This window comes from Sorghum bicolor, chromosome 1 (genome assembly GCF_000003195.3).
Source record: "Sorghum bicolor cultivar BTx623 chromosome 1, Sorghum_bicolor_NCBIv3, whole genome shotgun sequence".
Classification (NCBI taxonomy): domain Eukaryota; kingdom Viridiplantae; phylum Streptophyta; class Magnoliopsida; order Poales; family Poaceae; genus Sorghum; species Sorghum bicolor.
The window spans coordinates 65,027,418-65,259,791 of NC_012870.2; the positions used below are offsets into that span (position 1 = coordinate 65,027,418).

General features: G+C 44.0%; 26 protein-coding genes across 33 annotated transcripts; 11 read left to right on the top strand and 15 right to left on the bottom strand.

Annotated features, from left to right (window-relative positions):
* Positions 363-4,152, bottom strand: LOC8080777 (pyrrolidone-carboxylate peptidase). Its single transcript, XM_002467761.2, has 5 exons — positions 4,000-4,152; positions 2,562-2,901; positions 1,559-1,663; positions 1,400-1,447; positions 363-833 (listed from the first exon to the last, which is right to left on the bottom strand). The coding sequence occupies exons 2-5, from the start codon at positions 2,835-2,837 to the stop codon at positions 588-590; spliced, it is 675 nt and encodes a 224-aa protein (XP_002467806.1). The 5' UTR covers positions 2,838-2,901; positions 4,000-4,152; the 3' UTR covers positions 363-587.
* Positions 15,556-21,357, bottom strand: LOC8082602 (flavonoid 3',5'-hydroxylase 1). Its single transcript, XM_002467763.2, has 3 exons — positions 20,608-21,357; positions 19,730-20,027; positions 15,556-16,429 (listed from the first exon to the last, which is right to left on the bottom strand). The coding sequence occupies exons 1-3, from the start codon at positions 21,261-21,263 to the stop codon at positions 15,785-15,787; spliced, it is 1,599 nt and encodes a 532-aa protein (XP_002467808.1). The 5' UTR covers positions 21,264-21,357; the 3' UTR covers positions 15,556-15,784.
* LOC8080780 (flavonoid 3',5'-hydroxylase 1) lies at positions 38,456-42,024 on the bottom strand. The gene is made up of 3 exons (XM_002467764.2): positions 41,279-42,024; positions 40,904-41,201; positions 38,456-39,287 (listed from the first exon to the last, which is right to left on the bottom strand). Exons 1-3 carry the CDS (start codon positions 41,926-41,928, stop codon positions 38,652-38,654), a joined length of 1,584 nt encoding a protein of 527 aa, XP_002467809.1. The 5' UTR covers positions 41,929-42,024; the 3' UTR covers positions 38,456-38,651.
* LOC8080781 (peptidyl-prolyl cis-trans isomerase PASTICCINO1) lies at positions 45,835-62,196 on the bottom strand. The gene is made up of 20 exons (XM_002467765.2): positions 61,822-62,196; positions 61,585-61,669; positions 61,043-61,112; positions 60,421-60,518; positions 60,163-60,285; positions 59,822-59,854; positions 59,355-59,413; positions 58,568-58,649; positions 57,706-57,864; positions 56,542-56,599; positions 49,700-49,848; positions 49,508-49,605; positions 49,365-49,434; positions 48,872-48,931; positions 48,415-48,471; positions 47,277-47,345; positions 47,062-47,139; positions 46,595-46,696; positions 46,443-46,514; positions 45,835-46,367 (listed from the first exon to the last, which is right to left on the bottom strand). Exons 1-20 carry the CDS (start codon positions 61,905-61,907, stop codon positions 46,083-46,085), a joined length of 1,893 nt encoding a protein of 630 aa, XP_002467810.1. The 5' UTR covers positions 61,908-62,196; the 3' UTR covers positions 45,835-46,082.
* On the top strand, positions 62,336-63,646 carry LOC8080782 (CST complex subunit STN1). Its single transcript, XM_002465178.2, has 2 exons — positions 62,336-62,643; positions 63,022-63,646. The coding sequence occupies exon 2, from the start codon at positions 63,023-63,025 to the stop codon at positions 63,515-63,517; it is 495 nt and encodes a 164-aa protein (XP_002465223.1). The 5' UTR covers positions 62,336-62,643; position 63,022; the 3' UTR covers positions 63,518-63,646.
* Positions 71,350-74,049, top strand: LOC8082603 (heat stress transcription factor B-4d). Its single transcript, XM_002465179.2, has 2 exons — positions 71,350-72,013; positions 73,187-74,049. Exons 1-2 carry the CDS (start codon positions 71,696-71,698, stop codon positions 73,808-73,810), a joined length of 942 nt encoding a protein of 313 aa, XP_002465224.1. The 5' UTR covers positions 71,350-71,695; the 3' UTR covers positions 73,811-74,049.
* Positions 75,036-78,101, bottom strand: LOC8082604. The gene is made up of 6 exons (XM_002467766.2): positions 77,737-78,101; positions 77,431-77,517; positions 77,109-77,342; positions 76,874-76,976; positions 76,010-76,239; positions 75,036-75,642 (listed from the first exon to the last, which is right to left on the bottom strand). Exons 1-6 carry the CDS (start codon positions 78,048-78,050, stop codon positions 75,432-75,434), a joined length of 1,179 nt encoding a protein of 392 aa, XP_002467811.1. The 5' UTR covers positions 78,051-78,101; the 3' UTR covers positions 75,036-75,431.
* On the bottom strand, positions 82,088-89,979 carry LOC8080783 (calcium/calmodulin-dependent serine/threonine-protein kinase 1). Its single transcript, XM_002467767.2, has 11 exons — positions 88,904-89,979; positions 86,507-86,637; positions 85,223-85,264; positions 85,032-85,140; positions 84,563-84,641; positions 84,174-84,470; positions 83,960-84,072; positions 83,150-83,257; positions 83,015-83,077; positions 82,770-82,937; positions 82,088-82,701 (listed from the first exon to the last, which is right to left on the bottom strand). The coding sequence occupies exons 1-11, from the start codon at positions 89,432-89,434 to the stop codon at positions 82,564-82,566; spliced, it is 1,779 nt and encodes a 592-aa protein (XP_002467812.1). The 5' UTR covers positions 89,435-89,979; the 3' UTR covers positions 82,088-82,563.
* On the top strand, positions 97,400-97,714 carry LOC110432403 (CLAVATA3/ESR (CLE)-related protein 22). Its single transcript, XM_021452765.1, has one exon. The coding sequence runs from the start codon at positions 97,400-97,402 to the stop codon at positions 97,712-97,714; it is 315 nt and encodes a 104-aa protein (XP_021308440.1).
* On the top strand, positions 98,602-101,644 carry LOC8080784 (10 kDa chaperonin, mitochondrial). The gene is made up of 3 exons (XM_002465180.2): positions 98,602-98,828; positions 100,694-100,833; positions 101,391-101,644. The coding sequence occupies exons 1-3, from the start codon at positions 98,724-98,726 to the stop codon at positions 101,437-101,439; spliced, it is 294 nt and encodes a 97-aa protein (XP_002465225.1). The 5' UTR covers positions 98,602-98,723; the 3' UTR covers positions 101,440-101,644.
* On the bottom strand, positions 117,523-120,823 carry LOC8082605 (probable mediator of RNA polymerase II transcription subunit 26b). Of its 3 annotated transcripts, XM_021464454.1 has the most exons (10): positions 120,330-120,823; positions 119,759-120,227; positions 119,588-119,656; positions 119,418-119,500; positions 119,218-119,270; positions 119,004-119,125; positions 118,859-118,886; positions 118,432-118,763; positions 118,224-118,341; positions 117,523-117,990 (listed from the first exon to the last, which is right to left on the bottom strand). In XM_021464454.1, exons 2-10 carry the CDS (start codon positions 120,182-120,184, stop codon positions 117,851-117,853), a joined length of 1,371 nt encoding a protein of 456 aa, XP_021320129.1. In that variant the 5' UTR covers positions 120,185-120,227; positions 120,330-120,823; the 3' UTR covers positions 117,523-117,850. The 3 variants fall into 3 exon arrangements, with proteins under 3 accessions (XP_021320129.1, XP_021319803.1, XP_021320480.1); XM_021464128.1 differs by having other exon boundaries at positions 119,759-120,823; XM_021464805.1 differs by having other exon boundaries at positions 117,533-117,990; positions 118,224-118,338; positions 119,759-120,819.
* Positions 127,337-134,425, top strand: LOC8080785 (stomatal closure-related actin-binding protein 1). 2 transcript variants are annotated; one of them, XM_021465058.1, is made up of 14 exons: positions 128,049-129,093; positions 129,221-129,281; positions 129,489-129,793; positions 130,011-130,139; positions 130,386-130,478; positions 131,202-131,342; positions 131,893-131,961; positions 132,061-132,144; positions 132,489-132,672; positions 132,777-132,893; positions 132,979-133,037; positions 133,338-133,472; positions 133,673-133,822; positions 133,902-134,425. In XM_021465058.1, exons 1-14 carry the CDS (start codon positions 128,908-128,910, stop codon positions 133,938-133,940), a joined length of 1,752 nt encoding a protein of 583 aa, XP_021320733.1. In that variant the 5' UTR covers positions 128,049-128,907; the 3' UTR covers positions 133,941-134,425. The 2 variants fall into 2 exon arrangements, with proteins under 2 accessions (XP_002465226.1, XP_021320733.1); XM_002465181.2 differs by lacking the exons at positions 128,049-129,093; positions 129,221-129,281 and adding an exon at positions 127,337-127,799 and having other exon boundaries at positions 133,902-134,409.
* LOC8082606 (AAA-ATPase At3g28580) lies at positions 134,643-136,718 on the bottom strand. The gene is made up of 2 exons (XM_002467769.2): positions 135,868-136,718; positions 134,643-135,788 (listed from the first exon to the last, which is right to left on the bottom strand). Exons 1-2 carry the CDS (start codon positions 136,488-136,490, stop codon positions 134,888-134,890), a joined length of 1,524 nt encoding a protein of 507 aa, XP_002467814.1. The 5' UTR covers positions 136,491-136,718; the 3' UTR covers positions 134,643-134,887.
* Positions 156,200-158,195, bottom strand: LOC8080786 (probable serine/threonine-protein kinase PBL15). Its single transcript, XM_002467770.2, has 2 exons — positions 157,400-158,195; positions 156,200-157,299 (listed from the first exon to the last, which is right to left on the bottom strand). Exons 1-2 carry the CDS (start codon positions 157,980-157,982, stop codon positions 156,569-156,571), a joined length of 1,314 nt encoding a protein of 437 aa, XP_002467815.1. The 5' UTR covers positions 157,983-158,195; the 3' UTR covers positions 156,200-156,568.
* Positions 168,575-172,256, top strand: LOC8080787 (nodulation protein H). Its single transcript, XM_021459115.1, has 7 exons — positions 168,575-168,983; positions 169,978-170,117; positions 170,215-170,459; positions 170,543-170,801; positions 171,205-171,384; positions 171,711-171,866; positions 171,951-172,256. The coding sequence occupies exons 2-7, from the start codon at positions 170,115-170,117 to the stop codon at positions 172,125-172,127; spliced, it is 1,020 nt and encodes a 339-aa protein (XP_021314790.1). The 5' UTR covers positions 168,575-168,983; positions 169,978-170,114; the 3' UTR covers positions 172,128-172,256.
* Positions 172,818-178,456, bottom strand: LOC8082607 (probable protein S-acyltransferase 17). Its single transcript, XM_002467771.2, has 10 exons — positions 177,848-178,456; positions 177,672-177,765; positions 176,618-176,712; positions 176,374-176,541; positions 176,004-176,076; positions 175,879-175,931; positions 174,229-174,320; positions 173,851-173,903; positions 173,643-173,768; positions 172,818-173,265 (listed from the first exon to the last, which is right to left on the bottom strand). Exons 1-10 carry the CDS (start codon positions 177,994-177,996, stop codon positions 172,990-172,992), a joined length of 1,179 nt encoding a protein of 392 aa, XP_002467816.1. The 5' UTR covers positions 177,997-178,456; the 3' UTR covers positions 172,818-172,989.
* LOC8080788 (serine/arginine-rich SC35-like splicing factor SCL28) lies at positions 179,714-185,344 on the bottom strand. 2 transcript variants are annotated; one of them, XR_002452236.1, is made up of 8 exons: positions 184,997-185,344; positions 183,870-183,947; positions 182,907-183,071; positions 182,724-182,791; positions 182,606-182,645; positions 180,754-181,039; positions 180,392-180,550; positions 179,714-180,027 (listed from the first exon to the last, which is right to left on the bottom strand). XR_002452236.1 is itself a non-coding variant. In XM_021459130.1 (7 exons), the coding sequence occupies exons 1-7, from the start codon at positions 185,200-185,202 to the stop codon at positions 180,018-180,020; spliced, it is 726 nt and encodes a 241-aa protein (XP_021314805.1). In that variant the 5' UTR covers positions 185,203-185,344; the 3' UTR covers positions 179,714-180,017. The 2 variants fall into 2 exon arrangements, 1 of the variants encoding a protein (XP_021314805.1); XM_021459130.1 differs by lacking the exon at positions 180,754-181,039.
* LOC8080789 (pentatricopeptide repeat-containing protein At5g18950) lies at positions 185,360-187,317 on the top strand. Its single transcript, XM_002465183.2, is given in 2 exon segments — positions 185,360-187,105; positions 187,108-187,317. Coding segments are annotated over 2 exon segments (1,650 nt in total). The 5' UTR covers positions 185,360-185,478; the 3' UTR covers positions 187,131-187,317.
* Positions 188,931-193,829, top strand: LOC8082608 (sugar transporter ERD6-like 16). 2 transcript variants are annotated; one of them, XM_021456166.1, is made up of 18 exons: positions 188,937-189,415; positions 189,988-190,050; positions 190,311-190,400; positions 190,492-190,551; positions 190,656-190,721; positions 190,863-190,928; positions 191,010-191,085; positions 191,170-191,234; positions 191,470-191,562; positions 191,639-191,719; positions 191,852-191,936; positions 192,015-192,058; positions 192,133-192,195; positions 192,279-192,338; positions 192,541-192,594; positions 192,806-192,865; positions 192,972-193,086; positions 193,268-193,829. In XM_021456166.1, the coding sequence occupies exons 1-18, from the start codon at positions 189,161-189,163 to the stop codon at positions 193,387-193,389; spliced, it is 1,518 nt and encodes a 505-aa protein (XP_021311841.1). In that variant the 5' UTR covers positions 188,937-189,160; the 3' UTR covers positions 193,390-193,829. The 2 variants fall into 2 exon arrangements, with proteins under 2 accessions (XP_021311836.1, XP_021311841.1); XM_021456161.1 differs by having other exon boundaries at positions 188,931-189,415; positions 191,852-192,058.
* On the top strand, positions 195,058-202,449 carry LOC8082609 (sugar transporter ERD6-like 7). 2 transcript variants are annotated; one of them, XR_002449130.1, is made up of 20 exons: positions 195,058-195,437; positions 195,571-195,633; positions 196,028-196,117; positions 196,206-196,265; positions 196,354-196,419; positions 196,589-196,654; positions 196,740-196,815; positions 197,142-197,206; positions 197,660-197,752; positions 197,830-197,910; positions 198,069-198,153; positions 198,223-198,266; positions 198,344-198,406; positions 198,482-198,541; positions 199,171-199,224; positions 199,438-199,497; positions 199,592-199,706; positions 199,881-200,027; positions 200,790-201,458; positions 201,590-202,449. XR_002449130.1 is itself a non-coding variant. In XM_021451071.1 (18 exons), the coding sequence occupies exons 1-18, from the start codon at positions 195,096-195,098 to the stop codon at positions 199,997-199,999; spliced, it is 1,602 nt and encodes a 533-aa protein (XP_021306746.1). In that variant the 5' UTR covers positions 195,059-195,095; the 3' UTR covers positions 200,000-200,275. The 2 variants fall into 2 exon arrangements, 1 of the variants encoding a protein (XP_021306746.1); XM_021451071.1 differs by lacking the exons at positions 200,790-201,458; positions 201,590-202,449 and having other exon boundaries at positions 195,059-195,437; positions 199,881-200,275.
* LOC8082611 lies at positions 204,149-207,085 on the bottom strand. Of its 2 annotated transcripts, XM_002467773.2 has the most exons (5): positions 206,546-207,085; positions 206,305-206,383; positions 206,116-206,203; positions 205,880-206,038; positions 204,149-204,480 (listed from the first exon to the last, which is right to left on the bottom strand). In XM_002467773.2, the coding sequence occupies exons 1-4, from the start codon at positions 207,029-207,031 to the stop codon at positions 205,909-205,911; spliced, it is 783 nt and encodes a 260-aa protein (XP_002467818.1). In that variant the 5' UTR covers positions 207,032-207,085; the 3' UTR covers positions 204,149-204,480; positions 205,880-205,908. The 2 variants fall into 2 exon arrangements, 1 of the variants encoding a protein (XP_002467818.1); XR_002449131.1 differs by having other exon boundaries at positions 205,880-206,203.
* LOC8080790 (ent-cassadiene C2-hydroxylase) lies at positions 207,891-210,127 on the top strand. Its single transcript, XM_002465187.2, has 2 exons — positions 207,891-208,998; positions 209,082-210,127. Exons 1-2 carry the CDS (start codon positions 208,063-208,065, stop codon positions 209,736-209,738), a joined length of 1,593 nt encoding a protein of 530 aa, XP_002465232.1. The 5' UTR covers positions 207,891-208,062; the 3' UTR covers positions 209,739-210,127.
* On the bottom strand, positions 211,646-214,616 carry LOC8082612 (uncharacterized protein HI_0077). The gene is made up of 2 exons (XM_002467774.2): positions 213,770-214,616; positions 211,646-212,483 (listed from the first exon to the last, which is right to left on the bottom strand). The coding sequence occupies exons 1-2, from the start codon at positions 214,361-214,363 to the stop codon at positions 211,908-211,910; spliced, it is 1,170 nt and encodes a 389-aa protein (XP_002467819.2). The 5' UTR covers positions 214,364-214,616; the 3' UTR covers positions 211,646-211,907.
* LOC8080791 (universal stress protein PHOS34) lies at positions 217,131-218,523 on the top strand. Its single transcript, XM_002465188.2, has 3 exons — positions 217,131-217,559; positions 217,696-217,802; positions 217,975-218,523. The coding sequence occupies exons 1-3, from the start codon at positions 217,331-217,333 to the stop codon at positions 218,221-218,223; spliced, it is 585 nt and encodes a 194-aa protein (XP_002465233.1). The 5' UTR covers positions 217,131-217,330; the 3' UTR covers positions 218,224-218,523.
* LOC8082613 lies at positions 221,239-224,419 on the bottom strand. The gene has a single exon (XM_002467775.2). The coding sequence runs from the start codon at positions 223,937-223,939 to the stop codon at positions 221,297-221,299; it is 2,643 nt and encodes an 880-aa protein (XP_002467820.1). The 5' UTR covers positions 223,940-224,419; the 3' UTR covers positions 221,239-221,296.
* Positions 227,383-230,410, bottom strand: LOC8080792. Its single transcript, XM_002467776.2, has one exon. It carries the CDS (start codon positions 230,245-230,247, stop codon positions 227,614-227,616), a length of 2,634 nt encoding a protein of 877 aa, XP_002467821.1. The 5' UTR covers positions 230,248-230,410; the 3' UTR covers positions 227,383-227,613.

A 232,374-nucleotide genomic window follows, 5' to 3' on the forward strand; every position in this document is an offset into this window, starting at 1 on the left:
ATCTTTGAGTTAATTTCAAATAGATTTGAAAAGGTAGGGTATCACCATTTTTCTCAAACACATGCCAACCACTTAAACAAACACGCATTCATGTTTTCAAAAGGTTTTAATTTGAAAATTCATTTTGGCTAAACTTTGTGGTTTGATATTAATTTGAGAAAATTTAAAATGATTTGTTAACTTCATTTGGTGATTTTTAAAATGTTGAAAAACACAGGGGGTTGCACCATGTTTAGTACATATAAAGAGCGCTCCATTACTATATATGACTTGATAAGAAAAATGTTTCTTTAAATGTCAAAGAACAGAATGATTAAATAGCCATGTAAATATTGAATAGCATCAGACGGTAAAACAGAAGCTCTGAGAACAATAACACCTGTCATATAAACCGCTTTGGATATTTGGACATCTGGACTGCATGGACATTTGCTTTAAGAAGATATTTTTTTTACACATTTTTGAGCACACATAATTCCATGAATGATTCCTCGTTCTTATTCACCCCACTTGTAAACTTGGAACAACTTAACCCTTCCAAATAAATTGGGAACAATACCACTGGGAGTGATTGATCTACCATTAGATTACTGTAAGTTCAAGGAAGCGAGGACTTCAAGAAGGGAAGCAACAAATTGCATCTGAACTTCCTCATCAATTGCCAAGAAGAGAGGGAAATGAACGAAGAGGGACCTGATGCCATGTTCCTCTGCAAACTTAAGCGAGTGATAATAGACATAATTGCACACAAATCGACCAGCATCATCTGAAGGCATCACATCATATCCCATCTGTTGGAGAGACTTGTTTATGTCCTTCACTGGCAGTGTAGTCTGCTTGATCATGAAATGAAAACGTAGTTCAGCTGATGCACATGGTAAGATAACTAACAGGTAGCAGGAAACAGACAGTTGTGCAAACAATCATTGATGTAGAAGCTGGAGAACATTTCAGACCAATCACAGAATTTCCTTGGGGGACTTTTAAGGAGGAGGAACTTGTACGTACAGTGGTTAATGAGAGTGGTGCATTGAAGTGATAGCACTAAGTTTAACAAAGGAAAATCAATACTTTGTTTGTACTCTTGAAAATGAAAAGAATGCAATCAACTGACAGCAGATTTATTAAAACAGAGGATGTAGGACAGTAAGTTATTAACAGCATAAAGTGAAATACTAGTTTTCCAAATAAGATGTTAAGATACCCTTTTTCAGTTCGGTTTCTCTTTGTTTCAGTTGTATCTTGCTTTAGTTGCTTCCCCCATATTTGAGTCGACAGGTGGTTTTGTAATTATCGTTTTGTCTCTGTTTTCTCTTTCATTTGTCTAATGCAATCAGTGCAAAGTTATTGTTTGATTAAAATATGCCTTTGTTTCAAAAAAGTAATGGTTAAAATATACCTGTCTTGCGTGTAAAATGCTTCCATCAGATGGTATGATAGGCATCCTCTGGAATGTAAAAGAAAATGAATGATAGAATGTGACAAAATCATGAAGATATAATGAAATAAAGAATAAACATGCTTGTATATGAAAATAGCAAAGGTAGAAGATATCAACCTGTGGTTTCCATCCTAGCTCATCAGGGCAACGGAAAGTAGCTTCATTAACAGCTTGATTCTCAAGAGCAAACCTATGTGAACCACTGTTGGCGCCAAAATGGAGCTAAAAATGTTGCGTAAACATAAATTAATTTGTTTAAACTAAATTCGAGATAAAAAATAGAATTTGCAATTTGAAAACATCACAGCATTATATCTTTTATTTAAGCATGCCAGTTTTGAATGATGACTGGGCAAGGTCAAACTTGGCTGCTGCCTGCTGCATAAGTTCATTCGAGCATTCAAGCGCTAGACTAGAGTCGGTTCATGTTATGTATATGCTCCATATCACATTTCTTCTTTCTTAATATATCCTGCTGCAAAAGCAAGAATGTTTACACCCAGGGTTCAATAGGAGAATGAATGTAAATCAACCAAAATTATACAACTCTCAGTGGGAATCACGTAGTTCCTAAATATGAGCAACTACAGTGAGTTTTATTATGACAATTTCAGGAGAAAAAACACTAGCATATGTTCCATGCAAAAACAAGACTGAAGCGAGTCCCCTATTCAGAATAAGTATTACCCAGCTCTACCGCATAAACAAACTATGAAACATGCATAACTTTAATCATCACAAAGAAGTTCCTTTAAATCCTTCTGGAGCGGAATCAACACCAAGTCACCAACCTCTATGTAAATGGTTAAATTTAAACCATGAGAGGTGAGACTGATGAAATTCTATAATAATATGCATAGCGTTAACTTTGACTGAAGACAATGCTCACAGATGGCATGGATTTGAAGCTAAAATGTTAAGGTCATGATGAAATATGCTAGGTGGGGTGTGCGTTCACAAATTCACAGTCTGTTATCACCCTAAAGTGCTGTAATTTCTAAACCTTAGTAATCTTTCACATGAAGTGAATAAAACTGCTTCTCCAAACTATAGCTGAATTTCATACTTCCTCAGGTAATTAACTTTCTGTACTGATATACGTGAAAGTGAGAGAAACTACCAGAATTACTCGGTCCTGACTTGGCATTCCACATTCCCGGCCGGAGACAGTCGACTCCAGCAATTCATACAACGGACCAAGCGCACCCTGCCCGGCAGCCTCAAGGACGGTGCAGCTCCCAAGCACAAGACCCTTGGGCAACCCTTTCGTCTCCATGAATGACGGGAGGTTGCGTACGATTTTCTCTGTGGGGTTCTCAGCGACCCCATGGAACTTCTTGAATCCAGTGACATGGACGGTGGTGGTGATCGGAGAAGATGGCCCCTCGGAACCCATCCGTATGCAGTGTTGTGTGTGTCGAGTAGCAAGATGATGGACCTGTGCCTGAGAACCTGGAATCCTGGACAGACGTTGCTAATATCAGTAAAGGTAGTGCAGTGGGGAAAGCATGCATGTTTGTGAAGGCACGGCAGACTGTGGCAACTGCCCAGCCCAACACGAAAGCATTTTCTTTTTTCCAGACCAAAGGCCTATCCAACACGAATGCATTTATACAGGTATAAAAGACATTCAGCAATATTTATCGTTGCCCAGAAGGAATTCTATAATTGAACCACTTTGCATATATATGATCAAACAGTAGGGAGAAGGGAAAGATAATAATTGTAGGTTTGTCTAGATGTGTGATCGGAAGGACGCCAAGGAGCGGCGAGACCATCCTGAAACCGACTGACGCAGACGTCTCCCTCCCGGCCCACAGTATTACTGCACAAGCTAGTATGAAACTACAGAATCAAAAGAAGACGCAGAATTAAGTTGGGCATCAAGTAAGCAACTGCAAAGCTTGGTTGTTGCCTGAATCAGAGAATGGAAAGCTAGCTCATCGAGGCCAAATTCAAACAGGAGCCGGCTAGAGTCGTATGCTTGTCAGTATTGTGCTCTAGGGCCTCTAACGATACAGGTAAAGAAAGTGGCTAGTAGCACGCGCTGGCAGCGCATCAGCATCATCATCGTCATGACAACCATCACATATGGTGGCGTCGAGAAACCTCGCGAACGAGCATGATGCTGGGATTTCTTTGCTACTGTAGGATTAGCAAGCAGGCGACTATATTGGAAGAACACAGCGGGGAGGAGCCCAAGTCCAAATTAAATTGAGGCCTTGTTTAGTTCCAAAAAATTTTACAATTTTTTTTAGATTTTCCATCACGTCAAAATTTTCCGTTGCATCGAATTTTTAGAGGCATGCATTGAACATTAAATATAGACGAAAATAAAAACTAATTAGACAGTTCATTTGTAATTTGCAAGACAAATATTTTGATTCTAGTTTATGATTGGACAATGTTTATCAAATATAAATGAAAGTGGTAAGGTGTCTATTTTTTTTAAAAAAAAAGATTAAAACTAAACTAGGCCTATTGAACTGAAATCAAATTCCCCAAAAGTCAGACGAGACCACGAGGGGAAAAGAGCAGAGAGGAACGGCGTTGCTCACCTCGGGACCGGCGGCGGGGGCCTGGGCTGGGCTGCGGGCGCGCGGGGACGAATCGAAGCACCTCCTCCTCCTGTCCTGCAGCTGTTGGCTTCAGTGCACTGCAACAATTTGCCGGCCGTCTCGCGGGTTGGGGGGGGGGGGGGGGAGGGAGGGAGGGAGAGAAGCGGACGGACGGAAGAAGAGCGAGCGAGCGGCTTTCTGACTCGGTCACTGATTGATAATAAAATAAGCGCGCGTCCACGTCACGGCCGGGTGGGTCCGGCCCCACGTGTCAGCGGGGTGGGTGGGACTGGGGGTGCTGGCAGCCAGCTTCGGATATGGCTGACACGACACGACACGACACGAGGGAGAGGGAGAGGCGGCGACGGCGGTTTGTGGGGAAGGAGAGGAGGAGAAGCATAACAATACGGCAGGCAGGCAGGCGGCAGCTGGGGCTGAGCAGCCGGGCTGCCGCTGAGGCGATCGAGAGCTAGCGTGCCGGGACCGGGACGCCAACCCAAGTCCGCGGCGCCGCGCCCGCCCGCCCGCCTCCAGCTCCAGTCTGCTGCTTTCCAGTTCAGGTAGGCGCCGGCGCCGCTGGTTGGTTTTGCCGAAACCGCATGGCACTTGTGCGTGCGGTTTAAACTACCTCCTACGATTAAATGTGGTTTTCATGATGGTTTAGCCGTTTTTCTTATCCTATACTCCATCCATCCCAATTTATAATAAAAATCTTAAAGCGTTAAAGTATCTCAAGTTTAATCAATATTATAGAAAAAAAATTAGAAAAAAATTATAACATCAAATAGATATTAATATAAAAATATAATTAATAAAAAACCTAAGAGCATCTCGAATATCCTAAAACTCCTTCTAATCTTTATTTTTAAACAAGATTAGAAAAAACTCTTCTCCAACAACTCCGAATCCAACCTCCTAAAAATTTTAGCACTTGATAAAAACTACCCAATTGCGCGTAACTTTACGCGCACGGGTGTTGTGCGAATCTGCTCGTGGCTGTTTTCCCACCTCTGCAGGCGACGCTTGTAGGATTTCTCTATGGCCTTGACAGTCCGGACAGGGACAGAGGATTTCTCAACGACGATCTTGCGCCGTGCTGGGGCATGAGCAGGACGCGGCAGCGGTGACAACGTGCATCGCGCTCTCCCAGTAGGCGAGGTCGTACTGCCAGCACCGAAGCCGCGTGCCTTGGTGGGCGTGTTGACGGACACGAAGATGATGTCGGCATCGGCGCTGAAGGTGAGGTCGCGGCCACGGCAGGCCCTAACGATGGCGTCCAGGCCCGGCTCCAGGACTGAGAGACGGTTGCTTTTCCAGCCATTGATGCGCAGTCAATCAGGAGATGTCCACGATGGTCATCTTGATGGATGGGCAGTGGCGGACCCAGGATTTGACTGACTATGGTCAAAATCCTAGTGGCCAAAATCTAAAAGCTACAACCTGCAATATAGTCTATAGAACCATATATATACACACATATGTCACAGAAAAATAAAAATTCTCAAACAAAGTTTGCAAATCCAAACAAAAATTAAAGAAATATCTTCACTTCACTTTACGTTCACCGGTTCACAGCTAGGCTTCTGGTTTTGGACAAGGGGTCTCTGGCTTCCCTTCCCTGGGCCTTGGCCGAGGGACAACCGAACAGGAGAGCAGGGGGCTCCTAGCTCCGGCGAACAACGGTCCTGGTCTGGCCCCTGCCTCTGAGCTGTCGTGGACCCACGATCGCGTCTGGGCGAGGCCGCAAGGGCGAGGGCCGAGCAGGGGATGACGGGCAGCCGGGCAGGCCGACAGGGGACGATCGCGACCAACTCTGGCCCTGGCGCCTTGCCTACCTGCAATTGCGAGGGCAGGGGCGAGGCTGCGAGCAAGGGACGACACGCCGACGCTGATCATGAGGAGGGAGGCCGGAGGGGCGGAGCCCCCGGACTACGCAGGAGAGAGGGAAGAGCGGAGGCGGAGCGTGCGGCGGCATCTGACGTGGCTGCGTGGGGTGACTGAGCGACTTCTCTGTGCGGCTGTGCCCTAGTCTTCTTTTGAATGAGCTTCTTTTTTAACCAAAATTGAAGATTTGCTCCTGAAATTTTTGGACCACGAGTAAGGTCATGGCCCTACTGGCCCTAGCCCTAGGCCTAGGCCCACCCCTGTGGCTAGGCACTTGAGCGCGATCACGGCCATGGACGACCCGCCGACGTGTAGCCGGCGCTAATGCAGCAGATCTTCACCATGCCCGATCGACTCCAAAGCAACAAGATGATGACTCCAAAGCAACTGAGATCCGCTAGCTTTGCTTTCTTCTAAACTGTGATACTCGCTTCTTGTGGCCAGTAGAGAGAGCTTGAGTGCGAGCAGGCCGCGGCATGGAAGAAGACGACCATGACCATGTTGCCGAAAAAAAAAATCTTTGTATGGCTAATTTGATATTTTAGAACTCATTTGTTAGAAACTTTTGGAGATGACCTTGTTTTCTCTTCTCAATATCCTTTTAGAAGCTGCTAAACTACATATTTTTAGGAGGAAAAAATAGGATACTTTTGGAGATGCTCTAATGATACTTAGTTGGTATCATAAAAGTTATTATGTTATCATATAAATTTCGTCAAACTTGAAATGCTTTGTGTTCTTCGATGTTCACTTATACTTAGGAATGGAGGAAGTAGTTAGAAAGTTCTAGCAAATACCACACAAGTTTTGAACCACGGAGAATCCCTATCAGATTATCATTTTTTTATTGAGAAAAATCTTAAGACATATGTTTTAGAAATTTTCTAGATTTTATTGGATTTTTTCTCATCTTCTAAATATAATTTTTGGAAGCTTTTGAAGATGCTTTCACTAGTTCTAAATAATATGTTTTAGTTTATCGTATCCTAATATAAATTTAACATTTTAATATATTTTTATTTTTAGAAACATAGTGACATCTTCTGTCGTTTAAACATCTTATTTTACCAGATTTTTTTAATTTAAAAATAAACTTTGATCGGTACAGAGAAGTAATTTAAACGATTTTATGATTCAGCGGATAATTAGAAAATATAAACTCTTATGGGTATGAGAGCATCTCCAGCAGGCTACCTAAATACACTACCTATCCTATATTTAGGTAGTCTATGAGACTATCTATTTTTGTTGGCCCAACAAATTCCTCCTTCCACTACCTACATCTGTTGGGCCAACAGATATGACTACCTATTTTTTTCTCCCTCCCAGCGCCTCTCTCCTTTGCGCTTGCACGCACGCGCCCTGTGCGCCCACATGCGCCACCGTCCATCTCAATCACCGACTTCTTCCATCGGTCCGGTGAGCCCCACGACACCACAAGGGAGCCTCGACGCAGCCGTCGGCCCAGCTCCACCGCATCTGGAGGTCCACTGATACCCTGCTCCATCGCATCTGGAGCTCCATCGGTCTGGGCACGTTGACGGCGAGCAGCACCTCCACGGGGCCAGGGGATGCCAGTCCCTGCGCGGCTCTCCTCCTGCAGGCACAGGCGGTTCCCTGCGTGGCCTCTCTCTGCGCGGCCTCTCCTTGCACGACTCTTCCCGACGCGGTCTGATTCTATGGCCGAGGTAGTGGATGGCAACCAGGAGAGAAGGAGATAACATGTGGGTCCCACACGTCATTGACTGTTAAACTAAATTTAGAGGGTGTGGTTTAGGTAGTAATGCTGGAGACAACAACAAAATATAAGTAGTATTAAAATAGCTGGCTACCTAAATAGAGAAATAGGTAGTGTGTTTTAGGTAGTACTGCTGGAGATGCTCTGAGAGTTCAAAGGGTAAGATATACGAATTTGAAGTTTGATAAGAAAATCACGCTACAATGTAGTTCACGAAATCAAATGGACATTTTCCTTGAGAAGACGACCCAGCTGCTTGCGCCGCCCAGCTCCATGGCAGGCCCATATACAAAAGATCGCTTTATTACATACGCAGAGGCAGGCCGGCCCATATTATGGGCTTGCTTGACTTACGTTCCTTTGCAAGCTCAAAAATTTTGTCATCTTTTAATTTATTATTTGGCCGAGTGTATACTGCTTTTAAAAATCTATAAATATAACTTCATGTTGACATTACAACGTCCAAGTTATACGAATAGCCAATTTTTAGGATGCCAGACTCAGCATTTCAGCAATCTACGTGGATCTTGCCTCTGATTGAGTAATTTATCCTTCGACTATATATCTATATTTAATTTAACATTACAATATTTTGTTTCATTTCGCACTCCCTCATTTTCTTCTCCATTCAATCCTCCCTCTACACCAACGAATATAAGAGTTCTGACGAGTTTGATTAAGAGTAGTCGTATGTGATGAAATCCTCCCTCTGCACCAACGAGTATAAGAGTTCTGATGACGAGTTTGATTAAGAGTAGTCGTATGTGATGAAATAGACATAAGATTATCGCTTGGTTACTGTCTGTAATTTGAATTCATGACCCATGCCAATAAAAGTGAAAATAGCGTCTGCATAGCTAGGATATAGAGTTTAATCTCAAACCGTATTGAAAATAAATGACATGGGATATATGTTTTTTGCAATACACAGACATATTTACTAATTTATATAAAATATAAAATAATAATACACATGAGAACCAAAAATCTTAATTTATCATTTTGTTGGAAGCCATCGTTTAATTGATACAATGGTTAATTTATTAGATGGATTTAAATACAAAGGTTATCAACTACGAAGATGAAACAAACCCTGATTTTCTCAAAGGAAAATCCATAGTATAGAAGCAATTTGTGATAGTTCTAGACAACATTACACTATCACTTGCTTAAGTCCAGCCAATGCTGAAAGCCCAAGTTTGGTTTTGGTAATTAATGACACCAAGTTGCTAATGCCTTGTGTTTGAGTGATGTGAGTTAGGCATAGCAACACATGTGGTGAAGGTGCATGGTGGCATGGAAAGGTGGCCACATGACTACAAAAAGATGAAGCTTGATGTGGAGATCATGATGATAGACGAGGAGCAAAGTTATCAAGGCAAAGGTATAAACATAGAGTTTTACTTTTGCCGGTCTAAGATGAGTAGAGAAGTGATTGACCGGGTTTAGGATAGATAGCCGACTATCAAGAGGGAAAATCACGGTCATCTCTCGAATCAAGTGCTACTAGGTCCACTTCTTGAGCATATGCATTAGGATCTAGTAAATTGCTAACTTCTTTGGTGAAAAAGTTTGTGAAAAGCTAACACACTTGTACTTTGGTGGTGGACACTTGTTGGTGTTAGCACTTTTGCAAAGGAGGTGGAGTTCCTAGGGTTGAGAGGGGTGTGGGTTCCTCTCTCCCTCCCGCCGAGCTTGCGAGGCGGGATTCGGCGCTTTTGAGAAAAATAAGTGTATATTTTCTATTGCGCCGGTGGGAAATATGGAGAAGTCACGGGAGTGTTTTCTCTCTGAGAAACACTCACCGGACGCTGAGTGCGGAGGCACCGGACGCTGGCCTCAGCGTCCGGTGTGCTTGACCCTGCTGGGGTTAAGCACCGGACGCACTCTGAGAGCGTCCGGTGTGAGGGGTTTTTGCAACCCTCTCTGCGCACGAGTCCGGTGAGCACCGGACCGTCTGGTGAGGTCGCGAGTTTGACACCCTCTCTGCGCACGAGTCCGGTGAGCACCGGACCGTCCGGTGAGCACCGGACCGTCCGGTGTGGACTTGCAGAGCGTCCGGTGTGTTGCAGGTAGCCGTTAGGATCTGACACGCGAGTTTCAAAGAGGACACGTGGCCAACTCCAGTGCACCGGACGCAGGGAGTCGAGCGTCCGGTGCTCACTTAGTAGCGTCCGGTGCCCCCGTTTTCAGCCCAGTGATAGTGACCAACGGCTAGTTTCTTTGAAGGGCTTATAAATAGAAGGTGGCCGGCTTTGAGAGGTTCTCTCTTGCACTTTTGATTACTTGAGGCATACATTGAGCTAGAGAACACTCCCTCCACTCATCTCCTTGCTTGATTGCTAATCCTAGTGAGATTGAGTGAGATTCAAGTGCATTGCTTTGAGAGTTGCATTTAGTGGCACTTGATTCTTGAGTTTGCTGCGGATTTCTTGTTACTCTTGGGTGTTTCCCGACGCCCTAGACGGCTTGGAGCAGCGGTGGTGTGGAGCTCGTGATTGGAGATTGTTTCGAGCCTCACCAAGTGACTTGTGAGGGGTTCTTGAGCCTTCCCCGCGGGAGATCGCAATTGGCTACTCTAGTGGATTGCTCGTGGCTTGGAGGATCCCCATCTTGTGAGTGGATGTGCGGCACCCGCTGAGGGTTTGGCTTTGGATTGCCAATTAGCTCGTGATCCATCAAGTGGGTGTATCGCCACAACGAGGAGTAGCTTGCCGGAAAGCAAGTGAACCTCGGTAAAAAATCTTGTGTCATCTCTTACCGAGGTTTCTCTTGTGATTGTGAGTGTTTGATTGGATATATCTCTACTCTACAACGTTGGTATAACAATCACTCTCCTCTCTTTACTTACTTGCCTACCTTGTTAGTTTAGCTTGTGTAGCTTAGTTCTTGTTAGTTTAGAGTTGTTGTGTAGCATTCTCTAGTTGTTGTGGTTTAGTGTTTAGCCTTCTTGCTAGACTTGTATAGGTGGCTTGCATAGCTTAGTTGTGCTAGTGCTAGAATAGCTTCGCCACTTATTTTACTAACTCACTTGTTTAGTAAAATTTGTAGAATTTTAAATAGGCTATTCACCCCCCTCTAGCCATTTGGACCTTTCAAGTGGTATCAGAGCCGAGGCACCGCTTATTTGAGGCTTAACAACCTACGGTGAAGAAATGGCTCTTAGTTTGCATATCAACAACACAAAAGAAGGCACCTTACTTTGATGGCACCAATTATGCATATTGGAAGTCCAAGATGACCGCTCATCTCAAGTCAATCAATAGAGAGGTTTGGAAGGTGACCGAAACAAAGTTTGAGGTTGCAAATGAAAATGCACCAACACCGGTCGAAGAGAAGAAGCTACAATGCAATGATATTGCCATTAGTGCTCTTCATGAAGCTCTTGATGACAAGACCTTTGAGCAAATTAAGAATATTGAGATTGCTCATGATGCATGGGCAAAATTAGAAGAAACATTTGAGGGCACCAAGGGAACCAAGACCGCCAAAGGATATATCCTCCAAGAAAAGTTCTCAAGCTTCAAGATGCAAGAAGATGAAAGTGTGCCGGAGATGTTTTACCGGTTGCAAGTCATTGTGAATGAGCTCAAGGCACTTGGGGAAGAAGTGAAAGATAGTCAATTCTCTATGAAATTCTTGAGAAGCTTACCCAAGAGATTTGGCACATTGATCACCGTGCTAGTCAAGACAACACTTAGTGAATCAACTCCCCAACAAGTGTTCCAAGAAGTGATGACTGATGATGCTTATAGAGATGATGATGAGAAGGATGAGTTGGTCAAGAAAAGGAAAGGAAGGTGAAAAGAGGGATGATGAGAAGAAGAAGAGTGTGGCATTCAAGGCCTCCACATCCAAGAGCAAAGCCAAGGTAGACTCATCTAGTGAAGAAGAAGCAAGCTCTTGCGATAGTGATGATGATGAGGAGATGGCTCTTCTTGTCAAAAGATTTGGCAAGTTCATGAAGAAGAAAGGCTATCGAGCAAGAAGAAAGAAGAACTCTTCCAAGAAGAATGATTACTCCATGAGGTGCTTTAGATGCCATAGCAAGGATCATCTCATCGCCAAGTGTCCTTATGATAGTGAGGATGAAGATGCTATCAAGAAGGAAAGAAAGAAGCAAAAGAAGAAGCAAGAAAAGAAGGAAGGCTCAAACAAGAAGAAGGGTGATGCCCATGTTGCAACTTGGGATAGTGATGACTCCTCAAGTGATGATGAGAGCAATAAGAAGAAGGCGCATGCTAGCATTGCCATTCAAGAAAAGAGCTCCATCTTCGACACTCCATCATGCTTCATGGCCAAGGCCACTAAGGTATCATCTGATGATGAGAGTGACCATGCTAGTGATAGTGATAGTGATAGTGATGATGATGAACCAACTAAAGATGAACTAATCACTATGCTAGAAGATTGCACTCATCATTATAAAGAAACTAGAAAGGAGTGCAAGGCCTTGCTTAAGGATAAGAAAATCCTTGAGCAAGAACTTGATGAGCTTAGAGCATCTTATGAGAGTCTAAAGGAAGACCATAAGAAGCTTCAAAAGGCTCACACTAAGCTTGAAGAAGCTCATTCCTCTCTAGTTAACAAATGTGAAAATGAGCCAACTAAAATTGAAAAAGCTCAAACTTGCAACATAGGCATAACATGTGATATCTTAAGCAACCCTATTGTTGTTGCTTCTACTAACCCTTCATGTAGCTCATCTACATCATCCTCATCGAGTGGTGATGGTTTCACATGTGAGACCACACTTAAAGTTGAGAATGAAATTCTCAAGAAGGAGGTGAAAGAGCTCAATCACACCTTAGCCAAGGCTTATGGTGGTGAGGACCGCTTGCTTATGTGCTTGGGTAGCCAAAGAGCTTCTCTCTACAAAGAGGGATTGGGCTATAACCCCAAGAAAGGCAAAGCCGCTTTTGCTCCTCACAAGACTAGTTTTGTGAAGAACAATGGCCGATATTGCAAAGCTTGCAAGCAAGTTGGTCACCTAGAGCAACAATGCATGAACAAGAAACCCAAAGCTCATGTATCCTCAATTAAGCTAAATTCTTTCTATGTGCTTATCAAGGATACAAAAGGTGTTCATGCTAAGTTCATTGGTGCACCATGGATGGGCTCAAAGAAGAAAGCCATTTGGGTACCAAAGAGCTTAGTTGCTAACCTTGGAGGACCCAATCAAGTTTGGGTACCTAAAAAGAATTGATCTTGTCTTGTAGGTCAATTACAAAGCCGGAGGAAGGCATTGGGTGCTTGATAGTGGGTGCACTCAACATATGACCGGGGAGTCTTGTATGTTCAAATCAATTGATACTAGTCAAAATGGTGGCTTTGATTCTATCACCTTCGGCAACAACAAGAAAGGCAAGGTCAAGGGGCTTGGTAAAATTGCTATCTCAAATGACATGAGCATATCAAATGTGTTGCTAGTTGAAAGCCTTGATTTCAATCTCTTGTTAATTGCACAACTTTGTGACCTTGGTTTCAAGTGCATCTTTGGAAGTGATGATGTTGAGGTTGTTAGTGTTGATGGATCAAACTTGATATTCAAAGGATTTAGGCATGGTAGCTTATACTTGGTTGATTTCAATGATAGTAACACTCAATTGACATCTTGCCTAATTAGCAAATCAAGTTTGGGTTGGTTGTGGCATAGAAGGCTTGGTCATGTTGGAATGAAACAATTGAACAAACTATTGAGGCATGACTTAGTTAGAGGCTTGAAGGATGTCACCTTTGAGAAGGATAAACCATGTAGTGCTTGTCAAGCCGGAAAGCAAGTTGGAAATGCACATCCTAAGAAAAGTGAAATGAGCACATCAAAGGCATTTGAGCTATTGCACATGGATTTATTTGGGCCAACAACATATACTAGCATTGGCGGTGTCCTTGCCCTGGCGGGGTCCCTCCCAAGCGAGAGCTTTGGCGATTTCTTTGCTAGTTTGCCTAAAAACTAGCCAGTTCTTCATCACGCAAGTACGTTGGTTATTTTTTGGTGGTTTGCTTGTAATCTCTCCGTTCTCATCGCGTAAGTGTGAGATCCTCTCTGCATTCTTCGGTCCCGGCCTGGCGGCCCGGGCGTCCAATGCCCTTTCTGGTGTGTGATTCGCACCACATCCACGTTAACAAGTATATGACATGCACAGTTTTCCCATTACACAACGTCTATTTGGATGGAATCATACAATAGCATTAGAGAAAAGCGTAGATACTTCTTTCTCTACTTCAGTCTCAATTATATGCATGCTTCCACTTGAGCATAACTTATGGAAAAAAATAATCTTTCAAAATTTTTATTGCTGCATGGTTGTAACATGATTTATCTATTTTCCTTTCCTAATCTAATGATTCCCTTGTAGTGTTGTTGTTTTTTATTCAATCACAATGTAATAGAGTATCGTCCAAGAGGTGGTTTCATGAACTTTCTTCAAGGTGTGGATGGTGCCGCAACATTTTCCTTTGGACCATCCTTGCGCCCACAACATACTGCCTACCAAACACATCATTTTCATATGCCATATACTTCATTTTGTGGGACCAAAACCAGCACCTTGTGGTACACACCTACCCACTGGCCTTTGATTTTAGGAACCCAGTCAAGCAAACATCGGTCAGAAACTAAGGTGCTGTTTAATTAGTTCCTGAAAAAATTTGCAAAGTTTTTAAGATTCTTTGTCACATCGAATCTTGCGGCACATGTATAGATTATTAAATATAGATAAAAATAACTAATTGTATAGTTCGTCTGTAATTTACGAGACGAATCTTTTGAGCCTAGTTAATTCATGATTGGACAATAATTATAAAATACAAACGAAAGTGTTATAGTAGCCAAAGCCAAAAAAAATTTACCAACTAAACAGCCCCTAATCATTGAGTCATATAATCAATGTGGAAACAACATAGTACGAGGAGTCAAGGCATATTAGATGTCACTATGAAAAGCATTTTGGTCAAACTTTTTTAAGTTTGCCTATGTTTATAGAAAATAGTAGTAACATTTGTATCTCCGAATAAGTTTATTGTAAAAGTAGATTCAACAATCTATCTGATGATATTAATTATGTACTACAAATATTAATACGTTTTGATATATTTAGTCAAAGTTGACTATGTTTAACTGAAAACGACATATAAAAAGAAATAGAGAGAGTACTACACTGATGAGTGATGAGGAATTGAGGAGGATACAAGATAGACGTTGAATCTATCAAATTAAAATTATTGATGTGCAAGGTGTTCCTTTGTCAATTGTTATGTGGTCGTTGTGACTTCGAAATAATGTATCTGAGCATATTTATGCATTTATCTTAACTAGCCTTATTTGCTACTGCTACTACTGATTTTTTTTTGAAAAATTGACAATAATTGTTGCCCTTACCTTCAGTCAACTGAGAACTTATTTACTAGTGCATATCCATCTTTTTTACTAGAGGCCTATTTGGTTTCCCCTACTAAAGTTAGAGCTTGTTTGATTTGGCCCTGCTAAAGTTTAGTTAGCTAAATGGTTTAGTCTTGTTTAGTCACTCCAAAGTGACTAAAGAGGACTAAAACCTATTTAGTCATAGTGTTTGGCTAAAAATAACTAAATATGACTAAAATTAGACAGCTAAACTTTAGCAGCTTAAACCAAACACCATCTTACTCAACTTTAATCACTTTAGCTACTAAAGTGCTAGACAAACTCATTAAAAAGGACTAAAGTAGTTTAGTCACATTAGTACCTGAGGAGTGACTAAAGTGGGCTAAAGTGTCCTTGGACAGGGGTTGCCCCTCATTATTGCGGTCTCCATCCTGATTTGTGCATTTATTTGAAGTAGTTTAGTCTTTATTGAACTGTTTTAATGGTCTTTAGTTACTTTTAGTCACTAAAACTATACAGGGATGATTGAAGTTTAGTTATTGATTTTAGTAACTAAATTTTAGTCATGGAAAACCAAACAGTCCCTTGATATATAGGTTAGCGCATTGTTAAAGAACAACTCTACAGATCCGTCTTCTGATCAACCATCATCGGTTGTGTCAAAAAACTGAAACCATGCAAGGTCCGTATATAATTTCAAATACTGGTACTAGGCAACCAATGCAAGTGTAGGATTCATAACAAGTTATGTACGTATGCAGGAAGGCAACAACAACACACGCGAACCACTGACAGCTAGCTCAGGCGTAGGCTTCCGGCACGAGCCGTGGCGTGACGACGGCGCGGAGCGGCACAGCCTTAGGCAGCGCGAGGCCGAACGTCTCGCTCATGTCCAGCTTCTCCTCGCCGTCAGGCAAGCTCCAGTCGAACGCGTGCAGCAGCGTGCCCAGGAAGTACTGCACGAACACCATGCCGGCCAGCTTCCCGGCGCAGATCCTCCTGCCGGCGCCGAACGGGATGAGCTCGAAGCAGTTCCCCATCGGGTCGACCTTCTCGGCGCCGCCGCCCGGCAGGAACCGCTCGGGCCGGAACTCCAGGGGCTTCTTCCACGCCGCCGGGTCCCGGCCGATGGCCCAGATGTTGATGAGCAGCCGGGTGTTGGCCGGGACGCGGTAGCCGCCGGCGGCGACGTCGTCGTCGCAGGCGTCGAAGGAGAAGTGCGGGAGGCTGAGCGGCGTCGACGGGTGCAGCCGCATGGCCTCCTTGCAGACGGCCTGCAGGTAGGGGAGGCTGGGCAGGTCCGACTCCTCCAGGCGGCGGCCGCGGCCCACCACGCGGTCCAGCTCCTCCTGCGCGCGCGCCATCACGGACGGGTTCTTGAGCATCTCCGCCATCGCCCACTCCACGATGATGGACGACGTGTCCGTGCCCGCCGTGAACATGTCCTGCGTGCATGCAAAGCAGCGATGCGTCGCACGCAAACATTATTACTCCTATAATTTTTTTCAACGAGATATATATACATGGTTTTGAAGTATGTGCAAGTGAATTATATATCGTTGGGTTGGGTTTAAGTTTAACACTGTATATAATATAAGCTGGTTATATAGTTTGACCTGACATTATTGAAGGGTGTGGTGCACTGTTTTAGTGTGTTTGATGACAGTACAACCTCAGCATCAGCAGGCACAGTGTATGTTATATATGTTAAGGAGCTCCAATCAAGCTGACCCACAAAGCCACACAGCCCACAAAGAGAGAGTCAATGCGATGTTATGTTGAGAACAGTGTTTTCCAACCTTATACTGAAACAGTAGTGGTTTCATTGCTTGAGTCATTGTGCCGACTAGATTCACGGGGTGTTTAGTTCCCCTTCCATCCCAAAAAATTCTGAGTTTTGGTGTATTATTTTACATAATAAAAATAAATACTATGCAAAAATTTTAACAAAAATGTGGTTATTCTCTATTTTGTATTTTGGCCTCAAGAGGCCAAAAAAGTCCAAAAAAGTCTCAAGAGGCTATAATGAGAGCAATAAATTCTGCATTTTGGATGGATCTAACCTGAAATTTTTGATATTTTGCATTTCATCATTCCAAAGTAGTTGACATTTTGTATTTTATGGGGAACTAAATGTTAGATTGATCTCCACTGGCCCAAGTCCAAAGACTTGGCCGGACCCTTGACCACGCCCTGATCGGGGGCGTCTAGCCCAATAACTTGGCTGCCAGGCCCCTGTCGCGCAGTGTATAAAAGAGAGGGTGGAGGCTAGAGCACAAGTTACAAGGTTCACCGCTACAATGCCGCGAGTCCCCATCTAACCCTAGACCGATCGAGAGGGAGGCACTGCCAGCGACGGAAAGTCCGCCACCGCCACTGCCTCGACCACGCGCTTCTCCGCCAACCCCAAAGGTATGGTTCAGTATATAACACATCCTCTCGTCCTCCATTCCTCTCTAGATCCATGAAATTCTATGTGGTTTATCCCAAATAGAAGTAAATTCCCCACCGATCTACGACCTAGTAGACGATCTAAAGAGTCCAACACTAAACACCCCCTTAGGCCAGTCTCAATGCATGTTTTATGAGAGTGTCATGCACATTAAATATGGTGCCACATAAGCAAAATTGCTGAGTTGGCAGAGTCATTAAATGAAGGAGTTTCATCAGATGAGAGAGGAGTTTCATCCCCATGAAACTCTTGTGGCTCGGTTACCTAGTTTATAGTCTTGGTAACTGTGTCATGAAACTATGCATTGAGACTGACCTTAATAATGTTAGTGCTGACACGACATTCACCAATAATTAATCACACAACTCACAACCAGATGTTGCCTTAAGCCATTTATAGCTTTCAATTCTTTGCTTGATTAATTAATAGATTTGATTACAATTCTTCTAGGAAATGACATAATAACATGGTCCAGGTGTTACATCGTCTATCACGTTGTTAACTACTCCAACATTCTAGAGACTTACAAAGCTGCTATTCGAGTTCTGGTAACATATATGTGCAGTTTGTTAAAACGTCAGCCTTTTCCTTTCGGTTCGCATCCCTATATATCCGACGTCTACAAAGTGAACATTAAGCTAAAACGTCATAATCAAGTTTGGTTGGAGGACAGGAGTCCAATATCGTTTTCCTGATTAAATCTTAACCGCTTCACTTATTTTTAATCCTTAAAGAATCTCGAGGCTTTCACTGAATAATTTAGACTTGATTTTGCACGCCATCTTAAAAATAATAAAAACAATATATAATTCTATAAAAGTTGACTCAATAAGATCTTTGGAGGCACTTTCATATTTTGTTTGTTCCAGAAAAGAGAATACCTCTTTATCTTTAGAGCTTATTTGAAATTGTATAATTTTCATACATTCTCATTCCCTTAGGGAATGAATTCCCTAGCATATCTATGCCACCACTTTTCTAGTTTTTCTTGGAACTACTATCTAAATTTCCTTCAGGAAATGTATAATTTTTAGGTGCTTTGGTTCCCTTGGGGTAAATAAGTCCCTATTGTCCCAACATTTTTCGTGTTTTACTATTTATGCATCGATAGAATTTTTTTTGGTGCAAAATATGATAGGGAAATGTTTTCCTTACATATTTTAGTTCTATTCGTAGGAATTAAAATCCTAGGAAAACATACAGATTCTAGCTAGTAGTGGTTCCAATATTTCTAGATTTCCTTAAACTACTTTTATGCGTATTGATAGATATTTTATGGGTGGAATTTGTTGGATCTGTATGCTATATAGCCTAACAAATTAAAAATATGTTCCAACAAAGTATAGGAACCAAATGCCTTTTTTGTCAGTTTACCCACTATATATTTCCACCGTGAGAACAAGGAGACGGGGGTGAATTTAGGTTGGATTAAATCTGTATGTTCTCTCGGCAGATAATTAAATCTAGTGATCCCTATTGTTATCTAATAAAAATATATAGTAAGCATCTTCTCATAAAACCATGGCATGACAGGCATATATATGCATTCTACTCTTCAACGGTTAGCAATTAATGTTTGAACCATATTTTGCTCTAGTAATGTTTGAACCAAACAAGCCTTGAGCTATCACCATCATGGAGGACTCAAAACCGGCCCTGCAGGCCCCACATCATCTCATGAGTTCGAGATTGTGATTTTGATATTGTCTTTCCAACAACTCCACTAGCAGCTTCACCTAACACGCTGAGCTTTCGGTCAGTGTCAGTGCTCCGTTAGGTCCGGTGGCTACTAGCTTAGCTTAGCTTAGCTCCTATGTCACACCAAAATGCCGTGCACTTCATTTTCAGCGAAGATATACTCCCTCCATCTCAAATTGTAAGTCATTCCAAGAATCTTGGAGAGTCAAAGCATTTTCACGTTTGACCAAAATTATAGAGTGAAATACTAAGATTTGTAACGTAAGATGAGTATACTATGAAAATATAATTAAGGAAGAATCTAATGATATTTAGTTGGTATCATAATAATTATTATTTTATCATATAAATTTGGTCAAACTTTGAAAAGTTTGACTCTTCAAAATTCTTGGAATGACTTACAATTTGGGATGGAGGGAGTATATGATTCAGTTACCCATGGCCATGATCGATTGTTGCAGTAGTATTACATATTTTTGCAGCTACGACAGATTAGTAGTTGGTTAGTTAGCAACCAAGGGAAGCAAGCAATTAAAATATAAATGCATGAAGAGAGGTTGGGGGTGAGGAAAATATAAAGAGAGCGAGAGCTTACGAAGATGAGGCCCTTGATGTTGACCTCGGTGATGGTCTCGCCGCTCTCGTCGTCGGCGCCGGCGTCCATCGTGGCGCGGAGCCTGTCGACGAAGTCCTGGCGGCCCTGGCGCGCGCGGTCCGCCGCCGTCGCGGCGTGCTCGGCCAGCAGCTTGGTGATGAGGCCGTCGAACTGGTGGTGGATCCGCCGCAGCTTGGCCTGCACGCCCTGCAGGTCCAGACGCGCCAGCGCCGGCACGAAGTCGCTGATGTTGAACATGCCCGTGCCCGTCAGCAGCGACACGATCATGTCCTTGTACCTGCACGCAGCACGCAGCACGCAGCACGCATATATGGTATCAGAATTATTATATGTTTAGACGAAAAATACTTGATCAGTTTGTGTTTTTTCCATGAATGCATGCATGAAAAATGACAAGATTCTCCTTATTATTTGTCGATGGAGGGGCCGTTTCGATCGCTCTCTTTTCGCTTTCAGGTTTTGGTGAGCGACTCTCTGCACTAACAAGGACATTCCGGCTAAATGCCAGTACTAAGTGCTCGTCATGCCGATTCTTCAGTCTTCTCATACGTACCCGATGACAGCAGCTTCCTAGCTGAACTTTTTAATTTTTTTATCCCCGGCTTTCCGCATTAACGGTCTGCTGATGTTCATTCCGTCAAGCATTGCATTAATTAAGGATAACTAGTTCAACTGATCTCACTAGTCCCATTCAAAGATATTGTAAACCTCATCCCAACTTAAGGCACCCGATAATCATGAAATTTTGGAAGAAAAACATGTGCTTTCCTTTCGAAATGAACTTGGATTTTATGCCTTATATATATATGGTCATTGTCTTGTTGATAGGATTTCATGCAGCTTTGATCGATCCTCACCTGTTTGAGTCATCCCCCTGCGCGTCGAACACCCGCTTGCTGACGGTGATCTGCCCGACGATGTTGGCGAGCGCGCACACGAGCAGCTCCGGCACGACGACGGGCCGCCGGGCCGCGGCCGCCTCCGCCACGCCGCGGAGCAGGTGGCCGGCCTCGTCGCGCCGCACGCACGCCCAGTCGGCGAGCGCGCGCGCCCCGAGCAGGTGCACGCTGGCGAGCTTCCGCATCAGCTTCCACTTGGGCCCGTAGTCCGCGAACACCATGTTCTGGCGCCGGTACGTGATGTCGGCGGCGCTCGCCACCGCCGGCCGGTTGGCGTACTTCGCGTCCAGCGCCTTGAGGAACGTCTTCGCCGCGCACGGGGACGACGCCACCACGACGCCCGTCGTGCCCATCTTCAGGTACATGATGGGACCGTACTTGCGCGCCAGCGCGGCCAGGCCGGCATGCGGGGCAGGGCCGACGAGTGGCAGCGCGCCGAGGATCGGCAGGCCCGGTGGCCCCGGCGGGAGGTGGCCGCCGGCGCCGGCGCGGCGGCCAGAGGAAGAGGCGGCAGAAGAAGGGTGCAGCAGGGACCGGAGAGCGAGGTGGAGGAGGAGGCAGAGGAAGGCGCAGGAGAGCACGACGGGGTCGGTGCACAACGCGGCGAGCTTCATGGTGGCGTTACTGTGCTAGCTAGCTAGGGAGGAGGACCTGCCCAAGCTAAGGATGCCTCCGCGAGCACGACGGTTTTTATATTGGTGATGAGGCGCTGTGTACTCGAAATCTCGGGACCGTTGTTATCTTTTTTTTTTATTTAACCGTTTTCAGACGAGCTACATATACATCGTAGGGGATTCTAATAATCTTGAAAAATTAAAACATCTTAACTTTGACGAAAACTATAGAAAATATTATAAAAATTTATGATATTAAATAGATATACTATAAAAATACAATTAATAAAAAATCTAATGCCATATAGTTTAGAATAGAGGAGTTGTTATGGATGTGATACTGCTGAAGTCAAATATTAAGAGCATCTCCAAGAGACTTTGTATATTCTTTTTAAATGCTAGGAATAGTAATTTTAATGAAAATCTACCCTTCAACAGCTTCTCTAAATGGTCATTCAAATATAGCCATTGTCTATTCTGGATTTTTCGCTAGCTAAATATAGAAGACGAGAATGACTCTCTAGAGTGCGCATGAGATTTAGCAAAACGGTTGGAAAGTAAAAAAGTATAGAAAGCGATTTTTATGCAAATGACTCTCCAAATGATGATTTAGAGAGTGAGATTTAGAAAGCCTCTTGGAGATGCTCTTAGAGTATAAAATGGACCGTGTGGTATCTGCTTATAACATATTTCTACATTCTTATATTTAGTTGAAGGTGGAGAACTTTTTTTTATATAATGGACCGTTGTCTCTGAAACTTACAGGATAATTATAATTAATCTATCAATTTTCCAAGAACACAAACAAATAAACGATATGAAAATTTCAGAATTAACCTGTGAGTGCAGTGTTAACCGGCAGGAAAATTATTGCTACATAAATATTTCTCAAAGTGATTATCTATTTTTTTCAAACTTTTTAAGTGATTCATACACAAGTTAAACCACATAAATAAAAAGTTGAAGAACCTAGATGGTGGTTTTGAAAGTTTATGGATCTAGATAAGAATACATAAAAGTTTAGAGACTCATAGTGTATCACAATTTATTTCGCTCTATTATGATAGACCCCCTTGTTTCTAGCGCTGAAATTGTTTAATCACGTCAAACTAAACTTAAAAACTTTAAGGCACATAATATATATACTCAAGGTATCCCAGAAATTCTAGGACATATTATGTAATAAACCAAATGGTGCATGCAACTTTTTTTTACCATATTTGGGTTATTAATAGAAATTAATTATGAGTATGCATATGAACTTGTTTCTTTACAACTGAGTTAGAGAATTAGTTCACCTAGAGTCCCTTATAGTTTGGACAAAAATTTTAGACGTATACATGATACCAGCACATTTTCTTTTCATCAAACTACTTTGATTTATTTCCTACATATTAGCCATATAGCACCTACTAATTCATAGGTTTAGAGAACAATGATGATCAGAATTTAATTATGTGGTAATACATGTATACTATATCTGGACCGTATTCAATTTTGGACCCAATGCCTAGACGCCTAGTGTAGTGAAGGTGGTTGCAGTACACTCACGTACTCTGATTAATCACCTATATTTTCTTTTCATCAAACTTTCGTTGTTCCCTACATATTAGGCCTTGTTTAGTTAACCCTGAAATCCAAAATCTTTTCAAGATTTCCCGTCACATCGAATCTTACGCCACATGCATGGAGTATTAATTATAGATGAAAATAAAAACTAATTGTACAGTTTATCTGTAAATCACGAGATGAATCTTTTAAGCCTAGTTACTTTATGATTGGATAATGTTTGTCAAATAAAAACGAAAGTGCTACAGTTCCGAAAACTTTTCAGTTTTCGGAACTAAACAAGGCATTCGGGTTCCCTGATTTTTTTGGGTCGAGTAATTCGGGTAATGAAAACTGTTACCCGATATTAGTTTCGAAAAAACACTATTCACAATTTCGGGTATCAGATAATTTGGGTTTGGGTATTCTCGATTTACCTGAATTTTTAGAAAACAACACACTACACAAAATTTCAATAGCAATTTATATATAATTTCAGCAGCAATTTGCATAGAATTTCAATAGCATTTTGTAGAGAATAATATATTACGATCATTTGTTCAAACAAAGAGAATTATATTCTAATAAATTGATAAGTTCTAATGTTTAACTAACAACACATGATAAATACAAAGACATAGACAAATGTTTGGGTAATTCGGGTACCGGGGGATATTACCCGAATTACCCAAACTAATTTTGGGTAATCAAAATCGCTATCCGAATTTAGGATGGGGTATCTTGGGTTCGGGTAATTCGGATCCGGGTCCGGATAACTCGGGTATGGGTAATGAGTATCGGGTAATTTGCCCAGGCTTAGTCCTACTAATACATAGGTTTAAATAAAACATTGATGATTAGAAGTTAATATTATGTGCTAATATATGTACTATAGGGAAACATATTATAGTTTTGGGACCTACACCTAGACGCCTAGTGTAATGAAGGTTGCAGTGCACTCACGAAACTTTGAATAATTAATCACCAAACTAACATAACTAGATATATCATAAAAATATATTTTCATAATGTACTTAGATATGTTACTATTTTTCTATAAATTAGTTGGTTAAATTGTAGATAGTTGGACTTTGGATGATTCTAGGATTGTTTTATTTCGGGTCCGATGAAGTATACATATCAAATATTATCCTGCTATAACCTTTTTGATAGTATAAAGCAAGTGTGATATATTAGATGCTTAGATGCAAAAGTGTCTCATCTCTCACACTTGCTTTATGACCACCTATCGAATGCAAAAGTGTCTTACTCTAACAAGCAAGCCAGCAAGTGAAAATTGTATTTATGAACCACTTAGTGAAGAAACATAAACTAATTAAGTTAATACTCTGCTGCTAACATTATACAACTTTGTAATTAAGGATCACAGTTACGTCTCCACAAGCGCCCTGATCGAAACTACTCCTAATCCAAATTAAGCTGCCCTGCCCTACAATTAGAAGTACACTCAAGCTCTTTCCCGGCCCTACTCTAATCCACTCCAATACTGTGGCCTTATTTAGTTGGCAAAAATTTCTATTTTTGGCTACTGTAGCACTTTCGTTTTTATTTGACAAACATTGTCTAAACAAGGAGTAACTAGGCTCAAAAGATTCATCTTACAAATTACAGGTAAACTGTGTAATTAGTTTTTATTTTTATCTATATTTAATGCTCCATGCATGCGACCAAAAATTCGATGTGACGGAAAATCTTAAAAATTTTTGCGAACTAAACAAGGCCACGTACTGACATCACACGGAAAAGTTACTCCTAAAACTAAAAGTCGTGCAATCTGAGCTGTGAAGAAGCCATGCAGATGCATGTATAGCGAGTACTAGGTAGCAGTGACGACGGAGTGACGCTAGCTTGAGGAGTAGGTGTGGGTGCAAGGAGAGAGCGTCGGACGGTCCCGGACATGAACGTGCACGTCCCCGTCGCAGGGTTTGGTGAGGCTTATTAACGATGATGGGATCGGGGAGATCGAGCTGCACCCGGCCGTGGAATAATAATAACGAAATTAATCATCCAATCGATCGCCACAGCTAGCTACGACAAATGGCAGTGCGAGAGCAGTAAATGGTGGCGGGCGGCAGTCGGCACTACAGCCAGCTAGCAGTCTGCGCTGTCTCTCCACTTCGCTGCTGGTAGAATTGCGACGCATGCACATCGTCGTCGCGATCGAGCTTTAGTAACTAATTATATTCCCTCACGGTTGTGTTAGAGCGATCTGAGCGGAAGATATCGGCTAGCTTTCCGAGCTGATATGCGACAGTCAACCAAAAGATTCTATATAGATAATATAAACAAATCAATATATATGTAAAAAAAAAACATAGCTAGAGACTCTGCAAACAAACATGGAAAATCATTGCATACCGGTATGAGTCTAGAAGATAGCGAACCCTAGCTAGCTATAGTACTTGCCCATGCACATGCACCACACCCACTAGCCGACGATCGGATATTAGCACCGGTCGGGAACGATCTGTTGCCCCGGTTCTCGAGCCGGTGCTGCCATTCCGGGACTAAAGGCCCACGCTTTAGTTCCGGTTCGGGAAACCGGGGCTAAAGCCCCCCTTTAACACCGGTTGGTAATACCAACCGGTGTTAAAGGGTCCTGCCAGGGCTGCCACGTTGCAGGACCCTTTAACATTGGTTGGTATTATCAACCGGTGTTAAACGGTTTTTTTTGTTCACTTCTTCGGTTCTGTTTATTGTTTTTATATAATAATAATAGGTTTTCAATACATGTTTTTGCTGATACAATAATATATATTTATATTACACGCATATTAAGCATATATAAATGAAAATTATAGGCTTAGCTTAATAATTAAGCTTTGCCTATAATAAAATGAATAGGCAACATCAAAAATTAAATAGATATGTAAAAAGCTTTATATATATATATAGTTTTATATGTACAAAATTCGTAACACATATATACATAGAGTTTTTTCTCCCAATGTCTACAAACGATACAAATGATCATCATTGTTTGGAATAAGAGTTTCGTTGCCGTTGAAGTGAAACTCGCCGTTTGGATTGATCACTTGCTCGCGGAGAAATCCTGCTATCGTCTCTTGGATAGCTTTGATTCGGTCTTTTTGTATGACCTTTTCCCTCAACCATTCCGTCTTTAATTTGAAATAAATAAAAAAGGTATTAGTTATCTAAGTTATTCAATATAATTCAGGAGATAATGAAAAGAGACATGTAACGTACTCTGAGCGTCTCTGTGGGTGTTTGATTGACTTGTGTCATCATGAATCTGCACACGTAATATGCACATAGATTGTTTCCCCCTTCTTGTCTTAAACACCACTGTACGTATATATATATATATAATATTCACGACAATAAGAAGGCTAAAAGTTAGTGAAAGTTTGCTAGCTAGTAGAACTTACTTGTGGATGTATTATGTTAAGCGGCGCTTTACATCCACTGAGATGTTCACGGTCAATGAATCTTTCCCAAACCCTACACACAGCCATTGTGGATCGTGAACTAATAATTACAGAGTCATATTATGATATTCTTCTAGCTGAGATCGACATTACGTACCTTTCAATAATGTTTACTATTTGTTGATAACTTTCTTGTGGTTTTCTCATAGAGTCAAAGATTATCAACCGGTTCTTGGGAATTTCAATGACCATGAGTATCCAGTGAAAGCTGTTTACACACATATATATAGTCAGACCTATATAACTATATAAAACTTGTCTCGAGTAATAATTATTAAAATAAAATATGTGCACTTAATAACTATATAACTCACTCGAATTTGAAGGGGAAGAGTATTTTTTGTTTTTCTTTTTGGTTCACAAAGAATCTCATAAGATTGGTGCAGACTTCTGTCTCATGAGCTGCTGTCCACACTGCCTGCGGAGCTTTGAAAACAATATAAGGGTCAACGAACCCAATACTATTGTCATTTCTGCTTCTGAGCTCTCTCATTTGGTGTCTGCATATATACATATAAATCCTAAGTGTGTAAGGATTATATACATGTAATTAAAGAAGTTAGAAGTATAATAAAAAGAAAAATATACTTACACATAAAAGCAGCTGACAATAGATTTGTCGAGAGCGTCGAGGTGACATAATTGGTGCAATTCTTCGAACTGCACGTATATGAGGTCATCTCCACGGAAGTAGTGATGTTGTCTAATACGAACAGAAATCCAATTCATCTCCAAGGAAGTAGTGATGTTGCTCGTAGGTCAAAGTGCTCTTGTTTGTACTCATCCCACACGCGAACTTCTGGTTTGCTCCATAAAAGTTGAAGTTCCTCAACTAATGGCCTCAGGTAGACATCTATGTCATTGCCAGGTTCCTTCGGTCCTTGGATAAGCACCGATATTATAATAAACTTCCGCTTCATGCATAGCCATGGAGGAAGATTGTAGATACATAGAGTAACTGGCCAAGTGCTGTGACTACTGCTTTGCTCACCGAAAGGATTCATACCATCTGTACTTAAGGCGAACCGTAAGTTTCTAGCATCATCTGCAAAATCTGAGAATTCTCTGTCTATCGCTCTCCACTGGGATCCATCGGCAGGGTGTCTCAGCATATTGTCTATCTTACGGTCTTCTTTATGCCACCGCAACAACTTTGCATTGTCCTTATTTCTGAACAGACGTTTTAATCATGATATTATAGGAGCATACCACATAACCTTGGCAGGAATTTTCTTCCTATGACGTTCTTCACCCTCAACATCGCCAGGATCATCTCGCCTAATCTTATATCGTGATGCCTTACATACTGGACATGCATCCAAATTCTCGTATTCCTCCCCACGGTAGAGGATGCAGTCATTAGGACATGCGTGTATCTTCTGGATTTCTAATCCCAAAGGGCAGACAACCTATTTTGCTTCATACGTAGTGGTGGGCAATTCGTTGCCTTTCGGAAGCATCTTTTTTATGATCTTCAATAACTGCCCAAATGCCTTGTCAGATGTACCATTCTTTGCCTTCCATTGTAGCAATTCTAGTGTGGTACCCAGTTTTTTTGCCCCTCTTCAGCGGTGGGATATAGTGATTTCCTGTGGTCCTCTAGCATGCGCTCGAACTTGGCTTCCTCTTTATCACTTTCACATTCTCTTTGTGCATCACGGATGGCATCACCAAAAGCATCATCACCCCGATCATCTTCTGCCGCTACCTCTTCTTCATTATCTCCCCCCATTGCAACATCATTGAAGCCACCGTACTGAGCAATAATATTGGCATGGTCCAATTCTTCTTCTTCTTCTTCACCTTCATCCATTATAATCCTGCTTTCTCCATGTTTGGTCCAACAAATATAGTTTAGTACGAAACCAGACTTTAATAAGTGCGAATGAAGAGTTCTTGAGTTAGAATATTCCGTCAAATTCTTGAACACGGCACATGGACAGCACATGAAACCGTCCCTCTTATTTGTCTCGGCCACACTTAAGAAATAGTGCACGCCATTAATAAACTCTTCGGAGCGCCGATCGACATTATATATCCAATTACGTGTTACCATCTGCATTAAATATAACATATATATTATAAAAATCATGCACACATATAGTTTCTCATCTTATTGCACAACATGACTAAGATACATAGTTGATTAATTCAGGAAAGCTTGGCTACAACAAATACAATCGCAACTAGCACTAAAAAACCAAAACTAAAATACACTTAAGCAACATAATTAGTTCGCGTCTGATCTCAACTATAATAGATAGATCATTCGCTTGATCAACATCATTGAACTCCTTTCGTCGGCTCACTGCCTCACCATCTTCAGCCTCAACCACCTGTGCAAAAGATTTCTTAATGTGTTCAATGTATTCTTCCTCCCAGTACCAACCTGTACATCCGCCGGTACCATCCCACTGAAATTAAAAGAGATAATCAAAAGTTTAATTAATATCATTTAAAAAAATATGCACATATATAAGCAAATGTCTGGAAATAACTCACATTACGATCCGGACACTTGTAGAATATACGACCCTTGTTTACTCCCTCTTTCGACACTTTGTACTCCATCACAATCTTTTGCCCACACTTGCCACAAGTAATGAGAGGGAGTTCCGGCCGGTATCGCTTTTGAACCCGTTGAGAGACCGAAGACCCGGTCACGGTTGCCATCTACTATCCATACTCAATTTTAAAACAATTATAAATTCCACATTTACTAGTAAACATGTATGATACAATGGACATTATGTAGTAATAAAAATAAATCAAGTGATATTAACAAACCAATTAATTTGAACTATCCTACTTTCTAAGATCATAAAACGATACTATAATTCATTCTTGCAAACTACATTAATACTAGGTCAACCATGAAATATGATATATATATATATATATATATATATGGATACTAATTCATATGAATGATTCAAAATAACAAAGTGGATTTGAGCTAAAAATAATGGGAACATCACAAGCCAAAAACAACATGAAAAAGATAAGAAACACAAAAGTTAGTCACCTCCAAACACTAAGAAACGATGACGGAGTTGAAGAAGATCAACGATGGGCGTCGGAGATGAAGAACAAGGAAGAAGAAGCTCCAAGAACAACAATGGTGAATGGTGCTCTCGGTTTCAAATAGGCAGAGAGGATCCGGCCTATAAACCGGACCATTAGCACCGGTTCAGGGCAAAAACCGGTGCTAATTAAAGGGTTTGCCTCGGCCCGTGGCGCTGGCCGGTGCTAAAGGGGTCTTTAACCCCGGGCCGCAAAAGGATCAAGGTTTTTGACCATTTTGAGCCATCGACCAATGCCTCATTGCAGTGACCATCGATTAGCAGCCGGCCGGCCCTGACAAATATACATCGATCGTGTGTGCCCTTGTTGAAAACGGCAATGAAAAAGAGAGGACAACTACGGGGTGAGTGATCAAACTTGGTTGGGCGCCGTAAACCGTCAAGGTTCACTACTAATTAATCAGTATATCATCGCCGCTGTCGTTGTTCCGTTACCATCCGATCGAGCGTGCAGTGCAGCTTGTACATACAGCGACGACTCAGCGAGCAGCGCAGCTCAATCAGACCTCACCGCCACCAGCTCGCAGATGATGCAGGAATAGGAGAAGACCCAATATAATCGAGGCACCGCCGCGTTCCACGGCTCCACCACCGCACGCACGAGGCACGCCAGGCCAAGCAGTGAGTGTTCAACCGCCGACAGCTAGCTAGCGGATTGCTCGTAGTGCCGGTCGATGTCGTTTCAGAACTAGCTAGTAACCATTTCCCCGGCATCGACCACCACTATATATTGCCAAAAGTGAGGAGAATAGTTATTCCGACACTTAGCCGCTACTCCCACGGTCCGTCACATCATATCACCATTTGCATTTTACATTTCGTTTGGTTGAGATCTCTGGCCTCCGGCTCATGTGGATATATAGTGTAGTAGTAATAAGTTGTTTTTTTTTTCTGTCCTCTCAAAATAAAGAGTGAGTCATTCCACAAGAGTGAGTTACTCTGTCTTGGTGATCTAAAGAGAATCGGGAATACTTAGGCCTTGTTTACTTCCAAAATTTTTTGCAAAATACGAATAGTAGTACTTTCGTTTGTATTTGACAAATATTGTCCAATTATAAACTAACTAGGCTCAAAAGAATCGTCTCGTCAATTTCGACCAAACTGTGCAATTAGTTTTTATTTTCATCTATATTTAATACTTTATGCATATGTTTAAAGATTCGATGTGACGGAGAATTTGAAAATTTTTGCAAAATTTTTCAGGAACTAAACAAGGCCTTATAAAAAAAAAAGAGAGAATCGGGAATAATACTAAGTTGAGGATAGATTTCAGAAAAAAAATAAAGAGCATCTCCAAGAGTTTGTTATATTTTACTTGGCAAATCTTATAATTTGGCAACTCCCAAAACAATATGGAAAGTAAAAAAAGAGTCCCTCTTCAAGAGTTTGCTATTTTAGACTTGGCAAATCGAAAAAAGAAGACCTATAAAGACATTTTATTGCGATGGATCAGTTTACACATTTGCATTAGGGCCTTGTTTAGTTGCGAAATTTTTTTGGATTTTTCTATTGTAGCACTTTCGTTTTTATTTGACAAACATTGTTCAACCATGGAGTAATTAGACTTAAAAGATTCGTCTCGTGATTTACAGGCAAATTGTGCAATTAGTTTTTGTTTTCATCTATATTTAATGTTCCATACATGTGTTTAAGATTTAATGTGACGAAAAATCTTGAAAAGTTTTTGGATTTTGGTGGAAACTACACAAGACCTAGCTATACATGAACTTATATTTTATTCTGATTTGTATTTCATTGTTTGTTTACAAGTTCTGTACTCAGCAGCAGGCAGCAGCAAGGAGCTAGTACCATGTAGCGTGGGGCCCATAGCCTCCCATCCCGTTCAGCTCCTGGGGCAGAGCGGCGGCAGATACTAGCAGTAGCAGCAGCAAGCACACAACGCACGGGAAGGAGAAAAACTCGTGCGAAGAAGAGGCAGCGCCAGCAAAGTATGATTGGCAAGTTGGATACGCCCGCGTATTTTTACGCGCTTGCATATGAGATTTGGCAAGTTGGGATAAATGCCAAGTTTGGATGCCAAACTGTTGGAGATTTTTTTTTCTTGTTTTGCTAAAATTTGGTAGATGTCAAGTTAAAATAGCAAACTCTTGGAGATGCTCTATCATGGAAAGGTAAACAGCTCTTGTGCTTATCGGCTCTTGTGTTCTAAAAAGGCATAGGCCCATCCCCTCTAAAATTTAGTGGCTAAAGTTTAGTCACTTTTAGTCACTAAAATATCAAACACCTCCCTCTAAAAGTCCACTAAATTTTAGAGGCTTGAATAACCAATGGGCTGCTAAAGCTACTAAAGTGTATACTTTCCAGGGATACCCTCAGCCCTGCAACTCAGTACTCACAGCCCTGCACCTGCGCATCCCCTCGCGCCCGCGAGCAGTTGCCCTCGTCGCGAAGTTCGCTGCGCTACCGCCGTTGGCCCTCCTCTCCACGTCCCTGCCGCCACAACTCCTCGTCCAGACACCAGATCAACATGGTGTAACACCCTAAAAATTGTTTTCTGGGAAATAGAGCTAAAATGATTTAATTATGATTTTTTTGTGCTCATGAAACATAGGAAATAATATTCTTCATCAAAATAAAATTTATCATAGGAGTTTAGCAATATGTTTGAGAATTCATGCCTTTGCATTTGATTTATTGATGTGTGTGTGTTTGACAAAAGTTCAAAATATTTCAAATAGATTTAAAAAGGATTTTTAAATGAGTTTGAAAAGGCTTTTAAAAAAATAAAAAAACAAACAAAGGAAAAGAAAAAGGAAAACAACTTTCTCCACTGCTTCTGGCCCGAAGGCCCAGTCCTTCCCCTTCCTTTTTTTCCCCCGGCCCACTTCCTCCGCCCCAGCCCAATCACTTGGCCCAAGTCGCGCGCAGCTCCCCACCACCAGTCACTGGCACCCTGGGCCCGCTCGTCGGTGTCCTCTCTTTCCTGTCTTTCTTCTTCCCGTTGCTGAACTGGACACTACCGAAGGGAACCAAAATCTCGGGTTTCACGGGATTCGTTGCTCCGAACGAGCTTGGGCGCTCCTCCGTGATTTAGTTTCCAACTAGGTCTGCCTCGAATCGTCTCTCCTTCGCCGGTCCCGTTTGGATCTCGCCAAAAAAAACAGAGGAGGTCGCCGTCGTTCTGAGCACCCTCGGCCTCTTTGCCACCATTGCAGACCCATTGTCGAGCACTACGTCGAGGTGACGAAGCTCCCAGAGCTCTCTCTCTCTCTCTCTCTCTCTCTCTCTCTCTCTCTCTCTCTCTCTCCTGTTCACTTGCTGCTACCGAATGTACGCAGGAAGCCGGAGCTAGCCTCCTGAATCCCACGACACCGCCGAGGCTTCATCGTCCGCATAGAACCCTTTGGTGAGTCCGCGTCCATCCCCTCTTTCATTCCATGCCTTTACCGAGTTAAACCGAGGCCAAAAAAACGCTGTTTGGCGAAGCTCCGGTGAGCTCTTCGTCGCCGTTCATGGAGTTCGGCGGCGCAACCTCCTGTTCTGTGCAGCAGCTTCTTTTCTTCCCCTCCTGTTTCTAATCTAAGCCACACAAACGCAATCCAAAGGTCCACAATCAACCATACCCCTTCGATGGCTATTTTTCTAAAGAGCCCCTGCGTTTTCTTGAAAGCAACCCGCAGTCCAAAACGTATAAAAAGAATACGCTTTCTGGTTTTGAAGACGTAAAGTCTGCCGGCTTGATTTTAAATACGTTTTCAGTAATTACAAAATTGCCACCAGATTTGTTTTACTCATAAACTATTCATTTTAACTCCGTTTTTATCCATTCAAATTTCGTTAGATTCGTATTTACGAGTTCTGCATGTTAGAAGTATTATTTCTCTGTTTTGAAACTTTTTAATTTTCTGGTACCTAATTCCGATTTTCGTGAACTTTATGTTTGTGTGATCGTAGCGCTGCGTAGAATATTTTTATAAACTTTTATCTTTATTTTACCACTGTTTGGTGTATTGTTCTAATTATAGCTTGTTTGCTTCATGTATGATTGCCTACATTGGATTGCGTGTTGTTGATTGATGATCGAGTTTAGTCGGTGAGCTTTACGTTGGTGATCAAGGTCAAGCTTTTGACGACCAGCAGCAGGCTCAGGAGAGCTTTGATCAAGGCAAGTATAACTGGGGACTATCCTTGTTACCTATACACAATTAATATAGCACTTATCATTTGTATGTGTCCACCTTGATGACCTTAGCCAAATCATAGATGATTGTTATCCTGAATTCCTTGTTATCTATTTGGATATGCATTTGGGTAGTTCTTGCTAGTGCTTGATTATTAATCCATGATCTTGTAACATGAATATTTGAATATACAATAAGCAATAAAATAAGCTTTCTAGCAACTTGAATATAAAGGGTGGAAAGAACTCTGGCTTTTGCTAGATTGATCTTGACCCTCCATAAGGACTTATCCCTTGGCAAAAGCTGGGACAATTCGTATAACCATGAGGGCTATATGGCTCTGGCTTTAGTCAAGTATGAGTAAGCTTTTCTAGCTTGTTAGCGGTTACCCGAAAGGGCGGAGGGGCTAAACCGTTTTGGGTATAGTGTGGCCTCTGTCTATATGTGTATAGGCTGCGCGTCATTGTGCCATCAGAAGGGGGCTCTATATCTGCGCGTAAAGGAAACCTTGCGGCCCTAACTTGTTAGACGAACCTTTGAAAGACTTCATAGTGAACCCTGCCGGCTTTCTTTGGAAGTGAGCTAAGAGGTCGACGGGTCTCGGGTGAAAGGGTAAATCATGACTTATGGGTAAAGATGTACAACCTCTGCAGAGTGTTAAATCTGGTATACTAGCCGTGCCCACGGATACGGGCGGCCCGGAAAACTGACGGAATAGATGGACACTGATGAACATGATTAATAATGATAAATGATGGTTTATTATGTTGTTTATATGTGTTATTCTTAATTCTTGTATACATTGATCATGTGGTTATGAGATTTAATTATGCTACCTTAACAATTGCTGTCTAAATATAAATATGCTATCTACATATAAAAGCTAAATACAGTCAAACCAGTGTCAGCTATTTGAGCCTCATGAACCCCTGGTTATACTTGTTGAGTACGATATGTGCTCACTCTTGCAATTTCCCCCACACCTCAGGAGAAGTTTTGGGCTTGTGATCAACCAGTCAGTTGGATCCTGTGGAGAGAAGTTAATACCCGAAGTTTAGAGTTGTCTATCCGCTATTTCATGCTAAAGGTTATCTCTTTTATATTATGTACGTTATATATTTATGCATTGTCTTTTGATATTACCCCTTATTTGTAGCTATATGTGAGATTTGACTTCTAAAACTCACATATTGTGCATATCTGGTTTTGTCCTTCAAATCGGGTATTACACATGGCCAGGCAGGGATACCGCGACTTCTCTCAATCTGCTTCTTCTTCTGCTCGCAACTTCTCTGCTTCCGCCAACGACGACGACGACTACGGCTTCGTTCTTCTCCGACGCACCGGCAACTCTCAGCCTCTCTACTACCTGGGTGCGCATGGAGAATGTGGATCTCAATTCCTAGGTGGATGGCTTCCCCTACCTTGAGTCCTACTCTGGCTACCTACAGTCAGAAGGAAGGGACAGTGAGTTACCCTCTCTTGGCCATGGCGCCAGATCAGGGCACGACAGCAGCGTGCGGGAGCAACCAGGGGCAGCAGCACGAGGGCAGAGCAGTCTTTATTTAAGTAATTCTAAGCTATTTAGTCACTTTTAGTTAGAAAAACCAAACAGAGTGTTGCTAAAGTTTAGTGGGATCACTAAACTTTAGTAGGATCACTAAACGAACCAAACATGCCTTAGATTATTATACAAGGACAACAGTGGAAAATAAATTAAAGGACCGGATCAAGCAACCATAGAAAGAGAGAAAGGGAGGGGGAAGGGGCGTTGGAGGAATGGGAGCTTTAAAATTTTCTCTTTTCAAGAATAAAAGAGCACCCTATGTATCTCGAGCTAACTCACAAACCTCCCGAATGGCGCAAGTGAAGATCTGGTCACAATAGATCTACAGACCCTAAAAACTATGCTATAAATATTTGAAAGCGATCAGATGTGAAAAAGGGTGAATTTAAACACAACCAAAGTTGGTTTAGTCAGTTTCCAAAACCGGCTTAGCTAGTTTTTGCTATTTTCAGCTTGGAACCTCCAAAGAAAAATTTTGAAACCCAAAACAAACGATCTCCAAAAAATCTTGAAATTTGGTGGAGTGATTGAAAAAAAAAGAATATGTCTACCAAAGATCACCTTAATTGGCGGAAGTCTTAAAAATCAGCTTAACCAAATTTGAAAACCTAGCTAGGCTGGTTTCTAGAAAACTACAAACTCCTCTGCAAGAAAGTTTGAATCGATCCAAATGATCTTAACATTTATGTAACTTAACATACACCTTGTCTAATCCATAGTGAAGCTATTCCTTAGAGATCTAGCCAAAAAGGCTTGGCCTCGAATTTTGAAACTACCTCTCAAATTTGGGGGTTTGCGCACACGGATCCTCAAAAGTATGATTTCTATGTGTTTGTGGGAAATCTGTTAAAGACAGAGCCTATGTATGTTTTCAATGCCTTATAGTACGTAAAAAAATCAATAACATCTCAAAATTATGATGATAGATGTCGTGAGGGTTCTATCGTGGCTCATCGAGCTAGCGCCCGTGTCGTCCTTTCAATAGGCGTAGTCCCCTAGGTCATTGAAAGTCCTAGTTTGGTTTTAGTAATCGAGTGATAACTTATTAGAACTAATATGTATTTGTGTTGAGATACATAAGTGGTCCATAGGTACACTAGTGTGAGCAATATTTAGAGCCATGGTGGTGAAGATGGCTTGGTTATGTTGCAAGTGGTCAACTAGGTCTTTTGAGGATGGAGCTCATTGCATATGAGTAATGACATGGTGTCATGTGGCTAGGTGGAGAAGATTAAGAGACATGGCTTGACTACGAAGGACCGGGTTGCTAGTATGGCAAGTTAGAGGATCAAGAGTGATGGACTGCATGGCGATTATGCTAGAACAAGACTTTACGTCGATGGACTGAGTGTAATAGTGAAGATCAAGCAAAGTTGTGATAAATGAACCAATAAGGCCATGTGATGATATGGAGTGGATCATATCATCATCTATGAGGTATCAAACCATGGGAGACTTGTGTTGATTACAAATATCTAGATGGAGGTTGGATGCTTGTGTGACATTACTAATGGAGGAGATGAAATGCAATGCGCAAGGAAAATGTATATTTATACATATATGTACAAATAAATGTATATAACTAACTAACTAATTAATTAATTAATAATATAAGCAAATATGGCCCAAAGCCCAACAAAAAACAGAACAGCCCATCAAAGAACACAAATTTCTCGTCTCTCCCTACCTCTGGTTACCATGGTTGCATCTCGCACATTTGCATTTTGAGCCAGCGACATGGATTGGTGGAAGAGGAAGGAATATACCTGAGGAAATTGAGTCTGACCTAGCCTGTGGGCCCATATTGAGCTCAACAGGTTTTGGCCCGCCCATGAATCTTACTGTACAGGGCCTAAGCACTGTCTAGGAAAAAAATCTTGGCCCAAGTATGGCTTGAAATGGTGTTTTTTGCTATTTAATACTGTAAAATGTACGAGTGGGCCTAGCCGAATAATGAGGCCCGAGTTGCCCAATGGGATGGGTCATGGATAGGATTTTCCGGCCTGGAATAACCGAGATTTTTTTCGGGCCAGCAAACTCGGTCCGATCCACAAAATGCTTAGGTCTAGAAAGGAACCGGTGACATCGAAGCCATGGCGGTCGGCCACCCTCCCCCTCAGCGAGCCTCGTGGGCACGACAGCATGCGTCCTCGGCCATGCAGCGCTCCACGAGCATGACCTGTGTGGGCGTGGTAGTGCCCAGCCCCAGCGGTTGGCACCTCAACCCAACGCCAACAATGATGCCACGACACGCTTCGGCTCTGACTTAGGCCTTGTTTAGTTCTCTGGGTGAAATGTTTTTCCGGTACTCTCACTACTACATTTTTTATTTTCCGAGGCGGGCATTCCGAGGCGGGCAACAAAAACTCCTCGGATCAAAGGTCACAATAAATCAGACTTTTTTCGAAGCGGTTTAATGCCCGCCTCGGTTAATAAAATAAAAAATAAATCCATGGACAAGCCCGCCGAGCCTATCCACGGGCCCGCCGAGCCCATCCATGGCTGCAACATCCGCCCGTGCATAGCGCTGCTCGTCGGGCCGCCGGCAGGTAGTGCAGGTCATGCCCGCGATCTGGGTAGGGTGAGGGAGAGGGGCTGCGCCCGCCATGCCGCTGCTGGAGGAGCACCTATGCCCGCCGCGCTGGAGAGCAAAAGGAGGCGCTGTCGGGTGAGGGATGAGGCTGAGGGAGAGTTTGGTGAGCAGAAGGAGGCCCCGTCGAGTGAGGGAGGAGGCTAAGGGGGAGTTTGGTGCGAATGAAACCCTAATTGGCTGGTATATATATCCGAGTGCGATATCGGGCTAAGATGGGTTGTTTGGGCTCCAAGTTGGGCCAGTATTTTTCGAGACGGGCTTTATAGCGTGCCCGTCTCAGTTAATCGATATTATCTAAAGTGGACGTTTTAAGGGTGCTCGCCTCGGTTAATAAGTTTTGCGAGGCAGTTGTTGTAACCGCCTCGGTTAATAAAAAAATACCGCCTCAGTTAATGTCTGACATTAACCGAGAGGGTTGGGATTGTTGCCGCCTCCAAAAGTGTTTCGAAAAGGTCACGATAAAGATTTTTGTAGTAGTATTTAGCACTTTTGTTTGTATTTGATAATTATTGTCTAACCATGGACTAACTAGACTTAAAAGATTCGTCTCATAAATTACAGACATACTATGCAATTAGTTATTTTTTATCTATATTTAATACTCAATGCATGTGCCTAAGATTTGATGTGATGAAAAGTTTTGAAAAGTTTTTGGATTTTGGATGCAACCAAATGAGGCCTTACTGCTTGAAGTTGAAGCACATGAACGGTCTTACAAAACTGCCTGTAAAAGTTCATTTTAATGGACCGGAATAATCATTTGTTCAGTAAGATCAGTAGTTGTCAAACTATTGAATCCAAGGTGGATTTTCCATATCAAATGCCTTGCAATTAAGCATAGAGAGATGTGCGTTTGTGTATATGATGAATACCATGTAGTTTCTATAAAAAAACATATAAACAGAATATGTATGCAGGTTGGCAAGCACAAACCTTCCGATCATCCTTCCACAGCGCGGACTGAGACTGACAAGTGACAACTAACTCAAGCATAGGCTTCCGGCAGGAGCCGCGGCGTGACAATGGCGCGGAGCGGTACGGCCTTAGGCAGCGTGAGCCCGAACGTCTCGCGCATGTCCAGCTCCTCGCCGTCGGCGAGGCGCCAGTTGAACGCGTGCAGCAGCGTGCCCAGGAAGTACTGCACGAACACCATGCCGGCCAGCTTCCCGGCGCAGATCCTCCGGCCGGCGCCGAAGGGGATGAGCTCGAAGTAGTTCCCCATCGGGTCGACCTTCTCCGCCGCGGCCCCCGGCAGGAACCGCTCTGGCCGGAACTCGAGGGGCGCCTCCCACGTCGCCGGGTCCCGGCCGATGGCCCAGACGTTGATGAGCAGCCGGGTGTTGGCCGGGACGCGGTAGCCGCCGCCGACGTCGTCGCAGGCGTCGAAGGAGAAGTGCGGGAGGCTGAGCGGCGTCGACGGGTGCAGCCGCATGGCCTCCTTGCAGACGGCCTGCAGGTAGGGGAGGCTGGGCAGGTCCGACTCTTCCAGGCGGCGGCCGCGGCCGACCGTGCGGTCCAGCTCCTCCTGCGCTCGTGCCATGACGGGCGGGTTCTTGAGCATTTCAGACATCGCCCACTCCACGATGATCGACGATGTGTCCGTGCCCGCCGTGAACATGTCCTGGATGCGTTGCATGCAAACATTGTATAGGACGGAAAAAATTAAATGGACACGAATTACTTCAGTGTTTTGTGGGTAAAGTTACCAATTAACCAAATGAGTAGATCCGACACTGTTTGGATGTTATTCAATCTCATCTTATTCTTATTAGTGATTATTCTAGATAAACCCTACATTGTCTATATGTCTATTTTCATGGCCACGATAAGGTCATCCTTGTGCAAGGACGAGTAATACTCCGTAGAGATATTAACTCCAGGTCATTGACGTCACCATTGGTAGCTGCGGAGAAGTCAAGCGTCCAACTTGATGGATCAATGGTCATAGATCCTGAAATCTACAATATTTGTTGTACCCAATGATTCAATCGTCGATATTCAGTTCATATATTTTGGTTCCAGAACATTAGATCTTTGCAACATGTTTGAGGTTTTAGAATGGTCTCGGTGCATTCTGTATGTGGACTGTACTTGAGAAATATCACTATAAACAGATACTCTCTTTTAATTATATACTCCCCCTATTCTAATTATAAAATGTTTAGCTTTTTTAAATATATGTAATCTTTACTATACATTTAGATAGACACTATATCTAGATACATAGAAAAATCAATTTATCTAGAAAAGTCAAAATGTCTTGTAATTTAAAATAGATGGGGTATTAAAAAAACATGAATTTTGAGGACAACCATGGCACAACCGGTAGGTATTCTATTCACTTCACGGTACCAAATGTTATCAACATTTGAACCATATTTTGCTCTAGTCTGCACTTTGGTACCAAACAAAGCCATCAGCTACCGATATCACCTTGACTAATCATGAAAGACTCAGAACCTGCAGGCCCTCACGGTATGAATTAGACCATAAACCAAACATATCAGCTCGAGCTAATGTGTGCTTTCGCTTCGATCGTCACTTTCCAACAACCCACTAGTCCACCTAACTCTCCTGCTCGGCCGCACCAACGCGACGACGTAAGGGGGTGCTTGGTTGGGTTGTAACATTTTCATCTTATTTAACAATTAATGTCTAATCATAGATTAATTAGGTTTAAAAGATTCATCTCGCAAATTACTCTCTAGCTGTGTTTTTAGTTTCATAAATAGTCTATATTTAGTACTCTATGCATGTGTACTAAACATTCGATGTGTCGAGCGATAAACTTTAACATTTGAAACCAAACATGGCCTAAATGCATCTAAGGCCTTGTTCAGTTGACAAAATTTTGGAATTTCAGATACTGTAGCATTTTTATTTTTATTTGACAAATATTGTCCAATTATAAACTAACTAGGTTTAAAGGTTCGTCTCATAAATTACAGGCAAACTATGTAATTAATTTTTATTTTTATATCTTTAATACTCCATATATATGCCGCAAGATTTAATTTAACGGCTAAAATTTTTGGTAAATTTTTTTCGGAACTAAACAATGCCTTATTTTGAGCACAAGATTCTCAGTTACTTTCTTTCATGATCGGTACTAGCTGCTGCATATCTTACATTCTTACCGCGACGGAATGCATTACTTTACTTGATAAAACAACGAAAGCAATGGAAGGAAGGAAAGAGTATATATGTATGTAGCTGAGGTGAGGAAAGCGAGCTTACGAAGATGAGGCCCTTGATGTTGACCTCGGTGATGGTCTCGCCGCTCTCGTCGTCAGCGCCGGCGTCAATGGCGGCGCGGAGCCTGTCGACGAAGTCCTGGCGGCCGTCGCGCGCGCGGTCCGCGGCCGTCGCGGCGTGCTCGGCCAGCAGCTTGGTGATGAGGCCGTCGAACTGGTGGTGCACACGCCGCAGCTTGGCCTGCACGCCCTGCAGGTCCAGACGCGCCAGCGCCGGCACGAAGTCGCTGATGTTGAACAGTCCCGCGCCAGTCAGCAGTGACACGATCATGTCCTTGTACCTGCACACACATATTTCACATTCGTATTTTGGTGAGCGATTCTATTCACTGAAAAGGCCTTTCGGTTCAGTTCTGACCTGTTGGACTCGTCCCCCTGTGCGTCGAACACCCGCTTACTCACGGTGATCTGCCCGACGATATTGGCGAGGGCGCACACCAGCACCTCCGGCACGACGACGGGCCGCCGGGCCGCGGCCGCCTCCGCCACGCCGCGGAGCAGGTGGCCGGCCTCGTCGCGCCGCACGTGCGCCCAGTCCGCGAGCGCGCGCGCCCCGAGCAGGTGCACGCTGGCGAGCTTCCGCATCAGCTTCCACTTGGGCCCGTAGTTGGCGAACACCATGTTCTGGCACCCGTACGTGATGTCGGCGGCGCTCGCCACCGCCGGCCGGTTGGCGTACTTCGCGTCCAGCGCCTTGAGGAACGTCCTCGCCGCGCCCGGGGACGACGCCACCACGACGCCCGTCGTGCCCATCTTCAGGTACATGATGGGACCGTACTTGCGCGCCAGCGCGGCCAGGCCGGCGTGCGGGGCTGGGCCGACGAGTGGCAGCGCGCCGAGGATCGGTAGTCCCGGTGGCCCCGGCGGGAGCTGGTGGTGGCCGCCGCGGCGGCCGGAGGACGAGGCAGAAGAAGGGTGCAGCAGGGAGCGGAGCGCGACGTGGAGGAGGAGGCAGAGGAAGGCGCAGGAGAGCACGAGGGGGTCGATGCACAACGCGGCGAGCTGCATGGTGGCGTGCTACTGTGCTGTGCCAGGGAGGAGGACCTTCCCAAGCTAAGGGTGTCTCCTGGACGACGGCTTTATATTCCTGATGAGGCGTTGCACCCTGCAGCACGCTGCGCTCCTGCGGCTGCGTACTCGGAACTCAGACAAGCTATATACGTACTATGTACTTCATGTATATGATGAGAACTGAAAAGGCCTTGCTCATAGATTCACTGAAATTCAGAGAAGTATCTTATTCAGAGAAAAATTAGATTATGTTTTCTTGATATTTTGTACCGTAAAAGATTCACTACCGGAAAACCAGCCATTGCTAAGAGTCGCTGTGTTTGCCGAGAGCAAAAACACAGGCTCTCGGCAAACAAGACGTTTGCGGAGCGCGCCGCTCGGCAAAGAAGGGCCGTCGGCAAACGAACGACTTGCCGTGAGCCAGAATCTCGACAAACAAAAGTGCTCGGCGAACTGGGCCATTTTAGCGAGAGGGTCTCTCGGCAAAGAAAGGCGCACGGCAAATTGGACCTTTGTCGTGAGCTGAGCTCTCGGCAAACGACAGTTCTAGGCAAAGAGCTGTCGCCATCACTTGGACTGACGTCGTGAGATCTTTGCTGAGAGCCCCACCGTCAAGGCTCTCGGCAAAGACTAGTAAAAAATGGCGCAAACCTTTTTTATTTTTTTTAAAAGTCTTTGTCAAGCTGGGCTCTCGGCAAACGTCGTCTTTGCTGAGCGCTGGACTCTCGGCAAACCTCAGTAAAAAATATTATTTTCAAACTAGCTTGGCTGTAATTCTTTTTCATTTTTTTAAAAAAATCTTTGCCGAGCGGCGCTCTCGGCAAAGGAGTTTGAAAAGTTGTTAGAACCAACCGTTAACGGTCGTTTTGCTGTTACTAGCGCAGTAGCTCTCACGTTCGCCGAGAGCTATAGTTTGCTGAGAGTTGGGCTTCATGTGCTCGGCAAAAACTTTGCCGAGAGCACCTCTCAGCAAACTGTCCTTTGCAAGTAGAAATTGGACTAGACATCACAGCAATGTAGCTAGCATCTACAGTTTCAAGAACCACTCACAGTGGAAGGCCTAAGGCCACAAACTTTAGATGCTAGCCACGTTGCTGTATCCCTCACTTGTACACAAAGTTTTAAATCTCCCGCTATAGCTGCCACATAGCCCGCCATAACTTTTTGAGGTACCGTTATTTGTGTTTATGTACAATTTAGCCGCTATATCCCGCTATAGCTCGATTTAGCTCCGCTATTAGCTGTTTTAGACATAAACCGCTAAATACCTTAGCCCGCTATTTTAAACCTTGCTTGTACATGGCGTTTTCGACAACAAAAAAGTACATCATGTTCAATCTTAATGTCTGAAATGTAATTCCTATCAAACTACCAGCATTGCTTATACTATGAAATTATACCTTGTTTTGACGTTATGCTATGTAAAACCCCTCTAGTTTGACTAACTTTTAAAAAGTTATATTAACATTACAAATTTCAATAAGTACACTTTTAGAATAAATTTTATAAAGAATTTAATAAACCAAATTTAGTATTATAGATATTAGTAAACTTTTCTACTACCTCCATCTTTAAATAAATTAATTCTTAGAATCCGTGCAAGTCAAACTATCTTAAGTTTAACTAACTTTAAATAAAAAAGTAACAATATCTATGACATAAAATGAGCACATTATGAAAAATATATTCTATGATATCTCTAATGATACTAATTGATGTTATAAATCTTGATGTTTTTTTCTCTAGAAATTTGGTTAAAGTTTAAAAATTTTGACTTAAGACAACTCTAGGAATCTATTTACTGAGGAACAGAGTGAGTATAAACTTGGCCAATTTTTTTTACTTTTTTTAGGATAACACTAGAGTAAACTATAATTTAAAACAAACTTATGTAGTACATAAATGAATTTTAGTGACGTCACCCTTTTCTATCAGAGGTGGTTCAACTAGCATACCGCCTCGAACCGCATCGGGGATCCCTATAGCTTCGTCACCATCTCTAAGGATCTATTTTGAGACGGTTCCATTAAGAAAACTACCTTTAAAAATAGGCCTATTTTTTCTGGACGATTGTGTTAAGAAAACCACATCTGAAGATCCATTTTTGGTGTGGTCCTCTTTACAAAACCACCTCTAAAAGAGACCTATTTTCAAATATGAATCCTTAAGACAACCGCACCTACAAATGCATTAACAGAGATGGTTCTCTTTAGTCAACCGCCCCTAAAAATACCCCCCCCTCTAAATACCCTTTATTTCCTCTCGCGACAGTCTGCTGAGCATAATTGTTCGCTCGCTTGGAGGGCGAGAAATAGCAAAAATAGAGGGGGGGGGGGGTTGCCCTTTGAACCTTTGAAGGAGTTGGGTTTGAGAGGTGAGATTGTGCCTAAACCCTTTTCAAACTTTACATATACATTTCTTTCACTAAGAGATTTAGAGAGAGACATGCATGATGTTTGATTTTTTTATTTTACCTAGCAATTTTGACTCATTTTTGCCCAACTTACTTGGCGCATATGAACTCTAGTTAATTTCTATATTTAGTTTATGGTGAGATAAATAGTAGGTCTAGAATAATATACTATTGATATAAAAATAGAAATCAATTATAGGTACGGTTTTCGCAATGGAGCCGTCACTGAACATGCATTTTTAGAGACGGTTCATGTATTTGAATTGCTCCTAAAATTTCAGGGGCAGTTTTCCTACTGCAACCATCACTGCAAGTATCATTTTCGGAGGCTGATTTCCTAATGAAACCACCTCTAGAAATGTGTTTTCAGTGACAGCTAAAAGCTCATCATTACATATGCCTCATCTTTACAATCCGTAGCATTGTAGCGGTTGGGCAAACCACCCCTAAAAATCTATTTAAACTGCCACTAAAGAAGCTTTATGTAGTAAAAGCAGCAACGAAGAAACCAAATAAAATAAAATAAAATATACTACTGATTGTACAGGTTTTGCGTGTGAAAAATGACAGGTAACTAGAGCGTTTGTTCGATTCAGTTGTAGAAACAACCAGCCGTCCTTTTCAAATTATCACAAGCCAAGCTCTTGCCTCCAGTTTAATACTAAACATCACACACAAAACAAATTACTATTTGGACAGAGCACTCTGAGGTCTGAGCTCTGAAGCCTTGCACACGCAGTAGTGACGAGGGAATGACGCTTCCGCCGGGGTAGGTCAGTAGTAAGTGAAAGAGAGCGACGGCCGGGTCAAGCTCAAGCATGAACAAAATGGGGTGGATCCGTGGATGGATGTACCATATCTATGGGCCGGAGGTTGCGGTTTGGTGGTACTTTGGTGCGGCCGTGGAATGTGGAGTGAATCATGACACAGCTACATTTTATTTTATATATAATACACTCCCACTAGTATGTGACAAAATTGCATCCAGCACCGGGAGACAGTCCATGAAGCAAACAAATATACTAATTTTCATTTACGTGCCTGCCGGCAACTAGCAAACGCTACTGCTCTCCACTTCACTGCTAGGAACTCCTTTTCTTTTTTGGGAGAGAAATGCTAGGAATTCTTTTCTAAGAGAAAAGCATCGAGCAGCTTTTACAAGCTGCGACATGTCGACCAAAAGACTCCAGAAGCATGGAAAATTATTTCATGCCGTGGAAGATAATGAATCCTAGGTAGCTAATGCGTGCTCATGCCCCCGTTGTGACTCCTGACAAGCACACCCTACCCACGATCGAAATACAGGGGCGAAGGGACGTCAGGATTCACTGACAGGATGGTTCGCTGTCCCGTTACCATCCGACGACGGACGTGCAGCGAGCAAGCAGCTCACTGCGAACGTCGCCGTCGCCATCGGTCTGCAGCTGATCGGTTATTTGACAACCGACGTGTAAGTGTTCTGTACGTTCCCACTCTGCACACAACATGCATCTTCAAAGCCAACGTTTGCCGTGGCATTACCATCACCAAAATTGCACCATCGGAACTGAGAATAAAATTCCCTGCACTTTATCTCATTTACATCGGTGGTTGTATCTTGCACACGGTTCATTTACCATACATACATCCAAACTTTCCTCATCAATTTTTCGTCGTCAGGTACTTCTAATAAATACCAGAAACCTCGGGGGCAGCTCCTCTTCACTGCCATGATTTTGGAAGTCGCCGCAGTAGAAACTCAGAGTATTGTGCACCTGTTCAAGCCAAGAGACGAGAAGATCCTCCTCGCAGAGGGCCACAAGCGGCCAAGAAGCCCAGGCCTCTCTTCCTCGAAGGCGTACTCTGGTTCTCTGGTCGGACTATCCATTGTATTTGCACCTCTATCAGCACTTGTTGCCTCATCAGAGCCTCTTGCACCACCCGCGTCCTTTCCGCCCTCTGATTCTACACCAACTTCAGATATTTCACCCGGCTTCTTGTCAAAGAGTCCTTTGAACTGCTTCCTCGCCTTCTTTTCAGCTTCCTGATTCACATATTGTCCATTTATTGTTAGCTCCAAAGCTTTAACAGTTTGGCTTAATGTTGTTCTGTTGCATACCTGTTCCTTCTGCTTAAGTTTAAGGAGGGCAGCTGTGGCATCCGGTTCTGATGACTTGTCAACGGTAATTATCTATAATAAGAGAATGCGATCACATGCAGATTAGGGCAGTGACAAATTTAGACATGGCACTCAAGTATGGTGTCACTAACCTTCTCAAAATCATTCCTTGCATCATCGAATTCTCCAAGTAACATGAAGGACGTCCCTCGGCGGTAAAGAGCTTTCACATGCACAGGATTTGCGTCCAGCACCTGTAGAGTACATGAAAATATGTTGCTAATTCAGCTTTAGCATCACATAACTTTTCTTTCAAACAGCAAAAAGAGCTTCACCAAGCAAACAAAAAGAATCAGATAACAAGTTCACAAACGTATGTGTTACTGAATTGGTAATACCATGCAAAGGCACATATGCAACTGCTGCTAAATTCCAGGCATGTGATTTCACTCCAAGAGAGGATTAAGTACAACTAAACATCCATATGGACACCAGGTGTCCATACCCCCAACACCAAAATCCTACTTTTGATACAAGTATCAAGAAATTTCTTACCACAAAACCTAACTAGTTGAAAATATATCTCTTGAACAAATCAATATTCCAAGAGAAACCTTACCTTATTACATGTTTCAATGGATTTTCTGTATTCACCCATCTTCTGGTAGCAAAAAGCTACATTTAGATGTAGGGAACTCTACATATGTAACAGAAGAGAAAGTGAATAAATCATTTAGTATTGCTTACTGGAGAGTGCAAGAAAATGGTCAGGTGACCCGTGCATCAAAATGCCTATGGTAAGAGAAAAATTGGAGCCGAGTATTATCATCATACTCTTGAATTAGCAAAGATTTTTCCTTCATCATCATCATGAGGATGCACGTGGTTATATTCCCTAAGCACCTGCATGCATAGAGGTTAGAAGAGCCCATGTTAGCAAAATATTTAAAATACAGTTTACATTTAAATGTGAAACTATTTCACATCTCAGCAACTTCTTGCATTAGGCAAAGTGGAGTTTTGTGGGTTTCTCATAACAAGTTAACAACTGCCGGGAATTGCATGCTAGCTTGTGCTGTCAAGTAAACAGAGGATGAGAGGAATTACCGAATTAGGAAATATGCTATTAATAAGACGGTAAAGGAAAACCTTCAAGATGTAGTGGCCCTATTTAGGTTTTAATTCACTATGTTCACAGCTCAATCATGACAAAGATAAAGAGTGCTCAGAGGAGAGAAGAGGGAGAGGGAAAAATATGGGATGTGTTTGTCATATCAATTTTTTGTTTGTCATCTTTTAAGATGTATATTACTTTAATATAAAATAGATCCCATGTTTGTCATTTCCCTATTCTTTAACAGTTTTGCTTTGATCAACTACTATATGACATCTGTAATGAGTGAACTTGTGCATGGGGTGGACCACTCACCACGAGTCGAGAATGAGGTAATCTGTGATTGGTGGCTTCCGATCAATACTTTGATTCCAGGACATTCAAAAAGTAGAGTGAACTCGTTGATCACCTTGTTAGCATGGATGATTTGGAGACACAGACATGAGTGTTTTGAATGGTGCTCCATCAAGTGTCCAGGTTTTTTTAGAACTTTTTAAGGGAATGGCTAGTGCAAAAGGTTTGGTGCAGCTTTTGACTGCTGCCTCTTAAAGGTCGTTTTAGTTGTTTCAGTCGATTTTTTTAGGTGTGTATGTTATTTGCACAAGTAATATGTGGTGTGAGTTGTGTCTTGTAATTATTTTCTCTCCTTATTGCAAAGATACAAAGTACGCAGGGGGGCGGAGCCTAGTGGAGGGCAAACTGGGACAGCAATTCATTCAATTTTCAAACCAGAGCAAAACTGAACTGTAATAAAAAAAAAGGGCTTCACTCAATATAGGATATGGTCACACAACAATAATTCAATTATGATAAGCGACAATTTATGGAGTACAAATTGCAGACCAGTGGAAGCCATACCTTATCATATTTCGCCTTTGCAAGTTCGAACTTTCCTTCTTTAAACAGTCTGTTACCCTGAGAAAAGGCCCCCAGTTTAGAACTAGTTGTTAATCAACTCAAAATGACAAACAAGTCAATGCATATCAAGGACATGTATTTGACAGCAGATACATAATCAACATGTGTCATGTAACTAAGTATTGGTTGAAACATAGAATGAAACCACCAGCAAATTCAGACTCAGCTGACAGACTATGCTTCAAGGCTTTCACATATTCACTACTGACATCTTAAACAAAATTGGCCATCTTCAGAAACATCATTGTATTTTTATCAAGCAATTCAAAACGCAGTTAACAGTTTGCTCATATGAAAACAAAAATGTATAAACATCTCAGCAAAACTGCACTTATGACAAACTCACTGGGATAAAAATTTGCATAAGTTGAGCAAAAATGATTTTCAGTCAGTATACCGTGTTCTTTATTTTGTCCGCCTCATCCATGATTTCTTCGAAAGTTAAGCCAGTCCAATCCTACAGTACAATTGGACCAGTCGTCAGAAGAAAAAAGAATCAATAGCTAAAACTATAGGAGAGTGGGAAAATACAATATAAACATTAGGTGTAAATGCAGATGTTTCCAGTGTATCAGGCTAGGAAATGCTTTGCTTCCAACAAAAAAGAAACATTAAAAGTAGGGGAAAAGGAAAGGCATCTAGTCTGTGTCTTTGTGGTCTATTCCAAGTAGCACTAGGCCACTAGCTATACATTCTTTTGTTATTTAGCACAATAAAAGGATACATGTAACACAAGGGGCAAAACCATCACTAATCAAAATGGATGTGTGCCAAGAACTGTAAAACTCACTGAAGTCAGAGAAAATATTGATCAATGGCAAAAACATTGCACAGGAGCAGAATGCGGAGTAACGATTGCTATCATCTCAAAGTGAAATAAGGTCTGTTACCTTGGGCATTTCGAATCCAAGTAGTTCAATTTCCCACTGAACATGAGCTCCTTCAGGAACATTTGCTGGCCTGTTGCAATTAAAAAATATTATTCTGAAAGCTCCATTATAAAAAGGGACTCCAATATAATGGTAGGTACAACCTTGGGAACTTATCATATGCAAAATCTGGTGGGCAGGTGACAATAGATTTTTCACCAGGAAGCATTAGCCGAACACACATTTCAAATCCCTCTGGAACCTACAAAATGCTTTGCTGATTTGTAAATATAACAGCAAAATTTCATTCAGTAAAATCGTTGTATAATGTGACAGATTAATGTGCTAATATTTACCAAGCCTTCTCCAGAACAGAATTCCAATGGTTCACCATCATTATCGACATGTGTATCATAAAACACTGACTTTGGCTCATCAAGGAGCATGCCCTTATAATGCACTTTTAATAAGCTATCATGAAGAGGACAGTCCATTGGAAATTCACCTGATATTTGTAAGGAAGGCGAAGAAGCATAATAAGTATAACTATCAAATGACATAATCAAAATAAAGAACATACACAATCAAAATTAAATGATTTAAATTACATCTGCAAGTTTTATTTAGTGAAGAATTTGGAGATTTCTAGTAAAATAAAATAATAAATAATGGACTAGTTTGCCTAATATTACATTCTTAAAGCTTCCCTGAATATGATCTCAAGTCATCACTGACGGAGCACATCTGAATTTTGAATTTTGATTGTTTTTAGTGCTATTGCTCGGATTGACAGAGCACGGTCAACAGATAGATCAACTTTTTTATCGAACATGCAGGAGAACTGTGCATCATTTCATTAAGAAGAAAAGATTACATAGAGTAAAAGGGGAGAAGAGTCCCCAAACAAACATACACATACACACACACAATTGGGAAACTGGTTGGTGATCAGAAGTTCTGTCATCCATATTAGCGAAAAAGTAATTAATACTGAAAGTAGGGAAAGCCAACAGGCTTAGATTACTTGATAGTAGATTACAAAGGGTTTACATATATATAGGGATCACAGGAGGGTGGCCCAATGGGACCGGCTGAGTGTGAACGGGCCTGTCCAGCCTAGCAGGGCACAGGAAGCTAAGAGATACATAAATGAGTAATTAATTCTAACACCCCCCCCCCCCCCCCCCCCCCCCCGCAGTCGGAACGTTGATGGAACGAACGTTCAGACTGGAACAGAACTCCATGAACACCGAAGAAGGAAGTCCCTTGGTGAAGACGTCGGCGAACTGTGAGGTGGTGGGAACATGAAGAACACGAACAGCACCGATGGCGACACGTTCACGGACGAAGTGAAGGTCAATTTCCACGTGCTTGGTGCGTTGATGCTGAATGGGGTTGGAGGAGAGGTAGACGGCGCTGACGTTGTCGCAGTAGATGATGGAGGCGGACTGCAGAGGATGGTGCAGTTCCTGTAGGAGTTGCTGCAGCCACGAAACTTCAGCGACACCATTTGCAACAGCTCGGTACTCGGCCTCGGCGCTGGACCGAGAGACGGTGGGCTGCCTCTTGGATGACCAGGAAACGAGGCTGCCACCAAGGAAAACAGCATATCCAGAGGTGGAGCGTCGTGTATCAGGGCAGCCGGCCCAATCCGCATCAGTGTACACCACAAGTTGTGTGGGAGCAGACCGAGGGATGATCAAGCCAAAATGGAGAGTGCCCTGAAGATATCGAAGGATCCGCTTGGCAGCCACAAGATGAACTTCCCGAGGATCATGCATGTGGAGGCAGATTTGCTGAACGGCATATGCAATGTCAGGCCGGGTGAATGTTAGGTACTGGAGCGCACCTGCGAGACTGCGGTAGGCAGTGGGATCAGCAACAGGAGGACCGGCATCTGCAGAAACTTTGGCGCATGTGTCGACAGGAGTAGAACAAGGTTTGCACTCACTCATCCCATGGCGAGCAAGGATGTCCAAGGTGTACTGACGCTGTGACAGAGTGAGGTTGTCCTTGTGGCGCTGGACTGCCACACCAAGAAAGTGATGGAGAGTGCCAAGGTCCTTCATGGCAAATTCTTTCTTGAGTGCCTCAATCACACGGTGTAAGAGCTGAACGGAGGAGGCAGTAATGACGATGTCGTCAACATATAGCAGCAAGTAGACTGTCTCGGTGCCATGGCGATAAATAAAGAGGGATGTGTCTGACTTGGCTTCACTGAAACCCAGAGACAGCAGGAAGGAGGCGAACCGGCTGTACCATGCGCGCGGCGCCTGCTTTAGGCCGTAGAGGGATCTGTTGAGCTTGCAGACATGTCCAGGAAGTGCAGGATCAGCAAAACCAGTGGGCTGAGAGCAGTAAACAGTCTCTGACAAAGTCCCGTGGAGGAAAGCATTCTTCACATCAAGTTGATGGATGGGCCAGTCCCGGGAATGAGCCAAGGTGAGGACAGTGCGAACGGTGGCGGGCTTGACAACGGGGCTGAATGTCTCATCATAGTCAACGCCGGGACGTTGGGTGAACCCACGAAGGACCCACCGAGCCTTGTACCTGTCCAAAGAACCATCTGCATGAAACTTATGTTTGAATATCCACTTGCCGGTGACCACATTATCCTTGGCAGGGCGAGGAACGAGATCCCAAGTGTTGTTGTCCAGCAGAGCAGCATATTCTTCTTCCATGGCACGACGCCAGTGAGGGTTGGCGAGGGCGTCACGGCAAGACTGCGGTATTGGTGACAGAGGCTCGGCATGCATGGCGAGCCGCGGTTGACGGTAACCGGACTTCCCACGGGTTGCCATGCCATGATCGTTGGTGACCGGCGGGATGGGAACAGTCCCTATGGTAGGTCCATGCTTGACATAGCGAGGTGGTGAGGGAACCATGCTGGAGCGTCGAGGAAGAGGTCCACCAGTGGGCTCAGGCGGCGAGCTGGAGGTGGGTGCGCGCCGAGTGTAGACTTGGACGACTGGTGGCTTGCTGAAGAGGGGTGCTGGAGGCGGCTGTACAGGAGCCGCTGCCATGGGCACTGGTGAAGGAGGTGCCGGAGCCGCTGCCATGGGCACCGGTGAAGGAGGTGCCGTGGGCGCCTGGACAGCAGCAGCCGGTGAAGGGGGCGCCGTGGGCGCCTGAACAGCAGCAGCCGGTGAGGGAGGTGCCGTGAGCACCTGAACAACAGCAGGCGCCTGTACAGCAGCAGGTGCCTGTACAGACTGAGCTGAAGACGGTGCTGGAACACCCAGCGGCCGCCTGGGCACTGGGAAACCCGGCGGAGGCGACCCGGGCGCTGATATGTCCAAGTTGGGCACCAGCTGGTGAGGAGTAGTTGCTGGTACGTTACTAGCAGCCCGAGTTGTACCTGCAGGTGAAACTGAAACTGACGAAGAATCGTCATTAGTTAGAAAATCAAGCTCGTGTGGTGGTGCCAGCGAGCGACGAAGGGAGAAAGGAAAGGTGGTTTCGTCGAAAACGACATGTCGGGAGATAATGACACGGTTTGTGGCGACATCGAGGCACTTGTAGCCCTTGTGATTAGGAGAATAGCCAAGAAAGGCACACAAGGAGGAGCGCGGCGCGAGCTTGTGGGGAGTGGTGGCGGTGAGGTTGGGGTAGCAGGTGCACCCGAAAGCTCGGAGGTCGTGGTAGGAAGGTAGAGTGCCATGGAGAGCGAAGAAAGGGGTGCTCATGTGCAGGGTTTTGGTTGGGAGGCGATTGAGAAGAAGTGTGGCTGTGGCAAGAGCATCGGCCCAATAGGTGGGGGGCATGGATGCTTGAATGAGCAAGGTGCGGGTGACATTGTTGACGGTGCGAATCATGCGCTCGGCTTTGCCATTCTGCTGTGAGGTGTAGGGGCAAGACATGCGAAGAGTAACACCTTTGGCAGAGAAGGAAGCACGAGATGTGGAGTTGTCAAACTCACGCCCGTTGTCGCACTACACAGACTTGATGGTGCAAGCAAACTGAGTGAGCGCATAAGAGAAAAAATGCGAAAGAGCAGTAAAAGTGTCGGATTTTAGCTTAAGGGGAAAGGTCCAAAGAAAATGCGAGTAATCATCCACAATAACGAGATAGTATTTGAAACCAGATACACTGACGATCGGAGACGTCCATACGTCACAATGTATCAAGTCAAAAATATGAGATGCTCGCGACAAGGAATTGGTAAAGGGTAAGCGAACATGGCGTCCGAGTTGACACGCATGACATAGGGTGTCATCATCGAGCTTGCTGCAGACGATGGAGGATGACTTGGCAAGGGTCTGAAGAGCGGCCTTCCCGGGGTGGCCAAGACGACGATGCCAAGTAGTCGAGGAAGGAGTCGCCACAAGAGCACAGGAACCAGATGGTGAGGTCGGTAGCTGCAGGGTGTAAAGAGGTCCCGAGCTGTCACAACGAAGGAGGAGGTTCCTGGTGCGAAGATCCTTCACAGAAACACCGAGAGGGTCAAACTCAACAGATACAAAATTATCAATGGTGAATTGGCGAATTGATAAAAGGTTTTTAATGATATCGGGGGCAATAAGAACATTATTGAGGTGGAACGGGCCATTGAGGGTAGAGTAGCCGGTACCGACAACCGGAAGGGTGGCGCCGTTGCCTACAACAATGGAGGAAGGAAAAGAGGAGGTGGGTAACATGGTGACCATACCAGGGTTGCCAGCTATGTGAGAAGAAGCGCCCGAGTCGAAGACCCACTCCGAGGAGCTTGGTGGCGGGGTGAGTGCCACGGTGCTGAAGGCGCTTGCAAGGGACTCAGGTGTCCAGGGCGACCAGGTTGGAGAGGCTGCCTGAGGTTGTGCTGGGTAGAACGCCCCAGGAGCCGGAGGAGACGCGTAGTAGGCCGCCAGAGCGTGCTGTGGCGGAGGGGCGCGCGGTGGGGGGCTGCGTGAGCCTCCAGGGGCGGAGCCGGGCCACATGTGAATGGACCCGGTCCACGGGTTGAGGACGGAGGGCCATGGTGCTGCACCCAGCACGCTGCCCGGCGCGCCACCCTGCGAGCCACCTTGCGGACTGCCCTGCGCGCTGCCCTGAGGACTGCCTTGGCCGCGTCCACCACGATGGCGTCGCCCACGGCCGTTGCCAGACGAAGCCCCCCCAGCAGCCTGGTGAGGGCGCGGGAAAGCAGGTGCAGAAGAAGTCGTCGGGGAAGCAGGGGCCTTGCTGTAGGACGAGGCAACAAGGGCCGAGGGAGGGCCTGAGGGAGGTGCCATGTTCAGCTCAGCCAAACGCAGATCAGCACGAACATCTGCAAATGAGGGAAAGGGCCTCTGGCGAGTTATCAGTTGTGACATGAACTGAAATCTCTCATTGAGGCCGCGCAGAACGTTCAGTACGAGCGTGCGGTCCGGGATGGGTTCGCCAAGGTCGGCAAGAGCATCAGCCATGGTCTTCATCTTGCGGCAGTAGTCATCGACGGAGAGGGCGCCTTGGCAGAGAGTACGGAACTCAGCGTCAAGGAGCATAGCGCGAGACTCCCGATTGTTTAGGAACTGTTGTTCCAGTCCAAGCCATGCTGCCCGAGCAGAGATGCCGTCCTGCTCGTGAACGACGTCCAGGAGGTCGGGGGAGATGGTGTTGAAAAGCCAGGAGACGACGACGCAGTCCATGCGTGACCAAGCCGGATCGTGAGGGCGCAGGTCGTCGCAGAGGACATGATCCTTCAAGGCGAAGCGGCCGAGGATGAGCAGGACGTACCCGCGCCACTTGGAGTAGTTCGAAGCCTGAAGATCGAGGACGACTGGGATCAGGTTCTTGATGTTCTGGACTGCGGCGGCCTGGCTGTGGAGACGAGCAACTGCCGCTGCTTCAGAAGAGACGGAGTGGGCATCCTCGTCGTCCAGTGTGTCGTCGGTGGGAGAGCCGCCACGGAGGCGAGCCCGGAGGGCCACGGCCTGCTGCTCCAAGAGGTCTGCCTGCGCGCGCTCTGTGTCGAGAGCGGCGGCGGCGAGGCGGACACGCTCCTGGGCTGCGGCTGCCTTCTTCAGGATGTCAGCCTCCGCCTGAAGTTCCAGGCTGCGCTCGGAGTTGGAGGAGTGCAGGGCGGCGGCTTCGTCTTCAAGCCGCTGGGCAGCGGCGAGGGCCTCGTCGCGAAGTTTGGTGGCGTCGGAGGCAGCCAGGGCGCCTGAGGCAGAGGCCGCGGCCATGGGTGCGCGCGGAAGACGGACGAACGCGCGCGGGGACCGGGCGGAAGATGGGGCGGACGCTGCGACCGAACAGGTGGGCGCGAGCGCCAAGAGGAGCGGAAGCAGAGAGGATCGGGAGGGTGGGAAACGGGTCCCAGGGCCCGATTAGCGAGATACCATGAAAGTAGGGAAAGCCAACAGGCTTAGATTACTTGATAGTAGATTACAAAGGGTTTACATATATATAGGGATCACAGGAGGGTGGCCCAATGGGACCGGCCGAGTGTGAACGGGCCTGTCCAGCCTAGCAGGGCACAGGAAGCTAAGAGATACATAAATGAGTAATTAATTCTAACAAATACAACAAGTTGCAGTGGTTCAAAAAGAAACACAAAAATCTTGTATGTAGTACAAGCTAACCAAACCTGCAAAAAGTTCAATATCAAATTCATCTTTGATATAGATTCCAAATTAGCACATGATGGATAATGCTGGATGGGTTGCTTCTATATTGTTTCTTGACTGAGTTTCATTTCTGGCTTACTGTATGTGTAGTACAGAGTACACACATGATATTTTGACGATTTTTTTTGAAACATTGCAATATGCTGCATTTGCAAATGGGAATACCGCAACCCTTAGATACAAACCTGACAGCTATATATAAATAACTTTGTTCTAGTTAAAGTAGAAAACCTGTTGAGGATGGATCCTTTAGAATTCATTTACTTCCCTAGTCTTTAAATTATCTACAAGAGTTAATCTTTCTGCCAATAAAACTAAAAGAAGTTATCTCGCACCCCCTCCCCCCCCCCCCCTCCCCACACACCCACCCACAAACAGACACACAAATGACAGAAGTGTGAACTTTGGGAAATAAAAATGTTCGAATTGGGCAGTAGGTGAATTTTGGAAAAAAAAAAGTGACCATTGATAGCATTGTCTTGTGAATGATAAATTGTACTAGGGAAGTGTGAACATGGAAGGTCATAGGAGACACGGAAAGAAACTTGCATCCCCACAAAAACCATACAATTATGAATTATGAATGTGAAACAAAGTGTAAGATTATCTACCTTTTCCATCAACTACACGTCGTTTTATTAGGCGACCATCACCAAGCATGTCTCTCACCTGTTAATGCATTCATCACACAACCTTTTTATGTAGTTTAGCATGGAAAGGTTACACCTTTCTTAAGAACAGAATAAAAGGTACATCTAAAAGAAAGATTGTGATCTTAACTTTGGATAATTCAAATGAATCAAAATACTTAGAATCCCCAAATCTCTTTCATCTACATATTTAGCTGAGAGAACCAGTGTAATCTAATATGTCATGAACCCTCCATACCTGACCAGTGAGCACAGCAAGTGATTTTGGTAACTCAACTATCGATGAAGCATATCTGGAAATTTAAAGGTCATAACCTTGTTCCAGTATTAGCACCCAGTTCTCTGCTGCTGATTTTAATCTATCTAATCAAAAGTTGAAATACACTCTAATTCTAAGTCTCAAGCAATATGATTCAAACTCCTTGGGTAAATGCATTTTGTATCTACACAACCATCGAAGAAGCCAAAAAAATTGAGACCTACAAATTCATGAACATGGAAGACTGCATGACAGTTTCTTAATGGACGTGGTTGGCAGGTGGTGACCCTAGACCCAATCTTCAAACACTTATGCAGATTGGTGAATGGAAGCAAGCAGGTGGATCCACAACATATAACAGTCAATTGGTTCAATTCTCAATTGGTTGTCAAATTAGTAAAGGGATAACTAGGATGGGTCAATGATCACTGTGACTGGGCCCTGTTTCCTAATTTGGTGGCCTAAATAGGAATACTGTCATGCTGGTTAGTGGCTTTGATATGGAACTGTCTGCTAAATGAATGATTTAGAAGGTGAATGTGTGGCTTCAGGGACCTTGTTCTAAAACACCGTTCAAAGAATAAATGCACGATGCCTTGCAGTCATTACACACCACAGAATTATTTTCAATGCAGTGTTCTGGTAGACAAAGGATAACGATCTGGTGAAATAAAATAAAGTACAACCATTGACTACATTATTATCCAATATAATCTGTTGTTCTTTGAAGAAACAGCCAAAGACAATCATGGGATGTCCTCAAAAATACAGCAGTCCCTAATTCTAATTCAAAATTACTAGAGATGAATGAATATGAAGATGGCTAACACTAACACAATGAAAGGAATAGTTAGCTATGATTGTACCTGGATAAACTGAACCAGTTCGATGTAAAAATGAACTTCTTCGAGGCCTTCAAGCTGTGGCATTAGTGAGGACTTTGTCAAATAAGTACCGCTGACAAAAATAATTGCCTTCTCCTTGCGTGCCATTGTTCCAATGCCCATCTCAAGCCCTTTAGGTACCTAAACTAGAACAGTAACAAGGATATTGCAACAAATAGTAGTTAGGTGGGGGGGGGGGGGGTAAATCAAAATGAACCATATATGCTTTTACTGTCATCTAAACCAATTCAGGTCAAGTATAGAATTGTATTACCACCAACAAGATAGCACTACAGATTGTTCCACTGAATTTAATACTAGATGACACACAGTTCATGTATATGAAAGGAAAACCTGCTAGCCAAACAGATATCTTCCAATGTGCTACAAGCAAACTAGTAAATTTCCATATTATTGTAAAGTACTCCTAAAGGGATAATATAACATTATACTCCCTCCGTTCCAAAATGTAGGTTGTTTTAGTTTTTCCCTAAGTCAAACTTTTCTAACTTTGACCAAGTTATAGAAAAACAAACCAACACCAAATTAGCTTCCATAATCCTCTAAGAAATATATCTTGATAGTATGTTTGCTTAGTATTTAGATGTCATGTCAATGTATAGTTTTTATAAACTTGGTCAAAATTAAAACAGTTCAAAATAGGCCAAAACAAAAACGACCTATAAATTGAAACAGAGGAAGTAACTCCTATGATGAGCACAATGTGTTCTTAATGTATACAGTATTTTTACAATAAGAGTCTGAACGAAAACACTATGTATCTTTATACTGCTACGAAGCAGATATCCTATGTTCCTATTCATACACCAAGAATATCACTGACCTCAGATTTACCAATAGTAAAGAAATATGCCTCTTCTTTACTCGGAATAATTTCTTTTCCATCTGCTGTTCTTGCAGTTATCCTGGAAATGTTAGTTTAGAAAATATTCAGGCAGCTGAAAAAAAATATGATTATATGTATGAAGTCATTAGTCTTACATAAATATTTAAACAGAAATGGCGATTGCAGCAGGCAATGAAGATAAGAATGCAGTAAAGTACAGGAAGGCTGACATCTATACTGGTTTGTTCAAATACTTTAATTTCCAATAGTGCTCGTACTAGCAAATTGTTAAAGTCCAAGAATATATTACTATATTAGTCACAGGTAGGGATGCATCATGCATATGTATACCTAGGTCATCATTAGTTTAGTTCATTTGCATCCTCTTCTTCTTGCTTTGAGGATCTGTATTAGTTTAATTGGATGAGTTTTGGATCGACCCAATTCATCCAAAGAAAGAAAAACTTGAATCCCTAGTTACATGACCTTGAAAGCATTTTGTGCAGGCTGGTGCAACAACAAATGAAACTCAGCATTAATCTCCCCAGTTAACTTTCCTTCAAATTAATCATTAGATGTTTGTATCGTGAGACGTGAAATGTACTAACCTTCTATGTCAATCTGCCAGAAATACACAATATGGGCAATCATGTTGACTGTTTCTAAGCACAAAGATAAAATGGCTAACACGACAAAAGAAAACACATTCACAAATACCTCAATACAGCCAACACATAGGTGATTAGATGAGTACTTTTCTGCAATTTGAAATGTAAATATTTACCGTGCTGTTATTTCATATGGCTCTCTAGGTGTTTCCCATCCCTTGCCTTCTTCAACTATCTGCCGCATTCAAAGGAAAAAACAGTTTGTCACATAGCTGAAGCATCCAGCCTCACATAGTAGACCACTTATAAAACAAATACACAAAAAAAGGAATCTATAATGGCAGTTAAAAACAGCACCAATAACGTTTAAAGAAAACAAAGACTATGAATGATTCCTTTACCAGTACTCTCTCCATTCCAAACTGCAAGTTGTTTTGGCTTTTCTAGGCGCATAGTTTTGCTATGCTCCTAGATATATGCTATGTCTAGATACATAGTAATGTATCTAGAAAATCCAAAATGACTTACAATTTGGAACGGAGAGAGCACTAATTTAATGAAGTAAAAGAAATATCTAACAGGTGCTCCAAGAAAACCAAGAAAAAAAATATTTTTGCTGCAATAAGATAGGAAAGCTGTTCACCTTCTTTACAACCCCTAAATCCTCTGCCACAACCTGACAAAGAAAATAAGCAAAGTAATTAATTAAAAGTAGCAAATATATTCTTTTAACACCACGTTGTACATCAGCCATGGAATCAAGAAATCATCAAGATGGCAGCAGGAGAGAAAATGTGTTTTTAGTTATGACAACAACCTTAAAAATGCTTGTTTTCGTGGAATAGTTAACCTCAACAGCTTTCATATTAGCTGTGATATTATCCAGATAAAATAGAAAACTAAATCCTTACTATAAATAGTTATAGTTTCTTATGTGATGAATATAGTTGTGTCATACTCAAGTCATCACTTAAAGAGATTAACCTTGGCTTTAAAGAAATCCAACATTTCAATCTCAAATTGAAGTTCATCATCTTTCGGAAAGCCATCTGGAGCTGCAACTGGACAATCGTCCTCAGCGTAGTGAATTTTAGGCTGCATTTTGAACTGAAAAAAAATGTAAGAGAGAGAAAAAGAGACAAAAATGACTAAATAACATGCGCATGTATTATTGTTGACAAGTGCATTTTCAAATTGTTGCATTCTCCATGAAACTGAGAAGTGTTTTTGTATAAGAAATACCATAGCAATTTCACCCTTCAGCATTGTTGGGAAGCCTTCAGCAAAGCCTAGGATCATCTTGCTCTTCCCTAAGACAAATCTGAGTGGGATTCCTTTACCTGTAAATTATAACGATAGTAATGAAGATGAATCGAAGAATCAATAATTGAATTGAGTAGGCATATAGATGGGACAAACATTTGGGGTGCAAAATTCATGCGACAGAAAAAAATTATAACAATAGTAATGAAGATGATTCGAAGAATCAATAATTGAATTGAGTAGGCATATAGATGGGACAAACATTTGGGTGCAAAATTCATGCGACAGAAAAAATTCAGATAAAAAAGTATTACAGAAAAGACATAGTAATCTAATATATTGTTCCATAGGATGTAAGGAAGCACTGACATGACAGGTGTTTTCCAAATTGCAGACATATGTGCCAACAAAAACAGCAAAACAGGATGCTTGAAACATAAAATTTAAGCTGTGATTTGTGAAATGCAAGCAGGAAACCACATCTCAGAACAGAGGGGGGAACCATACTATAATTAATATGAAAACAGGATATGGAAGCAACAATCTTTGAAGATACTGCAGTATACATAGTGGTGAAATGTGCTCAGAGATATTGCAACACCTCCGTGCTCCCTTCTAGTAGAATTGATAATAACACCATCCATCGTCCGAGTAGTGCAATGAAGTATAACCTGCACAATTATTACAATGAGAATTATTTAATTTGACCACCTAAAATTCCTTATGCCAACAGTAACAAAAACAGGACTGTATGAAAGCCATTATGGGGGTCAGCAAAAAGTGCAGTCATCAACAATGAAAAATGCCTAGTCCTGAAAAAAAAAAGAATCTACGCTATGTAGGCTGTATGAACAATCCAACAGAAGACTTTCATTTAACCATTATTACTACGGATAAGTTTTGTTAATGCACATTTACAGCACATAGAAGAAAATGACAGCTTATGGAGGATCTCGGCATTACACCAAAAACTTGTGCCAGAAATAGGGTCATTCTATGTAAGAATCAGTAGCCGATTGCACAATTTGTTGGGTGTTAAACAGTGCTCGGCCGCAGAGTGAAACACGTGTTCCTGTTTTTATGTACTTTCACAGTTTCATTGCGCGATATACGAATGGGGAGAGGGCAGGCAGTGGTTGCAACCTGATCGCCCTCTGCAGGGGTGGCATCACCGCTCCCAGACCGTATGATGCCCTTCATCAAGCTCCCAGGTGTAAGCTTCTTCCTCCTGCAGTGCAACAGGAATTTGGCGTGATCAGCTGATCACGAGCAAACAGCAGCAGTTCAACGAACGAAAGGAATGCCTGAATTGCAAAATTCTACAACCGATTTCGGCCCTTTATGCTTCGGAATCCCGAGGGGGGGCGAACTGGGACTGACCTCTTCTCGGCCTCCTCCTCAGCGGGCGACTTCTTCTTCGCGGGCGGCGGGAGTTCGCCGCCGTTGTCGCCGCCATCGTGAGCCATGGCCGAAGCTAAGCTTCAGGGCAGGTTCTCACCGGCCGCCGCGTCGGGACGGGGGAGGGGGAGGGGGAGAGGTAGGGCAAGGGAATACTTCGCTAATCAAGGCCGCCGCGGTCCGTGCGTGGGCGTAGCTGCGCATTAATGGCCGGGATGCGGAGCAGTTGCGGTAGCAGCAGCAGCCAGCACAGCAGCGCCTTGGAGTTGGAAGAAGCGGGTGGATGGGAGTGGGGATGGTGGTGGACTCGCCGGTCGCCGGCGGAGAGTCCAACGAAGCATCGCTCTCTGTCCCGCTGCTAACCTCCCTTTGACTTGGGTCTCGTGCTTCAATGGGCCGGCCCTGCCTCCATTGGGCTGCAGGCTGCCTATACCCAGGCCTTCATCTCAGATGGGCCGTTGCTCGCCTCGCTCAGGCCTATCCCGCTCCTTGCACCGGACCCCGTCCTGCCGCCCGGCCGCCAGCCCGCCACCGCGGCGGCCGCCGGTCTCCCTCCGCGGCTCGAGCAGGCCCTCCGCTCCGCACCTCCGCGGCCTCCCTCCGCCTCCCTTCGAGCAGGCCAGCACGGCAGCACTACGTCGGGCGCTGGCAGCCCTCCGCGGTTCCGAGCAGGCGCGCCGCGCGCGCGCAGGCCACCGCACCGGCCGCCCCTGGCCCTGTCCGGCCGTCCGCCCCGGCGTCGCGTAGCCGCGTGACGGCTTGACTCGTGAGTCGTCCGCCCCTGCCCTACGTGAGCGCTGAGAGGTGAGCAGATTTTTTTTTTTCTTCTTCACTTTCTCTACTCAATTGGATTGGGAAAAAAATGAAAAGTGAAGTTAGAAATATGGATGATGGATTTACATGATCGGTAGTTTTCATCGCTATATAGAGGCCCTAGTCTTGACAGAAACCACCGCGTTGATTGATACAGGCCGGTGATAGCTACCTACTTTGGCATTCGACAGAAAATGGGAATCAGCAATGCAGATTGATCCCGGGGATTAGGATAGAAATCAATATCGGAATTAGGATAGCAGGTCAATATCAGTTCTTTAGGGGACGTGGATTTTTTTTTCTTTTATGTTCATTCTGTTTTAGAACAGCTTTGAAGCTCCTGTAACATCACTTTCCTGAAATTCGCAGCATGGACCATCTTCTTCATCTGGTGCACGTCAAGATTCTTGCTGCGGACCTTCTCTCCTTAACTATACAGCACACTTCGCCACCGGCGTTTCTCCGCTGTGGCCGTACGGTTGCTCGTGCGGAGCTTGTTGGAATTGTTGTCTCTCGTGACCGCAGGGAGAAGTTCCTCCGCTTCGTGATCGATGATGGCACTGGATGTGTACCGTGCATCCTGTGGTTAAACCACCAATACTTGAATGCTAGCACATCCTCTGGGCTATCAGAATCTGATCCTACTGCGGAGATAGCGTTGAAAATGTCAGAGGAGGTGCGTCTAGGCACTCTTTTGAGGGTCCGAGGAAAGATTACCACATATCGTGGTGCGATCCAGATTACTGTTAGAGATGTGGTTGTGGAGAAGGACCCGAATTCAGAGGTGTTGCATTGGTTACAATGTGTTCGCTTGGCCAAGGAGTGCTATGATCTGCCACCATCTTCTGGTCAAGATGGCACTTGAATGGGGTTTATCATGTGTAATATGTACAAGTTTATCGCTGCACTTGCTAGAGACAATCTCTTCTAATGTGATCAAGTTGTGCATTATAAGCCTTGTTAATGAAATGCGTAAATATTTATATTGGTTGCAGGTGGTCAGGTCGTTTCTCGATGTATATCACGTGATTTTTTATATATCATGTATACATTGCTGGGTCTGCGTGTTGTGATATTCAAGGGCACAACAACTTAAACGAACCCAACTCGAGTATAATTTTGTATCCTCCCTTACTGAATGATATTTTGATGTTTCCTTTCAGAGGCTACTGTATTTGAATGTTATTTGTTATGGAAGAAAAAGAGGATATTCTGGCACTATACAATACCAAGTTTTTATTATCTTGCAAAGCAGCTAAATGTTGCTGGCAGATTTCCCATCACAATCTTCTTTGGATCCCTGTTCCCTTTCTTTGATTGTGTGCCAAAAGAAGTGCCATCTTTCACCATAAGGCCTTACATTTTCTGTTTTTCTGATGGTGGCAAACTGACAATCCATTCCAAGTCAGTTTTCATGTTGAAGTTAAACTTTAAGAGTGGCTTTTGCTTTTCTGCAGGTCTGGAAATCCCTTGGACCAAACGAAGAAACTAAGGAAATCTACACATCCTCTTTGAACATGTGGAAATTATGGCTCTATCTTTACTTATGCCATGTCATCAAAGTTGGAATCTGTTTAAATTCTAAAACATCCTTGGCTTTTCATCACAAACAACTTAACAAGAGTTGTAAAGTAGCATGGTACTGTGATGTCGTCCTTAAAGTATCTGTCACTCAATTTGAGTTTGAGCACTAAGTTCTTATTCCTGTCACTACTGCAAGAAGAATCCTGCATTGTTCAAAGTATTTACTACTTTCTCATGGTAATGTATTGTTCTTCCCTATAAAAACACATTTTATCTTTAGCTATAACATCTCCTCTGTAGGATAGCATTCTCTTTTTGTTCTGCAAGGGCAACATTCTTTTGGTAGATAGAAGTTACAGTATAGTCATAACTTTAAGAAAACTCGTTGTCTTTAGAGGTCATGGACAACTTTTGATCCAGAATGGACCCATTGGATTCAGAAAGTTGGCACCTTCTGATGATTACCACTTGCCTTTTTCTCCTCCTCTGCTGCTTTATCCATGGAGATCTAAATCTTTACATCAGAATCTGCTGAGACCACCTCAAGGGAGGCATATCAAAAGAGGAGCTCACTAGTACAATCATTGCTGGCAACATTCTTCAGTCACTTGGTTGATTCCCTGCATATGCACTTCCCTACAGGCTTCATTTCTAGCACGCCCTAGAGACAGCCCATGTTATTGTGCTGCTAGTAAATTGTCCAATCTTCTACACTGTCCTTTCTAACCTTTCAGTATGCTGGTCACATGCTTTTGGATACCATTGATGGCAGATCGTTTATGTTCAGAAATATGTTGCATATGCAAAATGGAATTCTCTCATTGTAGTCTCAAAATGAATATTAGAATATTTTTCTGTTTGATATTTGTGTTGGTCCTGACCCTTATGTCCCTTGGTGGAATGTGCATGAATGAGGAGGTTGAGCTAAATAATGTGTTTGGTGCACCATACACAATACCGTGTTTGTTTACATTTTATTGTGATTTCAGGTTTGAAAATAAGCTCCAAAGCCCAAAGGGTACACATTTTATACGTCATAATTATTTTTACCTAGGGGATCAATAAAAATCCCTGGATCTTTGGATAAACAGGAATCTTGAAATAGATCTGTTCAAGACGAGGTTGCCAGATGGGATCCATATGTATCACAGTAAGTTCAGATAACTTTGTTCTTTAGTTTTCTTTTGTGACCATGTTTAAATCTAGTAATTATCTTGTTAAAAAATGCTATTAAGATGTTTTACTTTGACAATTATGTTTTTGTTGCTGATCCTCCAAGGAAAAGGCAGTGGAAAACCTGAAGTGTTCCCCTGTACTTCTATTATACTCTAAATTGTGGAATCCAGAGTCTTTCTTGGTCCCCTACTGTATACCTTGTATTCAGTATATATAATATACTACACTTGAGAAACTTTTGTTTTAAAATAGTTGAGAAACTATTTAAGTTCATAAGCTATGAAACATAATTTTGTTGTTTCTTTCACTCGTAACCTTGCTTAATCTTCTTCAGTAGAACCATGTCAGTGAAATGTTCCATTCACCCTAGGAATATCTAACCGCCGGTATCTAAAATGGATGTATCAACAGAAGACCCTCCTTTCAGAACAAACTACAGAATTTGATGGTCATTGTTTTAGATCATTATGTCTTGTTTAGCCCGAAGAGAAGAGACCAAAGCTGAAAACCTGAACATGATTAGATTGTATAAGGACTCGAATGGCTCTATTCAAAGCCATCCACATTCGGCGGCACACTTGGCCAGTAACAGAATTAGAAAAAGGAAATAGTGGTTTCAAACACAGAGGCCAGAAACATGTAAATTCGTTCTCTTGCAATATCGTGGCTGTATATTTCTGAAATGACTAGGCTAGGAGGCCTGCGTGGTAGTTGCATGTGACTCCATGTGGTGTAACAGAAGAAGACCGGACAGATTACCACTGGAGATCTCAGCAAAGCAGTTGTTTGTGTGTATGTGTGTGAGAGAGAGTGGGGGTGTGCGAGTGTATATGTGTGTGTGAGGCTGGTGTCAACTGTCAACTCACGTGTGCAGTGCATGAGCTTGGACTCATGTCTGGTGGACTGCCCCCAGCAGCACCCATATGTAGGCAGAAATAATTAGTGTGCCGGCAGTGGCGCATGCATGCGCTTGTTCTGCTGCTCAGGCTAAGCTGTGTGCCCCTGCCCCTGCTGCATTTCTGTCTCTGTATATCTGGAACTGGAAAACTGATAGTTGACGTCGCACATGCTAGCTCGCTGATAGTAGATAATATAATAACATATAATAATGTCTGCATTGCTGTGTATACAAGCTTATGTGCAAGGCCAGAGAAAAGGTGTTGTCTTTAAACGAATGGAAAAGGAGGTTGCTTTGGTAAAAACTTAATTCTCTTATCTAAAGTTATGATATATCTCCTGGTGGTAAGCTGTAAGCATCAGTTTTATCATTTGCTAATGCTAATTTGTTACATTTGTTTTGTTTCGGAATGCTTTCTTCTGTAATGTCATACTTGTAGTAGTGTTAATTCTTGCTTGCAGGTTACAGCAGGCTTTCGAAGATATTGTAGTCTTCAATCCCTTGGGCATAGGTGCCCAGTCAGCAAATTATAGTTCTTCTTTTCTACTAGTCCTTTCTAAAAGCAGTAGTCATATAGCTTCTGTCCTTTGCTCCTAGCATATTCACCTTATTTTGTTTACAGATTTTTTTCAGGATGTGGTCACATTCAGCTTCTCACTGGATTTAGTTTTAAACTATGTTCCTCACTGGAATCGATATGATACATGTAGTTGATGTCTTCAATAGGTGTTGATAGGGAGGCCCGAGGTTCCACAAATCTCTATCTGTGCTGAGACGAATGGATTGGCTGCAGTGTGGCAGCACTATTGGTTCATTTTCACGGCCCCGCACACATAAGATGATGTCCTTTGTTTATTAATGCACAGAAACATCTAAATCTAGTGCCAGAGCCCAGAGGCATTCCTGTTTCTCTCTGTATTTATCTATCCTACAGCAGCATCATGGCAGCATGAGACACAGAGAGGTCATGCGCATGTGACATGTGGTGTGTGTGTGTAAGAGTTTGGAAAAAAGAGTGGTGGTGGTAAATTCACATCTTTACTCCTCTTTTATGAGCACTGACTTTAATCAGGTCTCCCTTAATGCACTGCACCCTGACCCACGTCGCTCACAAAGAGGAAATGTTCTCTGAAAAGTTTCCCTTGGGCTCGCTGGGGTACCCTCCTCACCTTTGAGTTGAGCACCTTTTCTCCTCTATTTTTTATTTTAAATATTTGTGTTTCTTGCAGGAAAACTTTTTAACTTCTTGATAAAATGAGATAGCCTTTAAGGAATCTTGTGGCAGTAAATATTTCTGCAATGGTAAGTAATATATATACATGTCATATCTGAGAATATTTTCTCTCATTGGAGTTTTGTTTTCCCTAAGGGACACACCTCTAGGAGAAGCAGCAATAGTCCATTTTCCATACTTCCATTGCTTTCCTTTCCAGGCTAGACGAGTAAACTGGCGCGTGAGTAGGTGATGAAAGGATCTCAATTTAATCAGGTACGTATCCTACTGTCACGAGGTTAGGTTGCAGCTGCACTACAAGATTGTCAATCGTGCTAAATTCATAGCTTGTTCGCTTGAGATTATCTGTCGAATCTACCAGTCATTCAACAGTGTTTGCAACTCCTATATCTTTATGCATATGCAGTAAGGAACATGCATCAACAGTAGTCTGAGCTGTATTCTTGATATATCTAGTTTCATACTGTAGTTGCATAGGTCCTTATGCTACTTCTGGCATCTGTCATTTGATATTCATCATCAATGGCTATTCTGTCATTTATCATTTTTTTTCCAAAACCGGTCAGCTATAAGCCTGGTGCATGCCACAGATATTTGAACCAGCTGTCCAGCATTTTTGTTTTGGAAATAACGACCTGGTGTCCTGGTAAAATACTCTTGACTCACCCCGGCCCCTAATCTCCCTGTTCAAATGTTCTTGCTGTTTCTATTTTAAAATTCTGAAGATTCAAAAGGACAGTAAAGCAGCAGGCTTTTTTTCCATGAAAAGTAGCCAACTGCCGGTTTATATTATATTGAAGTTGTATGAAGCGAAAAATACTAAGATTTTCTGGTGTGTAAATATATTTCAACAGAAAAATCTGGTACCCAACATAATTGAGCCCAAGGGTCTCAAGGGAACCAACCAAACATGCCAGATACTCTTGTTCAAAGAGCTTGTTAATTTATTTATAATATGGCATACATGATGCCTCAATCCATCTGCATATATTAACAGAGTATGCTTTCACTGTTATCCAGTATATTGTACTCCCTTTGCCCAAAATATCTGTTGTTTTCGCTTTTCTAGAAACAACTTTGACAAAATATATGTTAAAAATATTAATATTTACGGTACATAATTGGTATCATTGAAAAGTTCTTTGAATCTATTTTTTAATATTTGGAGATATAAATATTGCACCTATTTTCTATAAATTGAGTTAAATTAACAGCAGGGAAATCAAAAGTGAAAGATAATTTAGCACAGAGAGAGTATATGTAACAGGATGATCTACACATCTCATCATTTCTCTCTTGTTTTTCTGGGGTGTTAATCTGATGTAGCCAGTCAAAGACAGATCTTGACCTGCCCAGAGGCCACAAATGCAGTGGGCCACACGTGGGTTGGGGAAAGGCCGGTCATGTGATGTACTATAAAATGTCTCTCCCAAACACATCACCAGCAGGCTTTGTCATGTATGGAGCAGAATCTTCCAAGATATTCAAATTCCAACAGCCAATTGCCACGTAACACAGAAGCACTTCGTTTAATATATTCTCACAAATGCATGTTTGTATTACGTTATATCTGTCCTCCACTTTATCTGATGCTTCGCTGTTAAAGCTGATTGCAGCTGGTGAGGTATCTAATGCAGGACATTTGCCATCATGCCATTTACACCTGCATGCACTGATGCTTCTGAATACGTATGTTATTTGCAGGGTATATATGGTATTTGAGATGCATCACCATGGTCCATGCCTGCCCAGAATTTGATGTGTGCACGGAGTACAGAGCGGTAGTATTGACACAGACTGAGACAAACTGATGCTTGGAAAAGCATCAGATAAAGGAATGGGGAAAGGGATAGAGGGACTACAATTCCAGTTATTGCACTCCAGAACCCTCTGCATCTCCTTTGCACAAAAGGTAAACCCTACCCTATTCTATGTATACCTATTCCCTCTGTTCTATAAAGATGTGATGTAGTGCATTTTAGTATTTAAAATTTATTCTCAAATATAATACATTATAGAGAAAAAAACCAGTTTTACATTAAACATTTTCTATTTATCAACCAATTACCATTAATCACGTTGATGATAACGTCTGATTAGAAAATAAAATGAGGGTATATGCGTCTTTTATGTTCTCTCTTAATTTTGTCTTAAAACTACTAGAACGCATAACATTACAGGACAAAGAGACTATATAGATAAAGGCTTCACACTGTGCCATGTCACCTACAAAACAGTACCATCCAACTCACACATTTGACCCACACATTTGCCATCCAACTCACATTTTCCCTTCTCCAATACTAATCAAAATGTTTATCTCCGCAAGTAATATGAAGGAGAATGTCATTAAACATCCTGCACGTCCCATTGCTATCCAAAATTGAATAGAAACGGACTATGAAACCCACCTATCATCTTCCTCGTGACCTCATCACACGGTCCTCTGTTAGTCTGGTCCATGTAGAGACAAAACCGGGAATTGGTTAGGCTGGCTAATTTTTCAGCTGATGCTAATTTATTTTGAAAGAAAAACATTGTTTTGTGGTTGAAAAGTAGTGCTAATAAGTTCAAGCGAAGTCGATGGAACTTACCAAATAAGCATCATTACGTTAATCAAGACATATTTTTATAGTAAACCTATTTTGATATACTAATGTTAATACTATGTTCTATAAATCTATTTAAATTAAAAATTAGTTGACTTCTCGTAAATGAAGATGTTCACTTATTTTGGGGTGAAGGAACTACTTGATAGACCTATTTTAAAATTATGGCTTGTCAAATCTTTGGCATGGTAAATTTTGGATGCCAACCAAGCAGGCCCAATGTCAATACATGGTTGGACTAAGTCAGCCTTTATTAAATTTGACCACAGCATGTCGACCGAGAGGTCTCTTATCTAGGTCAGCACATGTTGAATGCCCCACGATGAGTGTACTGTTTGCTTCGCTGAAATTTGGCTGCTACTATGCTTGGGGGGGAAAAAATATTGTTTGCTTCGCTAAAAGTACTACTAAAGTAGTGCTGAAAAATAAGGCGTAGTTGTATGCTAAAATCACTTATTTTGTAGTGTACGTGTGTGGAAATATGTTCATTGCTGACATTAATTAGAGTCAGGTGATTATTAGTACGTCATACATATATAGCGGTGTCAGATGATCATAAGCGTCAGTTATCAATCACCTTTATTTAGTGTTCATTGCTAGTGTTTGAGAAGAAGAAGAACTTGGTTTGAAACGTTAGGGTTCTGCTGGCCGGCTGCTGCATCAATTGTACTAGTGTTTGTAGTTAAGGCATGATCCATATATATGTACGGTTATTCTATATTTAAACGTTCGATTATGTTCATGCATGATGAGAAAGTATCGATCATTAATTAATCAACCCCTGTACGTTCATGTCACTATGCATATATATTGTCCTCTTGCATATATAATTCACGTATATATATATATATGTAGTTTTATATGCATGGTGAGTATTATCTACTGAGGCATTGTTCATTCATACATATATACTGTACATATACAATCATGCACTCACTGTACAAGTCATAAACAGTTGCACAGCAGCAGCAGGTATATATATGCATATACATGCCATGGAATTCCTCGTGACCACTGAGCAGAGCCCCTCCTAAAAACCAAGTGGAGCTAGTACGTGCCAAGCGGAAGTGCGTGCAGGAAGGCACACGCACGCACAGATATCCATGCATATGCATGTATAATGATGAGAGAGAGAGGGAGAGAGATGGGGACAGAGGTCCTGTTTGGTTCCACCAACTAAATTTTAGCTAGCTAAACTTTAGTCACTTTAGTAGCTAAAGTTCCAAACACATTGACTAAAAGAGGATAAAATAGTTTAGTTCCATTAGTCACCCAAGAGTAGCTAAAATAATTTTAGCTAGCTAAAATTTAGTTGGTGGAACCAAATAGGGCCAGAGATTGGAGGAGACTATAGGGCTAGAGAGCTAGAGGGCCGGACAGTGACCCACACCCACCGGTGTCCAGCAAGAATATTTGAAGGTGGTGCCCTGTGCTGTGGGCGTTCATGTGTGCGCTCCAGTCTGAGACAGTGCGTGAGAGGTCGTAGAGTGCCTTTCATAGCTTTCTCCTGTCGTCCCCTCACTCTCGCACTAGCAATCTAGCATAGAGCGGCAGTGTTGCCTTGCTCCTTTTGTTGCCTCCCTCTTGCATCCATATCATCCCATGGCGGCATTCCTCGTGGAGAGGCCGTGCAGTGGCGGTGGCGGTGAGAAGAAGACGAAGACGACGACGACGACGGTGGTGTTGTCCATGGACGACATGGATATGAGCTCGCACGCTGCTAAGCCGGCCGGGCCGGCCCCCTTCCTTACCAAGACCTTCCAGCTCGTGGACGATCACCGCACCGACCACGTCGTGTCGTGGGGGGAGGACGGCGCCACCTTCGTGGTGTGGCGGCCGCCGGAGTTCGCCAGGGACCTCCTCCCCAACTACTTCAAGCACAACAACTTCTCCAGCTTCGTCAGGCAGCTCAACACTTATGTGAGTGATTATGCATATACATATATATTAGCCGCGCATGCTCAGGTTGTGAGTGTGTGTTTATCTGCGTGCGTGTCAGTGTGTGCTTGTCTCCATCATTTGGAATTAATTTTGCATGGTTTGATTTGGAAGTCAAACGAGCAGGCTGTTAGTGTGTGGCCGGCTGTAGTGTTAAGTTAGCTGCGAGGGTCTGCCGGTCTGGTCGTCAGTGGGGGCGAAAAGATGAGTGTCATATGCATATGCATGTCTGAAGATTTTAAGACTAGCTGTTGGTTGGTGGTGACTGGTGACGTTTCATCATTTCCATTTCGTGTTTCCTAGAACGTGACAAAGATGTTGTTTGCTTCTGGGCAGTGGCTGTGGACTGAAGAATGGGATAGATACAGAGGACATGTACCATCGTAGATACAGAGGAGGACAAATTTTTGAACGCTAGATTTGAAAGCCACTGCTAGCTGGAGTAGTGTGCTTCCTACCTGCCCATTTTTTGTATTTCCTGGTGGACTCCAAAAAAGAACATAAATATCTTCTATCTTTTGCCACTTTCATTGGTTCTTTGTTGAGGACTGAGCTTGGTTACGTTCTTATTTGCAATTTGAAACCTCAGTTCTAGCGATATAGCTTCGTCCTACCACCTGCAGAGTTCATGGTTTGTGAAGACCAAAACTTTTCACAAGTTACAACGATAAAAGTAGTTGCATTACATTCCATTTACAACATCAATCTTCTTTTTACCCTCCTCTCATCCACAACAAAGCACATCATATGCATTCATGCTTCTCACACCGGTAAATAAACAGTACATTTCTGCAGTGATATTTGTCTCCCAATCATTGTCAGAGAAGAGACATGAGCACTTGCAGTGCAAGTACAGTAGACAAACTCCATCCTGTGTCATCATGTATGTTGTGTTTATGGCTTCATGTAGAACCGATTTTGACCAAGGTTTTAAATCTCTGGTTAAGCTGTCGCTATAGCCTGCTATAGTTGTTTGAGGTAAATCAATTTATGTCCACAATATAATTACAATTTAGTGTGCTATAAGCACGCTATTGCCTCATTTAGCTATGTTTGAGAGGGCATCTGCTAAAATGTCTGTGAGTAGCGACAACTAAGCATTCGAACTTGCACCGTCCTTCTAGCTAATTAGCATATTTTTTTGGCTTTTTGCAGGGTTTCAGGAAGATCGTGGCAGACAGGTGGGAGTTCGCCAACGAGTTCTTCAGGAAGGGCGCTAAGCACCTCCTCTCGGAGATCCACCGGAGGAAGTCTTCGTCGTCGTGCTTGCAACCGCCGCAGAAGCTGCAGCCGCCGCTCCCTCAGCACCAGCCTTACCTCAGCCTCTTCATGCCGCCGCAGCCGCCTCGGCATCCATCGTGCTACAACGTCCAGGAGGAGGACCACGGCGGCAAGGACTTCCTGGCGACCCTGTCGGAGGACAACCGGGAGCTCCGGCGGCGCAACTCGCTGCTGTTGTCGGAGCTGGCGCACATGAGGAGACTCTACAACGACATCATATACTTCCTGCAGAACCACGTGGAGCCGGTGGTGCCGACGCCGGTGGCGACGACGACGACCGCCAGCTGCAGGCTGGTGGAGCTCGGTTCTACCGACAGCGACACCTCGGCACCGACGTGGAGGCCACGCGGCGACGATGAGGCGCCGGTGAAGCTGTTTGGCGTGCGCCTGAACGACGGCAAGAAGAGGAGGGCACAGCAGGTCGTCCCGCTTGAAGGAAAAGGCGATGGTGACCAAGGTGAAAGCATTGGCGATGGTGACCACAATGGCCACGGGTGACGATGATCGGCGAAGTGAGACGTAGGTGACTGTGTGTTGTGTGTCGCGCGTAGACTAATTTGGTAGATAGAGGAGAGGTACGTATGTCGCTAGCTCGGTAGGCTACGATTTTATGTAAGTTGATTAGAACCCCTACTTTTGATTTTTCTTTGCCCTTTTTTACCTGTTATTATGGTCTCGATCTGCCTGCTCTCATCACTAATCATATTCTACTTGATGTCTTGGGCTTGTTGGACTCATCTAGCATGTCTTCTATGATCTTCTAATAATTAAGCAGCTTCATGGTCTTGAGGCGTTGATCAGTTGATCTTCGTGTTGCCCAAGTCCAATCGTCGTCCTTCCTTGCATTCAAATGAACTAAATACCACCTGTATACTAGCAAACACATTAGTCCATTAGATCATGTTATCAATCAACCACAAAAATCACATATAGCCCATGCAAGATGCCATTTTCCTTATAGGGTCTTAGCAAGCTTACTCATTAATACTAAGAACTAGCTAGAGGCGGTCAAGGGTAGACCATTATAGACCTTGTCCGCTTTTTAAGAGTGTGCACTTAACATTTGAATAGCTAATTATAAAAATTGTGCACAATGTCATTGCTAACAATATAATAGGGAACAAGTTCTATAGCCTAGGCACAACAAAGAGAACAAATTTAAACAACAAATGTAGGAAGAGAATAAATTATCTTTGTTGGGGAGGGGAGATTGGATATACAAATCTCTTTCAATTGCTTGGCGAAGTTCTTCATACTTGATGCACCCAAAATATATATGCATTCATGTGAATGCCAAGCCTCCAATCTCCTCCTCACTCATGAGTCATGAGCCCCTCACTTCTTGAGGACCCAAGCAAGGTTGGGCCCTCTTGTAGTGATCTACAAGAGATTTTGGAACCAAAATTTTCTTTAGAAGCTTCCCCTTACCCTACAATTAATCTTCCTCAGAAGATAGTGAGTTCCTTCATAGGAAGAAGTTTGGGAAATCTATTTAAAAAAACTTTCTGGTAGGTGTATATTTTCTTGAAATACCATCAGTTTGGCAAATCTATTAAAAAAATACTACTCTGACCCTGGGGGTTTGCTGAAATATATTGAAGTTTATAAATACATATAGTACTAGAAAACGGTGGTCAAAGGTACACATCGGAAATCATGTCGCTGTCCAAAAATGTCTTTTTTTTTCGGAAGGACGGCAAGTCGGCAGGTGTAACAAAAATGCTAAAAGAGAACAACCAATTAATGATATTTTCCACACAGAAGCCTCACGGTGCCGGTTCATTCTTACATACTGTACAGAAGGATGTAACATGTATGCATCCTAAATCTGCAAACAAATCTTCGCTTGTAACCTATACATCCTAATTGTAAAGTAATAGGAAAAAAAAAGGTCAACACTTTTAGCTTGTTCCAGATTATAAGTACACGTGGTAATATGAACAAATGTGCTGAGGTGAATCATGGGTGGAATTTCCACTGCTGCAGGTTGATTTTAGTTGGCTTCTGCAAATAACAGCAAACACTACCATGCCAGCTTCACGCTTAATCAGCTGTCCATGTCAGACCGTCAAGTTGCTGAAAGAGGGAGCTCTGCATCACATTCGATGGCCAGCTAGCGTCAATCATCTGTATATACTGGCTTTTGCCAGACTTTGGTGTTCTTTTTGGGATCATCACAGAGGGTCAAATCACTGTCAAATTCTCTCATTGTCTTGACAAATGTCTTTGCTCCTTGCATCATTAGCCTTTCTACCATGAATAGCTGATAGTTATTCTCAATTATTGGGTCCAATATGCTACTGAAGTTGGACGAGTATGCTAACTTGTACCTGAATTGTTTCCAAAAAACAAGCAAACACTTTCAGTAAGCGCAAGTTGATTTTCTTGATATAATAGCACACATGGATGTAGAAACCAGAATAGGATTTAACCAGTATACAGATTGAAGAACTGACATGACCAGACACATGAAAACATCTCATATAGCTAAAAGATGCTTAACCATGGCAAAATGGAAAGTGAACAGAAAAATAAATTTAACTGCCTAAATAGCAAGAATGAGGACAGCTTTCCAACTGCACTTACCAAGAAGTGTTCTGCAATGCATTAGGATGCAGGAGGAAGATAAATGCTAATTCAAACAATGCTGTAGATCCTAGTTGGACAAGGGAAATGGAAAAACAGCACAGGCAGTACCTGTCTGACAAAGCGGAAAAGAAGCCTGGAGTTCTTTCATTTGATGCAATGTACAGAGTTCGACCTGGTGGAATCCATTTTGCAATTCTTTTTCTGATGTACTCAGGGCGGGTGTCTCTGTCTAGATGAGGATGAAGGCTCCGTTCGACACCAAATCTATCTTTCCTATTTTTCAATAGATCGCCACGTCTCACATGAATAGCATCATAATCACCGAGTGTTTCTTTCATCTGAAACCGAGAAACTGATTTAGGGGTTGCATCATAGCCTGCAATGAACATTACTGAACATGACAACAGAGGGAATATCTTGATTGAAGAACTCATGTAAAGGTAACAATTACCCAAAACCATACTTCCAAATCTGATGTATGCTTGACAAGCTACAAATCTACAGATGTTTCAGGGCATGAGGCTTGAGCTAATTCTGTTTTCGCCCAGTCAGAAGTCTGTGCAGCCTTGGCATATCATATTAATGACTTGGCATAAGAAAGTGCAATAGAAACAGACAAACTGGTATCTATACTTGCAGGGTGCTGATAACATACTTTGCTTTATGGATGAACCACCAAAACAACAGCAATTGCAGAACTTAAAGTGTGTTGTGAATGGATAAATGAAAGTCATCAAACATTTCTCCAACGTTAGGGTTCAGTTAGCAGCAGTAATTCCACACTTTAGGTACATCATCAAATCGTAATTTAAGGTCAATGCATCTTAAGGATTGTATGAAACAACTGGATCAAATCATTCTAACAAGAAACAAGAATATGAATATAACCAAAAGATTGAGGAAAAGAAACAGATACATACTAACAGTCCATTTCTTGAGACTGCATAAACAAGACAGGCAAGGAAAAAAAACCTTATTGGCTGCATCCCTCAATTTTTGTGCTGGCATACTTGGCAAAAACTTGTAGGATAACATCACTGAGCTGCGGTTTTTGCGATCCTTGCACTCCATAAACCTGAATTTCAGATATGAGCTTAATGTTTGGACATAATAATTGGTTAAAACTAGCACAGGCATTGCTGAACAAAATATTAAGTCCGGATGAAGGAAGTAAAAACAAAGGCACTACAAGAACCTGTGTGCTTACCAAGCAAGGGGACTTGCAGTGCGGTTTATTACAAGAGTTGTTGAGTATAGGGGATTTTGTTTGAGTTCACCTCTGCTAATTCCTTGCACATGTGCCACACCTCCCACTTCCAGTTTCATGCTTCTTGATACTATATCATGCCATCTTTTTGAGTTGTCCAGAATAACTGGTACTGTTCTTGAGATCTGATCTATATCATATAGAGATTCCATTGCACAAGAACTTTCTTCCCATCTACAAAATATTTGCTTTAGATAGTAAAATATGCAAACTTCATTGTGGTAAAACAACAGAGAGATAGATGCGGCTAAGAAGCAAAAACCTCTGTTTTGTAGTTGCATCACTTTGGATAACTCCCTTGGTGTTATGCACTGAACTTAGGCACATTCTTGAGGGCATCACAAATGTTCTGCAAAGGAACAAAAATAAGTAGTTATGCCTCTTTTTTCTCCTTGTGTAGTCACAAACCAATAGCACATTAGCCGGTTCAAGGCATTAGCATGGCCCATCTCCCTTCTAGCATCAGTCTTCTACTCTCCACATCCGAATTTTAACGAGATGAAAATTCAACTAATCCAAAAAAAAAACTATTTAGTGAGCATAAGCACGGTAAGGTAGTTCGCATTACCTGCCGAGGAAAAGGGCCTCCTCGAGAGCACAGCGGAGGCTGGACTCCTGGTGCCCGAGCCCCGCGCAGGAGCCGCAGTGTTTGCCGGGGCAATCCACGCGGCTGCCCCAGTAAAGGTACTTCTCGCCGCTCCTAGCCCCGGATCTCCAAGAACCCGACAGCGAGGCGGTGGGGGAGGAGGAGACGAGGCAAAGGACAGCCAACGCCGCCGCCGCGGCAAAGGCGGTCAGGAGAGTTCTCGCCGGTGGGAGCGGCGGCACCCTCGGCTTGCGGCCGCCGCCACCGGCCGCCGTGATCCGGGGAGGGATCGCCATGGGAGGAGTGCGAGGGAAGGCTGAGACCAGGGTCCAGGACTGTCAGTCTGTCACTTGTGTGGATGCCACTTTAAACGGTAGGCCGTTCAAAATTAATCGAACGTCTGAAACCAGTCTGGCCACCGTGGTAATCCCACGTACGGATGATTTCCGGTTTAAAAAAAATATATTTGGTAGTTGTTGGAGAGTATTTTTTAGCGAACCGTGCGTATTATTGTACTCCCACGTAAGGCCTTGTTTAGATGTATTTGGATGGATTGTGATAGAATTTAGTTTCACTCCAATCCAACTCAACACATGTGGATTGATTTGAATCCGACTACATTCAAACAAGGTCTAAGGATTTGTTCCGTTTATTTTCAAGTGCCAAAATTAATGAAACTTACTAAGGGCCTGTTTGGTACACTGTTGTGAGCTGTTTTTTTTACCAAACACTTATTTCCAAAACAGCTTTATGGGGGAAGCTGTTTTTTCCCTCCTCTCACAAAGACATAAGTTGGATGAAGCTGGAAAAAAAGTAGCTTATTGCAGCTTCTTCCTTATTTCTCTCTCTCAACTATGCATGAAGTAGTTGGTGAAGCTATTTTGCCAAACACTTTCTCCAAAACAGTTCAGCTTCATCTAAAAAGTCACTCATGAAGCTATTTTCTAAAAAAACAGCTTTACTGTAAAGTTGAGCTGTGCCAAACAAGCCCTAAGCCTCGTTCAGAGCCTGCAATACGATGTGTTCCACCTACGATATTTAACTTGGATTGGAATTGGAATCGACATGGAATGGTTGTTTGGATAGACCCAATCTAGCGGCCTTGTCACCCCCTCTCTTCCTGAGCTCGGACAAACAGAGATGGTCGCATTGTGGTTTATCTGGTCTGAACGAAATTCAATTAGGGGGGAGAGGAGGCTGCGAAGCCCTCAACTACTTGCAAGAAGAGTGGAGTTGTGTGATAAGGAGAATGAGGCGCCCCTCCATACCTTGTCGTCACTAAGACAAAGTCGACAACAATCACACTGGACCAAGCCACTGATGGACACTTTGAAGCTGAATTGTGATGCATCTTTCCTGATACATATCAAATGCTCATGTGTGTTGCAATGCATGGTTTGGATAGATCTCAAAACCATATATGGAAATCATATGCCTTCCATGTTTCTTGCTACATTTAATTAAAAAAAAGAATCCTTGACCATTTGATTTGATCCACCTTACATATGGTTAAAGTTCATGAACAATTTGCATGCTCGGGATGAAAGGATTTTCATTGGCAAAATTTTCTATAAGACGCCTACTTTGTGGTCTTAACTAGACAACATGATAAAAAAATCATATTTATGAGTACAAATAATATTCAGTTTCTATATTGCCCTTACTGTTATCACTTATCAGTGCCCCCACATACACATGGAACCTACACATCAGTACTATCTTTCAGGCCCGGCCCTGAGGGGGGGGGAGGGACGGCCGTCCCAGGTCCATTCCACCGATGGGCCCCCACTCTTGTATGTATACACTGCTAGTAATACTACGTAGGAGTATATGCTAGACGTCAGCGCTAGACCATGTATTCCCGTAACCATAATTATGGCGGCAGGACTCACCCACACGACCTGAATCCCCGTTGGGCAATCGGCTTACAGCTTATCGGCAGTTCTAGCGAGGAGAGGACCGGAGGCAGGCGCCAGGCGGCACCAACCAACACGGTATGAATCTAAAATTTATTTTGGCCTTGTTTAGTTCCTAAAAATTTTGATTTCGTCATATCACATCGAATCTTTGGACGCATGCATCAAGTATTAAACATAGATAAACAAAACTAATTGCACAATTTATATATAATTTCCGAGACGAATCTTTTGAGCCTAATTAGTTCATGATTAGAAACTAATTGCCAAATAAAATGAAAATACTACAGTAGCCAAATTCAAAAAATTTCGCGAACTAAACAAGGTCTTACTAATTGTTTCTCGCGTGATCATATCTCTACTTTATGAAATTTGGAGTAGTTCCTAACGGTTCTTAATTTTAACGGTACCATATCAAGACTCTGTCAAGCCATTGGTGGATGAGATTGATATTGAAACCATCACTAATGGCTTCACATCAAGGAATGTTAGAAGAAAATTTTGAGATAATTTACAAGTATACAAATTATTTCATATGAATATTGCTTTTGCATTCAGTATATAGGTGTATATATTACTATTGAGTAATACTAGTATTATTGCCATGTTCATGTAAAAAAGGTCCAAAATTTTAGCTTGGTTCTAGGTCTAAAATTACTCAGGACCGGCCCTGCTATCTTTGTCCTATTAGTGATGAACTGGATCCTATCGACTTATCCATCTACTACCTACGAAGCTCATGACCCCTTCTCCACCACCTCTGCTAAGTTGCTCCATGTCAAAGCTCTATATTTCACGCCGCCACCATAGTTGGTTTAGACTTGGGGAGAAATGAGTATCATTGGTATTATAGTGTGTATCTATATACTAGAGCCCAAGCATGGTGGCATCAGTACATTGTTAAGGCACCATAGACATGGCACTTATCAGAGCCCTCCACCATCAAAACGAACTATACATGCCTCTTTTAATTGTGTGATGTGCTCTTGAGTAGTTGTTGCACGATAGATGTTTGATGTTTTTGCTCGCAAAAAAAGATGTTTGATGTGTTTGTCCTAATGGAACGAGAGATACTACATGTCACGTATTAGCGTTGTCAGGCGAACTAGGTGCAGATTACAAGGATCCTATCCGAGGTTGGCTCCTACTTCAATAAATAAAGAAAATTCATTAGGGATGTGATAAACACTTTAAAGTCATTTTGACAACACAACCATAATAATTTTGAATGTACAAAATCTCTATAAATATAGGCACCATGAATAGAATGAGTTTAGACTCCTTTTCTCTTGATGACCACAATTTCCCAACAAGGGACCTCAAACTTAGTCTCTTATGAGGACTATATCAGTCAATTTCGGAATAACAATGATTTTAAACTAAAAGTTGACAGAACTACAAAGTTATGAATTCCATTGAGCTTTACAATTTTAATATAAACTTTATCTTTATTAGATATCACAAGGAAAATTTATGATCTTTTGAAATAAAAATAAATTTAATATCTAGGCTGCCCTGACTTTATTGGGCTTGGTTATACGCCTAAGCCACCAAGAAAAATATTTTTTTTCTATACCTAATAATAATATTGAAAAGAAAAAATTTCTCAACGCCCAGTTTTTCGTCTCGCCAATTATATTTCGGAAGCCCATTCAAACCGTCATCTCAGTTTTCAGCCTACATAGCAGCTGCCCCGTTTACTTAGGAGAAAAACAATGCGCCTCTCTATGGACTGCCCAGGGGAAAAAAATGAAACAATCTATTGACAATTAAATTGGGCTCAAGCCCGTTTAAATAGGCCCATAATAATTTTGGCCCAATCTAAGAAACATTATATAAAACGATGTAATAATAGTACCATATTAGTTTTCCTATAGGATAAGACTACTCTTATCCCTTATAAAATAAGAGGTATATGATCGATTGAGTTTTTATCTATCCAATCATGAAACAAATCAATCTATTACCTCTACCCAAACCCTTTTACCCTCTCTTCCAACTCCAATATTGTTCATCCATTAATCCAACAACCAAGAATAGTGTCCTAGGCTTATCGGCCGACTGTCTGGATCCCTCTAGGGTAAGAGCTTCGATGATTTCTTTTTGCCTAAAAACTAGCCACTTCTTCATCAAACTGGCTGTTCTTCGTTACATATAAGCACGTTGGTTATTTTTTTGATGGGACACTTGTAAACCTCTTTCGTTCGTTACCACTTCGGTACAGCATAGGCGTCCAAGGGCCCTGCTAGTGTATGATTTGGATCACTTCCGACGTTCGCCCACAGGAAAAAAAAACACGACATAGCGAGGGATCAATCCCTATGTCAGAGCAGACAGCTGGATTTCCGTTCAGGAAATCTGTTTCCTGACAAGTTCCAGCTTCAAGTGGGAGATAATTTCAAGGATCACTAGAGATCAACACCAACAGACCTTAGCTTTTCACCTTTTCCTGAGATCACCTCCCAGAGCCACATCATTATACATTATTCGAGGCCGACTAATCCTTCGTGTGGCAAGGATTCCAAAGTTACAAAGCTGTACATTAACTCTCGTAGAATTATAAATCAAAACAACAGTAGCATATGTAACGACTGGGGCATTTTGCGGCACAGGTGCACAGCACAAATGAAGGCAATAACTGCGTTTACTGGAACAAACAAAAAAACCGGCCTAAATTCCTTTGGCATTTCCACTCTTCCCAAACCAAATCTGTACATTCCTCCGAACATCTTGAGGACAATGTCGATCCATGTTGCGGAAGGCAGGGCAAATATACACCTACTAGGAGTATTTTACCTCTTACACTAAGATGACCTGTTAATCTTTGTACTGGTTTCATGCAACTTCTACAACCTGGCCAGAGATTAGGGATTGGTCGATGCAAATGGTTATCTTAGACTTTAGGGATTGTGCGTGAAGAAACTCCATGCAATAGTTTTATGAACCCGAGGAAACTGAGGTTTCCATCTGAATGTCTGATCCAATCTTTGAGAACAACATGAAGTGGAACCGAAGGGCCAAGTCCAAGTTCCTGAAAGATGAACATCATAAGTTAGTCCATTTCCTACGCAGAAAGTTTGTTTTGAGATCAAACTATACCGATGCAAGTTCTTCAATCACAATTGGTCGGTTGCCCTCCTTGTCAAACAATTCATATGCTTGTTGAGCATGTTGTTCCCAGGTCTCCAGGCCTTCCATTTGATATACACTAATGGCCGCAGCAGAGAACTCTTCAAAATCAAACTTTCCATATGGGATATTGCATATCTAGCGCAACGGGTAGAATTAGTACGTTGCCATGAACCGAAATATGAAAAGAACATAAGAGGACAAAGAAGGCTTACTGAATTAACAAAGTCAAGAATCCTAGAATCATTCATTTCACCCGAGGAATTTTTCATCAAGGCCTAGAAGTTCCATGAAAATTCAGCAGCTGCATGTTACAGATTAATTTTAACTGAATAAAGCAAAATACTAACCGCCTTCATATTTTGCAAGGATATATGGCCACTCTTGTTTGGACCTAACAATATAAACTGCTCTCTTAGGTAGAAGATTTGATCTGTCGTCAGTGTCTTTGCAAGAGCCTGAAAAACTTAAAGACCTAATTAGCAAGTCCCATGTAACAGTTTCTTGAAGTGTCCTTTGTTCACAATAACATCAACAAAACAATGGCATCCCAACAAAAATGCAGTCCCAGGAGATAAGGGTCAGTAGAATGGAAAAAAATACAACACCCACAGTATTTATCTTTTTTTGATTGACCAGTCACTGGTTATAATTTTTAGGGCACCTATTTTCTTCTTAATAAAATGACACCTAGTTCCTCCTAGATTGGTCCAGTTTTTTTAGAAGAACAGAGTTGCAACAACTACAAGTACCCCAGGCTGAGGGCATAATGGTCAGCAGGCTATTAACAAAGGAGTATACCAGATTTACCCTTCAGTTTGAATTCATGATGATGCATTAAGCTAAATAGAAAGTATGGAGTACAATTGTGTCCAGACATTCAGTGTTTTTATTTACAGAGCAGTACATACATGCTGCATATATTTATATATGAGGAAAATGCATGACAGGATCACATGAATAAAAAATAAAGCAACCATTTGCTAGGTGATGCAGATGAAACATTACCGATAAAATACACTTCGAAAAATGGAGACTATTTGATATTTTTAGCATTGATTACGCTGGAAAGTGGAGGCTTCAGTTATTAATCATCCAACACAGACACAAAAGATGGTGATTCCTTGCAAAACAGTACAAGCAACCTACAAAAGTATTACCCTCAAAGCCGACTTCCTTAGAGAAGATGAACTTAAGTACGCCCTCATAAGCCTGTAGATTATCATGTCTAGATTAATCTTAACTTCCTGTGTGCCACGGATCCATGGATGGCCTGTAATAATTGTCAATATATAAGAATAAGAAAGAAGGGGTCACCATATCTGCAAGCTGAATAACTGGGTAAACCAAGTTCAAGACAAGAATGTTACTTACAGAGGGCTTGTGCAGCAGTCATCCGCTTCCGGTAATCCTTATTGAGTAGCCTTCTTACAAAGTCTTTCGCTTCAGCAGAAAGGGTAGGCCATGGGATTTCATCAAAGCTAGGCTCGGCTTTTAGAACAGCTCGAAAAATTCCTGACTCAGTTCGTGCCCAGAAAGGGCGGCTTCCACAAAGCAAAATATATGCAATTACTCCAATGCTCCACATATCTGCCTCAGTGCTGTAAGATCGATGGAGAACTTCAGGAGCAACATAATATGCACTTCCAACAATGTCATTAAGTCTTTCATCTGGATAATAGAACAGCATATTTATTTTAGTGGAAAACAATAATAAGCAATGATCCAAAGAAAATTCTGTAAGACTATTCTGTAAGACTAACCTGGTTTAACAAAGTCAGACAAACCAAAGTCTATGACTTTCAAGGCAGAATTCTCATCCTTTGACATGAAAAGAAAATTCTGAGAAATGGGAGTAAAAGGCAGACCAACATTAGCATCAGCATAAAATATAAAGGGGTCATAGCATTTCTCTTTAAACAATAGAAGTAGCCAAAAAAAATCCTTGAATACAAAAGACAGCTGTGTATCATTATATTAGAGAAGAAGTAAGGGTATAAGAAGCCATACAAACACACCCCACACACCCACAAGATATCAGGTTACATTCACGCCTTTGGGAGACAAAAACATGACCTCAAGCTTAAATATAGGCTAAGAATCCACAGAACAATAGAGACAAGGGCATGTTAAAAGGAGGTATGCAGCAGCAGCACACAGTTCTGCCAACAACTGCAAGCTCATGGAATCATGGTACTAAACATTAGTTGTCAATTGTTCAACAAATCTTACCTCTGGTTTCAGATCTCGATGAACAACACCCTGAAGATGGCAAAATGAAGCAACACTCAGAATTTGGTGAATAACAACCTTAGCATCTTCCTCAGAATATTTTCCACCTCTGCAAAACAGCATGCAGTTGTAATCAGTATTCCTGTGGAGTCAATGACTTCAGTCTTAGAAATGAAATGTCATGTAAGTACCTAGCCAAAATCCTGTCCAGCAGCTCACCTCCTTTGCATAACCTGTATCAATAAAATATACTAGTGAGTTAAATGTGATCAAACAAATGAAAGATATTCAGGTATCGCAAGTCTTTTCTAGAGGTGTACAATCATATTTCTATATAAAAATGTGCTAGCCTTGGTAACCTACTTTGGAAGAAAGGTTTACAGATATAACAGAAACAAAAGTCAAGGCCAAATCTGCACTTGCAGTAGCGTTGTTATGAGCTATGACAAGTACAAGGAAAAACATAACCGATCCCAGTCTCTGTTATAACAAAACAATCCTACCTTATTGACCAACTCTTATCCAGTCTCACCCCCATGAAAATATGTGACCAGCCGATAAAAGGCTGAATATAAAGCAAATCGACATCAGCATCTGCATCTAATGCAGGCAACTAAAGTGACCTTATAAGTAGGTGCTGCTGAATGGCACTCCCTACGCATTCATATACGTTGACACACTCATACTATCAGAGCGGGTCCCAATTCAGGGTGTGGAACTGATCAAATATGGATCATATAGGTTCCATCAATATTAAGACACCATTTCCCAAAAGGGAAGTTTTTGTTCTCCACAGTTGGTATGCTTAAAATGTAAGCTTTGCATGGCCAGGGTAATAAAGGATCTCTACTAACAGTTAAATTCATGACCACATATCCTGAGAGCCAACTTTTTCTTTAAAAATGCTATTTTCACTTGCAGAAACGTGCATGGGGTTAGAAATATTGATAGCAATCTAATTGGTTATCATGTGTATATTCCTAGGTCCTAGACTTTCCCAACACTTGAGCTAGCCAAATCCACCATGCTTCCTTTCTAGATTTGACAAAAGTAAATAGAGCATTTTGAAAGCTGACTAAATTTAGCAACGTTCAAATTCTGAGTGTCACATGTTTCCATACCTCATTTGATTTACTTGCTGACTTCTAGATACCCGAATCATATCTAGACAATTACAATGTTCTTTGGAAAAAAAGGAAGAATAGGAAGAGAATGATAAGACATGGCCAACCAAAATAATTGTCTTGCGAGTCAAAGTTTGCCCAGGACCAAATTTCATCAGCAACAAGAGACTAGAGTTTAACCTTTCTAATCTCTACAAAAATTAGTACATCATGTATTGCCTTTTTCTGAAAATGCATAACGACAAAAGGTTCAATGGCCCATTCTATTTCGCTGACATAATGCAGCATTAAACTCTAGGAGTTTCAGTAAATCAATAGGGTTACTAATAAATGGAACAACTGTGAACTTACTCCATAACAACATACACATTTTCTTCATCCTCAAAAGCATCATAAAACTGCACTAGGTTGCTGTGGCCTGTCAAAGAACTCAATATTCTGACTTCTCTTCTGACATCTTCAATGGCAATAGCAGTAGTCATCTGTCCAGAAGTAGTTTGCTTGGGTGAGACTACATCATGAAAGCATTTACTTAGGATTTTAAGTGGATTTTTATAGTAGGTACCAAAGAAACTGAGAACTGAAACCCAACTTTTTAATAGCAACATATACTATACAGCTACTATAACGAGATCAATATAATCATAAGATCACTAATATTTCACATAGAAGGGTGTCAAATATTACAAAAGTTACTATGGTGAATATTAAAAATATACGACCGTTATGTTGGAAGCTGTTGAAACAATCAGACACTTTCTAAGCTCTTCTTAGATCAAACCTTAATTGTGCCTGAAAGTTGCAAGACCAATGCATAAAATATATCCAATCAATTAGGTCCAAACAAAAACTATGCGAGCATGTTTTACATTGTTATATTTATCATATTGCCCAAGAGGTATGAACACTAGTGGCCTTTGTTTAAGAAGTCGATGCCTAGCTTTGCCTAGGTGCTAGGTGGTGATGCACCGCCGTGCCTAGCACCTGGGTGTTTTGGGCTTGATGTATGCCATATGCATGAAAATGGGAAATTTAGAGATGGAGAAAGATGAACTACAGTATATTACTCATGGATGCATGATAGCATCTTCTTTTTGGTATGGTATGCAAAAAAAATTCATTTAGCATGGGATACACCATCCATAGAATGTACAAACACCTAGCAACTCCGAGGCACCACCTCCGCACGTCTAGGCACTAGGCAGAGTCCGATCCACCTGCCTAGCACCTATTGCTTTGGAACACTGCTAGTAACAGAAAATTCAAGTGACATCCAAGCACAAGTAACGATTCTTATTAAACAACCAACAATTTTCCTAGTTAAAACTATGCAATCAGAGCACAATAAGGAAAATCACAAAACAGGTAGACAAAAAATAAGAAAATAAGACGCTCCATGCTAGCAATACCAATTAGAAACTGGCGATCGAGAAAAATGCACCAAAACGTCAGTAATCTACAATATAGCACTACTGTAGTTATACTCTGTCTTCTTCAGTTCACCTTTTTTTACATATATATCAATTATTATTATTTACAGGGGAGACGGGAGAAAGTAAAAGGAGGCAGGGCGAACCCACTACAATTTCGAGATTTTACTTCCCTATACTATATTAAATTCAGGAAACCAATATTACTGAGATCTTGACGGATAACACAAATGTATCCAAAAGTAATAGTATCCGTCAACTGTTGACCAATCCAGCCTTAAATAAACTCACTAATATCACCCTATTTGATTCTGGCTATCCAATAAACTGTATCTAGTGCTCCTGTTTGTTTTGTGTTGTCTTCGTCCAGCAATTAATATAAGTAACGCCTTAAACATGAGCATATAATCACCATATCAGCATTACTGCACTAAATAGCACTAAAATGGCCCCTAATGACTTACCTGAATGGAGTTGCCAATTGCATGTGCAGGGTTACTACGATGATGAATTGAAATTGATAATGCATGTATAGAGGACAAGAGCCTCAAATCTCTATAGAAGTATTTATTACAAAAAAGACTTCCAGCAACAGAACTGAAAGGTCCTACAATGGGTCAAATGTGAATATTTCAACAGAAATGAAAATTAGCATGTGACCAGACTGGACTTGCATAGCACAATACAGCTTGCTACCTCTGACTCAGAGAAATCTAAAGTGGGAATGGAGAATCAGATAGCCAATGATACCATTATGATCACATGACACCAATTTAATGAGCTAGCTCTCTACATCCAACCAGAGGAGGGAGCACTTACATAGCTTTTGAATAAAGGTTTTGAATAAGCCAAGCAAGCTTTGCTGGCCACATCATGGTCCATGTCCCAACTAACAACCAGGAACTGCCCCAATAACTCAAGAAATCAAATTCATACTCTTCAATCTGTCATTTTAATCCCAGTCAAGCAACAGATTAACACCTAACTATCTGATAATTTTAGTATGGGGTGCCCAAATGAAGTCCCCAGGAAGAGCAGTGTACACCTATTATATGATTCCTATCTTTCTCCTAGTAGTGCAATATGAATCTAAAAGGTTTGAAGAAGTCACAAGCATATCAACTGAAAGTCTATAACCAAATGAGCACAAGGTGGACTCTGTGTGAATCTACAAAGAATCAGATTTTAGGAAGAACTGTGCAGGATAGCATTACTCGAGCTGATAACGGGAGGACCCAATCGAGCACAAAACCAAGTGAGGAACCGAACAGAAGAAATCAGCACGACGCGGGGGGGCGGGCAAAAGGATATACCGCACCTTGGCCTTGGGAATAACCTTGACGGCGACGTCCTCGCCCTTGAGGTCGCCCTTCTTGCACTTGGCAGCGCAGGTGAAGCCAAAGTGGCCGCGCCCCACCTCCCGGCCAAGGTCGTACTTGGCGGCGAAGTGCCTGGAGTAGCCGAAGCTCTTGTCCAGCCCCAGGTCTGGCTCGCCGCCCTCGGGGATGGACGCCTCGTTGGGCTTGACCGAGCCGTGGCGCCGCGCCAGCAGCGCACGGATGTGCTTGGCGGGCGACGGCGGCGGGAACGGGCGCTTGAACCCGCCGCGCGCCGGCGTGGACGCGACGCTGGAGTTGGAGTTGGCCGGCGAGCCCTTGTAGCTGGAGGGCGGGAGCGGGCTCGGCAGGTAGAAGGAGAACTTGCCCTGCTTGGGCGTCCGAGGCGCCTTCACCGGCGACGCCGGCGGCCCATCGTCGCCGCGGCCCGCCGCCGCGCCGTCGGCTACGTCGTTCTCCTCCGCCACCGCCGGCTCCTGGACCGCTGCCGACTTGCCGTAGCAGAGGCCCATGGCGACCGGCGGATCAAGAAGCGGTGGGACTTGAGCTCGGAATTCGAAAACTCGGCTGGTCAAAGATTCACCTCGTATTCAAGAACCCATCATTGCATCGCGGAGTCCTGGCGGCAGGACGCCATCAACCCGCACCAAATTCGTCGCCTGGAAAAGGGGGCGCCTTCCCAACCCAGGAGCCGAGCCTTTCGTAGCCGCGGAATCCAAAGCGAACAACAAAGCTTCGCCGAGTGGGAGGAGAGAGGGGGGCGCTCTTAAGAGATGGAGCAGGGATTGAGCTTGCAGGAGCGGCCAAGAACCGCAGCAAAGCAACACAACGAAGTCCGTTGTTTTCTACACCGGACAAGGCCGTAGACGCCAAGGGAAAGTGGGGAAAAGGTCGGAGCTGCTTTGGGGGCGGGCGAAGACGACAGACAGCGCTGGATCGAACATGGAAGGAAAAGGAAGGAAGGCGAGGGGAGGAAGAAACGGGGGGCGAGCGATTGAAGAGCGCGTGAGTCCTGAGTGGAATGGGGGGCACTGGCGGAAAAGGAGAGCCTTTGGGGTTGCTTTCCGTTGCGCTCTCCTTCTCGCTCCGTATCTTTTCTTTTTTTTTTCCTCTTCGTTTTGAAGGGTTCTTTTTTTTTCTTTTCTTTTGGAAGACGCCGGCCGGTTGTACGGTATCGGCAATGAGGAGGGAGACTGCCCTCTGACACTGGTCGTGGAATTTGACAGTTTCTGTTGCCACAGCGCGTTCTCTCCCAAGGTTATAATTAAAAAAATATCCCATCCGTTGTTTTCATTAAATTTGCCGAGATTTTGTAGGGGTTTTATATTTGTGCCGGCACTTGGCAGACTGTCGCCCACGAGAACCATAGCTAGCAGTACTACTTCATCAATGTACTAAACTGAGACCACTAGTGTATCGTCTTTGTTAAATATCTTTATTAATTATAGGTTAGGCTTTGTTTACTTCCACCAAAAATCCAAAAATTTTCAAGATTCCTCGTCACATCGAATCTTTAGACGCATGCATGGAGTATTAAATATAGATAAAAATAAAAACTAATTGCACAGTTTGGTCGAAATATACGAGACGAATCTTTTGAGCCTAATTAGTTTATGATTGGACAATATTTGTCACATACCAACAAAACACTTACTTTAGCGATTTTACAAAATATTTCGTAACTAAACACGACCTTAGTGCACAAGTGTCAGGAAGCCAAAAAAACACAAAAACTTCGGTCCCTTTTTGAGAAAGCTCGGTTTTCTTTTAAAAAAATGAAGAAGCTATTTTATGGTTTTGATTTCTGCCCCCAAAACATTTTCATTTTCACTCTTTTAACTTCATTTTGCTTCATAAGCCATCCTTGTGCTCGTTTGATAAAGCTTTTAATTAAACCATTGAAGAAAAATGTCCCAACAAAAAAAACTGCCAAAAAAGGCCTTTCCAACTTTTCTTTTTTTGGGGGAGATTCTCAAACACTCTTTTATAACTTTTTTTATCAAAACTTCTCAATAAGAAAACTTTTCCACTAGAGCTTTTACAGGAACTTTTCAAAGACATGTTTTCTATAAAACTCCTTCAATTTCTTCAAATAAGTCTTGGCAAAATTTGATAACTTTCCTTGAAAATCTATACAACCAAATTTGTAAATAGTTTCTTTGGCAGCACCTTCAAAAAAAATGGAGAACTTCTAATAAGGACCTAGAAAATATTTTTAAGAAAAGAACAGGGAACAATGGGTACTAAAGATCAAGCATGGTAGATCTAGCTTTTATCGAGCTAGAGCACTAAGGTCTTGTTTAGTTCCCTCTAAAATCTCTTTTTTACGATTCCTCGTCACATCAAATCTTTAGACGCATGCATAAAGCATTAAATATAAATAAAAAAATAACTAACTGCACAGTTTCCTGTAATTTGCGAGATGAATCTTTTAAGCCTGGTTAGTACATGATTAGACAATAATTGTCAAATACAAACGAAAGTGCTAGGTAGCCAAACCCAAAAAATTTCACCAACTAAACAAGGCCTGAGTACAAGGGAATAGAAAAAACATGTATTAATGGGTGTTGTATGGATGGTCTTAGGATCACGCATCCTCAAAACAATTTTGCGGTATCTCGCTTCTTCAATAAATTCTCGTAATTATTATCTTGGGCAACATTCACATCATCAATATGTAAAATTATAGAGCTAAATTGCAATCAAGATTTTCTAGCAAGGATCTAGGGTTTAAGGTTGGAAGTTTGGGATCTAATGAGGATTCTTATAATCCGTGTTTAAAAGATATACCAATGAATAAAACACTCATTCCTAAGTCGTCATTCGTGCCAAAATAGAAATCATCGACACAACTACGATATCATTGTCAGATCAAACACATGAGCCGACAGTGACACGTCCTAAGTGTTATCAACCAACATAGATGCCTTGGTGAATATCAATGTTGGCTTGTTGTAAGGACATGCGAACCTAAGGATGAGGGATGAATTGGGCCACTTAAAAACTTAAACCCATGCTTAACTTGATCTACACTAAAAAAATTATTAACTAGTATAATGTGCACCTTAGTTTTTTCTAGTGTGTTCTACCTTAAACAATCCAAGCCGATCATGCCAACGCCTATGCCGACTTTGGGAAGGCAAAGGTCACACAATATAAGCATAGTGCAAAAACAAATGCATAAAGATCAACTCAAGAGAAAACTCCTGGAGATGAAGGCTTAGTTTATCCTGTATTATCGGTTGCCCTCTATCACCAACCAATACAATAGCTTCCTGTCCATTTTTGCGGGATCTTGTTTTCATCTAAGATGAACCCATATTTATTTTGTTTCCAATCTATGCCGGAATATGCCTAACCATCACATGTTCTTATGTTATGTTCATACATGTGAATATTAAACCGATCTTCATACATGTATATATTGTTTTCTGACTTCATGCATGCATACTTGAGAATATTAGATCATATGATCCTAATCTAATTTTTTGGCTCCCCATCCGTATTTGTCTGTTTCCTATGTTCACATAACCCGATTCCGTTTCTAGTCCTGTATTTTCCAAAACTGATCCCATTTTCATATAAGTGAAAAATATATAGAAACGGAAGAAGGATTTTTGTGCCCAATTTTCGTCCATCTTACTCCCTGTCTCCAAGGGAGAGTCAAGTGGAATACTAAAAAAAAAAGCAAACTCCAATTCTCCTTAAAAAAAGGACTTGAATTTATTCTGGACCAATAAATTTGGCCTAGTATGTGGCCAATAATATTAGTAGCACATAGTAGGAATTTATCTTTAGATTTGACTAATTAATTATGTGAAGGAAAGCAGACATGGCTAGAATGTGTGTTCCACAGCAATTTCCTTTTTATGCAAACTGCTGCAAGCCCTACGAGTACATATTTCTGCTGATGCAGACTGTTTCCTTAATTTTCGGTTTGCGCTGGAATGGAAGCAACGGCATGCAATTCGGTGCTTGGTAGTAACAAAAATGTTCAATGCCGTTGTCACTTTCTCCAAAACTGAACTCGATCATATATATAATTGTAGGTTGGTTGTCGGTATCAGTATTATTTTGTTGTGCGATTTAAGCTGTCTGCTTTAAGTTCAGGTTAGACGTACACATCAATCATCAGTGTATAGTATATTCAGTTAAAATACTTAGCTGAAACTAATTTTAAGATGCAAGCTTGCATATATAAATATATAATAATGGTGTAACCTTTTTGCCAGAAGGTAACTAATAACTAATACTTTTTTTTTTGTAATTCATTGAGGTCAAGAGGCCTAGGTAGGACGATGTACTTCGGTGTAATCTTCTTGATATGAAAAACAATGAGAGCTAAAGAAGCACGTAATCTATATAATTTTCTACGTCTGTGTCGAAACAAGTGAAAAGTTAGTGAATTGTTATTGACCTCTGATCATCATGACTTCTCTAACGTTGACGGCCCACCAATATATATTCAGTATGACGTTTCCATATGTAGAGCGTGATTTAGCTACTTTTTTAAAAAAAAAACATGTCTATCTGAAGTTAATTTCTTGACTTAATGCGAATGCTAGTGTTTTTAAAATTATTCTAAAAATTCACGATGTTGTTATTTTTTTATTTTATTGGTAGGTGATATACGAATATGTTCATCCTATGACTTTGTCAATTTCGAAATTTATCGGCCCAATTTTTTGGATGTGTTCATAGATATAGAGTGCACCATAAAAAATCATCAGAATTTGTAAAAAAAAAAGAGATGTCGTTTTACAAGCTATACTAGATTTTAGATGACGGTTCCGAAAGAACTGGATTTTCATGGTCCGCCGAACACATGAAAAACTAGTGCTTGTTTTTATTGACCTCTAGTAGTTCTGTACACATCACGTACGGCCTGTCAAACATTTTACGCCCGTTCTTTGGATAGTAGGAAAAACAAAGAAACTACGTAGGATTCACATTTCTATAAATTGAGTTACTATATACCATCCTTTGATTTTCTACAAGAGAAGGTAGAGATAAAAACACACATGGAGGAGATTATCACAGAACTTTCTTGGGTTGCAACTGAGACATGTGAAAGATTAGCGCGCGCCTTGTTATTGACCTCAGCACATCATGACCTGCCTAATAACATTCACGGTCCACTTTACCAAATCTCAGATCAGCCAAGCATAAAGTTACCCAGTAGCTTTGATCTGATCACTTCATTAATCAGGGATTCATCAGGAAGGGGTGAGAGAATGACATGGAATAGAAGAAGAATAATTCTTTGGTCGTCAGCTCAGACTTGTAAACTTTTAATTTGATCTATCTATGATTCAGTCATCATCAACTCCGTACTTAAACAACTCCGATCACTCTTGATTGCCCTTTTTGAGTAGTCCAACTTGGGAATTGCCGAAGAAAGAATATAATGATATGTGTTACAGGGTGGCAATCGAGGCACTATAAAGGAATAAATTAGGAGAAAATGTGTACTGGTCGATCGATCAGATTGTAGTTGTCATCATTAATCTTTAGAAAGGTCCTTTGCGTTTGTTCTTTGTAGGTACATAGGTCGATCAGTTTACAGTTTCAGTTTGCCAAGTACATAGTTCTATAGAAACAAAACTGAAACTTGTACCGGAGAACAGATAAATACCCACATTGCTGACGTAAACAATCATTTCATTTTCATGTTGGGTTTTAAATGTCGTTTGTGAAGGGGGTAATACAACAGCTAGAGGCAAACGATAGGACAAGTTAGATTTGGCTATCAGTAATGGATTGTTCTCTGGCAATTGGAAACATTTTTTTTGGGATTTTCTAGCTATTGTTATCAGAAAAGCTAATGATCAACCGGTTGATTTGCTGGTTGTGATCAACCGGTTTTTGGTCCGTATGGATACGGAAGCGACTGTCTCTCCCCCCGCGATCATGCTGATGCGTGCGTGCGCGCGCTCGGCTTCAGCGCACGTGTGATGCGGCCCTGTGCGTGTGTCCCTACCTAATACACGAACGCAAGCATGGAACACCCTGCGACAATCTCTCATCTCTCACCTCCTTGTGTGGATTTTTTTTTTGAAATGTCTGAAGAATTTGTGAATAATTTGTCATGATGTCTAGAATCTATAGAAATAATTTGTAAATCTTTTAAGAATTTTGACATATTTTTGTGTTATATTCCCAAATTACATCACCGTGTCCAACACTGAAAAAATCAATGTAAATATAATAATAAGATGGTGTAAATATATCTATAAAAAGTGCAAGTGTATGGAAAAAATTTGGTTGACGGAAAGGGCTAAAACAACTTATTGTTGGATAGACATCTCCATGTACTCTCTCTTTATAAGATTTAGAAGTCGTTTAGGACAGCGACATGGTGTCCAAATACAACTTTGATCTCTTATTTTTATAAAAAATATTTAGAAAAAATTGATATATGTATATTTTTATGAAAGTTATTTTTTAAAAGACAAATCTATTCATATAATTTTCACATTTGCAAACTCAATAATTTAAAAGTTATTAATAATTTATATTCCCTATGTTTGACTCAAACCTTATCCAAAACGATTTGTAAATCTTATACAGAGGGAGCAACGAAGCATATCGTCCGTTTAGTGATCCCTTCCATGGATCCAAATAGACCATAAAAGTAAACTACGAAGTATAATTTAGAACAGCAGTGTTTATTTGTCCACTTGTTCTCTTGTCATAGGTGTTGTCGGCTTGGTTGAAAAGTCATAGTTAAAAGTATTGTTCGCTGATTTATTATAAGAGAAAAATATTATTAAATAACTAATTCCATAGATAAGCTTAAGCAAACAGAAACATATAGAGTCTGTTTGGTTCCCTGCATAACCCCCTAGCCAGGCTTCTACAATACAGGTTAGGCCTGTTTGGTTGCCTGGTTGGCCTTTTAGCCAGGCTTGCACAAGCCTAACTTGTATGGATTTCCTGGCTTGCTGGGAACGGCCGATTCGGCCATCCCCACGGAGCCAGCCTTGGGCCAGCCTCCCGCGCCCTCTCTCGTTGATCCGCTCACCCTCTCTCCGTCGTTGTCGCGGATCTGGACGCTCCTCCATCTTCTCCGTCGTGTGCGTGATGGACGCAGCGGGGCCGCTGGGCCACGCGCTCGTCGACCGCCTCCTCCAGCGCGGGTACACCGTCCACGCCGCCACGTACGCCGCCTGCAGTGACGGGGACGAGGAGGAGGAGGAGGAGGCCACCACCGCGGCGCTGCTCAGGCACCTGTCGTCGTGCGGCGTCGCCTACTCCTCCGTGCATCTGGCCGCTCCTCCATCTTCTCCGTGCTCAGGCCACCAGTCACCGACCGTAGGGTCATGGCGCGAGATCCGTGCTCACGGCGGCGGGGTCGCCCAACAGGACTCGTCTGCGCGCAGGGGAAGCCCTTGCGGGGCTCGCCCGCCCACAGCGACCGCAGCTCCCGGCCACCGCTGTCATGGACGCAAAGATGAGGTGAATGTACCTAGATAAGCCTAGCAACCAAACAAGTGGTAACTAAGCCAGGCTTACCTATAGCAGAGCAACCAAACAAATGACACTTGCATTGGTTAAACCTGGCTAGAGCTGGCTTGGTTTGTTTTTGTCTAGCCAGGCTTGGTGGAGAAGAGAACCAAACACACTCATAGTCTCATTAGATCCATGAATCATGCGTGAAAACTCGCCACCACCGATGCAGCTGAATCCCACAGTACGTTCATATCGCAGGGCCTGAAGAGGAAGGACACCTTTAGCTTGGTGACAGCGAGCAACATCCTCGTCGCCATCTATAAAGCATGTGCACGCGCAATCGCAAAGGCGTCATGCACGCGTCGTTTGTATATGTATATGGTCCTAGAAATGCACGGAAGGAGGATTCAGGGATATTCAGGGATACATTTTCTCAGAAGTTCAGTAGTAATAAACGTTGGGAACTTTGTTAGAAAAAATGGAGTAAAAAAAGTCTATCTGGATACTACGGCTGCTCATCTGTACTATTCTTCCTGTGCAAGCCAAGATTAAAAGACAAACGCTTAGTTTAAGGAAGCTTCTAACACTGTACCAGTACTTGCATTGCGAGCTGTGACACACTGACACTGCTACATCGAGCACGCACTAGTGACAACTGACAACCATAACCATAGTTTATAAAATCTCTCTTCGCCAGCATCAATCAATGGCTCTTAATTGCGTGCTTTGACTAGTAGTAAGATACTTGACCAAGCACGCAATTTGATTTCGTGCAGTCTCCAATGAGGCCGGCCGGGCAGAACCTGACCGATTGCAAGCCAACAATTACAGCTCAGCTTTGTCTCCTCCCCCAGGGTTTCAGCGCACCTAATCCACTGCTACGCCGCAGCAAGCTCATGCTCATCCCGTCTAACTGAACCAGTTACTATCTCGCTTAGCCACATTGATCATCATCATCAGCTCGTCGCTCATGCGCTCTTTGCTAGCTAGCTAGCTTAGTTAAAGAGATCCACAGACAGCAGAGGATGGTGCTGCGCAGGAGGAAGGAGCTCAAGCTCATCCCTGCAGTCGTCTTGCTGCTTGTATCTCTGATGGTGTTGATGTTGCAGGCTGCAGAGAGTGCAGCAGGGAGCTCATCATCTTCTTGCTCTTGTGATCGCCATGGAGGAGCTGCAGTGAGGCTGCTTCAAGTCCAAGGGAGAAGAATGTTAGCTGGTCATGGCGAGGTACTTGCGAATGGATTAATGGAGCACGTCAACAAGGGAGGTGGAGATGTGATTGGCGAGGAGGAGAAGAGGGAGGTCATCACTGGGCCTAATCCACTTCACAACAGAAGATAGGAGGGCTGGCTCAGCTTAGTGCTGCTACACAGTCCAGTTCTTCAGATTCTTTTTGTTTAGTTCTTGTTGCCTTTTTTTTTTGCCATTTTTTTCTTAGATATATAGGTACCTAATCATGCATAGAATGTTCCATGGAATTGTTGCTTTTATTTGTTTTTTTTACTTTTGATTTGGCATGAGAGATAAGATGCCCAGTTCATACCTTGTTTGATTTGCATGAGCCGTGTCTTCTGTTCTGTTCTGAACTTCTGATTCAGAGGGCTGCTGATTGGAGTGTTCTTCATCCCGGGTGAATAATCCATTTCCATTTTTTTTACAAAAATTTTATAAATCCTAAGCTTTCGAGATTTCAAACATGCACCACACGTGGTTATGTGTAAATCGTACCTTTCTGCTAACAATTATGTGTCCTTTATGCCACTTTACAATATCGCAAATATATATTTTTTTAGATAAGAATATCACCAATATATAACACTTTAACTTGCAACACTATCTTAATGAGAAGAGTTATTACAAAATATAAATTATGAAAGTACAGTTTGCTAATGAATCTCTAAGAATTTTAAACTCATGTTACCAACGTATATAATTTAAAAAAGTTTGAATTAGAGCATGTCTAGATGAACACGTATACTTATGATTGAGCAGGAGCTAGATGAGGTGAGAGAGAGAAAAAAGATTCATTATGAAAAGCACAACTTGCAGCCCAGATGATAAGAACATCTTCAGGATGGGCCGGCCCATTAAGTTGCAAATTGGGCCGTTAGCCCAACGTATGAGTGCGTACCGGGCTGGACCCTGGAGGCTCCTCTGTCCTCTCTGCTCTGCTGGGTCGAACATTCTAGGCGTCCTGGAGACGGTTTCCCCATTCTACCCTCGGGCCTCGGCCGCACTCCAAATAAACCCTAAACCCTGGGAGCCGCGGCTCCAGGTAAAGCCACCGCAACCCAGCATCAACTTGCTCCCCAAGAAGAATCGAGCGCAAGACCTTCTCGCGCGGCCATCCATGGCGAAGCGTCTGATCCCGTCGCTGAACCGGGTGCTGGTGGAGAAGCTGCTGCAGCCCAAGAAGAGCGTCGGCGGCATCCTCCTCCCGGAGACCACCAAGCAGGTAACGGATACATAGATCTCGCTCTGTTCCTCCTCCTGCTGTATCCGCATCCCCGGCGTATGTTCATCAGTGGCCATTGTGGCGTTGGGGGTTTCGTATTGTAGATCTGGTTCGGTATTCGAGATCGCTGTGGGTGCCAGAGCGGGGAAGCTGAGCGAATTCGTTCAGTTTCGTTTTTTTTGGGGAAAAGTTTTAGGTTTGTGTCGCTGATGTTGTGCTGGGCACTAGACTAGCATTGATAATATTCTCATGAGAAGATCACCTGATAGAAGTTCGAGTATTCTGTGAACCAGTTGGTGGCTCCTCGCGTATATCCTTCAAGTTTCATTTGCTTTGCTAGTTGCTACTAGTACTAGTCCGCTGGTAGCTTGAATTCATGGATCAGTTTCAAAATCAAATCTTATGAACTTGTGGTATACTGGTATTGAAGCTTCTAGCTAGTGCTGAATTTTTGTTCTGCTATCAAGGCTAACTCTAAACAATTTGGGCATTCAAGTTGTATAGCTTCCATTAACAGTTGTTGTGGTGACGTCTTGTAGAAGAGCAGAGGGCGAAAACAGCAGTTGGTGTTACTGTTACTTTGCACAAATTGTGTCATGTTGTTTTCGAGGCAGGCCTCAGTGGATGTATCCTGTGCAATTATTACTGTTGTATTGCCACCTATTTTTATGTTTTTGGTCCATGGGTATATTGCCAGCCTGTTTGGTCAATGTGTTATATACCTTATTTTTTTTCTTTGAATGCTGAGTCTGTTGTTTTTGTGATCTAGCCAAAATAGATGCTGCTGATATGTAAATAGGCCAAACCCACCAACCCTTGTACAACTGATGATTACTTTGTGAGATGAATGCTTATTTTTTTGAAAGATCGGGAGATGAATACTATATTCTGTATCAATTCATAGTTCAGTCATAGGATTCATATTTTGCATGGGTGAAATAATTACAAAACAGCTGGACTGTACTAGGGCCTTGTTTAGTTCCGAAAAGTGAAAAGTTTTCGGTACTGTAGCACTTTCGTTTGTTTGTGACAAATATTATCCAATCATGGACTAACTAGGATCAAAAGATTCGTTTCGTGATTTACAGCTAAACTGTGTAATTAGTTTTTGTTTTCGTCTATATTTAATGTTTCATGCATGTGCCATAAGATTCGATGTGACGGAGAATCTTGAAAACTTTTTGGTTTTCAGGGTGAACTAAACAAGGCCCTAGGTTATTAAGGTGTTGCTGAAGTGTTGGAGTGGTCTAGGGTCACGACAGAGACAAGGCCACTGGTTACGACCCGTCACTTTAGGTGTATGCTGTTGCGGTTACCGCACCATTCCGTCGTCTCCCCCTCAATTCTGCTTGATGCTATCATCTCCCCCTCGCTTCTGCTGCTGGCCCGTCTGATTTTGCTGCTTGCCGATTCTGCTGCTGGCCTGTCTGATTTTGCTGCTTGCCGATTCTGCTGCTTTTAGCTTGATTTTGCCGTCTCCTGCTCGTCAATCCCTTTGATTTGGAAGGGAATGGTGGCAGCGGTCGATCTGAGGGGGTGCAGAGTAATTTGGGAAGGGAGAGGAAGCAGCAGAGAGGAGAGAGGAAAGTGTGAGCGAGAGAGGCAGATGTGCAATGGCGCTGGAGACGAGAGAGGGGAGTGACGGTGCTGGAGAAGAGGGGATGTGGACTTCATATGCAGGTTCATGCCAGGTGGGGAGGGGCACATGGGCTGCCTAGTATGTAGGTTGAGTGAGTTCAATATATTGAATCAAGGTGTTTCCTTTTTAGCTTTAGTTGTTTGTGGAGTGTGTTTTTTTTTTATCATTGGTTTTTAGTTTTCATGTCTCTTTTAGGCCTAACATATCACTTTATTTTTTAATACAGCTGAATGCTGCTAATGTCATTGCTGTTGGCCCTGGTGATCGTGATAGGGATGGTAAGCTGATCCCTGTATCTCTGAATGAAGGCGACACTGTTCTGCTTCCGGAGTATGGTGGAACAGAAGTGAAGCTTGCTGAAAAAGAGTATGTTAACATATGCATGTCATTTTGACTTGGCACTATATTCTCTCTCCCCTCCCTTTTCTGTTGCTGTTGCTTTGTACACCTAAATCAGAGAATTCAAGAACAGTACCTTTAAAACGTTGCGATTAAACTGACATTCTGGATGGTAACTTAGTAGTTTGAACTATCACCCTGTGAACAGTGAACAGTGAAGTGAGCAGCTCACGTTCATCCAGCTGGGTTTCTACTGATATTACAGCATGGTGTCGAGTTGTTTTTGTTAAACTGACTATAAATCATGTACTAACACCTCCTTTGTAGCTGACCATTGAAGAATTTAGGATGTCACTTGTCTATGCATCCTGCTAAGTAGTAGTGGTAGTAATCTGAAGGGAAGTTTATTTTTTCTATATTCATAGGGGTACTTTCTCAACCAAGATGCAGTGCTGTTATTATTTTTCTACATAAGTACATATATGCCATATGAATTCTTAACTGAACACTAGTGCCAAATACAGTTCTCAGATTTGATTTCTTTTTCTTCGTCGGTGGTTTAACCTGGTTACTTGAAATGTCAGGTACCTTCTTTTCAGAGAGCACGACATACTGGGAAAGCTTGAGGAGTAGCTCTGGATCGTCAAAACGTCAACTCTCAAGGCTGGAGTTGTTTGAAAGTAGGGATGCAGGAGTGTAGCCACGAGTTCTCTTTTTTTGCGTATGGGGCGGACATGCGAGAACCCGACCCTTGTGAGAATTCGATGACATTGCCTCATTCTGGACATAATCATTTAATAAATATTTAAACTGATACAACTGCATGTTTGATGCTTCATTTTCGACATGATATAATAGCTAGTGAAGATCTTCCCGTTGTAGGGGAAGAAAATCTAGACGGTTTGAACACGATTCTGCAAAACTATGAAATTCGAACTCGTTCCCACCCCCAAAAAAAAAACAAATAGTTGATTGTAAAATTCCTTTCGTCATGAAGTCTGTCGAGCAAATTTTCATTTGGTCTTCGTTTCCTGATTCCTGATGCCATCTGTTCTTCCATTGCCGTCAAATATACTTTTCAAGTTTCAATCCGTGCGTGGCAGCAAATCCTTTCGTACTGATTTTGTTTCCGTTCAACATAGATAATTTGCTCCGTTCAACATGGGAACATATCTAGTGGAAACTATAATTTTTGTGCAAACCATGGTAAAAAAGTTGTCTAAATTCACCAAAGAAATCACACATGTAGATGATATGATTATACACAATCTTATAAAATATCTTGTCTAAATTTGAATTCATTTGTGAGATATAAAAATAACAAATTTTAAGCCAGAAATCTATAAGATTTGTTAGACATTAATTATAGTGTCACCTAAGCATTTTGTTGATGTGGCAAGATAGTTATTGGAGAGAGAGAGTAAAAATCATAGAAACTAATTTTAAGTTAGAAACTATGTCTGCATGAGATGCAAGACATAAAATGGTATAATTGGGCCTTGTTTAGTTCACCCCGAAATCCAAAAAGTTTTTAAGATTTCTTCACATCAAATTTTACGGCACATGCATGAAGCATTAAATATAGACGAAAACAAAAACTAATCACACAGTTTGACTGTAAATCACGAGACGGATCTTTTGATCCTAGTTAGTCTATGGTTGGACAATATTTACCACAAACAAACGAAAGTGTTAGAGTAGCGAAATCCAAAAAATTTTCGGATCTAAACAAGGCCTTGGTTGAGAATGAAGAGAGAATAAATGTGGTTGGATAAAAAATATTCATTACAAAGTATCCATTGGGACCATGATTTCTACATATAGTGTCTATAGAAATTAATAGGTATAAAAACTACATATAGTTTCTAGCATTGGGACTGCTCTAAGATTTTGCTTTTATAGAAGTATATAAGATAAGATACAAGATTTGGAAGATCTGTTTAGTAAATTATTGATAAGTATTGTCTAAATATATCATCCAAGCATACTTAATGTTGTACATTATTGCAACCCATGGACGGGCTTATCTCCCTAACCTGTGGGCTGTAGGACCGAAACAGGCTGAAGAGTACTGGGCCTCGAGCCCAGCTGCCCTGCAGCCAGCTTGGCTGATGATTTCTCTTTGGGCTGATCCTCCTGTAGGTCAGCTCAGTGCGTCTAGGAAAAAGCCCAGCTACCTACTACCAACAGGCCGAAAGCAGCTCTGTCCGCCAAGTGAGTAATCCTAACGTCCGAATTACGAAGTTCCTGGGCTGATATGGGCCATTAGCCCACATGTCCTAATTCTTCCCCCAGCATCCGGGCTGCTAGCGCAACGTCTACTGCTTCATCACATACGATACGAGTACGACACGATTTCAGACCGTCTTTCTGTCCATTCAGCAGCAGCCTATATCTAGGCATGCACACCCAAGTCACCAAACAAGAAAAGCTTTTGCTCTAAAGTTGGAATCCCATTTGTTCCTTCTTGTTCACATGTGTGCGATCGACGACATAGATGGCGATGTTGCCGCTCTGAGGGAGGACATGAATATAGTGCACTTTATAGATGTAGCATAGTAGGACGGGAGGCCATAAAGGTGTGTGTATATAAGTGCTATTCTACACTCTAGGTATAGAATACTATTCTACACCAAACTGTTATACTGTACATAATTTAGTATTGTTCAGTACTCATATTTCAGTATTGTTCAGTATTTCGTGACCCTGGGTGTACCACTGGATGATACTGAACGTTGTTCAGTACTGCTCAGTATTTTTTCTACTCAATTTTGACTTGCGGTCTAGAATATGTGTAGAATATATATATATATATATATATATATATATACACACACACACACGGTAGCGCTATTCTACACCCTAGGTGTAGAATAACCGCAAGTCAAAACAGAGTAAAAAAAATACTGAGCAATACTGGAGAACGTTCAGTATCATCCCGTCCAACACCCAGGACCACGAAATACTGAACAATACTGAAATATGAATACTGAACGATACTGAATTTTGCTCAGTATAACAGTTCAGTGTAGAATAGTATTCTACACCTACACCTAGGGTGTAGAATAGCACTTGTGTGTGTGTGTAGCTGGCTACAAAATAACTTATTTTGTAGCCACTTTGAGTTATGATAATTACTATATTAATTTATAAGATTATTGTAACTTCTTACTAAGTGGTTTACTATAACATTACGGTAAATATCCCGTGTGTTATAGTAACTGTCGACGAAAGCTGGTCGGCAGTCTACCTTGGGGTATACCCACGGTAGTAGTTTATCGGTAGACGGTGCGCAAACTACGAACTCGATGGTGACGCAAGACACGGACAAGCTTTTTATCCAGGTTCGGCCGCCGAGTTGGCGTAATACCTACGTCCTGCATCTGGTTGTATTGATTTGTGTTGAGAGAATATGATGTATGATCTGTCCTCTAGGGGACCCCTGCCTCTCCTTATATATCCTGAAGGGACAGAGTTACAAGCAAAGTATCCTATTTGGTACAAAATCTTGTAGCCTTGCGGTGCACGTCGACTAGTCGTGCGCCGCACGTCTTCATCTTGTGGGCCGAGCCACCTCTGATGGTGCGGCCCATATAGGCCCATGAGGGTATAGGGGTTTATACCCCCACAGCTAGTCCCCGAGCACCATGTATTATGATGTAACACGCCATCTTGAGCTTCTTCGATCAGTAAGGCTTGACGTCTTCAATAAGCAGGAAAGTCGCCCAAACAGTTGCAACGGTATTTTGACCAAGACAGTTGATCAACATTGACATCGAAGAAGCAGGTTGTTCGAAGAATGCATGGTGCTCTAAATTAAAAAAAAATTCTTTCCTGGTGAAGTGTGTCTACTTTACGTTTCTGAAAAGTATAGTCCTCAAAAAAGCAAGCATATTCACCGCAAGGCGAAGTGTGCCCACTTAGTCCCCGAGCCTGGTAGTAGGTGACGTAGGCACATGGTGCCAGGGTCAAAAGAAAAGTCCTCAAAGAAATTCTGAAACTAAGATGCATCGCCAGATGCATCGTACCGATGTAGTCCCCGAGCTTGCTGGAAGGCGAAGTATGAGCCTTGTAGCAAGGTCTAAAAAATTGAATTTATCAGTCCGTCTGCAATTGAATAGACTAATCGACCAGTCTCCGAGTATATAACGCTCGGTGGTCGGTACAGTCCCCGAATTCTCAAATTGGTGGGCTGGTCGACCAGTCCCCGAGCGTGTAGTGCTCGATGGTCGGTACAGTCCAAAAACTCTCAAATTGGTGAGCTGATCGAACAGTCGCCGAGCGTATAGTGCTCGGTGGTCGGCACAGTCCCCGAGCACGGCGTAGGGACCGGTGGACAAGTCTCCGAGCGTGGTTGGGAACGTAAACGTGCTCGGTGGTCGGCACAGTCTTCGAGCACAGCATAGAGAGTAGTCGACAAGTCCCCGAGCGTGGTTGGGAACGTAAACGTGCTCGGTGGTCGGAGCAGTCCCCGGACACAGCGTAGGGAATAGTCGACGAGTCTCCAAGCGTAGCTTGTCGACTGGGCCAAACTCCTGAAAAATAAATATAAAGAATAGGTAGTATATGATGTATAAATAAACTCTAGATAAAAAATCAGTACTAAGATAAGTTTTAGATTTTTTGTTATAAAATTTGTACAAGTAGTTAATTCATCCTAGAGCTTGTACCAGCTCTGATCTAGCCAACAATCAGCATGAGGTGCGGAACCTAGGCACGCGTAGGATTGTCAGCCACGTCAGAGAGCTACTGCCGACCATCCGGAACGCAGAGGGCGGATCTCGTGCACGTGTAGGGAGGAGTCGGAGACAGTACCGGCTCTGGAAAGCTCGTGTAGGAGAAAAAACTAGTCGGCTAAAAAGTTGTTAAGAATAATAATCTTAAAAATATTATGCCAAAAATAAATAAAATATTAGAATTGTACTTATCTTTGGACGAAAGTCTGGTCGGGAGAGTTGCTTGACTTGTTGTCGTGATGGTGGTCGCGGCTGTCGTAGCGCCGTTCTTCGCGGCGATTATTATTGCGACAGGTGGTCAGAGCAAGTAGGCCAAAAAACTTGGTCGATAGCCCGAGCAGGTCGATGTCGTCGATCTGCCTTCCTTTGTAGCAGGGAAGCAGGTGACGCGTTGTCGGCGTGGTCGGAGACGTTGCTGGAGTAGTTGGAGTCGTAGCCAGCGTGGTTGAAGCCGCCGCCGACGTCGATGAAGAAGTGGTTGGCACAGATCGGATCTACACCTCCTCCGTGGTCGTGGCGGTGAAGCTGTTGAAGCTGACGGTGAACGTGAAGTCGCCCGCCATGGCCACGAAGTCGGGGATGATGACCATCTCGTTCGTCGGAGAAGTTGTACGCACACCCCCTACCTGGCGCGCCACTGTCGACGAAAGCTGGTCGGCAGTCTACCTTGGGGTATACCCACGGTAGTAGTTTATCGGTAGACGGTGCGCAAACTACGAACTCGATGGTGACGCAAGACACGGACAAGCTTTTTATCCAGGTTCGGCCGCCGAGTTGGCGTAATACCTACGTCCTGCATCTGGTTGTATTGATTTGTGTTGAGAGAATATGATGTATGATCTGTCCTCTAGGGGACCCCTGCCTCTCCTTATATATCCTGAAGGGACAGAGTTACAAGCAAAGTATCCTATTTGGTACAAAATCTTGTAGCCTTGCGGTGCACGTCGACTAGTCGTGCGCCGCACGTCTTCATCTTGTGGGCCGAGCCACCTCTGATGGTGCGGCCCATATAGGCCCATGAGGGTATAGGGGTTTATACCCCCACAGTAACCCAACTATCGCAAATATGTATACATATTATCGTAAATTAGTATATAAAATTATCGTAAATAGAGGTGGCTACAGAATAACATATTTTGTAGCTAGCTAGAGAGTATACTTCCCCTATATATATGGGAGTAAAAAGGAATTATCCTCTCTCTCTCTCTGTGTTAGTGTGTGTGTTTTAGACACCGGTCGTCTCTAGTAGCGCTTCATATATCCTTAGCCGCGAAGCTATGGATTATGGAGCATGCATAGTTTGACGTTAATTAGTCTCGATTCCTTTGGAGAATGTATATATTAGCATTTTGCTCGGCATGTTCATGTTTTCGCACTCCACAATAATCTGGTTAGACGATGTGATGAGAGTCATCACCATCGTCCAAAAGGTCGCTAATTAATAAAGGGCTAAAAACTATGAGACCGGCCGGCCTTGTTATATTAGCTGCGTGCATATGGTGCTACAGACAGATAATACTATGCTGATGGAGATCAGAGGCGACAAATTATATGGAGATTTGTTGTCAGATCTTCTCGACCTCGTCATGCATTACTATAATATGTTACTTAGCTTTGCAAAAGAAGGAGATGTGTTCCCTATAATCCAAGTGTCTAGCCGGATATATATAGACAGATACTGCTACAATAATATAGCAGTTTTGCTAGAACGTCATGTATTTCTAGTATGGAGAGAGTATTTATTAGATGCAGAGAATTTCGATCTCATGCCTGTGAGGTCGAGCTCCAGTTAAGGGAATGAATTATTGTAACACTGTTTCGATGGCCGGCCATTACTAGAGCTAGCTGCTAGTGACCACACTGACGTACAAGTTGCAACCTGCAACTGCGGCCGGCGGTCCAACCAACCAAACCAATAAATCCCTAATACAGATGGACCAAATCACTCGATCGATCTTGTGGTGTTGTTCTTGTCATGTGGTGGTATACATACTACTATTATGAAGGAAACAAAGAAATCGCAGCAATAGAATTATTGTATACAGCAGCTAGCTAGAGATGAGATTATTAGTGATACAGTATCTCTCATATATATCTCCGATGGAGCTGTGAGGCGAACCCCACGCACATCGGATGCAGATTGCACAGACTGAATGGTATCATATTCAGGTTGGTGGCATGCAAAAGCAAAGGCAGCGCCACCTTACCAGCCACAGCCACTGGCCGCCAGCTAACTAGTGACATGAAGTCAAAGTGGGTCACTACTCTCACTCTCATCACTCCCCTCCTCGATCGGCTCCAACGAACAACGTGTGTCCTCATGAATATATCCAAAGTCCAGATGACCATGCATCAGCAGCCCCTGCTCCTGCTGGCTATACTGTACCCCTGCACACACCACGCACCTTTGCTGGGCTAGCTAGGCTGTTCTTCCTCACATGGTCTCATGGTGCTCTGTCTAGCCCACGGATCACAACTCTCTCTCTCTCTCTCTCTTTGCGAACTGCGATGGAGTATATATAGTATTGTCACCTGTCAAGTGTCATGGTTCCGTAGACGACGCAAGCTAATATTAAGTACGTGGATTAATTTTCAGAAGCTCGGTGTCTGTCTCTCAGGGATTATATTTATATCGGAAGAGGAGTGGATATGATCGTGGTTATATACTCCTCTGTCCCTAAATGTTGATCGTTTTAGTTTTTTTTGGAAAGCAAAAACGACAGACATAAGACAGAGGCTGGACTTGCACTGATGAGTTAGATCGAGTTACTCGCTTTAAAATGCATCCATGCTGGTCTATCCGTCTTTTTTTTAAGGGAAACTAGAGGGGTTTGCACAACTACAGTGAAATTTTTATTAAAATAAAGAATAATTTAGGCAGGGGTTACGATGAAGTTCAAGAAACAAAAAAAAGAAAAGAAAAAGATGAGAAATTAAATAGATTAAATAGGACTATTTAACCATTGTTCAATCGAAGGGAAGCTCTTCTTTCTGCACGTAAAAGAATCAACGCAAACTCTGATTGAAACCTCTTTTTTGTGTCTTCCATTTCTGGCCTTCCAATTGACCATCCCATTAAGATGATGATTTCCATGACGAAAGGGACTTGTAACTGGACTCTGAAGCTCTCTCGATGTTTGAAAAAGATCAGCTTGTGGAGAGATATGGCAATTAAGCCATGGCCAGCAAGTTTTGAGCAAATAAACGGGCAGAGAAACATGAGGTGCATCAGAGATTACATGAGGTTTTTTTGAAGAAAAGAGATTACATGAGGTGCATCAGAGATTCTTCTACTGTATTACTACAAATTAAAGGACACAATTATAGTCCTGTACGTAGGTCCATGTTCTTCCTCCTAAGCAGTTCCTTTGTACTCAGCCTGTCCATTATGATGAGCCAGGCAAACACCTTATATATGCTTTGATAATTCCTGTTTCAAATCCATTGAAACCTGGATGAATAGTGCTATATGTCCACTAAGATGTTTGGTATGCTTTATTGTTAGAGCGGTCGCCTGTCACGCATCAGCAGCTGCCTCCAGGGTAGGTGTGGTGAGTGGTCAGGAGTCAGGAGGACGAAACCGGCCGGAAGGGAGCACTTTTGCATGCAACTTGGCAGTCGTCCTCCTCGATCGGTCCTCCATCGGGCCCCTTGCCGACTATTAGGCCTTGTTTATTTTCAAATTTTTTTTAGAAAAATAATACTGTATCATTTTCGATTTTATTTGATAAATATTATTTAATTATAGAGTAATTAGGTTTAAAAGATTCGTCTAACGATTTACAGATAAACTGTGTAATTAGTTTTTATTTTTATCTATATATAATGCTCAATACATATACCATAAGATTCGATGTGACGAAGAATCTTGAAAAATTTTGGGTTTTTGATTGAACTAAACAAGGCCTATATATGCAGATGAGATGCATGCCCTTTCTCATCACGGATCGGATTGGCCTCGATCGATCTCTGGTACTGATGATGATGTTTTTAATCCCCACATCCACCTCATCTCTTATTCGCTAGCTAGCTGTCACCTTTGAACATCACACGCACTCTTTATTTGTGACGCTACGATCAAGCTACAGGAGCGACACAAAGGATCACATCTCCATCGCTTCTCGTTCCTCCACTGCGGAGTGACGTAATGCACAGTTGAATGGTTATCAAATGATCAAATAACTAATAGTCTTGTCGCCATACTTTAAGCCTTTTCTTGAGACCTAATAACTATGAATTTCTCCTCCTCTTTATTTCACTTCACGCCATTGCCTCCATTATTGTTTTCGAAATGCTTGTACCATCGCCCCTAGTTTGTTGTAGGAGTAAACTTTATTTAGCACGACAGGGGATCTGGGAATGGTAAAAATTCCTTGAAAAAAAAAGGTGAGGACAATGACAGACAATAAGCAAAGTGGTAAAAGGAGGATGAGCACATAATTAGCTAGACAGCAAAATGAGGGCAAGCATGCAAGTATCCCAATGCTTATATATTAGGGTGGCTATTTGAAGAAACAGAATTGTTCACACGCTGTTTCCGCCATCAGTGTTTAGACAGGTACACTTGCCGCTCATGCCTATCTCATACTGAAAATAGGAATTCAATCACAAATAGGCTTTGTTCATGAGCCGGGAAATATTATACTCGGTAAATAGTCTGAAAGCCCTAGTTTGGTTTTGGATAATTGATGAAACCCTAGTACTAACTTCTATGTTAAGTATGTGTAGACTTAATGAGGTTGGTACATGCCAAGTAATGGAGCAAGTGACGATCATAGTGATAATGGTGATGACCACAAGGTGATCAAGTGCTCAACTTGGAAAAGAAGAAAGAGAAAAACAAAACCCTATGGAGATGAAGGCAAAGGTATTGCTTAGGGTTTTGGTTTTGGTGATCAAGACACCATAGAGGGTGTGATCACATTTAGGATAGATAGCCGTACTATAAAGAGGGGAATTCTTTGGCTAAGCGGTTATCAAGTGCCACTAGGTGTCATCGTTCATGTGCATGCATTTAGGTCTCTATGGTGTCTTGATCACCAAAACCAAAACCCTAAGCAATACCTTTGCCTTCATCTCCATAGGGTTTTGTTTTTCTCTTTCTTCTTTTCCAAGTTGAGCACTTGATCACCTTTTGGTCATCACCATCATCACCATGATCATCACTTGCTCCATCACTTGGCATGTACCAACCTCATTAAGTCTACACACACTTAGCATAGAGGTTAGTACTAGGGTTTCATCAATTATCCAAAACCAAACTAGGGCTTTCAGACACCATAGAGGGTGTGATCACATTCACACGTGCACTTGTTGGTACACACGTTGTGGTGTTGGTACACTTTGAGAAGGAGGTGGAGTTTCAAGGGTAGAGAGAGGATGGGTTCCTCTCTCCCTCCCGCCGAGCTTGCGAGGCGGGATTCGGCGCTTTTCGAGAAAATGAAGTGCATATTTTCTATTGCGCCGGTGGGAAATTGGAGAAGTCGCGGGAGTGTTTCTCGCTGAGAAAACACTCACCGGACGCTGGCTTCTGGAGCACCGGACGCTGCGTCTGAGCGTCCGGTGCAGACAGTGCCTGGCCCAGCTTGGGTAAGGCACCGGACGATAGGCACCGGACGCTGGCTTGAGCGTCTGGTGGTTAGCGTCCGGTGTGCGGGCGTTTTGCGACCCTCTCTGCGCATGGGTCCGGTGAGCACCGGACGCTGAGGGTGCGTCCGGTGGCTTGCATCCGGTGACCCTGCGAGTTTGCGGAACTCTCTGCGCATGAGTTCGGTGTGCACCGGACGCGTCCGGTGCTAACTTGCTCAAGCGTCCGGTGCTCCGCAGGTTACCGTTAGACTCTGACACGCGGCTGACGTTGGAGCACCGGACGCTGGTGTTGAGCGTCCGGTGCCCCTTTAAGAGCGTCCGGTGACCCCGCAGTTTGTCCAGTGAAAGAGCCAACGGCTCTATTTGTTTGAGGGGCTATAAATACGTGTTTGACCGGCTTGGGGATGACCCTCTTGGCATTCTAGCATACTTGACATCCTTGTGAGCCTAAGCAAACACCTCCCACTCATCTCCTTCATAGATTAAACATCTTTGTGAGATTGGGAGTGATTCCAAGTGCATTTGCTTGAGTGATTGCATCTAGTGGCACTTGGGGATCGTTCTAGCTGTGGTTTTCTTGTTACTCTTGGTGGTTGCCGCCACCTAGACGGCTTGGAGCAGCGGAGGAGGATTGGCATGAGTTGGTGATTGTTCGTGGCCATCTCCCGGTGATTGTGAGAGGTTTGTGCCTACCTCGGCGGAGAGCCAAAGGCAACATTAGTGGATTGCTCGTGTCATTGAGCTACCTCACTTGTGGGTAAGTTCTTGTGGTGTACTAGTGAGGACGAGGTTCGTGCTACACCTCTTAGCCACCGAACCACCAAGTGTTGGTCGACACAACGGGGACGTAGCGTGCCGGCAAGCACGTGAACCTCGGGAAAAAAATTGTGTGTCTCCATTGTGATTGTTCATTGGATTTCTCCCGGTGATTGGACTTCAAATTATTGATTGGTTCATCCCCTCTACGCGGCAGTATAAAGTTCAAACCATCTCTTTTACATTCCCGCAAACTAGAGTAGCTTACTTACTTGTATAGAAACTTTAGGTAGCTTTCTAGTGTAAGTAGTGACATAGCTCTTGTGTGCCTAGTAATTATATCAACTAGATTTGTTGGATAGGTGGCTTGCAAACCTCCCTTTAGAGCTAGAGCAAAAAGCTTCGCTTTGTTATTTACTAACCTCTTGCTCTAGTGAGTTTGTAGAATTTTTAAATAGGCTATTCACCCTCCCTCTAGCCATATTAGGACCTTTCATAGTCTATTTTTAAAAAGGGTTCTATGTAACCTACTTGAAAATGGAAAATAGCTAGGTTTTGCAGTCATACTACTTAAAAATAGATGAGTAGTTGTGCAAAAAGAAAAGAGAAAACAAATAGAATTTTCCTTTGTCCTAGATTCAAAGGAAATCTAAAACAAAGCCTAAAGCATCGAGGATCGATTTTTTTTTGTGGCAATTGATGAATACATGTGACTATTTACTCCAACAGTTTGTCAAAATTCACTTGGCAAATGTTGTATTTTGGCAAGTTGCTAAAAGAATATGCCAAGTTAAAAAGAGACTCTCTCCAATAGTTTCTTATTTTTAACTTGCCAAAGTACGACGCTTGAGAGCCTACGTAGGTTTTTTGTTGCAGTTGTTAAGATTTTTAGAGTTGAATACCTCACATATCCCAACAAGGGGCATGTGGACAAGTCCACTATTATTTTGGAGGCCGATATAACATGTTTTCTTTAAAATGCCCGGATCTTATAATGACATCAATGTTTCATACACTTGATTTTATATGTTATAGTTTATTGTGATGGATCGACACATTTGTATTAGCTACATAGGCCTTGTTTAGATCCAAAAAGTTTTTGGATTTAACACTATAGCACTTTCGTTTTTATTTGACAAATATTGTCCAATCATGGAGTAACTAGGCTTAAAAGATTTTGCTCATGATTTACAGGTAAACTGTGCAATTAGTTTTTATTTTTATCTATATTTAATGTTTCATGCATTTGCCATAAGATTTGATGTGATGAGAATTTTGAAAAGTTTTTTGGTTTTTGGGATGAACTAAACAAGGCCATATTTATATTTCATCCAATTAAATAATAAAATACTCAAATGTAATCCGTGATTTGTTTTCACTCGAGCAATGATTTTTTTCACCGTTTATGCTTCTTTTATTCAATAGTACCATGCGGTAGTATCATGTCCATCACGCCACGGCGCCATCATGTCCTGCAGCAGGAGCCATCAACCATCATGTCCCATCACCATGTATGACAAGCAACAGCAAGACAGGACCCGAGGAGTAGGATGCGCGCGCGTATACACGCGTGGAGGCTTTGAATGGCAACTTGCTAAAAATACCAATCTCATTTGACAAACTGTTGGAGAATAAATTTTTTTGTTTTGCTAAATTTTTAAAGATGACGATCTTATTTGGCAAACTGTTAGAGATGCTCTAATATGTGTTTTGCAAGGTTTAAATTACATCTTTTTTTTAACTTTGACTGTACTATTAAGTTGGATCAAGACTAGTAGCAACTCGGTGGGAGTCAAGTTGAGAGCATTTGGATGCACATGTGTGGTGTACTCTCACCAAGTCAACGCAAGAGTGGCCTCATTCATCATGCATATTTCTCGATGGACCTACTTTCTGGGGAGGCTCTTAGAGTTGTGCTCAGTACGAAACTCGTTGAGACTGTCTCCAACAATGAGTATCCATTCACAGCACCGATTTCATTATTTGCATCACGCACAGGAGAAGAGTCGGGAAACAAAAACTTTACCTCTCCAACAGCTAACGCAAAAGCAAAGCCCAAAGCAGCGGTCGCCGCATCGTGGCGGTCGAGGCATGGGGGTGGGCTGTCCGCGTCAGCGGCTCCTCGACACGGCGCCCTCGCCGTCGCCGCCCATGGGACGGACCTCGAGTGCGACCTTAACTGCGAGCGAGCGCACGGCCTTCTCTGTGGCCACGGGTTCCCCGTCTGTGTTCGCGGCAGCGAGCTGCAACGGAATCTCCTCAGGCAACAGGGACGACGTGGGCATCACGAGTGGCTCCGGCGGCTGGATCCGGAGCTCTCTCCCTCCACCGCCCCTCCCGGCCACGACGGCGGCGGCCCCAACCGTCAACCGCAACTCACAGCTGCGACCACGGCGGATCTGCCACCTCCTTCACCCGGTGCAAGCGAGGAATCCGACATCGCTCCCCAAGACTCCTCGCTCCAGCCCTGCCCCGACGCCTGCTCCGCCTCTGTTGCATACGCCTCCAGCCGCTCACGCATTTGGGTTCGAGGAAGACGCATATTCGTCTTCCCTATCTCCGACTCCGACTATGCAAATATGGGTGTTGGATTGCCTACTTTGTTGGATGTCGTGTTTTGCCTGTGCAAGACCCAAAATAGGTTTGGGTCGCTATATGGGTAGTCTCTTGGAGACACGATGGGGAGTGAAGAAGGGCTATTCACTTACGTAGACTTGAGTCTTGGTGGCTTAGGAGAGTGAAACCGAGCCTTAGTGACTCGTATGTTCTCCTACCAAAGAAAAGATCTATTGTCTCTTGTCCACCATTTCAATCACTGATTTAGTTTGTACTTTTCTCTTTATTTGTGTACAAAAGTCTTGTAACTATGATTGTTTCTTCTCGCTAGAGTTTGCTTAGTCATAGACTTAGTTTTCGCAAGTAAGGACCTCATCATGGTGTGACCATGAGCTTCCGTCTATATGTTTATTGTGTAGTTTGTTAATCGTTGTGTGAATTTCTTGGCTTATATAAATAGTTTTATTGCTGCTATATTATAAGGACATGTTTATACTGATGGCCTAAAGACTTATTCCTAGGCATTGTTTAGTTCATTCCAAAAACAAAAAACTTTTCAATATTTCCCGTCATATCGAATCTTACGGCTCATGCATGGAGCATTAAATATAATTAAAAACAAAAACTAATTACACAGTTTACCTGTAAATCATGAGATAAATCTTTTGAGCCTAGTTAGTCCATAATTGGACAATATTTGCCACAAACAACCGGAAGTGCTACAGTGACTGAAAACTTTTCATTTCGGCAACTGAACAAGACCTTAGTAAGAACCTTTTTATTTCTAGGCTTTTACCATACATAGGGTAATTTTTTTTGCATAGACTAAGATTTGTCACATTATTATAAGACCAATTCACATTCCACATCTTGGGCCATTTGGTTAAGTGGCAAGCCAGCTACTCCGCTTGCCCTACCATCTCTCTTAATTGGGGAACAAACATTTTGTTTTGCAAGGCTCCTGGTGGCTCTGGCTCTAATAATGTAGAAGCCAGAACCGATGAAACCGGTAAAATTCGACTTCGTCAGCTCTCTATGTTTTCTAATTATTTTCTAAAAAAAAGAGAAAATTGACTTTAATGTTTCATCCTACAATATAATATCACTCCTAAAAAGAACCAATCCTCTCCTCCAGGCCGGACCTTACTTTAAACTCCATTTATTTCACAAGCCTTGTTTACTTCCGCTCAAAATCCAAAAACTTTTCAAAATTCCTTGTCACATCGAATATTTAAATACATGCATGAAGTATTAAATATTAATAAAAATAAAAACTAATTGCACAGTTTGATCGAAATTTACGAGACGAATCTTTTGAGTCTAGTTAGTCCATAATTGGACAATAAGTACGACAAACAAACGAAACTGTTACAGTGTCGCGGAAAAATTTCGAGAAGGAATTATACAAGGCCTAGAGCTCGTGGAACCGATGAACAGGACAAGGATACATAGAAGACGGAAATTTGGATTCAAAAAACACCGGATGAGATATATAGCCCTTTTTGAAAATGCAAGGGCTGTTGATGGTGGTGGAAAGTGTTGTGAGATTGAGAAGACTGATCCAAGAGGGTGTGATGCTGTTATGGTGGTGGATGCACAAAAGCTGGTCGGGTAAGGAGGATTGCCCACAAGTCCATGTCGCCAACCCCACAAAGGATCGGGTTGCGCGCTCAGTTGTGCTCGTGCTCTCTCTTGCTTGCTTCTCTGCTTACTGTCGGTACACCTAGGCCTTGTTTAGTTCAAAAAAAATTTGCAAAATTTTTCAGATTTCCCGTCATATCGAATCTTTAGACACATGCATGAAGTATTAAATATAGACAAAAATAAAAACTAATTGCACAGTTTGATCGAAATTGACGAGACAAATCTCTTGAGCCTAGTTAGTCCATGATTGGATAATATTTGTCAAATACAAACGAAAAAGCTACAGTGTCGATTTTGCAAAATATTTTGGAACTAAACAAGGCCCTAAGCAGCTAAGCTGCTTCATCTGTATAAAAAAAGAGTCTACTTCTCGTTTTTTTTAAGTACATAAGCCAAGTAGTTTCAAATTTATGAAAACAATATAAAAACACTAAAATTTATGATACTAAGTAACTAATTATTATTAAATTAAAAAATTCGGTTACCTATAATGAAAAATAAGATAATCCCTCCTTTACCATCGGGCGGCGCCTGGTGCCGTGGAGGAAGGAAGAAGGAGCCCAAGGCGGTGATGGCTATCCTATAATGCTCTGCACAGGAAACTATACCTTTGCCAATACAAAGAAAATGGTCTAAACGTTATACTGTGTAATTTGCTTTTTTTTTTATATGAAAAAAAAAAAGAGCACAGCACTAAGCACCAGTTTCCAAACTGCGGCACAGAGTTGCTGCGCGCAGAACATCAGCGGCCGAACGCCCGAAGAAACTGGTTCGTTGGCGGGCGAGCCGGCGTCCGGGAGCCACGCCACGCGGCCCACGGGATCCTCCTCCGTCCGACGTGTCCCGCGGTCACGCACCCCGCACGCGACACGCAATCTCACAAAGGGCAGGCGGCGGTGGGGCCCGCGCAGCAGTGACGGCACCGCCCGGAGACCGTGTCCATCCCACTCCCACAGGCCATGAAACACGAGCACAGGTGTCGACACTCGACAGCGGCCATTAATGCCTTGCACCCCCACTGCTCGATCGCCTGGTCCCCCGTGTTCATACATGACGAGACTCAGTCATGGAAGGTGGTGGTCTATGCTGACTTGCTGCTGAGCTTGGAAGCTACCTCGTGGCGGTCAAACTCATCGGTGCAGGATTCACTCATCCAGTTTTGGAAGGATCCTTTCAAGCACAACTGTTTACTCAAAACTCGAGAGTCCGGAGTCAAGAGAAGCAAAACCCTGCTCCCAAACATGCCACATTTCAGCTCATGTCGGCAGGTCGCTCATTGCAAGCGATTTCTGCCACAAAAGCAAGGCAAATGTGTGTGTTTCCGGTCTTCACCGCAAGGAGACCACACACCTTCATTGCGACAAAGAAACTGCGCTGCACACCACCATCTAAAGAGTCCAGACGGACCATGAAACCAAAGGCACACAACGCGGTGTCTCAGCAGGTCCCAGAACTGTATATATATATATATAGCTATGAAATGTAACATTATCTCTCTACAAGCTTGTCAACCATTGGAACGAGCCACTTATACGAGTTAATATGACCCGAGACAAGATGTTAGGGCTGCAAACACTAGTGCATCCCCTGCCTGGCGACTCAAGTTTTCGCCTTCCAGATATGTATGTCATATATGTATGGATGGTACTGCACCCAAAAGAAAGAAACACTAAACTGGTATATCCAGATTGTAAGCTGCGGCCGGTGGTTAATTAGTGAACAAAACATGGTGAACGGATGGGTGGGTGGGTGGATGGATGAAATCAGAGGCGGATGCCCAGCCGATTCCTGATGTTGTTGCTGCTGTTGTTGTTCCTTGGCTTGCCGTTGAGTGCTAGGTTTCGGTTCCCTTGCTTCGGCAGGTCTTGTGGATCCACCATCTGTATCGTTCGCTGCTTCTTTGCTGCAATTGCGCCAAATTGGAAACATCATTCATCTTTCTTCTTTCAAAACGACAATGGGATCATAATTCATCATCACATCAACCAGCCAGTCAAGAAATGGGGTGCTATTAGCAGAACTACGCATTGATCAATGGCTAAACTAAACATCCCATCCATACTGTAATAACTATGTAAGATGGCACTGCACAGAACCAAAGAGGTGGGTGCCTAAGGCTGAACAGAAACCGCTTACCATTATTGAATTCTTGGTAACCTTCTTGAAGCTTGCGCTTTGTAGCCTCCAGCTTGGCATCCTTTGCGAGCTGCAGCTTGGCCCGGACTGAATTTACATCATGCTGAGTTGGTGGCTGCTATATCAGCAGTGAAATATTTTAGCCCAATAGTAGCAAAATACACATCAAATAGATATAGTGAGTTGCTCACAACACACTAACGCTTACCTTAGGCATTGTCGGTTTCGGTCTTCTTTGAGCCACTGAGATATCTTGCTGCTGCTTTGGCTTCACTTCTGAACATTTCGGCCCCGTATGCGACATCTGAGGTCTTCCTGGACCAAAAGCTGCACTTGACGCCTTCACTTGCGCCCCTGAATTAGATTGCTGCCTTGTTTGCCAGTTGAATGCTTCATTTGGTCGTGATTGCTTCATAGCAGATTGGTCAACTTTCCAGTTCTGCTCTGGGTCATACCATTGGCCCGGAGGTGACTGCTTGTTGACTGACTCTTGGCTTGCCGGATTACACTGACCACCATCCTTGGCATCACTCCTAATGTCTGTAGTTTACAGGACAGGAGTGAGGTCAATGCAATATGTAACAACCAAGAGTCACTAGGGCATGTGGTGTGATCCAGGAAGTGCGATTACTCACTTCCATCATCATCCATTTCATCGAAGAACTTCAAAACCGATGCAGATTTTCAGTACGATAAGGCATCCAAGTTTGTCAGAACAATTGTAACATTGATAAATACAGTAATAAAAAGAAGGAGAGGTGAAGTTTATGTGTCTGGTACCTCGGATAGCTGGATTGAAGTACATGGTGCTGCAAACAAGGCTGCCTCATCCATGGGAGGGGAAGGCAGACCCCCTTCTTCCTGATCCAGGCAAGAAGCATCCACTGATTGTGGTGTATGATCTGTGAATTATTTCAGCTAGATCATATATCAATAAAGGACAAAATAGGAAGAACACAACAGCAAAGACTACATTGACTTTTGTATTCCTTACCTACAATGGGATCTTTGTTGTTCACCCACTCATTAACAGTAGCCTTCCAACCTCTAAAAATTCAGATCAAGCATAACATCAATCAAACATGTAAATACGAGAAAGCTGCATAAGACCAAACTACTGTAGTGTCTAAAATGATGGCCAAGCAATATAAAGAACTAGACATCTTTGGGCAAGGAAAAGCACAAGCAGCTTACTCAATAAGCGATCGGACGAGTTGCCGAATCTGCTTGGAGCCATGCTTTCGCAGCGGTTTCACGGCCATTCCAATCTCAGTAGCCTATATAAGTGATTCGAGAGATATGAACAAACGCACAAAGAAGAGTTCATCAAGCTGCATGGCAGTTTCACTTTCATCACGGCTCACCCTAATGGCATCCACCGTGAATTCCAGCTGCCCCAACCTCCCAAGAAGCTCGAGCAACTCGGCCTCTGACTGCAGGAGAGTTGAGCGCACAGCAAAATCGATCAGAAGCGATTAATGCCAACATCAGCAAATCAGGAACAGAATCAACAAACAGGGAAGCAATGGAGGAACCTTGTCTTGGGCATTGGAGAGAGCCGCCTTGACACGGAACGCCTCGGCGACGACGTCGTCGTCATCATCGCTCTTGTTCCGCGGCGAGGCGCCGGCGCCGGCGCCGGCGCCGCCGTTGTTGACGACCTCAGCGCGGTCGGAGCTGCAGAGGCTGGGCACGCTGCCGGCGCCCTCGGGGAGGAGGAGGAGCGGCGGCTGGCCACGGGTGGGGTGCCCCGGCGGCGCCTCCGGCGCGGGTAGGGCGATGAGCGCGGTGTAGAGGCGCTCGGCGATGGCGTCGCGGCGCGCGCGGAGGGCGTCGGGGTGGTCGGCGGCGGCTACTCGGATGGCGGCGTCTATGGCGTCGAAGATGCTGGCCCGCGCGCCGCTGAAGAAGCCCCGCCAGTAGTCCAGCGACGCCGGCGGCTGCGGCGGCGGCGCCACCATCCGAGCCAAGATCGGCCGCCGCCGATCAAACCAAGGCTCTTTCCTTTGTTGAAGAAAGATTGCGGTGAATCAAGGTTGGTTCTTTTTTTTTTAATATATATATAATCTTGGCAGTTTAATGGCAGGCGTTTTTTCTTGATCTCACGGTTCCAGGCCGAATCCAAGGGAACCCCGCGCAGAACTAGTGTCGCAACCGGCGGACGATCCGTGAATCAATCAAAGGAAAGGGAGAGGGGAAGAAGGGGCGCGGCTTCTTTTCTCGGGCAGCGCCGCGATCTGTGTGTCTCTCTTTGGTAATGGCGCCGCGGTACCTGTCTGTCTACGCCAAAGCTGGGGGGCCTGGAGGTGGTGACTGGTGAGGGAGGCGGGGAGCTGGAGGTGGAGGTGGAGGTGGAGGTGGAGGTGAGGGAGACGATGGAGAGCGATAGGGACGGGGTTGCGTTGGGTGGGCCGAGCAAAGCACGGCCGAGTGCTGCGCTGCGCTATGGTGCTGCGAGGATGGATGGCGACGGCGACGGCGATTGCGATGGCGAATGCGAATAGGAATGGATGCCGCAATCCAATCCAATCCGGATTCCGGTGGATTTCCCTTCACGATGCGGATTCGATGCGAACGAGAGAGAAAAAAAGGAAGCAAATTCTGGGGGCGGCATGCCGTCATCGACTCATTACCGCCGGCGCATGCGCTCTCCTTGTCTTGTCCTGGGACTGTTCGGTGAATGGGCCGCGCCTTGACGTTGTCGAGGTCCAGCCAATTCTCTGTTTCTGTCTACGGGCTGGAGAGCGATGCAGGAAAGGTTATAATTAAAGCCCACATAATACTTGGGCCAAATGCAGATTCTGTTGGACCTCGGTCGTTTTCGGCAACAAAATGGTGAACCCAGGCTAGTTCGACGGGGTGGGCCGGCCTATGAAGCGAAGGTGGGCTCTTTCTTGCTGTGTTCTGGACGCTTTAACTCATAGAATCCGTATCAGTTATTTTTTTTTAATTTGAACAATTTTATAAAAAAAATATCAATATCTATGATATAAAATTAGTATTTTATAAAAAATACATTCTATGATAAATTTATTTAATGATATTAATTTGGTACTATAAAATTTAGCATTTTTTTTTCTAGAAATTCAGTTAAAGTTTTAAATCGACAGATTCGACAGTTTAAGTGAATAAGCCAGCGACCAACCAAAAAATAACGTTCAGAGTTTTCAGGATTAGGCGTCAGCAAAACACCAAAGCTGCCGGTCTTCTTTAAAGAACATCTGGTAGCTGGCAAAGGAGAAACTCCATCAAACACACACACATATAGTCATGTGATTCCACAGTTCCAAGCACCCAATATATATCACAACACTGTTCCTCGCAAAAAAAAAAAGAGAGATGACAGCACTGTTGAACCCTTTTCTTTGAGCTTCCTGAACCTTCACAATGGTTTTCCTCGACCAATCAGCAAAGCAGTGCGCTCAGGCGGCCAATAAGTTGGACCACAATTACCGAACAAAAACACAATCAGTGAAAATATATTGCATCGTACTCGTACGTATACGTATCCTCCTCTCCATCACACGGCATACAATTCTCTAATGAGTGTCGGGAGACCCCTTAATTAACTAGCTTGTACTTACTTGTATCAGATCAGCAGGCCAGTTCCAGTGTCGCTTGCACTACGCTCATGCCGCCAAGAGATCTGAGAGAGGGGATGGCGGGATGCTATTCGTCTGAGACTGCAAGGCCTACTGAACTAATTATAGTTCCACGCCATTTAACTGACGATAGACGATGTTATTATTACTGTAGTAATGATGCGTCCCGTTTTACTACTGCAATTTGCCTAGTTACTATTATCGCCTCGATCTGAAAAGGTGAAACATAGGTGTGGTCTTGCACAGGGTCTGGGAACATGTTTGGAGAGGAAGCGCTGATTGTGTCCTGAAACCTGAACGTGATGTGTCTTGTTCAGAGATAGAGATTGGACCAGGCAGGGCATTCATCATTCGGTTTGGGCCACGCCATGCCGTGCGTGCTGCATCTGCAATTCTGCATGCATGCATGTATATATCCATAGTAGCGAATTCAAGAATTCCTGCGAATGCTCAGCTGTATGCCTGTATGTACCCGATAAATGCTGCTGGGTGGATGGTAGACCGATCGGACTATGGATACCGATATATACTATACCATACAAGCAACCAGCATCTGTCTGTATGCATGGTACGTATAACCACCGTTTCAATGCAGAGCGATTAGCAAGAGGAAGCGACGAGCAGCTAGTACTCTGCTAATCTCTGCAACAGATTATAATGATCCTTCCTGTGTTGTCCTGGCCTGGCTGAGAGTATAAAGTATATATATGCAAGCACAATTAAAAAGGGAAGTTTAGAAAGTGCAGCAGTAGGGCGACAATAACGGAGGAAGAGTATGTATCAGTGTATAGCAACAAATTATGCGTGATGTTAGCGGAGTGTGTACTTATCTGGAGACTTGACAGGGACGAGTTGGACGACGACGGATCATGTGTGAGCGAGCTGCATCAAGGATGGTGGATGGAACAGACAGAGCTTCCCCAAAGTAAGATTGGAACAGGGTGATGTGGTTGGCCTTGCATGGAATGGTATGCATACCTGTATACTGTACACGTTTAGGCCTTGTTTGGATGTAGTCGGATTCACATCAATCCACATGTATTGTGGTGGATTGGAGTGAAACTTAAACTAAATTACACCCCAATCCACTCCAACACATGTGGATTGAGGTGAATCCGACAACATCCAAACAAGGCCTTAGCTGAATTTGTTTCCGTGGTTCACTGTCTATCAGCTGTACGCAGCCCCTAATTAATCAGCGCAGCGCAAAGCTTTTGTGTGTGTTGGACTGTTGGTTGTGGAATGAAATTGTTGGATATATATGCATATGCATGCAATGCATGGTTGGTGCCTTCGACGACGTAAATTAATTAAGTGGGCACTCGTCAGTAGGTCGTGGTCTACAATCGCACGCAGCATGTTGGCTGCCGTTTCTGCAATGGCAATCCAGACTCCGATTAATTAATTTCTTCGTCCTCTCTCTACCCGATCATCTCCGTGCCCTTGGTTTGGGTTGGATGAGTTCCTTTCCAAGCTATGATGATGATGTCGATGGTGGCCCTTGCGGCCGACTGCATGATCGACACTCCATTCCGTCCGAAGAGAAAGACGAGCGAGGACACGGGGGGAAACCCTAAATAAATCACCGATCGATCGGTGCGCTCAGTGGTTAAGAGCGTTGATTGATTAGCAATAGTTGCCGCTGCTGCTTAATTGGGTCAATTAGGTAGTTAATTAGTCAGGGCACACGCATCATGTCATCGCCGCAGTGGCAGTGCCTTCCATCGCACGATATTGTTTGGTTAGAGGTGTTAAAGTTTAACAGGTATCATTTTTGTTTTATTTAATAAATAGTTTCTAATTATGGACTAATTAAGTTCAAAAGATTCATTTTATAAATTGTTCTTTATCTATGTTTTTATTTTTGTAATTAAATAGTTTATATTTAGTACTCCGTGAATGTGTCTAAACATGTGATGTGGCGGGAGTTAAAAAAGAAAAGAGATACCAAACATGGCCTATATCATAGTATTGCTGACTGATGATGACCGCTGCCTGCACGGCTGCTGTTTAATTAGAAAACAAAACCGTCACACTGCACGGCGCTGGTAGAGAAGCAATGATGGCGAGCGTTGTTGCATGGGTTTCTTTCTCCCTCTCCCATCTCTCCTTTATTTTGAGCTTGGACTCAATGCAAAATGCACCTTCACGTTAAGCCTAATCGATCTGTGCTGTGCGTGGCTAGCTAGAAGCTAGAATTAGCATGTTGGTTGGGGGTTACTGGGCAGGTAAAAGTAAGGCCATTATCTCTGAGTTCGGTAAGTGATCATATCGAGTTCTCGCTTTGTCGGACCGGAATTGATGTGCCCCGGCCTCCACTATCATATATACTCTCCTGGTACAGGGAGTGTAATATGTTTGGTCACTATGAGAATGCTATCTTGTTATATATAGACATATAGTAATTGATTACAGGGTCGGTTCTTAGGTTTTGAGTCAAACCTAGCTCACATCTACACTAGACGATATGAATCAAAGAACAAAACGGTTTCCCCGTCTTTTTTTTCACGAATAGGTCGTAACCTGTTTTTCATTAAGAGGATAAAAAAAATAAAAGTTATATGACATCGAGCGAGCTCTCATTGTTCCATATCCACTAGCAAGACACTAGTGTACGGGACAAATGTCGGCTGCCGACAAGCTAGAGCAAGAGTCTAGCGATTATACGGCACTATGGAATGCGACTGTGAGTACGTCTAGACAGAGCGCATAATCGCTTGGCCTATTCAACGTCCCTCACCAGACCACGAATAAGGCATCTTCCCGAAAAGAGAGCCTCCATGGATTCCCGCCTTACGTGGAGCGGTGTTGTGGCGACAACCTCAAACTCCTCAAAGGACGGCTCATCAGGCTTGTCCGTCTCGACCTCAAGCTCGAGCTTTTTCATGAGCACTTTTCTTGCCTGGGCGTCCGGCTTCGCTGCTCTGAACTTACTCTTAGTAGCTAACCGAGCGCTGCGCTTGGGGAGAAAATTGCTGTCAACAACAGCCTTGGGATATTTGGTGATGCGTAGCCTTGGTGGGGATGCAATCAGCGGTTACTGAAGCAACCATTTGAAGGCTTCGATGAAAGACTGCACAGTGCTTACTGTGCCATCCCCGAAGCCACCCGGTAGCTCATCCACTAGTGGCGGCCCACAACTATGCCTAGGTGAAGCCAACAGTCTAGGCCCTTCGTTCTCTAAGGAAGCAGCATCAACATATCTAGGAGATGTGACCAGCAATGCTAGGGTTGTAGTTGTTCAAATGACATGGATCGACACGATGAGCTTCACCATCGGGTCATCCGCAACATCCCGACCCGCTTGTCCAACATCGAAGCGCAGAGGTAGCACCGACGGGTCAATATTAGAAAGGGTCCCAGTGGACATCCCAACATGATGTGGCTCACCGTGATTGGCAGGTGACGTAGCCACGGCGACAGTGTTAGCCATGGCCACCTTCTGACAATCTGACAGCCTATGCTAATTGGTGACTCCCTTGATTGCACTTGCACTAAATTAACGTACTACGTAATAACACCACTGTTGATGGAGGAGAGGATGATGACTACAAATCGGAAGGCCTAGATATTAGCCGAACACACGTATATGCTAGCAGCAGCGGGCAGCGGCTGCCCACCTGGGAGCGCTAATCCTCGTTTAATTTAGATTAATCAATTAGTAATTTGGAATGAAAGAAGAATTAATAGAAGATGAATGGATCCGTATGCATGGTACATATTGTATAAGAGATCAGACAAGGTTAAAGAAGCTCTCGTCTTCAGTACTACTCCTGTCCTACTAGGCAGACTGTTTGTGTTCCTATTGGTTTGGCCGAAAAGCCATAATATTATTTATTGATTTATTGTTAAAAAAAAACACTATTAAAATGTTTGATTTGAAAGAACAGACATGCATAATCGAAAATGACGCCCCCAACAGTCGACACGGAACGTGCGGGTATTGATAACATAGTACTGGGCTATTAAGTACGTATCAAATTAAGTCTTTGTTTAGATCCAAAAACTTTTTGGATTTTGACACTATAACACTTTCGTTTTTATTTGACAAACATTATCTAATTATAGAGCAACTAGGCTTAAAAGATTCGTCTCGTGATTTACAGGTAAACTGTGTAATTAGTTATCTTTTTTATCAATATTTAATATTTAATGCATGTACCGCAAGATTCGATGTGATGGAAAATCTTGTAAAGTTTTGGGTTTTTGGGTGTATCTAAACAAGACCTAAATCTGCGAGCAGAAAACCCTAAAGCCAGACCGGACCGGCCGTTAATCCGTGACAGCGACAGCGGCGCGGCCTTTTCCTTCCTTTGCTTCCTTCCCCCTCAAATACCGGGCAACTACAAGGGGCTCCGCGTAAAACGTCGTAACGGACTCCCGCCCTCGCCCGGCCCTCTCCTTTCCTCCCGCCACCAGCAGCTGCGTCGCGATCGATCGTCGGGGTGTACGGGGACCGCCCGAGCCTGCTCTGCTCGGGGTCCGGGATAAGCGGCGGCACCGGCCTGCTGCTGCCTGCTGCTGCCTGGGCCCGCGGCCCCCGAGCTGGTCGCCTCGTGCTCGTGGAGATCCCCCGCTCAGGATCCTCTGCGCTGCGCCCACGACGGACCGGCGGTGTTCACGTCCTCCTGCGTACATGCTGCACCGGATCCGGACGCGAGATGGGGGCGCATGCAGGCACACAGATTGCCCAGGCCTGTTGCTTGGTCACTGTTGCCACTGGTGTGCTCGACTTTGGCGTGATGGCGTGCCAATCCCAAAGGATCTCTCACGCAGTAAGGACTTGTGTTTCCTGCGTTGTTTTCGTGTGAAAATAAACTGATTCCCGTGAAATTCCTACGCGATCTCCCTGCGTTGCAAAGGACCCTCATCTGCAAGACAAATACAATCACAACAATAGCTAATGCATGCCATGAATTCGGATACAATCACTATGTGCGTACATAAAGCCCTATATAACCAGATTCTCTAAAACAACATTCCCCCTTTTTTTTTATTATGCCTCTAAAGCTAGTTTCAATAGAAGTTTTATGTGTATTAAATAAGCTGATGGAGCGTAGTTTAAATTAAGATAGATATGAAAATTGTTTTATAGGAATGAAACTTGCTTATACTGTTTCGGCCTTTCGGTAGTCTTAGAAACAGAGCCATGAAACTCCCACCGAGGTTGGTCTAAAGTAACATTTATAGTATTTCATATCAGTAGCCCCCACATTAATTAAGATCAGTAGGAGGACAGCGATAATAATGCTAAGGTTATGCAAGTGGAAACTCTCATAATATGTCCTGCATTGGTATATAATTATATGAATGTAACAAAACCAAAACACATATAGTACAAAGTACAAAAGGGGGAATTTGTTGAGCTTTTCTTTTTCTATCTATACCAAACCAACTGGGTCCTGCCTTGTGAAGCAGGAAACAAGAAAGAAAGATGCACGTTGCGCAGTGTGGCCCTAGCAAAAGAAGGAGATGAGATGAGATGCGATACCCCCGGCCGGAGTGAGTGCCGGACCAGGCCATCGCCATTCAAAGCTGCCACCCGCCCCTCCCTTCCCTTGCTCCCACTGCCAGTGCCAGCCAGCCCGTAAGCCCTACCACGAGCCCAGCAGACTACCAGCAGAGAGAGAGAGAAGGCGAGCGCGCGCGCGAGGCGCGACCAGAACCCGCGCAGAAAAGCAACCACCACCTCCGCCTCCCCCGCTGCCGCTGGCCCCGCACCGCATCGCCCTCGCCCTCGCCCTCGCGAGATCCCCAATCTCGCCGCAGGTTCCTCGCCGGAGCGACGACCCCCGACCCCCCCCCCCCCCCCCCCCCATTGCGGCGCGCGGGGCTGCCGGTCGATTCCGCGGCCAGCAGTTCTCTCGCCCTGCTGCCGTGAGTCCGTCCCGCGACTCGATTCGAGCTCTGCTCTGCTGCCGTGGAGGCGGCCGCCGCCGGAGCCGCGGCCAAGGCGCGCGCGCGCATTGCGAGGGTTAGTTACCTCTCGGTATCAATCACTAATCCTTCCCCCCTACGCGGATTTTTGGCGTGCCTTGTTTGATGCGTGCATGTATGGTACTCCTCGCTCGGGGAGCGGAGATTTTGGATTGTCTCCGCTCTGTTCCCTTGTAGTAGCGTTTAAAGGTTCTTCACATCCTGTGTTGTTCATCATCGAGGCGCTGGCTTGTGTTGCCGGCAGCGTAGAAGATTGATGCGCGGGGGTGGGGGCTCGCATTTCCGTGGGGCGGTTGGGTGGTTAGTCCTGGGACGGGAATGGGATGCCGTGTGGAGTCCGAATTAGTTCAGTGCTACAGCTGGACTCCAGTTGTTTATACTCTTGATGATGGCCCCCTGTAGAGCTTGCAAATACAAATACTCGGCTACTTGCACTCTAGAGGGGGCTAGTAGGAGTAAGCTAACCTCCGTATGTTTCTTTCTGAAGCATTGCTTGGTCTAAGAAGATACGATCTTAGCTTCGGGTCTACGCCAATAATTGTACTAGCGTACTGGAGAAGAAAAATAGCTGTACTGGCTTCGCTTGCTAACCGAGGTTCTTGTAATCTTGTGTTGATAATAATAAAAAAAGGAAATACGGAGTAAGCTCCAATTGGATGCCACATCGACGGGCTAGGCGACTCAATAGCTCTCATTTCCTGTCGTGCACTTACTTATGATCTACTGACTACTAGTGTAATGTACCACTATTTCTTTCAAGCCACAAGGTCCTTACAACTGCAGCTGCCACGGTTTATGATTTAGGCTGTCCTCGACTTCTATTGTCCCCGGGTGACTTCAGATTTCGTTCTTGGTTTCGTAATTTGTTTGACTTCCTGCATGTGGAATAAATGAGGTAGTGACGGGAAGTTGTCCATGTGAGGAAATTCTGACCTTCCGTGGTGTCACTAGATGCCGCTCGCTCTCCTGTTTACAGTCACCTCTCTAGCAGTCTGTCTAGCTCTGTGCTACCAAACACTTGCGTTTTCCTAACAAACACTGGTGGCCCACTCCCAACTGTAAAGCACGGATGCTTTTCCTATTCACTGATAAAGTTGCATTCTTCCCGTCCCCTGACTGTCCTTTTTGTGAATTTCAAGAAAGCGATGTCAAAAGTGCTTGTTTCCATTAATTTCAGCTCAGTACTCGAATTTGCTGTTAAGGGTTTCTGTACACATTATTGGAGGCTTATATGGATTCATGCTGCATTATTTTGTCTAACACTTGCAGGATGCAATCATTTGTTATCCATTTATTTGCTGCTACAAAACCAACCTTTTGTGACCATCTTTGTGAGTGCCTATTTTTTTTTTTCATTTTCTTCCGGTGCGTATTGTTAAAGAAAGCGTTTGGGCATTACTATTTTGTTTTCTCTTGAGAATCTGCCTTTTGTTTCCTTGTTTTATTATCATCTCAAAGATAAGCTCAATTGGTGTTTATCATTTGCTGCACGGAAGCTCTACATGGTGGAAACAATTAGGTCATATTTTAGTGCCTATCCAGCCTGTATCCACCTTTATATTCTTGGATTCCATTGTGCAAGTTCTGTTGTTTGGTCAATATTCTTTTCTTTCTGGCATGCTTTTTAGCAAAAGAAAACGTGAAATTGCAATATTTCTATCCAAATAGCATATAGAAACGCTAAATTCTGAATTTGACAATAACAGTTCTTTGTTTTCTGGACCAGGATTCAAGGGTATTTTAAAGATGACGAAGGCAGCAACTCTTTATGGGAGCAAGACGCAGAGCGATGCCCTGCGGCCAGGGCCATTGCGTCCAGCAAATTTTATCAGAAATAAATTCCCCACATACAAGAATGGTTCAAATGGTATAGTGATCAAGCTGGCTGATGGTCCAGAAATGCCACCTCTCAAGGAGATCGTTGCAAAGGAGACTGCAGATCTACTTGACCGTCGTCAGCGTCTCTCTGTCCGTGAACTCGCGATGAAGTTTGAGAAGGGTCTCAACACTGCCACCCTGCTGTCGAATGAGGTTCAGACCTGTTCTTTCAGTGTTTTCGTGCTAGTTGTATTTAAATTGATTCAATAACATAATACCACTTTTCATACTTTTATGATTATACAAATATGTAGTGCACTTTATTAGTTTGTTGCTTATGTGTTTCCTGATGAATGTAGTTTTCCAATAATTGTAAGCTTGACCAAACATATAACACTGAATAGTTTGTTTGCCTTGCACAAACTGGCAGGTTAAATGGAGACAAGTAGCTTTGCTGGAGCGGGATATCCTTTTGAAGAATCTAAAGAGTGTATTAGAGTCACTGAGAGGTCAGGTGACGGGCAAAACTAAGGATGAAATCGAGGAGTCTATATCTATGGTTGGTTTCTTCATATTCTTTTGCCAATTTATTGGGTTTACCTTTCCCCTTGACATATATATTTAATATCATGTCTTATAAAGTATTATACATTTCCTGAAAAAAGGTACTCCACCTAGCCTAGTTTAATGTGTATGCATGTTTCCTAAATTCAGTATTTTTTTTTGGTCAAGAAACTTCCAGCAACCTGCTGAGGTGGTGCTCCTTTTTCATTTTGATATTTGATTGGGGTGTAACGTTTTGTAGGTGGAGATCCTCGCGGTTCAGCTCTCCAAAAGAGAGGCTGAGTTGCTTCAGCAAAAAGAAGAAGTCACAAAATTAGCAAAATCATTAAAGCAGGTGTGTTTTACATTGTTGTATAACTTATGTAAATGTGTGCTAATAATTTGAGGAATGAGAATCTATTTACTTGAAATATTCCAAAGTTCTTACCGTCATGATTCAGTCATCTTGCACTGTTTATAGTTCCCCACCAACTTGTTTAGCTCAAAGGTTGCTGTTTGGTTGCTATGTTTTCAGAGGAAGTTGACTTAACTGTTGAATCTCAATGTCTTCTAGAAAATACCTCAACCAGGAATCTTAAAGTTCCCAATTGATATGTGGATTTGAATTGCCATGACCATAGAGTCTTGTGTTCGATGTGAGGAACACACCCGCTCATCATAAACATACATGGCCAAAGCACCCCACTTGGCGCTAAGGCACTTAATTCAAAACTATAATAGATATGGAACTACACAGCACCTTGTAGTTTATACTAATACTCATTGCTGTTGAAGGCATGCCTAAAAAATGAATCTTGTTGTAATGGTATGGTAGTCCTTCATTTCACCTGACTTTCTGTAATTCAAAAATCACTCACAAATAGTGTAGCTACTTATGTGAGCATAGCATATCATTACCTTACTTTGGATTTGATTTTCTTATTGTAAACATTATGCTCTGGCATTAATTTCTCTCAGAAAAAAAGACAGCACTATGGGTTTAGCCATCTAGTCTCTGCATTGACATTGTTATTTGTTTACAAGTTTGGGGTTTGCTCCTTTCTAATCTTATTTGTAGGCTTCTGAAGACGCAAAGAGAATTGTTGAAGAAGAAAGAGCTAATGCTCATACAGAAATAGAAACTGCTAAGAGTGCTGTCCAGAGAGTTCAGCAAGCAGTTCAGGAGCATGAGAAGATGTCCCAAAATACTGGGAAACAAGTATGGGATAAATTTTAGAATTTTTCATCCTCATTACATTCTAATTGATACAACCTGACCCATAAATTTGCTGCTTCTAGTTTAAGTGAAGTTTAGACATACTCGTTAATACATCTTGTCTTGTCTTACCCATCTATATTTCCTATATAATTGCATTATTACATAAACCAGTCTGATCAGTTCTGAAAACCTGCTTAACTCTCTGGAACTATACAAATTATAAAGTTTAGTTACATGAAAGTTTATTTCTGCACATCTGTATGGTTTGGTATAACCTTGAAGATATTTCCCAGAGTTTTCCTTTGTTGTTTATGGCTGTATAATTAGTTGTATTGACCTTAATGCATGCCTTTTGGTTTGTTGTTGGCATTTTTTAGTTCAAAAAAGTGTCAATTGCCATGCTATTATTTGGAACTTACAGAAGTTATTCCCTTTGTATATACATATATGCATCTAGAGGTTTTACATCATTTCAAATTTATAAACAATCTTATTTCCATACCATTTCCAACTATGGACATGTATGTGATATCTATTTGATGTTTGGAAGGACATGGAAGAACTAAAGAAAGAAGTTAGAGAAGCCCGGAGGATCAAAATGTTGCATCAGCCCAGCAAGGTTGGGATAATCATACCTACTATACAACTCAGTATATCAATTGGAGTGTGTATACTCTCTTCGTTATATGGTAACATGATACATTTTGCGTTTGTCTAGGCAATGGATCTGGAAAATGAAATACGAATTTTACGTAACACGTTTGCTGAGAAGTCCAAGGATTGTGTTAATCTTTTGAAAGAGGTATTTTTTATTGTTACAAATACCTGCTTCAATTTGTTAATATACTGGAATTGGTATTATTTAGTGTACTGGAAGTAGTTAGTATAAATAACACAAGGGGGTGCAAAGGCACCATTTTACTCAGAAGCATGATGCATATATGCCACTTCTTTTGTTTCGGCGGAAAAGCTATGGTACTGCTTGGATTAGTCACAAAAAGTGAACCGTGTGTCTCTAGTCACTGCTGTACCCAGGCAGCCTCAAGCTCTTTTGTTGTCAACATCTGAAGTGTTCCAGCAGTAGTAATCTTTTGTCGTGTCAAATAAGACTGTTACATTACTGATTTGGAAATATGTTTCTGGCAGTTGGAAATGCATAAAAGGTTAAAAGAAAATGGTACCATCCCTTCATTTGATTTGGAGGGTCTCCAATGCTTAGGATCAATGCTACGTATAGTTGGTCTGAGTGGTACCCACATGGATTTGTCAAATATTTCAATCCAGTGGTTCCGGATACATCCAAAAGAAAGCAACAAAGAGATTATTTCAGGTGGAATCATGATCTGCTTTGTCTCGGTCTCTGACTCTGTCTTATCTTTGCATTAAATTCAGAGTGCCAGCATTTTTTACATCTTTTGTTTTGAACCTTTTTAGGTGCCACAAGACCAGTATATGCTCTAGAGCCACATGATGTTGGACGCTATTTGCAAGCTGAAATCGATGTTGGCGGTGAAATTGCAGTAGCAAAGACAGCTGGGCCAGTAGACCCTGGTTTGTTTGACTGGACACATTTGGTGAGCATTATTTGTATGTGTTAGTTATTGCATGACTAACGTGTGTTTATTATTGTTAGCAGATGCTGGATTGGTTGATTATGTGGAGACACTCGTAAGGAAACCTGAAACTGAATTCAATGTATGATTCCAGCATCCTTTGCCACTCTATGGCATTTCTTTTGCACTAATATGCCATGTTGAGATTGCAACTTTTTGAAGTATTTGTTCCTATTTACCAAATAAGTAGTCTGAATCGGCATGAACAGTATATTAGCTTGATTTTTTCAACTGTGCACATGTACTACTCTTAAACATGTCATCTGCTGCTCTTAATTTGAATAGTGCTGCTGGTAACATAGCCATAAATCAAATCAAGGCACAACCATTAGAAACTTGAACAGGTGTTCCTAACTGCCCCTTGCTTTGTGTCTTATTACAGGTTGTTGTGCTTCAATTGAATGGCGTTGACCAGCCAAAAGAGTCAGTTCATGTACTCAATGTCGGAAGACTGCGGATGAGGCTTACTAAAGGGAAGTCGGTAGTTGCCAAGGAATTCTATTCCTCATCAATGCAGGTATGTTACAATGCATGAGTAACATCATGTCTTCTCTTTTGTTGTTAGATAATGATTGTGAAGGATTACATTACATATTGGTGCATCTACTATGGCAAAAAACTTGCCTGTCTTTAAGGGTTGTCACAAAGGCTTTGAATCCAAGTTGACAAGTGAGAAGATTCTCCCTGCCCCTAAAGGCCTTGCTGTTTTTGTTACAGTTATGTGGTGTTAGAGGTGGTGGCGAAGCAGCCTCGCAGGCAATGTTTTGGCGACCCAGAAACGACCTCAGCTTGGTGCTAGCCTTCGAGAGCACTCGGGAACGCAACACAGCCATCATGCTTGCTCGGCGATTCGCTATAGATTGCAATGTATGTGCCTTCACCAAGCACTATGTACGAGTCTCATACTGCTGCATCATTTTTTCTTACTTTATTGAAATGGTTGCAGATCATCCTTGCTGGGCCAGGCGACAAAACTCCCTGGTGAACGAAGATGGTACCTGTGCTCTGCTGATCCCACCACTCTTAACAATCTGCGATTCGTGCAGTGATGTACATCTTGTGTGCACAGCGTGTTTGCACCAGTTCCTCTAATTTTTCAGTCTGGCGTCTGTGCTGTTCTGCTCGTCCTCGTGTTGTAGGTTTCTGAAAGAAGGCGCTGTGCGCACCGTTTTAACCGCCTCGGCGCCGCCTTTCTATCTCACTGTGCTGTGTTTTTCAGTCGCGAGGGTTGTAATCTGTTGCTAGGAGATGCGACAGTAATGTAAGCTTGATGCGGTACACGTCTAATTGTGTTTGACATATGTTAGTGTTGATGTTGAAGCAATTGATAGGTAATATGTGTGGGAGTGAGGGAAGAAACCTTCTAACCCACCTCGGTTGTGATGCGAGCCCAAATACTGGCTCGCGGTTCTTGTTCAATGATACAATTGCACAATTAGATTTGAAAATAAAAATTTGCCTTCGAATGTATATGGGTTGCGTGTGCAGCTAGAGAAAGCACACACATCCTCATGTGCATCCAGTGGTGATGCACATAGAGCAGACGGGACAAAATTAACTTTACCTTGAGGATGCAGATGTAGATGTTGTCTGTGTGTAGTTTAATGTTTGTGGTAGTGTAGTTGGTTGTATTAGATTGTTGTCTGAAATCGTCTAAAAATTTAGGCACCTAAATATAGCAACTCCCTTATAAATTTTAAGGATATATTTCCTCTAGATCTGCTGAAGTTCACCCAAACCCTGATTTGGGAGCAGGACACACTGATAGCCATTAGCTGCGCAACTGCACACTAGTTTATTCTTGATTGAAAGCAAAAAGATAATAAGCAAAAAGATAAACAACAGATGATCGAGTCACCGGAGTAGCAACCAACGCCCTAGCGTACCTAGTTATTACTATCATCGTCCACAACGATGCCAATGCCGTTGACATCAGGTTGTGCCTGTGGCCCCGGTAGGCGGTAGTCTCGCACCCTCCTCCTCCTTGGCCTTCTCCAACGCGGTCACCAGCCTATCGAGGCACGGTCCGGCGTCTTCGAATTCGCCGGGGCTCCTGGGCGTGAGGTGCTCGCCGACGTCGACGGGCACCATGTTCACTTCCTCGAGCAACGCTCTAACACGGCGGCACTGCGCCTCGTGCGCCTCGACGACGTCGTCGTCGCGGAGGTGCATCCGCGCCAGGAACTTGAAGGACTCGTAGTCGCAGTAGGACATCTCGACCTTCTTGTCCATCCGCCCCGTCCGGATCAGCGCCGGGTCCAGCTTGCCGACGTGGTTGGTGGTGAACACGATGAGCCGCTCCTCGCCGCACGCCGACCAGATGCCGTCGATGAAGTTGAGCAGGCCGGACAGGGTCACCTTGCTGCTCTTGGCGGCGTCCTCCTCCTGCTTCTTTTTCGCCGCCGCAGCAGCGTCGTCGCCGTCGCCGTCGCCGTCCTTCCGTCCCTCCTCCTCCTCCTTGCTCTTGCGCTTGCCGGTCAGGTCGAGCGAGCAGTCGATGTCCTCGAACACCATGATGGACTTGCTCTTGGTCTCGATGAGCAGCTTCCGGAGGTCGGTGTTGGTCTTCACCGACGTGAGCTCGAAGTCGTAGACGTCGTACTCGAGGTGGTTCGCCATGGCGGCGACCATGGTGGACTTGCCGGTGCCCGGCGGACCGTACAGGAGATACCCGCGCTTCCACGGCTTGCCCACGCGAGCGTAGTAGTCCTTGCTCTTCTTGAACATGTCGAGGTCGTCGATGATCTCCTTCTTCTTCGCTGGGTCCATGGCCAGCTTGTCGAACGTCTTGGGGTGCTCGAACGGGACATGCGTCCAAACGTCTTGGTAGTAACTGCAGTTATTATTTACATGAACCAGCAGTTCTCATGTGCATTTCCAAACGTCTTGAGAAAAAAAGGTGCTTAATTTACCCGTCATCGAAGCCTTCCTTGAGGATGTTGGTGTAGAGCCTTCGCTGGCGGTTCTTGGCCATGACGGCGCGGCCCTCCCTGCGCACGTACGGGAGGTAGTCGTTGAGCACCAGGTCGCGGTGGCCCTCGTGGAACTCGAGCCGGAAGAAGCGGCGCTCGGCGCGCGCGGCACGGCTCCACGGCACGGTGGTGTCGCTGGGCGGCGGCACGGCGGCGGCCGACCACCAGACCGTGGCGCCCCGGAAGGCGTCGGCGACCTCCTCGCCCTTGGCCATGCTGAACACGAGCTTGTCCTTGTCGGTGGCGGCGGCGTCCCGGCGGCCGCCGCCGCCGGACTCGGCCCTGAGGTGGCGCACGTCGCGCGTGCTCGCCGTGGTCAGGTAGGACTTGATCTCGTCGAAGGCCTCGCTGCTCTTGATGCGCCCGCCCTCGTACTCCTCGAAGGTCACCGACAGGTAAGGGTCGACCACCGCGGCGAGCCGCCGCGCGCGACGGTTGAAGTTGCGCGCGAAGAACTGCTGCAGGTGGATGTGCTGCAGGTTCTGCCATATCATGGTCCAGCACACGGCCAGAACGCTTACCACCACCGATGCCTGGCCAAACCACGAAAGCATCACATCCATCTCTCAACTTTGTGTGCTGCTCAAGCTCAATTCCAAGTCTCTTGTCGCTTGGCTACAGTTTCGAGTGTATTCTTGCTGCCACCGCCACAGGGAGGGAGTGAGGTGTGTGGAGGACGAGGGAGGAGCGTGGCCACCGGCTTGCGGCTGCGGACGCTGCTGCTGGATCCATGGGGGGAGGGAGAGGGGAAGAAGAGGACGCCAGCAACGGGGATGTCTTCAAAAAAAAAAAAAGAGCATGAATTGCAGTGCGACCAGAGTGGATAAGGCCGTGGGCCCGTGGCTATGAGTGGAGGAGGACGTTCGGCCGCGGCAAATCGTTATCTGATGACGCGTCCGACCATCGGACGGCCAAGTAAGCATTGCCGTAGGGTTATAGGTAGAGTTCCGTTTGATTTACATGTAGGTTTTCTAATTCGTTACAATTAAATCTGCCAGATAGAGTTGGACATATTGTTATGACTTGTCTTCAAAAAGTACATGAGGTACCCTCTCTGATTTTTGCTTCTCGTGTAACCTACGTGGTGTACATTATCCTATTTAGGTTATTTTCTATGCGGTAAGGTACCTTGGATAATCTGAGTAGCCTCCCAAGTATTCATATGTAGGAATAAAAACGGAACTCTAAGCACACCTTGAGCATGTTCATACCTAGTGACAATTCGGGTGAATCCTGATGATGGTGTATCCGAGCAGTCATAGTCGAGGATATAGCGATGATGGCATGACTAGATCGATATAGATTAGCAACGACATACTCGAGTAGTCATAACCGACAACGAGGTTGGAGACGGTGTGTAGGTTAAAGGCGATGTTTGGAGTTATATATGTGTGTTGTTTGGTGATCTATATCTGCAATTTTCTCATTGCTAGCATTATAAGTAACCTAACCTCATCTCGCTTGCATCCAGTCCGGGGGCATGGGCAGGGAGGTTCGACTACTGCGGACCGAAGTTTACTGGCCGTCGAGTCAAGCAATGAGCCGATGACTAGTGAACAAACATCTAGATGGTGAGCGGTCGCCTGTCCACCTCTCCTATTGTCCTGTTCATGTGGATGGAGCCAGGAATCTACCAGTCCTAGGTCCGGTAGCTCACCCTGCTAGTGGATTGGGCTCAAATGGGTTAAACTATTTGGAACTTATCCAAATTAACTTTGGGCTAGAGATAATTGGTTCACATACATCATGGGACTGAATTAGCTTGGGTCAAGAAGGAAGTGATTTTACTATGCTTGTTGCTTGGCTTGTTAATTATTCAATTAAATAAAAAAGATAGATCGTAAGACATAAATAAAGAGATGCAATAATATAATGGTAGAAAAAAAGTAGAAGACGTGCCACGTGTGCATGACAAGGCAAGTCGTGCCACGGTGAGCTGAGTCTGCATGCGTGCGTGACGTACACAATTATGGCATGACTATTTTTGATGTATTCTATAACTATAACACGTACCATCATGGCATCCACTATGTACCCCTCTCTCATCTTTTTCCTCTCCCTTCGCCTTTCTCCTCCAACACCTATATGAGAGGCCTTGGAACATTTTGTGTGACTACTGGATCGCTTCTTGTACACAAGATAACTGGCTACTTCCAAGCATATTCTAGTACTTGGTGAGTATGACTAGTCCACTATTAACTGATGTATGAGGTGTGATATGCCTACATCTTCTACACTACATCGACACCACTTGGTTGGCTAGCCACTATCAGTATGTGCACAAATTTCAACACTAGTAGATAAATTTCTAAGAAACTAAAACAATGATAGGAAATTTTTGGTTATTGGCTTTGTTGTTGCGCTCAAGTTAAATGTGTTTGATGGCATAAACCACAAGAGCCGGTACAAAAAATGTATGCTATGGCTGATAGCCATGCATAATTTTATATTACACAAGGGAGAACGCTAGTTGGATCACTCACATCTTAGAAGGGAAGTGTGTTCGATGAGGTCAACAACATGTTCGCTGGTGCTATAATAAGCGTCTTGGCTGAACAAGCAAGGAAATGCAGGATGCACTTGAGACAGGAAAATATAGGATAGACCTTAGTGCTTCAATAAATTCTGGGAATCTTCTATTAGACTCATTTTCACCACTGTTGTTATTTCATTCATTGTCATTTTCAATTATTGTTATAAGAACACATTATCATTTTTTATGTTATCCTTGTGAATGTCCCAACTTAAAGTGATACAATGATGATTTAGTGACAAGAGAGAGGAGTTTTGGAATCATGTCTTAAATGGTGCTAAGCTTCCATAAATATATATACTGAAAGGACCGAGATGGCCACTAGAAGGAGAGAAGGTTGAATATGCATTTTCTGAAATATAAATTTAATTCAATGGAAACACATATAAAAGGAAAATTAACCCACTTTTATGATTCACATAGTCCTAAAGGATGTTGGTGAGCTTGGATGGTTTATAACATTTGCTCGGTTGTCGGGAGCCTTGGTGCTCAGACCAACACTGTCGACGAAAGCTAGTCGGCAGTCTACCTTGGGGTATACCCTCGGTAGTAGTTTATCGGTAGACGGTGCGCAAACTACGAACTCGATGGTGACGCAAGACACGGACAAGCTTTTTATCCAGGTTCGGCCGCCGAGTTGGCGTAATACCTACGTCCTGCGTCTGGTTGTATTGATTTGTGCTGAGAGAATATCATGTCCTAGGGGGGTCCCTTGCCCCTCCTTATATAGTCTGGAGGGCAGGGTTACGGATCTGGAAACTAATCCTAGTCGGTTACAATTGCCATAGATAATTCGATATCAATTCCTATTCTAACCGACTAGAATCCTGCTTGATCTCCACGTCTTGTTTCCTTGCGCGAAACTCCGAGCTGTCGGATCAAGCCTTGAACTCGTCTCGTAGTGGGCCAAGCTTCCTGGCTGAAGTCTAGCCGTAAGGGTATAGGGGTTTATACCCCCACAGCTAGTCCCCGAGCACCATGTATTGTGATGCAACACGCCGTCTTGAGCTCCTTCGATCAGCGAGGCTTGGCGTCTTCAATAAGTGGGAAGATCGCCCAAACAGTTGCAACGGTTCCTCGACCAACTCGAAAGACAGTTGATCAACATTGACATCGAAGAAGCAGGTTGTTCGAAGAATGCATGGTGCTCTTAAAAAATTTCTTTCCTGGTGAAGTGTGCCCACTTTACCTTTTTGAAAGGTAAAAGCATCAAAAAAGCAAGCAAATTCACCGCTAGGTGAAGTGTGCCCACTTAGTCCCCGAGCCTGGTAGTAGGTGACGTAGGCACGTGGTGCCAGGGTCAAAAGAAAATTCCCCAAAGTAATTTTGAGACTGAGATGCATCGCTAGATGCATCGTACCGATGTAGTCCCCGAGCTTGCTGGAAGGCGAATTATGAGCCTTGTAGCAAGGTCTAAAGTGAATTTACCAGTCCCCGAGCATGTCATGCTCGCCTGCAATTGAAAAGACCAATCGACCAGTCCCCAAGCACTTAGTGTGCTTCTTGGAATTATATGTTGCTATACTGTACGACCAGTCCCCGAGCGTCGAGTGCTCAGTGGTCGGTGCATGCTTTAAAGCTTTGAGCTGATAGACTGAGCGACCAGTCCCCGAGCGTCGAGTGCTCGGTGGTCGGTGCAGTCCTTGAAGTTCCGAGCTGATAGACTGGGCGACCAGTCCCCGAGCGTCGAGTGCTCGGTGGTCGGTGCAGTCCCCGGATTGTTGACTCACTGGCGTATGTGTCTTCTTACTTTTGAAAAGATCTTTCCAGTTAAAGTTGACGTGACGAGGTCTCCTGACGATATGTCAGACGGATGCATGAAAAGTTGCACCTGGCAACTGTACAACCGCTCTTTGCATGGTTTGAGAAAAGGAAACCATCAATTGGTACGAAAACTCCGCCGCATTAATTGTCTATAATCATTGTAAACCGAAACGGCGCGTCCGCCGCATGGCCTGCCCACTTCCTGAGAATACAGGAAGTGGGAGAGGTGGAGTTGCGGGTTTATAAGGGCCTAATAGGTCCGCCTGTACCGCTTCGCCTGCCATTGCCTTCAAACCTTCCGCTCTCATCTTCTCCAATCTCCTGCATCTTCCTAACTCCAGCCCACATTCGCACCTCTAATGGCGAAGAGCGACTCCAGGAAGAGGGCCGAACTGATGGCCAAGGAGTGGAAGAAGTCTCGCAGCACCACAAAATCTCTTGGTGACCTCGTCGATATGGGGCTCTTGCACGGCGCAGAGCTCGGCGGCTGGAGGGCACCGGAGGGGGAGAGCTACCCCGACCCTCGCGCCGGTGAGATCGTCGTTTTTGAAGATTTCGTTAAGAGAGGCTTTGGTGTTCCTGTTCATCCTTTTCTTCAAGGTCTTCTTTTGTACTATGAGATCGGGATTTGCAATCTGCACCCGAACTCAATTCTTCTTATTTCCACCTTCATCCACCTGTGCGAGGCCTATGTTGGCATAGAGCCGCACTTCGATCTTTTCCGGTATCTTTTCTGCTTGAGGAAGAAGGGAGCAGTTGGAGGCTCCAAGGTTGCAGGTGGAGTATACCTCAACCTTCGTGATGGGATGAAGAATCGCTACCTGCACTGTCCATGGAACACTTCCTTGACCGAATGGTACAGGAAGTGGTTCTACATCAGGGAGGAACCGGGCAGCTCCACGTTCTGCGACGTGGGATACATTCCTGAGAAGAGGACGAGCTGGACCGACCGCCCGGAGTTCGACGGTCCAGTGGCGGATCTCATGAAGCTGATCGACTGGTCGCGCCTGGACGGGCTTGGCGTGGTCGGCAACTTCATTTGCCGCCGGGTGATGCCCTGCCAGAAGAGGGTACACTCGGCGTACGAGTATGCCGGAAGCGCAGACCCGACCAGGATGCGGTCGGAGATCTTGGAGAAAGCGGAGGTACAACAGCTGTTGAACGAGCTGTTTAACTTCGCGGACGGAGGCTTCATCCGTGGTAGTGATCGGGTGCAAGCCTTCAAGTTAGGACGACCAGCACCAAAGGTATGTAGCAGATTCTGTTTTAGCATTCGTATATCGTCGGCAATTGACTCATCTCTGTTGCTTTTGCAGATCGGCAGTGTCGACCGGTGCACAGTGTATGTATCACTGGCACCGGGGATGGAAAATCCTGCGGGAGAAGACCCGCCAGAGGAGGACGCTGCTCGGTGTACTCATTACACTAGCAGTGAAGAGGACCAAGCCCGCCCCATCCCGACCTCCGAGGAGAGGGTAGCGGGGAAGAGGCCATTGCCGGCAGATCCTTTGTCGGCGGATCTTCCGGCGGAGAGCAGCCAAGCACCGAAGCGTCGTCGGCTCGTGCGGATCGTCGACGACGACGACGACGAGGAGGCTGCGCCGTCGTTGGTCCGACGGCCCCGGGGTCGCCCAGATAATGCGCCGGCCGCTACTGATCGAGTGGCCAGCGACGCCCCGGCACCGCAAGTTGTCGAGACGGGGGCGCAGGTGCCAACCGGCCGGGCGAGGAGGAGGTTCACCGCCACCCACCGTCGATCAGACCTGTAAGTGTTCGACTTACGTATTTTTGGACTCCTCTCTTTTTTTTTAACTTTTGTTCCTGTAGTACGGCATCGGATGTCGACCCTAGCCAAACTGCCAGCCAGGGAACGGGCGAGCCTGCCCGCGGTTCTGGGGATGCGGCCCCCCAGACCACAGAGCAGCCAACAGCTGCAGTCGCGCCTGGGAGCACCGAGGGGCTCCCGAGCGCGGCGCCGACTACAACAAGCAGCCCGACCAGGGCTGGAGAGGCTCCCCCAATGGACTCCTCAGGGAAGGGAAGATCTCCGACCGCTCCTCCTGCCGGGGGGAGTGAAGTCCCCCCGCCGCCCCGAGCAGGGGCCTCTTCGGCTGCGGGCTCCCCAGGTCTGGTCCAAGGGCCAGTAATACCTGGGACCACCACCGGAGGTGACGCAGCACAGGAGGAGGAAACCCGGGCGGCCTCCGATGACGAGGTGGAAGAGATCGAGGGTCGTCCCCGTGATGGCCGCCAACACGTGTATGTGTGGCGCCAACGCGGGGATCACTTTATCGGGCATGAGGAGCTCGCCGAGACCGAAGAGGCCGCCAGGGTGGAGCGCGCGGCCAAGCGCCTCGTCGACGAAGTCAAGGTAAGCGGCTTTTTGTACTGCTGCGCATTCTTTTGCCTTATCTTGCATGGTCGTTATATGCTTGCTTTGTAGGACGTAATGAAAACGGCGAAGTACCGGAAACGGTGCTTTGACCAGATAGAAGGCGTCATGGCCGAGAACAAGGCCCTTGCCGCGGAGGTAGATCGGTTGCGGGCGGAGGTCGGGGAGAAGGTGGTCGAGATGAGTGCCGAAAAGGAGCGTCGTCTCGACCTCGCTCGTCGTTTGGCCGACCAGTACCGGCTGCAAGAAGGTTAGTCACACGCTCCGAGCAGCTTCGCGTACTTGTATAGTTTGCTTTGCTGACCAGTTTAGGATTCACGCAGACTTGGAGGAGGAGGTGGCGAGCCTCCAACAAGAGAAGGAGCAGCTCAGCCAACAGCTCGCCGGTGCGCTGGAGTCCGGGCGGCGAGCAGGAGAGGAGTTGGGTCGAAAAGACCGGGAGCTAACTGGTAATGGTTGCCGCCTTGTTGTTTACTGCCTGCCCCCTTTTTTATGCCAAAAATAACGCTTCGTTTCGTTTGCAGTGCTCAAGGTGAACGCCAAAAAGCACCTGGACGATCTGACCAAGGACCGGGACTCCTGGAAGGTCAACTGTTGCAGGATCTGGAAAGGAGTGTCCCCGGTCCTGGACCTGATCAGTCCCGAGCTCCCGGAGAGCCAGCCCCGCGCGCCGCAGTTGACCCCGGTCGAGAAGGCGCAACGGGCGTGGGACTGGCTCCAGCAGTTTGTGAAGGACGCCGGGGAGTTTGCCGGCGCACACGTCCTCAGCATGGTGCGCGCCCACTACCCCTTGGTCGACTTGAGCAGGCTGGAGAAGGGGTACCCGAAGGAAGTCGGCCCGCAGGACGCGGACGAGCTTCGGAGTAGTCTGCTGGACTTGTCGTCGACAGTGATCGGCGACATCAATCTGTGCGGAACGGCCACTCCTCCAGACCAGCCGAGCTCAGATAGGTCGGCCAGGGAGTTGTCGGGCGCGTCCGTTGCTGGAGATGGGCGGTCGACGCCTGCGGTCTCGACCAGCCAGGCGCCGGTGGCCCCGACCCCTTCGTCCGGGCAGCAGGGCCAGGCGGGTGATCAGCCCGAGCAGCTAGGCCAATAAAGTAGTCTGTAGGAATAGACTAGTGTCTGCCCGTCAGGGTATTTATTGTAAACTTTGTATGTAAAGTTTGTAATAAAGTTTACTTTTTGTCATGACTGTTGTTTTGAGCGCTGTAAAAATATTGTCTTGGTTGTCGCTAAGAGCATCCATTGCGGGAGTTTTGCCGAGTGCTGTGTGCGACAAGGTATAGGCAAAAAATAGAGAATTTCATTATCAAAAATTATAAGATACTTACAAAAGAAAGTCATTAAAACTTTATGGATAGAAACGTCGCAGTTTGTCGATGTGCCAAGAGTTAGGCACTCGTGTTCCGTCTGGGTATGCCAATCTGTAGGACGTAGGTCGTGTGACCTCGGTCACCATGAAGGGTCCTTCCCAGGGAGTGGATAGCTTGTGCATTCCCTCCTGGCTTGTTTTCCATCGAAGCACCAGATCGCCGACCACGAAGGAACGGTCCTTGACGTTCCTGTTGTAGTATCGCCTGACTGCCGCGAGATATTTTGCTGTTCGGAGACATGAAACTAAACGCTTTTCCTCCATGCAATTGATTTCGAGTTCTCTGGCGTTGTCGGCGGTCGCCTGGTCGAAGTGCTCGATTCTAGGGGATCCGAAGTGTATGTCAGACGGCAGGACCGCCTCTGCACCGTATACCATGAAGTAGGGAGACACCCCTGTGTTTCGACTGGTCTGAGTTCGGAGGCCCCAGACCACTGCCGGCAATTCTTTCATCCATCGACCGGGTGCTCTGTCGTTTTCGGTGTACAGCCTTTTCTTTAGGGCATCAACGATCATTCCGTTAGCACGTTCGACTTGACCGTTGGCACGTGGATGTGCCACTGACACATATTTTATGACTATGCCTCTGTCATCGCAGAAATCCCAAAAAGTGGTGCCAGTAAACTGGGTGCCCAGGTCGGTGATTATGCTGTTCCGGATGCCGAATCTGTGTATGATTTGATTGAGAAACTCCACAGCCTTCTCGGAGGTTGCCTTGACCAGGGGCATGTATTCAATCCACTTGGAGAACTTGTCGATTAACACGAAGACAAACTTGAAATTGCCCGGGGCTGGTTTAAATGGTCCGATCATGTCAAGCCCCCAGCAAGCAAAGGGCCAAGACGACGGGATGGTTTGAATTTCATGGGCAGGCACGTGGGTCCTCTTAGCGAAAAACTGACATCCTTCGCAATGCCGAACCAGTTTTTCTGCGTCGCCGACCGCGGTTGGCCAATAAAAACCTGCTCGGAAAGCCTTTCCGACCAGCGTTCTAGATGCGGCGTGATTGCCGCAAGATCCAGCGTGTATGTCCTCCAAGAGCTTGATACCATCATCTTGGGGTATGCACTTGAGCAGTACTTCGGAGCTTGCGTTTTTCCGCATGAGTTTTCCGTCGACCAGGATGTAGTTCTTTGATCGTCGGATGAGGCGCTCGTTCTCTGTTTTGTCCTGAAAGCCTGTCCCGTCTGATATGTATTTGATGAACGGGGTACGCCAGTCACGCCCGCCGGTTGTCGGAGTGGCGTCATTTATGAGCATTGCCTCGGTGGGTTGCTTGTCGACCAGGGGGGAGCTTACGCTCGGCTCATGGATGTCCTGGACGAAAATACCCCGCGGGATTTGGGCCTGAGATGAGCCTAACTTTGATAACGCGTCTGCTGCTTGGTTCTTATCCCGGACCACGTGGATGTACTCTATACCATAGAAGTTAGTTTCCCATTTGCGAATTTCTTTGCAGTAGAGATCCATCTTCTCGTGGGTTGCGTCCCACTCCTTGTTGAGCTGGTTGATGACCAAAGCGGAGTCGCCATAGACATAGAGGCGCTTGACCCCCAGCTCAACGGCTAGTCGTATGCCATGCAAGCATGCTTCGTATTCGGCGACGTTGTTTGACGCCGGAAAAAGGATGCGAAGGACGTAACGGAGTTTGTCCTTGTTGGGTGATACGAACAATATCCCAGCGCCTGCACCGTTGATGTTCAAGGACCCGTCAAAGAACATTGACCAGTGGTCTGAGACATCGGGAACGGAAGGCTCGTTGAGATCCGTCCATTCGGCAATGAAATCGACCAAGGCTTGAGACTTGACAGTGGTGCGACTCTGGAACTCCAAGGAAAATGGACATAATTCCATTGCCCATTTCACGATTCTGCCATTGGCGTCTTTATTGCGCAGAATGTCCCCGAGAGGGAAACTGGTTGTCACCAGGACTCGATGGCCGTCGAAGTAGTGCTTCAGCTTTCTTGACGTTATCAGGATGGCGTATATAAGCTTCTGTATTTGTGGGTACCTGGCCTTGGACTCGTTTAAGACTTCGCTTATGAAGTAAACGGGTCTCTGGACCTTGAAGACGTGACCTGGTTCATCTCGCTCGACCACTATTGCCGTGGAAACAACCCTGTCGGTTGCAGCAATGTAAAGGAGTAGGTCTTCATTGGGCTGAGGCGCTGTGAGGACAGGTGGTGAAATGAGGAAGGTCTTAAGCTGAGTGAACGCAGCGTCGGCTTCCTCTGTCCAAGAAAATTTTTCTGACGCTTTCAACAGTTTGAAGAAAGGGAGGCCTTTTTCTCCCAGCCTTGAGATGAAACGACTGAGGGCGGCCATGCATCCGGTTAGCTTCTGAATATCCTTGACGTTCTTCGGTGGTCGCATGTCGAGTACGGCTTTGACTTTTGAAGGGTTTGGTCGTATGCCGTCGCAACTGACGACGTTGCCAAGCAGTAGACCGGAAGGAACGCCGAAAATGCATTTCTTGGGGTTGAGCTTCCACTTGTACCTATTGAGTGCCTTGAAGGTTCGGTCTAAGTTGTCGATTAGGGTGCTCGCGTCCCTTGTTTTTACGACCACGTCGTCCACATAGGCCTCGACGAGGTCATCGCGAATCTCGTCGTGGAGGCATTGCTGGATGGCCCTTTGATAAGTGGCCCCGGCGTTTTTAAGTCCGAAAGACATGGTAGTGTAGCAGTATGCGCCGAAGGGTGTGATGAAGGATGTTTTGATCTGATCTTCTTCCTTTAGCGAGATCTGGTGATAACCAGAGTAGCAATCTAGGAAGGAGAGTAGTTCGCATCCGGCCGTTGAGTCGACCACCTCGTCGATGCGAGGAAGACCAAAAGGATATTTAGGACAGTGTTTGTTGAGATCGGTGTAATCAACGCACATTCTCCATTCATTATTCTTTTTGCGTACAAGAACCGGATTGGCGAGCCAATCGGGGTGATACACTTCTTTTATGAATCCGGCTGCTAGAAGCCGTGTTATTTCTGTCCTAATAGCCTCCTTTTTGTCACGAGCGAACCGTCGCAGTTTTTGCTTGATTGGTCTTGCGGTCTTCGAGACATTTAAGGAGTGCTCGATCAGGTTTCGTGGGACACCGGGCATGTCTGCGGGTTTCCATGCGAAAACGCTCACGTTGTCCCTTAGAAACCTGACGAGCGCGTCTTCCTATTTTGGATCCAGGTTAGCCCCGATGAGGGCTGTCTTCTCGGGGTTGCCTTCGACCAGCTGCACTTCTTTGTATTCCTTAGATTTTGAGTTCTTTCTGGCTGTCTCCTGCTCAGGTAATCGGAGCTGGTCGGGAGGCAGCTGTGCGGCTTGGTTTGCTGTTTCCGCCATGCGGATTGAGAGGTCGATTGCCTCGGTGATCTTGAAGCTTTCTTCTTCGCAGGTGTACGCGGTGTAGACGTTGCCTCTGACGGTTAGGACACCCTTCTCCGTGGGCATCTTAAGGACTAGGTATGAGTAGTGCGGGACTGCCATGAACTTTGTCAGCGATGGGCGGCCCAGTATGGCGTGATAGGTCCCGTCGAAATCCGCGACTACGAAGTTGATGAACTCCGTCCGGAAGTGATCGGATGTGCCGAATTGGACAGGCAATGTTATCTGTCCGAGGGGCACCGAACTTTGACCTGGCAAAACCCCCCAGAATTGGGCGTCGTAAGGTTTTAGTTGTGCCGGTGATATCTTGAGGGCGGGCAGGCTGTTGCGGAAGAGGATGTCGATGGAGCTTCCCCCGTCCACGAGCACGCGCTCGAATCTGATGCTATTGATGCAGGGATCAAGAATCAGTGGGAAACGACCCGGCTCTGGGATAGCGGCCCACTGATCCTTCCTGCTGAACGAGATCTCCCTGTGGGACCATGCGGGAAATTTCGGATCTGCGATCAGCCCGTCCGTGCTGTCTATGTTGAGGCAGGCTCTCTTTAACAGCTTTCTTTCTCGCTTGGACTCAGTGGAGACCTTGCCCCCGAAAATGGAGTGGACCACGTCGGTGGGGCTGACGTATTGGTGTCGGGGGTCCCTGTCTTGGTCCTCATCCTCATCTTCGTGGTCGTGCCCGTCGCGCTTGTTATTTTTCTTGGCGGAGTCCTCTTGGGCAGCCCGCCGTGTATAGATGCTTTTGAGGACGCGACACTCTTCCATGGTATGGTTAGACTTTGGGTGTAGCTGGCACGGTCCCTTTAACGTTTTGTTGTAGTCGTCTTGGTAGTCCCGTCGTCCATTGGGACGTTTAACCGTATTTACTTCGTGGTCGTATTCGCGAGGGCGCTTTCCTCTGAAGTCGTCGCGGCTGTCGCGCCGCCGATCCCAACCCTCTCGGTGATCGCGGTTGTCAGAGCGGCGGTGATTTCTGTTGTCGTAGCGACCACGACCGTCATCTCGCCGGGAAGGCTGGTCGGGGCCTCTCGCATCGTCTCGGATTAGTTTTTCTGCGTCATCAGCATCGGCGTAATTTTTAGCCGTGGCGAGGAGCTCTGCTACCGTTGATGGGCGTTTACGCAACAGCTTGTTCCTCAGCGCTTCATGGAAACGCAAGCCCTTGATAAAGGCTGATATGGCCTCGTCATGAGAAATCTTCGGGATTTTGAGACGCATATCCGAGAACCGTCGGATGTAATCGCGCAGAGGTTCATTCTTCCTGTCTCTTATCCTTTCAAGGTCGTACTTGTTTCCGGGCTGCTCGCATGTGGCGATGAAGTTGTCGATGAAAGCCTGGCGTAGCTCTTCCCAAGAGTCGAAGGAGTCCTCGGGCAAGCCGAGAAGCCACTGATGACCAGCCTGGTCGAGGACTACGGGGAAGTAGTTAGCCATGACGTGCTCATCTCCTGCCGCTGATCGGACGGCGATTTCATAGAGAGTGATCCAGTTCTCTGGATTTTCCTTGCCGTCGTATTTTTTAAGTTTTTCGAGCTTGAAATTGCGGGGCCACACGACCTGGCGGAGGTGTGAGGAGAACTGTCTTAGGCCCGGAGGACCGTGGGTCGCATCGTACTCGATGCGGCGCAGGTTTTCGTGGACTGCTCTCTCTGTGGCGCGCCTGTTGATGCGGTCCCGGGCATCTTTGGGAGGGATGTTGTGGCGGAGATCCCTGTGTTGATCTTCTTCTTGGCCGCGTATGCCATGAAGAAGAATTTGTTTGCGGCAGCCATCGGTGTCCCGACCACTATCGTCGCGCCGCGAGTCCCCTCGACGGTTGTCGGGGGAGCGGCTGCGGTGACGCCTGCTGGGTGAGACCTGGCTACGATTAGTCTGGTCGGAGGCGGCTTCCGTGTAAGAGACGTCCTGGACTCTCTTGAGCAGAGTGGCTGTCTGTCCCATTGCGGCGATCAGGTGTGCTCGGATGTTGGTCCGGACTCCCTGGCATTCGGGGGTGTCAGGAAGCCGATCCAGGTTGGCCATGGCGACAGCCACGTTGGCGCTTGGCGTTTTGTAGACTGGCTGGTCCCCGACCATGTCGAAGGCATCGTTGAGGTTACTTGGTGGCATCTGTTGTTGCTCGTCCGCACGCCGTCGGGCGCGATCGGCGTTACGCTGTTCGCGGAGTTGCCTCTGGTCATCTGTTTCTCCGTCAACAGCCGGTTCGTCGGCGCTGACATTGAACACAATATCCCCTCGCCGGGGGGGGAATATCGAGAATTGGTCGAAACCCGGGGGGTGTGAAGGAAAGTCCAGGTCGTAGCTCTCGTCTTCGGTGTTTATAACCTCAGTGGGGACGGAGCCGGTGCTTGAGTTGGTGCTGGAAACCTGGCCGTCCCGTAGCTCTCGGATTGTCACCATGTTGACATGGTGACGATTGTTCCTTGTCGGCGACCAACCCGCCTTGCTGAAAACGGATTGGACATGATGTGAGTAAACAGAGGCCGAGTTGTTCAGGCCGCGAGGATAGTCTTCCTTTTTGAGCTCGACGGATCGTCCTGAGGGGGTTGAGGTTATCGTCAGGGACGTTCCCAGCCGTTCGTGTGTGGCGACACGAGTTGGCCGGCGGGATTTCGAAAAATCCGCTCGAGCAGCTTGGTTGGGCCGGCGCAGAACTCCATCTATTAGTTGGGAGACTTCGAGTAGCTTGGAGTCAGCGCGATCGAGCGCTTGGAGGAGGTCCGAGCAGTCGATCACCTTTCCCTTGTAGAGTGGGAGCGGTGGTCGGGCGCTTGGTGCCGTCATGCGTGTGGTCGGAGACGGCGTGATCTCAGATTGGATCTGGATCTCCTTCGGAACCGTGGTCGCGAAGCCGCCGCTGCACGTCGTCCACGTGATCTGGCCGATGGTGAACGTGAGGCCTTCGGGCACGGTCGCGGAAGCTGGGATCGTGACCATCTTGTTCGCCGGAAAAGTTGCACGCACACCCCCTACCTGGCGCGCCACTGTCGACGAAAGCTAGTCGACAGTCTACCTTGGGGTATACCCACGGTAGTAGTTTATCGGTAGACGGTGCGCAAACTACGAACTCGATGGTGACGCAAGACACGGACAAGCTTTTTATCCAGGTTCGGCCGCCGAGTTGGCGTAATACCTACGTCCTGCGTCTGGTTGTATTGATTTGTGCTGAGAGAATATGATGTGTATGACTTGTCCTCTAGGGGACCCCTGCCCCTCCTTATATATCCTGAAGGGACAGAGTTACAAGCAAAGTATCCTATTTGGTACAAAATCTTGTAGCCTTGCGGTGCACGCCGACCAGTCGTGCGCCGCACGTCTTCATCTTGTGGGCCGAGCCACCTCTGATGGTGCGGCCCATATAGGCCCATGAGGGTATAGGGGTTTATACCCCCACAGCTAGTCCCCGAGCACCATGTATTGTGATGTAACACGCCGTCTTGAGCTTCTTCGATCAGCGAGGCTTGACGTCTTCAATAAACAGGAAAGTCGCCCAAACAGTTGCAACGGTATTTTGACCAGTGGAAAGGCTTGGTGGCCGGGAGCTTACTTGGTGGAGTTCCAATAATGTAAATTAGAAGTTGCATTTTGGCAACCAATACTACAAGATAAATCACATTGTTTTAGGAGTTTTTCCTTTTAACTCTTGCTATTTACTTATCACAATTATCGCTTCTGTTATAATTGTTTTGTACAACATTTATCATCCTAGATAGATTAGTTTAGGCTAGTTGATTGGATTGACTCAGGTTGCTAAACTCTTTATGGATGAAAGAGTAAGTTAGCACACCAGAAAACATTAGGTGTTCATCATTTTAGAAACAATTTATGTTTTTCCAATGGTAGTTGTATTTGAACCCTAAGACTAAGGTTTTAATCAGTTATCAAATTCAACCCCTTTCTTGGACGTTCATGGGACCTTTTTTGATGGGGCGGCAAGGCCTACCCTGACACAGATGCCAAAGCACTTAGATATGCCTCGTTGTGACTGATGGTAGTGGTGCATGACCTCTCTGTGTTTTGTAGTTGAGAGGGTCTTTGAGGAAAGAGGGAGGTCGGCGAAGGAGGGCCCAATCCTTCCATTTTGATAGTCACTAGTTCATCAGACGGTGGGATCTAACAGCAACAGTGATGGTGGTTGGATTGGACTCCTAGGGCGATCGAGCTAGGGAGGAGGCATCATGTTAAATCATCGGGGACTACTTAGAAAAATGAAGTGAACAGGGATGTGGAGAGTGGTGGCAACAGATTCTACTTGTTGCGCTGATAGAGAACAAGGGAAAACCAATGGCGATGTCGGGGAAAGGAAACCAGAGGCGTTGGGGGAGATGCGGGATTGTAGGGGGTCTTCCTCAACCTACTAGGAGACTTTATATATTCCCTTTAGAGAAGATAAGAGAAAGGATTAAAATTTGAGAATTGCTATATACCCGTCTACAGATGCTAGGACAAAATATTGTCGTGGCTACCAGACAATGCCAGTGTGGTGGAGGGGAGGTTGTGGAGGAGTAAGTGTGATATGATGGCTATGACCCTGCTCTCGGTCTTTGACCTGTAGCTTATTGCTCACACATACCGTGGATAAGGGCCCCGTCTTAGCCATCCGGTCTATTTCATCTTAAGGAATATAATCTAGTGCAAACTCATCTCCCGTGCAAACTGTGCAAAGTCTAATCTGAACCACATAATGTTGATCCAAGGGGCGTGGAGAGATTGGGTAATTTTGCACTTAACCGCCCGCTCTTAATCACACTTTTACAAATTCCTCCTTCCACCTCTCTCATGCGTCCCCTTGGATCAACATCCTGCGGTTCAGATTAGAGTTTGCACAGATCCGTTGCCAACTTACAAACCCATATATATGCTTAGTTTTGTGGGTCGTAGCAACGCATAGAATTAAGTCGGCTTGTGGGCTAGGCCGTTTATTACATCCCTAATAACAGTCAGCTTCTGTCTATTCGTTTTTTTACTGCCTTTACGGCCTGCTCGTGACGGCACAATGAACTAAATTTGCAGCCCAGCACGTAGATTGGGCAATTCGACACGTACAGTTCCTTTCTGTAGGCATTGGACATGAAAAATTGTAATGCATGAATACGAAATTCCCGCCAGACATTCGCTGAGACGATATATACGAATTGTTGTTCTTCAATTGAATGGAATTGATCAGCCAAAAGAGTGAGCTTTGTCAAAGTTCATTAAAGATTACATGTGTTGTTAATTAAGAAGTTCTGTTCTCATGGACGCAAACGCAAGTACTCCGTAATGGTACTACAGCGAATGTGTATGCACAATATAGCATCGTATCTTCTCTTTCGCTGATTCCTCATTAATTATATTTTCATATTATATCTATTTGATGTTATAAATCTTTATAATTTTTACTATAATTTAATCAAACTTAATATGTTTTGACTCTATATCTTATAATTTAGAATGAAGCTAGTGAGTAGATAGTAAAAGGTTTGTTGCCAAAACTTTTCAGTGCTTTTACCGCTATATAAGTATAGTCGGTTGTTGTGAAACCTATGGGCAGTGATCATGGTTCAGTACACGTTTTTGGAAATCGTGAGTAAACGAGAAAACAGGTCTTGAATGTGAAATCACCGCCAGGAAACTGAACTATCAACTTTCACGTGGGTGAAAAACTCAGCAAAGAAATAATGAAATATCTATCCTGGATATATATATACTCTCCTATTAATTCGGTAACCAGAAAGCATGTGTGCATGATGATGTTCTAGACTTGGTTCATCATCAACGACCAGTCAACTAAAAAGAGAACACATTTCCAAGCTACTAGCTTTGATCCGCGCAGTATCTACGCAGTTTACCTGTGCACGGCTGCAGCAGGAGGATCAGGAATGTGACGGGCGGCCGTTAGTTTGTGTAGTTTTCTCAGGAAAGCGAGAGGCGGCGCGCGGGCGTGATGTCACCGCCGCCGGTCACCTCGATCTAGCATTAGCATTTGCGTGATGCTCACCACCTGTGCGTATGCGCGTGCCGCTGCCATTCGATCGCGGGGCCCAGCCCAGCCGCGGCGTGGACTGACCCAGTGCAACAAGCAGAGGCTCGCGGTCGCGAGCGAGTCTCGGCTAGCACTAGCAGCAAGCAAGCATGCGGACCAATCCGCCGCGCGAGAGGCCTTGCCGCGAGCTCACATCGATCTAGCACTCGCCGTCGCGGCGGCCGGGTCCGCGCGCATCGGCATCGGCATCGCCTCTGTGCGGTTGTGCTTGTGCTGCGCGGTTTCTCTAATTGTCACCACGCAGCCCGGTCGCCAGACGCAGCAACGCACGCGAACGTCGGCTCCGTCGTGGCCCGGGGCTGCCGTCGCCCTCCGAGGCCTTGTTTTACGAAAAGATTTTAGATTTTGATGCTGTAGCATTTTGTTTGTATTTGATAAAGTAGTTTTTATTTTCGTCTATATTTAATGCTTTATGCATGTGTCACAAAATTTTATGTGACGATAAATCTTAAAAAGTTTTTGAATTAACTAAACAAGGGCTAAGTGAGCAGTGGCAGTGCTATACACGGATCGAGGAACACGCCAGTGTTGCTGTTTTTCAAGATGCCCGGCTTTGGGGAGGCAAAGGCAAAGGCAAGGCCAAAGGCCTCGCCAGTGCGTCCGTCCCTTGCTCATGACCAGACCATCGATCGAGGCGGATGAACACTTTTCGTGTCAATTTCATTCATACGGTAAATGAGCTGATTTTTCGGGAAGGGAGGGCAACAGGTGCGACGGCCGGGGGCCCATAACGCGAAGGACCGGCGACACTACACACTGCGACGTCGCCTGACCGCCCGCAAAGTCGATCGTCGGAAGGAGTCACCAGTGAGTTAGTGACGGTCTCTTATTAGTTCTCACGGACAGGGAACACTTGACAGTTGATCACTGGGGCAGGAAGAGTAATGGCATCGCCAATTTGCTAATTATATTCTGATGATCAGGTCAGCCTTGGTCTAAATTTCCATGTTACGGTGATAAGGTTCTGGATTTGGAATTTCATGTACTCCCTCCATTCCAAATTGTAAGTCATTTTAAGAAGCTTGGAGAGTCAAAGCATCTCAAGCTTGTATTGTGTCATTTTGGATTTTTTTTTCTTAATACCATGACCAAAATAAAATTCAGGTTATGCTATCTTTTTCAAATTGATTTTGCAATATTTTCTTGTATTTTTGCACGCTTACCTTTTGTTTTGCATCTTATCAATGTGTAATTATTTTAAAAAAACTAATAGAAACTAAAATAGCTTCAAATAATTTTTTGAGGAATATTCAACACATAACTAAACATTCACATACAATGTAAACATACCCTTATGAATTAGTTGACATATTTAACTTATTGAAACTTAATACACCAGTTGGAATTTTAATTATTGTTCAAAATAAGGAAAAATATTGTTTCTGTGCATACTTAAAACATCTAAACAAGCATAAATCGGGCTTCTAATGTTTCATAGACATTGTTTGTTACATCAAAATCATAATGTTTTATAGACATTGTTTGTTACATCAAAATCAAACTAAACTAATTTTGTATGTGGACACAAAATATCTCTCATTTCTGATGTGAATATTTTTTCTGAATGTCAAAACAAATATTCTTGTCTTGTAAAATTGTATCACCATTGTGATACGAATATCAATGGGCACATAATTATCAATTATTTGTTCCGATCCAAATATACCATCTCTTTGCTATACAATTTAGTGTGACCAAATACGTCATCATTGTAACGTTTGGACTATAGATGCACCAATTTTCACAAGTTAGTTGTTGCATAATTGGGTGTTTTATAAGTTGTTGGACTAAGGCCTTGTTTAGTTCCGAAAAGATTTCGGATTTCGGTACTGTAGCATTTTTGTTTTTATTTGACAAACATTATCCAATCATGGATTAACTAGGTTCAAAAGATTCATCTCGTGATTTACCGACAAACTGTGTAATTAGTTTTTGTTTTCGTCTATATCCAATGGTTCATGCATGTGCGTTAAGATTCGATGTGACGGGGAATCTTGAAAATTTTTTGGTTTTAGGGGTGAACTAAACAAGGCCTAATATGTACACACTTGCCAAGTTGTGACACTAGATTGAGTCTTCTATAAGATATTGGAGCAATCGATCTGCACCCCCCTTCCCTTTCATGTTGTTGTATGGTGTGTTCAATTTACATACTCTGAAACCTTCACTGATATTTAGGTAGGCAGTCTTTGCACGTGCGCGCGCGGAAAGATCAGATTGACCTCGTCGCGAGATGGCCGGCCGGCACCCGGCACGTGATATGGTGCTCGATCCACGGAAACCTATCCGTGTCGGGGTCTCCCGTCGATCCCGTTACGGGAGAAAGGTAAAGGTCGTGGAAGATTACGCTGGCTGGCTGTGATCAAGTCTTGACATGACTCTCGACGACGAGACTGGCCGGGAAGCTACAGTGAAACGCCGCGCCGATGGATTTTCGCCGGGGCGTCCGTCGTCGTCGTCGTGTAGCAGCAACGTCGCCGTCGAGAGAACGACACTCGAGTGTCCCTCCCGTATATAGCTCCGATCGATACCGTTGCTGTCGCTTGAATATGTCGTAGATACCTACGATATGATCGATGCTCCTGTTGGAATTTGGAACGCAATGCAGGACTGCGCCGCAACGGAACAATTACTTCTCCATCCTTAATTCGGCGCGTGCTCTGAAGCACCCGTCGTCGCCGTCGCCGCCGCCGTCGACGACGACGCAGCAGTAGAAACTTCAATTCGTTCCTATCCGCTTTGTCTGTCCACACACAATCAAGAGATCGAGATACAGAGAGGACACGTATTTGAGGAAAACAAAGGTGTATGTATCTTCTTGGCATGTATTCGCAAAATTAAACGATCGCTTCATGAACCATGATGAATCCAGGAGCAATAGGTAGTGGATCGTACAGTGAGTCATGGAGGATACAGATTTCAGAGGCATGCATGCATGACCATGCATCTCTGCCTCACCAATCTCGACGCGCCTAAACTATACCGCAGCTGCAGATCTTACGTTTTACAGTACTATATACACTCACGACACGCGGGCACATTACATTATACCATAAAGATCGAAATAAGATTCCTACACCCCGGTACACGACGAGACACGTTATACGACGTGGCACGCAGGCCGGTGTCCTGCCGCTGCCGAACCAATCGAGGATCGATCCGATGCATCAATTACTACGGCAGCTTGGAGGACGCGCTCCTCCGCCGCGACCCAGCGCCGCCGGCGCCCTTGACCTCGGCGCGGATCTTCGCCGAGATGGCGTTCCTGCCAGCGACAGGCGCGGCGGCGGGCCAGAGCCCGACGGTGACGGCCATGTCCTTGAGCCCCTGCAGCTTCTCCAGCGCCTCGACGACGGCCACCATCCTGGGCCTGTCCCTCGGCTGCGTCGCCGTGCACTGCACGGCGAGCTGCGCGACGGCGCGCGCGCCCTTGACGGAGTAGTGCCCGGCGAGCCTCTGGTCCATGATGCAGCGCAGCCGGCGGCTGCCGCCGCTGAGGTACGGGCGCGTCCAGTCGACGAGCTTCACCTGCTGGTCGGCGTGCGCGGCGCGGCCCCGGACGTGCTCCATGGCGCGGCGGCCCGTGAGGAGCTCCAGGAGCACGACGCCGAAGCTGTACACGTCGCTCCTCACGTTGAGGTGGCCCGTCTGCACGTACTCGGGCGCCGCGTACCCGTGCGTGCCCATCACCCGCGTCGTCACGTGCGTGTCCTCGCCCTCGGGACCCATCTTGGCCAGCCCGAAGTCGGAGAGCTTCGCCGTGAAGTCGGAGTCGAGGAGGATGTTGGACGCCTTGAAGTCGCGGTAGATCACCGGCGTGGCGGCGGCGTGCAGGAACGCTAGGCCCTTGGCGGCGCCGATCGCCACCTTCAGACGGGTGCCCCATGGCAGCGTCGCCGAGATCCCTGTAGCAAGTCAGGTCAGGTGAGGTCGGTGACATGACGCCATCATCGCCATGCGTGACCAGCTAGGGACAGCAGCAGGGAGAGGGAGAGGGAGACGTACTCCTGAAGAGGTGGTTCTCGAGGCTGCCGCGCGGCATGAACTCGTAGACGAGGAGGCGCTCCTCGTCCTCGCAGCAGTAGCCGAGGAGGCGGACGAGGTGGGGGTGGCGGAACTGGCCGAGGAAGATGACCTCGGCGAGCCACTCGCGGTGGCCCTGGAAGCCGGCGGCGTTGAGCTGCTTGACGGCGACGGGCTGGGAGGAGAGGCCAGGGCGCATGCCGGCGTCGACGAAGCCCTTGTAGACGGCGCCGAAGCCGCCCTCGCCGAGGAGGAAGCTGCTGGAGAAGTCGTGCGTGACGCCGCGGAGCTCGCCGAGGCCGAACGAGTGCAGCTGCAGCGGGCCCTCCACCATCTCCTCTCCCTGCTGCTGCTTGACGCTGCCGTCCTTGTCCACCACCACGGTGGTGCCACCCGACGCCGGGCTGTTGGCCAGCGACGAGAGCCGCCTGAAGGACGCGAGCCGGCGCGAGAGCTCCGACTGCTGCGGCCTGCACCGCGCCAGCCCGTCGGGGGCCACCGCCGCGTCCTCCGCCGCGCAGCACTTGGTTGCCGACGCCAGCACCGGCCTCCACGGCTTGGGCATCTCGGAGTGGAGGGAGAGGGAATGAGGTCAGGCACCGGACGTACGGGGAGTGGATGGATGCCTTGCCGGCCGACGGAGGTGCGGTGGTTAGAGTGGCAGCAGGCACGGGAGGCGTGGGGATCATATAGAGGGGCCAAGCCAAGGGCAAGGCAAGGGGGGGCCAACGCCAACCGTTCCAACACAGCACAGCACCCCCAACTGCTCCGAACCACTCCCCCCGTTTGAGGCAAATTGTGCGCTTATGGCAGCATGGGGCCTCGCCTTTTGCGTGCACTGCTCAGCACTGCCTTGTCTCTTGCTCACCTCCAGGACTCCCCGGACGCTCCAATTGCTGATGCATGCTATCGTCGTCGTCCACTAATGTTTACTGTTGAATCTTACGGCATATACATAAATATAGATAAAAACAAAAACTAATTATATAGTTTATCTATAAATCACGAAACAAAAATCTTTTAAACCTAGTTACTCTTGATTGGACAATGTTTGTCAAATAAAAAAGGAAATGCTATAGTGTCAAAATCTAAAAAAAAATTGGATCCAAACAAAGCCTAAGAGATGTGTAATTCTGCAGAAATTGCAGAGGATATTTTCGATGAAGCGTATATATATCGTACTTTTTTTTGCATTGAGAGATTTCCTTTTCCCATAAAAGAAATTACAACTTATTACCAAGACCCATGTATCGCAATCAGTTTTTTTATGGAATATACTCCCTCCGTTCCAAATTATAAGTCATTCCAAGAATCTTGGAGAGTCAAAGCATTTTCAAGTTTGACCAAAAATATAGAGAGAAATATAAAGATTTATGTCATAAAATAGATACACTATGAAAATATAACTAACAAAGAATCTAATGATACTTGGTTGGTACCAAAAATATTATTATTATGCTATATAAATTTAGTCAAACTTGAAAAACTTTGACTCTCCAAGATTCTTGGAATGACTTATAATTTGGAACGGAGGGAGTATATAGCAATCGGTAGGGGATAATGAAAATGAAAAGTGGAAAACCCATGTTTACTGGGGGGTTCATTTTCTTTAGATTTCCTCGTATTTTTTTGGTAAAGCAGAAAATGAAAATGGCGATGCCAGTCAAATCGAAAACAATTTTAGACTCTTCCGAAGATTCCAAGTCTTGCCATTATTTCGTCAATCATTGTCAGCGTGCTCTTTTTTTCCTTTATCCCACGCATAACCGAACTCTATTTTTTATTAATTAGGTTAATATTCGTACTACCATTCAGATTGTCTCGATTTTATTACAATTTGACAATTCACAAATATATAATCAATTTTTCAAGCCTAGTTTCAAAGTTTTTTTTTTCCTTTTTGGCTAGTTTCGAATTTTTTTCCTTTTCTATAATACAACTTTCTATGCCTTTCAAACAAGTGGTTTCTGAAATACAGATTTGCCATTCCAATTATGGTGTCGTGCTACAATTTAGTGTCTTTGTTAAAGATTATTTGACTTCTTGACTTACATGGGTGTTTTCGAACTGATGTTTTATCTTTTTACTTTTACATGATACATGTGTATTCATTTTTGATAAATAATATATTATATTTGGTTATGTTGTCAACAAATAGAATGTAAAACTAAGAAATTTAAACCATTTCCAATGACCTAAATCTACCATTTTCATGCTTACTAGTCAACCAACCCACTAATCCCATGCGCACTCGTATTCTTGTGTGTTCCTATGGCACGTTGAATAGATTGGATACCATAGTGTGAATGATTATTTATCTAATGCACGTAGTCTAAACCATTTCTTAAATTGAATCGAATCACTGAAGCTATATTCCCTCCATATATGTTTCTGATCGTCTTAGATATTTTGATATATTCCCTCCATTTAGGGAGAGTCAAAGCTTGGTTCATGGAGGGATTGCACCTCTCATAGGACGAGAGTAGTGTCTTTTTATGGTTTTTCTTTTATTTTCCGGTTTCTAACTTCCTGGTATCAGTAAACTTCATAACCACTCTTCTTTATACTAGTGTTGTGGAGGTGGGTGAAATGGAAAAGTGTGGTGGGTGGAATGGATAAGGATGAAGTTGATTTTAGATTTAGGATCCTAAAATTTATGTTTTGAAGGGGACAATACACACTCAATTGTATACTAAATAAGCTTTAGTTTAGAATCTCTTGCTTGTTGAGCATAGACATAAGGGCGGGAGAGAATAAACATGTCCTATCCATTTGAAATTTTATATTGTTTTAGCTTTAATGTTATCCTAAGTCAAACTTGTCTAATTTTAACTAAATTTATAGAAAAATAAAGTAACTTTTTACAATATCAAATAAATGCACAGATAAAATATATCTCGTGGTACATTTTTTGTAAACTTGATTAAAACTAAAGAAAATTGACTTAGGACAACAAATCTTACATATGTTTTAGAAGACGGTTTATATTGCAAAGCATCAATCGACGTTTATACAATCAGCAGTCAGACAGCATATGTTTCACGCGAAACGTGATCACGATGTGGCAAGGCTATCATCGCCCATATCCAGCCTGGGCCTGGCATTGCGCACATGCATGCATGAATATCGTACAATAAAGCGGTACAAAAGCGGTGTAACGATATTTAATTGGGGTCACCATGCATGCCCGTTGACTAGTTTGACTGGTCGCGACCCTGCATGCATGCATGGTAGACGTCGGAACGATATACGTATAACGTATACACTATACTCCGTATCACCGTATGCATGCAATAATTCTCCAGCCAGCCAAAGTCACCAAAGAAAAAAAAAACAAACTCCTCCAGCCAGTCAAAAAGGTGCACGTACTGGAAACTGGATATACTTTACAGTTCACAGCTCACAAACTCGCTAGCTAATGCGTTTATGATCTGTAGAAAAACTCTCTGGTGGTGTACTTAATTAACAACAAAATGGCCGAATACTTATCAATGACTCTCTGGTGTATCAAACTATCAATGACTTCCTATCCTAGGTTGGCGTGACCATATGGCCCACGGTCCAAAACCAATTGAACTATCTACTGATCTATGTAAAGTTTGACTAAAATCATATAAATAAAAATACTAGTAACATTTATGCATATGTGATCTTTTAGTACTATACTAGAGCTAGAGTTATGATTGTCACATGTGTCCGCCCAACCTAAAATTTTAAGGCAGCAGCAGCAGCTCCACTGCATATCATCCGGCGGCCATGCGAACCCACACTTTAGATGAAGCAGGACTAGTTATTCAAGTTAAATTGTTGTAAAAGAAAATCCAGTCAAGTTCATGACATATATGTGTATGTCGCTCTGCAATTGCATGCAACTAGAGGAATACAAAAGTTTTTGACCTAGAATAATTGAACACGCACTTGTAGTAAAATACCAGAAATTGTATCCCCCATTTATTTATATATATTACTAATATTACTATTACTAATTAATATCAGAAAAGCATCATCACGACATCACGGTAGTCAGCATGCATGCCAGACGCGGCGGTGTCGTTGTGGCAAAGCAGGCGCACATGCATGTCCCGTACGAAGCAGTTGAAGTTGCAACAATAATATTGAATTCGCGGGTCACCATGACTAGGCAACGCGTTTCTTACGTGGCAATAATATAATGGATATGCGATACTGCATCACAAGCTTAATTCCGCGTATATCTCCAAAAATATATATACTCAAGTAGTACATATATGCACGACTGAAGCAATTAAGCATTCAATGATACCACAGTCACAGTCACAGGTGCATCATCAATTAATTGACCCATGCATGATGAAGGTACTAGAAATTAGGTACAAACTAGTCGTATATAATGTCTGTTGTAGCTAGCAACCATTTCATTCTCATCTAAAAGCAACCATTTGAGGGAGCTCACCTAAATGTCCTTTTTATTACCGAGAGGATTTCCAAAGTATAATTAAGCTGGATGCCCTGGATATATAGCTAATCTTTGCAGGCAGGGTACGTAATAAGAGCTGGCCCGGACTATTAAAATGCATCATCATCCCAAATTCCCAACTATTTGGTGATCATTTGAGTCATCGGTTCATGTATGTCGCCTCTCTCCATATCACGCGGTCTATTTCTTTATGCATTCTATATTCTAGGCATGAAAAAGTCTTGGAACAGGATCTACGGCTGCCGGATCATAGAGCCCCCTAGTCTATTCTAGATTTTTTTTTGTTATAGATGTACTTTAAGGAGAGGCTAAAACTGTTTCGAGGTCAAAAAATTTCTTGTAAATATTTTCATGGATCCATACAGGGTTCAAAAATTTCGGCGAAATTTTGCGAATTTCAGTAATTTCGGAGGTGGCCGAAAGAAAAAATCCAGAATTTTATTATGTACTAATACATGTGCTATATAACTTAGGCTCATATTTTCTATTGTTTATATTGCATATTCTTCTATTCAATAGATGTGTAATTATAAATTATACTAATACTTGTTTAGATCTATTTTTTTTAAAAGAAAAACATATTTCATATGCTAATCTCTAAAAAAATTCGACGAGATTTTTGCCTAATTTTATAAAATTCGATAATTTTGGTGGTGGCTGAATTTTTTACGATACTGAAATTAAAAACCTTGGATCCATCCGAGCCATCCTACAAGCTGGTACAAACAGATAGCATTTGCGCCATGCACCCGGTCGGCCGTCTGCATTCTCGTTGGGTGGCTCCAACCACTAGTATCAGCATCTACTACTATCTATATGCATCTATGCCTAACTAGATCTCTTTTATGGCATACCTCATGCATCTCCGGTGAAACCTGCTTGGAACTGAATTGATCTTGTTGTGAAAATAAATGGAGTTGTTATAGACATGATGAGCAAACGTATCTGTCCCTTAGGCCAGTCTCAATACATTTTTCATGAGAGTGTCATGCATATTAAATATGGTGCCACATAAGCAAAATTGCTGACTTGACAGGGTCATTAAATGAAGGAGTTTCATCACATGAGAGATGAGTTTCATCCCCATGAAACTCTTATGGCTCGATTACCTAGTTTATAGTCTTGGTAACTGGGCCATGAAACTATACATTGAGACTGGCCTTACTGATATTGGTTGAGCTAGCAGAACCTTTGAGGGCCTTTGTTATGGTGCTTCCTGTCCGAACCTAAGAGCACTCTTTTCATGGGGAGCTGCAGGATTCCGTTGAGAGACTTGAGATCGAGCCGAACGAATGAATCCCTCAGGGACGGCCGTGTCAGCCCATTAGTGGCCCAGACAAGACACTGTTACAACAAGGATTCCTTACAACAACATCTTTTTTTTTCTAGCAAACTGTAACACGAGTGCGTGGGCCGTCGCGCATTCAAGGCACAACGCGGCCCCGTGAGGCCTGGTTACAGCCCAGTAGCAGATCATGAGAAATGGGCTGCCCGTGCCCCATATTTGTATTTTGTTTATTTACAATTGCGTTACGAGATTTTAAAAACTGGATCCATTGGATTATACATTTTAAAAAAAATTATGTTATATATAGTAGCTATTGATTTATCTAGTAAATATATAATACTCCAAAGTCAAAATATTTAATATTTATGATTCTTGAAATGTCTTATAATTTGGAATGGAGGGAGTACTTTTATTATGTCGGTGGTGCAAGTACTTTTTCCTTTTAAAAATATCTATTTTTGAATTTATCCAAAATCAAAATATCTAATATTTATGATGCCAAAATAGTGTCTAAGATATGATATGAAATAATATTTTTATGGTGCACTTATTTAAAATAGTTTGACTTAGGTTAACTCTCGGAGTTTATTTATTTTGAGCATTACATAGCTTAGTAATAGTATCTACTAGCAAACATGCCCACATATTGCAACCAGAAAAAATATCATTTAAAAAACATAAACAGAGAATGCTACATAATTGTTTATGTTTTCCACTTTTTATGAAATTTGAGAGCTATAATTTATTTTTGACGACTATAATATCTAGAATATAAGGTAATGTTGATAATAATATAACAATGTATAAAAACTTGTGCCAAATTAAAATTCAGTCTTGATGGATTTTGTCATGTTTCTAAGCAAAAAGTATTTGCTAGAAGATATATCTTTAATTTAACTTTTATAATATCCATGTGTTGGTACAGTTACATCAGATTAAATTATTTTAAGGGCATGTAAAAATCTAAAATTCAAGTCTTGATAGATTTTATCGACATGTCAAGGATTGCTATGTCTAATGATTATGATAGGAGACCTCGATTTTCCACATCGTGCCATTATCAGGGATTGCACTAGGGCATATGTGTAATATCAATGGCGGAGCTAGGATTTGAATCTTGGGTATTCCCTTGCTGGTGCTTAGTGGGCCGCCACTCAGCTGTTACCTCTAACCTCATGACCGATGTGCGTCTTCACCGGTCGCCATGTAGGCGTAGCATAAAGACAAAGGTCGCGCCCGCGCTGCACGCCCCACGCCGCTAGGAGCTCAGGACACTGGGAACCAGCAGTGTCGCTACCACGTCATGCCTAGTCGGCTAGGGTTAGAGATTTAGGAAGGAGGATTATGAAATTGTCTCCTACTCATGCCTCGTTCACTCACACGAAAAGAATACTTTGTTATACATGTTACCATGTGCATATTCTGATTTGTCTTGGAAATAAGATATGATTTGTACGAATATTTGGTGACATGAGTCAATATGTATGTGGTCTGGAGATAAATAATTAGGTTTTCATCTGCAGAAACAATAAAATAGAATAATGTTGGCAATCGAGCTAACATAGAACGTACGTGTTAAAAGGAATACAAAAATAGACTAAAAAGAACGAGAGAAAAATTTTATTTGCTAAATATAGAAATGTTAATATATATATACTTAGTGCATAAAAGTTGGGTATTCCTGGAAATACGAAGAATACCCACTGTATCCACCCATGTGTAATATGTTGACTGGGTGGATAACGAACTACTTATGAGATCTAGTTTCACAGTTTAATTAGTTGGACTATCAACTAAACCAATTTATAATAATATAGGAGTTTTGCTTTTAATCAAAATTATATTCACAACTTGATGATGGAAATATTCCTTTCTCGTTGAAAGTTCAGGAGTTCAAAACCTATTTTGTTTTTATTTGTTCTTTTTTATTTCAGTGTTATTCATGTAAAATATGATCCAAGCCAAAGTCTAGAGTGTCAACACCTTGAGGATTGATCTTGCATATATGGATGTTAGGTTGGGAGAGGTCTTTATTTGTTTGGTTGCACTTATATTCATCTCAATCCACATATGTTAAGTACAAAATTAATGGATTTCCGTTCCAATCTAGCTTAACACACGTGGATGAATGTGAATACGAGTACAACCAAACAAACCCTAATAATTGATGCACACCGTAGCAAGCTATCGTCGTGAAAGCCTCCTCACTAACCACGTCTACTTATTAAATTTGCTGCACAAGGGAAACTTCACTTAGAAACCAACTAGTGAGTCGACCTAACATAATTGCACACTTTATCAACATGATTCGTCCATAATTTCTCGTTGGAACTTCGCTCTCGCCTGCCTTTTGAAGCTAGCTACAGCCTACAGACCATCTTATCATTAGCTTGTCTCTAGGTGAATCCAAGTGACGTTGCTTTCCACTTGAGTTTTGGTTAGTTCCTTTGTTTTTGTAAAAAGTATCAATATTTATGGTACCAAATAAGTATTTTTTAAATTTGTTTTTACGATTGGTACCAAATAAGTATAGGTAGATTCATTATACTTATTTGGTGTTATGAATATTGAATTGTTTAAAATTAAATTCAGAAATTAAGATAATTCGACAGTTTAAATTACAATGATTTTGTGTTTCTTACAAATTGAAGAGTATGAATTTGATGACTGCAAGTTATATCGGTGCAAGAGTTGTCATTCTTGTTTTTGGTAGTACTCCGTAGGATTTTTTGTTGGTACTTAGCATTGTACTTGTGCTTGTATGAATGATATAGGTCCATCTGTATGACCTTTTTATTTCGTGCTCTTTAATCGCAGTTCTTGCTAATTGTTCATGTTCTTTCAGAAAATATATTGTGTAATGTTACATTTGTCCATTAAGACCTTGTTTAGTTCCCAAAAAATTTTGCAAAAAAAATCAGATTTCACGTCACATCGAATCATGCGACATATGCATAGAACATTAAACATAGATAAAAAATAACAAATTACACAGTTCACATGTAATTTTCGAGACGAATCTTTTCAACCTAGTTAGTCCATGATTGGACAATATTTATCAAATACAAACGAAAGTGCTGCAATATCTATTTTGCCAAAAAAAAATTGAACCAAACAAGGCCTAAAATTTATTAAGAGAGTGTAGCTCTTGATATGTACGTTTTCACCTTTTACGTGGGTCGATTAGATGTTGTAAAATATATGTAACAATTGTACATTACTAGATACTACATACTAGTGATATGGGTGATCATCAGTCCACTATGATTTTTTCCTTTCTTGAAAAGTAGTGCTTCTTTCGCTCAATGCACACGTGCCGTGTTTATATGGACAAACAATTTACAAAATGGAGGGTGTGTGGTGGTAGTGTTGGACGTTGCCCTCCAAGAATCAAGTGTCCAGTCTTATCCGCCGCTGAGGCTAGGTGGTAGCAATGTACTGTAGCATGAACCGAAATAAACCAGAAACGTTCCTTGATCTGAGGGTTTTGACCTTTGTGTACACCAACCAAAGGTAGTGGGCACCAACGTCCCGTTCCGTACACAACGAGGCCGGCCGGTGGTGTGGTACGCATCAACAAGCAGCAGATAATATATATATAATACTGTGTATTTTATCTTAATATGAAAAGATAATACGGTATCAATTGCCGTGTACAGCCCTTGTATAACGTACCTAGTGTCGCCCTCACCTGGTCCAGGAGACGACTACATAAAGTCAAATCATCACGCTAACATTTTGTTTATATATCATTTTGTTTGTTTATATTAATTATTGGCATTTTCAGTTTAACCCATGGGTCATGGTGTCATGGATGATCATGAAATATCGCGCAGAAGGAGATGAGAAATACTCCATAGTACGTCAAAAAGCAGAATGAAACTAAGCTCCAGAGCCCCCCTCTCCCTTTGACGTACCATCTTATTTGCTTAAATTTATCAGTCAAAATTAGCCATATTCTTTTTATTTATATAATAATATTTTTTTTCTCTTATAACAAATTAACATCAACATCAACAACAGCTGCAGAGGCGTGTGCATCATCTTTGACTTGGCAATACATTATGTTGTGTTTTGCCATCTCCGTTCCGTCGTTCTAGCAGTAGACAAGTAATGCTGATTTTTTATTTAACATAAAGAGATTATTAGGTTCGTTTAGCTGATAAGATATTGATTTATCAACGTACCGTACGGTACGAGACTACGAGTGCCCATCTGTCCCGTACTTGAAACGTCCTCCGCTGTCTGCTCAACGGATGGGATGGGGCCCACATGCTGGATCCTCTGGACTTGTAGAGCAACGAAAGTCCACGACACAAGATATGGATAGTGGTGTTTTTAATGTGTGATGGCTTCTTCATTTTGTTTTCAGGTTGTGTAAGTGTACGTGTAGGCCTCGTTTACTTCTACCTCAAAATCTAAATTTTTTCAAGATTCTCCATCACATCGAATATTTAGACATATACGTGGAGTATTAAATATAGACAAAAATAAAAACTAATTACACAATTTGGTCGGAATTTACGAGACGAATCTTTTGAGCCTAGTTAGTCCATTGTTGGACAATAATCTCCACAAACAAACGAAAGTGATATATAGTGTCGTGAAATTTTTTCCTAAACACAGCAGCCTAACTTTCGTCTGGTTACACTAGGGAAAAACAAAAACAGCCACACATTAAACCAGGGAGGAAGAGCGTTTCTTTGACCGGAGTTTTAAAAAAACGGCCATAAATTGCTCGTGACCCAGCTTAACATGAAAGCAAGCAAGCAAGCTGCAGAGAGAGAGATACTCATCATAATAACCTTGTGGATCGGAATCGGAGCCTCCAATTCATACTTTGGTTGTGAACCTGTGATGGAATATATGGATGGCGCAGTTCGGTGCCTCACGCTCACGCCATGGAACAGAGTACACAGTAGGTTGGAGTATGCATCAATGCATGCTTACTTATTCAAAAAAATTCCTGTTTCTATATGGTAAAGCAACATACTACTGATCATCAGATGAGCTAGCTAACATGAAGACAAGTACCAGATGTATCATGTATGTAGTAATAACCAAAGCCAGACAGCCAGTGTGCATGTATGGGTATACCCCATCGATCGAGCTGGAATCCGTTATGTACCAACCATAGCTACCAACACAACCATGGCGATCGTACATCTCGTTTTCGCTGAAAAGTCATTGCTAAAAGTATTCTCACAAATTTGTTATAAAAAAAAATATTACTAAATAGCTGATAGATTCGGCAGATTGTCTCATTCCATCACAGTAGAACGCAGACTTGCATCAGCAAGCACACGCAGACACAGTTGGCGGGCGGCTCGCTCGTTCCGGGCTCCAGCATGCAATTTCTGCTGCTGCTCCACTAAACCATGCATCTATCTAGCCTCCCTCCTTTGGCTCGGCTCGGCCTCTCGCTTTCACCCCCTCCGGGTCCGGGTGCGGGGCGCGCTTTCTTCTTCTCGGTTGCTCTCTTCTTCTTCTTCTTCTTCCCGCGACGACGTCACACGCAGTACCTGCTGCTACTACATACTACTCTTATTAATTTCTCTCCTCCTTCCCTCTTCCTCTTCCTGTGTTCCACTTGGTACTCTACTACCTCCTCTCCGGCCGTTCCACCGGCGCCGACCACCCACGCGCGCGGCGCGCAGACCTCGATCGAGGCTCCGCTCCAGGCGGCGCTGCGGGCCTTCTCCGTTATCTGATCGATCGATCGATCCACATCCACCTGCTGCTGGACGTACAGTACAGGCCACACTGCATGCAGTGCTTCATCATCAGTACTCGTCCGTCGATCGCCGCGGCCGCCGGCTCAGGTATATATACGTTCGTGCTACTGTTGCTTTAATTGTGCTCCAATCTCATGTCATGGCCGCCTGCGCTTGCAGTGCTCAGTCCAAGATTCTTCATTCACAATGTTCTTCGTGTGTGCTACCTGTGCACCTTTTAATTTCCTGTGCTCTTCTCTCTTTGGGAGTATCATCTTCATGCTTCTTGCTGTTGCCTGTTCGGTCCCCCTCCCCCACAAACTTTTCCCCAACCCAAATTATCGGCTTCATTCACTGAGCAATCCTTGATTGATACTGGTTGGTATGGTAATGGTACCTATTTCCCTTTCCCATTTTTTTAAAAAAACTTCTTTGTTGTGTGTGAAAGAGATAGATAGAGCAAAACTACTTTGATGATTAGTCATTGATGTTGCTATCAGCCTGTCCCAGCCTTAAATATTTGCTTGTGTAATTGGAATAAACTTTGCAACAAGCAACCCTTGGTTGGTTCTTGCCAACAATGCTACCTGCACACGATCTAGGTGCCGGTGGCGCCTGCCAATCAGGGAAACGGTCCAGCCAGCCATTTTTACTGCGGGGCTTTTCTTGTGCCTTTCGTTGACAGTTTTGACGTCGTTTTCGCACTTTCTGGTACCTCATCCTGCTGCAACCAGTACGCTTGTTTGTTTGGCTGATAAACCATGGTAGAAAGTGTTGTTGGCTGATTTATTATGAGAGAGATAAGCTCAAGCTCGATCGAGGTCTGTTTCCGCACAACAAGGGGCCCTCTTCATTCACAAGCCTTCGTGCCATTAATCCTGTACGGTCATTGCAACATCTATGCCCAGGATTGAAATCTTACTCTGCATCGCGTACAGTACTCCAGAAACTGTTATGGATGTTTATTGAGTTGAGCTGCTAAATATTGGTTCTGGATCAATTTTCTTCCTGGCCCACACTTTGCCGTATCCAAAAATTGTGTGTGTTTCCTTCTTGCACAGGGGTTAAATCTTAACTCTGAAACTCTGTAAATTCATTGCAGTACAACTAGTTCACAAATGCTGAGGTGTGCTGTCAGTGAAGACAGAGACATCATCAGCTCCTCGCTCATATGCTACGCAGCAAGGGCGGTGAGCAGTCAGTTGATGCAGCAACTGCTACGACAGTCCACAGGAGAGAATGGTAACGATGTAGTACTAGAATATTGTTTCTTCATCACACTAACTTGTTGCCAAAAGCACGTACTGGTCGTTACCTTTTTCTTCATATTTATTTGCAGACTATTTATTCATTAAAAAGTCCAAAGGGCCCAGTGTTGCCTCTACGATCTGTTCTCGTCTTCTTCATTGCAATGTTCAGCTTCTACGTCTGCTACTTCTCCTTCCATCAGATTAGTTTAGAAAATGAAGAAAAAATGACCAGTGCAGACAGAGCTGAACAAACAGAGATCCATTGCACAAGACCTGCAACTCCACATGAGCAGATGCGATATGTGCACTTTCCGAGGCCTGCCACTTACGACAGGTAATTAACTTCAATTCGTAGAAGATACATATATGTCTATGTGTCATCTGATTCATGTTTCTAAACTCAATCCCGGTTCACAGGGGCGAATGTGCATGTAACCCGGTTCGCTTCTTTGTCATCATATCTATGCAAAGATCAGGGAGCGGGTGGTTCGAGACTTTGCTCAACAGCCACCCCAATGTTAGCTCAAATGGCGAGATATTCTCTGTCAGGGATAGAAGAGAAAATATTTCATCTATTTTGGCGACTCTTGATAGACTATATGATATGGACTGGATCACTAGTGCGGCGAAGAATGAATGTACAGCAGCGTTTGGATTGAAGTGGATGCTAAACCAGGTAAGCTGCATTATTGCTTTACTAGGCTCTCTGTATAAATGTTTACCATCAGTGAGCGACTTTTGAACTGCATATTGTTTGGTTGCTCCACAACTGGTAAAGCTAGGCCCTATTATCATGTAGCTTTTGACTTGACTGTATTTATGTTCTTGTGCTCCAAACCTAAAAATTATGAAGTTGGTAACTTAAAAGGGCCAGTAATCATGTTATCGACCAGAAAAGCTGGTAGTCAGACTTTCTGAAAGCTAGATGTGAGTTTATGAAGCAAAAAACTAATTTGGAACGCAAGAATTTCATAGGAATCATACAAGAATTTTCACGGGAAAAAAAACTGGGACATGAAAAAAAAAACAAAAGTCCTAGTTCCAAATAGAACCTAAAATGGCTTGCTTATGCTTTGCAGGGACTGATGGAAAACCATCGAGACATCGTTAACTATTTAAACAGGAGGGGTGCAATTGTGATATTCCTCTTTAGGAGAAACACATTACGGAGGCTTATCTCTGTGTTGGCGAACAACTACGATAGAAGAACAAAGCAGCTGAATGGCGTCCATAAATCACATGTGCACTCAAAAGAGGAGGTATCTCTCTCCCTATGCAATCAGTTACATTTTTTTTTTCTGAATGGATTATTCAAATTATGAATCAACTATGGAGAGGCCTAGCTACTGCATAATTAGAAACGTGACTCAACCAAAGCTGTCTGTCAGTTTTGAATGGAACAAAGTCAAACAGGCAATGGTATTGGTATCCTTTTGGGGAAAATAGAAAAAGTAATCACTGACAGAGTAACAGATGTTTGATCTGAATGATAACAGCTGCCTTACCTGATCTGATTCTTTCTGAGAGTATAAGTAAGTAAGAAGCCAAGAGTAACTAACCATGTCAGCGCCTTTTGTCTGGGCAGGCTGAGATCCTGGCAAGATTCAAGCCAGAGCTGGACATATCAACTCTGATTCCGAGCATCAGGGACGCCCAGCGCGCCATGAGAACCTGCCTGGGTCGCTTCAGCAGCACGCGCCACATGGTCCTCTACTACGAGGATGTCATCCGCGACAGAAATGTAGGCATCACAAGCAAACAAGCATTCCCAGCCTCTGAAGATTACCCAATAATAATGCTCTTTCTGATGCCCTGTGCTGTGCAGGCACTGTCCCGGGTGCAGGAATTCCTTGGGGTTCCGGTGAGGAAGCTGTCCAGTAAGCACGTGAAGATCCACACCAGGCCACTCCCGGACCTGGTCGACAACTGGGAGCAGGTGAGCCAGGTGCTGAATGGGACACGGTATGGTCGATTCCTTGCTGATGCAGACTATGCCAAGTGATGATCGGCCGGGCCAAATGAGTGTCAGGTCGTAGTCCCAGTTTTTCACAGAGGGGGTGAGAGATGAGGAAAGTGACGAGAGTTTTACTGCCGCATTTTAGATTCTGTATGTATAGGTTTATTTACTGGTTTTGGGGGGGGGGGGGGGGGGGGGGGGGGGGTGCTGGCTCGCAATTGAGCTCTATATCTGAAACTCTTCCATGAAAACCACAGTCAACAGATCGGAAAGCCAGTTTCAATTAAAGAAAAAAACGGATCAAAGTGCCGTGTGATAGTTCTTGCAATCGACTTGTTTCATGTTTATATTTTTGAGTTTGTAATCGATTTAAAGATTTTTACCAGCGTGTGCTCCAATGCTGCATTGATCTTCTGTGACGCTCCTCAACGCTGGTGAACAAATTTGCAACCAAACAAAATTTTCATGGAATTCGGTTGTTGAACATATTCCTTGATTGTTCTTTTAAAGATACATCAGCCGATTAAAGTTTGTCTTCTGGAAGTGTAATCCTAGAGTTTGAAAACGTTGGAACTACCGTCGACTTATTTGGGGAAGCCTCAAACCTTGAGATATTACGTTTGTCTCAAGTCTCAACTGTAGCACGAATGCACCCAAGCAAAATACTGGGACTCCAAAACTGGGCAAAGGCTACAAAGCCTCAGAACATCCTGCTTCAGGAAGGGCAAAAGCAAATGCAACCTCAAAACCTTTCACCTATATTTTGATGCTATAAGTCGTAAGTACTAAACAAGATTACCCTGAAAATTTTCTCTATGCCCCTATGGTACTGATTGGTATGACAAAAATGTTTCGCAAATTCTACACAGATATACAACAGTTTTGTGATACAACTGCAAAAACAGACTCAATCCGATTTCCTGCGTGAAAATGCCTTCCGTTCCGACAAAGGGACAACCACCTCGCACAAGTTTTGAATCATGCCTCTGTCATATATGTTGTTTTTCACAACTGGTTCCACGCTTGGTGTTCGGGATCTCATGAAGAACGCCCTCCATTTGCTAGGAGGAGCTTTGTGTGCATCACTATTGGCTGAGCCTATGTTGGACTTGAGTGCAGCAGCGTCTGCCTTCGCTTCATTTTCTTTTTTCATCCACATGATGTAGTCTTGCCATTTAAATGTCTAAAGAAGATTGCGTGTAAGAATCACCGCAAGTATTTTTTGCACTAGAAACATGCTTGAAACTATTCCTTTTTAATAGTCAAATTTATTAGTCTACTTAGCATAGCACTTTGTCTTCTCATGAGAAAGAATCTCGATTGAATACAAAATCTGCTTACATCAATTAACAAAATTCATCTAGAAAGCTTTTTTTTCTACCAGAATAAAACCCTAGTATGAGGTTATCTTTGATTCAATATTTAAGAGCAAAGATAAAATTTTCATTAAATAGAATTCATATAAAGAAAATATATCCTCATGTCTGTGACAAAGGACAGTTTACATGTTTGGGGAAGAAAATTTGGCTAAATTTCAAAAGTTCAAGTTCACTGTCTTACCTCGTTGGTTGTTGTATTTGTCAAACAAAGGTGTAAATGGTAAGCACAGAAGCCACCAAGGAGCAGTGCTAATATAGCCAAAAATACACTCAAAAGTATCTGAGTGTTATGCACAGCAAGCAACCACTGCAAATTTGACCATGAGTTAAAACTCAGATTTAGTAGAGCAGTAAAGGGAATTTGGTTTCAATGTGTTCCTATAGCATACCTGTGCAACATGTGGAAACAAGCCCGAGAATGAGTTATCGATACCATAATAAACTGTCACATCCATAAAATGCCTCATTACAAAGGGGAAAATAGAGGTTAAAATATTGAATAAAGAAGATAAGTTATACCTCATAGTTTTATGTGATTAATCAAAAACTGTATGCAACCGAAATAAAAGTCTGAGATTATGTATGATGGTAAACAATTTCCCATAAGGTGCTATCAGGAGAGTTCAAAATTCTGACGTACAAATCAACATAGATAGACTACCCACTACTCAGTTGTTCTATGTCAATTCTTAGGTTTCAATTGCAGATATTTTAAGTTACTCGCATTGAATGAGGCAGTAAATTCTCAGGAAAGGCATTGAATTTACCTGTCAGAATGTATATAATTTTCCGCTCTTTTAATTCACCGGCAAGAATGAAGCCAAGGATTGTTGCCCCGTACAGACATATAAGAAAATGCCTGTTATCAAATGGAAGAGAAAGTACATATACAAATTTTATTAATATTTTTGCCCCAAAAAACTTTACTTAATATTTCAGGTCAGTGAATAATCTTGATGATTAATTAGATTGCTACTAACAGCAACTGAAATAATTATGCCTTAATCAAAAAAGGCTCTAGTGTTCGCCAAGGTTGAATAATCAAGTAGGATTATTTGAGGAAAACATAATCACGTTGGATCAGTGTAAGGAAGTGTGGTGATGGAATCGTTTCACAGAGCGTGTGTGCTTTTGTGGTCGTTTCAGAGCAGTTCTTTTGCTAGACAGTACCATTGGCAAAATTCTAAACTGGTGGTTGTTTGTGATTTCATTACACTTTAGGCCCTGTTTGGATCCACCCTAGCTAAACTTTAGCCAGCTAAGAGCAACTCCAACAGCTTTGCTATTCTTATTATGAAGACTTTTTAGAACTTGTATAGTAGAAAAATAGGCTCCAACAGATGTGCTATTTGGTTTTGTAAAATAAAAAGTTTGCTATTCCTTGATTTTCGTTGGCCATATATAGCCAACCACTGACACTAGCTATCTAATAGCAAGACTGTTGTGGACCTCTTCTTTTTTAAGAAGTTGTCTATTTTACAAAATGGCTAAACATTAGAATTTGACTACTAATTTTAGCCAAGCTCTTGGAGATGCTCTAATTTGTCCAGCTAAAATTCAGCTGGCTAAAGTTTAGCCGGCTAAAGTTTAGCTGGGGCTGTTTGGATCCTCTAGCTAATTGGTGTTTCTTTACCATGCTGCCCTTACTTTTGTTGAGCCCGATAAGGACACGGAAAGAGAGGAGCAAATTCGTCTTTAAACATGTTTTAGCTGGGTTGGAACATCTAAAGTGAGTGTGTACATTTTGGCCTCCAGCTAAAGTTTTAGCTGCCCCTGGCTGGATCCCTAGCAGCTAAACTTTAGCTAATGAATCCAAACAAGTAATAAAATTCGGGCTCACCCACTACGGAAAAAAACAAAAAAGAAAAGAACAACCGAGTAGCTGAGCAGATCTCCCATATTGGTTTGGTAATATAAAGGTAAGAGTAAGATGAACTATAAGTTACAACCAAAAACATAAAACTACAGCGCAAATGGATCATAAGCTAGTTAATACTGCATCTAAACAACAGCACTTTGCACAACACATTGGAAAACTATGCTGTGAAACCTAGAAGGCAAAGCTTTTCATATATAAGAAGAGAAAAAGGGAGCTAATGATCCAACTTCTTGTAAGAAAGCTAATCTTGGAGCTCGGTAGGATAAACATATCATTTCAAGATGCATACTTGGTTTATCCAGTTGATTTATGTCCTATAATTAGTATTTGTAGTTGGACTAAAATTTAGCCACTCAGAAAAATGACAATTTGGGAGACTATTTGACTCTTGGGACTTTATATCAGGCTATAAAAAAGAAAGACAGATGATAAACATAGAAAACAGAAAAGAATCATCAGTGAGAAGTGCATGGGATTTCCCATCTAGGCCAGACAAAGATTATAAGGTAAGCTGGAAAGAAACCCAAGCAGAACTCACCAAACTAAAAAGGCCACAAAATAGCGAGTATTTTTCTCCCCAATGCAATTATTCTGTATCAACACAGACAAATTAAGAACATAAATGAAGCAAAAGCAATACCATCAATTAGTAATTACAAGTACCATCCATCCACAATGGTGATCGAATCGAGCAACACACTTGTCACATATTCTACAGTGCTTTGCCCTGGCTGGTCTGCATACAAATGACCAATGAGTTGCTAAAATAAGAAACACAGGTAACTACATGAAGTAGCGGAGGGAGGGGAACCCGTATGCTAGATGTATTTGCTCTCGAGTGTTAACAAAATCACAAGAACTTTAAAGCAATCAGTTTTGTTGTTGCACACATACTGGATTACTCACTGCAAATTAGTCCCTAAGACTTTACTGGGTACTTCAGAAAACAGCTAACTATACCATCTTATAATTTAGGGTTCTACTTCTACATGCAACGACTGACAGCTAGAAGTTAGCGAATAACTAGATATACCTAGTAATCTTGCAAGTTGAACATTCTTTCTCCACAAAAATAATGTTGTCATATGGGTAGGAAGATACATATTGAGAAACGTTCTCGGCAGTAACAGTCCCAGGATCAGAAAAGCTAGTAAGCACAAAGAGTATAGCACCAACAGCCACAGCCACAACACTCAGATATCTGCACAATTAGATCCATCACTGTTAGAAATGGATAATGAAATCTATCCAAATTGTTTAGTGCAGCTACAAGGTACCTGTGCAATCCACTCACATAATACCCAGGAATGTACTCGAAAGATGTCTGCACTATTATAAAATATGTCACCCCAATTATGGCAACATAAAATACCTGCGGTTGAGAGGGAAAAAAAGTCATGAATGACTATTTAGAGCAGGAGGCCAGAAGCTGATGCTAGTATCTTATGCATTTGAATAACATATCAGGAAAAGAAGCCCTCGGCTCTTAGTTGATGATAGTTAAGTAAGTTTGGTTATGATTTGACATATGCCAGGAGCTCATGTGTCCAAGGGAAAGAATTCATCACTGAAGCCAATGGTATCAGTAAAAGGAACTCAAGTTTATGTGAACTACATGTGTATCGTTATCGTTAATTCACAATGTCAAACAGCTGTTCTGCTCTATTCAATGCAGAGTTTAAACACAGATCCCCAAGCATGATATAATTATGCCAATTGCCAAGTCACACCAGAGACCAGTGAGACACAGGTCCATATACCCAGTTGGTCTTCCTTCCAGTCATTTCTCACTTTTCTCACCTTCCAAATCCATATCATCCCCTCCCCTGTTTTCTTCCCTCCTTCCTTTCACTTAGCACAAGCACAAAGCCTTGAGCAATTTAATAGAATCTGAAGAACATAAATCCCTCCCACAGTCAGCAGCTTTTGGTTGCATGTTTACTGTTTGGAAACAAACGCAGCAGGTTTACCATGTAGGATAACTACAATCGTGGGCAAGGGCAACAAAATAAGAAATCTAAGCCCTAACATACTTGATCATCCACATTCCGGTCCTTGAAAAAGCTCCTGATTTGCAGAGTCAACCGAGCATTAGAGCTACCAACTGAGAACCCACCATCAATCCCGTAGCTATTGATCAATGCAACTATCCCAAGCAACAACTAACAGACATTTAGCATCAAACGGTATCAATATTCCAAGACTCAAAACAGGAAACCTAGCTTTCATTACAAACATCGCCTTTCAACATAAACAATCATCCCCAACAATGATAATTCAAGACACGTTACCCCATCATTGGGAACTCAAATACTGACGAGTGGCATGTACCTGCAGTATCGGGTTGGGTCGGTCGCAGCAGTATCCTTCGACGCCGAGGACGAGATCCCTAGCCCCAGTGCCGCACACAGACTGCACAAACCGCCTGCGGGAACAATTCCCTCACTCGCTAAGCAAGGAGCAGGAGTGAAGGGAGGGAGAGGGGGAAGGGAGGCGCGAGAACGTACAGGAGGTAGTGGTAGGCCCCAAAGGTGAGGAAGTGATTGATGCTCTGGATGAAGGTGCCCTCGAAGATGGGCCATTGCCCGCAGAGGAACGACACCACCACCAGCGCCGTCACTGACCCGTGCACCACCAGCAGCCACGGCACCTCCATCCCTCCGGGGAGCCCCACGCCCTTGCCTGGGGACCGCCGTTGCCGTCGCCGCCGGCAAATCTAGTTGATCCAGTCAAGGAAACCGCAGCTGGACGGAGAAAACAAGCAACCTCCTCTGTTTCGCCACCTGCGAGACGCGTTTGACGCCACCGCTGCGGGTGGGTCCCTCCGGCACGTGGCTCGCCTCGCTAGACACCTCTTCGCCGCCGGCCCGCTGGGCAGCCCCCTTGACGACGACGCCGCTCGACTGACAGCTAGCGCTAGGGACCTAGGTTAGGGATGGGAACCAGGAAGGAGATGGCGTGCCGGTGAAGGAGGACTGGACCCCGGAGGAGTGGAGGATGGGGATGTGCGCGGCGGCGACGGCGGCGAGCGGCTCAAACGTTGGGCGTAGCGGCGTCGATGGGGGAGTACGAGTAGTTGGAGAGGAGACTGGACCCGCGTTTGTCACTACTAGCGTTAATCATTCTCTGGTTTCTAGAATCAGATGATGCTTCGTGAGATGACGTAATCATAAGTTTTATTGAATGAATTTGGTGGAATCAACATATTCATGCATATACTAATTATTAGAGCTACTCTACAATTTTACAAATAGGTTTGGCATTCTTATGTTTTGCTAAAACTCTCAAAAATTGCTTTTATAGCAAGCTGACAACCTCATGCTTCTTCGTTGATCTTCAGAACCAGATGAATTTTGTTTTTGCTAAGTCAAAATTGCCAAACACTTGGAGATATCCTTTTTGTTCCCTCCCCCATATTGATTTGGGAGTTGACAAATAACAACATTTCCCAAACAAATTTTGCAAAACTGTTAGAGTTGCTCTTAGTAGCTTATGAAAATTAAGGTGGTAATGGACCAACATATTCCAGTCCAAAAAAAAGTGAGTGAGAAGATTTTGGACCACTAATCCTCAAGTACCAGAACAAATACATATAATATCTCTGGTAATATTGGTGTCTCCAACCAAACATAGAAATACATTTATTTTGGAACAGATGAAGTATACATCACATAGAATGGTAAATTATTAACCATCTCCACTACTTCACGTAGCTGTATATTCCATCTATGATGCAGACTCATGGTCCATGCTTATACAAAGCACAACGTGCATCTAACCACATTACAAAATCTAATTCTAAGATGTATTACTCATCCAAGTGACAAAGCAACAAATTATACGTTTTTGTTGCAAGGTATGGACATATTTGTTAATCTACACTGCATCTGTATACCAATAATCTAATAATATTAAGAGTGAAGGGTTTGTCAAGTTAAAATCATGCACATTCATACTCTCATCAATGGTAGAAGTTAGCATTCATGGGCCCATAAATAATATGAAGCCTGATTCTAAGATGGCTTAAAAAATTTGACACCTTATATAAAAATTTCCCACAAGTCATTGAGATGACAACGGTTCCATTACAACATTCGAACATGTTTACTATTAGGTAAAGTACTTCCCACAGCAACTGTCGTTCAGAAAACATGACGGTCAACCGTTAACAAACCCAGTTCCACCAGCGCATCTCACCTAGCACACATTTTCAATTAAACTTTCTAACTGTAAGTAACACTAAAATGTCAATACGTCTATTGAAATTCTTCTCAGCCAAATATGTCATCAAGATGACTTCATAACACCGCAATGACATTGGTATTATAAAAGCAAAAAAAAAAACGGCAATGAAATTATCTGGAACTCAATGGTAAGGCATCTAACGCGGTAATTAACAAGGGTTAACATGTGCGAAAAGATGATATGTTGGTAGTATTCAAGCCAAAAACAAACGCGCAAAATTCCACAATGGTACCATCGGTTGGTAAAGCATTAAAGCAGCGTCACAAAAGCAACAGCGTGCCTCAACAGTCAAAACCCAAACCATCACCTGTAATACAATTACAAGCATCTGTTTACTACAAACCTACGCATCTCTTAGAGAAGATTGACGAAAATATAGTCTGCAGTCTCCAGCCTCCGAACTCCACTGAAGGCATCCATACTGGCATCATATTATCTGGGACTGAGAAACATCATCTCGTAAATATGGAATCATTGCATAGAATGTACACAAACATATAAAAAAGGAAACCTTTAGGAATGAGAATCATTGCATAGAATGTACACAACATATAAGGCCTTGTTTAGTTCCCAAAATTTTTCAAGATTCCTTGTCACATCGAATCTTGCGGCACATGCATGAAGTATTAAATATAGACGAAAACAAAAACTAATTACGCAGTTTACCTGTAAATCGCCAGACGAATCTTTTTATCCTAGTTAGTCTATGATTGGATAATATTTGCCACAAACAAACGAAAGTGCTACAGTAGCGAAATCCAAAAATTTTCCCAAACTAAACAAGGCTTTAGGAATGAGATACAGACCTGGATACAGCTGCTGGATTATGTCCATTATTGACTGCTGTCGACTGAGGTTTGTGGTCTAGGCTTGGAGAGCTACTATCTGACCTGTAGCGCCTGTTGTCCCGAGGACGTGGAGAGTGTGAGTACTCAGGGGAATAATCATCCCGGTGTCCCCTGCCCCTGCAAAAAGTTAAAGAGTTTAAATTCCTGAGTATGCAAAAGACAAGGAACAACACAATATAGCTGGCAAGTATAGCAAAAAAAAGTAACCATTAACAAACTGCATTTTATATAACTGAACACTTATTTACAGCACCTAGCAGTAAAGTACCACTCTTATCCCAAAGACAACTTGAAATATAAAGCAAGATATCATTTTTTACCTGCCCCATATCAATAAAAGCTACCCACTTTGATCCAAACATGCAATTGTGCAATATACTCTTTCCCTCAGGTTTCTTAACAAGCTGGCTCAACTTCAAAATACTCTTTCCCTCAGGTTTCTTAACCAATTATCATTAAACTCTGGCTGACAGTACCACTTTATCTTTAACAGAAATGCCTTTCACATGCTCCAACCCTGGAGGTCATGGTACTTTCACTTTGGCCTTTATTCTTCAACATCATGGTTGTCTTTTGATCTTTTAGATACTCTATATTCTTTGTTGACTGGATAATAAACATAATAAAAGCAACACAATTCAGAGCAAAATTCAAAGCCTTATTTAAAGAACACATATCAACAGTTACCAAATAATCTAACAAAACCATATTGCTGTATGCTGTTATGCACATCCAATTATAAATATATATAAGAAAGCTCCTTTAGTCATTGACTTGTTAATTAGAGCTATTTATTACTCCCTTCATTGCAAATTATAAGACGTTTTGACATTTCTAGATACATAGTTTTTGCTATATGCACTTAGATATACACTATGTCTAGAACTCTAGATATATAGTAAAAGCAATGTATCTAAAAAAGTCGAAACGTTTTATAATGTGGAACAGAGGGAGCAGTTGCTAAAATGGAATTGCCAATCTGGATGAGCAACACAATCATTCTCAGTCTTGAAAGTCACTTCTTTGTAAGTACGTCTAAGGACATAATATTGAAAAAAAAAACTACACAACAAGAAAGGGGATTAAGGGCCTGTTTGGGTGACGTAGTTTTCGAAAACTATGGTATTACAAAACTGTAGTTTTTGTAAGCCAAAGAGACATAAAACCATGGTTTAGAAAAAAGAGGTCATGAATGGACTTTTTAAAACTCCAAAAAGACTACAGTTTTAACTTTTAACAAAACTATGGTTTCAGAAACTACAAAGTTTATTGTATCCAAACACCCAACAGCTTTTAAAAACCGAAGTATTTTTGAAAACCATAGTATTTCTCCAATACTCTAAAAATATTTTGTATCCAAACAGGGCCTAAGATTTTAGTAATCAAACAATAATATATATTTGGAGGACTTGACAAAACTTAACGAGGAACTGAAGTGCCAATTTATTTGATGAGAATAGAAGTTTGATCCTCATTTATATTGATTACACAAATGGGACAAACAAATCCATTTGACAGCTAGTTACCTAGTACCTCTGTCCCCAAATAAATCAACTTCTACAGCTGTCCTAACTCAAATTTTTTTTGTAAATTTGAACGAATTTTATAGAAAAAAAACAATATTTAGACACAAAATTACTATCATTTTTCAGATATACCATATAATATACTTTTATAGTCTATACTTATTTGGTGTCTTAGATGTTGATATTCTTTCCTATTAAGCTGGTCAAGCTTACAAAAGTTTGATTTAAGACAACTCTAGAGGTTGATTTATTTAGGGGTAGAGGGAGTATTATATTTAAATCATAAAGGGGGTACAAACAAGTTATAAAATATACAGTGAATATATTATTATATTCACCCTTGGTTCCAACATATATAATATTTTGAACATTGACACAATCACCAGTATGCAACTTGGACTGCTAATTTAAATTACAGTGATGTGTTCTAAAATTACCATGTTATGAAAATATTGTTCATGACAAATTAAAACAGAATACTTGGAACAATGTAACCACTTTGGCACATTCTAATGGTATGGTCATGATAAAATGTATATCCATACAAGCTGGAAAAAAATGCAACTGCTCCTAAAAGGCCAAATAGCAGAGGCATTCAGAGGATCTATTGGATTGAAGAACAATTTGAAAGAAATTGAATTCAAACCTGAAGTCACGCCTAACTGGAGAAGGCGACGGTGAATAAGCTGTTGCCAAGAAAGTGATAGGGTTTACTACTTTACAATGAAATGAAAGAATGTAACATTAAATCGCTTCACACTTACAGTGGGAACGAGACCTTGGAGATCTTGATAGTGATCGTCTTGTGTATCTTCCCTCCATGTACCTACCACTACATAAACGAAAGCACAGATGTATTCTTTTCACTACTTCAGGTTATAAGTTTACTATGGTGTTGCTAAGGACAACCGAGAGCACATAGCAAAGGAAGGAACAAATAAATGAACCTCGTTCTTGTTCTCCTGCGCATTTCTTGTGGCGTTTTTCGATTCTCCTCAGCATAAACTATTGAAATTTCTCGACCACCGATGACTTGATGATTCATCTCTTGCTTGGCAACTGCAGCATCCTCAGGGTAGCGGAATTTGACAAATCCAAAACCACGAAGTTCCCTGTAAAATTGATAAATTCAACCAAGGATTAATATAAGAAGGAAAAAAGTCATTGTCATTCGACAAATATACTCTGTTGTTCCAACAGCTGGCTGTTCATTCCAATCCTTATTTAATAAAGAAATAGTAAATACACTTTAGAACTATTTATCAAAAACAGGGTTACAGGGAACATATACAACAAAAACTTGCCAACATATTAAACAGGATTTTTTTATTGCCAAAAGAACCAGAATTTTTTAATGAGAGAGTTTCAGGCCATATGACATTTCTATTACATTATCACATACATCCAGATGGGTCAAACTAATATAATGTCTTGGAATGAACACCAGAGATGGCCACTCAAACAACAGTGCATCCGTCTCCTAATTATTGCTGTGCAAGTTAATTCATCTAAATACTTTTTCATTGTTCAAAATACTTTGTTTGCCTGCTATGCACATACTCCCTCTGGTCACAAAGAAGTGTCATTTTGGACAACAACATAATTCCCAAAACACATTTCAATGCTTGTAAATTATATCAAGTATACTATTATGGAACTACTTTTCAAGACAAATCTACCCATATCATTTTTAAAATTTAAATATTCAAACCCAAGAAATATAAAGCAACTCATATAAAGTAATATCCAATCGAAATTGAAAATTTTGACTTGCAAATAATCCAAAGGCCACTTACTTTTGACTGTAGGGAGTATATTATAGCCTTAAGCCCTTAATGAACAGGCTGGCATGAGGTTGAACTCAAGTTTGACATAAGAAAAGCAAAGAAACTTTAAAAATCAACTATTACCTGGTGTGGAAATTCCTCGGTAAGTAAACGTCCTTTATAGGACCGAATTGCTCAAATGGAACACGAATATCTTCTGGCCTGCAGCAGATGAAAATCCAATAACAGAACAAAATCAGTTAGCGACATTGTAAAGCCATCCAAGGGCGCAAAAGACAGACTGCATCACAAATTCACAATAGTACAGAACATAGGTATATCATATTGATTACTTTGCAGCAACTTATATCTTACTATAACATTTTATTGGCAGTTGCAAAAGGATGGAACCATTTGCAAGGTTACAAAAAGTTCATCAAGCTGCAAGTAAGATGCACAAACATCCAAAATTTTGTCTGACATGAGAGGATTGGAATTATGTGATGTGAAAGAGCCAGTGCTCCTTGAGTAATAACCATGACCACCAAGACAGACGATTCACATATTTTCATCTAAAGTGATTGGCAAACTCTCCTACCAAGACATTGAAGAGAAACACAAACTGACTCTAGGCTTGTCAAAGACTAGACAATGGCTTAAACATGATTGATCAAGTCTATGAAGGATATGACATCGATATACAAAGCTGCTTTGAGAAGACTAAGGATGCACATCATCAGCCCATTTAGTGAATGGCTTCTAAAACCCAATGCGTTTGCGATGACAGATGGACTTATTTTTTTCCTAGGAAATTCTGATAAACAGTTCCATCAGTTATTCATGCACACATCTAATAGTAAACATCAATTGTTAAACAGCCCATTGCAGCGCAATTTATATTCAAACATTTGTTAGCAAGCAAACCACCAAACAATTCATCACCATGCAGAAAATTGAAACACATTTACACTTGCAAATATCAAATGTTGAAAACAAACTGCTATATTTGTTTTTGTTTTGTGCATAGCATTTAACAAATCAAATAACACATCAGAGGACAGGCAAAGTCAATAATTAATTAATCCTAAAACTAGGATTGATCATACAAAATACAATCGAGTCGACAAGATATATTTACATGCAGCAGCCAGAAATTTCACAGAATTAACCGGCTTCAAACATTGACCAAACCAGGTGGCGCCACGTCCGCCAACCGTAGGTCATACGAGGCAGAACTGCAGGCACATATATGGGTTACAACAATAATTCACCTGGCTGTGAGGGAGATGTTGCGGATGAGGAGACCGGACTGCGCCGAAGGCCGACCGTAACCGCGTCGGTCCCCGCCTCCGCCGGCCCCGGCCCAGCGGTAACGGTCCCGGGGGTCGTCGTAGCGCTTGCGCCTAGGAGGGCTCCGGCTGTACCGCCGCCGCGGGCTGTAGCTCCCACTCGGACTCCGACTGCGATATCCGGCCATCGTTCGTCGGGGATGCCGCACCGCACCGCGCCGCGCCTGAGAGGGACAACCGGTCTTGCTAGGGTTTCTCCGGGGTTTGGCTCGGGACCATGGGTGTTTTGTGACGCGGTCCTCGCAGAAGGCTCTTGACAAGGTGGGAGCACCCACCAACCTGAAAGCCCCATGGGCCATTTTGCATACGGCCCACGAGGCCACAACCAAATCTCTGCGCGCACCGCTGCTGACTGACCCGCCTCTTGTGTCGCCGTCGCCGCCGCCGCCGCCGCCGGGACCACCATGCCCCCGCCTCGGCTCCTTTTCGCCAGGCGCCTCTGCTCCGCCACCGCATCCGATCCCGCCGGCGCTCTGACTCCATCGACGATCTCCAAGGCGGCTGACCTCGCCGCGGCCGCCGCCCTCCGCACGCCGCTCCCGCGGTTCCAATTCTACCTCCTCTCCTTGGTCCCTCGCGCCGTCCTCCTCCACCCAGACTTTGCTCGCCTCACGCTCTCCCGCCTTCTTCCGGCCGTGGCTCCATCGCTCCGCTTCCTACGCTCTCTGTCCCCACACCTCCCCGCCCCCACCCCCGGCCCTGACACCGCCCAGGCGAACGTCTCCCCTCCGCTGCCCGGGGTCGACAAGTTCCTCCTCCGCCTCCCACCGAACCTCACCGCAGACGTTGCCGAGCTCCTCACCTCCCACCTCGGCATCCACCTTTCCCTCCGCGTCTTCAATGTCGCGTCCTTCTTCGCACTCCGCGCCGCCCGCCCGGACCTCGTCTTCCGCCTCTTCTCCGCATTCTCCTCCTCGCCAGACTTCCCCGGCAATGCCAGGACCGTCGGCTGCCTCGCCCGGGCCTACGCCGCCGAGGGCCGCCCCCTCGACGGCCTCGGCCTCCTCCGCGACGCCGCGCGCCGTGGGTCCCCTCTGCCGGCCGACGCCGCTGCTGACCTCATCGGCGCCTTCGCGGCCGACGGCAACTTTGGCAAGGTCTCCGACACGCTGCACCTCATGATTTCCACCGGGTGCACCCCGGACAAGGTGATTTACCAGCGTGTCATACACGGGCTCTTCAGGCGGAGGATGGGTGGAGAGGCTCTGCGTGTGTTCAGAGAGATCAAGCAGCGGGGCTATCAAATTGACAGAATTATATATAGCACGGTGATCCATGGATTATGCGAAATGCGGCTCATTGGAGATGCACAGCAGATGTGGGATGAGATGGTGGACAGGGGCATCCAGCCCAATGAGTATGCCTACTGCTCCCTTGTCAGTTACTACTGCAGAGTTGGTGATCTTGAGAAGGCCCGCAAGGTATATGATGAAATGCTTGCGAAGGGGTTCAAGCAGACTACTGTTAGCTGTAACATTCTCATCAAAGGATTCTGTGTTCATGGGAGGGTGTATGACGCACTCGAGGTGTTTGAGGAAATGTCAGTTAAGGGAATTAAGCATGATGTGATCACTTATGACACATTGATCCGGGGCTTATGCAAGGTCGGGAAGTTGGACTCGGCGATACAGATGTATGAGTGGTTCCTATCATCTGGTTTGGAGCCAACGGTGTCAACTTTCAGTCCTCTTATAGGCGCCATGTGTGAGAATGGACAGGTGCATGCTGCAGTAGACCTGATCAACTTGATGCGGGCTAAGGGCTTGGAGCCACTGGTGTGGAGCAATGATCGCATCATTAATGGCTTTTGTAAGATCAACCGATCTGATGAGGGCATGGCATGGTTAGCAGGTATGTTGAAGGACAACATAAAACCTCGAAAACAGACATTTGATTACTTGGTGGAATCGTTGAGCACCTGTGGGCGATTGGATGATGCGTTGCTGGTCCTGAATATAATGTTCAAGGTTGGATTTGGACTAGGCAGATTTGCTTGTACCATACTTGTTGATAAGCTATGTACAGGCAATGTATCTTACTCCCACCAACTGGATAACATTTTGGTTAGCAGCCAGTAGAAACAGTAGTAGGAATCAATCAGCATCAGCAAGAAGGTACTGCTGAAGTAGTGCTGAAAAAACAGTGCGATCAGCAAGACGACGTTGTTTTTCTGGTGCTGTCTTGGGTACTCAAATGCCTTCAGCAGAAGATTCTGGAGATCAGAACTTTTTTTTTTAAAGTGAGATCAGAAAATTTTAGTGTCATTGCTGGTTTGTAATCAACTCTTCACTGTAGCATTTTGCCCTTGTTGTAGAGCTTGTCAAAGTGCTGTGGCTCCTGTAGGCCAGTGTAGAATTTTCGTGAAGAATCAAAATAGTTGTCAATTTGTATCATTCAGAACAAGAATAATGCTAAAATCTCAGAGTTCGTTTCATTTTACTGCAATATATATGATATATGAGCAATACTTTGAGAGACATTTCGTATTGTCAGAACTCGTCCAAGGGACAGTTGCCTCACCAGTTTCTAGCGGTTTCCACTTTAATAGGATGATCTCAGTTCTTGATACTCAAACATTTCATCATGAAGAAGATTGGACTTCATATTTACCATTAATTGACAACTGTTATGGGTGGCCAGAGGGGCCAGCCCATCTACACATCTCACGTCAGGATCTGTTCCAATCTGACGCCCAACCAAGTGGTACGCAGCTACATTACTGTTCATCATTAATTTATTATCACAAACAAAACACCGGATGTCACATTGGAAAAATTGTTAAAGCGTAGTACAGAACCGCATCGTTCATATACATGTTATTGAACTTGGTCCAGTGTGCGACGAAGTTAAACATGATGTTCAGTAGCACATAGTTAATGAACACAGATGAAATTTAGTTCACCACAACCACCAGCTGCTGCACTAAGCAAGTCACTTATAGCAACTGCTATTGCTACACATTGTTCACTACTGCAACCACTGATGCAACACAATTCTTGCAGAGCGACAGCACGCACTGATAATAATAACCCGACTACTGCAATATATGCAAAACGAACAATGGGACAACGTCCTATTCGATTGAGCTTATACGCCGAATCTACTAGTCATTCAGTAGTGTTTTTCTCTCACAACAAATCAGCAAACATGACTTATCAGCCAAGCGAATAAGCTGGCGATGGCAGCGCGCGGCGCAACGCACCCATTTCATTTGTGCTGCATCCTTCTCCAACCTCCGCACCTCCACCTTTGGTTCAGCGAGCTTTTTCTTCTTCTGTCATCCCCGCGTGAGAATGGGATGTCGGCAGCTGGAATAGCAGCTCGTGGTGGAAATTGCGGAAAGTTTGGATGGTGAATTCGTTCGATTCGATCCTAATAATTGGGGACACATAAACTAGAATAGATCCCACGTCGGCGTGCCGTGGCAGGTAACATGCATTCTTTGCAGCAGGAACATGGATCGTTGGTATACACGGTCGCCTAGTCGCGCTACAGTCGTGCATTCTTTGGCAGATTGTATTCGATACAGTCGTGCAGATGAGATGAGAATATGTGATTTTTTTTTTTTATCGTCATCATGGGTTCACAAAATTCGACCTGCTTTTTATCACCTGGTTGCGTCGGGCTATGGGGGCTTATTAGCTGTCACCAACCATGGAGATTAATTAGTTACTAGTACTGTATTATACAATATATAAACAGCCAGGATCGTCCTTTGCGTTCCTAACCTTTGATCTCCCAAATTTGTTAAACTTATCGCGTGATCAGACGAGACAAAACACCGCTATTGATATTTCTCATCTTAGATGACCGAAAACGAAAAGGGCCGGAGATATTTTCTCCTCTGTCCCACACTGGGCCACCCCTGACCCTCCGGCCCTCCCGCCCCCGCGCCGGACGCCGGTGTGCTGTATAAATACCGGGTCGCGCTGTCTCGCCCACTCACCAGCCCAGGCCGCCGGACGCCGGAGACCACTGCTGCGTGTGTCCACAACTCCCGATCCATCCATCTCCATCTTGGCCGGAGGCAGCCTCCTCATCATCTCATATCATCTCACGTCGGTAGCAACACGGAACACGAGAACAATGGGCATAGTGCGGGCCGCGGACGATGTGGAGGCCGGAGTGGTCGGGGCCGCCACGACGACGACGACGACGGAGCCGCTTCTCCTCCGCCACTGCGGCAAGGAGGACCACGATAAGATCCGGGGCAGCCCGGAGGAGGCGGCGGCGTCCGACTGCGGGAGCGAGGAGGGGCGGCCCGACGCAGCAGGCTCGCTGCGGATGGTCCTTCTCTCCACCGCCGTCGCCGTCTGCGGCTCCTTCGAGTTCGGCACCTGCGTAAGAATGAACCCGCCGCCACCGCCATGCATATTTGCGTTCCATGTTCTCAGTTTCTGATGCACATTTTGCGTTCCATGTGATGTGGCTATGTGTAATATTAACCATACATGCTGGACCCTGGACGTGATTATTACTGATGACATACAGCTAATTACGGTCTTTTCTTAGTTATATATCACTGTACCTTCCTTTCGCCCGTTGTTACCATATTTACTACTGTAAATCAGTAATGCACGCATATGTCTAAAAAATAATCAGAAAAAAAAAAAGAAGCATATCAGCTGCGCCCAAGGCTCCAAGAAAGCCCCCAATCACTGTGAATATGAACAGTTCGTCAGATTTGGACGTGTCTTCTTATTAGCAAAAGAACCCTCTAGCGCTAAATTTTCTAATAGCTAGATGACAAGATTCCATTTCCTATCATGTCCTTGGCACATGTACATACATATAATGCAGTATTATACATGTATAATACTGCATCTGCGTTTCAGTGGGACGTGCTGATAATGCGTTTGTCTTTATTTTATATGTCTAACACGGTTTATTTCCTCGGCCATGTTTGTTTGCAGGTCGGCTATTCTGCTCCCACGCAGTCAGGGATTGTAGATGAAGTCGGTCTATCTATCTCCGAGGTTCGAGACACCATCATCATCTTCGGAAAATGAACTCAACTGTCCTCTCAGTGCACTCAAAGTTTCTTCTTCAAAATTCTAGTACTTGTCACTAAAATCTGCTATGACGCAGTGTAAACCATATGATTAGTGTAACAATATTAGAACTACTGTTGGATCTACCTCTGTCGTGCTGAAATGTTAAATCTCATTGTATGAAAAAATATATTAATTGACAGCCAAAGTTTAGATCGTCTTACTGTACATATTACAACCTGCAGTTTGCCATCTTTGGATCTATATTGACAGTTGGAGCAATGGTTGGTGCTGTTACTAGTGGGCGCTTGGCTGATTTTCTTGGACGAAAAATGGTTAAATTACTACACTGTCAATTGAGGCCAATTTTCTTATTTTTACTAAAGATCATCATCTCGCTATATCCTCTGTTTTGATTTGTGTTAGACCATGCGGATATCAGCTACTATTTGCATCTTTGGTTGGCTTTCTATACATCTGGCCAAGGTTTGTTCATCGTTGATAATTCTCGTTCTTACATTCTCTGTCATTAATTATCTGTTCCAGCTCACTGCCTGTTTTCATAACCATGATTTATCCTGAATGTACAGAGCGCTATCATGCTCTACTTTGGGAGAATCTTACTGGGTTTCAGTACTGGAGTTCTTTCTTATGTGGTAAACATCCTAAAATACTAACTCTTATGTACTACATTGCTTACTCTATGCTTGCTCTCTGTCTAAATTAGTTCCAGCACTCGTGATTTAAACATGAAAACTATCACGTTTCAGTGTTCTGACCATGTGTTGGATCCGCAGGTGCCTGTATTCATAGCTGAAATAGCACCAAAGAATCTCCGTGGGGGGCTCGCAACATCAAACCAGGTTTGAAAACTAGAACTCAAGAGTCCTGTGACACGCATGATAGTTTTAACAGCTAATATAGCCCACTGGCTGCATGTGCAGCTCTTGATCTGTTCTGGAAGCTCAGCTACCTACATCATAGGAGCCCTGGTTGCGTGGCGAAATTTGGTACTTGTTGGTATGTTGCGTTCACATCAACATTAGATACATGATTATTCTTCGAATTCAAACTGGATGGAAACGAGTGAAAGTTTTGGTCCAGGTTTATTGCCTTGTGTTCTTCTGCTAGCCGGGCTTTACTTCATTCCAGAGTCACCAAGATGGCTGGTAAGGAACTTCTGTCTTAGCTGAATGTTCTATCAAATGTGACTTTTTGGATGTGTTTGTGGTGGAAAAAGAACCCAGCTTTTTCACTGCTTCATACAATGGTAGTGTCAGTAGGACATACAAAGTAAATTCATCAATCACCGAATGATTCTCGTCAACTAAACTAAATTTTTTTGATTCATCTATGTTGTGATGAATCTTTTGCTGTGAGCTTTACAATGCATTTAAACCACAGGCCAATGTCGGAAGGGAAAAGGAATTCCACACCTCATTGCAAAAGCTGCGTGGACAGGATGCTGATGTATCAGAAGAGGCAATTGAGATTAAAGTTGGTTTCTATCTTGACAGGCTATATATATACTGGAATTGATAATGTACTATGCTTAGACAGCTCAATTTTTCAGGAGTACATTGAATCACTCCGTAGCTTTCCAAAGGCCAGGCTTCAAGACTTATTTCTAAGCAAAAATATATATGCAGTCATTGTAAGGAATCATTTATTTAACTACATACCCTTAGAATATGCATCTATTTTGTTCATTGAATTCGAAATTTGACCATATGGAACTTTTCAGAAATATTTGCCAGGCATATAACTGCTGATCTTATATGCACAGGTGGGTGTTGGCTTGATGGTTTTTCAGCAACTCGGAGGGATAAATGGTGTTGGATTCTATGCAAGCTATATCTTCAGTTCTGCCGGTATGCAAATGTCTCTAATATTGTGTTGTCCTTTTGTAACAGTCCTTTATGAATATGTTGCTTCTATCATAACTTCAGGGTTTTCTGGAAAACTTGGAACCATCTTGATTGGCATTATTCAGGTTTGAGATAAGCTGCTTTCAGCTGGTAAAAATACTAATTAGAATACTTTTGTTTATAACCATGATCATTTCAGATTCCAATTACATTGTTTGGGGCCATCCTCATGGATAGGAGTGGAAGAAGGGTTCTCCTGATGGTATAAACACTACAAAGCTGAGCTGATGTACACAAAGAAAGATTGCTAGGTAGAATGTTTTGTGAGATCCTTTTATCCTATAGGTCTCTGCATCTGGAACATTTTTGGGCTGCTTCCTCACTGGAGTATCATTCTATCTAAAGGTAACTATAATTTTTCTAACCTGGTATGGAAAATTACTATTGAAACTGACATAATATATGATAGCATCTTAAATTAGCATGATGGCAATCACTTGGCACCAGCTGGTAAAAATTTCAGTTTATTCTAAAAAGGATTGCATGGCATATAGGACGTTTATCTATGTTTCTATATATATAATGGTGAATGCTTCATCATCTTTAGGCACAAGGACTTTTCCCAGAATGGGTTCCCACATTGGCTCTTTCTGGCATACTGGTAAGAGATACAATGTCCCTTTGCTTTTGCTTTCTTTCGGTTACAGTCTGAAACTTCCAATGACCATAAGCTATATGTTAAGCCTCTTGAAAAATTATTATACCTAGTACCATGGAAAATTGTGAAGATCTATATTCCTGTATACACTAGTCGTTATGCATTTTATTTCTTGTAGTCTGAAATTGCCTTATAGTGCTGTTTTGTGAAATAGGTTTACATCGGGGCATACTCAATTGGAATGGGTCCTGTCCCTTGGGTTGTCATGTCTGAGGTAAAATGGAAACATGATTTTATTTGTTTTCGGATGATTTTATGACAGATGGGCAAATATTAAATTTTGCTGGAGATTTACCATTGCTCAAATTGACTGCCGGCAGATATTCTCCATTAACATGAAAGCAATTGGTGGAAGCTTGGTGACCCTTGTTAGCTGGCTGGGTTCCTTCGCGATTTCTTACTCGTTTAGCTTCCTTATGGACTGGAGCTCTGCAGGTAATGCACCTAGAGTATTGCTGCTCACCTGCAATTTTAGACTTCTTTTTCCTCTTTGGTAAAAAACAGTGTCTTATGAAATCTGCCTAATCAAAAGTAAACTTTCAGTTTTAACAGAAAAGGAATGAAATTGTAATGTACCCCATCTGCTTACGTTTGTTCCATTGCTTATTTTGTACAGGTACCTTCTTCATGTTCTCTGCGGCCAGCTTGGTCACTGTATTCTTCGTGGCGAAGCTGGTCCCTGAAACCAAAGGAAGGACACTAGAGGAGATCCAAGACTCTCTAAACACCAGAAGATAAAAATGAATTTACTGCACACTACAGAAGTATTCCAAGATGGAAAATGGGAATTTACAGGACACAACAGAATAATTCTAAGATGGAAAATGATGTCCACGTTTACCTTTCCCACCTTCACCGTGTGCTCAACCGTCAGACTTCTGCTCATAGAAGAAACAATACAATTTTCACCTCCCCCCGCTTCTCCTCCCCTTCTCTCCTGCTCACCTCCGTGTAATATGTAGTGTACCCTATGTAGGTTAAGGACTGCAGATTGAGATTATGTAGTATTATTAAGTATCATGTCCCTCCAGATTGTTTGAGCTTGAGCAGCAACTGAACCGACATTATGTACCATGTCCCTCTAGATCAATCAGCAGTACATTTTTATATTCATGATCAGCATTTTTGTATCATGTCCCTCCAGATCAATCAGCAATGCATTTTTATATTCACAGATACGACTGTGGTTTTATAGTTGTATTACCATGGCAACTACATTTCGTCGTCCTGTTGAAAATCGAGGCCCACGTCAAAATTTTATTGAACAACAAATAATACTTCATATCATTTTTTGAAAGGTAACAAGTTCATATCATTGTCCTGTTAAATTCGGAATTGTCCATAAAGCAACAGTTATAGTTTCGAGTTTTATTCACTCCACTATCAACTCCACTATCTATTTCTCTTAAAATACAAAACATCCACCTCAGCAATCCACTATCATTTGCCACTATTAATTTCTCTTGATATGCAAGGTGTCCATCTCAGCAATCTACTATCATTTGCATTAAATTTCACTAGCACAAGAATTATGATATCCATATTAGCAGGACACATATCATCCACTATAGATATAGTCCTCACGATTATGCTACTAAAAGAATTATATATTTATATTCCTCCTTCGTAACCGCGGCAACATGTGGAGAATCTACACTTTTATTTCCATTTCATGGAAAAGATTAATATAGAGGTACTTTATTTAGAGAGTCAAAAAATGAGCTGACTCAAACCTATTTAAATAATTAATATAAAACTAATTCCATCAAAACAGAACACGTGGACCACACTAGCTGACCTATATAACACTAATGGGTCTGAGCATTATATTTTTTTTTTTGCAGAGATAAGCATTATATTGTTTTGTCCTAGGGCTTTGATTGTTACACTCATCTGATTGTCTATCGGTCTAGTGTATGCATTTTCTAATCAACGGACTTATTTGATTGTTTTGGTTGACAAATATTATTTAATTATAGATTAACTAGGCTTAAAAGATTCATCTCGTAAATTACAGGTAAACTGTGTAATTAATTATTTCTTTTATCTATATTTAATGATACATGTATGTGCCATAAGATTTGATGTAATGAGAAATCTGAAAAGTTTTGCAAATTTTTTTGAAAACTAAGACCCTGTTTGGCTGCATATGTTAAAGTTTACCGCATAAAATATAGACTATTTACGAAACTAAAAACACAGCTATAGAATAATTTATTAGACAGAATCTTTTGAGCCTAATTAATCCATTGTTGGACACTAATTGTCAAATAAAATAAAAATACTACAGAATATGTTAAACTTTAACAACCCAACCAAACACTTCCTAAACAAGGCCTGGATCATCATTTGGATTTGAGTGCGTCACCTGATGGAGACAGTTTAGAACCTGAAAACACCTCCCGGTGAAGCAGTTGAGCCTCACACCCTCTGTTCCGCCAGGTATGGCTGCAACGCTCCCTTCATCCGCCGCAGCATCGCCGCTGCTGCTCCACTGCAACGCCGCCCCTTCCGTCTCTTTCCGCCACCGCAGGCGTTGGCAGCGGCCGACTGCCACACGGCACGACGGCCGCGGCGCGCAGCAGCTGCCGCTGCCGGTCGCGCGGTGGCTGCCGGCAGCAGCGCCTCCGGGAGCCAATGGCGCGTGCGGAGCCATTGCGGCGTCGGGGCCAGGGGCGGCGGCTGGGAAGGCGCCGTACAGGGGCAGCGAGGGGCAAGGGTCGCTGTGGAGGGTCTTCCTCGCCACCGCGGTGGTCGTATGCGGCTCCTTCGAGTTCGGCACCTGTGTGAGGACTCTGTTTTTATAAGCATACTTCATTTTCTTTATAAAAAAAATCCAGAAAAAAAATCCTTCGGTCTTAAAGAAAATCCAGGAAGCTTGCTCTTGATTTGATTCCAATATAGAGCACTGGTATGCAGGTGGGGTATTCTGCGCCGGCTCAAGCTGGAATTGTGAGCGACATTGGGCTGTCCAACTCCGAGGTTGGTTGGCACTTGACATTGCAGTATATACATATAGTACAAATTGTTCTTGTAGTGCATGGGTACTAATTATCTTATCTCTTTTGGCTGTGGATCAAATTAACTTTTGTGCCAACTAATGGTAGGTGGTAGCAGGCTAGATGTAGAGCAGCAAAAAAAAACATTTTATTTGATCAAAGCAGAATATGAATTAACTGTGACTGTTTTGCAAAGTTTAGTTGGTCAAGTAGATAACTAGATACTATGATCCAAAATGTAACTAAGCTACTGATTTCACCCTTTGATCTTATTTTTTCTCTCTCGACATTCAATTCTTCGTTTACAAAATTTAATGTTGTACAGAAGGCCCCTGTTGGTTTCGACAAGAAATCTTTTTTGACTCATGTCCTTGTAGTATGGTTTCTTTGGATCTGTCTTGACAATTGGAGCAATGATTGGTGCTGTGACTAGCGGTCGCCTGGCAGACATTCTTGGACGCAAAATGGTTAAGTAATTTAACTGCAGCAATTGATAAGTAAACTGGCTACCCTTATTCATCTTCACGACATTTCTTCCATTTGCATTTATCACAGACCATGCGATTTGCAGCAGTTGTAGGCATTTTTGGCTGGCTTACTGTATATTTTGCCAAGGTATGCTCCTCCATCAGCTATTTTCTTGCATCATCTGCTGACTGCCATTTTGTAGCCGTAATACTGGCCTTCCTCTAATGACATGAAGGATGCTATCATGCTCTATGCTGGAAGAGTTTTGCTGGGATATTGTACTGGAGTTCTTTCCTATGTGGTGAACATCTATAGTTCTCAATATGTACCTAAAATATTCATTCTTATGTTCTAAACCTTTTGTTTAAGAAATGGAAACATGTCCCAGCCTCAAACATTCTTAAAAAAAAGTTTTATTTGTCAACACCACACTCTATGCACTAACAACTCCTGGGGTTATAATAACGCAGGTGCCTGTGTTTATATCTGAAATAGCACCAAAGGGTATCCGAGGAGGCCTTGCAACCTCAAACCAGGTCAGAGAAATTGGATCTGAAGTACCTCTTATTATTTTTGTGTAGTGAATCATAATAATTAATATGGACTCTTTTGGATATGAAGTTATTCATCTGTTCAGGGTGTTCAGCTGCTTACATTATTGGAGCACTTGTTTCATGGCGCTCTTTGGTTCTAGTAGGTAATCACTAATATATTTACATGTACTCCCTCCCTGAATAAATCAATTCCTAGAATCCGTGCTAGTCAATTTTTTGTAAGTTTGACTAACTTTATAAAAAAAGAATAACAACATATAACATAAAATGAGCACCTTATGAAATATATTCTATGGTAAATCTAATGATACTAATTTGATACCATAGATCTTAACGTTTTGTTCTAGAAATTCGGTCGAAGTTTAAAAAGTTTGACTTCAGACAACTCTAGGAATCTATCCATTCAGGGACAGAAGGAGTATGTTGACAAATCGAGCATCAAGAGAAACTAATGTAGCATTTTGTGCAGGATTAGTACCTTGTGCTGTCCTACTTCTGGGGCTTTTCTTCATTCCAGAGTCTCCAAGGTGGCTGGTGAGATGGTAACTGAGTCTGCATGTAACATACTTGTGTTGTGAAGTATTTTTTTTTTAATAATTTCATATATTGTTAGAGGAAAATAACACCATTTTTCTGTTGCCCATCATTTTTCATATATTGTGAGACGAAATATTTTTTCCATTTGATTTGTTGTTATAGGAAAATAATTTCATATATTGTTGTGACGGATGATTATTCTAAACTGTTTTGTTTTATAGGATATATATGAATTACACATTCTGCACTCCTTGATTTTACCTTACAACAACAACAACAACATTATGTTACATTCATGACTTATTTCTCATTTCCACACATGGTTATCTATATCAAAATAATAGTGATGAAAATATGAAATATAACTCTTTTGTGCACAGAAAACCTTGACTAAAATTGTAACTTCTAATTGTACACTTCCTTCTAAAATTCAGTTTGATAATATGACAGGCCAACATAGGGAAAGAGAGAGAATTCCATGCTTCATTACAGGAGTTTAGGGGGGAAGATTCTGACATTTCTGAAGAGGCTACTGAGATCAAAGTTATTTATTCCGTACATAGTTTCCATTTATCAAATGATGTAGATCATAAGATATTGAAACTAAACATTTTATCCAGGACTATATAGAATCAATTCGCCGATTGCCTAAGGCCAGGTTTCAAGATTTATTTCAGAGCAAAAATATGTATGCAGTCACGGTAAGAATTTATTCACTTAATTTATTTTCTTAAAAATACCTTATTTTTTCTTGTAAGATAACAAAAATCAAGAAATCAATGGTGCCAGTCTGCCAGTTATTGTTTTCTGAAAAAGTATGAAAGAAGTTCAGAACTAATTCTGTAACTTTGATATTCAGGTGGGTGTTGGCCTGATGATTTTTCAGCAACTGGGAGGAATAAACGCCTTAGGTTTCTATACAAGCTATATTTTTTCCTCTGCAGGTATCCAAGCTAGATAATTTTTGTCCTCTTAAAAAATGAGGTATCTACAGCTCTTTCTAAAAACTTCAGGGTTTTCTGGAAAAATTGGGACCACCTTGATTGGCGTTATTCAGGTTCAGGTTTAGCCATTTTTTTTTCAATAAAAGCTACTAGTCATAGGATTTTTCTATAATTGTTTTTCCTTTTTCAGATTCCAATCACATTCTTTGGGGCCCTTCTGATGGATAGGAGTGGAAGAAGAGCCCTTCTTTTGGTATGAACACTCTAAATCTGAGTTGTACAGAAAAGAAAAGCAGTGTTGTATGTGTCTAGTGTCTTTGGTTTTCAGGTCTCTTCATCTGGAACATTTCTTGGGTGCTTTCTGACTGGACTATCATTCTATTTTAAGGTAACATGAGCATTTTAGCGCATGAATTTACAGTATGGTTTAATGTCTGAGCTTAACAATCAAATGGTATAAATATTTATGAAAAAATATGATTAACTACTGAACTTTTAAAACATTATCTAGTTTGGCTCTGCCTATTGTTTCATTTGACTAAATTGATTTTGATTCCTTTTTGTCAATTTTAGTTATCTGAGAGTACTAGAGTCTGCTCGCAAACTACAAAGTAGCTGCAGTTGTGAATGTTGGACATTTCGAATTGCTGAAGCCCTGTTAATAAAGGAGGAATTCCTAAGAAGTGGTTTCCTCAGGGATTAGAAAACTTTTTTTTGCAAAATCCAACTCAAGCCTCAGATTTTAAGCATCTTATATCTGATGATGATGAGATAAAGGGTACAAGGACACTCTAACACGTGTGAGGTTCCACTGAATAACCGGATGGAAGTCTGGAAACATCAACAAAATGGAACTGATCGAATCAACGTAACCAAATGGTTAAAAAAATCTGAAGTATATAATTTTTTGTCGAATTCTATGGCATATCAATGTATCTCTGTCTGAAAATAATGTAGTAAAATGAGTATTTACTGTTCCTCTTCTTTTGTTTTTCTCTCTGTTCCATGATTTTACAGGCACAAGGACTGTGCACACAGCTGGTTCCTACTTTGGCTCTTTGTGGCATACTGGTACAGAAATTGCAATAATTGAAATTCCTATGATCTTGTAATTTTAAATGTAAATTCGTTTGGATATGCCATGACTATAAGCTAAATTTGTTATTAGTCTCTTGAAAGCTGATTGAGATCAACATGATACATTTTGAAATGCACGCTTTCCGACAATGACACCACTGAACTTTTGGAGATTTTATTACATTGTAATCCTACTTCCTAAAACAGGTATACTATGCGGCGTACTCAGTTGGAATGGGCCCAGTTCCTTGGGTTATCATGTCCGAGGTAAGAAAGTATCCTGTGAAGTTATTTTAATGATGACATTTGTTTAGGGGTCTGTAAAAGGGGGCTCATGATATCTCCTGACTTACTGCCACAGATATTCTCGATCGACATGAAAGCAATAGCTGGAGGGTTCGTAACCCTGGCCAGTTGGATTGGTTCCTTTGCGATATCATACTCGTTCAACTTCCTCATGGATTGGAACCCCGCAGGTAAAGTTCCTTACCATTGTTAGAATTGGAGAGTGAGGCGAGAAATAGGACAGTTATTGGCTGTTTAAGGACCAGTTAACTAATAACAGACCTTTCGAAAGGAGACATTTTCAGTATAGCTGATAATTTAGCTTCAGAAGTATCTGATTCCAAGCTACCTGCTTCTGTACGCAGGTACATTCTTTCTGTTCTCTGCAGCAAGTTTGGTCACTGTGCTGTTCGTGGCAAAGCTAGTACCAGAAACTAAAGGAAGAACACTAGAAGAGATCCAAACGTTGCTCAAAGCCACATGAGTGGGAGTGGCTAGCATTCGCTCAGTAGGTAAAAATCCATTCAAAAAAAATTGCTGTAAATATTCACCTCTTGTAAATTCTTGTGCACAGCAGATGAATGATTTTGCCTCTTGTAAATTTTCTCCTGTATTTCACTCTCTTTGATATGCTGTTTAGGACATAGTTATGGTCTGCAACATATACTCCCAGGGATGACCATCTAGTCCAGATATTGTTCCAGGACGAGTTTTTTCACAAAAATACTTAGTCTTAGTTCCTTTGCTGTGAAAAGTTCAACCACGTTGTTGAAAACCTTCTCGACTGTGCCATGCCGGACCCACACGAGTTGGTCTTAGGTTCACTCCTCATGGGAGCAAAATTTCAGTGTCATTTAACATTGACTACGGTATTGCTGTGTACAGGTGGGGCAGAGTTTTAGAATTTTTTTCATCAGTGTCAAGATGAATGATGAGCATTATCATTCTCGAAAACATCTTTTTCAAAAAAAAAAAATTCTCGAAAACATCGCCATACATTCTGCTAATCACATTTCTTTTCAGTGAAAACATAGAAACAGCCATCTAAAAGAAAGAGCACAAAAACAAAGATGTTTTTTTTTGTCCTTAGCAATCTCCCGAATCCTGATCGCGTCCAATCTCCACCCGTTGAAATCTCTGGAGCGATTACGATTCGAATCCGTCTCCAAATCTCAACTTCTGTCCATATATATGTCCACTAGTAGTATATAATATATATACACCTACCTGCGGTGCGGATTTCGATTTGAATTTTTTTTTTTCAATTCCACAAGCCAACGACCTGACTGGTGGTGACGAGATGGCATTCGGACGGGAGCTGCCCGACGACCTCACCGCCGACGTCCTGCGCCGCCTCCCGCCACGCAACCTGGCCGTCTCCCGGTGCGTCTGCCGGTGGTGGCGCGACCTCGTCGACGCCCGCCGGCTGCTGCGCGCGGACCTGCTCCCACGCTCCGTGGGCGGCATCTTCATGCACTACTGCGCGCTCTACACCCCGGAGTTCCTGGCCCGCCCCACGACGGGACGACGACCCTCCGTCTCCGGATCCGGCGCCCTGGACCAAGACAGATGGGGAGGAGGAGGAGGAGGAGGAGGAAGAAGAAGAAGAAGAAGAAGAAGAATAAGGCCTTTCACCAGGGCCAAATCAAATGCCTCGTGTACGATCCCACCGTGTCACCGCATTACGAGGTGTTCTTCATCGGTTCCGATCAGCAGCAGCTCAAGGTGCTAGCATTTGTATACTCATCAGTGACCGGGCGCTGGGAGGAGAGGCTCTTCGTTCCGGAAGGCGGGGAAGGCGGCCGTGTGGTAGAAGAGGCCATTGCTGACACCAGGTTGTTTCTTCCGGAAGGCCGTGCCAGTGTGGCAGCAGCGGACATTGCTGACGCCAAGGTCTACTGGCGAGGAGCACTCTACCTTCCCTACCAAAATGGTTTTATGAGGTACCTAGGTGTTAAACATTCTTTATATAGCTGGCTAATTTCTTCGTTTGTAATGTAATTATGGTTGGAGCTGGGCTGCACTTATGCTCTGTATTGTCACTGATGATTCCCTTTATTTTCCATTTTTGCAGGATATCCATCTCAAATGCAAATTACAGGCTGATTCCAATGCCAGCAGGCGTTGAATTCAGATCTTATTTATGCCATACGTTGGGAAGATCAGAGAAGGGCGTGTATTGTGCATCTGAGTATGACTGGCATGGGCTTCAAATTTTCTTCCTCAACGAATCATGTGGCCAACAAGCAGTGTGGGAACTGAAGCATAGTGTTGATTTCAATTTTCACGACCTTTTCGCGTAAGCTGGGTGCACTTAACGCCCACAGTGATCAACAAAATGGGCCCTGGATGTTACAGGAGATCAACTACTGCAAATATCAGTATCGGTGTTATGGCAATGATAAGCATAAAGAGGTAGTGGAAGACAAGTTTGAATGGAACTCAGACGATGACAATGTTCTCAGCGCTGAAGATACGGTTGATGGGCACTACACAGGATCTATGTCATTTCTCGGGTTTCATCCTTACAAGGAGATTGTCTACCTGAAGGCAGATTTGTGGAGAGCGGTAGCATATCACTGGAATACCTCAAAATTTCAGGACTTGGGCAACATATGTCCAAAAGAATACCATGAGATCTCTGGCCGTTTTGCTGGAATTGAGACTTCTTTCGTCTACACACCATGCTGGATGGAAGGAGGATTTCCGGAAGTAGAAAAAAAACCGTAAAAAATCTAAGTTTTGGTCCATTATTTTGTATAATAAAACTAAATACCATACAAAAATTTTAGAAAAAAAAGTAATTATTCTCCATTTTGGATTTTGGCTTCAAGAGGCAAAAAAAAAGGCCCAAAGAGCCTCAAGAGACCATAATGAGGACAATAAATTCTGTATTTTAGATGGAACTAACCCTGAACATTTTGACATTTTGCATTTCATCATTCCAAAGTAGTTAACATTTTGTGTTCCATTGGCAACTAAACATGCCCTAAGTGCCAATTGAAGATTAATTAGCACGATACAGCATTACACCGTACAAGCTGCAGGCAGAAGTGTTAGAATAGACAGTGTACTCATGTTTCACTCTCTTTCCCAGTTTAACTGCGCCCTATGTTTCCCAAAAAAATTTACAAAATTTTTCAGATTCTCCGTCACATCGAATCTTTAGACGTATACATGGAGTATTAAATATAGACGAAAATACAAACTAATTATCGGAATTGACGAGACGAATCTTTTGAGCCTAGTTAGTCCATGATTAGACAATATTTGTCAAATACAAATGCAATTAGTACTATTCACATTTTGCAAAATATTTTGCAAGTAAACAAGGCCACATGTTGGGTAGTAATCCGAGTGGCCATCTTCAATTCTCACATTTTTTTTATTCTATAAACTGTATGCATTTAGGGAAAAATTGCTCTGCGACACTTGTGATATAGCATTGCTGGTATAGCGAGCCCTCTCCTGCGCGTTGACCAGCACACTGTTGAAAAGGCACTCAAGATGATATTTTTATATCTGATGCTGTGCCGAATATATGGTCAGTCTTTGTTTCAAAATCATATAGTTACCATCCTGGAAGTACTCCTAACATCCGAAATTGGTAGGAATATGTATTGCTATCTGTCTTACAATTGGGTCATATTGTCCCATATTTGGTACGCATAATGGTATCCAACCACAATGTTATACTTCAGTTAACTATGATCCAAATTATATGTACCTAATGATTAGATTTACCAAGATCGCATTCCAGTATGCCAACGTATAAGCCCAGTTCTGCATCATTATTTCAGTAATATCACCAAGAAGTCAACAGCAATACAGAAATCTAGACTGATTCTCCACTCTGACCATGTCTCCAGTGCATACAGTTTTATTTAGTGTGTGTGAAGATGAGTAGATGACACTGGCAAGCAAATGCAACTATGCATCAGATCCATGAACATTAGCTATTGGTTAACTCCCACCCATCCCATTAGAACATTTTTTTTTCAAACCCAGAAGTCAGAGTTCTCCTGTATTTCACTCTCTTTGATCTTTGGTATGCTGTTTAGGACAAAGATATGCTCATCTTTGACTATTTTATTTTATCTTCTGAATCCCATGAACAAACCTCTAGTCCAGAGATTGTTCCAGGGTCGAGTTTTTTCACTCCAAAAAAAAAAAAAAAAAACTTGAGCTAGCTCTTCTAGTTCCTTTGATGTCCCATGTTCCCTGTAACCAAAGATTATACCTAGTTGCTGATTCTAGTTATCTTATGCTGAGTTATAATCTACTCGCTCCATTCCAAATTATAAGTTGTTTTAGCTTTCCTAGATACATAATTTTTAGTATGCACCTAGATATATACTATGTCTAGATATATATGCATCTAGAAAAGTGCACCTAGATGTATACTATATCTAGATATATGAATCTAGAAAAAGTCAAACGACTTATGATTTGGAATGGAATGGGTATTAGTTTGTAACACATGATCCAGGTGTTCTCAGGGACCTCTGCTAGGGAGCAAACACGAATGTAGGAAGAGTTACTCTAATGCTTTAGGGCCCAAACCATTCCTGGCCGTGGAGGATCCAGAATCCACACAAATGTTGAGGTACCACACCAGAATAACAAACTTGTATGGCGTGGAGAAAGATTGATAAATATTAGTATTAAAATAACTAGCATTTCTCTGATAGTACTGATGAAACAGGGATATGACTTTTGGCACGCAGCAAAAAATTGAGTTAGATTAGGACTGCAATCGAATGATAAGTCTGGGACCAACCAAACCAACTGAAATGCTCTTGCCTGCTAAACAATTTTCTATGTATATAAAAAAGAACACCATAAACTTCTGAACACACCAAGCTTGACTAAAAGAATCGAGGATGTGCTCAGAACTGAAGCTTGCACTCAAGATGTTCCATTTTCCACCTTAACCTAAGAGCATTGTTCACTTCACAGTTTTACCTGAAACAAAAATTTATACATCATTTAGTGTCATGAAAAGGCTTGTTTAATTTAACAAATAAAATCATTGAAATTAAGATGCAGAAGAGCTGAGAATGAAATTGTCTGTCTGGGAAATTAAATAATCTGTTAGGGTGCATAGTTACAAATGAAAAGCAATAGGTTCCTAAAATATACTACGAAACTACGATAACTTATAATTCTTTACAGTATGCAATATAATTGCTGTGTGAAAATCTAGCGTCAAAGTAAACTTAAAAACCCAAGGTAATCCCATAGAATCAGGGTACTTATTGATATTGTGAAATAAGAACCTACAGGCTAATCAATACCGAGTTCTGGTAGTGAGCCAAAGGGAAAGGAACATACAGGATCAGATGGATAGTCTTTTTGTCCACTAATAATGCTCTCACAATAATTAATTCGTTGGGAAAAGATAAGTTTTTCCATTTGTACATCGATAGTGTGTGCCAATTAATTTATGATTTGACTATTCTCAGAATATGCTACTATCCTAGGTTGAGTTTTAGGATTTGCCTGTATATGTCTAATTGATACTTGTGGGTCAACACATGAAATGCATCTTCAGAATGCATTGACCCATATGTCAACGAAACATGGGTGGGGGAAATCATGAGAAATTCCCTAGATTCCTAGAAAAGACGAATATGATGGATGGTGGCAAGCATGCCAACCTGGGTTCAAGATCTCAATATTCGAATGCTTTCTGCTGGTTGACCAGCACACTATTGAAAAAACACTCACATTTTTTATATACAGTATATCTTATGCTGTACATATATGGTCAGTCTTTGTTAAAAAATCATGCAGTTACCATCTTGGAAGTACTAACATCCAAAATTGATAGGAATATGTATTGCTATCTTTCTTACTATTGGGTCATATTGTCCCATATTTGGTATGCACAATGGTATCCAACCACAGTGTTATACTTCAGTTACCTACGATCCATATAGGATGTCCCTAAAGATTAGATTTACCAAGATCACATTCCACTATGCCAATGTATAAGCCTGGTTCTGCGTCATTATTTCAGCAAATCACCAAGAAGTCAACAACACTTATGACCATGTCTCCAGTGCCAGTGTTACTGAAAAACTGCGTACAATTCTATCTACTGTGTGTGAAGATGACATTGGCATGCAAATGCAACTATGAATCCAATCCCTGAACATTGGGTATTGCTTACCCCCCCCCCACCCACCCACCGACACACCCACCCCAATCAGAACTTTATTGCCTGTTCATTTCTCAGGAAAGGATTTCAGTCATTATTCAACAAGATAATCAAATTCCATCATTGGCGAAGTTGGCAAACCATAGGGACTCCAGAAAATATTGAAACCGACAAATCTGATACGATAAAGCAGAATCTGACCTTCACATGCAATGTGGTCCATGCAGGATCTATGCATCCAACAATTTATCTTGGTTCTTGCTTTCCAGCTTGTTACTTTCCTCCCTTATCACACGCTTGAAATTACTGAGCTCAGTAGAGTCATCACCGTACACCATCTTGATGTTATCCACACAAGCACTGAAGACAACACTCTCAGATAAACCGAATCACCATTTTGAACATGAAGATACGTAAACCAGGACAGAGTAGCAGACCTGCAAGCTTCACGGTCAAACCTGCTGCGTGGCACGCCAAAGAACTCATCAAAAACCTTCGGTTCCACCCTGCAGAAGGAAGGTCGGTCTACAATCGCAAGACATCGGTCATAATGGCATCCACTGAAATTTGCATTGCACAAAGTTTGTGGTACAAGCAGCATTATCAAGCCGTTAACAAGCAGTTACCTTGGTAGATGTTGCAGGTGCGGGTGGCCTTGTCGTAGTTGACGCACCATCCATCAGAGCCAATCATACTCCTGTACAGCTGCACGTATGATCGACATATTACCATCTGTTGGTTAGTTAAGGCACAATAACAAATTCTACACTCTAATTAACCGAAGTATCGCATTTTTTTTTAATCAAGAAACGCTCCCTTTTTTGTTCCCTGATACTGCAAAAAGCTGCAGCTCGTGAACGGTGCTACCTGGAGGTCATCGGGATGGTCGGCAAAGATCTCGTCGGGAGTGGGGAAGTCGGGGCCCTTGTCCAGCTTGCAACACGCGCCGCATCCGCTCGCGCACTTCCACCGGACCAGCCTCTTCGCCTTCGCCTTCTCTTGCTGCTGCTGCTGCTGCACATTCCCTTTCCTCGCCTCGCTGCCCTCCAGCCTCCGCGGGCCGCGCGCTTCTCCCAGCTCCACTGGGCGGCGGCTCTTCTTGGCCTCGCCTGACGGCTTCGCGCCAGACTTCTTCTTGCTGCTCAGGGTCTCGCTCTGCCGAGGCAGGGGCTGTGGCGGCGGCGGGCTCGGGGGCTTGGCCTCGCCCCGCCGCTGGCCCTTCCTCTTCCTTCCGCCCGAGGACAATGCGGCGACGGGGATCAGCCGAATGGATATGGACCTGCCGCCGCTGGCGCCTGCGGCCACCGCGGTGGATGCCGCCCACGCCGCCCTGGCGCCGCGCAGCAGGAGCATCTTCGGTTTCTCCCTCCTCCCTCGCTTATCCCCGCTCTGCTTCCGCGCAAGGGCAAGCCCGATGAAGCCTGAAACAGGGCTCGCAGTATCCCAATTCAGCCCAAGACAAACATTGTAGGCCCAAATGTGAGGGTGCTATCAGAGGCCCGTAATAGAATGGCCAGCAACTGAAATTTTGTTTGCAAATATACCAAGATTATTACTTCATTTTATCCCAAGTCAGATCTTTTTGTAACGACGCCTAAGTTACCTACAGATCTATCTATGTCTCTTATAGTCCTGAACCCCACTAGTTATATCTCAACATACAAGCTGTCCACCTTCTATCATACACAATTAAGACCCACTAGCACATGGAATTGTAATATCCATGTCATCAAGACACACAAGCATTTGTTATCTAGGTCAGCATATTATGCAATCCACTAATCAACATTTTTCACAGTAAAGCGCAGAGTATTCTTCTATATCTTGCATCATTCTTATCAAATTGGTTGCATTAAGAGGTTGAAAGTTAGTCGGATGATATGGCTATTAGTAGAAGATGTTATGGATAGTTAGTGAACAATGATGTGGATGTTACATCGTTCTTGTCAAAATTGGTTGTATTTTTTAGGGAAAATTAGTTGTATTAAGAGGTTGGAAGTTAGTGGGATGATGTGGCTATTAGTACGAGATGATGTGGATAGCTAGTGGACAATGATGTGGACTTATCAAAATTGGTTGCAAGAAGAGATTGGAAGTTAGTGGGGTGATGTGGCTATTAGTAGGAGATAATGTGGATAGCTAGTGGACAATGGTGTAGACTTATCAAAATTGGTTATATTAAGAGATTGAAAGTTAGCGAGATGACATGGCTATTAAAGAGATGATGTGAATAGCTAGTGGACAATGACTCGGATGATTTACATGTTGCGATAGAACTTGCAGTGAGGATTAACCGTATATATATAAATAAAATGTATATACACGCAAAGACGGGTCATACAAAATTAAGTATCTATACCGCGCGCTAGATCGATCCACAAACAATGGAGGACAGCAACGTTATGGTCCTCGCGGTGGGCGTGGCCATGCTGCTCCTCGTCGTCTCCAAGCTCGGATCTCTGCTGATCACCAAGAACAAGAAGTCGAAGCTCAACCTTCCCCCGGGGCCATGGACGCTACCGTTGATCGGCAGCGTCCACCACCTGGTGGGCAACCCAGTGATCCACCGGGGGCTGCGCGACCTCTCACGCAAGCACGGCCCGCTGATGATGCTCCGGCTGGGCGAGGAGCCCACGCTGGTGGTGTCGTCGGCGGAGGCGGCGGAGGCGGTGACGAAGATGCACGACATCGCGTTCGCCGACCGGTACGTGAACACCACCCTGGCGGTGCTCACCTTCAACGGCACGGACTTCGCGTTCGGGGCCTACGGCGAGCGGTGGCGCCAGCTCCGCAAGATCTGCGTGCTGGAGCTGCTGAGCGCCGCGCGGGTGCGGTCGTTCCGGTGCGTCCGCGAGGAGGAGGTGGCGCGGTTCGTGGGGAGCCTCGCCGCGTCCGCGTCCGCGAACGCCGGCGCCGCGGTGGACATGACCAAGATGATCTCGAGGCTCATGAACGACACCTTCGTGAGGGAGTCCATCGGCAGCCGGTACGAGCACCAGGACGAGTACCTGGACGCCCTGGCCACCGCGATCCGGCAGACGTCGGTGCTCACGGTCGCCGACCTCTTCCCGTCGTCGAGGCTGATGCAGATGCTCGGCACCGCTCCGCGCAAGGCGCTCGCCTGCCGCAACAGGATCGCGCGTATCCTGAACGGGATCATCCGCGAAAAGAAGGAGGCCATGGCCATGGACGACCGCGGTGACAAGCAGGCGGCGGCGGCGGCGCACGATGATGGCTTTCTCGGTGTCCTGCTCAGGCTCCAGAAAGAGGACACCTTGCCCATCCCGCTCACCAACGACACCATCCTCGCGCTCATGTTTGTAAGTATATACTCCTATATCATATGCCGTCATAGTCGCATGCAATGCAGCTGCTCACAAGCTCATCTTACTCTTGTTTATAGGATTTGTTTGGCGCGGGCAGCGACACCTCGTCCACGACGCTCAACTGGTGCATGACGGAGCTGGTCCGGCACCCGGCGGCGATGAGCAGAGCGCAAGCCGAGGTCCGGGAGGCCTTCAAGGGGAGGAAGAAGAAGAAGAGCGCACTCACCGAGGACGACCTCGCCGCGGCGGAGCTGGGACTGGGCTACCTGAAGCTCGTGGTCAAGGAGACTCTGAGGCTGCACAGCCCGGTGCCGCTCCTGCTCCCGCGCCGGTGCAGGGAGACGGTCCAGGTGATGGGCTACGACGTGCCCAAGGGCACGGCCGTGTTCGTCAACGTGTGGGCGGTGTGCCGGGACCCCAAGTACTGGGACGACGACGCCGAGGAGTTCAGGCCGGAGCGGTTCGAGGGAGGGAAGAAGAGCAGTGGCGTGGACTTCAAAGGGACGAACTACGAGTTCCTCCCGTTCGGGTCCGGCCGCCGCATGTGCCCGGGCGTCAACCTCGGGCTCGCCAACATCGAGCTCGTGCTGGCCAGCCTCCTCTACCACTTCGACTGGAAACTGCCCACCGGAATGGAACCCGAGGACGTCGATACTGGGGAGGCTCCAGGACTGATCCTAAAGAAGAAAACAGGACTCGTCTTGCACCCCATCATCCGCTTTGCACCAAGCTAGCTAGCTAGAGTGCGTAAAAATTAAAATGCTGCGCCAAACATGCATTATAGGAACAATATGTGCAGGCGCGCTAGCTGTGGACAATATGGGAAGACTAAGAACGAATGTGGGTGTTCAACAAGAAGGTGTTGTGTCTTCAACAATGGTGATCGGCATTGACGATGCTGATTAAGATCGACCTGGCGGCCCCTTCGTTCTGAAGCCAAATTAAAGCTGAGGCCCTGATGATCAACCTGCTCTCAACGAGTGCTTTTTAAGTAGTTGTGATGTCTTCGGAGTGATGATGTTTGTTCTAGTACTTGGTTAGTTGAGTTGTTAGATAGTGAGTTGCTTGCTGAATGTTATTAGTTGATGTCTCTGTTCATTAATAAACTGTAAAATTGGTAACTCCGGTGTCAGATCTCTGGCATTCGTTAAGGTTTCTAATAATACCTTTGATCTAAAAACATTATATTCGAATGACAATTTATATTGGAAAAAAGTCAAATGACCGTTTTGGTTCATAAACTATTACTCGAGGCTCAGTTTCATTCCTAAACTTTTAAAACCGTCATTTTAGTCCTTCAACTCTACTTTTAGGCTTAATTTCATCCCAAAACTATAAAGATGATCGTTTCAATTCTCAAATTTGCATTTTAGGCTCAAATTTCATCTATAAACTATCAAAGTGCAATTAACTTTTATTTTCATGTCAACTTTGTCTATCAAAATTTTAGGCACAATTTCATCCATGAATTATCAAAATACATTTTGGCTCAATTCATCCTTTGTCTAGCACCACCTAGCTATTGAATCAGATAGCACACTTTGAATATTTATATTCGTATTCTAAGATGAATATAAATATACATCTAAATATTCTTAAATATGAATTATTTTTAGCTTATGGATAAGAAATATTATTTTATACACAAATGGTTATTAGTTGAGCATAAATAATTCAACTAATAACGTTTCAATAACAAATACATTTGCATTGAATTATATTATTACTCCCTCCGTTCATTTATCTCTGGTCATCATAAGCAAGGAACAGCTAATAAACAGCAAAGAGGCAATAAATGCTGGCAAGTGATAGTCAATGAGCAGCAAAGAGACAATAAATGCAAGCAAAACACAAGCTAGTATGAAAAATATTTTTGAATAAAAAGTTTTTACTTAAATGAAGGAGATAAATGAATGAGGGAGTATATCTTATTTGCATTGAATATTTTACCTTACTAGACTAGTTTAATATGCAAACCCTCAATTTCAAATCATAGGATGTTTACATTTTGTAGATATATATTTTTACTATCTATGTCAAAACATGTATCTCGAAAAGCCAAAACATCTTATGATTTGGAATAGAGGGAGTACTTCATATGATTAAAATATATAGCATATTTTTTGTGTGTGGTAGAGATAGCAACATATAGAAAAACCTATCAAAGTTCATCTAAATACATTTTGTTTAGAATTTTATGCGTGCAAAGATAGGTGGAGTTCCACTAATGATAATTTCAGTTCAAAACATCTTTAGGGGTTATTTGAATCCTTTTATTTTGGAAGAATTAGAATTTACTTAATAGACTAGGCTATTTGACTTGAAATTGGACATTCCACAACTTTACAAAGTTCACATATAAGTATATCTCAAATTCATAGGTGTAAATTGATTCTGTAGATCACCATGCTAGGTTTCTACTTTGTAACACGCTCTTCAACTTACTCTCCTATGATAGAAATGCAACACATAAATATCTCTCATGTGGCCCACAGTAATATATAAATATATTCCATATATAACCATATTAGCTTAATTAATCTATGCCTAAATTACAATTATTGAAATAAATTCAATTTCCAAGGATCCAAACGGAGCCTCGGTGAAATTTGAAGGAAAGAGACTTGCCACCAAAAAGATATAAGCAAATTTGCCTGATGCGGAGTCAGACCGAAAGAACTGGACAGAAAGTTCCTTGAACCAAATAAAGTTTGCAGAATAAGCGATACTCAGATAGGTCATCAGGTCCATGCTTCTCCATAGCGAACAAACATGATAAAAAAGGCTCAGCACTGCCTACCTGCTAAACAAATGGAAGTGGAACGCTAGCCTCATCAAATATTCAAATATGCCTTCTAGCCTGCTATATAACACAGATACTAGTACAACAACAGTGCAATTCATCACTCGATTATCTCTCCCTCTATACATGCCTCCTTCACTGCCAGGGGTTCATACCAGGCAGGCTCAAAGCCAGCAGCTTTCCTCGCCTCCGTATTGAAGGGAGGCTTCAGGGGTCCGCGGAAATATTCTCTTACAACCCCGTGGAAAATCCTAATGACTGCCTCTTCGTCTTTGTCAATATTTTCATCCAGTTTGCACTTGGCCAATCCATCCTCGACATGTTCGGTCGCCTTAACTTGACCATTAGCATCTTCTGCAATTCTGGATGGCAGATCATCTTCCACCTGCTGGACCATCTTGTCATCACTGCTAACGTCTTTCGACAGTATGGGTGTAGGTTCATCTTCAGCCTCCCGAGCTGTCTTACCATCAGCAGTACCATCCCCAGGAACCGGATATGAGGTTGGGTGATTACCATCTGACCTAAGGCACAGGTATCTGAACCATCTAACACCAGCCGCACAATGTGTTACCTCTTCAGGATAAATAATATCTTCTAGTAGTCTTGCTGTTTGTTCATCCCCACCTGCTCGGAATCTTGATATGGTTGTTGGAAGGACATCTAATCCCCTAGCCTGAAATTCCAAATGAACATTTATTAGTTGTCTATTTGTCTGAAAAAAACTGCTGATTTCTGATGCTAAATGGTGGGGGAAAACCCGGTTCGAAAAAAAAACTTATTAGTTATTGATTCGTACATGCGATTAATAAGAGTTTATCATCTCATGGGCAGTGCAGCTAAATGGTATCCTTCCTGTAACTCAGATAACTGCAGCCCTATAAATCTGCAGGCCACTTAAGTGATTCACAGTTAGCCTCGCATGCAGCATCTGATGGACAATAAGCTTAAGAAAACATTTCTAAGTGCAGGAAAAACAGTTAAAGACCTGGAAAGATATCTTTGTAAGTTTAGAGAAGAAATTGCATTGAAGGATTACTTATTCCCCTGCAGGATATCTGTTTTCATATCATACCCTATGTCCAATTACCATTTCAATTCTCAAATTGCATCCTCTTGCATAATTAATTGGCTGACGGTACAAATAAAGAAGTTGCATTTATACTATCAAAACCTCAAACATTAAATCCCACGAGTTCAATAGCTTTTTATCTTTAATTTTTTTTTTTACCACAGCGTAGAGTTGATGACCAATCATTAAGGGATCCCATGGACTGTGGCAGGGGTTACCAGTTCATTTTCTTGCATCAAAATCATAGCAGCAAGAGAATTTACTGATACTCCATCCCCAATTGCTCTTGCTAACTTCAGAAAACATTGGAATGGACAGAAAAATGAAGTAATCGAGTAAGTTTTTTCCTGCCTGTTCTTCAAGCTTTCTGGTTTGAGAGAACAACCAACTTCCAGATCTCTCTTTTTTTTTATCAGTTTACTTATAACTCACGGTGGCCAATTTTTAAGGAGATCTTCATGGTGGCAGCATGGACAATCTGGACACACTGAATTGGTGTCAGTTTTGGCAGCGGCGAGGTGGAAGAAATCCTTGAATGATGAATTGGAGTTGATTGTTCTTATCCAAGATTTCTAAGAATATCTTCTTAGAAGTTGGCTAGATTCCTCTTCTTAGTTTTGTTCTTTTGTGTTTTTCCTCTCTATTTTGTATAGATTTTTGTCTTTTTTCCGAAGTTTTTTCATACTATATATAATGGAATCATCTGTAGAGGATTCACCTCATGTTTCGTCAAAAACAAAATTGGAAAAGACACGTATACTGAACATCGACCTCAGTCTTATCAGGACTAATCTGATTTGGCAAAGAAATGCAGATTAATGTGTTGGGACCAATAGTGCCAGATGAGTTGAATAAATGTACGTATTAACGCAAAGGGCATGGCTCCTCACCTCGTGGACGCAGTGCTCGACGGCGAGGCGCGCGAGGAGGCTATGCGAGGTGCGCATCGCCGAGTCCCATAGCCCGTCGTGCGCCGGGAGGGCGCCGTAGTGCGACCCGAGCTCCCTGAGCCGCGCCGAGAGCACCGTGTAGTGCCTCCCCTCGTCCTGCGCGACGCGCGCGAAGTCGTCGAAGAAGCCGCGGGGCATCCGCATCCCCGCGCCGAACCGGGCGACGATGTCCCAGGAGAGGTCGACGGCCCAGCTCTCGGTGTGCGCCAGCGAGTGGAGCATCGCCAGCCGGCTCTGCGCGCTGCCGCCCTTGCCCAGCTTGTGCATCCGCGACGGCGGGAGCAGCCGCACGTCGGCGCTCCGGGCGGGGCGGTCGGGCGGCGGGCGCGCGGGGCGGGACGGGTCGTAGGGGAGCGGGATGTCGCCGCGCAGCCACCGCGACGCGGCAAGGTCCCCGAGGCGGGCCTTCTCGTCCGGGTCGGCCGTGGAGAGGATCTCCAGCGCCCAGTCCACCAGCGTCTTGGGAGGTTCCTGGGACTCCGTGTCTCCGCTGGCGACGATGGGTTCACTGGCGTCGTCGGCCGTAGGCTCCATCTGGCGTAGCACGCGCGGCACGGAATGAGTCCCGGAATTCGGCCGCCGCCGCCGCCGTCGCTGCTTGTCTAGGGTGGTCGTCAGCCTCGGAGCTCGGACAGGGAATGTCTCTACCTTCCGGAATGGGCCGTCTTTCCCTTTCTGGCCTTCTGGGCCGTTTGATGCAGGCCGAATTTGTTCTTCTCTTTTAAATATCTTCCATCCATGTATAAACTTCGATATAGTTGCTAAAAAAAAATGTATAAGATTCGATTCCGAATGAACATTAAAATTAGACAAATTTTGCCGAGGGACACCGCAGAAACGTATAATTGCCCAGATCACACTGTCAGATCAAGTCCAAAGAGACAGCAAATTTATGGTTGTTTACTTAGATACTCCCTCCGTCCACGAAAGAGTCAATTTCTAGAATCCGTGTCAGTCAAATTTTTTAAAGTTTGACTAACTTTATAGAAAAGAGTAACAACATCTATGATATAAAATGCACATCATATAAAAATATATTATATGATGAATCTAATGATACTAATTTGATACTATAAATCTTAGTATTTTTTTCTAAAAATTTTATCAAAGTTTAAAAATTTTGACTTATAATAACTCTAGAAATTGATTCTTTTGTGGACGGAGGGAGTACATTATACCGATTATTTTATTTATTTCTCACTCTTGGAGAGGGAAGGTAGTTATCGTCTTCAACCTACTGCAATGCACTGACTTTGAGCAAACAACCGCAAAATTATGATGTCTTTGAGCAAATTCCCAGTCTAACGATATGATCTCGCCATTTACAAGTTTCTCCATCGTCCTCAGTAAAATTTGCCTAAAAAGTACATGAATGGACATGTTAGCATTAGGAAGAGCATTGCTTGCAAGCCTTGTTTAGTTCCTACCCTAAAGTTTACTCCCTGTCACTACCACAAAATCTTTTGCGAGACGTTTTGCAAAAGGCCTAGGTGGTGAGTAAGATTTCCAATCGCTACGGTAAATGTCTCGAATTAACCGTGGCGGACATTTTTTATTAACCAAGGCGGTTATCAGTAACCGCCTCAGTTAATCGATTTACTGAGGCGGGCAAATTAAAATGCCCACCTCGATTAATATAGATTAACCGAGGCAGTCAATCTAACACAATTGTCTCAGTAAATCATTAACCGATGCAGTTTATTGTAATACAACCGCCTTGGTAAATTAGGCCAGCCCAATAGCCTACTACCGTTGCGATATATAAACAAATCACAAACCCTACCAGCCTCCTCTCCTCACTCCACTTAGCCACTGCCACACGATACCCCTATCCCCTCCCCGACTCTTCTCCTCCACGCACAGCCTTCCCTTCCAGACATGTGCACCCTCCCCTCTTGGACGGTGGTGCTCCACGCGTGCCCCCTCCCCTCCCCGACGTGCGCGCCCCTTCCTCCCCAACATGTGCGCCCTCCTCGACGTGCGCGCCCCCTTCCCTCCCTTCCCCGTGCCTAGGATGTCCACGATGGCGCCCCCCTCCTCCGACATGAGAGGTCGAATCTGGCGAGGACAGCGCGATCCACCCCTCTCCCGGTGGTGCCCCGCCTCCCCCTCTATATCTGGCAGCGACACCCTACCCCTCTCCCAGCGGCGCGCCACCTCCCCCTCCTATGCAACAGGCAACGGCATGCAGGGTGCCCTTATCCTCCGCAGCAGGCAGCGAGGTCGGCGGCGTCATTGGCGGCACGCCGGGCGTGGGGCAGCAACAGCGATGGTTGGGCTTAGTGGGCCCGTCGATGGGCTCAGTGGGCTCATCGATGGGCTTTTTTATTTTTTTATTTTTCTAAATTATTTATCGTGGTGGGCAAACAAACGTCTCGTTAAAGCTTGATAAATTGTGACCTTCTGTTGGAGGCTTTTATCTTACCCGTCTCGAAAAACTACTTTTGTCTACCTCGAAAAAAATATTTTTTTATAATAGTGTATCCCATTGGATGTTTGGACACATGTATAGAGTATTAAATATAACTAAACATAACTAATTACACGGATTGTGACTATTTTGCAAGACAAATCTTTTAAGCTTAATTAGTACATGATTTAACAATGTCATGCTATAGTAAAGCTACAATAAACATATGCTAATAATGGATTAATTAGACTTATAAATTCGTTTTTTCATGTGACATCTTAATGTGATAGCCAATATGATACTCCAAAGCTTTACACCCTGAATACAAACAAGCCCTGACGCTAACCTTAGGGGCTGTTTGGTTGGAGGTGTTAAAGTTTAACAGATACTGTAGCATTTTCGTATTATTTAAAAATTAGTGTTCAATCGTGGATTAATTAGGTTCAAACATTTCGTCTCGCAAATCTCTCTATTTATGTTTTTAGTTTCGTAAATAATCTATATTTAGTACTACATGCATATGTTAAAATATTCAATGTGATGAATGGTAAATTTTACTGAGAGCAACCAAACATGGCTCAGATTAGCATTCAGTCTGGATCTGTAATGCTATACCAGCCTTCCCGAAGCGTTTATGAGAAAGAAACCAAGGCTGGATGGCTTTTCCCTTCCATCCGGCAACGAATCGAAGAATGCCGGCAGGTTGAACAGGCCCACAAGGAGTGGATAAGATCGTCGGAACAGTAGTGCTGTACTTAATCGTTTCAGAAATCAAAAGTGATGGTAGATAGTTTCACTTGGTCTTCAGATAGATCGAAGCAACGTACGTTCAGAACTCAGAAGTGTCCCTTTCGTGCATTCCCGCTCGCGGCAGAAACCGCGCGCGCGCCGCCAATGGGCCATCATCACGCCCTCCCTTCCCTTATCCGAACCTGCTGTCTCACGGAGTGATCTGCATCGGCTCTAGCTAGTTTGTCCGCATCGCCATTACTGTACTATTTAGTGTGTGAATGAGGGCAGGGGAGAGCTAGGTAGTCAGTCATCTTTCCAGCAAGAACCACTGTGCAGCTAGGATTCGGTGATCCTGATCCATGGAGGTGGCCGGAGGAGGAGGAGCCGTTGTCGGTGCGTCGTCGTCCCCGCGGCGCGTGGTGGTGGCGGTGGACGAGAGCGAGGAGAGCATGCACGCGCTCTCATGGTGCCTCTCCAATGTCGTCGCCTCCGCGGCCAAGGCCGCCGCGGCGGCGCCGGCCCCCGCAGTGGTGCTCGTCCACGCCCGCTCCCCGCGCCCGTTCTACTACCCCTCCATCGACGGCGCCGGTGAGATATGACGACCATGATTCGATCTCCTTCCTCTTTTTTCGCGTCCATCAGCCGCAGTTGTTACTTGTTCGTCTCCTGATGATCGAGCATATATATATATCTCTGTGACGACGGATCACGGTTCATTTCGCAGATTACATCCTGACGCAGCAGGTGATGGACAGCATGGACCAGTACATGGCGTCCGCGGCCGACACCGTCGTCACCAAGGCCAAGAATATCTGCACCGCGTTCCCCAACGTATGTAGTACGTGCCAGCAGCCTGACGCCCTGGCTGACGACGGCCGGCGTCCAATTATATTATTACTAGCTGCTGATGAAATTAATAATAGACGATCCCTGCTGCTGAAATTAATGAAAATCAGCTGAGAGGATTTGATCTAGCTAGCTAGCTGCCACACGATGCTTGCAGGTGAGGGTGGAGACGTGCGTGGAGAAGGGCGACCCGCGCGACGTGATCTGCGGCGCGGCGGAGAAGGCCGGCGCCGACTTGCTGGTGATGGGCAGCCACGGCTACGGCTTCCTGCAGAGGGCGCTGCTGGGCAGCGTCAGCGACCACTGCGTGCAGAACTGCAAGTGCCCCGTGGTCGTCGTCAAGAGGCCCGACAGCAAGCAGCAGCAGCCGGCGCGCGGCGGCGACGCGAGTCTTGGCTCACCTTGAGGCCGCTGGGCACCACTCGCCTCGGTGCAACGTGATGATGGTCCCCTGTCCCCTGTACATAGTCATAGGAGCTTCGGCTGTTGCTCTGCTTGTATGTCGCCCAGAGTATCAAATCGTCTTCACTAACTCACATACTATGTCTATATATGATGTTCCCGGTCACTATAGCTGTTATTATAGTCACATTGTCTGCACATATATACTTGCTTCCAGTTTGTATGTGATCTACGAAGGAAACATATTATTCCAATAAAATTTTCGAGCGTGCAGCACACCCTGCACCGCTACATGTCTTCCGCACTTCTGCCTCCAAACATAAATGCATGTAACTGCGACGGATTCAAAAACTGAGGCCTGAATTTTAGCCCGCCACTTTTTCATTAGCCCCTCCAAGATGGGCTAAAGATGACTAAGAGCAACTCCAAGAGCTTGGCTAAAATTAATAGCCAAATTCTATTGTTTCGCCATTTTATAAAATAAAAATCTTTTTAAAAAAGAAAAAGTCCATAACAGTTTTGCTATTTTATAAAATCAGATATATGGTCATCGAAAATCAATGGTAGCCAACGTTTTATTTTACAAAACCAGATAGCATATCTGTTGAAGCTTACTTTTTTGCTATACATATTCTAAAATAGCCTCTACAACAAAAATAGCTAAGCTCTTGGAGTTGTTCTAACAATAATCTCCTTATGGCAAAAGACATATATTACACTTACCTATCCCTATGGCAAAAGACATATATTACACTTACCTATCCCTATGCATGCATGTGAACGGGTAGGGGCAAATATGTTATGGTAGTGTAAATGGCTAATCTTTAGTCATTGGAACTTTATTAGCCCCTTCATTCTAAGGGCTAATTTTGACATACATTGTAAAAATATTGACATACATTGTGCCACCATACATACTAAGTATATACATGCATGCATGATCCAAATTCCGCAAGTATATAATTCTTTTATAGTCACACACCAATGACATTGACATTGAAACTTGAATTATATTAGTACTCTATGTAATAAATTATATAATTTGCTAATTTAGATATTTATATGTTTTCATTTGAAGCAAACATTATAACAAATTAGCATTGATAGTTTAGTTGTAAGCACTCTTTATAAGCTAGAGTACACTATTACTCAAGAAAGTATATATATTTGTTAAAGGAGATTCAACATCTTAAGCATGCATTGTGGTACAAGCTGAAATGTATGCTTATGCTATTGTAGTAATTGAGAGTATAGTTTAAGATCTCAAATCCATATTTTAATAAACACACAAAAAGAAGTTTTGAATCAAAGTTAGAAAAAGTACTAGAGTTCTAACTTAACACACAGAAAAAGGAGTGCTGGAACTAATAAGATCATAGGCCAAAGCCTACAAAAGAGTTGACATAACTAAAGTTAAGTTTAAGAGCAACTCCAGCAAGACCTCTATTTGAGCCCCGATAGCTAAATATGGGTGCTCAGTCTAAAAACAATACTCCAGTAGGACCCCCTATTAGAGCCCCCAATTTGGGGTGGGCACCCAAATCTTCCGTACAGACCCTATTCCTGTTGGCCTAACAACTTAGCCACCATCCTGCGTGGTGTGACCATTACCTCCCCACACCATACAGACGCAGCCTCGCCCACCTCCCTACAACATCGATCTCCACTACCGCGCTCCCTCCCTCCACCTCCGACCTCCACCGTTGGGCAGATCGCCGGTGCGCAACTCCGGCGAGGCCCCTTTTCCGCCACGCGGGCGCTACCCTAAACCCAAAAGTAGGGGAGCACCCAAATGAAAAGTAGTGGCCCTGTTTTTGGGGCTACTGCTGCTCTAACTAAATACATACCTAAGTGCAAGCAAAATGGGAAATATATGAATACGGATGGAAAATCATATAGAGTAATTGGTAGTGAAGTTTATTACAACCAGATAAATATTGTAATGTACTTATATGGGTATACAGTTAAAAATAAACAAATATAACTAATTTTGATAAGCTATGGTTGTTGAATTTATCCATGAACTTCTAGTTATATATTTTTGTCTTCTAAGATTCTTGGTTGTGCAAGAGCTAGGATTGATTGAATAGCTAGTGTGCATAATGGGCCATAAATCCTTGAAAAATCTCCAAATATAAGTTTAAGAAAATAAGATAAAGATTTATTGCAATTTGTTTATTCAATTTATTTGACATGTACAAAGAAGTATACAAATGTATCACTCATATACATATACATATACATATACATATACATATACATATACATATACATATACATATACATATACATATACATATACATATACATATACATATACATATACATATACATATACATATACATATACATATACATATACATATACAATATAAATTAATTGAATTCAGCAACTATAGCATGCTACCATGGCACTGCTATATACAGTCTACTCTTGTAAACCATCTTTTTTTTACTTGTCTTTTACATTTTTTTTCTCGATCAGGCACATATAGGCCCGTATTTTATTAAGAGGAAAGGATGGTCATAAGACCTAGTTTTACAAAACGACGCGCGAGGCTAGGGGTCAAAGACTGACACCTGCCCACGCGAAACAAGAGCTAAGCCCGAAGCACAAATGTACAACAAAAAAACTAGCGAATGTGCGACCAAGCAGCAACGAACAACCGAAGCGGCGCGAACCCCGCCAGACACCAGGCGTCAGCCTCAGCCACCAGACTCCTGGCAACGACCTGAACTGCTGAAGCGGCCCCCCGGAACACCCTGGAGTTTCTCTCTTTCCACAAGCTCCATGCGACAAGAAGGACCAATGAGTCAAATGCCTCGCGTCCATCCACCTGTAGATGCTGACGGCTGCGAAGCCACCAGTCAGCGAGGTCATGTTCCTCGGCGGCCGGCAGCAAGGATGGCAGTCCCAGTGGCAGAAAGAGAACTGCCCAAAGCTGCCTGGCGAAAACGCACCAAGCAAGGAGATGTCCGCAGGACTCAGGTTCCTAGGCGCACAAGTTGCAATCATCCGTATGTACTGTGAATTTCTAATATAATTCGGAAGACTATATTACACTTGATAAATCGTTTCACCCTTCAGCTTGAGCTTCGCCACCGCCGCCTTTGATCAACTCAAGCGCGGAGTCCACGATCCATGGGAAGCTCTCACGGTGCTTGCCAATACCGACACTGCCGGAGAAGACATGGTAGCTCTCCAGCTCCGACGTGGTATCAGCGACGCACTCGAGCAGGCCCTCCATCCCCACTCCCCTCAGGAGCTCCATGTATCCGCCGCCGCCCGAGCTCGTCATCAACCAGATGACCTGCTGCACCACGAACCGCCGCGTCCGGGGGATCTTGACCTTCGGGTACTCGTTCTCCCGCAGGATTGCCGCCAGCCGCTGCACATACGCCCGCTCCTCCACGCCGGCGCCGCGCAGTTCGGCAGCGAATCGCTCGCCGTCGATGAACCTGCAGATCTGCGTCGTCAGGCCGACGCACACCTCCAGGACCTGGTCGCTCCTCGTCATGGTGACACCCAGTACCACCGGCAGCGCCTTGGTCACCACGCGCAGCCGCTCCCTGTATTCCGGGCCCGAGTACGCGCACAGGCTCCGCAGCACCCTCGCCGCGTTCAGGCGGCGGGCGTCGTCACCGTCCTGCAACGCCGAGACGAGCTGGAGCACGTCGGCTCGCTTGAGTATCGCCGCGCAACCCATCTCGCTCTCCAGCGCTAGCATCGCCAGCGCCTCGCCGGCCCCATGGTCGAGCTCTCTCTCCTCGGCGCAGATGAATAGCTCGAGCAGAAGCTTGACCAACCCTCCGGTGCCCATGATCGCTTCCTTCCCGCTGTCGTCCATGGCCAGCCCGGTGAGGACGTCGATGGCCAGCTTCTGCAGCTCCCTGTGCATCTGCCCGTTCCGCAGTATCCCACGCAGGTTGCTCACCGCGAACACGTACTCCGCGACGCCCTGCCGGAGCGCCCTGCCCGTGTTGCCCGTCGTGGTCACCAGCATCTTGACCACCTGGAGCGCGCGCTTCACGGCGCGCACCTGAGAGTCGGTTGCGTGCTGGTTGCGGAGGAGATCCTTGGACTCCTGCGTGAAATCGATGATCATGGCGAGCAGGCCGCGCGTGTTGCTGATCTTGCCGCAGTTGTCCTGGTCTCTGGCGAGATTCTTGAGGATGCGTAGTCCCAGCAGGTTGAAGGGCAGGTAGTCGTAGTCGCGAAGCCCTGGCAAGGGCTCACCCTCACCGGCAGCACCGCCGTTCGGTTGCGGGTGCATGCCGGACACGGCGGCGCTCCGGCCTCTGTAGAGCAGGGACATGACGGACTCGATGGCGCCCGGGATGGCGGACAAGCGTATCGCGTTCTGGCGCTTGCCGGCGAGCTTGCACACGACCCCCGCCGCAGACTGGCGCACCTCCACCTCGTCGGGGCGCTTCCAGTTGAGCATCTCGACGAGCCGCTCGACGGACCGGGGGCTAGTGCCGACCTTGCGCAGCGTGTCGCCCGCCGAGTCCACCTTCTCGGCGAACTGCTCTAGGATGCGCACGCCGATGAGCTGCTCGTCCAGGAAATCGGACTGGATGAGCTCCTCCGCGAAGGTGACGAGGTCCATCTTGATGCCGTCGAAGATGCTGCCAGTGACGCACCGCGAGTAGGCGTCGTAGAAGAAGCGCGTCAGGGACGCCTGGCCGTACGCGCCCAGCTGGCAGTCCTTGCCCACCTGCCGGAGCAGCTTGCAGGAGAACTTGGATGCCCAGTAGGCCTTTTCCAGAAGAAAGAGCAGCGCCTCCAGCAACGCCAGGGTGTAGAAGAGCAAAAGCGCAGGCCTCATGTTGCCGCCGCCGCCGAAGTCGTCGTGCTTCCAGAGGCGCATCAGCGAGAGCGCGACGCAGGCCAACGCCGAGAGCACCTGCAGCCAGTTGAGCAACCGGCCGATGTTTCTGGAGGTGAACACCTGGCCGGTGTAGGGGAGCAGCGACACACCATTCGGCGCGTGCCCCGTGCGCTTCTTCATGGCGGCCACGATCTGGCTCTGGAACCTCGCCGACGTCGTCGCGTCGCCGCCGCTGACATCTGCACCGTCCGCTGCCGGCTGGACCAGGGAGTGCACGACGCGGCGGAAGAACCTGGAGCTAGCGCGCAGCAGGCCGCCAGCGTCGGTGGTTTGCGTGGCGTGCTGATGCGGCTCCTGTTCGTCGCGGCCGCCGCCGGTATGGTCGACGAGGGCGTACAGGATGCGGCAAAAGAACCGGGAGCTGGAGCGGAGCGCGCCGCCAGCGGTGGAGGTCTCCGTGGCGTGGTGCTGCCACTCCAGCTCGTGGCTGCGGCTGAAGACGCGCGCGCCCTCGCCGACGAGGATCACGGTGATGCACCAGAAGTCGGTGATGTTGAGGCTGCCCACGAAACCGCCGAGAAGCACGACGGTGGCCCACACGAAGTCGAGCTTCCCGAGCCCGCTCGCCGCCTTCTCGAGGATGGCCAGACGGAGCGCCAACAGCGTGAGCTGCTTCTCCGGCGGGTCGCTCCTACCATAACTAGCGCTGCTGCCACTGCGGACACTTCCGCTTCCCGGCGTCGGTGTCCACAGCTCGGAGAAGGGCGCCGACCCGCCGCCGCAGCCGCCGGGGTGAACAGGGATGTCAAGCTTGATGCTTAGTGGCACATCGCCGCCGCCTTTCTGTGACTTGTCGCCGTTGGAGTCGCGGCCGTTCCGGTACTTCATGGCGCCCGACGTGTATGCATCAGGCTCCCCGGCTATTCCAAGCAAAGGAAGGCAAGAAATGGAGCAGCTGCCGCGTCAAATAGAGCGCGCATGAATTCGAAAGGGGATGGAGACGCCGCTCGATCTATATGACGATTTTTTTTTTGTAGGTTTGGACATGGAAAGTTCCGCGAGGAGTCGACAGTTCTTGGAGCGCAATTCAGCAAGGATTTAGCGTGAACAGTCAAGTCGCGCAGGAGGAGGGAGCTGACGAGAAGGAGCTCATAAACGGTGACGTCTTGTGTCTTGGCCTGTGAAAATCGTGGCGACGTGATTGCAAATTTGGAACAATTCAAGATTGCGAACAAATGGACAATAACAATCTGGTAGTTTAGGGGGAAAAAACAATGAAAGAAAACTGTGGAAGGAAAGACTGAAAACTGTGGACAATAACATTTGTTTAAATTTTTAATAAAGTAACAGTAGGGGCAACCCCTCCTGATCCCCTCAAAAAAAAAGGAAGGTTATTCTGAATATCTGATGAAAGATCTTTCCAGTGATGGATGTCGCCTAATTATACGATGATGATTACGTCTGCCACTCTGCCAGCATTTTTAAACGGCTATAGCAGCGTTTTCAGTTTCAAGATAAGTGCAATCTCTAGCTCATTGGAACTGTTCTTCCACCCTGTCATTGCCAGCACTTATAGAGAGGATAGTGAAGCCTTTGAAGAGACATCCCAAACCAAAAGAAAAAAGAGAGAATTGGGAGCTAGCCTTGAGCACCACTCGTGTTGTTAGGTTGGCTTTCTTTGAGCTGGAGGCGAAGACTTATTACTCTTGACTATTCTCAATACCTAGATGGTATTAAGGAGGACTTTGGTACCTTCCTCGATGTAGTTCTTGTTGACGAGGCTCCAATTGGTGTTAATGGTTTAAAACCCACCATTCTTGAGTGGAGATGGGGCATTCAATGGTCGAGCAGAGCGTAACCAAGCTAGTCCTGGCTAGGTGACTCTTTGGTGCTCCAATGTGGCCGGAGAAGATTGTGCTAACAATCTGATGCCCACAGGGAAAATTTTGATTGTATTTTTGCCTCTCTTTGTTTTTTTTTTTTTTTGCATTACTTCTCTCCCTTTCTTGTTTGGTGCAAGTTCCTTTAAGTGACAACTAGAATAGCACGATAAAATGCTTAACCTTAGATAACTTTTTGTTACCAAGGACCTACATCTATGTGTGAAACTTTCTAAGGACTTGATTAGAACTTCTTAGATTGATTTTGTAGAAGAACTTAGGTGTCAAACTGTCAAGGTGCTTGAAGGATAGATTCTGCATAGACTAAGGTTGTTGAGTTAATTTTTAGAATCCAATTCACTCCCTTTCTTCGACCATTTGATCCTTACAATTGGTATTCTAGATTTCACTAACTCGAGGAATGGCTCCGATAGGAACACACTACCTAAGTTCAAGGGGAGGGACTTTCTTTATTCGAAACTCTGAATGTTGGGCAATGCTATGGTACACTTTTTACTTCTTAGGAGGTAATATCTCAAATAAATCTGAACCATTGATTTTTAGATTTTTTAAATCAATTAATTAATTTAAAAAGGAAAATACTCTCCAATCCCTCTAATCATGCGAGGACACAGATGGGCATGCAACCCCTTCCTTGTTCTTACGCATGGTTGTATCTTTTCTTTTGTGCGATTGTGTCATATCCTTCTTTTTTTTTTGTTCCCATGGCTAAACTAAAATGACAACTATCACCACTCTCGTGTCATGATGTGTATAAACCTATCATAAGGTCAAAAACTGTACACCAATAACAACAGGATACTAGAAATAGATTTTTAGTGAGTTCATCGTGTATAAAGCTTGATGACATTTTATTATAAATTAAAAACTAACCATATTACATACATAATTGAGAGGATCTTCTAATATAAACATGTAACTATAGTAAAGTTTCATATACGTATATTTGCATGTAAGTTGGGCATATATGTATACACATGTTATATTGCGTTCCTAAGTAACAAGTGCATCAAAAAGTAATTAGTTTATTCTTAAATTTCAAAGTTGCAAAAATAAAAATATTCATCATATCTAATAGATCATGCATGCATCAATTAGATCTAAAAAAGATCTTCTTATCTGAAACTTTACTTATTTTATCTATTACCTCTTAGGAAGTAAAGATGATTCTAGCCCTCTGATCTAATCAAATGAACGGCTCACAGTCATTTGAGTGTACCACAGCAAAGCCCCTGAATGTTTGCTTACCTTGAAGTCCATCCCCTGACATTTGGAGAGTGGCTTCCACCATGTTTGACACATCCATGAATGCCAAGCAAAACAAGTTGAACGCTCGTGCTAAGAATGCTATCTTTGAAGATTGAGCAAACCTTCGATAAGATCCTAGTTGGGACTTGGCGCATGATGTTTGGCAAGTGCTCATCAACATCAATGAAGGCATCACCACCATTCTCAATGACCGATATCATGTGCTTAAGACCGAGCTTGACTCCTTCAAGATGCCCCCAAAAGAACTTTACAATACATGTATACTAGCTTAAATGTTCCTAATGAGGAGATAAACTCTCTTGTCTTGTGCAGCTCACAACCGGAGAAACCAGAGGATACTCATTACTCTCCACAAGCCCAAGTATGACAGTGTGGTTTGCGGTCTTCATGGGAAGGGCTTTGATAAATTGGAGGTGTATGAGCTTGTAAACAAGATTCAGGGCCATGAGATGTCAGTCCATGGAGAAACTAAAGAGGCACCCATGCAAGGATCTTACCTTTGCGGTTAAGACAAGGAAAAATACTAAGAAAAAAGGCCAAGAATATTATTGTCATCCCGTCATCAAGCTCAGGTGAAGATTCAAGCAATGAAGGGGGAGAGGATAGAGGTCATGCCTTGCTCATGAAGAGGTTACGAAATGCTCTCAACACATGTGTATAAGGGATTCATCTATGATCAAGAAGAACAAGTCCAAGGCCACTGATGCAGTACATAGGTATATGAACTGTGGATTTTTTTTATCTAATCATTTCTTCTATATCTTAGGTGTCTAATTTTTTTGGTTGTTCTATTGGTAAGATGCAATTGATTTTATTGTTTGGTCATAGAAAAAAATATGAATTATCTCTTGTGAGTTACTTTTTAGTTGTACTAATTAATCGTATAAGATTTTTTTCTTAAAATTTGTAAACATTTAAACACCTAAAATATAGCACCTCTGTGCAATTCCAACAGAAGAGCTATCCATACTGCGTAATCTATATTAGCCTATTTTAGAAAAAAAGAGAGAGTAGATATAGCTTGCATATGCCGCTAGCCATTCGCCTCATCCTACTGAAAAAGGTTGTTGGAGTTTTGTGTTTTTTTGCGGAGTTTCTATTTTAGAGGTTGACAAAATTATGAGTTTATCCATCCATTTTTATCAACTCTATTGGAGTTGCTTTTAACTGTGCAAATTGGACGGATTTGTATTTATTCGCTACTTGATGAAACAATCCTCGTTTAGTAGCATGCGAGTCTCTCTCTGTACAAAACTTTAAATTCTACGGTATCCCCTTGTAATTTTCATACTTCTTCAGATTCTTTTTACACTCTGTGAATTTGGATGTAAAAGAAACAAAAAAAAAAGAAGTGCACACTTAGCTGCCCATTATGAATTTCCATGCAACCTTTCAGTCTTCATCTCGGGCTCTATCGCCGCTGCCGGCGATGAGCACCAGCGCGGAGTCCACGATGTCGGAGAAGCTCTCACGGTGCTTGCTGATGCCCACGCTTCCCGAGAAAACGTGGTAGCACTCCAGCTCCGACGTGGTGTCGGCGACAGACTCTAGCAGCCGCTGCATGCCCACCTCCCTGAGGAGCTCAACGTACCCGCCGCCGTCGTCGCCGCGGCCGCCCGAATTCGTCATCAGCCAGATGACCTGCTGCACCACGAAGCGTCGCATTCGCGGGACCCTGATCTCCGGATACCTGTACTGCCGCAGGATGCTCGCCAGCCGCTCCACGTATGCCCGTTCGTCCGCCACGCCGGCGCGGCGCAGCTCGCCGGCAAACCGCTCGCCGTCGATGAACCTGCAGATCTCCGTCGTCAGGCCGACGGACACCTCGAGTATTTTATCTCTGTGCACCATGGTGGCGTTCAGCACCGCCGGCAGGGCCGTGGTCACCAGGCGCAGCCGCTCCTCCCTCTGCTGTTGCCCCGAGTACGCGCACAGGTTCCGCAGCACCCTCGCCGCGTTCAGGCGCCGCGCGTCGCCGTCCTGCAACGCCGACACGAGCTGGTCCATCACGTCGGCGCGCCTGAGGATCGCGGCGCAGCCGGCCTCGCTCTCCAGCGCCAGCATCGCCAGCGCTTCGCCGGCCTCGCAGCCGAGCTCCGTCTCCTGGGAATCGAAGAACATCGACAGCAGCAGCTTGACGACGCCTCCGGTGGCCACGATGGCCTCCTTGCCGCTGTCTTCCATGGCCAGCCCAGTGAGCACGTCCGTGGCGAGCTTCTGCAGCTCCCTGTGCTGCTGCCCGTACCGCAGGATGTCGCGCAGGTTGCTCACCGTGAACACGTTCTCGGCGACGCTCTCCCGGAGCGCCTTCCCGGTGTTCCCCGTCGTGGAGACGAGCATCTTGACCACCTTGAGCGCGCGCTTCACGGCGCTCACCTGCGAGTCGATCACGTGCGGGTTCCGGAGAAGAACCGGCGACGCCTGCGTGAAGTTGATGACCTTGGCGAGCAGGCCTCGCGCGTTCCCGATCTTGCCGCAGTTGTCGTGGTCCCTGGCGAGCCTCTTGAGGATGAGCAGGCCCAGCAGGTTGAACGGCAGGTGGTCGTAGCCGCGGCTCGCCGGTGAGGCCCCGTGGTCGGCGTCGGCGGGAGCGCCCGGCAGCCGCGGGTGCATTCCGGACACGGGCGGACCCCTGCCGGTGTAGAGCAGGGACGTGACGGACTCGATGGACCCAGGGATGCCGGACACCCGGAGCGCGTTCTGACTCTTTCCGGCGAGCTTGGACACGATCTCGGCGGCGCACCGTCGCACCTCCTCCTCTTCGGGGCGCTTCCAGTTGAGCATCTCGACGAGCCTCTCGATGGACCTCGGCGTGGTGCCGACCTTGCGCAGCGTGTCGCTGGCGGAGCGCTCGCTGTTGGCGAACTGCTGCAGGATGCGCACGCCGATGAGCTGCTCGTCGAGGAAGTCGGAGAGGACGAGCTCCTCGGCGAAGGTGACGAGGTCCATCTTGATGCCGTCGAAGATGCTCCCGGCGATGCACCGCGAGTAGGCGTCGTAGAAGAAGCGCTTGAGGGAGACGAGCCCGTACGCGCCCAGCTCGCACTCGTCGCTCACCTGGTGGAGCAGCTTGCAGACGGAGACCTTCCACGTCCAGTACGCCTTCTCGAACAGGAAGAGCGACGCCTCCAGGAGCGCCAGCGTGTAGAAGAGCAGGAGCGCCGGCCTCATGTTGCGGCTGTCGGCGCCGCCGAAGTCGTGCTTCCAGAGGCGGATCACCGAGAGCGCGACGCAGGCGAGCGCGGAGAGCACCTGCAGCCAGTTGAGCAGCCTGCCGATCTTCCTGGAGACGAAGACCCAGCCGGTGTAAGGGAGCAGCGACACGTCCGGCGCGTGCCACGCGCGCTGCCTCATGAAGGCGACGATCTGGCGCTGGAACAGCGCGGCCCTGGCGCGCGCGTCGTCGTCGCGCGCGCGCCCGCGCCCGCCGCCGCCTCCGCCTCCTCCTCCGGTGGCCGCGGCGGCAGGGTCGACGATGGCGCGCACGATGTGGCGGAAGAAGCGGGAGCTGGAGCGCAGCGCCCCACCCGCGGTGGAGGTCTGCGTGGCGTGGTGCTGCCACTCCAGCTCGTGGCTGCGGCTGAAGACGCGCGCGCCCTCGCCGACGAGGATCACGGTGACGCACCAGAAGTCGGTGATGCTGAGCGTGCTGGCGAACCCGCCGAGGAGCACGACGGTTGCCCACACGAAGTCGAGCTTCCCGAGCCCGCTCGCCGCCTTCTCGAGCACGGCGAGCCGAAGCGCGAACAGCGTCAGCCGCTTCTCGGGCGGCTCCCGCCCGCCGGCCGGCCTTCCGGAGCTGCCGTGTCCGCTCCCGCTGCCAGGCGTCGGCTCGCGCCACGGCTCGAAGAAGGACGCCGAGCCAGGACCTCCGGTGCCCAGCCCGCCGCCGCCGCCGGCACGGTGCTCCATGATGTCCAGCTGGATGCTCGGCGGCACATCACCACCACCGCCTTTGTGCGAGCCGCCGCCGCCGTCGCCGTTGGACTCGAGGCGCGTGGCCTCGCGGCTCTTCTTGTACTTCATGGTGGCGCCAGCTCGGATTCAGAGAGGGTCACTGATCCCGAGGAAAGCAAGAGAGGAGAAATGGAGGGGAATCACGTTCCTCTCTAGAACTGGAGTTGGGACATGGGGACATGGGAAACTTGCCGAGATTGTTGTTGCGGAATGGATCGAAGGAGGATTATTCGTCTCGTCAATTCCGACGGACCGTGCAATTAGTTTTTATTTTCATCTATATTTAATACTTCATGTATAAGTCTAAAGATTCGATGTGACAGACAATCTGAAAAATTTTACAAAAATTTTTAGGGAACTAAACAAGGCCTTAGCGCCAACAGTCAACTCGCGTATGGAGAGCTGACAAGAAACGGGATCATGATTGGTGACGACTTGGCGTCCCGGCGTGGGGGATAATGGCGACGTGATTGGAACCATTCAACTAAGGCTTTGTTGACCCCAAAAACTAAAAAGTTTTCAAGATTCTTCATCACATCGAATCTTACGCTACATGTATGAAGTATTAAATTTAGACGAAATCAAAAACTAATTACACAGTTTATCTGTAAATCACGAAATGAATCTTTTAATACTAATTAGTCCATAATTAGATAATATTTGCCACAAACAAACGAAAGTGCTACAGTAGCGAAATTTCGCATCTAAACAAGGCCTAATGTAATGCTGCATCTCAAGGAGGGTGGTGTATAGAAATAGTATCGTGTACTTGTGCAGTACGCACCGGCGAGAACAAACAAATGAGCAACAACAATCTGCATATTATATGATAAAAGGATAAAAAAAAAGGGGAATCTAGTTACAAGGTGGACTATGGCCTTTGGGAGATACTATACTCCGTACCAATGGTCAATGGACCCAGCACAGCGAGGAACTGTAGTCCACCTATTGTTTCTAGTTACAATGAGTACTATAGCATTAAAAGTAGACTCTAGTTTTTCATTGTTCCTATTTTTATTCCCTATACAATCGCTGCTGCATTGCATTATCCATATGTAGTAAGCAAGTTGCTTTTTTTTAATCATGCTGATACTCCCTTCTCCTTCAAGCTACTTAGACTATCTCCAACAATTGTTACCCAAAATACAATACCCATTTGTCATTTGGGTAGCGCTACAGGTAAAAGGTTCCATACCTATTTTTAGTCTTCTCCAACAACAAGACCTAAAAGACAACACTATCTGCAAATAGGTCTCAAGGAGAGAGGATACCCAAATTTGGGTTATGCCTCTCTTAATACCCAGTATGGGTACTCTGTTGGAGGCTATAGGTATTGTGTTGGAGACCCATTTTGGGTTTGGGTTCCCAAATAGGTCTCCCATTGGAGACAGCCTTAATACTGCTACTACAATAAACGTCACGTGCTTTGGAAATTTGTTGAGGATAAATCAAAGGACCCCCTCTTTTTATATACTCCCCTTTTGGGTTTCCAGAAAGCCAAACGCGAATCTGTGAATGCTGCAGCGGAGCAAGCAACAGGCAGGCGACTACGTCCGCACAGCATCGAAGATATATTGAATCGAGGACAGAAAACAGACTGACACGTCCTTGTCCACCACCCAGGCATATCCATGCGCTGCGTGGGGGGATAAAACGTGCCAGGGGCACCCGGATGACGGTCTACGTCGTCCGCCAGCGCATCGGCGTTGGCGTGCAAGCAAACCGGCATCTGCACGGGCACCGTACGTTTGGGTTCGTTCTCAGACTTGACCTGTTCCTCTCCTCATCCACACACGGTCCACAGCGGGACGTGGAGCACTGGAGCCTGATTCCGTGACCGCTGCACCGCCGTGCCAACACGCCACACCACGGCGCCGCGCGCGACGGCAGCAGCATCGCGCGGCGGAAAGTTGCTGGATGACGTGCGCCTCTGTTCCGCCGGGCCGCATTCGTTCGCGCACACGGCCCCAAGGTCTTGAGGAGCTTTTTTCTGGGGGACGCAGCGGAGCCCAAGTGCCTGTGCCAACCGCGGCCTGCTCCAGTGGCCTGTGCCTGTGCCTGCAGGAGAGAACGAGACAGAGACCGCGCCGGGCGCTACAAGGAGGCCCACCACCGTCTCATTACTGGCCCGGTATGGATGCAACGCGAGATCAACAACGTAACTGACGCAAGTACTCCAGTACCGTAGTAGTAGTA

Bases quoted from the DNA above. Each gene is read 5' to 3' on its own strand.
- LOC8080777 (XM_002467761.2), bottom strand. From the start codon at position 2,837: ATGGGTTCCGAGGGGCCATCTTCTCCGATCACCACCACCGTCCATGTC. The intron at 1,448-1,558 runs GTTGATATCTTC...TTTACATTCCAG, and splicing joins AGCTAGGATGGAAACCACAG to AGGATGCCTATCATACCATC. The intron at 834-1,399 runs GTATATTTTAAC...ATGATCAAGCAG, and splicing joins GCATTTTACACGCAAGACAG to ACTACACTGCCAGTGAAGGA.
- LOC8082602 (XM_002467763.2), bottom strand. From the start codon at position 21,263: ATGAAGCTCGCCGCGTTGTGCACCGACCCCGTCGTGCTCTCCTGCGCC. The intron at 20,028-20,607 runs GTGAGGATCGAT...TGCTGCGTGCAG, and splicing joins CAGGGGGATGACTCAAACAG to GTACAAGGACATGATCGTGT. The intron at 16,430-19,729 runs GTAAGCTCTCGC...GCATGCACGCAG, and splicing joins ACATCAAGGGCCTCATCTTC to GACATGTTCACGGCGGGCAC.
- LOC8080780 (XM_002467764.2), bottom strand. From the start codon at position 41,928: ATGCAGCTCGCCGCGTTGTGCATCGACCCCCTCGTGCTCTCCTGCGCC. The intron at 41,202-41,278 runs GTCAGAACTGAA...ATGTGTGTGCAG, and splicing joins CAGGGGGACGAGTCCAACAG to GTACAAGGACATGATCGTGT. The intron at 39,288-40,903 runs GTAAGCTCGCTT...CAACGCATCCAG, and splicing joins ACATCAAGGGCCTCATCTTC to GACATGTTCACGGCGGGCAC.
- LOC8080781 (XM_002467765.2), bottom strand. From the start codon at position 61,907: ATGGCTCACGATGGCGGCGACAACGGCGGCGAACTCCCGCCGCCCGCG. The intron at 46,697-47,061 runs GTAAGGTTTCTC...TGTACTCTACAG, and splicing joins CCATTGAAACATGTAATAAG to GTGCTGGACGCAAATCCTGT. The intron at 46,368-46,442 runs GTATGCAACAGA...TATGTGAATCAG, and splicing joins AACTTAAGCAGAAGGAACAG to GAAGCTGAAAAGAAGGCGAG.
- LOC8080782 (XM_002465178.2), top strand. From the start codon at position 63,023: ATGGACCATCTTCTTCATCTGGTGCACGTCAAGATTCTTGCTGCGGAC.
- LOC8082603 (XM_002465179.2), top strand. From the start codon at position 71,696: ATGGCGGCATTCCTCGTGGAGAGGCCGTGCAGTGGCGGTGGCGGTGAG. The intron at 72,014-73,186 runs GTGAGTGATTAT...GGCTTTTTGCAG, and splicing joins TCAGGCAGCTCAACACTTAT to GGTTTCAGGAAGATCGTGGC.
- LOC8082604 (XM_002467766.2), bottom strand. From the start codon at position 78,050: ATGGCGATCCCTCCCCGGATCACGGCGGCCGGTGGCGGCGGCCGCAAG. The intron at 77,518-77,736 runs GTAATGCGAACT...GTTCCTTTGCAG, and splicing joins GAGGCCCTTTTCCTCGGCAG to AACATTTGTGATGCCCTCAA. The intron at 77,343-77,430 runs GTTTTTGCTTCT...AATATTTTGTAG, and splicing joins GATGCAACTACAAAACAGAG to ATGGGAAGAAAGTTCTTGTG.
- LOC8080783 (XM_002467767.2), bottom strand. From the start codon at position 89,434: ATGGGCCTCTGCTACGGCAAGTCGGCAGCGGTCCAGGAGCCGGCGGTG. The intron at 85,265-86,506 runs GTAAGTTCACAG...TTATTGATACAG, and splicing joins AATGTGTATGTTGTTATGGA to GTTATGCAAAGGAGGTGAGC. The intron at 84,073-84,173 runs GTAAGTAACATT...CAATTATTACAG, and splicing joins GACTGCTGCACAAGCCCTCT to GCCATCCATGGATCCGTGGC.
- LOC110432403 (XM_021452765.1), top strand. From the start codon at position 97,400: ATGGTGCTGCGCAGGAGGAAGGAGCTCAAGCTCATCCCTGCAGTCGTC.
- LOC8080784 (XM_002465180.2), top strand. From the start codon at position 98,724: ATGGCGAAGCGTCTGATCCCGTCGCTGAACCGGGTGCTGGTGGAGAAG. The intron at 98,829-100,693 runs GTAACGGATACA...TTTTTAATACAG, and splicing joins TCCCGGAGACCACCAAGCAG to CTGAATGCTGCTAATGTCAT. The intron at 100,834-101,390 runs GTATGTTAACAT...TTGAAATGTCAG, and splicing joins GTGAAGCTTGCTGAAAAAGA to GTACCTTCTTTTCAGAGAGC.
- LOC8082605 (XM_021464454.1), bottom strand. From the start codon at position 120,184: ATGGTGGCGCCGCCGCCGCAGCCGCCGGCGTCGCTGGACTACTGGCGG. The intron at 119,126-119,217 runs GTAAGGAATACA...AATAATTCACAG, and splicing joins CAACAAAGATCCCATTGTAG to ATCATACACCACAATCAGTG. The intron at 118,887-119,003 runs GTACCAGACACA...TCGGTTTTGAAG, and splicing joins CTTCAATCCAGCTATCCGAG to TTCTTCGATGAAATGGATGA.
- LOC8080785 (XM_021465058.1), top strand. From the start codon at position 128,908: ATGTCAAAAGTGCTTGTTTCCATTAATTTCAGCTCAGTACTCGAATTT. The intron at 131,343-131,892 runs GTATGGGATAAA...GATGTTTGGAAG, and splicing joins CCCAAAATACTGGGAAACAA to GACATGGAAGAACTAAAGAA. The intron at 132,673-132,776 runs GTGGAATCATGA...GAACCTTTTTAG, and splicing joins CAACAAAGAGATTATTTCAG to GTGCCACAAGACCAGTATAT.
- LOC8082606 (XM_002467769.2), bottom strand. From the start codon at position 136,490: ATGGATGTGATGCTTTCGTGGTTTGGCCAGGCATCGGTGGTGGTAAGC. The intron at 135,789-135,867 runs GTAAATTAAGCA...TAATAACTGCAG, and splicing joins AAGGAAGGCTTCGATGACGG to TTACTACCAAGACGTTTGGA.
- LOC8080786 (XM_002467770.2), bottom strand. From the start codon at position 157,982: ATGCCCAAGCCGTGGAGGCCGGTGCTGGCGTCGGCAACCAAGTGCTGC. The intron at 157,300-157,399 runs GTACGTCTCCCT...GACTTGCTACAG, and splicing joins CGAGAACCACCTCTTCAGGA to GGATCTCGGCGACGCTGCCA.
- LOC8080787 (XM_021459115.1), top strand. The intron at 171,385-171,710 runs GTATCTCTCTCC...TTGTCTGGGCAG, and splicing joins ATGTGCACTCAAAAGAGGAG to GCTGAGATCCTGGCAAGATT. The intron at 171,867-171,950 runs GTAGGCATCACA...TGTGCTGTGCAG, and splicing joins ATGTCATCCGCGACAGAAAT to GCACTGTCCCGGGTGCAGGA.
- LOC8082607 (XM_002467771.2), bottom strand. From the start codon at position 177,996: ATGGAGGTGCCGTGGCTGCTGGTGGTGCACGGGTCAGTGACGGCGCTG. The intron at 176,542-176,617 runs GTACCTTGTAGC...CTAATTGTGCAG, and splicing joins TATGTGAGTGGATTGCACAG to ATATCTGAGTGTTGTGGCTG. The intron at 173,266-173,642 runs GTAAGACAGTGA...AATCTTCTTTAG, and splicing joins CAAATACAACAACCAACGAG to ACATTTAAATGGCAAGACTA.
- LOC8080788 (XM_021459130.1), bottom strand. From the start codon at position 185,202: ATGGCCGGATATCGCAGTCGGAGTCCGAGTGGGAGCTACAGCCCGCGG. The intron at 183,948-184,996 runs GTGAATTATTGT...CATCTGCTGCAG, and splicing joins AACATCTCCCTCACAGCCAG to GCCAGAAGATATTCGTGTTC. The intron at 183,072-183,869 runs GTAATAGTTGAT...TCAATTTTACAG, and splicing joins CCGAGGAATTTCCACACCAG to GGAACTTCGTGGTTTTGGAT.
- LOC8082608 (XM_021456161.1), top strand. From the start codon at position 189,161: ATGGGCATAGTGCGGGCCGCGGACGATGTGGAGGCCGGAGTGGTCGGG. The intron at 190,051-190,310 runs GTTCGAGACACC...TACAACCTGCAG, and splicing joins TCGGTCTATCTATCTCCGAG to TTTGCCATCTTTGGATCTAT. The intron at 191,720-191,851 runs GTAAGGAATCAT...TTATATGCACAG, and splicing joins AAAATATATATGCAGTCATT to GTGGGTGTTGGCTTGATGGT.
- LOC8082609 (XM_021451071.1), top strand. From the start codon at position 195,096: ATGGCTGCAACGCTCCCTTCATCCGCCGCAGCATCGCCGCTGCTGCTC. The intron at 195,634-196,027 runs GTTGGTTGGCAC...ATGTCCTTGTAG, and splicing joins TTGGGCTGTCCAACTCCGAG to TATGGTTTCTTTGGATCTGT. The intron at 198,267-198,343 runs GTTCAGGTTTAG...TTCCTTTTTCAG, and splicing joins CCTTGATTGGCGTTATTCAG to ATTCCAATCACATTCTTTGG.
- LOC8082611 (XM_002467773.2), bottom strand. From the start codon at position 207,031: ATGCTCCTGCTGCGCGGCGCCAGGGCGGCGTGGGCGGCATCCACCGCG. The intron at 206,384-206,545 runs GTAGCACCGTTC...TCATACGTGCAG, and splicing joins ACCATCCCGATGACCTCCAG to CTGTACAGGAGTATGATTGG. The intron at 206,204-206,304 runs GTAACTGCTTGT...TTGCGATTGTAG, and splicing joins CACCTGCAACATCTACCAAG to ACCGACCTTCCTTCTGCAGG.
- LOC8080790 (XM_002465187.2), top strand. From the start codon at position 208,063: ATGGAGGACAGCAACGTTATGGTCCTCGCGGTGGGCGTGGCCATGCTG. The intron at 208,999-209,081 runs GTAAGTATATAC...TCTTGTTTATAG, and splicing joins CCATCCTCGCGCTCATGTTT to GATTTGTTTGGCGCGGGCAG.
- LOC8082612 (XM_002467774.2), bottom strand. From the start codon at position 214,363: ATGGAGCCTACGGCCGACGACGCCAGTGAACCCATCGTCGCCAGCGGA. The intron at 212,484-213,769 runs GTGAGGAGCCAT...TTGGAATTTCAG, and splicing joins TCGAGCACTGCGTCCACGAG to GCTAGGGGATTAGATGTCCT.
- LOC8080791 (XM_002465188.2), top strand. From the start codon at position 217,331: ATGGAGGTGGCCGGAGGAGGAGGAGCCGTTGTCGGTGCGTCGTCGTCC. The intron at 217,560-217,695 runs GTGAGATATGAC...TTCATTTCGCAG, and splicing joins CCCCTCCATCGACGGCGCCG to ATTACATCCTGACGCAGCAG. The intron at 217,803-217,974 runs GTATGTAGTACG...CGATGCTTGCAG, and splicing joins TCTGCACCGCGTTCCCCAAC to GTGAGGGTGGAGACGTGCGT.
- LOC8082613 (XM_002467775.2), bottom strand. From the start codon at position 223,939: ATGAAGTACCGGAACGGCCGCGACTCCAACGGCGACAAGTCACAGAAA.
- LOC8080792 (XM_002467776.2), bottom strand. From the start codon at position 230,247: ATGAAGTACAAGAAGAGCCGCGAGGCCACGCGCCTCGAGTCCAACGGC.